General features: G+C 37.0%; 3 protein-coding genes, 1 non-coding gene and 2 pseudogenes across 17 annotated transcripts; 2 read left to right on the top strand and 4 right to left on the bottom strand.

The window, feature by feature from the left end:
- Positions 1 to 7,619: 7,619 nt before the first annotated feature.
- KRIT1 (KRIT1 ankyrin repeat containing) lies at positions 7,620 to 51,057 on the bottom strand. Of its 6 annotated transcripts, XM_089917626.1 has the most exons (18): positions 50,898 to 51,057; positions 50,550 to 50,734; positions 46,079 to 46,182; positions 44,971 to 45,130; positions 41,541 to 41,633; positions 40,249 to 40,378; positions 39,009 to 39,252; positions 38,683 to 38,798; positions 38,320 to 38,463; positions 31,801 to 31,957; positions 30,505 to 30,612; positions 28,232 to 28,388; positions 27,066 to 27,217; positions 21,913 to 22,079; positions 21,184 to 21,271; positions 20,485 to 20,691; positions 14,971 to 15,087; positions 14,165 to 14,652 (listed from the first exon to the last, which is right to left on the bottom strand). In XM_089917626.1, the coding sequence occupies exons 3-18, from the start codon at positions 46,178 to 46,180 to the stop codon at positions 14,584 to 14,586; spliced, it is 2,211 nt and encodes a 736-aa protein (XP_089773752.1). In that variant the 5' UTR covers positions 46,181 to 46,182; positions 50,550 to 50,734; positions 50,898 to 51,057; the 3' UTR covers positions 14,165 to 14,583. The 6 variants fall into 6 exon arrangements, with proteins under 6 accessions (XP_089773753.1, XP_089773752.1, XP_022441410.1 ...); XM_089917627.1 differs by lacking the exon at positions 14,165 to 14,652 and adding an exon at positions 7,620 to 8,544 and having other exon boundaries at positions 50,550 to 50,956; XM_022585702.3 differs by having other exon boundaries at positions 50,550 to 50,956.
- Positions 13,355 to 13,427, bottom strand: TRNAC-GCA (transfer RNA cysteine (anticodon GCA)). The gene has a single exon. It is a non-coding gene; the product is annotated as a tRNA-Cys (tRNA).
- Positions 50,899 to 51,820, bottom strand: LOC149748413 (uncharacterized; annotated as a pseudogene).
- On the top strand, positions 51,052 to 209,802 carry ANKIB1 (ankyrin repeat and IBR domain containing 1). 9 transcript variants are annotated; one of them, XM_022585669.2, is made up of 21 exons: positions 51,459 to 51,586; positions 94,893 to 94,960; positions 121,173 to 121,450; positions 140,847 to 141,147; positions 155,368 to 155,550; positions 160,343 to 160,460; positions 167,174 to 167,382; positions 168,554 to 168,642; positions 174,156 to 174,300; positions 175,962 to 176,128; positions 182,168 to 182,256; positions 188,515 to 188,645; positions 194,103 to 194,237; positions 195,192 to 195,278; positions 195,368 to 195,434; positions 197,478 to 197,623; positions 198,979 to 199,157; positions 199,995 to 200,046; positions 203,822 to 203,936; positions 206,338 to 206,471; positions 206,827 to 209,802. In XM_022585669.2, exons 2-21 carry the CDS (start codon positions 94,958 to 94,960, stop codon positions 207,565 to 207,567), a joined length of 3,369 nt encoding a protein of 1,122 aa, XP_022441377.1. In that variant the 5' UTR covers positions 51,459 to 51,586; positions 94,893 to 94,957; the 3' UTR covers positions 207,568 to 209,802. The 9 variants fall into 9 exon arrangements, with proteins under 9 accessions (XP_089773747.1, XP_089773749.1, XP_022441377.1 ...); XM_089917621.1 differs by lacking the exons at positions 51,459 to 51,586; positions 94,893 to 94,960 and adding an exon at positions 51,052 to 51,428; XM_022585689.3 differs by lacking the exon at positions 94,893 to 94,960.
- On the top strand, positions 170,371 to 173,560 carry LOC149748414 (small ribosomal subunit protein eS6 pseudogene; annotated as a pseudogene).
- Positions 209,803 to 216,450: 6,648 nt separating the features above from the next.
- Positions 216,451 to 231,826, bottom strand: LOC111180898 (protein lifeguard 2). Its single transcript, XM_022585755.3, is given in 9 exon segments — positions 216,451 to 216,830; positions 221,088 to 221,135; positions 222,601 to 222,690; positions 224,034 to 224,121; positions 224,185 to 224,243; positions 227,033 to 227,123; positions 228,148 to 228,201; positions 228,916 to 228,994; positions 231,380 to 231,826. Coding segments are annotated over 9 exon segments (933 nt in total). The 5' UTR covers positions 231,651 to 231,826; the 3' UTR covers positions 216,451 to 216,677.
- Positions 231,827 to 233,880: the final 2,054 nt, after the last annotated feature.

Below are 233,880 nucleotides of genomic sequence, written 5' to 3' on the forward strand. Positions count from 1 at the left end.
GCGGACTCTCAACCACTGCACCACCAGAGAAGCCCTTTTTTTTTAGTTTTTAAAATACTGGTATACAGGAACACTACTCATTTTTGTATGTTGATTTTGTATCCAGCAAGCTGACTGGGCTCTCTTATTAGTTCTAATAAATTTACACATTCTCCTGGATTTTCTACAGGGACAATATCATAAATATTGGTGTTTTTTTCTTTCTTCTTATCCAGTCCCTGACTCTTGTTTATTCTTATGGTCTTACTACACTTGTTAAGCCCTGCAACACAATGTGGAATAGGAGGAATGATAGCCACTGTCTTATTTCTTTAATCTGCTAATGTGGTGTATTACATTAATAGATTTTCTTTATTGAACATGTGGCATTTCTTGGATAAATCAAACTTGGTCATAATATATTACTTTTTAATTTACTTCTGAATTAAATGTAACATTTACTCAGAATTTTTAATGCCTATGTTATTAGTAATTTTGCTAGTAATTTCCCTTTTCTGTACCGTTCTTGTCCAGTTTTACTGTCAAGGTTATACTATGCTCATAAAATGAGCTGGGTAACAACCTAGTTACCTACTTCTTGAAGCATTTTATATATTATAGGAATAATCTTTTCCCTGAAGGTTCTGTAAAATTTGCTTTTTGATCTCTTATTAATTTGAGTTAATGGTTACTGGTTTGTCCAAATTTTCTTTTTCTTCTTGAGACATGTGGGGAAGTAACTGCTTTCTCCTGACTTCAAGTTTTCATGTGGAGGAAACTACTCATGCAATGCCCTTGGTCTTGAGCCTCATCTCCACTATATCTCCTCTTCAGAGAAGAGGAGACTTGGATGACGGATGAACTCAGGCCCTTTTGGGCTCCCTCCTTCCAGTCTTTCTGTCTGCAAGACTTGTGTTCTAGCCGGTTGTCTTCCATAGAATAAAAGGGCTGCATACCTGCTGGGGCAGCCAAGGCTGTCCATCTGTGTGATGACAAAGTAATTATGTCAAATTCAGTGGCAAATTATTACAAGTTCACTTAGCTGTAGACCAAAGCCACTCTCTCTAAACTGCTTTATCAGTCATAAATGTGGTGTTTTGACTTCTTTGTAGCTGGTTATATTTAATGATAAGAAACTTGGGAGGGGAAGAAAGGGTGTTATTCTTTGTCCACAATTTGCAACATCTGGTGCATTGGCTGAACACTTTGAAAAATAAATACCACTAGGGAAATTAAGGCTCTGGGGGTGGTGAGGTTTCATGGTTTACAGCCTTGGAGTTTTGACCTTGGTATTTTGTAGCAGCCCAGATTGTGCAGTTGGCTTTTGTGGGAATGGCTTTTTCAGGTGGCTTTAGCCCTTGTGCTTTAGTAAGCATGGCATACATGGGGTTGTGATATTGATGGGTCACCATAGTTTATGGTAGTTTTATCCTCTGGTATTTGGTTGTTTTTCTGCAAAAGAGGTGTTGTTTTGTTTTTATTGTGGTAAAATATACATAAAATTTATCAGTTTAACCATTTTAAAGTGTACAGTTAGCAGCATTAGGTACATTCCCATTGCTATGTAACAAGAGGGTTGTTTTTAAAAGATACAGAATCAAATAAGTGTTGCTCTGGTCTCCATGTGTGGGTACCTACAGATTGGCCATGAATGCTGCACCCAGTTTGGACTGGTATTGGAGGAGAAACTGAGTCAGAGATGATATCTGTGTGTGTGTATATATATATATATATATATACACACACATATACACCCACATATATACACATATTGGGGAGATAGAGCAATCCAAAGGAAGAATAGGTGCTGGAGAAGCAACTATGATGTCCGTTTCTTAGAGATAGCTAGTGATGAATATCATATATATACTTTTTTTTAAACAAAATTGAGACTGTCCATCATTGTCCAATATGGTAGCTACTAACCACATGTGGCTATTTCAATTTCAATTTAATTAAATTACAGTTTAGCTCCTCAGTCATACTAGCCACAATTGAAGTGCTGAGAAGCCACACTTGGCTGGCGACTACATTATTGAACGGTACAGATATGAAACATTTACATTGTCACAGAATATAAATCATAGTTAACATACCATGGTTTGAAATCAAATATTTGAAAAGTTTATCTTTCATGCCTGAGAAATATTCCATAGAAGGATGTACCATCAATTATTTAACCATTCTCATGTGAGCATTTTTAAGGTTGATATACACAACTAAATAACATTCTAAAAATGTATACTATATTGTCTGTCCTCATTCTCACAAGCACTGAGATTTTCAGTTAAAAACAAATATTGCCAATTTGATAGGCAAAAATAGATCCCAATTCTGTTTTCCTAAATATTAGTAAGTTGAACAATGACCCAGTGTAATTTGTTACAGAGCTGAAAGACATGGACGTTCAGGGAGCCACAGGGGCATTTTTATACCATGCAGCATCGACAAATTGCTTCCTAGAATGTGAAAAAATGGCCACTGAACAGAGGCTAAAGCAACGTAGGACAGGATGCACACACTCTCGAAATGGGTATCCAAGGGGCACAGAGAAAAGGGAAGACACGCAGAGCCGCAGGTGTTGAGGGGAAACGGGAGGAGAAAACCTGGATTTGGCTTAGAGGGCCGCCGAAGTAAGTCACAGAGCTTCGCGTCACCTGGAGTCTTTCCGCAGCGAGTGGCGGGAGGGGTCGCATCCAAGGACTCCAGCGACGGCGGCGGCCTGCTGTTCGGCTCTGACGCGAGCCTGGGCCCACGGCAGCAGTGGCCTGGCGCCTGGGCTCTGCCGCGCCCCCGCGCGTTTGTGAGCTGGCCCCCGGTCACACTAGGACACCTCGGGGGAGGCCCGGGCCTCCATTCAATTGCCCAGGCGGGACGCGCGCCGGCCTCCGCGTGCTGAGTAGAGAACGCGCGCCTGGGTCCTCGGCTTGAGCATTAGAATCTCCCAAGTAGATAAGGGCTCTGATTTAATTGGTCGGGAGCGTCCCAGGCTTCTGATTCTAAGAAGCCGCGGGAATGAAAAGCCACGGGCCAGGGCCCTGGTCCCCAGAGGTTACTACCACGCTAATCCACTCGAGTCCGACTTCACGGATAGTCATGCTCCGAGGTTTTTCTCCCGGAACCTGGTTTTCCTGCCTGTGGGATGAACAGCAGGCGATACAGGCGCGGTGAAAATGGCATTTAGTGACATGGAGGACGCAGCTTGTCACCGAACCAATTCATTTGGTTTAACCAAACAGCCAGTCCAACCTCTTTTGTCTCGGTTGCTCCCGGGCTATTCTTCAGGGTGGGCGAGGCTCCCAGACCACGAACCAGGCTGAAGGAGAGCAACCCGAGCTCAGGAATAACCGAGTTTATGCTGATCTCCAGGAGGTGGCGACTGCACCTGTGTTTAAAGGGATCCCCGAGACCATGAGGATTTGATTTGGAGGCGTGTCTGCCTTTGAAGTTACCAAGAAGAGTACTGGGGAATGAATGTAGGCAGGAGAGGTGGCTGAGCTTTGAGAAAGCTCTTGGGGTGAGTGTGACTTCCTTTCTCCCATCATCTAAACAACAGGAGGAGGAAAAGTTACAGGACTAATTTAGTCCTAGCCTAATATAACAAAAACACGGTATTTATCAGAAAAACAGGAATTATTTGTAGAATGTGAGGATGTAATTGAAGAACCGGATAATAGAACTTTAAGAAAAGGGAAATAGAAAACTTTAAAAGGAATTCCTTGGTTTACTAATAATGTTGCAGAAAGGGGGACCCCTTCCAGGGACCGAGAGTGGGCTCTTGTCTAACACTCGGAAATGAATTGCCCGAGGAGACACATGTGCTGACAAAGCAAGAGACTTTATTTGGAAGGGGCACCTGGTGGAGAGCAACAGGGTAAGGGAACCCAGAGGACTGCTCTGCCACGTGGCTCGCAGTCTAGGGTTTTATAGTAATGGGGTTAGTTTCCGGGTTGTCTCTGGCCAATCATTCTGACTCAGGGTCCTTCCTGGTGGCGCTTGCATGCTCAGCCAAGATGGATTCCAGCGAGGAGGATTCTGGGAGGCTGGTAGGACACATGGACTGACATCTCCTCTCTCCTTTTGACCTTTCCCAAATTCTTACAGTTGGTGGTAGCTTGTTAGTTCCACGTTCCTTACCAAGAACTCCTGTTGTAAGATAACTCATGCCAGGGTGGGTGGTTTCAGTCAGTGTTTCCCCTAACAATACCAATATCTAAAATGTTACAAAATTGAATATACCAAGTGTTTTATCATGATTGAAATAAAGTACTCTAAAAATGCCACTTGAATTCATTCATATCTTTTGATGAACACCATCACATCCCTATTTCAAAGTGATGTTTAAAATGTCCTTTGAGTGCCGGGTTAACAGGAAAACTCCTATGCGTCATTATCTATAGACTCATATCAAAGGCTCACCTTTCATTTGCAAGGCCCCTGGTCTAGGCAGTTGGATGCTTCCCCTCGGCCTGGATGTTGCTGCCTTGGTGAATAGTCATGGCCCTCCTGGTTATCAGGGTGGTTGGCCCACGACTTTTCCCAGTCCTTTTCCACAGCCTTCCAACCCCTCCCGTCACCACCAAATTCAAATTTGGAATTTAAAGTTGAATAATGATTGCGGCTGACTTTTTAGAATTTATGAAAAGCGGTGAGGCTTCCTTCTCTATAATAATTCTACATGTGTAGCCTTTTAGCATGCTATTTTGTGGATTGTACTTGTAATTTGTCATCTGCCTAATGAGTTAAGAACTTGGTGGTTTTTAAAATTGAGATATAATTGACATATAACATTGTTAGTTTCTGGTGTACAGAATAATGATTCAATATTTGTATATGTGCAAAATGATCACCACAGTAAGTCTAACATCTGTCAACCTACATAGTTACAAAATTTTGTTCTTGCGATGAGAACTTTTAAGATCTACTCTTTTAGCAACTTTCAAATAGTACTTATATCCCTAGGACTTATGCTTTAACAGAAAATTTTTACCTTTTGATCCACTTCATATCTCCCCCTCCATCCCCTGCCTCTGGCAACCACCAATCTGTTCTCTAGATCTATAAGTTCAGGTTTTTTTTTTTTGCGGTACGCGGGCCTCTCACTCTTGTGGCCTCTCCCGTTGCGGAGCACAGGCTCCGGATGCGCAGGCTCAGCGGCCATGGCTCACGGGCCCAGCTGCTCTGCGGCATGTGGGATCTTCCCGGACTGGGGCATGAACCCATGTCCCCTGCATCGGCAGGCGGACTCTCAACCACTGCACCACCAGGGAAGCCCTGAGTTCAGGTTTTATTAGATTCCACATCCTTACAAGATCATATGGCATTTGTCTTTCTCTGACTTATTTCACTTAGCATAATGCCCTCAAGGTCCATCCATGTTGTCGCAAATGGCAAGATTTTCTTTTTTATGGCCAAGTAATATTCCACTGTGTGTGTGATTTTTTGGTGTCAAATTCAAAAAATCATCACAAAGACGTATGTCAAGGAGCTTACCCACTATGCTTTCATCTAGTTTTATGGTTTCAGATCTTAAAGTCTTTAATTCATTTTGAGTTAGTTTTGGTGTACAGTGTAAGATAGTGATCCAGTTTCATTGTTTTGTATATGGCTGTCCCAACGCCATTTATTGAAGAGACTATCCCTTCCGCAATGTATATTCTTGGCTCCTTTGTCATAAATTAACTGACCATATATGTGTGGGCTCATTTCTGGGCTCTCTGTTCTATTCCATTGACATATATGTCTGTTTTTATGTCCCTATCATACTGTTGGAAATACATATAATTTGCTAGTGTTCCAGAGGTCTGGTATTTGTTTAATCAAGAGCATTAGAGTACTAATTAGTATACTTACCTTCTTTACTCAGCATAAGGTAGAGGTGAAAAAAGCTTTTTAATCTTAATATTGCAATTTATATTACCTTTGGTCTTCATAATACAGGTAGTTTTCTTATCCCCCTCCTCCCGTTTCTTTTAGGGAATTTAAATACTAAGGTTCTGACCTGTGATTTAAACTCCACCTTAAAAAGCAGACTGGGATTACTTCTACCTAAGAATTGTCTCAAATTTTGTTTAGAACTTGAAAATAAGCTAAGTTTCAAAAACATTTTGTTGTGGTAACTCCTATAATAGTATTTAATCCATCTTGGAAAATGTCTATTTCTGAATCTTTCCTCATTTATACAGTAATGTAAATGAGAAGTGATATTTACCATTTCAATGATTGATTATGACTAAGAAAGAGGGAAAAATGTAATTAACTTTATACCACATAGTGAAACCCTGCTTTTAAACTGTTATACAATATAAAACAATGAGTGGTGTGTGAATATCCATGTATTTTAAGATAGGAGGTAACTTAACAAGTAAGCCAAAGTTCAGATAAAATTAATTAAAATCCAACTTTTAACTATATACAGTAAATTATTTGTGAGTGAAGTGGCTGAAATAAATTAAAAATCCAGATTTGGCTTTTCTTCCTCCTAGTGGTTATATGTACGAAACTAAATTCAATATTAATTGAAAGCCAACAATCCAGAAAGGAAAAATGGTGCATATTTGAATTAAGTGAAAAATTTATCTGTTTTTCTATCCATATATGACTTGCCATTTTAGGTTCTTTCCCTTTCATTGCCCTACTAGTATGTATTCAGTAAATACAAACAAGTATTATCAGCATCTGTAAAATATAACTGGGAAGGCATGTTATTAAAACATAACATATTTCAAAATCAACAAATGATTCGCTGACTACTGGTTTGAGATTATACATGCATTATTTGATCATATAATTGAGTTAATGGCATTATTACATGATCCTGTAACAACTAAAGCATTTGGTATGCTCTGGTGGAGACTTGTTTTAAAAGCAATTGCCTTAGGTATATATTATTTTTAACTGTACAATTTTCTTCCAGTTTTACAGTAATGTTAGACAACTATTACTTTTTTCCCCTGTTGAATTGCATCACATATGGTTTACTCCCTAGGCAAGTAAGGGAAATTGTGCCAGTAGAGCACTGCAAATGAGAAAGTGGGGATAGTGGGCTCATCCTTGGATTGTCCTCAATGTGGGATCATCAGGTCAAGGAGAGTAAACATTTCCCAGATGGCTTTAGCAGCAGATTAAACCAATTTTCAGTACTACCCAGAATATATTCTCATATGTTGTCTTAATCCTGTGTTGTCATTGATTTTTATTAATGTAATTAGTTGTTTTATTATTTCATACTATTTTAACTATTTTAATAAGGTTGTTTTGCATTTTTGTTAGCAAAGATTTGTATTTTTCCACTTTTTATAGTTGTCTGCATTTCTGAACATATAAGCTGTGAATCTTCTTTGACCACTCACTATTAGAATTTGAATACTGACTTATATTTCCATTAAATCTACATATATTTTTGGTAAATTTTCAACACTTGTATAGCAAGTTGTGATTCATTTCTTTAATGTACTTTTAAAATTTATGTAGAATCCTTTTTGATGTACAGTTTTGTGAGATTTGACAAATACACCGAGTATTTGTCAATCATGATGATATAGAAGTTTTTACTCCCCCAAATTCGTTTGTGCTGCCCCTTTATATCCCCACATCCCCTCACCCCCATCCTTAACCTCTGATAATCATTATTTGCTTTCTGACTGTATAGTTTTGCCTTTTCCAGTATGTCATCTAAAAGGAATGCTACAGTATGTAACCTTTTGAGTCTGGCTTTCAGTTACCATAATGCATTTGAAATTCATCCATTTTGTTCATCAACAGTTTATTTTTTGTTACTGAGTAGTATTCCATTGTATGGATGTACCTGAGTTTGTTTATTCACTCACCCATTGAAGGATATTTGGGATGTTTCCAGTTTGGGGCAGTTATGAGTAATTACATTTCATTATGAATTATGAAAAAAATGAGAAATGTATGCTATAAATATTTGCATACAAATTTTTATGTGAACATAAGTTTTTGTTTCTTGGATAAATTCTTAGGAGTGGAATGACTGGGTCCTACAGTAGGTATATATTTAACTTATAAGAAACTACCAAACTGTTTTTGAAAATGGTTGTGCCATTTTGCATTGCTATTGCCATGTAGGAGTTCCAGTTGCTCTAAATTCCCTGATTCTTTTGCTTTCCTTTTTATTGTGTACATTTAAAGGCATTTTAAACACCTATTTCTCATGATACCCATTAAAAAAATCCATAAATGAATGTGCTCTAAAATATATTGGTCTGTTTTTCTCTAGTGATATTAAGGATCCCTTTATTTTTTCTTTTCTCGTTTTTGTTTGTTTTTTGGCCACACAGTGCTGCTTGCAGGATCTTAGTTCCCCCACCAGGGATCAAACCCATGCCCCCTGCAGTGGAAGCGAGAGTCCTAACCCCTAGACCGCCAGGGAATTCCCTAAAGATTCTTTTTTTTTTTTAAATTTATTTATTTTTGGCCGCGTTGGGTCTTTGTTGCTGCGCGCGGGCTTTCTCTAGTTGCCGCCAGCGGGGGCTACTCTTCGTTGCAGTGCGTGGGCTTCATTTTTTTTTTTTTAATCATGATATTGCTTATATGTGGAATCTAAAAAAAATGACACAAATGAACTTATATGCAAAACAGAAATAGACCCACAGACATAGAAAACAAACTTATGGTTACCAAAGGAGAAAGGAGGGGAGGGATAAATTATGAGCCTGGGATTAACACATAAAATATAAAATAGGTAACCAACAAGCACCTTCTGTATAGTACAGGGAACTATATTCAATATCTTGTAATAACTTATAAGGGAAAAGAATCTGAAAAAGAATATACATATATATAACTGAATCACTTTGCCGTACACGTGAAACCAACACAACCCTGTAAATCAACCATACCCCAATTAAAAAAAAAGAAATAGAATATTCCAGTACCCTTTTTGTACCTTGTCCCCGTCACTCCCCTCACAAGGTAACTACTATACTCATATTTATCCCCATCAACTTGTTTGGCTGATTTTTGAACTTTATATAAATGAAATCATGTAGCACACTCATGATTGTACTGTTGATGGACATTTAGATATTTCTAGTTTGGGTCCATTATGAATCATATTGGTATAAATATTCTTTCTTATCTCAGGTTTTAGGTTTTACTTGCCATAAAAGCTTTCTTTAAACTCCTCGCCTTAGTGATGTGGTTCCCAACCTCCCTCCAGCCCTGCCCCTACTATCCAACACAAACCCATAAGTCATCACTCTAACGCACAGACTTCATACTGCGGTGGCTTCTCTTGTTGCAGAGCATGGGCTCTAGGCATGTGGGCTTCAGTAGTTGTGGCGCACGGGCTTAGTTGCTCTGCGGCACGTGGTATCTTCCCGGACCAGGGCTCGAACCCGTGTCCCCTGCAGTGGTTAAGAATCTTCTGCACCACCAGGGAAGTCCCCTAAAGATTCTGTTAATACTTATTTCTGCCCATATGAAATTTATTAATATACAGTATGCAGAATGGTGCCAAGCTGTTTCTTTTCCATACTGATATCCATGTACCTAACAAGATGCTTTGTGTGTTGCCCTACCTTTGCCCATTTCTCAAATGGCATTCTTTGGCTTGCTTCTCTCTACTCTCTTCCTGGGTGACTTTAAATATGTTCCTGTAGTTTCAACTGCCACTCAAGCAGAGCCTTCTGAGCTTCAGGCCAGGGGCATCTCCACCTGCATATCCCTTAGGCACCAGGATTTCAATACATTTCTTCAAACCCTCCTCCTCCCTTCCCTATGTTGAGCATATATGGTGGTACCATTTTTCCAGTTGCCCAGGACAGAAAGAGGGAAATTATTTGTGATTCCTGTCTCTTCCTAATTCCTCATATCCAAAAGGTCACTGGTTTTGTCAAAACATTGATCCATTTCTTCCCATTGTTTTATATCTTCTTGCTCAGACCCCTTTGAGCCCTTCTGTACAGTGACCTAGGGTGATCTTTCAACACACAAATCTGAACTAGTCAAGTCCTAAATGCTCCAATGGCTCATTAGCAGGGAGGACAACATCCTTCAAGATTTGATCTTTTTTTTTTTTTTGGATAAACCTCTCAGCTACCTCTCCTTTACCTGACTAATATCTAAATTCAGAAGACAGATTGCCAGATTTTGAATTCTGATTACCACTTATTGGTTTTTGATCTTAGACAAGTAACATAACCTCTACATATAAAGTTGTACTCAGGTTATACAACATAAGAAAATGAAAACATTTACATTACTGTGTTAGGAAGTTTGGCTCCTAAGCTTTTTAAAAGATAGAAAGCAAATGTTTTCTATGTTCATTCTATGATCTGTTTCTTCATCTGTTACATGGGAATTATAGTAACTGCCTCAAAGTTATTGTTATGAGGATTAAACATATATATATCTCTATATATAGATATATATGAATTAATATATCTAAAAGTGCTTCAGACAATGCCAGCCATATAGTATGCACCATTTTAAAGTATTAGTTATTATTATTATTTAACTAATGGGGAAGTATTTCCTGTTTATCCTTGGTGCCCTTCAAATGAATTCTGAACAACCAGCACTTCCTCTTATAATAGAAATTGGCACAATGTACTGAAATTGCTTTTCTCATCTACACCCTAAGATGTCTAAAATATATTTCTTTGCCTGAAGCACTTTGGTTTCTAAGAACCCCCAGGGTTTACCCCTCTTTTGCTTTAGGGCCTTTTCAGTCTGCCTATCCCTGCCTCTTCAAATACCAGATATGACCATGGAGGCATTCTGGCTTTACGAATACAAATGTTAAATGGGAATCATACCATCACAGATGGATTTTTGTTGAGGAAATATTTTTTGCATGTACTCAAACCAGTTTAATTTCATGATCAGTTTCCTATACACACAGTACAGCAAAAACAATTTAAATTTTTCCCATTTTCATCTGACTGAAATTATTTCAGTAAGAAATAATTTCATTGTTTTTTTCTCTGTAAATTTTAAAGGAATTGATTAATAAATCAGTTTTTTGCACATATCAAATTCTTCCAATTACAGTTTTTGCCACTGAGTTCCTCAGGATCAAATTAAAATCTATATTTTATTTATGCAATTCTTCTATTAAATTTGGTCAAGAACTATGGGCAGTTTTACTTCATTATATATTTCTATCAAGTCTAATTTTTCTAGAGTCAAATTTTGCAATTTTTAATCTTACAAGATGTAGTTCTTCAGTAAGTTTTCCTCTTTACAATGCAGTTATCATGCACAGGGTTACCCATTCTGGTTTTATTTCTACAGTGGAAATTCATTTGCTGTGATTTGGATAAACAACTGTTTGAATTCACTTCTTAGCTAAAAATTGTAATTCCTCTCATCAATTCTCCAAGACCATCCTTGAGGTCAAAATATCTCACCTCATTTCCTTTCCCCTCAACTCTCTTCACATCATTCATTCCTGCTTACTCCTCAGATGCCAGCTCAAGCAGCACTGGCTTGAGGAAGCCTCTCCTGATCTCTAAGACTAGATCAAGTTTCCCTCTTTTTGCTTAGATAGTACATTTTATTTTTCTTTCATCACAGTTTATGGGTGAAGATTTTTAAAACATTTTTTAAAAATTAATTTTTTGGCTGCGTTGGGTCTTCATTGCTGCACGCAGGCTTTCTCTAGTTGCGGAGAGTGGGGGCTACTCTTTGTTGCGGTGCGTGGGCTTCTCATTGCGGTGGCTTCTCGTTGGGGAGCACAGGCTCTAGGCATGCGAGCGGTAGCTGTGGCGCACAGGCTCAGTAGTTGTGGCACACAGGCTTAGTTGCTCCGCGGCATGTGGGATCTTCCCAGACCAGGGCTCGAACCCGTGTCCACTGCACTGACAGGCGGATTCTTAACCACTGTGCCACCAGGGAAGTCCCTCATCACACTTCATAAATATGAGTACTTATTATCTCCCTCACTAAACTCTGATCCCTGAAGGCAGGGACTTTTTCTTACCACTGGATCCCTGGCACATAAAAGGCACTCAAATTTATTGAAAGAATGATGAAAAGGAAAATAATATCTTTTATCCCCAGTGCTCATATAGTGCCTGACCAATCCTAGGCACTCATTAAAAGCTATTTGCATTTTCCCCTTATTGTTTATTTCTGGTTTGTTATGGTCTGACAATGATGAATTTTTTTTCAATACTAACTTTGAAATTGACTTCTTAATGCTATATGTTTTTAAGCTTTTAATAGCCATGCTACTCCAATAATTTCCTCTTCCCTTCTCTCAGGGCAGCCATACTGTACAACTCTGGCAGGGTACACTATACTCAATGGAGCAGGGAGTTGTTTGATGCAGCACTGATGCATCCTCACTTCCCTCTGTGAAAGGAAAAGCATTCAGCTATTTCCTAAAGTTAATTACAACAGCAGTTCTAAACCCTAAGCTATAAATCAAAAACACCTGGGATACTTTCACAACAGAAATGCTTGGGCCCCACCCGAAAGTTATTGAGTCATAAAGTACCAAAACTCCCCAGGTAACTGCAGAGCTAGTGTTGGGAAACACTGGGGTGGGAGCACAGGATGAGTGTGGGAGAATTGGTTAGAAATTAATCTAGATAGGCAGGTTAGTGTATTCAACACTTAGGAATTGGAATTTAACTTTACATCAGTGAGGAGGGTTTTAAGAGGGTAATGAAATAATCAGATCTATGAGAAAGGTTAACTTGGCACCAGTGTGGCAGGGTTTAGAGCCTGAGTTGGGGAGGCCAGGGGAAGAAGCTACAATGAGCCCAAGAATAGACTGCGAGGACTTGAACTAGGGTGACTGCAGTGCAAACACAGAAGAAGGGAATAGGAAAGGACTCACAAGACATTTGACAGAATTCACTAAGTGGAATGTGTAGGGTGATTAAAGAGGGAGAAGTTATAGACCACTCCCAGATTTCCAGGGTAAGCAACTGGATGCAGTTTGATGCCATTAACCAGAGAATATAAGTGTAAGGATAGAATGGAGCAGGTAGATGAAACAAATTCTGTTTCCAGCTATGATGAAACAGACGTTCCTTGTGTAAACCATTTAGGTGGAGCTAGAATACCAAGAAATTGGAAATTAAGATCTAGAATTCAGAAGAGAGGTTAAGGCTGAAGTTTTAGGTTTGGGAGTCAACAGGGTATTTGGTAACAATTGAGGCTATTGGAATGGATGAAACTGAACAGAGAACTGTCTATGTAGAGTCAAAAGTGCTTAGCACAGAATTAAAGATAAATCAGGCTTTCTCATTAAACTTACTTAACCACATAATCTTTATTTTATTTATTTTATTTTTTAATATTTATATTTATTTGGCTGCACTGCATCTTAGCTGCAGCATGTGGGATCTTCGTTACCGCGTGCAGGATCTTTTTAGTTGCTGCATGCGGGATCTAGTTCCCTGACCAGGGATCAAACCCGGGCCCCCTGCATTGCAAGCATGGAGTCTTAACCACTAGACCACCAGGGAAGTCCCCTTAATTTTAATAAAGCTCAGCAGACCTTTAAATATGCAGATGTCAACGTGAAGAGTAGATGATAATATAAAAAAATTATCTGCAACCTGTATGATAATTTTAAGTATTACTACTGTTATCTCTGAACTTACTTAGAACACAACAACCTGTTAGCTTGGAAAGACTAATTTCTAAGCTTATTAAATAGCAGATTAATCAAGTTAGCTCCTAATATGATATTTTTGCTCCCCTAAATAAAACAACCAGATATTTGGTGATCTACTTCCTACAATATAAAGGCAATATAAATACATCATTGAGCCAACTCATAAAAATACAACATGTTCTTAACAAATGCAACTAGTAATATTCAGAGATTGTCACTTAGTCTATGTGTCCATGTATGTGTGCTTATGTGCCAGGCAGTTCTGTGTAATTTACTTAACTTTAATAATACAGCTTCATCATTAGGTCTGGAATTATTTCAACAGAAAATTAAGTAAAACTTAAGAAAAAATTCCCAGGCCCTGCTATTTCCAAGAGTGAATGAACTTGTCTAGAACTTGTCCCTGAAATCCTTGTTGTTAAGAGGCACTCAGGTAATTATGATGCAGGGGGTTCAAGAACTATAATACTTTGAGAAATACTAGCTTATACCAAATAAACATTTTTAACTAAGTCTTTTAAAAACATGTTGAGAAATGTTCAGAGATTACAAAAAAAAAAATTTAAGTAACAGTGTTACATATGCTTTAAGTAGAAAACACATTTTCTTTATTCAAATCATGTGACTTTCTGTACATTTTGAAATGACACACAAAGTCATAGCAAAGCTATATTTTAATTTCATCATATTCCACTCTAAATTCTGTACCATTTACCAAAAATAACTTTTTATAAAGCTTACTGTTTTGTCTAATATTATACAGACTATCAATCTACACATTTTTGTGTGTTTCTCCTAAAAATTAGATTACCTTATTAGGATATTATATAAAACTAATTGGTATATTACACACCAAACATAAGTACAGATTCTGTACAATGTAATAGTATACATATATATTACAAGAGACTAAATGCCTTGTTAAAAGTAATAGTTTAAGAAATCTTTCATGGAAAAAATCTATATCACAAAATGTGGTGGCTTAAGTATCAGTTGCTTTCCTCTCATGAATTTCTTTCGGTGGGCATTAACTGTCCATTTAGCTTCATTAGTAGTTTTACCACAAGGCCAGCCTACAAAGTAAAATACGTTGACAATAAATTTGAAACATGTAAGAATGTGTAAATGACATACATGGCAGTGGACAGACAGTTCTCTATGTATTTGAAAAGGAACTTTTCATTGTTATAAGACTACAATAAATTATTCAGATAAGTTTCTGGCTTTGCTTAGGAAAGGCCTGCCTTTTTACCTTGGTCTTAAATATGTTAACTTCATGTTAGAGGTTTTCCTTAAAGTAAAATGGACTGTCATTTTTAAAAAAAGAAATAACTTTATTAATACAGTAGAGTTTATTACTAGAAGTCCAGAATAACTGATTAGGTACTTACCTGTTTTGTATGTACTATAAAGCTCATTTTATATTCCATACTATGGATCTGAAAACATGTATCAGCATCTCCCAACTGCCACATAAAACAACCATACTTAAGACTGATGAGTAAAGCCTGCAACATAATTAGAAATCATTATATTGAAATATTTATTAAAAACAACACCCATCTTCTCTTACTATCTACACCTATCTAGACAGGTCTAAACACAGTGGTTTTGACAGTTAGAATAAAACTTGTTCAAAGTGCCCACACTAACTTCACACAGCCTGCAGTACAGAGCCACATATATGGTAGACTCTTAGAAGACTGCCTTGAACAATGATATTCTTCTTATCAGAATGACAAATTTTTTTTTTTTTTTTGCGGTACGCGGGCCTCTCACTGTTGTGGCCTCTCCCGTTGCGGAGCACAGGCTCCAGACCCGCAGGCTCAGCAGCCATGGCTCACGGGCCCAGCCGCTCCGCGGCATGTGAGATCTTCCCGGACCGGGGCACGAACCAGTGTCCCCTGCATCGGCAGGCGGGCTCTCAACCACCGCGCCACCAGGGAAGCCCAACAAAATTATTTAAAGATGCCCATTCTGTGCTATGTATTTGTATATGTGTACACAGAAAGAAGTATTATTCAGCCATGAGAAATAAGGAAATCCTATCATTTGCAACAGCATGGATGGAACTGGAGGGCATTATGCTAAGTGAAATAAGCCAAAGAAAGACAAATACCATAGGATACCACTTATATGTGGAATCTAAAAAAGCCAAACTCACAGAAACAGGAAGTAGAATGGTGGTTACCAGGGGCTGGTGGGTGGTGGAAATTAAGATGTTGGTCAAAGTAGTACAAACTTTCAGTTATAAGTTCTGGGGATCTAATGTGGGGCATGATGATTATAGTTAGCAGTACTGTACTATATGCTTGAAAGTTGCTAAGAGAGTAGATCTTAAATGTTCTCACCAGAAAAAAGAAACTGTAATTATGCAGTGTGATAGAGGTGTCGGCTAATGCTATTGTGGTAACCATTTTAAAACAGATAAGTGTATCAAATCAACATATTGTACACCTTAAACTTACCCAATGATGGGGGAAAAAAAAAAAGATGCCCATTCTATCAGTGGCTTTCAAGAAAATTAAGTGTACTGCAAGTTTTTACTTTCTGCATCTTAAAAACAATTCCTTTTACTATTGATATATTCAGTACCTTTTGAATATTCATATAGTACTTTCAGATCTGAAATTTATGTAATAGGGTAACATGTCAATTTAGGCAATTTCATATCACTGAAAATAAGTACGCTGATATATTTATTGTAAATATAAGCATTATTTAAAAAATCAATAATATATCCTTCATATATTCAACAGAACTATTTAAAACCAATTACAGTACCCTATTCCTACATGTTGTAACATAATGGTATATTTAAATAGGAATCCAATATATTCTTTGGATTATTTAAAAAACAATTATCTCCTAGTAGTAACTTACATTTTCTTACCCTAAAAATATATTCTTTGTATACACATATACAAAGAAAGTGTTCATGCCATCCTTTAAAATAAGTATGTTGAGAAACATTACCTCTCTATGACTAGCAGTTCTTAACATAATGATTGTAAATAATAAACTAAGGATATGCCAGAAAGGTAATGGTTTAGGGCATTCTGAAAGGTTCTGTAAGTGAAATGTAATATAATTAATTTACATGAGTGTATACCACTTATAATGGGAAAATAATAACATCTTGCTTTAAAATAGCTATACTTATAAAATATAACTTATAGACAGGATCTACTAAAATAGCTATTTACCAAAGTACACAATGAAACACTGAGTCAAGATATCATAAAACTTTAAACTGTCTATCTTTTGGATCAGTGACTTGAAACTTCTTTAATCAAGAGACAGGAAACTGTCCATTTAATATGTCCTCAAAACAGTTTAATATACAAAAAAAAATACATCTGTGGTATAGCAACTCCTCGATTACATGAAGGTCAAATGACCAACAAAAGCACTGAAGCCATAAGTTAAAAATAAAGGTTTTGTTTTTAAAGGACAGTGTGCAGGGAGAAAGGAATTCTTGAGAAATCCACAATAATGAAAACGGTTGAATGGAGATGAAGAGCCCACATGGCTGTTTTGAGAGACCAGTCTGCTCTAGAAGGAAAAAGTAGCTCTCATTAGGAGGTAAAACCTACAAAGGGGAAGGTGCTTAGTGAAGGAAGTCAAAAAGTAAGAGAAATGACAGGGATAGTTGAGAGCAGAAAAGGGAAACCATGTAAGTCAGAAGTAGACATAGCCAACCAGGACACACAGGAGAAATAGTGATGTTGACAAGTGACCATGAACAATGGCACTATATGGGTATTTAAAGAACCAGTTTTATTTCAGAAGGGCATTATGGTCTACATAAATTGACATCAGCAAAGGGTAATCTATTGCCTGGATGTAGCAGTGGTATTAAGGCTGAAGATATATCAACAAGTACAGTTCAGTTATGAAGACTGTAATGCTTTCACTATAGTAAAACATTGAACTGTAACACTGCATTTACCTATTCGATAGTGCCTACATTTTATGTAAGTAGAAAGATAGGTCTCTGATGAGTATATGAAACTGGCTGAGCTGTATTTTCTGAGGGGCAACTTTTATTATTCCAAACAATAACAAAATATAGAAGGCAGAAGTAATTGAGATTAAAAAAAACAACACAGCTGTATTCTATGGCTTTTCCTGAGATTTAATCTCTGAGGCTAATGTATCCCATATGTAGACTTTTAAATGCAAATGAAAGTATTTTTGCAGATGAAGATGTTAATTTAAGCAAGCTTGTCATATTCAACCCTAGCAGATTTGGTCAATCTAAGACAACTGAGGACAAGCTGATTGTTCCTATCTTAGATCGTTTGAAAATTTAATTATCTTAGAGCTTTTATAGGTGCCATAAATTTATCAGTAGCTTACAGAACACAAGGTAATGATTATGTGGACAGTAAACATTGTTACCCTTGGTTTCGATCACCTTTTTATATGCCCAATGACAGCATTTCTATTTATATTTCTAGAAAAAGCAGATTCTTAATAACACTATCATCCTCTGCCTGCTACTGCTATCTCACTTACTCAATTCCTGGACCAGAATATTATTCATAATATGAAATGTTATATTACTGAAACATCATTTGAATACTATATAAAACTTTTCATTGTTGCCTAAATTTGGAATGCTCCCAAAAGTCAAACATAAAATATAGTTTAGAGAAAAGGCTCAGTGTTATGCCCACAGTATCACCATCCAGTTCGATGAAGAAGAATTTGCAGATATTTGTATAAAATGCTCTGAAATAGCAGAGGAAAAATTTCTTGAAATGACAAGGGGAATTTCTCCTTCATTTCTTTAGTACAACAGGAAAAGAAAAAGTAGTTACAAGCTAATAAGAAGCAGCTTATTTTGTATGAGTAAAATAGTCTAAATAGAAAATGATAAGCAAATGACTCCAAAGCAAGCAGATATCAGAGACTTCAAAAAATCAAGTTCCAAGTCAGTCACTGCCCTATGTCCCTGCATATTCTTTATCTCCATTCACAGGCATTTCTAACAGTATGGGAAAATAACTGTTGCCCATAATGATGATCCTGAGTTATCAGGAAATAACTAAACTACAATTGGGATACTTTCAGAAGGTATGTGATTACATAATAAAGACTTACAAAAATGATGAAAAAAGTTAGGTTTACGATGAAATTCCCTAATCTAAAACGCCTTTTAAAAATGCGTAAGCTCAGTTACTTAAGCTGATTTGGAAAATAGTCTATTCGTGACATATCTGAATGAACAAAATAGATTTTTATCTGCTTCCTATTACTAACTAGAAAGCTGTTTATCCTGTGAAATGTGTTAAATATGCTAAAAGTAATTGATAACCCCATATTTATATTATCATGACTTTGATTAGAAAAAGGGGCACAATACAGTAATAAGCCTCTGATTGAAAAGCTCTAAAGTAGGGGCGGCCAGATCAAGATGGTGGAATAGTGGGGCTTCCCTGGTGGTGCAGTGGTTGAGAGTCCACCTGACGATGCAGGGGACGCGGGTTCGTGCCCCGGTCTGGGAAGATCCCACATGCCTGTGCTCCGCAGCGGGAGAGGCCACAACAGTGAGAGGCCCGCGTACCGCAAACAAACAAAAAAAAAAGATGGTGGAATAGAAAACCTCTGAACAGTTCTAACAGGTATTCACAGTCCCATCCACACTTCATCTTGCCCCCCACAATGTTCTTATAACTTATTCTAATTTGCAAAATGAACCACTTGTGTCAGATATTATATTTCCTTTTTTAAATCTGTATTTTTTTCATTTAAATCTAATTTTTAGAATAGGTAATACATTCACAGTTAAAAAAAATTTTTTTAAGTTGCAAAATGCTATATAATGAAAAGTCTCCCTTCTACTCTTATTCCCAGTTACATGGTTCCCCCCCTCTAAAGGCCTTAAGAGACATTTTATGCATACAAAAGCAATACTTATGCAAATATAGTATTCACTTCCCCCCATTTTTTGAGGTATAATTGACATATAACATTATATTAGTTTCAGGTATACAACATAATGATTCAATATTTATATATATTGCAAAATGATCACCACAATAAGTATCGTTAACATCCATCACCATACATAGTTACAACTTTCTTTTTCTTGTGATGAGGAATTTTAAGATCTATTCCCTTAGCAACTTTCAAATATGCAATACAGTATTATTAACTATGGTCACCATGCTCTATACTACATCCCCATGACTTATTTATTTTACAGCTGGAAGTTTGTACCTTTTGACCCCTTTTACCCATTTTGCCCATCTCCCAACTCCCTGCCTTTGGCAACCACCAGTCTGTTCAAAATTTGTATCTATGAGCTTGTTTTTTTTAAAAAAGATTCCACATATAAATAGTGAAATCATATAGTATTTATCTTTGTCTGACTTATTTCACTAGGCATAATGCCCTCAAGGTCCATCCATATTGTTGCAAATGAAAGACTTCATTCTTTTTAATGGCTGATTAATATTCCATTGTATATATTTACACATTTTCTTTAGCCATTCATCCACTGATGGACACTTAGGTTGTTTATCTTGGCCATTGTAAATAATGTTTCAATGAACAGGGATGTGCATGTATCTTTTTGTGTTAGTGTTTCTGTTTTCTTCGGATAAATACCCATTTCCACCCATTTTTACATGAATGGTAGCATATTACATATGGTTCAGCACCAAATATATCTTAGAGATCATTCCACAGAAAAATATTCTTCATTCTTTTATATGGCTGCAAGGTATTTCAATGTTACAATTAATATGTTAACTCCCTATTGATAATCATTTCGTTTTCACCCCCCTATCCTTTGCTATTATAAATGAATGAAATTGTTCATGTAGGCTAGTACTGTTATTTTAGATATTACATAATGTGACTGGTCAAAAACAGCTGAAAAGATGAAAATCTACCTTAGTTTCCATATTGAGAAGATGAAGTCCTTTTATATTCACACCTACATACACAGGGATGACTTTATGATTACTGGGGCTTGCCTTTGTAAATATCTGTCCAATGAAAAAAGCTGCTCCATATGTAGGAATTTCCCAACAATTCTGTAAGAACATGCGCTGTAGGTGATGCATTTCTTTACTGACACCTTCACTTGTACTAAGATTCTAAAAACAAAGTAAAATAAACAGATGTGAAAGGAGAGTGTACCTTTGATAATCCAAACAGGTCAACTAAACAGTTTCTAAAATCAAGGCTATCCCAAAGACAAATAAAATTGTGTGACATTATCCCAAAGGCAGTTTTTCTTTTGAGATCTTATATTAAAAAAAAAGAAATATCAAGGTCTAAAAATAATGTTTATCTATTCTATTACATTTTTAAGTGCCTCATGGATAGAGATAGTGTATTATCTCATGTTTTTTTAATCTCTAGCACTTACCACAGTATCCAGCATACAGACGGTATTCAGTAAAAGATTCTACATTATTAAAAATAAAACTATTTTGCTCCTTTTCCTTTCAGGCATGTGAACTATAAGATCCTTATTTAATTTCAAGAATAAAATGTAATGTACCTATGTTTAAAACATATTAATAATACTAACAAAATTTCAACTAGGCTATAAAATGTCTTTTTATTTCTATTTAACAGCTTACCTTGTATTCATGAAGTATTCGGTTTGTCCAGTGAGGTGCCTTACTTTTCAATTTGGTAATAGGTACAATGGATTTTAGATTTTCTTCACTGTAAGAAAATACACCAACATCTTTTAAATAAATCATCTTTAGTAGCTACAGTAATATAATCATTTACATGTAAATGGCTTTAATTAATATGATTTTTGAGCTGAAAAATATTATATTGTAACATATCAGAGAACTCTCAACATTTTAAGCAAAAAGTCACGATCCTAATATTGCTCAATTTAGAGAAATGTTTCTTCTTTCAGTAGCCACAAAATATTTTTGAATATTGAAAACTACAATAAACAAACTTTAGATGTGCTAAAACCTCAATGTTTTCTCTCAACATGAAATGTGAACTAGTTTTTGTGGTGGTATATGGTAAAATGCATCTGCCTTGTAACATTTTTTCTACTAATCCAAGTCAGGTTTTAGTGAACTTATTTAAACATACAGTAAAGAAAGATAAAGCTAACAAGTATAAGGCATATCAAACTATATTCAAATATAAGAAAAAGAACTTTGGAGAGAGTGTAACGTAAAGAATGCTTTACTTTTTTTTTTTTTCTCATTCCATGCCTTATATTATTTAATTCCAAACCAACGTCTAAATAGTTCTTAGTAACGTAATATTTCTAAATTTTCTTGGTTAAACTGAACCTTGGGTATAGCACAAGACCATGAATTGTATTAAATACTTACTTTAGGAAACCTTGCTTGTGTTTCTTACTCTCATAATTTCCATAAACTATCTGCAACAGTAGACTTGCCAATGTTATCAGTTTAGCATCAGGAGCCGTATAAAAGCCCTTCAATAAATTATATCTGGCTTCATCAAAGAGAATAAGAATAGCTAATGGGTCTTCAATCTTAAAAGAAAAAGCATAATTTGGTTATTAGGTCACAATTTCCTGTTATAAATGTACAACTTGCCACTATCTAATATGAAAAAGCAAAAGCTATGTAATTTCATATAAATAAGCTGTTATTGTTTTAGAGCAGAGGTTGACAATTTTTTTCTATTAAAGCCCAGATAGTAATATTTTAAGCTTTGTGAGTCAGATAGTCTGTTAGAATGACTCAACTCTGCTATTGTAGCACAAAAGCAGCTATAGACAATACATCTACAAATGTTGGAGTTCTACTAAAACTTTTTATATTGATTCTGAAATTTGAATTTCATGAAATGTTCACATGACATGAAATATTCTTTTGAATTTTTTTCAACCATTAATAGCTTGCAGGATATACAAAAGTAGGCAACAGGTCAGATACAGCAATAGGCCATAGGTTGCTAACCTCTGATTCACAGTTCAATAAAATTATCATCAGTTTATGGATATGAGTGTGTATAACTTATAGTACAATTTTACTTAAACTCTTTATATTCCTCAAACATTCTTCTACAGTCTGTGCTTCACCCAATACAGTAATGAACCTCAAAGAAGATAAAAGGAAGTATTAACTCCCAGAAGGACACATGAAGTTTGAAAAAAGCTTAACATTTTTTATTTGACTAAAAAATATTCAGTACTTTGCACTTTCAAATAACACTAAAGGAGAGCATACTTTTTTAAGTTTTGAAAACTTTAAAGTTTCACTTTATCTGATAAGATTAACAAACATTGAAAAATGCCAGCCTAAAGAATACATTTCTACTTGGAAATAATCACCAATTATAGAGATTCTGAATGAATACTTAGTATGTTTCCAAATATGATTCAAAATGACCCAAATTCCTTATGGCAAAAGAAATGTTGTCATACTAACTAAAATAATATAATACTCCATATATTGATAATATTAAAAAAACTGAAACAGAATTTCATGGGGAAAAAAAGATAAGGGGATTGCTCTAGACTAAAGGAGACTTAAAGAGACAGTAATCAAATGCAAAGCATGAACGCTGACTAGCTCCTTCAGTTGGGAGTTAAAAGAGACTGAAAAATTGGGGGGAAATTTGAATATGGGTCTGATATTAGAGGTTATTATGGAAACATTAATTTTATTAGGGTGAAAGTGGTACTGTACTATGTAGGTACATCCTTGTTCTTAGAAGATGGATGTTAAAATATTTAAGGATGAAGTGCCAGGATGTCTGCAACTCAATTTTAAATGGTTCACAACCAAAAGAGAGGGAAGATGAAACAAATGTAGCAAAATGTTAACAATTAGTGAATTTAATGAATGGTATATGATGGCATGAAGTTTATTACTTTTTCAACTTTCCTATGGGTTTTTAATTTCTCAAAATAATTGTTGGGAAAAAATGAAAGAAAACATTTTTCTAATAAAAATTGACTTAAAGAATTTGAAGAGTTTGAATAGAGAATAATTATAATTCCTCATAGTGTGTTCAGTGACTATTAGTCAACAATTGTTCTTTTTAAATGAAAGCAGGCTCTTTTCATCCTAAAAGAATAATCCTAACCAAAAAAATACAATTCTTCTATTTTTCAGGTGGTAAAAATAGGAATTTTTCAATTACACAATGAGTGAAAAAGAACGCAACCACTTTATCAGATCGTGATATTCTGATTCACCTTAAGTACTCACTAAGCCTTGCTTCTTTTCACTTGAACCTACTTTGTATTATTTGTAACATAATATGCAATTAATTAATATCCGAGTATTATCATTATTGCTCTTTCTCTACCAGCCAACTTTAAAAATTTTACTTAGAAAGAAGACAGGCTGAGTATATTTAGATTATTTGCAAATTTCATACATCTATTACATTTTAAGAACTGCTAACAAAGTTTGCCATTTTAACTATTTTTAACTATAGAATTTAGTGGCATTAATTACATTCACAATGTTGTGAATAATCACAACTATTTCCATATTTTCATTGACCAAACAGAAACTCTGTAACCATTAAGTCCTCATTCTCTCCCCCATCACACTAATATACTTTCTGTTTATGGTATCTATTCTAGATATTTATTTACGATAAGTAGAATCAAACAGTATTTGTCCTTTTGTGTATGGCTTATTTCACCTAGCATGTTTTCAAGGTTCATCCATGTTATGACATGCATCAAAACTTCATTCCTTTTTATGGCTGAATAATATTCCATTTTCTTCATCCATTTATCTGTTGATGAACACTTAGCTTGTGTCCACCTTTTTGTTTATTATGAATAATGCTGTTAAGAATGCTGGAATACAAGTATCTGTTTGAGTTCTTGTTTCCTTTAGGTATATACCTAGGAGTGGAATTGCTGGATCAAATGGTAATTCTATGCTTAGTTTTTGGAAGAACCACTCAACTATTTTCCACAGCAGCCGCACCATTTTACACTCCTACCTACAACATACAAGGGTTCCAATTTCTCTATGTCTTCATCAAAACTCAACATCTTCTTTTATAAATTTTTATTATTACAACCATCCTAGTAGGTGTGAAGTGGTTTCTCATTGTGTTTTGATTTGCATTTCCTTAATGACTGATAATGCTGAGCGTCTTCGCATGTGCTTGTTGGCCACTTATATATCTTTACTGGAGAAATGATATTTAAGTCCTTTACCCAATTTAATTGGGTTGTCTTTTCATTGTGGAGTTGTAGTTCTTTTAATATTCTGGATAGTAAACACTTATCAGATTTATGATTTGCAAATATTTTCTTGCATTCTCTAGCTTGTCTTTTTCTTGACAATGTCCTTTGATTTACAAATGCTTTTAATTTTGATGAAGTCTCATTTAACGATTTTTTTCTTTTGTTACTCATGTTTTTGGTGTCATATCTAAAACTCCAAGGCCAAATCTAAGGTCATGAAGACTACCCATATATTTTGTCCTAAGAGGTTTATGGTTTTGGCTTTTATATTTAGGTTATTGATACACTGAGTCAATTTCTGATGTGGTGAGATCAGGGTCTAATTTTATACTTTTTGCATATGAATTTCCAGTTGTCCCAGCATCATCTGTTGAAGAGACTATGTTTTCTTCATTGGATGCATTTGGCATCCTTGTCAAAAAGCAGTTGGCATGGATATATGGGGTTACTTCAGGACTCTCAATTCTATTCCACTAGTCTATGTCTATCCTTATACCAGTACCATATTGTTTGGATTATTGTAGCTTTGTGGTAAGAAATTTGGAAATGTGAATCCCACAACTTTATTCTTCTTTTTCAAGAATGTTTTGGCTATTCAAGGCCCTTTGCAATGAATTTGGGGATTGCCTTTCCCATTCCTGCAAAAACGTCTGTTGTTAGGGAATTGTGTTGAATTGGTAGATCACTTTGCTTGTATTGATGTCTTAAAAATATTAAGTCTTCTTATCCTTGAACATGGGATGTCTTTCTAGTTACTTATGTCTTCTTTATTTCAGCAATGTTTTTGTAGTTTTCAGTGTACGAGTTTTGCAGCTCTCTTGCTAAATTTATTCCTAGGTATTTTATTCTTTTAGAAGTTATTTTAATGGAGTTTTTAGTTTCCTTTTTTTTGGGGGGGGAGTGTCTGTGGCTGGTTATAGAAACAACTAATTTTCGTGTGTTGAGCTTGTACCCTACAACTTTGCTGAATCCATTTATTAGCCCTAGTAGCTTTTGTGTAGATTCTTTGGAATTTCCTATATACAGGATAATGTCATTTGTGATCAACAGAGACAGTTTTACTTTTTCCTTTCCAATCTGGATGCCTTTCTTTTTTTTTCTTTTCTTTCTTTCCTTTTTTTTGGGCGGTGGTGGTTGGGGGAGTGTGGCTCATTGCTTTGGTTAGAACTTCTAGCTCTTTGTTAAACAGCAGTAGTGAAAGCAGGTATCCTTGTCTTGTTCTTAGGAGGAGTTTTCAGTCTTTTACCACTGAGTATGTTAACTGTGGGTTTTTCATAAATGCCATTTATTACACTGAGCAAGTTCCCATCTATCCTAGTTTTCTGAGAGTTTTACCATGAAAGGCTACTGGATTTTGTCAAATGGCTTTTTTACCTTTAGTTTGATAACAGAAGAGGGACAATATGAATAGTCAGGCATAAAACATTTACCAAGTTTGGACAAGGTCACTGAAATTTTCATGTGCTAAAATTTGTTTAACCATGTCTGTTTAATATTTTCTTGAATAAAGAATCTGGAAATTGTGTATTTTTTCTTCACCAAATTTATGAGAGCCTGGAAGTTTTCTTTTTCCCCCAGTTTTCACAGCTACCACTGTATTTAGATTATCACCTAGTTTAACTTGTAACATCTCCCTTAGGTTTCTTCCTTGTCCAGTCGTCCCTCAGATGACATTATTTCACTTCTCCTCTAAAATTTACAGTAATTCAAATCCAAACATAATTGTTTGGGACAGACCTTTTTGTAATCAAATGTAAATTCCATTCTCATTTTTTACTATCTATATAGTTCTCTGTTGAGTCAAAAACAGCTATTTACCGACTGTTGAGGATAACTTTTTAATGTCCCCTTTGTAAATATAATCTTCTCTATCCAGAATGTTTTTTCTGTTCTCCCCTTACACCAATGCATCTCTTTGCTCCTTTGAAACTTACGCAACTGATTAGCCCTTTATTAAGTTTATCTGACACTGTACTCCCTTTCTAACTACTCTAAAATTTTTTTCTACTCTAAAATCTTTCTCCCATCTGGTTGGTAATTCTCTTTAGGATGGATTCTCTATTTCTTTTGTATTCTAAGACAATGGAGGTGGGGAAATGGAAAAACCAACCAGGGGCTTTGTAAGTAGACTCACTCAAACCCTACCACTTAAAACAGGGATGTAAGGATTGAACAGAAAAACAGAAATAAAACCTCCTGTAAAGGAAGAGTACAATTTTTGCCTCTAGTGCTTAAAACAGGAACTCAGTAGATTCTGAACATTTAAATGACTGTAAAAAAGATTTCTGAGCAAACCTTTTTCTCAACTTCCAAAGGAAGTCTCACATCTCTTCTTAGGAAAAGCTGCGGTGTCTCCCTTTGGGGATCCAAATTAGTCAATTCAGCAAGTATTTCTGGCCAGTCACGAACATGTTGCAATGGCTTATGATAAGGCTTGAGTTGAAGGCCTGAAAAACATCTTTCCTTTTATAAATGATAATGTAAAAATGAACCAATTATATCAACACATAGAAACTTTTTATCAAACTCTCTGTACCTAAGTACTGAACACACACAAATTATAGGTCTAAATTTAAATCAATATTGACTTTAATCAACATTACTACCCAATTTGAAGTTAATTGTTTATTAAGAATATAAGAATTATGAGACTAAATCTGAAAATGAATAAAATTTATCAAATATATTTAAGATCCTTAATTCCATGATAGCCTATTTAATGAGAAAATCAGTAGAATTTGGTGTTTAAAAAAATACAATTAAATCACTAGATAACCAATCACAACCACCTCAATGAAATTCCTTATGTATCTGCAATACTTTGTCTGAGAGACAAATCTATAATGACATTGGGTCGAGTTTAAATAACAAAGATCTGATAGAAAACCAATATACAGAAAAAGAAAATCTGTATTATTCTGAGATGAGGTGAGCACTGAAAATAAAGGCAAGTTGGATGAGCACTACGTTTAACAGCATTCAAATCAAATTCATTGCCAAAGAAAAATGTTTTGGTTTTTATCATTTCAAACATTGTATGCGGGCTTCCCTGGTGGCACAGTGGTTGAGCGTACGCCTGCCGATGCAGGGGACGTGGGTTCGTGCCCTGGTCCGGGAGGATCCCACATGCTGCGGAGCGGCTGGGCCCGTGAGCCATGGCCGCTGAGCCTGCGCGTCCGGAGCCTGTGCTCTGCAGCGGGAAAGGCCACAACAGTGAGAGGCCCGCGTACCACAAAAAAAAAAAAAAAAAACAAACCATTGTATGAACAAAGAGGGGCCAGGAGGAAGCAGAGGCTTATCTGTTTCAGCAGTCTGAACATAAACAATCTGTATAAAAGAGAAGAACACTGTCTCATTTGAAAATTTAAAAGTCAATAATAATTGATGCTATACTTAAGTTTACCAACCTACTCTCAAAAAGGAACAATCAGGTTTATACAACAGAATAACAAATTTCTTACTGAGATTTTCTGAACAGATCCAAATAGTGAAATATTGCTGTGTTTCTTGAGAGAGACGCATTCCTTCCATTATCTGCTGCACTGAGGTATTATTTCCATGCTTCAGTTCAACAGAACGGTATGATCCATCCATTCTGTATATTCGAACTTTTTCATACTAGGACAAAGAATGATAATAAATTATGCAACCTGGTTATAAATTATACATCCCAATACAACAAAATGCTTTAATTTCAACTTCATCTGCTTAAAAACAACTTCAAGTGAGAATCTTCTGGCAGTATTTTATTTATTTATTTTTGCCTTGCCATGTGGCTTGCGGGATCTTACTTCACCAACTAGGGATTGAACCTGCACCCCCCCTGCAGTGGAAGCACAGAGTCCTAACCACTGGACCTTCTAGCGATATTAAAAAAAATTTTTTTTCATTATTTATATTTTCTAACATGTTTTCCTCTGAATATTCCATGGTCAAATAAGTTTGAGAAACTAAGGCAAATGGGTTTTTTAAAAATATTCAACTTCAAAATCTTCTGAAAGGATATTTTAAAGCCATTAATGTACAATGTAAATATCAAATGGGGGATATAGACTTGGTTAACTAAATCTGGTGTTAGTCAAGTACCTCGTGAGTTTAGTGAGCCACAAATTAGAATGTAGAAATGTGTACCAGCAATAATTTGTCCTAAGAGGAATCTGTGATAAAAGACTTTGCAGATAAAAGTTATGAAACAATGGACCATGAGCCAGTTTCTTTCCTCCTGTTCAGAAAATCCCAGAGAGAAATGATATTCTCAATACATTTTTATTGTTATAGGAAGTAACTGATGCCACCAAACAACTTCCAGGACAGTTCATTTTAGATAAAAGTACCTAATTCCTTTTATACATTCAGATATAAAAATTATATAAGAAATAAAAATGTGGTTTTTTACAAAATCTATTTATTCATTTTTGGCTGTGTTGGGTCTTTGTTGCTGCACACGGGCTTTCCCTAGTTGTGGCAAGAGGGGGTTACTCTTCATTGCAGTACATGGGCTTCAGCAGTTGTGGCTCGCGGGGTCTAGAGCACAGCCTCAGTAGCTGTGGCGCATGGGCTTAGTTGCTCCACAGCATGTGGGATCTTCCTGGATCAGGGCTCAAACCCGTGTCCCCTGCATTGGCAGGCAGATTCTTAACCACTGTGCTGCCAGGGAAGTCCCTAAAAATGTGTTTTAACTATACAAATAGAAAACAAATTGCAACGAAGTATAACATAAGGGTGCCTGTACTGCTTATCTATTTCTTTGCTTTTGTCCTGTACTCAGGGAATAGTGTTTTGACAAAAATGTGTATGAATGTGTGTAATTTTCCTTAAAGGCAGAGATCATGTACTGAATAAATAAAGAATACGTATTCTTTATCACATCACTTTCAGCATTTTATGGTGTTAAATTTACAAAAATATTCAACAAATACTCATTGCCTACTTAATAGAAATGTCTGGAAAGGCTCAAACATATGGGTTATACCTGTTGGTATAACTTTTATCCTTTATCAGTTGGTATAAATCCTTTTATCTGGTTTTCAAGTTTCCAAACAATTTTTAAACTGATAGCAGTTTTAACATCACTATAACTTTCAGGCATAACTGAGATTTTTCTAATTGTTAATTCTTCTCTATTTTAATGTCACTGCTAATTATTTTGTACGTAAGTAGGGGGAAAGGCCAGGTTGAACTGGCAGAATAAAAGACTTAGAAATCTCCTATTTTAACCCATTCATTATCTTGAGGAGGAAGATGAATCTGTAATAGATGACAACTTGCCGAAACTAAATTACCAAATGATGTGTAATATTATTATTGGGTTGGCCAGAAAGTTCGTTCAGGTTTTTCATACATTATAGAAAAACCCGAACGAACTTTTTGGCCAGCCCAATATTTACAAATATATTACTTAGAAGGCCTAAGTAGAGAGAGATGCTCCAATGAACAGGTTAAAATTTGTAATCGGCATACCAAGTATACAGATTATACTGGAAATTAGATTAATTTTAACTGATCGAAAGATTTATTTATGCAGTTTTATTTTGATATGCAAGAATAAATGTCCAAATGTTAGGGATGATAACAAATTTAATACCTATGAAGTCTAACCATGAGGTTTTATAAAAGCAGGAAAGAAGCCATCCATACATTTATATCCTTCCACCCTTGACACAGATCCTCAAATTACTTATCAATTTAAATACAATGCTTGGCTCTAATTAGTATTTATGAAGATAATTCTTACTGGTTTGTTAATGGCTTCCTTCAACAATTTTGCAGCTTCTTCCCAATTATTTTGTTTGTTTTCTTCACAAATATTTAAAGGAGATCTTCCTTGTTGGTCTGTTATGTGCTAGAAATGTGGGGGAAAAAGAAAAGGTTAAAGATAAAAGGCATTACAAATGTACAAATAAGGGAAAATATCACAGTTTCATTACAAAACTATTGTCAAGTGTTAAGTACATATTAAGCAAACTTAGTGCATGCTATACTTAAACATGAACTGCCAAAGATGACTCAAAGCACTAATCAATGTGATTATTGTTTTTCAAAAGTTCTGATTATAGGGCTTCCCTGGTGGCGCAGTGGTTGGGAGTCCGCCTGCTGATGCAGGGGACGTGGGTTTGTGCCCCGGTCCGGGAGGATCCCACATGCCGCGGAGCGGCTGGGCCCGTGAGCCATGGCCGCTGAGCCTGTGCGTCCGGAGCCTGTGCTCCGCAGTGGGGGAGGCCACAGCACTGACAGGCCCGCGCACCGCCCCCCCAAAAAAAGTTCTGATTATAGTAACAACAAAGGTTTTGTTAAAGCTTTTTTAAAAAAATTTTATTTATTTAATTTATTTATTTTTGGCTGCGCTGGGTCTTTGTTGCGGTGCACGGGCTTTCTCTAGCTGGGGCGAGTGGGGGCTACTCTTCGTTGTGGTGTGTGGGCTTCCCATTGTGGTGGCCTTTCTTGTTGTAGAGCACGGGCTCTAGGCGTGTGTGCTCAGTAGCTGTGGCTCGCAGGCTCTAGAGCACAAGTTCAGTAGTTGTGGTGAATGGGCTTAGCTGCTCCGCGGCATGTGGGATCTTTCCGGACCAGGGCTCAAACCCCCGTCCCCTGCATTGGCAGGTGGATTCTGAACCACTGCACCACCAGGGAAGCCCCAAAATACTTGTTAGTACAAATTCCAAAATATCCTTTTCCTTCTTAAAGATATTTTTGAGAAAATACACTATAAAGTGAAAAGAGGTTAAATTTTATGTACATTCTGTAGATGCATGGCGGTGATGGTTCTAAAACAATGTAAATGTACTTAATGCCAATGTACATGTAAAAATAGCTAAAATGGTAAATTTTATGTGAGACATATTTTACTATAATCTAAAAAAGTATGTACAAAAGCAAAGTGTATCATAAATATTACTTATTTTATATAGTAAGTGAAATTTGTTTTTATTTTTCAGCTGACCTCTCAAGTGTATAACTTAACATTTTAGTGTCATTGTTATTCACTGTTTGATCATTAAAAAAAAAAAAAAAAGCCTGGAAAATAACTTACTCTGTCAACTTCTGGATGGTTTAGGAGAATCTGTACTATTTCAGCATGTCCTCCTCCAGCAGCAAAATGAAGAGGAGAACTAAGTTGTCCATTCAAAAGGTTTGGATTGCACTTTCCTTTCTCTAACAATATGCGAGTGGCTTCAACTTTTCCATACCTATAAAAAAATAAAACACCTAAAAAGTCACCTGAAATGTTTGAAAAATCCAAATTTTAGACAATATCTAAGATTTTTCTAGGGCAGAGAACAAGCAATGAAGACACAGATGTAATGTTTTCAGTGCTCAGGGGTTTCTTATGAATTACTCTGATTCAGTTCAACTGTTTCTATTTCTGATCAACTGGGAGAAAATATAATCTCAAATACAAGATAGAGTAGATGACAGAGAATCACTATCACACAAAATACAATACAAAAGTTATAAATTAGGGAGATAAAATTTTTAGTCAAAATTCTTTTCAGAAGCAGAAAGTAACCCATAAATTTAATGCTTTTTACTCAGCCCTGCCTTTGATTTACAAAATAGGCCCAAAGACGTAATTCTCCACATAGCTGCTGTATGAGGCAATGTGGGAGACACGAAGATATGTTACAATGAACGGTCTCTGCTCTGGTAAAGGCTTATAATGTAATCAGAGAGGAAAACAAAAACATGAGATAAGTTACATAACACTGTAAAATTTAAGTAACAGTTGAGGAGAACAATCAAAAAATATATATTTGTCAAATCATAATAGTATATAATTAATGCTTTAAAAAATGTTGGAAAACGAAGATAAGATTTCAGTCTCAGTTCTGAAAAGTGTTCTGATAGAAGAATAATTTGAACTGGATTTTAAATAGGAAGAAGCTGAAGAGATGCTGAAGAGAAGTAAATATTCTAGATAGTGGGAAAAAGAGTACAAAGAATGTGCGAGACATAGTGAGTCCACCATTTGGTTATAAAGACTTATATAAGGTCGCAATCTAATGCAATGGTGGAAAGGTAATTCATTTTTTGGAAATAAATGGGTAGAAGGGGAAAGGAAATTTGCTTTTAAATATGGTGCATTTGAGGGGAAAATAGCACATCTTTAGAACTAATACGATTTGCTGTCAACTTTCTTCCCCTTCACATACCCTATGGTTTTCCTACACCCTGAACCTGCTAATTGTATCCTAGCCTTCTTATTCATGACTGTTTGCTCATGTTCTTAGCTATTCTTGAGATGTCCTTTTCCCCCTCCTGACTTTGTTTAGGTTAAGTTCTATTATTTCTCTGAAACAGTTTAAAATCTACCTCCTCTATATTCCCACTACATTTTACCATTTCAGTTTTAGTTTTTAACCTCATTTTATCTACTTTTATAGGGGACCAAAATGTATATATACATTTCTATCAGCCTGGAAGCTCCTTGAAGGTTATGTCTTTGCATTCTCCAAACTGCCTTATGTATATAAAAAAAAAAGAAAAAAAAAAAGAGTGACTAAATTGTTCAGTTGGCAATTGAAAATGCAGACTTGGTACTCAGGAGGAAGGCAAAGGCTTGAGATATCTAAGAATATGCAAATTCATCCAACTGAGAAGAATTACTGTTAAGGCTGGGAGGAATGGATGAAATCTTTCTGAGAGAATTTTGAGAAAGATGAACATTTTAGAACAATGAAATGCATCTTGAAAAACACTTTCAGGATAGGAAAAGATACTAGGGGAGCAATTCAAGAAGTAATAATAAAAATAATTAATATAAACATATTTTGTATGATTCTTTAAAGTTTTCAAGGTACTTCCTTATATAATTACTTAATATAATCTTCACAGCAAATTACGATGCAGGCAGAGATATTTCTAGTGCACAGATGAAAAAAATGAAGCTTGTACCAGTTAAGTAACTTGCCCAAGGTCTCATGGTTACCAGCCAGTTAGAATCCAGTTTTCTGAATCGTGGTATAGCTGTTTCCATACTATAAACACATGCTTGGGTCACAGAATGGAGACCCGTATTTCAATAATCATAATAATGGTATCAGTTATATCTTGCATTTGTACTGACCTTTACTATAGCTCCATTATAGCTGTCCTTTCAACTGCAATTTGTTCCTTGAACAAAGGGGTGGTCAACAGCATTTAATGCAGCAGAGCAGGGAAAGAGATTAAAAACTCAGAAAAGGTTAAGAAGGTTCATGAAGAGTGAAAAAGAGAAAGCAGTGTGTGTGGCCCCCTTACCATTGAAGTCTGGCTATGAAAGGAAGGGAATAAACAGGATAGTGGCCAGAAGAGGCAGCAGGTTCAAATTAAGGTTCTTTTTCAAGGAGGGAGAAGAACCATGTATGTTTGAAGACAAGAGGAAAGAAAGTGCAGAAAAGTAGGAAGTGAATTTAATGGGGAACAAGAAGGATTTTTCATGCAAACTCTATGATACAGGAGAGAGATGGGAACAAAAGAACTGATTGGGGTGGAGAAGAAGGACATTTCTGATGGCGTCAACTGTCTTTGAAAATAGGGGGTAAAACTATCTGATGAGAGTAGAGAAAAAAGGTAGTGGAAGTTTAAGTGCTTAAGAGTAGAAAGATTTAGAATAGTTTATAGGGGACCAAAAGGCTGCCAAGATGAATGAGACAAAGACAACACACAACTGGCTACAGTGAAGGCCCAAATGAAATCAGATGGAATAATTTGTAGGGAGCCAAATCATCATAGTTCTAAAATACTCTTTAGCAATGATATGAAGCCTGAAGGTACTATCAGAGAGAGAAGATACTGATTTGAGAGAGGTGAGAAAATATGAGATGTCAGTGAGACTTTTACTGAGTGGCTGACAAGTTACCCATAAGGGGAGAAAGTCAACTTAAATAGTTTTGGAAAATGGTGATTCTAGTAAAGAAAATTTTTAGGCACATGTCATCAATATGAGAATTTTTGAAGCTTGGAGTAATCCTAGGAGTGATTTAATTAAGTGGTCCTCAAAGAGTGATCCAGGAAACTCTTTGATCTCTGAAATCTTTTCAGGGTGTCCTCTTGGTCAAACATATTTTCATAATAATACTAAGATGTTATCTGCCCTTTTCATTATCATTTTCTCGTAAGTGTACGATGGAGTTTTCTAGAAGCTACCTGACATGAAAATTGCAGCAAATTAAAGGCAGAATCAGATGTGAGAATCCAACTATCTTCTACAAGGCTAGACAGTAAAAAGATGCAAAAATGTAAAATAATGCTACTTTTCTCATTAATTTTTTTGTTTTTGGAAAATAAGGGCATATTTCATAAAACTTTGTTATTTATGTTAATATATGTTTATTGTTATTTTAAAATGAGTTAAGAAATGCTTAAAATATTTTTCAGTTTAAACTTCTAATATAGTAACACTAGATATACTTCACATAAACCAAAGCTATTTGGGATCCTGTAATTTTGAAGAATGACAAGGAACCCTAACACAAAAGTTTGAGAACCACTGATCTAATAAAACCCCTCATTTTAAAGATGAGAAAACAGAAAAAGATGGGTAAAACATCTTGTCTAAGCTTATAAAGATAGGCCCCAAATCCCAGTCTCTTGATGAGATAGCCCAGTATTCCCCTTCTCAATCCTTGTACCAGTTAGTGAATAAGAGTACATTTCCAAGATAAGGTAATTTATGTTCTTTACTAAACAGTTAAATCAGTCTTCATTCAAATTCACATGAATCAAATTATCTATCTTATTAAAAGTATTGCAGGACTTTCCTGGTGGCGCAGTGGTTAGGAATCTGCCTGCCAATGCAGGGGACACGGGTTCGAGCCCTGGTCCAGGAGGATCCCACATGCTGTGGAGCAACTGAGCCCGTGCGCCACAACTACTGAGCCTGCACTCTAGAGCCCGCGAGCCAAAACTACTGAGCTCACACGCTACAACTACTGAAGTCCGCGCGCCTAGAGCCCATGCTCCACAACAAGAGAAGCCACCGCAATGAGAAGCCTGCACACCACAATGAAGAGTAGCCCTCGCTCACCACAACTAGAGAAAGCCCGCGCACAGCAACGAAGACCCAATGCAGCCAAAAATAAAAAGTACTGCAAGGTGACCTATACTACTAGTGGTGTATTAAACTTGGTTATTATTTCCAGCTAACAGAAATTAGTTTTATTGAAGGATAAAACTCTTCCTTGGTGTATTGCAGTAATACGACTTTACAAATAAAAGTACAACAGGTAATGAATTTTAGATTCAGACATCAAAATCTTTAAATTTTTATAACACTTTAATAATAGACAACATTTTTTGAGTGCTTATTACTGCCAGGTACCCTTCAAAGCATTTATTTGCATTTTCTCCTCTAATCTGAGGAGAGGCACTAAAATTACGCTCATCTTTTAGATAAAGAAACAGATCCTTAGAGACATTAAGTAATTTGCTAAAGGCCATACTTTTAGGAACTAAAAGTTTCAGTTGGGTCTGAAACGTAGGTACATACCAAAGCACATTAAATACTATACCATACTTCTGTTTTTATGTAATAGGCAGTTGAAAATATTACCATTCTTTTAATAGAGAAGAAAAAAAGGCCCTGCCGCAAAAAGGGCAACAATATAGGCAAATATAAATTTGGGATTCCTAAGCTAAAATTTACTGCCTCTGTCTTTTTCAATTCCACAGTGTACTTTCTTGGAGTTTGAACTATATTCTCTACCTCTTTTTGTTTAGCTCAACAAAAAGCATGTGATTTCTTCTGGTACTGCTGCTTCTACCAGTATCTACCAGTAATCTGAAGCAACAACTGTAAGTTCAGTGAAAGAAGATTTAGGGTAACTCTTTCCAAATCTGAGTATAAAAATTCCCTGTAATGGTAAAACAATTAAGAATACATTTATAGAATAAAAGATTATATTTTTAAGGAAACAGAAAAAAAAATTAAGAGCATATTTATTTAATAAAGGAGCATATTTTTAAGGAAACAGCATATTTTTAATGGAGAAAAGATATATATTAAAAGCAACTATATTTAGCTACTAGATCAGAAATATTGATCAATAAGCTATTTGATCACAGTGAAATAAAAAGAGTTTGAGTTGAAAATGATCTAATTAATGTATTTTACATATAGATAATAAACTAAGATGCAGAGAGGTAAAGTAAAGCAGCAGTAACCTTTCTGGCACCAGGGACTGGTTTCGTGGGAGACAATTTTTCCATAGATGGGGGATGGTTCAGGCGGTAGGTAACGCGAGTGACAGGGAGCGGCAGATGAAGCTTCGCTTGCTCGCCTGCAGCTCACTTCTTGCTGTGCGGCCTGGGTGCTAACAGGCCGCGGACAAGTACCGGTCCACAGCCTGGGGGTTGGGGACCTCTGAAGTAAAGTCATTTGCTCAACGTCATGCAGCTAAAAAGTTGTGGACTTTAACAGGCCGTAAATAGTGCAGGCACTTCTTAAACTAGCCAAAGAAGTTCACTTTAAACAGTAAGTCAAAAGCAACTTTCCCATAAGAAATAATGGTAAATAACTTAATTACATCCTTTCTAGAGGACAGGCTACAGCAAATAGTTAACTACTGCTACGAACATAAATTTAAGAACGTAACCCAGGCTGAGGGGAAGAGTTATTATTATGTGAGAAGAGTACCAGAGCAAGAACTACACTGGGCAACTAGTGGAAAGAGCTAACTCCAATCCTGTGAGCTAATCCCTCTCATAAAAAAAAAAAAAAAAAAAAAAGGAAGGCTTTAATTCTAATGAAAACTTTTGGTGTTTCCTGATACCACAGCTTTCCAAAGAACTAAAAGAATACTTTTCTAACATGATGCAAGGTCAAATCATAAGTAGCTAACACATGTAAATTTTATAAGGATAGGGCTTCCCTGGTGGCACAGTGGTTAAGAATCCGCCTGCCAATGCAGGGGACACAGGTTTAAGCCCTGATCTGGAAAGATCCCACATGCCACGGAGAAACTAAGCCCATGTGCCACAACTACTGAGCCTGAGCTCTAGAGCCTGCAAGCCACAACTACTGAGCCCATATGCCACAACTACTGAAGCCCACGTGCCTAGAGCCCGTGCTCTGCAACAAGAGAAGCCACTGCAATGAGAAGCCTGTGCACTGCATCTAAGAGTAGACCCCACTCACTGCAACCAGAGAAAAGCCTGCACGCAGCAACGAAGACCCAACGCAGCCAAAAATAAAAAATAAATAATAACAATAATAAAATAAAATATAATAAGGATAAACAAACATAACACAACTCCAGTACAAAACAATAGAAATTGCAAGGGTGAATAAGGGACGGTGTGCTGTGCAATGGCACTTGCTAGTCATTAGCTATCCTACTGCATGACCTCAGGATGCCTGAAAACATTAATGATACTTTTCCTGTGGGGCAGACCTTGTAAATCTGAACGGTGTGGCACATACACAGTAATCAAAGATTACTACAGATAAAGGTCATAAGGCAAACATGGTAGAGGAAAAAGTGGCTGGAATGAGGACAGCTTTGAAAAGAAGCACTAACATTTACAAACTAAGGATTCATTCTTTCTAAAAACAAAAGAATAATCTATTTACCAGCATGCATAATGAATGGGTGCCCAGTGGTCACTATCTAATTGGTTGACTGAAAATCTTTCATTGAGAAGTCGGCTTAATAATTCTGAATCTCCTTCACAGGCACTTCGATGGAGAGGAAAATCATCTACCCACTGTCGTTCCCTAATCATTAAAAGAAAAGAAGAAAAATAAAAACAGGCACTGTTGAAATTCATATTCTTTTGAAACAAATGTGACATATCTATGAAAGCTATGTTTCACTGAGCAGCTGTAAACTAAATCATTTATGTAATGATTACATTGCATATATCATTTTAAACAGTATTTTAACATTAGAATTAGGTGTTTAAAAAGCAATGTGAAGGAAAACCAGAACAATACTTGTCTTCTGTGACACTGCTCATGCTTCTCTGCCATTTTTCCTGTTTGGGAATTTGGATTTTTGAGTAGTCTGGAGCTCCTAGACCAAAGTATGGATTTATTACCACTTTATCTACCTAGAAAGGGAAAACAAAACAAAACAAAAACAAAAACAGCTTTAGATACTGAGCTTTAGATACCTGACTTTGATGTATAAAAATAGAGCTAAGTACGGATGTCATCTTAATGTTTACAATTAGTAATAGATGCATTTATCTCAGGAAAAAAAATTACATTTGAAATGACATGTCTTTTGAAATCAAAGCCAAAATTCATTCAACTCTTACCCGGTTTGTATATTGAAGATCTGATCCAAACAAAGGGTTGTAAATACAGGTATCTGCTTTCTCTAGGGCTAACATTTTACTCTTTATTTCTAGTGCACTATAGCCCATATGTAGTGAGTTTTCTGTCTGACCTGATTCAGTAGCATATGCAGGGTTTATAACATTAGTTTTTATCCGCTCAAGAGGAGAAGGTCGGAATAAAGCCGGAATAAAGTGAGATTGTGCATGACGTTCATCTAACCACCTGGCAAAATAAAAAGAAGAGGTAGTAGATGTATATGTTAAAAAGTGAAGATGAAAAAACTAAACTACTATCCAACTCTGATGTGTGATTCTTTCTAATACTACATTCAGATTTTTATATATTTTTTTTAAAATAAATTTATTTATTTTTAGCTCTGCTGGGTCTTCGTTGCTGCGTGCAGGCTTTCTCTAGTTGCGGCGAGTGGGGGCTACTCTTCAGTGATGTGCACAGGCTTCTCATTGCAGTGGCTTCTCTTGTTACAGAGCACGGGCTCTAGGTGCATGGGCTTCAGCAGTTGTGGCACACTGGCTCAGTAGATGTGGCTCGCGGGCTCTAGAGCTCAGGCTCAGTAGTTGTGGTGCACGGGCTTAGTTGCTTTGCAGCTTGTGGAATCTTCCCGGACCAGGGCTCACACCCGTGTCCCCTGCATTGGCAGGAGGATTCTTAACCACTGTGCCACCAGGGAAGTCCCGGGATTTTTATAATTTTAATTAGTGTTAAGTACTTCATTTACTGTAAATAAAAGTTCTGTTACTGGACATAGCAAACTATTTTTTTTAATGCATGTAACATAATAATAATTAAAATCCTTTTCAAAAAACACGAAGCCCTTTAAAAATTTAAACCACTGAGATGTAGGTGACATTAGACCTGCTGTTACAGAAAGACAAAAGGCATGACAGGTGAAACGACTTGTTCACTATAAGGGTAAATCAATACTAAATCTAGTTTTATAACAAAGGAATCTTAATTCTTAGGCCAGGGCAATCTTTGTCATTTTCTAAGAATAAACTTAACATGTTGCAAGCAAATCAGGACAATCTTGTCTTTGGGGTTTAAAATTTTTATATTATACTTCAAAAACTTACCATTTCTTAATATATATATTATTAATTTTATTATTGTCTTCCAAAAGAATTTCTATCTCTCAGAGCTAATATCTAATATGAACATGTATTTGATTTATTAAAAAATATTTTTAATGGCAGTTCTTACTTATCCAAGGCTATTAACATTCTTGCTGTAAGTGCAGCAAAGTGAGTGCTGGATTCACTACAGACTCGCATAATATCTTGTAAGCAGTAAAAAATTGGGCATCCTGGAGTATACGTATATTTAGTATTATCTGAAAAAGAAAAATGAAGAATTATGCCATCATATAAAAGGTTTACGACTGCATGATTTTTATTTAAAAGTACACAGTATGTTAAAAAAATTGTTAAGTATAACATAAATTGTTCTAGATTTTAAATTAGTAGACTTGGATTCAAGTGCTGGCCAGCTCTGTGACCTTATCCATTTGGGTGAATGCAGGATTTAGAATCCTGGAGGACTACAGAAATTGTTTCCCCTTTCTCTTCCTCAACAATGTTGTAAAATTCTGATTAATAATAAGGTTTCCAGCACCATTTAACATACTGATCTGTTTAACCTAAGTATGGCTGGGGAAAAAAAAAATTCTGTAATGGTAGAGCTGGCTAATAAAATTCGTGTAAGTACTGTGTAGCAGCAGTCTGATGAGATGTCCACAGTGGGTCATTAATATATCATTAGTATTATTACGGCCTTACATGAGGCCAGTACTCTACAGGTTCCAAAGTGATTTTTACATCTAATACCTCACTGAATTCTTCCAGCACGATGAACCAAGTAGGAGCAGATACCTATCTTACAAATAAAGAGGTGAGGCTTAAAGAGGTGATTTGCCCAGAACACAAAATTAGTGGGCTGCATGGTCTGCACTGAAGCTCAATATTTTTTCTATTATTCCAGGATAATAGGATAAATTCCTTTCCAAAGCTCAAATTAAATTTTCATATTAGATCTAAGTTCTTTAAATATTACCACTACTGTTAGGAAGAGTATTTTAGAACTATTACTGACACTTTCTTTTCCCAAATATAAGATAGGTTCTGATCATAATCTGTTAATTTTCCAAAATACATAAATTTTTATTTCTATTCTACCTATATAGCACAGCCTGAAAAATCCCTCATTATAAGCTAAAACCTTTTTGTTTCGATTATGGCTTCCTTCCTCACTTCTTTGTTCTACTTTTAAAAACAGAAACGAAAATATTACTGATCAGTCTGGAAGCCTGAATATTACTTTGAAATCAAACCATCTTTTTAAGTAACAAATTTCTCCATCTTCCATTATCTTAAAAACATGTATTCTATAATAGTATTACAATAGTAACTATGAATCCAAATTCCTAAGTTCCTCAACAGACTTTAGCTTAGCACCTAAGGCATACAAAGATTCATAAGGTGAAACTTAGACTTTACCTTTGACAACTGATGGAACAATAAATAATGCCGCTTCTCTGCCCATCTTCTCCCCATCCAGAGGAAATTTCTTCATTAGTATCACTCGTTTTCCTAATCATTTTTTTAAGTCAGTAAAGATAAAAATAATGGGCCTTTTAAAATCTTATATATTACCTTGAGAATTAGAAAAAAACATTTTAAAGGCAGTATTAAGAGGAACTGAAATATAAAAAGTCAATTTTATTATGGGCACTAATAAAAACTGGTAATTCTGGTAATAATGTAAATCATTCTGTGGACAATCAACCAATAGATCCCCTGTTCTGACTCACTAAAAGAGAAGCTTCCTATACGTAGCAAGGAAAACCATCCTGCTAAGGACTGACAGAGCAGCTGAACAGCAACACATCCTGCAAGGTGAACAGGCATATACTTCATTCAGTTGGGATGCAGATGGTAAGAGTTTCACTAAAGTCTAAGCTGGCCAAGAAGCGTAGTGTACATAAACTGCAAAGTCTTAAAGTTTAGCAGCTCTTCATTTAATATTCAACCTCCACTCTCAATTTCAGTTTTTATTAAAATCTGATTGGGCTATAAACTATTGTTCTGAATTGTAACCACCATTCTCTTTTTTTTTTTTTTTTTTTTTGCGGTTCGCGGGCCTCTCACTGTTGTGGCCTCTCCCGTTGCGGAGCACAGGCTCCGGACGCGCAGGCTCAGCGGCCATGGCTCACGGGCCCAGCTGCTCCGCAGCATATGGGATCTTCCCGGACTGGGGCACGAACCCATGTCCCCTGCATCCACAGGCGGACTCCCGACCACTGCGCCACCAGGGAAGCCCGTAACCACCATTCTTATACTTAGTCTGTTGTTCCTGATTTGGCAGCAAGGGGGCTATAAATAACAACCTACAAGTCTTTCACTCTAAAACCTTTCATATTCTGGATATCTTTGTCATAATTTTTATCAACCCTTCCAATCTCCCCATCCCAAGAAATAGAACCTTGTTCTTGACCCAGGTAGGAATGCCTGGCTGGATGTCTTCTGTGGACAGGTAGATAATATGAGCTCAAGCAGCTTCATTCATTCACAAAATGCTGGAGTCAATATTTGTGATTATTATGGCACATTATTATTATAGCCCCCAAACAATTTTTTACAAAATAGACACTTGTACAAAATATAAGTGTTAGATACATTCTAATAAATTTCAGAGGCAATATTTCTTTTGTCTGGCTTGAGGTCTTGTCCCACTTAATCTTTCCTGCCTTGCAGCTTCCCTAAATCCAGTTCTGATCCATTGTTTAATTGCCTACTTTGCAAATTATATATGCAACTATGAGATCTGTCATGCGGGGAAAGAAAAGCACTGATTACAAGTTGGGAAATGAGGTTCTAGTCCTAACTCCTCCACTAATGGGAATATGATTTTTGTAGGTGACAACCTATGTTTGCATTTCCATTTTACAGATGTAAAAATGACTATATACTAACTCACAGGACCAATTTAAGAATTTCATTAATAAGTAATTGTGGTAGTGTTTTATAAACTATATATAGCACTGCACAAAAAGGCACAACTACTGCTATTATAAAGTCATTGGTAATTTTCATGTGATGCTTATATAAGAAATCATATTACTCTATAAAAATATTTCACACTTTTAGAAAACCTCAATTGAATAGGATAGTCAGGTATGGCATGGTTCATTGATATAACTGTCTATTTAGTTAAGTAAAACTTCTTTACTTTCATTTCTCTTATTAAAAGCTGCCTGAAAATGTATTAGTACATTCTACTGTCTAAGTATATAAGATATAATTGTGCTAGACATGTTTCAGGGTGCCTATCCACTTGTAACTTCTCCTAAGAAAAACTACCCAGCCCTCTGGGCCAGGGGATATTTTTGTTAACACTGATATCACTTATATCCCCCTGCTTGGTAAATGAACCAAGTGGTAGAGTTTGGCTAATTCATAGCAAATTATGACTTGTCTATCTCAGCTCAAATATGTGATTTGGGCTCAGACTTTGTCTCAGTAATTTCATCTCAGAATAGATCCTGATAACTATAACAATTTAGTGATAGTAAAACAAATCTGGATGATAATTTATCAGAAGTCCAAGACTGAGGTAGAAAAGGCTGACAAATTTGTGGCATCCAAAAGAAGAGCCTTTCACTTGCCTTGATCACCCACAGGGATAGTCCCCCTTTTTAGCTGAGATCAATTTCTAGATCATTTTATTTAAAAAGTCAATCTGATAATTAGGGAAAGGGGATTCTCTCTGTAGTACTCAGAATGTGTATCAAAGATCTGTAAATTTATGCAGGAACTTCTTATAATCTCGAGTTACAATGCTTAGAGCCCCAAGCCACAAAAACCCTGCAGGCCCTATTGAGGAGGTTACCGGTTGGGGAGGTAAATATGGTGAATGGTACCTCCAGAAGTTACGAAACAGGCTTAGTTCAGCTATCTCTAGAGAACAACTATCCCAAATAACCAACAAATCAAATTACAGGATTCAGCCTTATCTCTGCAACAAAAATAGTCTCTATAGTGAGAGATGAATTAGACAACTAATCTCTATAAAGATGAACAAATAGAAAAAAACACTAAATAAGCTTTAAAAAACCGAAAACTAGGCACAGAGAGGTATGCTTTACCTCACTATCAACAACTGTTTTCAACTGCTGTTTGACTGAAATTAGCTTTACCTTTTTAATTATAATGCCTGAATCCTGGACAGAGTATATAATTTCTGTAACTTCTGCTATATGCTTCTTGTGAGGCCACAGCCTGATAAAATTGATCATTAATGTTTAATCAGTTTCATAGGTTATAGATTATCTAATATTTTAAATGAGGCCTGAACCTTTCAGGGTGAATACTTCTACAATTCATTTTGGCTCTTTGAAAATGATCTTCTTCTTGTGACCAAATGGGAAGAAAACCTCTGCTGACTGGTAATTTATAGGACTTGCTCTAATACACAAAATCTTAACTGTTACTTAGTTATGGAGAGAGGTTTATAGTTTTCTCTTGTCCTGGAGTAGAGAAACAAACATAGTAGTTCACAGATACTTATGTAGGGAAATATACTTCTAACAAAAGTAATTTTGTGCTTTCTTTTAATTTTTAAGCCACCCGTTGGCTTCCTCTCTCTCTTGAACAAATCATTAACACAATTTAAATATTTTCAATTTTTTTTTTACTTAAAATTATCTAAACATTTCAAAAATATTTTTTAACTTAAAAAAATCGTTAAGTTGCTTTTTGAAGGGGGCTTGGCTGCACCTTAAAAAAAAAACCCTAGAAATTTCTGAGTCTTTTTCAAGTTTTTCAAATGAAAAGGAACATAAAAAGAAACTGATTTTAATCTACTTTTTAAAATGTCTTTCTCCACAAGCATTTAAAGCCAACTGTGTTAAAAAGAAAAGTTTCTTACCTCTGATACCCTGGTTTGCAGGAGAAATTGGTTTGGTGGTTTCTACTACATAATCCAATATGCCTTGTGTTATTTCACTGTTGCCTTGAAGTTTAGTTTCCAACAAAACCTTCTTTCTCTTTTTTTTCTGTCCTTCAATGGGAACTTCATGCAACAAAATCTTAGATGAGAAAAATAATATTAAGAGAGTGTTTAAAATTAAATTTACTTGCCCTAGAATATAATAAGCCAGCAGTCTTTCTTAACCCTAGCTGCATATAAGAATAACCTGGACTCTTTCAAAACAGTATCAATGCACAGCTTCATCTCAGACCTATTAAATCAGAATGTCAGGGGAGTGGGGTCCTGGCACTGGAAATGTTAAAGTTCCCCAGGTGATTTAACAGTGTAGCCAAGACTGAGAACCAGTAAGTCAGAGCACTGCTGAAGCAGTAGTCTCCTCAGAACCCCTGCAGTATCCCTTAATAGGTTTCAGAAAACTAACCTTAAAAAAGCAATTAAAGCAAAATACTAGAGAAGTTAGTTCAAGTTAGATTAGATTAGAAGTATTTTATGATGCTTGAAATCTGCTGCATAGAAAAGATAACAATTCTGCTTTGGGTTTTTTTTGGCAGGGGCCTCAATCATGTTTACTAATATATGTATTGAAGACTACAGAGAAGTAACTTAATTGCCTAAAACTTAATTAAAGGTAAAGACATTTTTTAATGAACTTTTAAAAATAGTTCTTTGGGAAAACAGCCAAGAACAAAATTTACGTTGGAATTTTGAATAAGCTGAATTTTGCAATTTTTTTTTCAATTTTTGAGAGCCATTCCGTAAACTGTACTAAAAACCAAACTCTCATAAGTTATATAAGTAAAACTCAAATAAGTAACTTTTAATATCTAATAATTTATCCATATCAATGAATAGAAAAATGGTCAAAATACATGTAGCGGAAAAGACATGATGATGGGCAGATCTACGACTGTAAATTCTAGCTTGTCAAGATCAAGTTTATCAACAAGAATTTACAGGCTATGGTTATACTTTATATGTAAATGAAAATGATAATGGAGAATGACACTCAATGGTTGAAAATCAAATGTTAGTAAATCGTTCTCACTTCATATGACTTAGCTCTGTATTCCCGAGAATTGAGACTGGCAGCATTCTTCGGCCGAATAACAGCAACGTACGCATCTTCTATGTTTTCTGGATTTCCCATCGCTTTATAAAACAAAGAAATCCCTTGAAAGATTAAATTAAAGGACACATAACCACTCTGAAAAACAATTTAAAAAATAAAATGTTGATTTTTCTATCTTAGAATACATATACTATGTAAAAAGCAAGTCAGAGATAACTGATAATATGTTACCATTCAAAACCTTTGTTTATAATTTAAGATCACCTTGTCCTTTTTTCCTTTTCTATTAAAGGTAGATTTTTGTTTTTTAAAATGGGGATACATACTTTCATAGGTCTTAACAGCATAAGAATCTGCCTTTTGGACCTATAAAAAGGTGATATGATTATAAAATGTCTTGTACAAAACATTTTAAAACATTAAAAAAAAAAAAACTAAGTAAAAAATGGCTTGAACTAGCAATTTAGAATAGTACCCACTTATTTTCCATAAATTGCACAAGTGAATGTCATACTGTTAATAGTTTGGAAGCTAGAAATAGATAGCTGCCATTGACATTCTTTCCAGAATCTTTAAAAAGAACTTTGATATCTGACATTTGGATGAACTAAAGGATAGCTTATAATTTTCATTGGAGCTGCCTATCACAGACTCAAAAACATTTAGTCAGTTCATAAAAGCTTTCTGATGATGACTTAAGAATATTTCCCACTTCCATTATCAATTCCCTACATAATCCAAAAATTTTCTTCCAAATATATAATATATATATTTAAATATACATACACATGCACACTTTTTTCCCCAGACTAATTTGAAGTCTCCATTAGGCAATTTCTAACAAGTAATTGAAGTTCAAGCACTCTCGGTTGTTTGATAGTTCCATCTCTTCATTAAGTGCTATTATTAATTTTTTTTCATGGCTAGACTAAAACACATCTCTTTGTATTGAATATATTTTATTTATTTGTTTTAAAAAAACTTCCTCTCATTTATATGCCAGTAAATTTCTAAAAGAACATCAAGCAAGGAGTTGCTTTCCTGGCCATGGTGAGATGAACCTTCTTCAGTTTTTTTTAAAGTCCATTAGGCATTAAAATGACCTGTTCATATTTAATGATTTCCTTATTGCCCCAACTCTCATAGAAAAAGAAGAGCTCATTTTCAAGAAAGGTTTTGAATATCTTTTGAGAGGAGATAGAGGACTTTATTGTTTTCTCAACTGCAATTAATAGTCATTTTGAAACCTTTAATTTGCTTCCTTGTGTAATAACAAAAGACTTTAATTTACTTCCTTCCACTGCCTTATAACTGGAAAATTTCCTTTAAAAGAAATGTTTTTAAAATCCAATAACTTATGACATTTTAAGTAAATGTTAGCCTAAAATTAAAAGAACCATTAAAATTATTGCACAAAAATTATTTTAATTTATAAATTATTTTAAATTATAAAATTTAGTTATAAATTATAAAAAAATTTATTTTAGATTATAAAAATGTTCACTGATTTAGATCCAGAGAAACTACAGCTATCTCAACAGAGAAACTACAGAAAACATTAGGATTGAGACATTTCATTTTGTGAAAAGTTTTGAAGACATTCATTTTCACTCTATACCTTGTGGAATTATTTTCAGTTCAGTTTTTCCATAAGATCATCTTAAAACCCACCTCATACAACAGCACTTTCTATACTAAGTGAAAAAGATGAGGCTTTTTTCTTCTCAGAATTTCTATTTAGCAATTACTTTTCACCTCAGATTAACAATGACTTCAAGATAATAAAACCCAACAAATTTTGAAATGTATGGATGCCTCCTTGAAGACTGCCAGCCCCCAAAAGAAAGACATTGCATTGTGAATACATTTTGTAACATATATGGCACTATTATGGAAACCCTTTTTTCTACTAAGCACCTAAAAAGAGAAATCAAGTAATTCTTAGTTTTCTAAACACGATTTAAAGCAAATCAATTCCTGTGCTGGTCAACTCATGTTAAAAAAACATCTATTAGCAAAAAGCTTTATTTGTTAATACTTATCACTTCTCTAGAATATTTAGTATTGCACAATACACTCAATTTTTAAAAGATAAACAAATGTGGTATAATTTTTAAAAACCATGAGGGTTATAGCATTTTGTTTTTACGCCATTTAATGTTAATGTACCCCAAAGATTCTAAAAATTGAGTTTCAAGAAATATTCATACTTGAATGTTTGAAATATACATACTTCCAGTGACATGAAAGAAGGAAACAAAGGCTTAAGTGAGGAAAAGAACAGAAGCTACTAATATATGAAGGCAAAACTGCTAAGGCAGAAACACATGCAAAAGGATTGGAAGAGGGTAATTTGAGCTAAAAATAACAGAAAAAGCTATAACTAAAATTTGTAATCTGTTTAGACTGAATTTTAGATAAAGGTTCAAGTGACCAATAGGAAATATGTGGCATTTTCTGGAAAATGCTTAAGAATAAATGATAATATGCTGCCTAACTAATAAAGCCTTACAAATATGTAGAAGTGGTTCTCAATTGGGAGTGATACCTACCTGGGATCATTTGAAAATCTGTACGGGCATTTCTCGTCACTATGACTGGGGAGAAATGGGGTGAACAGATGCCATTTAGTCCCCATGGGGGGAGGTTTGTTAACATCTTTACTAAAAACAGTCCTGTTGAACAAACTGCCAATAATGTCTTTAATGAGAAACATTTGCTGTATAGAGTACAGACAGACAAACTTTATTTATTTATTCTGGCCGCACTGCAAGGCTTGCAGGATCTTAGTCTCCTGACCAGGTATTGAACCCGGGCCCTAGGCAATGAAAGGGCAGAGTCCTAAACCACTGGACCGCCTTGGAATTCCCCAGATGGACAAACTTTAAAAGTTGTTTGCAATGAAGAAAAAGAGAAGATTCAGTATATGAATATAGGTATTGTAAATTTAGTTACCAGAAGTCAAAATTGACAAGATGATTTACAAAGTACATGCTAATAGAAATTACCAATAATGATCAGAAAGTGTACTTCATGAATAAAAACAAAAAAAGGAGCATTATCTTAGGGTTCTGTAGGATGTTCCTGATCCCTTCTCCTCCATCCTTAAGCAATGTTTTTCAACCTAATAAAACCCATGTTATTATGCTTTTAAAATAATATGAATAAGTGCTAACACCTATAATGTTTATTATGTGCTAGACACTGTGCTAAGTGCTTTACATGCATGAACTCATTTTATTCTCCCCCAAACCTGATGAAGTATTATTATTATCTCCATTTTACAGGAAAAAAAAACTGAGGTAGAGTAGCTACCTGCCACTTCTCCACTCTCCTGGAACAATTTAATATTTTAAAGCATTGTTACATTAGAGAGAAGTGATGGCAACTAAATATCTGTAAGAATTCCTCTACAGAGATATGCTGACCATTAAAAATTTCATCCTTTTGCCACTCAAATTGGTTTATAGTAATAAAAAGAGAGGAAGTAATAATAAAGCAGAATAGAAAATAGTCACTGGTGCTACTTCTAACACAGCTTGTTTTGTCCTTGTCCTTTCAACCAGTTCTACCAATCATCAGGTAGTATCAAAAAGTACCATCGGTAATTTTCAAGTACTTTCCTTCTGTTAAGTGACATTCTATTCTGTAATTTAAGATATTTAATAATCTTCAAATAACTTCTGAATGCAATTATACTAAATCTGGCTAACAGAGAAGGAACTAAGTAATAGTGGAATTGGGAAACAAATGAATTCCTACAAGTATATTTAAGGAGGTTATTTGGGGGAGCATGATTTCATCCGTAGTATATCTAACCATGCTTTATATCAACTGCTACTGTAGTTCTTCAACCCAGTTCGAAGGGGAAACCAACTAACACATTAACTCGGGTTTAAGTCGAAAAGATCATGGAATGAATTGTTTTCCTACTGTTATGAAAACATTTTTGAGTTTTTGACATTTTCCCCAAAATAAGATGAGGACATCAAAGCAGTTAAAAAACATGATGCTGAGAGAAGCATTTGCAAGCAAACTGAAGATACAAAAACTCTCCAAGAGTGAGAAGGGAATCATGGAGGTGAGATCCCGAGTCAGGTCAGCTAGATCAAAGATTTCTGGTGAAGCTAAAAACACCATGGAGAACCGAGCAAAGAACGAAAGCCCAAAGCCTTAAAAGATGGAGAGAGGGAAAGAGAGGAGCGGTGAGCTCCAAGGACAAGCTGTGAATCGCTTTTCCTGAAATGACAAAAATCAACACTCTGCCTAGGAGGTTTTTCCTCCGCCACCGCCCATCAGCGTCCACTAACGGAAAAGGACGTGCACGCCTCTCTGCACCGAGAGCCGCCACCCAAAAAGGGTCTTTGGCGTCTTTGTAATTACTTGTAAGAAGTAAAGTCCTTGCCTGGAAAAACTAGATGTGGATGGAGATAGTTCGGCCTCCTACCTTTCCGTTTCTCTCGCTGGAGTCTGAATCGTGCTCCTCCTCGTCTCACCCGTGCGGGGGGCCGAGGACCTCCCGGGCCACTACATTCAATTCAGTGGGTGGGACAGTCACCTGGGGGGCGGGGGACCGTCACCGCTTTCTCATTTCTCCTTCCCTTCACTTTCCCAGCGGCCAGGCCCAACTTCCTGTGACAGGAAAACAGTCGGTCGCCACCAGAAGCCGCCCGGCGTGTTCGGCCGCCCTCCGCACCCCGCGCCTCGAGAGCTCTGATCTCTGGACCCGGAGAGCCTCTTGTCCACAGGCTCTTTGTTGGACTTCCCTCTCCTCTCAGCTCAGCGCCATACACACCTCACCCCCTCCCCAAACTAGGGGATTCCAGATCTTCAAAGGCCTTAGCTTTCCATCCCGATGCTACCGGGGCGAGGAAATTGCTTCCGGGTTCACGCCCCTCGCAGCCTCGCGGTTGGTGGTGGAAGAGCTTCCGGGTCGGCTGCTGAGCTACTGCCGTTCCTGTCGTTTCTAGCTGGGGCTGAGGGCTGTCTGGGGCAGGTGGCGGGCGGCTCGGGGACTGGGGTGGTGGCGGCAGTGGGCGCGCCAGCGGCTGAACCGGAGGCGGGGGAGGGGAGGGGGGCGGCCCGGGCTGCAAGCGCGGGCCAGGCTGGAGCATGAGCCGGATTTGACCGCGAGGCGGAGGCAAGAGCCACCGCCCCCTCTTCTCCTCCGCCGAGTGAGGCGGCGCGGCGGCCGGAGAGGCATGGGGGGCGCCCGCCCAGTCTGAGCGTCGCCGCAGGCGCTTCCAGCTCTCGCAGAGTTCCCCGCGGGCCTCCAGGGCGCACCCTCGGCCCCGGCAGCCTTTGCCCGGCGGGCGCACCGGGGCCGGTGAGGAGGGGGCGCAGGGCGAGGAGGGGCGTCCGCCCGGGTGGGTGGGGCTCAGGGACTACCTGAGGTCACCGGCTCGGCGCGAGAGGCAGGGGCGGCAGAACTGCAGAGCTGCGGCGGAGTCCGTCCGACCCTTACCCTCAGTCCGGGAAGTAACCGTAAGTCTCAGCTTCGACGTACCGGTCTTTTTGAGGCTGTCTCAACCTATTTTCGGCTCCGAGTTCAGCGCTACCGAGTTCACGCCCTTCCGCGACTCCTGCAAATGTGCCTCCCTTCATTTGTGGAGGATTGTGTGTCCCCGTCCCTGAACAGTCAACATCCTCTGTCTGACCCATTGGGAGCTCTTCTCCCAGCGAATTTGCAAGCCTCTGTGTTTCGGTAGCACGTCCCATCCTCACCATCTGGATGCATCTTCTTGTCCATCTGTCCTCAAAGGATCTATGTCCTCCCTTTTTTTCTGTTTGTACCCCGGACCTCACAGCTTCCCCCGCCCATTCTTTGAGACGTGGAAAGCCACGGGTTCGGCTGTTCTCGTGAGCTCGAGAGTCTTGAGCGGGTGGATGGATGAAAGTGAAGGGCTATGATGGGTGGGGATAGGGGCACATAGCTCTAGAGAACCTTTATTTTTGCATTTTCTGCCATCACAAAAGAATGGACCGTTCCCCTGGACCTTCATTCCTCTCCCTTCCTGTGTATAAGCTGTTTTCTGTACGTTGCTGTTTGAGTCGCAGGAAACTGGAATTAGAGCTGTAAATTAAGAACTCCCGAGGAGGTTTTGAGGATGTCTCACAAGCTATATTCACACGAAGTGGCATATTGAACAACCTTGTATTGAAATGAAGACCCATTCCAGGGAAGATTTACTAGTAGGTCTGAGAAATCAATGTGAAAACAAAAGTCTGATGTTTCAAATGTGTTTTGGATACCTTTAGATAATTTTTTAGTGTGTTGAATTTACATTTAATTCTTAATTTAAAGTGTGTGTGTGTATGATGTGAAAATCTTTGTATTGGAAGTTTTTGCTTTGTTAGTGGTTAAAAAAAACTAAAGTGATTTTTGATCATGTCAGATTATATTTGTCAAGATATTATCTTAAATCCTTAATTCCAGAGACTTTTTTTTAAATTGATTTGGCTCAACCATCTACAGATGTTACACACCTTTGTGCCTGTCACCTTGCTGCTTCTTAGTTAAAAAAAAAAAAAAAATTAACCGTGAATATCTTCAATGTGTATTTCCAGATTTTCAACTAGGCATTTTTTCTCGTTAAAATTTGGTTTCCTTTTTAAACTACCACAGCAGAACTTTCCAGAAATTAGACTAAAAAGTAACTAATGCTGTCAGTGACTGGACAATAGTTCTTAGTTGACTTCATGCATTTTGTACTTTTCCAGGTACTGTAGGAAGCAAATGGTAATTTAAGAATGATTTTCCTCTGTTAACTACAGGTTCTTTGTTATTGTTCTCTAAATTACTCTAGTTTAGACTGGTAGCTTTGGTTATTGTTTTCAGAAAACGTCATTTTGTTCAGAAAGGTAAATGTTTAATAATGATTTTTTTGTTTTCAAAACCTCCTTCTAGCAGTTGATTTGAGGTTATTATTTGATTTGTAACTGCACACTGTTCACAAATTTTAGTTTGAACTAGGCTTAAAAGATGTATCTCCAGCTGTCTCTCTGGAATTGTACTTTACCGGCTTGTGCCAGAAGCCAAGCGCTGCACAGAGTTGAATGTATTATTAAGGGTGTGGTTTTTGCTTTTCGTAAAATTGATCAGTTTGCAAATAAGAAGAGTGGGTGCTGTAGTGAGGTGATGGTCAATAATTTGAAAAGGTCCTTTTTAGAAACAGTAAATTGACCCCTATTATTCTTGGACGTAGGGTGGAAAAGATAGGACTGTATTTTCACATTATGCTTTTTCCCGTGCCCATTGCACTGGGAATTTTGAGTTTTCAATATGAAAGTGTTCTGAAACCATGCAGACCGTGCCATAAGTGTGGGCTCTATCAGGTGGTTGCTGAGACATGGGAGAGAAGTTTTGTTTGCTACTCTTTTATACTCCTATAGCACTGCCCACTTTTGAGAGAGTTGGTTTTCTTTCTTTCCTTTTCCTTTTCTGGGGTGCACTTGAACTTGTGAAAGTGAAATATGTGTATTTACAACTTACTTGTAGGTAAAAGCTCAAGCTAATTTTCATGTATAAATAGATGGAAGAACTATGAATTAAGTCTGATTCTTCTTGAATGGAAGTTAGGAAAGATTCCTCAGTGTTTTGGGTACTTCTTACCTCTTTAAGTATGAACATTTATTTAGATGAAATTTAAAAATCCTTCTAATATTGAACTTTATATATGACACATTTGCCAAAACAGATTTGAGAGTGACTCAGTCATTATTAAAAAGACCAGTCTGAGAGGATTTTCTGTGCATGGTTCTAAAAATGCTTAGGTATTTTGTTTTCTTTCTCAAAGTATGATTTGCTTAGGGAATAGTAATTTGGTGAGTCTTTACGTTTATTTTTCAGACAACCTCAGATTACCTCTTTTTTTTTTTTTCTTTTCCAGATAACTTACTTTCATACTCACTTCATTTCAATAAACCTTTATTGAATGCCTACTCTGTGTACCAGGTACTATGTTAGATTCTGGAACTACAAGGATAAATAAGTTAAGATTCCTTTCCTCCCTGAATTTGCCAGTCTAGATATTTGACTGTGATTTTATCCATATGCTTTTACAGACATCTGTAATAGGTTTTTAAGTTACTTGACCATATTTCAGGGTTGTTTCACAACCTTTCTATAAGAATTAACACAGTAAAGGCCATTTATTGAGCACTTAATTCACACTAGCTACCCTGCATTTAGTTATTACATTATCTCATTTAATTTTTAGAAGTGTCCTAAGAAGTATTTTATCTCCATTTAAAAACCACACTGGGGGGCTTCCCTGGTGGCGCAGTGGTTAAGAACCTGCCTGCCAATGCAGGGGACACGACTTCGAGCCCTGGTCCGGGAAGATCCCACATGCTGCAGAGCAACTAAGCCCATGCGCCACAACTACTGCAACCCGCACACCCTAGAGCCCATGCTGTGCAACAAGAGAAGCCACGGCAGTGAGAAGCCTGTGCACCACAAGGAAGAGTAGACCCCGCTTGCCGCACTAGAGAAAGCCTGCGTGCAGCAACGAAGACCCAACACAGCCATAAATAAATAGATAGATAGATAGATAGACAGATAGATAGATAGACAGATAGATAGATAGGTAGCTAACTAACAAACCCACACAGGGCTTTCCTGGTGGGGCAGTGATTGAGAATCCGCCTGCCAATGCAGGGAACACGGGTTTGATCCCTGGCTTGGGAAGATCCCACATGCCGTGGAGCAGCTAAGCCCCATGCGCTACAACTTACTAAGCCTTGCTCTAGAGGCCGTGAGCCACAACTACTGAGTCTGCATGCTGCAACTACTGAAGCCCGCATGCCTAGAGTCAGTGCTCTTCAACAAGAGAAGCCACGGCAATGAGAAACCCACGCACCGCAATGAAGAGTAGCCCCCGCTCACCACAGCTAGAGAAACCCCGCGCAGCAACGAAGACCCAACACACCCAAAAATAAATAAATAAAATAAATAAATTTATTTTTTAAAAAAAGTCTTTCATTTCTCTTGTCCCTCAAAGGGACTGAAATAAAATCTAATTCATGACCCCCAACCAGACTTTAAAAAAAAACAAAAAAATAAACCATACAGATTCTGGTTTATAGTAATGATGAATGTTGTTTTACTTCTTATATGCTAGAAAAGATTTGACGTTAAGATTTCTCATTAAGGGGAAGAACTTGTAATATAGTTTTAACAGTTTTTAAATTTTTTTCCTGTAGGTGATTTAAAAAAATTTTTTTAATTGAAGTATAGTTGATTTACAATGTTGTGTTAATATCTGCTGTACAGCAATGTGATTCAGTTATATATACGTTCTTTTTTTAATATTCTTTTCCATTATGTTTTATCATATGATATTGAATATAGCTCTCTGTGCTATACAGTAGGACCTTACTGTCTATCTGTTCTCTATATAAAAGCTTATATCTGCTAACCCCAACCTCCCTCTCCAAACCTCCCCCAATTCCCTGTCCCTTGGCAACCACCAGTCTGTTCTCTGTCCGAGATTCTGTTTCTGTTTCATAGATAGGTTCATTTGTGTCATATTTTATTGGGTTGGCCAAAAACTTCGTTCAGTTTTTCTGTAAGATCTTATGGGAAAAAACCGAACGAACTTTTTGGCCAACCCAATAGATTCCACACATAAGTGATATCATACGGTATTTGTCTTTCTCTTTCTGATATACTTCACTTAGTAGGATAATCTCTAGTTGCATCCATGTTGCTGCAAATGGCATTATTTTGTTCGTTTTTATGGCTCAGTAGTATTCCATTGTATATATGTACCACATCTTTATCCATTCATCTGTCAATGGACATTTAGGTTGCTTCCATGTCTTGACTATTGTAAATATTGCTCCTATGAACATAGGGGTGCATGTATCTTTTTGAATTATAGATTTGTCTGGATATATACCTGGGAATGGGATTGCTAGATCATATGGTAATTCTATTTTTAGTTTTCTGAGGATCCTCCATACTGTTTTCCACAGTGGTTGCAACAACTTACATTGCCACCAGCAGTGTAGGAGGGTTCCATTTCCTGCACGTCCTCTCCAGCATTTGTTATTTGTAAGCTTTTTAATTATGGCCATTCTGACTGGTGTGAGATGGTAACTCATTGTAGTTTTGATTTGCATTTCTCTAATAATTAGCAATGTTGAGCATCTTTTCATGTGCCTATTGGCCATCTGTATTTCTTCTTTGGAGAAATGTCTATTTAGGTCTTCTGCCCATTTTTGGATTGGGTTGTTTGTTTTTTTGTTGTTGACTTATATGAGCTCTTTGTATTTTTTGGAAATTAAGCCGTTGTCGGTCACATCATTTTGCAAATATTTTCCCATTCTGTAGGTTGTCTTTTTTTTTTTTTATGGTTTCCTTTGCTGTGCAAAAGCTTGTAAGTTTAAGTCCCATTTGTTTATTTTTATTTTTATTTCTATTGCCTTAGGAGACTGGCCTAAGAAGACATTGGTATGATTTATGCATGTCAGAGAATGTTTTGCCTATGTTCTCTTCTAGGAGTTTTATGGTGTCATGTCTTATGTTTAAGTCTTTAAGCCATTTTGAGTCTACTTTTGTGTATGGTGAGAGGGTGTGTTCTAATTTTATAGATTTGCATGCGGCAGTCCAACATTCCCAGCACCACTTGCTGAAGAGACTGTCTTTTTCCCATTGTATATTCTTGCCTCCTTTGTCAAAGATTAATTGACTGTAGGTGTGTGGGTTTATTTCTGGTCTCTCTGTTCTGTTCCATTGATCCATATGTCTGTTTTTGTGCCAATACCATGCTGTTTTGATTACTGTAGCTTTGTAGTATTGTTGGAAGTCTCGGAGAGTTAGGCCTCCTGCTTTGTTCTTTTTCTTCAGGATTGCTTTGGCAATTCTGGCCTTTTATGGTTCCATAGGAATTTTAGGATTATTCTAGCTCTGTGAAAAATGTCATGGATAATTTGATAAGGATCACATTAAACCTGTAAATTGTTTTGGGTAGTATGGCCATTTTAACAATATTAATTCTTCCAATCCAAGGGCATGGGATATCTTTCTATTTCTTTGAATCATCTTCAATTTCCATTATTAACGTTTTATAGTTCTTAGTGTATAAGTCTTTCACCTCCTTGGTCAGGTCAGGTTAATAATGCTTTGAGTAGAAAGATTCTGATTTCATAAAGTATTAGTATCTTTTATTTACTAGAGCAGATGAATTGTATAGTATCAAAATGTAATTTTCAGCTGTTGTTTAAACCTTTGAAAAGACAGTTCTGAAGTTCATTATGGTTAACTGTAACACAGATTTTCAAGCATGCATAACTTTTTTTTTCTTCTAGTTAATTAATGGGACCAAGAGCCTAGAAAATGTACTAAAAAATGTTCGTATTCTCCAGGAAGGAGAGAGTATTGAGCTACATGAAACCTATTCAGCTTTTAAACATTCTCAGTTCAATTCTGACAATTCTTTGATGCTTTGGAGAGTTTTGGTTTCTGCAATAAAAATGTATTCTTTCATATTTAAAAATGACCTTACTCATCTATTAGTAGGATATATGCTTTATCAGCAATATGATATGGTTCAGTCTAATTGTTTTTCAGACCTTCTCAAATTTTTTTTTGTTTTTTTTTTTTGCGGTACGCGGGCCTCTCATTTTTTGCAGTACGCGGGCCTCTCACTGCTGTGGCCTCTCCCGTTGCGGAGCACAGGCTCTGGACGCGCAGTCTCAGTGGCCATGGCTCATGGGCCCAGCCACTCCGCGGCGTGTGGGATCTTCCTGGACCGGGGCACGAACCCGTGTCCCCTGCATCGGCAGGCGGACTCCCAACCACTGCGCCACCAGGGAAGCCCCCCTCTCAAATTTTTTAAAGGATTGTCATCCACTGTCAGCTCTTTTCACCAAGTTTCATTTGTATTCTGTTCTGTTTGGTTGGTTTTAACCAAAAACTGTCAACAGTTAGCCATTCTTTAGACTAAGGCCTTTTGCTTCTGGTTATACATTCTTGTTTTTAGGACTGTAGAGCATATAATTATTCCTCCTCCAAGTTCCTAAGAAAGGTATCCTTGATATTTTTCGATCCTCAGTCTGACCTATATATTTTAGCTTAACATATACAGTTTTTCCCTTTCAGTGTAACAGAATTCTTGGTACTTAGATCACTGTGTTTTGTTTTCTTAACATCTTTATTGGAGTATAGTTGCTTTACAATGATGTGTTAGTTTCTGCTGTATAACAAAGTGAATCCGCTATACGTATACATATATCCCCATATCTCCTCCCTCTTGTGTCTCCCTCCCACCCTCCCTATCCCACCTTTCTAGGTGGACACAAAGCACCGTGCTCATCTCCCTGTGCTATGCAGCTGCTTCCCACTAGCTATTTTATATTTGGTAGGATCACTGTATTTTCTGACTGGAATAATATTGGGGATAGAATTCCTATTCAAGACATAACTGACAAAAGTCATAAACGCATTGGGTACTGGAACCACAGAGATGAATAAGTCAGAATTCCTTTTCTCATTGAACTGTAAAGTGCCTATTTAATATCCATGAAGAGAAAGGAAAGTTCACTTAAAAACATTGAGATGCCTTTACGCCAAATAGGCATAAAACATTGTCCTCCTATTCATGTATCCCCTCAGGGTATTGTAAAGGCATGTTATGTAAATAAACATATTTATGTCTCCTAGCCTCAGACAGTAGCTGCTTATCATTTGCTGTAACACCAGATGTTCTGTATCACATATTAATAATCACATTTTTAAAAAACTATTTTGAAATAATTTAAAACTTAAAAGATGGCAGAACAGTACAAAGAACTCCTTTATCTCCTTCATTCAGATTCCACCATTGTTGATATTTTACTGCATTTCTTCCATTGCCTGTCCTCTCTCTTTCTGTCTTCATATATATGTTACATACATGTTTGTATATGTGTGTATAAATACATATGTACATACCCATTATCATAGTCTTTTTCAGAACCTTTTGGAGCAAGCTGTAGACATGGTGTTCCATCACCCATAAACACTACAGTGTCTATTTCTCAAAAACAAGGCACTCTTATATAACCCTCCAAGTCAGAAGATAAGCATTGGTACAACACTACTGTCTAGTCCAAGGAACCTATTCATATTTCATCGACTATCCCAACAATATCTCTTTCTTTTTTGATCTAGGATCCTATCTGGGAATACATGTTGTATTTAGTTGTCATGTCTTTTCAGACTTCTTCAGCCTCATTTTCCCCCATCTTTCATGTCCTTGACAGTTTTAGGTAGTACATTCTGTAAGATCACCCTGAACCTAGGTCCATGTGATATTTCCTCATGACTCCAATCAAGTCTTGCATTTCTAGCAGGAATACCACAGAAGTAGGGCTGTGCCTGTCTCGGTGCATTGCATCCACAGGCATATGATGTCAAATCATGCTGCTACTGGTAATTAACACCTTGATCATATTGGTGTCCTTTTGTATTTGATCAAAATTTGTGGAGAGGTATTCCAAAATTATGCATCTTGATTCTCATCAAACCTCTACTCACTAGCCTCAGTGTAGGTATCAGTGATGACTCCCACCTGAATTAACTACTTTTATAATTATATTTCTCTTATTTTTTTTATTCCTTCTACATGTATTAGTTGGTATTTTATTGTAAGGTAGAATTTTTCTTTCTCCCCTATTTATTTGTTTATTAAATCAGTAAGGACTTGTGGATTTTGATTTTAGTGTGTTGTGATTTGTTACTATCATTATTTATTTTGCTGTTTAAGTTGTCCCTGATTTAGCCAGTGGGAGCCCCTTCAAGCTGGCTCCTGTGTCTATCATGCTCTCATCTCATTCATTGTGCACTTCTGGCAGAACATGCTGTTCCTGGTTCGTCTTGTACTTTGCCTGGTCTAGCCCTGGAATCAGCCATTTCTTCAAGGAGCCCTGTTTGTTTTTTGATATTGTTATTTGTTTTTGTAAAATATGGTGTTTAAAAACAAAGATTTATGGGCTTAGTTTCTCATTGCTACTGGGGTGTCATTGCTTATAGGGACTAGGAAATGTATCAGTATGTAAGGATGGTTTGTATACACATACATATATGTATAATGTACTAATATACATCCATAATTATTTCTATATCTATGTGCATGTTATAAAACCAGAAGTTGGTTCCTATACTTCCAATTCCAATCCAATACCCTTCTAGACTAGACTTCTTCTAGTCTTTGCCCTTTCCATGTTTATAATGCCTTCTCTTGTGGTAAGAAACTTAGCTTCACATTAGTCTCATTATAGTTATCACTTGTCTAATTGTTTTGTTACCATTCTCCCTGCCTTGTAGACCATCACCTCCCTTTATCTCTCCCTACCACACCCTGCCTCGTTGATTGCTGGGCCTGTTGGCCTGTGCCTCTTTGTGAATCCATAAGCCCTCCCTGGGCCCACAGCTCTGTGCAACTCCCTGTCTGCACACAACACCCTGTTATCCTCACCTCTGGGCCACACCTGTGTTGGCCTTCCTGACATGCCCTCACTGCCCTGCATCCTTAGTCAGGATGCTGACTACTTTACATAGCTCAGTATTTCATTAGTTAATTTTTAAGCATATTTCCAGGATTTACAAACATACATGTATGTGATGACCTATACAACTATATAGCATTGCTATAATAAAAGTATAGATTTACAAATACACATATATATAATGAAATATACAGCTATATAGTACACACACATAAACACACACTACCTGTGGTAGAATAATTAACCGTAAAGTTCTTCCATCCTGGTATGCATTCCCCTTTGCCATGGCTTTGTTGCTTCTCCCATCTATTTCTCCATCTCTTGAGTCTTGTCTAGCCTTGTGATTTGCTTCGGCCAATGAATATGGTGGATGTGATATGTGAGTTCTGGAGCTTAGTCCTTAAGAGAAGACTTCAAAGAATGCTTTCCTGTAGCTGCCATGTAAGGAAGCTGGTCTAGCTTATAGGAGGGTGAGAGAACCAAGACACCCCAGTCAGCATCAACCAGCAGACATGAAAGTGGACTATCTTGGACCTACTAACCCAGCTGACTGTTTAGCTGAATGCATCTGCAGAGGAACCAGAGGAGAAAACAGAAAAGAAATGGCTAGCCAACCTATAGAATTGTGAGAAATGACATTGTTTTGAGGCACTAAGTTTGAGGTGGTTTGTTTTGTAGCAGTAGATATATGAAACCATATCTGTTTTCATTTTGGACACCTGTGTTGTCTCTAGTCTTCTATTTATGAACAATATTGCAATGAATATCTTGTACATAATATATAATGTTTTAATTTTAATACATAATGCCAGATTATTTTCCAGAAATGTTGATGTAGTTCTTACTGCCGTCATTAAAGTCTGAGAGTAACTATATCCCTCACAGACTCACTATCACTGATGTTTTCTTTGACAACAAAATCAATTTTAAAAGCATCTTATAATTCTTCATTTTCGTAACTACTTGTGAAGCTGAGCATCTTTTGATAATTTTGTTGGTCCTTTCGATTTTTCAGTTCTTTGAATTGCTTATTCATAGCTTTATTCACTTTTCCTGTTGGGTTTTTAATTTTTGAGTTTTATTTATTTATACAGCAGGTTCTTTTCCTTTTTTTTTAAACATCTTTATTGGAGTATAATTGCTTTACAATGGTGTGTTAGTTTCTGCTTTACAACAAAATGAATCAGTTATATATATACATATGTTGCCATTTCTCTTCCCTCTTGCGTCTCCCTCCCTCCCTATCCCACCCCTCCAGGCGGTCACAAAGCACCGAGCTGATCTCCCTGTGCTATGCGGCTGCTTCCCACTAGCTACCTACCTTACATTTGGTACTGTATATATGTCCATGCCTCTCTCTCGCTTTGTCAAAGCTTACCCTTCCCCCTCCCCATATCCTCAAGTCCATTCTCTAGTAGGTCTGTGCCTTTATTCCTGTCTTACCCCTAGGTTCTTCATGACATTTTTTTTCTTAAATTCCATATATATGTGTTAGCATATGGTATTTGTCTCTCTCTTTCTGACTTACTTCACTCTGTATGACAGACTCTAGGTCTATCCACCTCATTACAAATAGCTCAATTTCGTTTCTTTTTATGGCTGAATAATATTCCATTGTATATATGTGCCACATCTTCTTTATCCATTTATCTGATGATGGACACTTAGGTTGTTTCCGTCTCCGGGCTATTGTAAGTAGAGCTGCAATGAACATTTTGGTACATGACTCTTTTTGAATTATGGTTTTATCAGGGTATATGCCCAGTAGTGGGATTGCTGGGTCATATGGTAGTTCTATTTGTAGTTTTGTAAGGAACCTCCATAGTGTTCTCCACAGTGGCTGTATCAATTTACATTCCCACCAACAGTGCAAAAGGGTTCCCTTTTCTCCACACCCTCTCCAGCATTTATTGTTTCTAGATTTTTTGATGATGGCCATTCTGACTGGTGTGAGATGATATCTCATTGTAGTTTTGATTTGCATTTCTCTAATGATTAGTGATGTTGAGCATGCTTTCATGTGTTTGCTGGCAGTCTGTTTATCTTCTTTGGAGAAATGTCTATTTTAGGTCTTCTGCCCCAGCAGGTTCTTATTACTCATCAATTTTATACACATCAGTGTATACATGTCAATCCCAATCGCCCAATGCAGCACACCAACATCCCCACCCCACCCCCGTAGCTTTCCCCCCTTGGTGTCCATACATTTGCTCTCTACATATGTGTCTCAACTTCTGCCCTGCAAACTGGTTCATCTGTACCATTTTTCTAGGTTCCACATATATGCGTTAATATATATTTGTTTTTCTCTTTCTGCCTTACTTCACTCTGTATGACAGTCTCTAAATCCATCCACGTCTCAACAAATGACTCAATTTGTTCCTTTTTATAGCTGAGTAATATTCCATTGTATATATGTACCACATCTTCCTTATCCATTAGGCTGTCGATGGGCATTTAGATTGCTTCCATAACCTGACTATTGTTAATAGTGCTGCAATGAACATTGGGGTGCATGCGTCTTTTTGAATTATGGTTTTCTCTGGGTATATGCCCAGTAGTGGGATTGCTGGATCATATGGTAATTCTACTTTTCGTTTTTTAAGGAACCTCCATACTGTTCTCCATACTGGCTATATCAAGTTACATTCCCAGCAACAGTGCAAGAGGGTTCCCTTTTCTCCACAGCCTCTCCAGCATTTGTTGTCTGTAGATTTTCTGATGATGCCCATTCTAACTGGTGTGAGGTGATACCTCATTATAGTTTTGATTTGCATTTCTCTAATAGTTAGTGGTGTTGAGCAGCTTTTCATGTGCTTCTTGGCCGTCTATATGTCTTCTTTGGAGAAATGTCTATTTAGGTCTTCTGCTCATTTTTCGATTGGGTTGTTTGTTTCTTTAATATTGAGCTGCATATATATTTTGGAGATTAATCCTTTGTCGGTTGATTCATTTGCAAATATTTTCTCCTATTCTGAGGGTTGTCTTTTTGTCTTGTTTATGGTTTCCTTTGCTGTGAAAAAACTTTGAAGTTTCATAAGGTCCCATTTGTTTATTTTTGTTTTTATTTCCATTACTCTACGAGGTGGATCAAAAAAGATCTTGCTGGGGATTCCCTGGTGGCACAGTGGTTGAGGGTCCGCCTGCCGGTGCAGGGGACACGGCTTTGTGCCCCGGTCCGGGAAGATCCCACATGCCGCGGAGCAGATGGGCCCATGAGCCATGGCTGCTTAGCCTGCGCATCGGGAGCCTGTGCTCCGCAACGGGAGAAGCCACAACAGTGAGAGGCCCATGTACTGCAAAAAAAACACAAAAAACATCTTGCTGTGATTTATGTCAAAGAGAGGTCTTCCAATGTTTTCCTCTAGGAGTTTTATGGTGTCTGCTCTTACATTTAGGTCTCAAATCCATTTTGAGTTTATTTTTGTGTATGGTGTTAGGGAGTGTTCTAATTTCATTCTTTTATATGTAGCTGTCCACTTTCCCCAGCACCACTTATTGAAGAGACTGTCTTTTCTCCATTATATATCCTTGCCTCCTTTGTCATAGATTAGTTGACCATAGGTGCATGGGTTTATCTCTGGGCTTTCTATCTTTTTCCATTTATCTATGTTTTTGTTTTTGTGCCAGTACCATATTGTCTTGATTACTGTAGCTTTGTAGTATAGTCTAAAGTCAGGGAGTCTGATTCCTCCAGGTCCCTTTTTTTCCCCTCAAGACTGCTTTGGCTATATGGGGTCTTTTGTGTCTCCATACAAATTTTAAGATTTTTTGTTTTAGTTGTGTAAAAAATTCCATTGGTAATTTGATAGGGATTGCATGGAATCTGTAGATTGCTTTGGGTAGTGTAGTCATTTTCACAATATTGATTCTTCCAATCCAAGAACATGGTATATCTCTCCATCTGTTGGTATCATCTTTAGTTTCTTTCATCAGTGTCTTATAGTTTTCTGCATACAGGTTTTTGTTTCCCTAGGTAGGTTTATTCCTAGATATTTTATTCTTTTTGTTGCAGTGGTAAATGGGAGTGTTTCCTTAATTTCTCTTTCAGATTTTTCCTCATTAGTGTATAGAAATGAAAGAGATTTCTGTGCATTAATTTTGTATCCTGCAACTTTACCAAATTCATTGATTAGCTCTAGTAGTTTTCTGGTGGCATCTTTAGGATTCTCTAGTATAGTATCATGTCATCTGCAAATGGTGACAGTTTTACTTCTTCTTTTCCAATTTGTATTCCTTTTATTTCTTTTTCTTCTCTGATTGCCGTGGGTAGGACTTCCAAAACTATGTTGAATAATAGTGGTGAGAGTGGACATCCTTGTCTCGTTCCTTGGAAATGCTTTCAGTTTTTCACCATTGAGAATGATGTTTGCTGTGGGTTTGTCGTATATGGCCTTTATTATATTGAGGTAAGTTCCCTCTATGCCCACTTTCTGGAGAGTTTTTATTATAAATGGCTGTTGAATTTTGTCCAAAGCTTTTTTGCATCTATTGGGTTGATCATACGGTTTTTATTCTTCAATTTGTTAATATGGTGTATCACATTGATTGATCTGCATATACTGAAGAATCCTTGCATCCCTGGTATAAAACCCACTTGATCATAGTGTATGAACCTTTTAATGTGTTGTTGGATTCTGTTTGCTAGTATTTCATTGAGGATTTTTGTATCTATATTCATCAGTGACATTGGTCTGTAATTTTCTTTTTTTGTAGTATCTTTGTCTGGTTTTGGTATCAGGGTGATGGTGGCCTCATAGAATGAGTTTGGGAGTGTTCCTTCCTCTGCAATTTTTTGGAAGAGTTTGAGAAGGGTGGGTGTTAGCTCTTCTCTAAATGTTTGATAGAATTCACCTGTGAAGCCATCTGGTCCTGGACTTTGTTTGTTGGAAGATTTTAAATCACAGTTTCAATTTCATTACTTGTGATTGGTCTGTTCATATTTTCTATTTCTTCCTGGTTTAGTCTTGGAAGGTTATACCTTTCTAAGAATTTGTCCATTTCTTCCAGGTTATCCATTTTATTGGCATAGAGTTGCTTGTAGTAGTCTCTTAGGATGCTTTGTATTTCTGTGGTGTCTGTTGTAACTTCTCCTTTTTCATTTCTAATTTTATTGATTTGAGTCCTCTCCCTCTTTTTCTTGATGAGTCTGGCTAATGGTTTATCAACTTTATTTATCTTCTCAAAGAACCAGGTTTTAGTTTTATTGATCTGTGCTATTGTTTTCTTTGTTTCTATTTCATTTATTTCTGCTCTGATCTTTATGATTTCTTTCCTTCTGCTAACTTTGGGTTTTGGTTGTTCTTCTTTCTCTAGTTCCTTCAGGTGTCAGGTTAGATTGTTTATTTGAGATTTTTCGTGTTTCTTGAGGTCGGCTTGTATAGCTATCATCTTCCCTCTTAGAACTGCTTTTGCTGCATCCCATAGGTTTTGGATCGTCGTGTTTTCATTATCATTTGTCTCTAGGTATTTTTTTATTGCCTCTTTGATTTCTTCAGTGATCTCTTGGTTATTTAGTAACATATTGCTTACCCTCCATGTGTTTGTGTTTTTTACGTTTTCTTCCCTGTAATTCATTTCTTATCTCATAGCATTGAGGTCAGAAAAGATGCTTGATATGATTTCAAGTTTCTTAAATTTACTGAGGCTTGATTTGTGACCCCAGATGTGATCTATCCTGGAGAATGTTCTGTGCGCACTTGAGAAGAAAGTGTAATCTGCTGTTTTTGGATGGAATGTCCTGTAAATATCAATTAAATCTATCTAGTCTGTTGTGTCATTTAAAGCTTCTGTTTCCTTATTTATTTTCATTTTGGATTATCTGTCCATTGGTGTAAGTGAGGAGTTAAAGTCCCCCACTGTTACCGTGTTACTGTCGATTTTGTCTTTTAGAGCTGTTAGTAGTTGCCTTATGTATTAAGGTGCTCTTGTGTTGGGTGCATATATGTTTGTAATTGTTATATCTTCTTCTTGGATTGATCCCCTGATCATTATGTAGTGTCCTTCCTTATCTCTTGTAACATTCTTTATTTTAAAGTCTATTTTATCTGATATGAGTATAGGTACTCGAGCTTTCTTTTGATTTCCATTTGCATGGAATATCTTTTTCCATCCCCTCACTTTCAGTCTGAATGTGTCCCTAGGTCTGAAGTGGGTCTCTTGTAGACAGCATATAAATGGGTCTTGTTTTTGTATCCATTCAGCAAGCCTGTGTCTTTTGGTTGGAGCATTTAATCCATTCAAGTTTAAGGTAAATATCGATATGTATGTTCCTATGACCATTTTCTTAATTGTTTTGGGTTTGTTTTTGTAGTTCCTTTTCTTCTCTTGTGTTTCCCACTTAGAGAAATTCCTTTAGCATTTGTTGTAGAGCTGGTTTGGTGGGGCTGAATTCTGTTAGCTTTTGCTTGTCTGTAAAGTGTTTGATTTCTCCATCAAATCTGAATGAGATCCTTGCCAGGTAGAGTAATCTTGGTTGTAGGTTCTTCCCTTTCATCACTTTAAGTATATCATGCCACTCCCTTCTGGCTTGTAGAGTTTCTGCTGAGAAATCAGCTGTTAATCTTATGGAAGCTCCCTTGTATGTTATTTGTCATTTTTCCCTTGCTGCTTTCAATAATTTTTCTCTGTCTTTAATTTTTGCCAGTTTGATTGCTATGTGTCTCGATGTGTTTCTCCTTGGAGTTATCCTGTGTGGGACTTGCTGCGCTCCTGGACTTGGGTGGCTGTTTCCTTTCCCATGTTAGGGAAGTTTTCAACTATAATCTCTTCAAATATTTTCTCTGGTCCTTTCTCTCTCTCTTCTCCTTCTGGGACCCCTATAATGCAAATGTTGTTGCGTTTAATGTTGTCTCAGAGGTCTCTTAGACTGCCTTCATTTCTTTTCATTCTTTTTTCTTTATTCTGTTCCGCAGCTGTGAATTCCACCATTCTGTCTTCTAGGTCACTTATCCATTCTTCTGCCTAAGTCATTCTGCTATTGATTCCTTCTCATGTAGTCTTCATTTCAGTTATTGTATTGTTAATCACTGTTCGTTTCTTTTTTAATTCTTCTACGTCTTTGTTAAACATTTCTTGCATTTCTTGGTCTTTGCCTCCATTCTTTTTCCGAGGTCCTGGATCATCTTCACTATCATTATTCTGAAATCTTTTTCGGGAAGGTTGCCTATCTCCACTTCGTTTAGTTGTTTTTCTGGGGTTTTATCTTGTTCCTTCATCTGGTACATAGCCCACTGCCTTTTCATCTTGTCTGTCTTTCTGTGAATGTGGTTTTTGTTCTACAGGCTGCAGGAGTGTAGTTCTTGCTTCTGCTCTCTGCCCTCTGGTGGATGAGGCCATCTAAGAGGCTTGATGGGAGGGACTGGTGGTGGGTAGTGCAGACTGTTGCTCTGGTGGGCAGAGCTCAGTAAACCTTTAATCTGCTTGACTGCTGATGGGTGGGGCTGGGTTCCCTCCCTGTTGGTTGTTTGGCCTGAGGCAACCCAACTCTGGAGCCTACCTGGGCTCTTTGGTGGGGCTAATGAGAGACTCTGGGAGGGCTCACACCAAGGAGTACTTCCCAGAACTTCTTCTGCCCATGTCCTTGTCCCCATGGCGAGCCACAGCCACCCCCTGCCTCTGCAGGAGACCCTCCAACACTAGCAAGTAGGTCTGGTTCAGTCTCCCCTGGGGTCACTGCTCTTTCCCCCGGGTCCCGATGCATACACTACTTTGTGTGTGCCCTCCAAAAGTGGAGTCTCTGTTTCCCCCAGTCCTGTCAAAGTCCTGCAATCAAATCCCAGTAGTCTTCAAAGTCTGATCCTCTAGGAATTCCTCATCCCGTTGCCTGACCCCCAGGTTGGGAAGCCTGACGTGGGGCTCAGAACCTTCAATCCAGTGGGCGGACTTCTGTGGTATAAGTGTTTTCCAGTCTGTGAGTCACCCACCCAGCAGTTATGGGATTTGATTTTACTGTGATTGCGCCCCTCCTACCGTCTCATTGTGGCTTCTCCTTTGTCTTTGGATGTGGGGTATCTTTTTTGTTGAGTTCCAGTATCTTCCTGTTAATGATTGTCCAGCAGCTAGTTGTGATTCTGGTGTTCTCACAAGAGGGAGTGAGAGCACATCCTTATACTCTTCCATCTTGGTTCCTCTCTCACCTGTTTCTTTCGTGCCGCCCTAGTTTCAAAATTCCCGCCCCTGCTCCTGGGTCACTCTTGATGTTGTATATCCTAAATTGTTTCTTGTTGTCAGTCTTTATAAGTTCATAGTCAATATCCATTCTCCTGAGATCATCCAGTTTCCAGTGAAAAGCACCACCTTCTGGATTTTTTTCCCTATTGATTTGTTGCTTCTTTTTGATATATTATGGATTTAATCCTTTAGCTTTGTTTGCCAAAAATATTTTTGTTAAGATTTATTATTTACTTATTTATTTATTTTGCCTGCGTTGGGTCTTCAGTTGCAGCAGGTGGGCTCTTTGTTGTGACGTGCAGGCTTCTCTCTAGTTGTGGCGTGTTGGTTTTTTCTCTTTAGTTGTAGCGCGCAGGCTTCAGGCCACATGGCCTCTGTAGTTGTGGCACGTGGGCTTATTTGCCCTGTGGCATGTGGGATCTTAGTTCCCTGACCAGGAATCGAACCCACGTCCCGTGCATTGTAAGGCACATTCTTTACCACTGGACCACCAGGGAAGTCCCTGCCAATAATGTTTTGTCAGTCTGCCTTTTGTTGTTTGTCTTAGTTTATGGTATCATTGGCCATACATTTTCTTTTGGTACTTCATATTATCATTTATGTCTATCTTTTTCCCTATAGCTTCCAGTGTTCTTGTCTTGCAAATGTCTCTATCCTCCTGGGTATACCAACTTTTCTCTAAATATTCTTCTAACTTTGTATTATCTTTCCTATCAATCAGAAATCATATTTAGTTGCTCTAGAAATCCAAAGAAGAGTGGTAGAAACAAATGGTGGGGGAGGCATTTTCCTTAAGTATAGTCATCCTTCTATATCTGCAGGGGATTGGTTCCAGGACCCAGTGTGGATGCCAAAATCTGTGGATGCTCAGGTCCATTACCTTCAGCCTGCCATATCTGCTGGTTTCTCATCCATGGATATGGAGGGCCACTGTAATGAGAAATTAGAGGGAGGACATCCAGGGCTGTTTTTGTGGTTCCATTGGCCTATCAGGAATGCAGGTTCGTTTTTCTTTTCAGTCATCCATAACAGGTGCTTGTCACCTTTTAGTCCCAGGATGGCATTCTAATCTGAGCAGCAACTTCTTTCAATTTCTTCTTTCATTATCCATGGCTCTGCTTGTTTTAATTGAGGATCAAATCCAGTTTGGAAACTGTAACCTCTGGGGATGGGGCCAAGAGAAAACAGGTCCCCCATTGGTAGCAAGTACTTGTGAAATATTTTTTCTGTTCTTTGAAAAATATAACGCTGATTTTGCTTTTTGTGTCATAGTAAATGTGTGTGCTGAATAAAGCCCCAGAATCTTTTTCTTTAATCTATTAGGCAGCCAGGTGTTTTTGTCTCTCAGTTATTTACAAGCAAACAGGGAAATAAACATGATTATATTCTCAAATTGGAAACTATTGTTGTTGAGAACACAGGACTTTATCATTATGCTCAATAAATAGTATTAATTAAAGGTGTTTTATGTGCCAGTAACTGTAGTAAACAGTGGATATAAAATTGAAAGTGGTATGATCCTGTCCTCAAGTTTACCACATAATTAAGGAAGCAGGTTAAACAGTTCATTATAGTATTAGATGGTAAGTTGAATGTATTATCAAGTTAGGGAGGCAGGACATCTAACTGTTAGCTGAGGGTTGGAGAACTATGATCAGGGACCTTGATAGAGAAAATGGCTTATAAACTGAGGCCTGGATGACTAGTAGACGTTAGCCTATTGAGGAGGAGTTTATAGGGGCATGGGAAGAACATTCCTGGAGCTTGAGTAGTACCTACTCAGAGGAAAGTCTGAGTTATAAGAGAGAAATTCTTGTCTTGTCAGGAACTTTTCCTTAACTGCTTAAGGGCTGGAAGCCTTGGAAGGTTTTAAAATGGAATTGGACAAAATCAGATTTTTCTTAAGCTAGTTGGGGGTGATGTGCTTTGGGAGCTGGCATCTGGAAGCAAGGGTACCTATTAGGTAGGAAGTTTATCTGATATATTAAAATCTATTCCATATTAGTTAAGTTAATATTTATTGAACACCTAAGTGAATATAATGCGGGGGAATACAGAGATAACATAAAACATAGGTCCTATTCTCAAGGAGTTTGTATTTTAAAATAACTGAAGACTAGATATCAACAGTATGAGGCAGTATACTAATATTATGGCTTCTATCCTATGTGCAGGCAAGTAAGGACTAGAATTAAAACTTGAACCCACACAGAACTACAACAAATAATTCTAAAATTTATATGGAACCACAAAAGACCCAGAATTGCCAAAGCTATCCTGAGAAGAAAGAACAAAGTTGGAGGTAAAACCCTCACAGATTTCAGACTATACTACAAAGCTACAGTAATCAAAGGAGTATGATACTGGCACAAAAACACACAGATCAATGGAATGTAATAGCTCAGAAGTAAACCCATGTACTTACAGACAATGTGATCAAAAAATGGACAGAAGACTTGAGTAGATATCGCTAATTGTTAGAGAAATGCAAATCAGAGCAATGAGGTATCAACTCACACCTCTTGGAATGGCTATCTTCAAAAAGTCTACAAATAATAAATGTTGGAGAGAATGTGGAGAAAAGGGAGCCCTTGTTCCTCAAAAAACTAAAAACAACTATCATATGATCTAGTAATTTCAGTGCTGGGGATATATCCTTAAAAAATGAAAACACTAATTTTGAAAGGTACATGCACCCCAGTGTTCATAGCAGCAATATTTACAATATTCACAATAGCCGAGACATGGAAGTAACTCAAGTGCCCATCAACAGACAAATGGCTTAAGAAGATGTAGTGTGTATATATGTGTATATACACAAAATGGAATGTTACTCAGCCGTGAAAAAGAATGAAATACTGCCATTTGCAGCAACATGGACCTAGAGAATATTATGCTTAGTGAAATAAGTCAAACAGAGAAAGACAAATGCTATATATCACTTATATGTGGAATCTAAAAAATAATACAAATAAATGTGTATGCAAAACAGAAACAGACTCACAGACATAGAAAACAAACTAATGGTTGCCAAAAGGGGAGAGAGAAGTGAGGAGGGACAGATTAGGGGTATGGGATTAACAGATTAAAAACTACCATGTATAAAATAGATAAGCAGCAAGGATTTAATGTATAGCACAGGAAAGTATACCTATTATCTTGTAATAACCTATAATAGAATAAAATCTGAAAAAATATTGAATTTTTATGCTGTATACCTGAAATTAACACAATATTGTAAATCAACTATATTTCAATTAAAAAATTTTTTTTAATAAAAGCCCTTTAACAGGTCTTACAAAACACACACACACACACACACAACACACACACACACAAAACCTTGAATCCTGCAGATCTTTGTGACTCCTAAGTCCATATTCTTTCCACATATAGTAGGCTGCCTTCAATAGCACTATATCCCCTTACCTTATTTAATCATCAGTATGTTGCTTATAAATTACTTCTGAATCCTTGTGAAATAAGATTGGAGTACAATTAAACTTGTTTTTAGTTTGAGACACAAAGTATCAAAGGAGCTTCACTCTGGCTTTCTCTAGGCAGTCTCTGTGTTGGATGGAGTATAACCAGGAAGATACATGTTGGTCAGAAAAATTGCCACATTACCTGAATGAAACTGTTGTTGTAAAGTGTCTTGAGATTAGTTTCTAGGAAACTTAGTATTGAACCGATATGACAGTGGAGGACTAGACTCTGGCATTGCATGCCGTTTCACTAGATAGCTGAGTAGCATTCTTATTAATGTTAGGGATCGTTTTTTCCCACAGTTAATGTATAGATCGAGGAATGAGAAAAGGGCACACACTATTGCCAATAAATAAATAAATAAATAAAAATAAATAAATAAAGTAAGTGATGGATTTTGATGTTATATTTATTTTTATTCCCAGAAAGCGGTTGTAAAGATAAAATGATTCTGTCCTTCAGTCTAACACCTTACTTTATTTAAATCTAATAAACTGGCTATTTTGACTCAGGCCAGATAAGGTTGGCTGAAGATAACAATTTTATCTTTTAGTGTCTCTCTACTTTTGTAAGGATGTGCTTGTCATGTGATATCTCCAGGCCTTAATTTTCTCATGTGTAAATTGATGCCCTTGGAGAAATAATCTTCTGAAGGGTTTTTCTTGCTGTGAAATGTGACTTGACATATCCACAGAATTACTTTAAAAGTTAGAATATGGTATTCTGATTGGAAAGACGTTACCTGTTCTATAGAATAGGGAGGGCTAGAAAGGAAGGATAAAGGTTGTGCTGGTAACTTGGTATGATAGAATGTAGAAAAACAAGGAAACTTAGAGGGAGGGGGTACCTCTGATTCTTTTTTTTTTTAGCTATTCAAAAATTCTGAATGTGGGTTAAATGCCAGTTACATAAGGCAGTCAAAAGTGAAACATAATAAAGTTCCTATGTTCAAGGATTTTATAGTCTAGTAGCCTTTTTCAACTGACATTCCTTGAGAGAATTGAGTTTAACGTTCTAAGCTAGAGGTTTTCAAAGTTTAGCATGTAGCAATCACTGGGAGAGCTTGTGAATGCAGATTGCTGGGCCCCAGCCCCAAAGTTTCTGATTTAGTAAGTCTGGAGTGGAACCAGAGAGTTTGCTTTTCTAACAAGTTCCCAGGTGCTGCTGGTTTTGCTGGCATCTATTCTATGAAATTAACTCATTTCTCTCTTATATCTCTAGAATGGTACTATTTGTATACAAGTATTGGGAGAATTTTAAAAATAGTTGCTCATTGAAAATCATTTCCTGTGTTCAGAGTCCTTTAGATAACGAGCTCTGACAGGGGAGATAATAAAATGAATGAAATTAACTATAATTCCAAACCTTATCTCATAAGAGAAGGTAAAAACAAAATTGCATGTATGTAGGAAGATTAGCAGTCAGGTATAGGTTGGATTGGAGTGGGAAAAAATAGTTCCAGTCCATTTACACAGGAGCTTCTCTCATTCACTTGTTATCTAGAATATGATTTAAAGGAGACCTCTCAGGACTTCTCTGGTGGTGCAGTGGTTTAGACTCCTCCTGCCAATGCAAGGGACACGAGTTTGAACCCTGGTCCGGGAAGATCCCACATGCTGCAGAGCAACTAAGCCCGTGCGCCAAAACTACTGAGCCTGCGCTCTAGAGTTCGCGAGCCACAACTACTGAGCCTGTGCTCTAAAGCCCGTGAGCCACAACTACTGAGCCCATGTGCCACAACTACTGAAGCCCGCGTGCCTAGAACTCGTGCTCCGTAACAAGACAAGCCACTGCAATGAGGAGCCCATGCACCGCAACGAAGAGTACCCCTGCTCACTGCAACTAGAGAAAGCCCGCGTGCAGCAACGAAGACCCAACACAGCCAAAAATAAAAAAATTTTTTTAATTAAAGAGACTTCTCTTTATGTGGAATTTTGTGCCCTTAAACTCAGGTAGCATCAAACACAAATCAATGATCTGTTTTAAATATAGCATGTACCATAGCTTCCTCCATGATGCCTCTCACCACCTTCCTTTTCCTTATTCATCCCTTTACTCCTTGGTGTGGTTTGTTTATACTTCTTTCTCCTTAATTGGATTTTTGGCTTCTCATTTTTTGTATGCTATTTAATATGTTTATACTAAATAATTTGTAATTTAGTAGTCTAGAGTAGATAGGCAGGAAGGAAATCTCAGCATTTTAAAATTGGAAAAATATGGGTGGAAAACATCAGTGGGTTTATATTTTAATATTAAATTGTTTATACAAAAAATATATGATCTGTACATTGTCAGTTCATAAACTGCATCTCCACTCCAAACTTCTCTCTTCAGCTTCAGACTTACATATCCTTTTGCCTACCTGACACCTCATAGGCCTGTCAAATGTAACATGTTCAAATATAAGCAGATCTCCTCCCTTTCCACTCAAACCTCACCTCTTGCAATCTTCCCCTCTTAGTAATAACTCCATTCTTCCTGGTGTTCAGGCCAAGAACCCTGGAGTCATTCTTGTCTTTTCCTTCCCTCTTCATCCCTGCTTCCAATCTGTCAGCAAATTCTGTCTGTCCTTACCTTTAGAATAAATCCAGAATCTGATAAGTATGCAGTACCTTCACTGCTACCTCCCAAGTCCAAGCTACCATCATCTTTTACTTGGATCACTGCAGCTGCTTCCTAAATAGTCTCCCTGCTTCTAACCTTGCCACGATAGCCTTCTTAGACAGCCAGCCAGGGTGATCCTGTTAAATGCAAGTCAGGTCATTTCATTCCTTTCCCAAAAACCCTCTCGTGGCTTCCCTTTTCACCCAGAATAAAAGCCTCATGATTTACGATGACTTTTCAAGACCGTAAACAGTGTGCCTGCCCCCATTATATCCCTTGACTTCATATCCTACCAGTCTTCCTCACTCTACACTACAGTAACACTGGCCTCCTTTCTGTTCCTTGAACACATAGGGCATGCTTCTTTTCACTGGCTGTTTCCTCTGCCTGGAATATGCTTGTCCCTAGATAACACATGGCTCACTACTTCACCTACTTTACTCAGATGTCACCCTCTCTAATTATCCTATGAAAAATTACTGTGTCCCCAAATTCTATCCCCTTCCTGGCTTTATTATTATTTTTTCAATAACACCTTACACTATTGAATACAAAGTGTAAACTCCATGGGGACAGGGATTTTAGTTTATTTTGTTCCTGCTGTATTCCCCTAAATGCCTGGCACATGGTCAGTGCTCAATAAATACTTGTTTCATGAATTTATTATTTTATCTGCTTATTTTTCTTACCCTCTGAGAAATGCACCTGACAATCATGCGCTTCTAGCATAGGCTACTCATCATTGACTCCCAGCCCTTAATTTTCTGCTTCTCCCTTTTCTAAAAATGATATATTCTATGCCTCTCTTTTTTCAATTTGAAATTACTTTTTGATTGATTTTTATTGCAACATACTTCCCTGGCATACATTGTAATTCCTAAGTCTGTGTATTCTTTGGGGAAATAAGCATCTTTTAATCTTCTGTAAAGTGTATGAATTTTTAATTGCTGTCATTGAATGTGGGGTTTTCTAACAGTCACAGTTATATTTTGGTATGCAACTTGCTTTTAGATGATTCTGTATCATGATTTATAACTTTATACCATAGATTCTTTCATATTCTCCAAGAAAGGTCAATACCTATTCCTCCTTGTAAACCTGGATTGAGAGTACTTGGTCCTGATTTGATATTTGAGCATTTTGTAGGTTTTAGTGTTTTTGTGTATCCAGTGCTTATTAACTACCTTAATTGGAGCAGTTAGGTCCCATAGAGGTACCTTGCTGTCTTACTCATTTTCTCTCAGCCCAGCAAGACGTGAATTGTATGTATTTGCTATGGAAGTCATAAACTTCGGGTTTTTCATTTCAGGTATTGTGCCTATCAGATCATGTTTTGAATCATGTCCTAACTTTCCAATTTTAAAAAGTGTCACTGAGCACTTATGTTCATCCTATTGCCATTTCTTCAGGATGCAGGGAAGCATTGGTGGCTCAAATGTCAATTCTTCATATCTTTTTTTAGGTGTTAAAGGTTGTTATATTCCTGTGTCCTTCGTTACTTCTTTAAAGTATATGGAATATAAAGTGAATTCAGAAACATTAAGTCAGATACATAGAATTCAAGTTCTTGTTTCTGCTCTTGAAGAGTTTCCAGTCTCAGACTTGGTCTTGCGCTTGCACAGCAGACAGTAGACATGAGGAAGCCCTTAACCTTTATTTTGTTGCTATGGCAATGAAATGTATTTAATGCTAAGATTCAATATCAATAGCTAAATATATATAAAGTATAAATGGATTCTTTCTTCCAGATGCAAACCAGGACTTGAATGTCAACATGTGTAATAATAGTAGGGACTTGGCTGAGAAAACAGATACTGCCACATGGCTTAAGACCTCCTGTGAGGGAAAAAACATAGGTTCAAAGATATATATAAGTTTATCCATTCTAGTGGATAAATTAGAACCAACTTAATATAAAACAATAGAGAAAGGACTAAATTATTATCTGTATGTCATTAAAATTATGTGTTCATCAAATGGGGAAAGGCTCATGATAAAACTTAAGTACAAAAGAAAAAATTCCAACTTTATTATACAGCATGATTCAGTTCTACACCTAAAAGAAGGCTCTCTACAGATAGAAGAAAATATGCCAGCGTGTTAACAGTAATTATTACAAGGTTTGAGGATAATAGTGATCTTTTAATTTTCTTCTATATACTTTATATGTTTTCCAATTTTTACACTCTGTATATAATTTTATTAAGCATTTTCAAAGGAAGGAAAAAAGCTTTTGGAACTAGTTATAGCTGTGTGATTCTAGGCAAGTTAGTAATAACGATGATGATGGCTACATTATACTGAGTACCTACTATTTAGCAAATATTGAATGTATTTTATATGTTTTGTCACCCTATTTTATAATAGCCCAGCAATGGAGGCTTAATTATCTACTTTTACATATGGGGAAAAAGTCTCAAAATTTTTAAGTAGCTTGTAAGCTAGTAAGTGTCAGAGCCAGGATTTGTCTTCAGAATTTTCTAAATGTACCATAAGGCCTTCCCAAAATAAATTCTCAATGCCTGTCTTTCTGTACTATAAAATGCAGGTAGGATTGTAGTGCAGATCAAATGACAGAAGGTACATAAACCATAAAACTAGGTTTTTTTTATGAGCTTCTCCTTATAGATCTAGGCTTCTGGCCTTTTTTCAGTCCACTTCTGTACATGTATTGTTCAAGCTGTTGTTAAATGTTTTCATTAACAGGTTATCTGAAATTCAACTCTATAATATTAAGCCTATAAGCTACATTTTTTCAGAGAAGAGCAAAGTGAATTCATCAATTGGAATTTTGTTCTTTTATAGTTTTTATGTTTATATAGTACAATTTTGTAGTCATTTTTGGAAGTTTCATTTTCATGAGGGTCAATGATAATATACTTTGTTAAAAGGGATAAAGCTTACGTTTCTCACCTTCTTTAAAAAATGTTTTGTTCAGTGAGGTTTAGAAGGACTTCTCTTCCTTCCCTGAGTTCTGAACCAATTGAGAGGTTAAAACAGTTAAGTATATCCAGTTCTTCTCTCCAGATTTACCTATATCCCTGGGGTAGATAAAGGTCAGGAATATTATACCATTTGGGCTCCTTGCAAATGGAAGAAAGCATTAGGAAGAAAGAGGAAGTTTAAGTTTCATACTTTTCATACTTCTGTTTAGAAGTTTCGAAGTTAGTGTAAAAAGGCTGCTGAAATGCCTAAGTATGATGAATAATTGAGTCCTAGCTGATAGCTATTCTTACAGTCAACAATATAGATGTATTAGATATAGATTGTTTACTCTGATATTCAGTTACTCTGTTGCTTGTGGGTACAGTAAACACCTCCCAGAGCATCCAGGGTAAGTATGATTTCAAGTATTATATTTGGGTTCTGTATTGTTCTACCTGACTATCTTAAGTTTGGATTTGGGAAATATGGGCACTCTTATCTGTGAGAAATACAAAGGAGTATAAAACTTAACCACAAGTTTACATTTTGATTGGATTAAAAAAAAACCCTTTCTTTAGATTTTTTGGTATGTTTTAGCTACTATATAGTTGTGCCTTGTATGATTAACCACCATTTATTTTATCTGTTCTACTAATGAATAGCTAGATTATTCCATATTTTTAAAAAACCAACTTCGAGGTAGTGGTTTTTCTGGAAGAGAGTGGGAGGGAAATGATGGTAGCAGAGGGAAAAGCTGATTATTTAGTATATCTTAAAAATACAGAGATTTGGAACAATTATGGGGGAAAAGACAATAATATTATATACATGAAATAAACTAATGTTAACAGTGTCTTATTTAAAATAGCTTTGCTTATCCTAGTTATGAAGATGTTCCCCCATAGTTTTGTTCTGAAAGTACTATTGTTTTGCCGTTCACATTTAGATTTGCAGTTCACCTGGAATTTGACTTTTGTTTGGGGTTTTAGGTAGTGTTCAAGATTCTTTTTTTTTCCATGTGGGTATAATTGACCAAGCATTTATTGAGAAGACCATCCTTTAAGAAGGAGATTTTTTTTTTTTTTTTTTTTTTTTTTGCGGTTCGCGGGCCTCTTACTGTTGTGGCCTCTCCCATTGCGGAGCACGGGCTCCGGACGGCTCCGGACACGCAGGCTCAGCGGCCATGGCTCACAGGCCCAGCCGCTCCGCGGCATGTGGGATCTTCCCGGACCGGGGCACGAACCCGTGTCCCCTGCGTCAGCAGGCGGGACTCTCAACCACTGCGCCACTAGGGAAGCCCAAGAAGGAAATTTTTTAATGTGGAAAATAATGAGCATGTTTGCATGTTGATAGGTGATCTAGGCCGAGACCATCCCTTGATTCCAGGAAACTGATGGCATAGGAATGGGATAAGGTATATGAAAGAGTGTAGTGTTTTGTTTTTTTCTTCGGTACGTGGGCCTCTCACCGCTGTGGCCTCTCCCGTTGCGGAGCACAGGCTCCGGACGCGCAGGCGCAGCGGCCATGGCTCACGGGCCCAGCCGCTCCGCGGCACGTGGGATCCTCCCGGACCAGGGCACGAACCCGTGCCCCCTGCATCAGCGGGCGGACTCTCAACCACTGCGCCACCAGGGAAGCCCAAGAGTGTAGTTTTTGAAAAGGAAGGGATCCATCGCATAAATAGATCATTTGCCTTTGCTTTGAAAGGGATGTACTTTGTTTCTAACAGGAAGAAGAGAAAAATGAATGCAAGTTGGTTTATAAGCTTGACTGTGAGAAGATGAAGGAGTTCCTTCTGTGTGCTTCTGTTTTTTTCATGAGATGAGGGTAGGTCCTGAGAGGATAGGGGTTGTGGAGGATTGAGGAGAAATGATAAGTATGAAAGCCCAGTTCACTCATGCTTTCTTTCTCATACCTTCAAATTCTATAAGAGAGAGAATTTGATTGGTTAAATTAGTCACTATCTAGTATAGAACCTTCTTTTGGGTAGAATTCTTGAACCAGATCTTGTAATAGGCTACTGGCTTGCTAGAAGTTTCACTTTGGGTCAGATGTTCATCCTTAGTCCAGATAGCTATGGGCCAGTGGTAACGGGGGAACCACATGATACAAAACATGGCGACTTACACATTCTTTGTTCAGAAGGAAACACTTCTTTCTTGGCCCCTCCAACAAAAGTCCTAGAATTAAGTCAGTGGTCCAGTTTGCATGACATGAACCATTCACTGTGGATACCTGAATAGAAAACACTGAGTAGCCAGATTTGGGCCTTATGCTTACCGCTGGAGTGGAGCCAGCCCTATCTAAACCATGTCCTGATTGTGGTGGAATTTTTCTCCAGAGAAATTGGATTGCCCTTGCCAGAGAAGGGTGGAACAGCTGCAAAATAATAAAAATAAATTGGAATATAATGGAGGAAAGCATTTGTAGACCCTTGATCTTTAAAGAAGTATGACTGTCTTGTAAAATCAGCAAGTTAAGAAATCATGTTGTAAAAGGCTTTATTTAATCTTCTTTTAGAATTTGTCTTTACTGTTAATCAGTGTCCTTTGACTTAATAGCAACACCACCACAATGCACTATGGGTATTTCCTTTCAGCTTACATCTCTTCCTTACGTTTTTATTTAGTACATTTTGTTCAAGGGATTTAAGGGAGAAATACCCTTTGTTTTTAGAACAGTTTGTGGTAGGGTGTTTGGGGAGAATCTTACTCTAAAGTATAAAATACTCATCACGAGAAGATACTTTTGCAGACATAGCAGTGGACCACACAGTGTTTGCCAGACTTTTCTTGATGTTTGACTTTAAGCACAAACAACATTAAAAACTGTATATTTCATCTCATAATACAATTATATATTATGCAGTGCCTGTAGGATAGGTTCACTTTCTTCTGAAATCTCTTTTGTAATAGCATGTCTTACCCTGTTTTTTAGATTGAATCATTGGGGCAGCATTGAGGGACAGGAAAATAATAAAATGTCCCCAGATTCTAAACCAATTTCCTTATTAGGTTGAGGGCTGTAGTTACTTAGCAGTAGAAGAGCTTGGCTGTCATCAGATCAGCCTATGATTCTGAAATGGTCTTTCACTTAGAAAAAAGAAGCAGAACCTAATAGAAAAATTAATGTCCTATTAATTCTCCTATGTTTTCTTCTTCTTAAAGTTTTAGGGGTTTTAGTTTTACCTTTAGATCCATAAACCATTTTTAGTTAATTTTGTGTAGGTTGTCCTTTGCACCTTAGGTCATGGTTCTGTTCTTTTCTTTCTTTGTTTTTCTTTTTGCATTTGGATGTCTAATTGTTCCAACACCATTTGCTTTTATAAAACACACTCTCTTTTCTCTATTGAAATGCTTTTGCACCTTTCTTAGAAATGAATTGACCATATTTGTATGGATGTATTTCTGGAGTCTGTTTTTTGTTCCATGTATCTATGTATCTGTTTCTTTGCCAGTACCACACTGTTTTAATTATTGAAGCTTTAGAGTAAGTCTTAAAATCAATATTTTTCCTCAAACTTTTTCTTCTTTTAAAAATTGTTTTTAATTATCTAGTTCCTTTACCTTCCCATATAAAATTTAGAATCAGCTTGTCTATATCTATAAAAATTCCTGTTAGGATTTTGATTGTGATTGCATTAACTCTATAAATCAATTTGAGGAGAATTGACATCTCTAACTATGTTAAGTATACAAAAATTTTTTAAAAGATTATTTAATATCTTCATAGAGATGAGATGTTACATCCATGATCCAAAAATCAGACACTATAGGAAAAGGAACAACAAGATGACAAGAAAGAGCTATGGAAATTAAAACGTGATAGCTGAAATTTAAATACAGTAGAATAGTTGGAAGATAAAGTTAAGGAAATAGTTGGAAGATAAAGTTAAGATTAGAAAATTAGAGGATATAGCTCGGAGATCCATTATGCAAATAATAGGAATTCTGGAAAGGGAGAACAGAGAAATGAAGAGGCAGAGATAATCAAAGAATTTGTCCTAGAACTGAATGAAGGAGATAGATCTCCATTTTGTAAAAACGAATTTTATTCATTATTCTCCACTTTGGAAAAATGAACTTTATAGAAACAGAAAATAGAATGGTGGTTGCCAGGAGCTAGAGAGAGGGAGAAATGGGGAGTTATTGTTTAATGGGGACAGACTTTAAGTTTGGGAAAAGTGAAAAAGTTCTGGGAATGGATATGGGTGATGTTTACACAGCAATATGAATGTACTTTGTAAATTTTATGTCAAAATTTTATGTTAAAGTCAAAAAGAACAAGAGAGGAGACAACAGTAGATGAAAGACTTCAAAAGAGTTTTGAAAGCTAGAGAGCAAATACACAAAAGGCAACTGATTTAGTGAACTAAATTAAGCAAAGTCCAAACCTAATTCTACAATTGTGAAAGAAAAAAAAAAAAAAAGACTGATTAGTGTTAAAGAAACCGAAAAAAGCACAGGAATTGGAGGCACAGGTAGCTGTGAATGAAGAAGTAAGGGATGTGGCTAAAAACAGCAGAGATTGAAAAATTTTATATGGAGTAGAATTGTCCAGATCTTGTGCCTTCTTCTGTGCAGCTGAGCTCCTCTTCTGTCTGGAAGAAAACAGGATGTATATTATCTGAACAAAGTGTGCCAAAAGCACAGGGACAGACAGCTGAGGGTGATGTATCTATCAGTCTCGAAATGGGATTAGGTGGAAGTATACGTACTAACTGGTGAGACCTATCCCAGCTTCCTTCGTCCATTTAGCCTAAAAGAATAGACCTAAACATTCTGCAGTTGGGGTCCACGATGAAACCACTCAGCCAGTTTTACGGTACAGTGGAGTCTGCTGGTTGCCAAGCCCTGCTATTGTAAATAATGCCGAAATAAGCATCGGTGTACAAGTCTCTTTGAATACCTGCTAGGAGTTATCCTAGGACAATATCTGTTAATTTTTTTAACCCACAGTAAGAAGTAACATTATATATCATAACCTGGTACAAACACACACATACATGTTGTATGTGTTTGTGTGTGTATATATTTATTTATTTATTGAAACAAAAGTTCCACAGAATTACCCTTAGTACATAAATACACTCTGATGTTTTTAACTTATTAAAAGAAATAAGTTGGCCTTGTTATACCTCATTTAAATATAAAAGTAAATATATATGTATTATATAAGAATATATATAGATGACTATATATAGAAGTAGGTTTTCTAGGCCTGTGATATATTGATCTTCACCATGAACAAATATTTTAAAATTATGAAATCCTTGTATCAATTTATAATTCCCACCGGTAATATATAAACATTTCAATTTGTTTCCAGACTCCTTTACCATTCTCATAAGTAGAAATGGCATCTGTGACAGGCACTGTATGTATGCTGACCCAGTCTTTATTTCTAAATCTTTTTTTCCTTCCTGTCTCAAGTATGGAAACCTTAAAAGGACAAAACTCTCTTCTCCAGCTCTCCTTGAAGTTACAGATAACTATGTGAACCAGTTCTGGCTACTGAGACATATGAAGCTTGCAGTCTGGTGCTGTCGCAGCCATTTTATGACCAGGAGAATGAAAACTACAAGCTAAGAATGGCAGAGTATAAAATTTGGGGAGTTGAGGATATTGGTGACATTATGTAGTTTATAGTTTATATAGGAGCTTTGGATTATCTCCTTCTGGATTTGTACTTGTGTGACAAAAATAAACCTTTATCTGTTTAAGCCATGTTTATAGGTTTTTGGGTTTACTCCTCTGAATTGCTGGTTCATTCCTATAATAGTTAGCTTGCACTAAATTATGCTATAGAAACAAATCACCACAAAATTTAAGTGATTTATAACAACAAACATTTTTTTTTTAGATTTTTTTTCCTTTTACATATTCTTTATTATTACTCAGTTGAGGCCTAACACAGTTTTAAGAAAATGTGTTGCTTTGTCTACAGAATACTCTGATTTGTTCTGTAGAAAATTCAGGCAACTTTATCATCTTATTTTATTTTTTTAACTTATCATTGTTAGCATAATTTAATAGTTTCATATCAGTACGAAGGATGATACTTGTTTACTATTTTTTTAATCAGTTCACTCAGTCCCATGTAATTAATTTTTTTTGATCTTAATCTTTCTTAGCACTTTTATGAATTCATCAGTTTTCCATTAGAGTTCTGAAAATGCTTATTCATTCAGTTCAGCAGTATAGTCAGTTACCAGAAACCTGTACTTGTCAGAGTTTTTTCTATGAATTCCTTGAAGATGAAACCCTTTTATAGGAACATTTTTGTGAAAGCATCAGAGTACACCCAGAACTGTCTGTAAATGAAAAGAGACTTAAAAATGGCCACGATAAAAGATTTGATGAAAGTTCATAATAATGCAGTTGACAAGGAAATTTAGTTATTTCTGAGATATACATTTTAAAGTAATAACTAGAATTATGACTTATAACATTATACCAGAACATATAACATTTTTAGAAATTTCATGTAATGTCTGAAACATTTATATTAACGTATTTCCATACAACTAACCCAAAGAAAGTTTAGTATTAGTTGTTTTTTTGGTTTTGTTTTGTTTTTTTATAATGCAGGTTCTTACAAGTCATCAATTTTATACACGTCAGTGTATACATGTCAGTCCCAATCGCCCAATTCAGCACAACAACATCCCCACCCCACCACGGTTTTCCCGCCTTTGTGTCCATATGTTTCTTCTCTACATCTCTGTCTCAACTTCTGCCCTGCAAACCGGTTTATCTGTAACATTTTTCTAGGTTACACATACATGCGTTAATATATGATATTTGTTTTTCTCTTTCTGACTTACTTCACTCTGTATGACAGTCTCTAAATCTATCCACGTCTCAACAAATGACTCAATTTCGTTCCTTTTTATGGCTGAGTAATATTCCATTGTGTGTATGTACCACAACTTCTTTATCCATTCGGCTGTTGATGGGCATTTAGGTTGCTTCCATGACCTGGCTATTGTAAATAGTGCTGCAATGAACACTGGGGTGCATGTGTCTTTTTGAATTATGGTTTTCTCTGGGTATATGCCCTGTAGTGGGATTGCTGGGTCATATGATAGTTCTATTTGTAGTTTTTTAAGGAACCTCCATACTGTTCTCCATAGTGGCTGTACCAATTTACATTCCCACCAGCAGTGCAAAAGGGTTCCCTTTTCTCCACACCCTTTCCAGCATTTGTTGTTTGTAGATTTTCTGATGATGCCCATTCTAACTGCTGTGAGGTGATACCTCATTGGGGTTTTGATTTACATTTCTCTAATAATTAGTGATGTTGAGCAGCTTTTCATGTGCTTCTTGGCCATCTGTATGTCCTCTTTGAAGAAATGTCTATTTAGGTCTTCTGCCCATTCTTGGATTGGGTTGTTTGTTTCTTTAATATTGAGCTGCATGAGCTGTTTATATATTTTGGAGATTAATCCTTTGTCCGTTGATTCATTTGCGAATATTATCTCCCATTCTAGGGGTTGTCTTTTCATCTTGTTTATGGTTTCCTTTGCTGTACAAAATCTTTTAAGTTTCATTAGGTTCCATTTGTTTATTTTCATTTTTACTTCCATTACTATAGGAGGTGGGTCAAAAAAGATCTTGCTGTGATTTATGTCAAAGAGTGTTCTTCCTATGTATTCCTCTAAGATTTTTATAGTGTCCAGTCTTACATTTAGGTCTCGAATCCATTTTGAGTTTTTTTTTTTTTAAACATTTATTTATTTGCCTGCACTGGGTCTTAGATGAGGCCTGTGGAATCTTTAGTTGCGGCATGCAGGCTCTTAATTGCAGCATGCGGGATCTAGTTCCCTAACCAGGAATTGAACCCTTGTCCCCTGCATTGGGAGAATGGAGTCTTAACCACTGGACCAGCAGAGAAGTCCCAACAAGCTTTTCTTGATATTTAGTCATCATTCAATTCCTGGTCCAGAGAGGGACATACCCTTACAATTGGAGATATCCTTAATAGATGTAAATTTACCTTCTAAAAGGGCATTTTCTACTTGGTTTTGAAAGATTCTCCTGGGTCTGCTGTTTCTTAAATTAATTAAGTCCAAAATAATCCTTTTGTCAAATGGGCATATTTTGGGGTGGTGTACTCTGCTCCCCCTTTTTTTTAACATCTTTATTGGGGTATAATCGATTTATAATGGTGTGTTAGTTTCTGCTTTATAACAAAATGAATCAGTTATACATATGTTCCCATATCTCTTCCCTCTTGCGTCTCCCTCCCTCCCACCCTCCCTATCCCACCCCTCCAGGCGGTCACAAAGCACCGAGTTGATCTCCCTGTGCTATGCGGCTGCTTCCCACTAGCTATCTACCTTACGTTTGGTAGTGTATATATGTCCCTGCCTCTCTCTCGCTTTCTCACAGCTTACCCTTTCCCCTCCCCATATCCTCAAGTCCATTCTCTAGTAGGTCTGTGTCTTTATCCCTGTCTTACTCCTAGGTTCTTCATGACATTTTTTTTTCTTAAATTCCATATATATGTGTTAGCATACGGTATTTGTCTCTCTCTTTCTGACTTACTACACTCTGTACGACAGACTCTAGGTCTATCCACCTCATTACAAATAGCTCAATTTCGTTTCTTTTTATGGCTGAGTAATATTCCATTGTATATATGTGCCACATCTTCTTTATCCATTCATCCGATGATGGACACTTAGGTTGTTTCCATCTCCGGGATATTGTAAATAGAGCTGCAATGAACATTTTGGTACATGACTCTTTTTGAATTATGGTTTCCTCAGGGTATATGCCCAGTAGTGAGATTGCTGGGTCATATGATAGTTCTATTTGTAGTTTTTTAAGGAACCTCCATACTGTTCTGCATAGTGGCTGTACCAATTTACATTCCCACCAGCAGTGCAAAAGGGTTTCCTTTTCTCCACACCCTCTCCAGCATTTATTGTTTCTAGATTTTTTGATGATGGCCATTATGACTGGTGTGAGATGATATCTCATTGTAATTTTGATTAGCATTTCTCTAATGATTAATGATGTTGAGCATTCTTTCATGTGCTTGTTGGCAGTCTGTATATCTTCTTTGGAGAAATGTCTGTTTAGGTCTTGTGCCCATTTTTGGATTGGGTTGTTTGTTTTTTTGTTATTGAGCTGCATGAGCTGCTTATAAATTTTGGAGATTAATCCTTTGTCAGTTGATTCATTTGCAAATATTTTCTCCCATTCTGAGGGTTGTCTTTTGGTCTTGTTTATGGTTTCCTTTGCTGTGCAAAAGCTTTGAAGTTTCATTAGGTCCCATTTGTTTATTTTTGTTTTTATTTCCATTCCTCTTGGAGGTGGGTCAAAAAGGATCTTGCTGTGATTTATGTCATAGACTATTCTGCCTATGTTTTCCTCTAAGAGTTTGATAGTTTCTAGCCTTACATTTAGGTCTTTAATCCATTTTGAGCTTATTTTTGTGTATGGTGTTAGGGAGTGATCTAATCTCATACTTATACATGTACCTGACCAGTTTTCCCAGCACCACTTATTGAAGAGGCTGTCCTTTCTCCACTGTACATTCCTGCCTCCTTTATCAAAGATAAGGTGACCATATGTGTGTGGGTTTATCTCTGGGCTTTCTATCCTGTTCCATTGATCTATCTTTCTGTTTTTGTGCCAGTACCATACTGTCTTAATTACTGTAGCTTTGTAGTATAGTCTGAAGTCAGGGAGCCTGATTACTCCAGCTCCATTTTTCGTTCTCAAGATTGCTTTGGGTATTCGGGGTCTTTTGTGTTTCAATACAAACTGTGAAAGTTTTTGTTCTAGTTGTGTGAAAAATGCCAGTGGTAGTTTGATAGGGATTGCATTGAATCTGTAGATTGCTTTGGGTAGTAGTCATTTTCACAATGTTGATTCTTCCAATCCAAGAACATGGTATATCTCTCCATCTATTGGTATCATCTTTGATTTCTTTTATCAGTGTCTTATAATTTTCTGCATATAGGTCTTTTGTCTCCTTAGGTAGGTTTATTCCTAGATATTTTATTTCTTTTGTTGCAATGGTAAATGAGAGTGTTTTATTGATTTCGCTTTCAGATTTTTCATCATTAGTGTATAGGAATGCTAGAGATTTCTGTGCATTAATTTTGTATCCTGCTACTTTACCAAATTCATTGATTAGCTCTAGTAATTTTCTGGTAGCATCTTTAGGATTCTCTATGTATAGCATCATGTCGTCTGCAAACAGTGACAGCTTTACTTCTTTTCTGATTTGGATTCCTTTTATTTCCTTTTGTTCTCCGATTGCTGTGGCTAAAACTTCCAAAACTATGTTGAATAAGAGTGGTGAGAGTGGGCAACCTTGTCTTGTTCCTGATCTTAGTGAAAATGCTTTCAGTTTTTCACCATTGAGGACGATGTTGGCTGTGGGTTTGTCATATATGACCTTTATTATGTTGAGGAACGTTCCCTCTATGCCTGCTTTCTGCAGGGTTTTTATAATAAATGGGTGTTGAATTTTGTCGAAAGCTTTCTCTGCATCTATTGAGATGATCATACGGTTTTTCTCCTTCAGTTTGTTAATATGGTGTATCACGTTGATTGATTTGCGTATATTGAAGAATCCTTGCATTCCTGGAATAAACCCCACTTGATCATGGTGTATGATCCGTTTAATGTGCTGTTGGATTCTGTTTGCTAGTATTTTGTTCAGGATTTTTGCATCTATGTTCATCAATTTTATTGGCCTGTAGTTTTCTTTCTTTGTGACATCCTTGTCTGGTTTTGGTATCAGGGTGATGGTGGCCTCATAGAATGAGTCTGGGAGTGTTCCTCCCTCTGCTATGTTTTGGAAGTTTGAGAAGGATAGGTATTAGCTCTTCTCTAAATGTTTGGTAGAATTCGCCTGTGAAGCCATCTGGTCCTGGGCTTTTGTTTATTTGAAGATTTTTAATCACAGTTTCAATTTCAGTGCTTGTGATTGGTCTGTTCACATTTTCTATTTCTTCCTGATTCAGTCTTGGCAGGTTGTGCCTTTCTAAGAATTTGTCCCTATCTTCCAGGTTGTCCATTTTATTGGCATAGAGTTGCTTGTAGTAATCTCTCATGATCTTTTGTAATTCTGCAGTGTCAGTTGTTACTTTTCCTTTTTCATTTCTAATTCTATTGATTTGAGTCTTCTCCCTTTTTTTCTTGATGAGTCTGGCTAATGGTTTATCAATTTTGTTTATCTTCTCAAAGAACCAGCTTTTAGTTGTATTGATCTTTGCTATTGTTTCCTTCATTTCTTTTTCATTTATTTCTAATCTGATTTTTATGATTTCTTTCCTTCTGCTTATTTTGGGGTTTTTTTTGTTCTTTCTCTAATTGCTTTAGGTGCAAGGTTAGGTTGTTTATTCGAGATGTTTCCTGTTTCTTAAGGTAGGATTGTATTGCTATAAACTTCCCTCTTAAAACCATTTTGAGTTTATTTTTCTGTATGGTATTAGGGAGTGTTCTAATTTCATTCTTTTACATGTAGCTGTCCAGTTTTCCCAGCCCCTCTTATTGAAGACACTGTCTTTTCTCCATTGTATATCTTTCCCTCCTTTGTCATAGATTAGTTGACCATAGGTGCGTGGGTTTATCTCTGGGCTTTCTATCTTGTTCCATTGATCTGTGTTTCTGTTATTGTGCCAGTATCATATTCTCTTGATTACTGTACCTTTGCAGTGTAGTCTGAAGTCAGGGAGTCTGATTCCTCCAGCTCCGTTTTTTTCCCTCAAGACTGTTTTGGCTATTCGGGGTCTTTTGTGTCCCTATACAAATTTTGAGATGATTTATTCTAGTTCCGTAAAAAATACTATTGGAAATTTGATAGGGATTGCATTGAATCTGTAGATTGCTTTGAGTAGTATACTCATTTTCACAATATTGATTCTTCCAATCTAAGAACATGGTGTATCTCTCCATCTGTTGGTATCATCTTTAATTTCTTTCATCAGTGTCCTGTAGTTTTCTGCTTACAGGTCTTTTGTTTCCCTAGTTAGGTTTATTCCTAGGTATTTTATCTTTTTGTTGCAATGGTAGACGGGAGTGTTTCCTTAATTTCTCTTTCAGACTTTTCATCATTCGTGTATAGGAAGGGAAGAGATTTCCGTGCATTAACTTTGTATCCTGCACCTTTACCAAATTCATGGATTAGCTCTAGTAGGTCTCTGGTGGCATTTTTAGGATTCTCTATGTATAGTATCATGTCATCTGTAAACAGTGACTTGATGAGATTGGCTAATGGTTTATCAATTTTGTTTATCTTCTCAAAGAACCAACTTTTAGTTTTATTGATCTTTGCTATTATTTTCTTTGTTTCTGTTTCATTTATTTCCGCTCTGATCTTTATGATTTCTTTCCTTCTGCTAACTTTGGGTTTTGTTTGTTCTTTTTACTCTTGTTTCTTAAGGTGTCAGCTTAGATTGTTTATTTGAGATTTTTCTTGTTTCTTGAGCTAGGCTGGTATAGCTATAAGCTTTTCTCTTAGAACTGCTTTTGCTGCATCCTATAGGTTTTGGATCATCGTGTTTTCTTTGTCATTTGCCTCTAGGTATTTTTTGATTTCCTCTTTGATTTCTTCAGTGATCTCTTTGTTATTTAGTAACGTATTGCTTAGCCTCCATGTGTTTGTGTTTTTTACATTTTTTTCCCTGTAATTCAATTCTGATCTCATAGCATTGTGGTCAGAAAAGATGCTTGATATGATTTCAATTTTCTTAAATTTACTGAGGCTTGATTTGTGACCCCCAATGTGATCTATCCTGGAGAATGTTCTGTGCTCACTTGAGAAGAAAGTGTAATCTGCTGTTTTTGGATGGAATGTCCTATAAATATCAGTTAAATCTATCTGGTCTATTGTGTCATTTAAAGCTTGTGTTTCCTTATTTATTTTCATTTTCGATGATCTGTCCATTGGTGTAAGTGAGGTGTTAGAGTCCCCCACTGTTATCGTGTTACTGTCGATTTCATCTTTTAGAGCTGTTAGCAGTTGCCTTACGTATTGAGGTGCTCCTATGTTGGGTGCATATATATTTATAATTATACCTTCTTTTTGGATTGATCCCTTGATCATTATGTAGTGTCCTTCCTTGTCTCTTGTAACATTCTTTATTTTAAAGTCTATTTTATCTGATATGAGTATAGGTACTCGAGCTTTCTTTTGATTTCCATTTGCATGGAATATCTTTTTCCATCCCCTCACTTTCAGTCTGAATGTGTCCCTAGGTCTGAAGTGGGTCTCTTGTAGACAGCATATATATGGATCTTGTTTTTGTATCCACTCAGCAAGCCTGTGACTTTTGGTTGGAGCATTTAATCCATTCACGTTTAAGGTAATTATCGATATGTATGTTCCTGTGACCATTTCCTTAATTGTTTTGGGTTTGTTTTTGTAGATACTTTCTTCTCTTTTGTTTCCCACTTAGAGAGGTTTCTTTAGCATTTGTTGTAGAGCTAGCTGGTTTGGTGGTGCTGAATTCTCTTAGCCTTTGCTTGTCTGTAAAGCTTTTGGTTTCTCCATCAAATCTGAATGATCCTTGCCGGGTAGAGTAATTTTGTTGTAGGTTCTTCCCTTTCATCACTTTAAGTATATCATGCCACTCCCTTCTGGCTTGTAGAGTTTCTGCTGAGAAATCAGCTGTTAACCTTATGGGAGTTCCCTTGTATATTATTTTTTGTTTGTCCCTTGCTGCTTTCAATAATTTTTCTTTGTCTTTAATTTTTGGCAATTTGATTACGATGTGTCTCGGCGTGTTTCTCCTTGGTTTTATCTTGTATGGAACTCACTGTGCTTCCTGGACTTGGGTGGCTATTTCCTTTCCTATGTTAGGGAACTTTTCGACTATAATCTCTTCAAATATTTTCTCTGGTCCCTTCTCTCTCTCTTCTCCTTCTCGGACCCCTATAATGTGATGTTGTTGCATTTAATGTTGTCCCAGAGGTCTCTTAGACTGCCTTCACTTCTTGTCATTCTTTTTTCTTTATTCTGTTCCGCAGCTGTGAATTCCACCATTCTGTCCTCCAGGTCACTTATTCTTCTTCTGCCTCAGTTATTCTGCTATTGATTGCTTTAGTGTAGTTTTTGTTTTTGCGGTACGCGGGCCTCTCACTGCTGTGGTCTCTCCCGTTGCGGCGCAAAGGCTCAGCACGCGCAGGCTCAGCGGCCATGGCTCACGGGCCCAGCCGCTCTGCGGCATTTGGAACCTTCCCAGACCGGGGCATGAACCTGTGTCCCCTGCATCGGCTAGCGGACTCTCAACCACTGCGCCACCAGGGAAGCCCGCTTCTAGTGTAGCTTTCAGTTACTGTACTGTTCATCTCTGTTTGTTTGTTCTTTAATTCTTCTAGGTCTTTGTTAAACATTTCTTGTATCTTCTCGGTCTTTCCCTCCATTGTTTTTCCGAGGTCCTGGATCATCTTCACTATCATTATTCTGAAATCTTTTTCGGGAAGGTTGCCTATCTCCACTTCGTTTAGTTGTTTTTCTGGGGTTTTATCTTGTTCCTTCATCTGGTACATAGCCCACTGCCTTTTCATCTTGTCTGTCTTTCTGTGAATGTGGTTTTTGTTCTACAGGCTGCAGGAGTGTTGTTCTTCTTGCTTCTGCTCTCTGCCCTCTGGTGGATGAGGCCATCTAAGAGGCTTGATGGGAGGGACTGGTGGTGGGTAGTGCAGACTGTTGCTCTGGTGGGCAGAGCTCAGTAAAACTTTAATCTGCTTGACTGCTGATGGGTAGGGCTGGGTTCCCTCCCTGTTGGTTGTTTGGCCTGAGGCAACCCAATACTGGAGCCTACCTGGGCTCTTTGGTGGGGGTAATGAGAGACTCTGGGAGGGCTCACCCCAAGGAGTACTTCCCAGAACTTCTTCTTCCAGTGTCCTTGTCCCCATGGTGAGCCACAGCCACCCCCCGCCTCTGCAGGGGACCCTCCAACACTAGCAGGTAGGTCTCGTTTAGTCTCCCCTGGGATCACTGCTCCTTCCCCTGGGTCCCGAAGCACACACTACTTTGTGTGTGCCCTCCAAGAGTGGAGTCTCTGTTTCCCCCAGTCCTGTCAAAGTCCTGCAATCAAATCCCAGTAGTCTTCAAAGTCTGATCCTCTAGGAATTTCTCCTCCTGTTGCCAGATCCCCAGGTTGGGAAGCCTGACGTGGGGCTCAGAACCTTCAATCCAGTGGGTGGACTTCTGTGGTATAAGTGTTTTCCAGTCTGTGAGTCACCCACCCAGCAGTTATGGGATTTGATTTTACTGTGATTGCGCCCCTCCTACTGTCTCATTGTGGCTTCTCCTTTGTCTTTGGATGTAGGGTATCTTTTTTGGTGAGTTCCAGTGTCTTCCTGTCAAGGATTGTTCAGCAGCTAGTTGTGAATCGGTTGTTCTCTCAAGAGGGAGTGAGAGCACGTCCTTCTACTCCGCCATCTTGGTTCCTCCTTAAAAATTTGTTTTTTGTTCAGTTACGTGTCAGTTGCAGATATGCTTCAGATTTGCTCCAAGTCTTCATTCTGGGACCCAAGCTGAAGGAGAAGCTGCTGCTTGGGTCTTGTGGCAAAAAAGAGCAGTGGTAGAACCACATGATGGGTCTTAAAGCTTTGGTTCAGACATGTCATGCTTTACTTTTACTCGTATTTCATTGGCCAAAGCAAGTCAAATGGCCAACACTGGTATAAATGGGCAAGGAAATATAGTCCTCCTGTAGGGAGAGAAGTGAATAATTGGGGACAGTATTGCAGTCTATCACTGTATCCTTTTGGTTTTTGGTTCATATCATTTTGTAAAAGTTCTTAATGCATTCTGGATACTGAACTCGTGAGTTTAGCTTTTACACTTAGGTCTGGCATCCATTTTTACATGTAGTCTGAGATAGGAGTCAAGGTTCAGTTTTTTCCATATGGATATCCATTATCCATGGTGTCATTTGATGAAAGGACTTAACTTTCCCCCATTGACTTGTCCTAGCACCTTAATGCTGTTGAAGTGTGAGTCTATTTCTGAGGACTTTATTCTGTTCCATTAATCTATTTGTTAAACCTTATGGTTAGTATCATACCATCTTGAAATCAGGTAATGAAATTGTCTGACCGTCCCCTTTTTCAAGATTGGTAAGGATATTCTTTGGTTTTTGCAGTTCTGTATTTAGCCTTCCAATCTATGAACGTAGTTTATCTACCCCTTTCTTCCTTCCTCCCTCTCTCCCTCTCTGTCTCTCTCTCTCATTCTTTCTTTCTTTCTCCCTCTCTTTCTCTCCCTTTCTGCCTTCCTCCCTCCCTCCATTCCTTTCTTTCTTCCACTTTTTTTTTTTTTGTGGTACGCAGGCCTCTCACTGTTGTGGCCTCTCCCGTTGCGGAGCGCAGGCTCAGTGGCTATGGCTCACGGGCCTAGCCGTGCCACGGCATGTGGGATCTTCCCGGACCAGGGCACGAACCCATGTCCCCTGCATCGGCAGGCAGACTCTCAACCACTGCGCCACCAGGGAAGCCCCTCTTTCTTCCACTTTTATTGAGATATAATTGACATACAACACTGTATAAGGTGTACAGCGTACTGATTTGATTTACATACCTCATAAAGTGGTTATCACAGTAAGTTTAGTGAACATCCATCATCTCATGTAGACACAAAATTAAAGAAATAGGAAACATTTTTTTTCTTGTGATGAGAACTCTTAGAATTTACTCTTAACAACTTTCATCTATAACATACAGCAGTGTTGATTATATTTATCATGTTGTACATTACATCCCAGGTTCTTATAGCTAGAAGTTTGTACATTTTGACTGCCTTCATCCAGTCTCCCCCTTCCCACCCCCCCACCCCCGTAATCACAAATCTGATCTCTTTTTCTATGAGTTTGTTTGTTCTAGAAGAATGATTGACCTACAACACTGTGCTACTTCCTGTTACACTACATAGTGATTCGAAATTTCTATACCTTTCAAACTGATCACCGTGATATGTCTAATTATGATATGTCATCATACAAAGATATTACATAGTTATTGACTATATTCCCCACACTGTACATTTCATATCAATGATTCATTTTTTTAGCAACTGGAAGTTTGTACCTCTTAATCTTCCTCATCTATTTTTTTTCTCCCTTTGCCCATTTATTTAGATCTTCTTTAATCCTGACAATGTTTGTTTCAGCATAGAAGTCTTACACATCTTCTGTTCAATTTAATGGTAAGTATATTTTTGACACTAACTGTAAATAGAATTTATATTTTATAATTTATATATAACTATAAATTATTAACTTATATTTATGTAATATATAATCTAAATCTTGAATCCTGTGTATTATTACTTTCAAACACCACACCCATAATTAGATCTAGTTTTTTTTTTTATTGAAGTATAGTTGATTTACAATTTCAGGTATACAATATAATGATTTGGTATTTTATGGATTATAATCTATTTAAGGTTATTATAAAATATTGGTTATATTCCCTGTACTGTACATTACACCCTTGCATCTTATTTATTTTATACCTAATAGTTTGCACCTCTTAATCCCCTTTCTCTATCTTGCCGTTCCACCCTCTGGTAACCACTAGTTTGTTCTCTGTATTCATAAGTGTGTTTCTGGTTTGTTATATGCATTTGTTTGTTTTAATTTTTAGATTCCATGTATAAGTGAAAACATACAGTATTTATCCGTCTCTGACTTACTTCACTGAGCATAATACCCTCCAACTCTGTCCACATTGTTGCAAATGGCAAAATTTCATTCTTTTTTATGACTAATATTCCATTATATATTCATTACCACATCTTCTTTATCCATTCACGTGTTGATGGACACTTTGGTTGCTTCCATATCTTGGCTATTGTAAATAATGCTGCTATGATATTGAAGTGTATATATTTTTTGAAATTAGTGTTTTCATTTTCTTTGGATATATACCCAAGAATAGAATTGTTGGATCATATGGGTCTATATTTAGTCTTTTGAAGAGCTGCCATACTGTTTTCCATAGTGGCTATACCAGTTTACATTCCCACCAGCAGTGAACTAAGGGTCCCTTTCTCCACATCCTCACCAGCATTTATTATTTGTTGTCTTTTTGATGATAACTATTCTGACATGTGTGAGATGATATCTCATTGTAGTTTTGATTTGCATTTCCCTGATGATTAGTGACATTAAGGATCTTTCCATATGCCTGTTGGCCATCTGTTTGTCTTCTTTTGAAAAATGTCTATTGAGGTCTTCTGCCCATTCTTTAATTGGGTTGTTGCTTTTTAAATATTGAGTTATATTAGCTATTTGTATATTTTGGACATTAACCCCTTATCAGACATATCGTTTGCAAATACATTCTCCTACTCAGTAGGTAGTCTTTTCGTTTTGTTGATGGCTTCCCTTGCTGTGCAGAAATTTTTAAGTTTAATTAGGTCTCATTTGTTTATTTTTGCCTTTTTTTCTCTTGCCTGAGAAGACAGATCCAAAAAAATATGGCTAAGATTTATGTCAAAGAGTGTACTGCCTCTTCTCTTTTAAGTTTCTTCTAGGTTATAGTTACAGGTCTTTAATCCATTTTGAGTTATTTTGTATATGGTGTGATAAAATGTTCTAATTTCATTCTTTTAGCTGTCCAGTTTTCCCAACACTACTTATTGAAGAGACTGTCTTTTCCCTGTTGTATATTCTTGCCTCCTTTGTTGTAGATTAATTGACAATAAGTGCATGAGTTTCTTTCTGGGCTCTCTATTCTTTTCCATTGATCTATGTCTGATTTTGTGCCACTACCATACTGTTTTGATTACTGTAGCTTTGTAGCATATTCTGAAGTTCAGGAGTGTGATACCTCCAGCTTTGTTCTTTTTTCTCAAGATTACTTTGACTATTTGGGGTCTTTCGTGATTCTTTATAAATTTCAGGAATATTCTAGTTCTGTGAAAATTGTCATGGGTGTTTTGATAAGGATTGCTTTGAATCTGTTGATTGCTTTGGGTTTATGGACATTTAAGCAATATTAGTCCTTCCAATCCATGAGTGTGGAATATCTTTCCATTATTTGTATGATTTTCAGTTTTCTTTATGAATGTCTTACAGTTTTCAGAGGTGTAGGTCTTTCATGTGTTTGATGAGTTTATCTCTAGGTATTTCATTCTTTTTGATGCAGTTGTAACTGGGATTGTTTTCTTGCTTTCTCTTTCACCGTTGAGTATGCGTTAGCTGTGGGTTTGTCATAAATGGCCTTTACTGTGTTGAGATATGTTCCCTCTATACCAACTTTGTTGAGGGTTTTTATCATGAATTGGTGTTGAATTTTGTCAAGAGCTTTTTCTGCATCTGTTGAGATGATAATATGATTTTTATTCTTTGTTTTGTTAATGTGGTGTACCTTATTGTTTGATTTGCAGATACTGAACCATCCTTGCGTCCCTGGAATAAATCCCACTTGACCATGGTTTATGATCCTTTTTATATGTTGTTAAATTTGGTTTGCTAATATTTTGTTTAGGATTTTTGTGCCTGTATACATCAAGGATACTGAAGTAATTTTCTTTTTCATGGTGTCTTTGCCTGGTTTTGGTATCTTAGTAGTGGTGGCCTCATAGAATGGATTTGGGAGTGTGATCTCTTTAGTTTTTTGGAATAATGTGAGAAAGATAAGTATTAACTCTTCTTTACCTGTTTGGTAGAATTCCCCTGTGAAGGTGTCCGGTCCTGGACTTTTGTTTTTGGGGAGTTTTTTGATTACTGATTCAGTTTTAATACTAGTAATCAGTCTATTCATATTATCTATTTCTTTATGATTCAATTTTGGAAGATAGTATGTTTCTAGGAATTTATCCATTTCTTCTACGTTGTCGAATTTTTTGGCATGTAACTGTTCATAGTATTCTATTATGATTGTTTATATTTCTGTGACATTGGTTGTAATTTCTCCTCTTTCACTTCTTATTTTGTTATTTGGGTCCTCTCTCTTTTTTTCTTAATGAGCCTGGCTAAAGGCTTATCAATTTTGTTTATCTTTTCAAAAAAACCAGCTCCTGGTTTCATTGATCTTTTCTTTTTTGGGGGTGGGGGTGGTCCTCTCTTTTATTTATTTCCTCTCTGACCTTTATTGTTTCCTGACTTCTGATGACTTTCAACTTTGTTTGTTCTTTTTCTAATTCCTTTAAATGGTAGTTTAGCTTGTGTATTCGAGATTTTTCTTGTTTCTTGAGGTACCTATATTGCTATAAACTTCTCTCTTAGAACTGCTTTTGCTACATCCCATAAATTTTGGAAAGTTGTGTTTTAATCTTCATTTGTCTCAAGGTGTTTTCCTATTTTCTTTTTGATTTCTTCATTCACCTGTTGGTTTTGTGGAAGCATGTTGTTTAGTCTCTATGTATTTTTGTTTTTCCCATTTTTCTTCCTGTAATTGACTTCTGGTTTCTTACTGTTGAGGTGAGAAAAGATGCTTGATATAATTTCTGTCCTTTTAAATTTGTTGAGACTTGTTTTGTGGCCTAGCATGTGACCTGTTCTGGAGAACATTCCATGTAAACTTGAAATGAATATGTATTTTGCTGTTTTGGGTTGGAATGTTCTGTAGATACCTGTTAACTACAACTGCTCTAATATGTCAGTTAATGCCACTGTTTCCTTACTGATTTTTTGTCTGCATAATCTGTCCATTGATGGTAGGTGGGGTGTTAAAATCCTACTATTATTGTATTCTTGTCAATTTCTCCCTTTATGTCCATTATTATTAGATCTATTTTTAAATACTTTTTTTTAATGCCAAAAAGAGTAGAGGAAGAATTCCAAATATAGTTGGCATGGTTCTATCATTCAGAGTTAGCAGTGTAGTATATATTTCCTTAGTCTTTTTTCTATGGATGCATATTTTTTATTTCCCTGTGACGATAGTATACATAACCTTATTTATTTATTGTAAAAGCATTTTTCCACATAAAGTTGTAAAAATGATTTTAATGATTGTATTCTAGCATTCTGTTGAGTGGATTTACCATAATTTACTTAACTGGAACCTAAACAGAGAAACATTTGTTCATAGTTTTTTTGGTATTTAAAATTTGAAAGTAATTGAAGTACTTGTTTGTTTTAGTATTAGAATAATTTTCTTCCATATATTTCAAAATGTACTAGAAGTATGCTGTCCCCTTAAATTGAAAATTTAAAAACACTCTTTTTACTTGACTAGTTTGTAAGAGATACTGAAAAAACTTTTTAGAACTTAAAACTCTTTATGATTTTATTTTGTAGTGTAACTCATTTATTGCATTATAGATATTTCTAATGGCTTTTCTTTTTTTTGAGGAGACTGTAATTCTGTTGTTTCTTGAGTTATGAACACTTAGTTTATAAATTTTCATGCATTGTAATAACCATCTTTACATATGGTCCAGAAAGGAAATGAACCTGTTCAAAATTATTTCTAAAATTAGTTTGTGAGTTCCATACAAGGAACTGAAAATGAAATTTTCTTGAAGGAATCCATTTTATATTTGTGGAATAGAATAACAGTGATGCTTTCATTTATCTCACTTGTGTCTAGAGAATGATGGAGTTAAGTAAAGCTCCAAGCATTGTTATTACCCCCTGGGTTTCTCTATCACTTAACTATTCAAGTAAGATGGTGACATCAGAGGTTAATCAGTCACTCATCCTTGTCCCTGTTGATGATCTTCAAATAGTTTATTGTGAATAAAAAGACTGACATCAGAAGAAAATTGGCAGCTTCCCTTCTTTTGTTCTTTCCACTTCTCTTGATATTATTCTCTGTAATAGGTGGTGCTAATAACTTTCCAGTACCCAGAGATTAGATGTTTATCTGTAAATGTAACAAAGCTTAAAACTCCTAAAATTGGAATTTGATTCAGTTTTTGACATGCACACACAGTTTCAGAAATTAGAAAGACCATACAATCTCATACTTATGACTTATACTGAACACAGTAAATGAAAAAACTATAATATTATTAAAAGAATCCTTTATGTGCTAGTATAATTCTAATACTAGTGATGTATATTTATAACATACTGTTTAAAGTCATAGATTTTATGTATTCATATACTTTTCAGTGTTATAATTTCTAATTTTTTTTCACATCTTCTTTCCTTTTTGACAGAATCATCCTTTCTAATTTAAAAATTTTTTTCTAGATGTTTCTTAAATTAATAACTAAAATTGTAAGAATCATCATGAAGTTTTGTTTTAAGGTCATCTCTTAATAGGAAAACCTTGAGAGAACATTAGTTTGTATAAAAATAATTTATTTCCTCTTAGTGTTGAATATCCAGTGGGCAGAACACCATGAATTAAAATTAGAATCTTGACAGTGGGAAATCAACCTTTTTAACAATATTGAGTAATATTATAAGCATATTTGTCATTGTTTATAAGTGTGAAAAATTTTGTTTAAAATGAACTAATATTTTTCAAGTGAGGTAAAACATCCCTTCATTATAGAAACTATATCACACAAACATACCAGAAGTGAATGTGGGTTTGGATTGATTGTTCCATGAGTTCCCTATAAATTTTAGAATTCTCATTTAATGTTATTCAGATTCCTTAACTTAGTGGTCATAAAAGACTAACACAGATTTATCCTATTTAAAATTTTAGTGTGTGCTTGGCATATATTTCTTTGTCTTTTCTGTTTGATTTGTTTTAATTCACGTGTATTGGTTTAGCTTAAGTAACTTTCTTTTCCAGGACTATTCAGAAATGAATTACAAGGAGGTAATGATAAGATACTACTTGGAAGTTGTCTCTCAGCTTAGGTTTGGATAGTCATTCATAACTTATCTGGTGGTTAGATTTCTCCCCCTTTCAACTGTCCTAAAGCTATGAACCAATAATTAAGGATAAAAAGGCTTCTGGGGGGAAAACACACACATACACAGGGGAAAGTACACAGATTTATAAGATGCCTTCTGTATTAGCTACTGTGCTAAATACTTCACTTACAGTTTTATTTTTCACAATAATTCATGTTCATTGTATTGTCAAGGAAGCAAATGCCAAGAGATTAACATAAAGATTAGGATTCAAGTCTCTTTTTTTAAAGAATTTTTTAAAGTGCTTTTTAGGTTCACAGCAAAATTGAAAGAAAGATACAGAGACTTCCTATCTGTCCCCTATGCCCACACATGTGTAGCCTCCTCTGTTATCAGTATTACTCACTAAAATGATACATTTGTTGAGTTGGTGAACCTACATCAATCAGCACGACAAATCACTCAAAGTCCATAGTTTACCTTTGGGTTCACTCTTGGTGTTTTATATTCTGTAGGTTTGGACAAATGTATAACGATATATATCCATTATTATAATATACAGAGTACTTCCAATACCCTAAAAATTTGCTGTGCTCCCTCTATTCATCCTTCCCCTGCCCCTAACACTGTTAATCATCTTTTTAAACCTGTGGATAGTTTTATCTTTCCCAGAAGGTCATATAGTTGGAATCTTGTAGTCTGTAGCCTTTTCACGTTGGCTTCTCTTACTTAGTAATGTGCAATTAGGGTTCCTCTATGTGTTTTCATGGCTTGATAGCTCATTTCTTTATAGTGCTGAATACTATTCCATTGTCTGGATGTACCACAGTTAATTTATTCATTTATCTACTGAAGAGCATCTTATTTGCTCCCAAGATTTGGCAGTTACAAATACAGCTGCTATAAATAGTAGTGTGTAGGTTTTTGTGTGGGTGTAAGTTTTCAACACCTTTGGGTAGATACCAAGGAGTGTGATTACTGGATTATGGTAAGAATATATTTACATTTGTAAGAAACCACCACACTGTCTTCCACAGTGATGGTACCATTTTGCATTCCCACCAGTAATGAATGTGAGTTCCTCTTGTTCTGTATCCTTGTCAGCCTTTGATGTTGTCAGTGTTCCAGATTTTGGCCATTCTAATAGGTATGTATCTCATTCTAATTTGTATTCCCTCATGACATATGATGTGGAATATAAATGTACTCATCTGCCACCTGTATATCTTCTTTGGTGAGGTGGCTGTTAAGATCTTTAGCCCATTTTAAAAATCAGATTGTTTTTATTGTTCAGTTTTAGGAGTTCTTTGTGTATTTAGGATAACAATTCACCATATGTGTCTTCTGCAGATATTTTCTCCCAGTCTGGCTTGTCTTCTCATTTTCTTGATGTTGCTTTTCACAGAGCAGAAGGTTTTAATTTTAATGAACTCCTGCTTATCCATTATTTCTTTCATGGCTCATGCCTTTGATGTTGCATCTAAAAAGTCATTGCTATCCCCAACATCATCTAGGTTTTATCCTGTTATCTTCTGGAAGTTTTATGTTTTTGAGTTTAAATTTAGCTCTGTAATCCATTTTGAGTTAATTAAATTTAGCTCTGTGATCCAGTTTGAGTTAATTTTTGTGAAGGGTGCAAGGTTCTAGATTTGTGGGAGGGTTTCTTTTTCTTTTATTATTTTATTTATTTATTTATTTAGCTAGCTAGCTGCACTGAGTCTTAGTCATGGCACGCAGGATCTAAGTTGCCGAATGCGGAGCCTTCATTGCGGCATGTGGGGTCTTTTAGTTGTGGCACACAGGATCTAGTTCCCCAACCAGGGATCAAACCCGGGCCCCCTGCATTGGGAGCATGGAGTCTTAACCACTGGGCCGCGAGGGAAGTCCCCGTGGGGGTTTTTTTTGCATGTGGATGTCTAGTTATTCCAGCACCATATGTTGAAGAGACTATTTTTGCTCCATTGTATTGCCTTTGCTCCTTGTCAAAGATCATTTAACTTATTTATGTGGGTCTGTTTCTGGGCTTTCTGTTCTGTTTTGTTGACCTACTTGTCTATTCTTTCACCAGTACCACACTGTCTTGATTATTCTAGCTTTACAGGAAGTCTTCAAATCGGGTAGCATTAATCTTTCAACTTTGTTCTTCTGCTTCAGTATTGTGTTGACTATTTTGGGTCTATTTTCTCTCCAGAGAAGCTGTAGAATCAGTTTGTCAATATTCACAAAGTAACTTGCTGGAATTTTGATTGGGATTATATTGAGTCTGTAGATCAATTTGGGAATAATTGACATCTTGACAATACTGAGCTTTCCTATCCATGAATGGGGAATATCCCACTATTTTTAAGTTTTTCTTTCATTTCATTCATCAGAGTTTTGTAGTTTTTTTTAATATAGATCTTGCATATATTTTGTTAGATTTATACCTAAGCATTCCATTTTTTAGATGGTTATGTAAATAGTATTGTGTTTTTACTTACAATTTCACTTGTATTGCAGAGCAATGAAGTATCACTGTTCAGTTTTTGCCCATTCTTTTGGACTTTCTGCATAGATGATCATGTCATCTACAAACAAAGGCAGTTTTACTTTTTCCTTCCCAATCTGTATGCCATTTGTTTCCTTTTGTCGTCTTATTGCATTGTCTATAACCTCCAGTGTGATATTGAAAAGGAGTAGTGAGAGGGTCATCCTTGCCTTGTATCTGTTCTTAGTGGGAAAGCTTTGGGTTTCTCACCTTTAAGTTACCTCTTTATCAAGGTGAGATAGTTCCCCTCTATTCCTTCTTTATCTAGAGTTTTCAAAATCATGAATGGGTGTTGGATTTTGTCGAATGCTTTTTCTGCATCTATTGGTATGATCATGTGAGTTTTTTTTTTTTAGTCTGTTGATGTCAACCTTTCTTAATTTAATTTTTATTTGATATTGGGGTATAATTGATTTACAATGTTGTGATAGTTTCAGGTGTACAGCAAAGTGGTTCAGTTATACGTATATCCATTCTTTTTCAGATTCCTTTCCCATATAGGTTATTACAGAATATTGAGTAGAGTTCTCTGTGCTATACAGTAGGTGCTTGTTTATTATCTATTTTATATATAGTATTTTGTATCTGTTAATCCCAAACTTCTAATTTATCTCCCCCCCAACTTTTCCCCTTTGGTAAACATAAGTTTGTTTTCAAAGTCTGTGAGTCTGTTTCTGTTTTGTAAATAAGTTCATTTGTATCATTTGTTTAGATTCTACATATAAGTGATATCATAGATACTTTCTCTGCCTGACTTACTTCACTTGGTATGATAATCTCTAGGTCCATCCATGTTGCTGCAGATGGTATTATTTCATTCTTGATGGCTGAGTAATATTCCATTGTATATGTGTACCACATCTTTATCCATTTCTGTCAATGGACATTTAGGTTGCTTCCATGTCTTGGCTTTTGTAAATAGTGCTGCAATAAACATTGAGGTGCATGTATATTTTTGAACAGCGTTTTCTCTGGATATATGCTCAGAAGTGGGATGACTGGATCATACGGTAGTTCTGTTTTTAGTTTTTTAAGGAACCTCCATACTGTTCTCCACAGTGGCTGTACCAGTTTACATTCCCAACACCAGTGTAGGATGTCTCCCTTTTCTGCACACCCTCTTCAGCATTCATTGTAGACTTTTTTTAAAATTTAATTTTATTTATTTTTTTATACAGCAGGTTCTTATTAGTCATCCATTTTATACACATTGGTGTATATATGTCAATCCCAATCTCCCAATTCATCACAACAACACCACCACCACCCTCTCCGCTTTCCCCCCTTGGTGTCCATACGTTTGTTCTCTACATCTGTGTCTCAATTTCTTCCCTGCAAACTGATTCATCTGTACCATTTTTCTAGGTTCTACGTATATGTGTTAATATATGATATTTGTTTTTCTCTTTCTGACTTACTTCACTCTGTGTGACAGTCTCTAGATGTATCTATGTCTCTACAAGTGACCCAATTTCATTCCTTTTTATGGCTGAGTAATATTCCATTGTATATATGTACCACATCTTCTTTATCCATTCGTCTGTCAATGGGCATTTAGGTTGCTTCCATTACCTGGCTATTGTAAATAGTGCTGCAATGAACATTTTTGCATTATGGTTTTCTCTGGGTATATGCCCAGTAGTGGGATTGCTGAGTCATATGGTAATTCTATTTTTAGTTTTTTAAGGAACATCTATACTGTTCTCCGTAGTGGCTGTATCAATTTACATTCCCACCACAGTGCAAGAGGGTTCCCTTTTTTCCACACCCTCTCCAGCATTTGTTGTTTGTAGATTTTCTAATGATGCCCATTCTAACTGGTGTGAGGTGATACCTCATTGGGGTTTTGATTTGCATTTCTCAAATAATTAGTGATGTTGAGCAGCTTTTCATGTGCTTCTTGGCCATCTGTATGTCTTCTTTGGAGAAATGTCTATTTAGGTCTTCTGCCCATTTTTGGATTGGGTTGTTTATTTTTCTAATATTGAGCTGCTTGAGCTGTTTATGTATTTTGGAGGTTAATCCTCTGTCCATTGATTCATTTGCAAATATTTTCTCCCATTTTGAGGGTTGTCTTTTTGTCATGTTTATGGTTTCCTTTTCTGTGCAAAAGCTTTTAAATTTCATTAGGTCCCATTTGTTTAGTTTTGTTTTTATTTTCATTACTCTAGAAGGCAGATCAAAAAAGATCTTGCTGTGATTTATGTCAAAGAGTGTTCTTCCTGTGTTTTCCTCTAAGAGTTTTATAGTGTCCGGTCTTAACATTTAGGTCTCTATAATCCATTTTGAGTTCATTTTTGTGTATGATGTTAGGGAGTGTTCTAATTTCATTCTCTTACATGTAGCTGTCCAGTTTTCCCAGCACCACTTATTGAAGAGACTGTCTTTTCTCCATTGTATTTTCTGGTGGCATCTTTAGGATTCTCTCTGTGTAGTATCATGTCATCTGCAAACAGTGACAGCTTTACTTCTTTTCCAATTTGGTTTCCTTTTATTTCTTTTTCTTCTCACTGCTGTGGCTAAAACTTCCAAAACTATGTTGAATAATAGTCATAAGAGTGAGCAACATTCTCTTGTTCCTGATCTTAGTGGAAATGGTTTCAGTTTTTCACCTTTGAGAACGATGTTTTTTCTCCATTGTATATTCTCATCTCCTTTGTCATAGATTAATTGACTGTAGGTGCGTGGGTTTATTTCTGGGCTTTCTGTCCTGTTCCATTTATCTATATTTCTGTTTTTGTGCCAGTACCATACTGTTTTGATCACTGCACCTTTGTGTTATAGTCCATAGTCAGGGAGCCTGATTCCTCCAGCTCTGTTTTTCTTTCTGAGGATTGCTTTGGCTATTTGGGGTCCTTTGTGGTTCCATACACATTTAAAATTTTTTTCTTCTAGTTCTGTGAAAAATGCCACTGGTAATTTAATAGAGATTGCATTGAATCTGTAGATTACCTTGGGTATTATAGTCATTTTGACGATGTTGATTCTTCCAGTCCAAGAACATCATATGTCTTTTCATCTGTTTGTGTATCTTTGATTTCTTTCATCAGCAGCTTATAGTTTTCAGAGTAGACGTCTTCTGTCTCCTTATGTATGTTTATTCCTAGGTATTTTATTCTTTTTGATGCAATGGTAAGTGGGATTGTTTCCTTAAGTTCTCTTTCTGTTCTTTCATTGTTAGTGTACAGAAATGCAAGCGGTTTCTATGTATTAATTTTGCATCCTGCAACTTTACCAGATTCATTGATAAGCTCTAGTAGTTTTCTGGTAGTCTTTTTAGAATTTTCTATGTATAGTATCATGTCTTCTGCAAACAGTGACAGTTTTACTTCTTCTTTTCCAATTTGGATTCCTTCTATTTCTTTTTCTTCTCTGATTGCCATGGCTAGGACTTCCAAAATTATGTTGAATAAAAGTGGCAAGAGTGGGCAACCTTGTCTTGTTCCTGATCTTAGAGGAAATGCTTTCAGCTTTTATCATTGAGTATGATGTTAGCTGTGGGTTTGTCATATATATTGCCTTTTTTATTTTGAGGTAGGTTCCCTCTGTGCCCACTTTCTGGAGAGTTTTTTAAATTATAAATGGGTGTTGAATTTTGTCAAAAGCTTTTTCTGCATCTATTGAGACGATCACATGGTTTTTATTTTTCAGTTGTTAATGTGGTGTATTACATTGATTGATTTGCGGATATTGAAAAATCCAAACATCCCTGAGATATATCCGCCGAATCATGGTTTATGATCCTTTTAATGTATTGTTGGTTTTGGTTTGCTAGTATTTTGTTGCGGATTATTGCATCTATGTTCATCAGCGATAATGACCTGTATTTTCTTTTTTTGTGATATCTTTGGTTTTGGTATCAGGGTGATGGTGGCCTCATAGAATGAGTTTGGGAGTGTTCCTTCCTCAGCAATTTTTTGGAAGAGCTTGAGAAGGATAGGTGTTAGCTCTTCTCTAAATGTTTGATAGAATTCGCCTGTGAAGCCATCTGGTCCTAGACTTTTTTTTGTTGGAAGTTTTTAAACCACAGTTTCAATTTCAGTACTTGTGATTGGTCTGTTCATATTTTCTATTTCTTCCTGGTTCAGTCTTGGAAGATTGTACCTTTCTAAGAATTTGTCCATTTCCCTCTAGGTTGTCCATTTTATTGGTGTATAGTTGATTTGTAGTAGTCTCTTATATTCCTTTGTATTTCTGTGGTGTCCATTGTAACTTCTTTTTCTTTTCTAATTTTATTGATTTGAGCCCTCCCCCTTTTTAAAAAATTTATTTTATTTTATTTTTATTTATTTTTTAAATTTTTTTGGCCCCATCGCACAGCATGTGGAATCTTACTTCCCTGACCTGGGATCGAACCCGAGCCCCATGGAGTGGAAGCGCAGAATCTTAACCACTGGACCGCCAGGGAAGTCCCTCTCCCTTTTTTCTTGATGAGTCTGGCTAAAGGTTTATCAATTCTGTTTATCTTCTTTAAGAACCAGCTTTTAGTTTCATTGATCTTTTCTTTTTGATATAGTAGTCTGTATATGTACAAGATTGTTTTAAGTTGCTGGTCTCTTAATTGCCAGTATATTTCCAATATCCTGCATTTGTACAGTCCTCATGATTGCATTGCTGGTTTGGATATCATATTTGTGTGTGGGTGATTTCCTACCTTTACTGTATGTTTGCATGTACCCATGAACTTGCCCATGTGTCTCTTTCTTGTTTTTAGTTGTGACCTTTTCTGCCTAGAGCAGCAGTCCCCAACATTTTTGGCACCAGGGACCAGTTTTGTGGAAGACAGTTTTTCGACGGATGGGGGAGGGGAGATGGTTCAGGCGGTAATGTGGGCGATGGGGGGCCTGGTTCAGGTGGTAACGCAAGCAGTGTTTCAGGTGGTAATGTGAGCAATGGGGAGTGGCAGGTGAAGCTTTGCTTGCTCGCCCACCCCTCATCTCCTGCTGTGTGGCCTGGTTCCTAACAGGCCACCGACCGGTATCTGTCCATGGACTTGGGGTTGGGGACCCCTGGCCTAGGAAGTTCCTTTAACATTTGTTGTAAAGCTGGTTTGGTGGTGCTAAATTCTCTCTACTTTTGCTTGTCTGTAAAGCTTTTGCTTTCTCTGTCAAATCTGAATGAGAGCCTCTCTGGGTAGCATATTCTTGGTTGTAGGTTTTTCCCTTTCATCACTTTAAATATATCATATCACTCCATGCCTGCCTGCAGAGTTTCTGCTGAAAAATCAGCTGATTACCATATGGGGATTTCTTTGTAAGTTATTTGTTGCTTTTCCCTTGTTGCTTTTAATATTTTTGCTTTGTCTTTAATTTTTAACAACTTGATTAATATGTGTCTCGGCATGGTCCTCCTTGGGTTTATCCTGTATGGGACTCTGCGCTTCCTGGACTTGAGTGAGTGTCCATTCCCATGTTAGGAATGTTTTTGGCTGTTATCTCTTTAAATATTTTCTTAGGCCCTTTCTCTGTCTCTTCTCCTTTGGGGACCTATATAGTGCGAATGTTGGTGCTTTTAATGTTGTCCCACAGGTCCCTTAGACTGTCCTCATTTGTTTTCGATCTTTTTTCTTTATTCTGCTCCACATCAGTGATTTCCACCAATCTGTCTTCCAGCTCACTTGTTCATTCTTCTGCCTCATTTATTCTATTGATTCCTTCTAGTGTGTTTTTTATTTCGGTTACTGTATTGTTCGACTCTATTTAGTTGTTCTTTATAATTCTTTGTTAAACATTTCTTGTATTTTCTCAGTCTGTGCCTCCATTCTTTTTCCTAGACCTTGGATCATCTTTACTGTCATTACTCTGAGTTTACTTTCAGGTAGATTGCCTATCTTCATTTCACTTAGTACTTCTGGGGTTTTATATTGTTCTTGGTCTGGAACATCTTTCTCTGCCATCTCATTTTGTCTAACGTTATGTATTTGTGGTCTACGTTCCACAGGCTGCAGGATTGTAGTTCCAATTGCTTCTGGCATCTACCCTCTCTTGGGTGAGGTTGGTCCAGAGGCTTGTGCAGCCCTCCTTGTGGGAGGGACTTGTGCCTGCCCCCTGGCAGTTGGAGCTGGGTCCTGTCCCTCTGGTGGGCAGGGCTGTGTCGAGGTGTGCGTTTAGAGGCAGCTGTGGACTCAGGATGACTTTAGGCAGCCTATCTGCTGATGGGTGGGGCTCTATTTCCACCACGTTGGTTGTTTGGCCTGAGGTGTCCCACCACTGGAGCCTGCAGGCTGTTGCGTGGGGCCAGGTCTTGGTGCCAAAATGCCGACCTCCAGTAGAGCTCACAGCAATATATATTCCCTTGGGCCTCTGCCACAAGTGTCCTTGTCCCCCCAGTGAGCTACAGCCAACTCTGCACCTCCCCAGGAGACCCTTCAAGACACACGGGTAGGCCTCGCCGAGGCTTCTATGGAGTCACTGCTTTGCCCTGGGTCCCAGTGCATGTGAATCCTTGTGTATGCCCTCCAAGAGTAGAGTCTCTATGTTTCCCCCAGTCCTGTGGAGCTCCTGTACTCAAGTCCTGCTGGCCATCAAAGCCAAATGCTCTGGGGCTCCTCCTTCTGATGCCAGACCCCCGGGCTGGGGAGCCTGACATAGGTTCTACTGTAGGAGAACCCCTGTGATACAGTTATTTTCCGGTTTATGGGTCATGATTTGATTATATTGCGAAAATGCCCCTCCTACCATCTCATTGTGGCTTCTTCTTTGTGTTTGGAAGTAGAATATCTTTTTAGGTAGGTTCCAGCCTTTTTTTTCCCGATGCTTCAGCAATCAGTTGTGATTTTAGTGTTTTCATGAGATGAGGTGAGCTCAAGTCCTACTCTGCCATCTTGTTTCCGCCTCCTAATTATTATCTCTTTAAAGAATATTTGTATACAAATTTCTAACCTTTTATAAGTGGTGTGTCTTTTTTATCTTTATTTTTCAATTGAATGTAGAGTTGATTTAAGTTTAGGGAGCCTCAGTTTGAGGCATAAGTAATTTCATCTTTTTCTCAACTGCATCGACTTTAAGACTTTGACTTCCTAATACCAAGATAAAACACTTCCAATTTAACATTTTTACTTATTATTTATGAAGTAAGGACAATATAGTATTCAAAAATTATGAAGGCAGACACTGCTGAATAACCAGATATGCCAAAGTTGCTGAAATTAAACTCTTTGCTGACACCACCGTAGCATTAGAGGCTGAAATGTTAATTTTCAGTTCTGTATGAAATTCTGAATTCAAAGTATGAAAAGCAGTTGTTAAGGAATTAAAGTATAACACATAACATTTTGAGTAGTTGTAAAGACCAGTGTATGAAAGCTGAATATTGCCTAAGAAAAATTTTAGCTATTTGAAAATTTTACTAGTGGAGAGTTCTGAGTTTTATGATCATTGCAGATAATTATGTTTTAATAGGTAATAGAAAATTAAGAGTGATGTTTCATACGGTGGTTGCATCCCATGTTTGGACTGTTTTCCACTTGTGGACCTCATGCTAGCTATTTTCAGTGTTCATCTGCTAGTTTGGCAAAAAGAGGCAGTCAGTTGCTGCCCTTTGCAGCTATTTTCATTTCTTTCTTTACTAACTGCAGCATCCTTTCCCACACTGTGAAAGCTATATAGATATAAAAGGTATCCAACAGCAGCCAGAATTTGTTGGATTATCTGTTTCCTTGGTGGCTCAGAAACCTCAGGCAGCCAAACTGCCACAATGAGTTTTCTAGTATTGTCATGATTATATTTTTGTGTTTGTGTAGCCATTTTATTTTGAATACTGCCATATTAAGGTATTGTAAAAACAGCAAAGTGAATTTTATTTCTGGAATGCATATTACAGGGAATTTCCTTTCTTTGTTAAAAGACTTTTCTTAGCTCAGATCATTTTTGTAGTATTCTGTAATACTCATAAATTTTCCTGTAGAATATGGATGTTCATGAACTTCTTGTAGGAAGCCACCAAGATTAAAGCCACACTTGACTTCAGTTTAATATGCAATTAGGCAAGCTAATCCCCAAATCTCTTAACCATACTTCATTTTTAGCAACATTTTGGACTAAGACCTCTTGCTCCTTGCCTTAGATAGGGGTGTGTGTGTGAGTGTTTGTGTGTGTGTGTGTGTGTGTTTTCCATATACCTCCAGTGTGAGATTCTGTCTCCTGCTCCGGCTTTGTACTCAATTCTATGTCCCTTTCACTTAATATTTATAAGGGCGATTACATTGAAGAGACCTTTGTTAATAATGGTAGTGACCTAGAAAAATAGCGAAAGTGGAATTAACTTTGGTTCAGAAGACTGTTGAAAAAATATATAGTTTTTAACTTGCCAGAGGTCAGACACCTAATAAATGATGAAGTCTAGACTACCAGTTATATATTTTCCTGGTGTAGAACATGGAGTTGGTGACATTTTTCTTAAGGTGTCACTGTCCTTTGAAAAGAATGAGTATTGAGTTCTTTAAAGGCAGCGACTAACTCTTTTCCAATGGCTTGCAGATCCTGATAGGAGAAGGGAGATAAAATTTATTGAGTACCTGCTATGCACTGTATTACATACTTTACCTAGATAATCATGACAATTCTGCAAGGTAGGTGGCCTTATCCCTTTTTTACAGATGAAAAAATTGAGGTACAGAGAGGTTAAATGATTTGTGTTAGCACTAAGGAGTAGTAGATGTGGGATTCCATCCCAGATTGTTCTACTACACTGTGTTCCTTCCACCAAATCAGGGGTTAGCGAACTACATCCCGTTGGCTAAATCCTAGGTCTTATTTTTGTAAACAAAATTTATTAGAACACAACCACACCCATTCTACTATTACATGTTGCCTATAGTGTTCAAGCTGCAACAGCAGAGTTGAGTAGTTATGACAGAGATCATATGACTCATTGAAGACAAATGATTCACAAAGTAAATATTTTGATATTTCCTATCTGGCCTTTTACAGAAAAAGTTTGCTGACACCTGCACTAAACCATACATTGTTTAGAGGTGCTGTGAACTGAGTGTACATTCAGTAATATAAATTTCAGTCCTACTGAAGCATTAAACTTCAACAAGAGGAATAAAGTAGATTTCCCAAAATATAATGATGAAGGCAAACAACAAGCCATGAATGTTCAAAATCTTTTAGTATTAAATTTGGAAAGATAGGCTGGGATGATTTAAATGTTGTTTCTGTTTCTATGATTCTATGCATTATAATTAATGAAAAATCAATACTTTTATAACATTTCAGTTTTCTTGTTACAATAAGTTTAAATTGTTTTTCTTATTCTTTGTTTTATTTTTTTTGTGGATATAAGCTAACACTTCAATAGTATATGTGACATTTAAACTATACCTCCAATTGTGTTAATTAATGTTTGCACTCAAAGAGAGGTTTTTGTTTATAATAAACTATAATATGGCTTAAACATTTTTAATCTTTTATAGTAATAGAGTTAACATCAAGGGGCATGTTAGGGGGCCAGAGGTGCATAGAGACCAGCTGCTACAGTAAGTAACTTTACAAGTAGATGTAAGATTCCTCAATAGACTCACCAGTTTGACATCATATTTCTAAAGGCTATCTTTAATACCAGTTAAACAAAGAGTGGGAGCCAATAATTTTGTTGAGATCAACCTTCAGTCCATAATAATGACTTTAAAAGTAATTTACTTTTGTGGAAAATGATAAATTACATTAGGAGTTGGTTATTTATTTCTGAAGAACTTCATCTTCTATAAAAGATTCCTGGGAGTAGTTTATTAATTTAAGTGCACTTGAGTTTTTGATGTAGATTATTAACCTATGAATGGACAGGTTGAGAGACAAAGATTTAAAGTAAAAATTATAGAGCCCTTCACAATTAAAAGTTATTCAGGAAATTAGGGAAAGTTTTCTGGAGTCTGTTGACAAGCTACATTTTTCTTACTTTTTCATTAAATACTTATCAAGTGCTGTGCTTTTCTAGTCAAAGATGTTGAAACTTTGCCTAGATTTTAGAAGCCCAGAATAATGAATTATTTTTGCCTCTTTGATAGTCCATCATTTGCTTCATAAAGCTCTATACATAGATTTATCTTGGAGTTTGAAGTGTTTGATTCAAACAAAGAGGGAACAGTCACTTCAGGCTGTGCTAGCTGTGGCTATGAAAAAGTGAAAGGACACATCTGGCAAATTCTAGGCAAGACTTGTGAGAATAAATCTGAGAGGGAATGGAGCTGTGAATGTTTTAATGCCTTTCCTGGCACCTTTCAGGACTATTACACTCATATTTTAAAAATGAAACAGAAAAAAAAAAAATAAAAAAATAAAAAATGAAACAGACTTGAAAATAACTGAGAACCACAAAAAAGTTTCTAGATACCATTATGCTTTTCAACATGTGACAGTCATATTTAATGCACATTTAGAGTTTTATTGATTTTTTTTAAGTATCTTATTATTATAAGTAACCACCCCAAGATATTATTGCCTTCTTAGATGTTTCTTTTTTCACATCTTGGGTAGAAATTATTTTCTTACAGAACATTTCACTAAAGGATTAATGTAAATCAAGGAAAGCATGTTATCAATCTAATCCAGTACTCTAACAATGTTCATAATTTGAGCTGCATTCTATCAGGGATGAAAGATAAGACCAAAACAAGTGAAAGTATCCAAATCCTTAGGAAAGACCCTTTAGAACCCACATGATATCCTTTATATTTGGTTATAGATTAAAATATATTAATGTAATGAACTAGAGTTCTCATTAAGAATAATAAACCCCTAAAATGCTTAAGGCAGTGCAACAAAAGTACAGATGATTTCACTGAGAATAAACACAAGGCTCCTAGGTTCTATGAAAAACAAAAGTAAAAAATAAAATCTAGGCTGCTGCTAAGAAAATCCCCAAAGTGGTTGTAGTATATTGTGATAAGCATAGAGTGTAGAAGGGATTTGCTCCTCATTTCAATATTCGAGATGATAAAGGAGTAGTAGTTTAGATTAAAGATTCAGCAGCCCTCTGAAAAATTAAATAAAAAATTTATAATTATGTAGTATGATCTAATTTATGTATATAAATATTTATACTGTACATATGTATACAAACATATTTGCATACATTATAAATAGGATGAGTACTTATCAAATGCTACCAGTGGTTAGTAAATACACTATGAGTTCTTTGTCCTTTTTCTTTATCCATATTGTCAAAAGTCTCTACTATGCATTGTATTTGCATATTTAAAGTGAGAAATCAATAACAAAGAACCCTTAAAAGACCCAAGTAATGACCTCATTAAGTATAGATATGAACCAGAAAATGTGCTGCTGTCTTAAGTAGGTAGTTAACACCTATCTCTAAAATAGGCTTAGCGGATGTCTTACCTTGCCTGCTCACCTTCATCTCCATACTCTGATGTGACCATTTAGCTAGAGGGATCCAGGAGCTTTTTAAACGGTGGTGTATGCACATTGAAATCACCCAAAGAGCTTAAATACCAGTGCTTGTGACCACCCCCTAAGAGATTCTTATTTCATTGGTCTGAGTTATAGCCTGGACAATGGGATTCTTTGAAGTTTTCCAGGTTATTAAATGTACAGCAAAGGTTGAGAGCTTCCGTTTTATAGGAGACTTCAAAAACAACTCATCTGTTTTTTGGTCCTTTAATTTGTATTCTGTTGAAACTGTTGCAACCCTGTGCAACACTTGTGTTAAACAAGCACATATTATTTTCAACTTTTTTTTTTAAAGCTATGTTTTAATGTCTAGCCTGCCAGCGAGTTAATTGAGTAATGTGATAGACTTTTGTATTCTGCCTCTAAGTGTTTCTGCCTCTAGTCTATCTTCTACAGTGTCACAATAGCTAATTTTCTAAAGCATATAACTGCCCTGCATAAAAGGCTTTAATTATCTGTTCTTTACAACTTAAAGTATACATTTCTTAGTCTGACCCCAACCTATCTTCAGTCTTATCTCCTGTTAGTACAGCCCAAGAGACCCTAAACTCCACCATACTCACCAATTGAATAAGCCTTTTATTTCATACCTGCCTTTGCATAAGCTGTTTCCATTGTCATTAATTTTGATAATCGTTCAAGAGTAGATTCAGAAACATTTATTGATATGGAACAAAACTAGCATTTATTAAGCACATTAGCCAAGGGCTGTGGTAGCTACTTAAAGTTTCTTAATAATCCTTACTGTCGTCCTTAAGAAATGTTTGTTTTCTTTTACTGTACACATAGGAACCTGAGGCTTTTGGAGGGTAATTACAATTACACAGCTAGTGTAGGTAAATACGAGATTTCAGACTCCAAGTTCAATGATTGTTTCCATGTCCTTCTTCCCCCACCGACTTCACATTGCTTCAGTTAGTAAATACCCGTATGATCTTTATCATAACCTCTTTCCAAACAAAGTAGGCATAAACATTTCATGTTTTCAACCTTGTTTTGAATTACTTACAGTAGAAGGAAATAAGTTTAATAGTATTGTGGTAGAATAATCACTGTTTCCATAGTTCTGTGTATAATTAGTTATAATCACTTGTATTCGTTTGCTGTGAGTTTTGTAGTCCTACTATATATTTACATTTTAAAAATCTTTTCTCTGAGGCTTTTATAAGTAAGTACTGAGCAGTTTCACTTTTCCATTACTGTAATTTAACACATTCTGGAGTTCCTTTTTTTTTAATTTTTAAATTTAATTTTATTTATTTTTTTATACAGCAGGTTCTTATTAGTCATCAGTTTTATACACATCTGTGTATACATGACAATCCCAATCGCCCAATTCATCGAACTACCACCCCCACCTCCCTGCTGCTTTCCCCACTTGGTGTCCATATGTTTGTTCTCTGTATCTGTGTCTCAATTTCTGCCCTGCAAACCAGTTCATCTGTACCATTTTTCTAGGTTCCACATATATGTGTTAATATACGATATTTGTTTTTCTCTTTCTGACTTACTTCACTCTGTAAGACACTCTCTAAATCCATCCACGTCTCAACAAATGACCCAATTTCATTCCTTTTTATGGCTGAGTAATATTCCATTATATATGTGTACCACATCTTTATCCATTCATCTTTCGTTGGGCATTTAGGTTGCTTCCATGACTTGGCTATTGTAAATAGTGCTGCAATGAACATTGGGGTGCATGTGTCTTTTTGAATTACAGTTTCCTCTGGGTATATGCCCAGTAGTAGGATTGCTGGATCATATGGTGATTCTATTTTTAGTTTTTTAAGGAACATCCATACTGTTCTCCATAGTGGCTGTATCAATATACATTCCCACCAACAGTGCAAGAGGGTTCCCTTTTCTCCACACCCTCTCCAGCATTTGTTGTTTGTAGATTTTCTGATGATGCCCATTCTAACTGGTGTGAGGTGATACCTCATTGGGGTTTTGATTTGCATTTCTCTAATAATTAGTGATGTTGAGCAGCTTTTCATGTGCTTCTTGGCCATGTGTATATCTTCTTTGGAGAAATGTCTATTTAGGCCTTCTGCCCATTTTTGGATTGGGTTGCTTGTTTTTTTAATATTGAGCTGCATGAGCTGTTTATGTATTTTGGAGATTAATCCTTTGTCGAATGATTCGTTTGCAAATATTTTCTCCCATTCTGAGGGTTGTCTTTTCATCTTGTTTATGGTTTCCTTTGCTGTGCAAAAGCTTTGAAGTTTCATTAAGTCCCATTTGTTTATTTTTATTTCCATTACTCCACAAGGTGGATCAAAAAAGATCTTGCTCTGATTTACATCAAACAGTGTTCTTCCTATGTTTTCCTCTAAGAGTTTTATAGTGTCTGGTCTTACATTTAGGTCTCTAATCCATTTTGAGTTTATTTTTGTGTACGGTGTTAGGGAGTGTTCTAATTTCATTCTTTTATATGTAGCTGTCCACTTTTCCCAGCACCACTTATTGAAGAGACTGTCCTTTCTCCATTGTATATCCTTGCCTCCTTTGTCATAAATTAGTTGACCATAGGTGCGTGGTTTATCTCTGGGCTTTCTATCTTGTTCCATTGATCTATGTTTCTGTTTTTGTACCAGTACCATATTGTCTTGATTACTGTAGCTTTATAGTATACTCTGAAGTCAGGGAGTCTGATTCCTCCAGCTGCGTTTTTCTCCCTCAAGACTGTTTTGGCTGTTCAGGGTCTTTTATGTCTCCATACAAATTTTAAGGTTTTTAGTTCTAGTTCTGTAAAAAAATGCCATTGGTAATTTGATAGGGATTTCATTGAACCTCTAGATTACTATAGTCATTTTCACAATATTGATTCTTCCAATCCAAGAACGTGGTATATATCTCCATCTGTTGGTATCATCTTTAATTTCTTTCATCAGTGTCTTATAGTTTTCTGCATACAGGTCTTTTGTCTCCCTAGGTAAGTTTATTCCTAGGTATTTTATTCTTTTTGTTGCAATGGTAAACGGGAGTGTTTCCTTAATTTCTCTTTCAGATTTTTCCTCATTAGTGTATAGAAATGCAAGAGATTTCTGTGCTTTAATTTTGTATCCTGCAACTTTACCAAATTCATTGATTAGCTCTAGTAGTTTACTGGTGGCATTTTCAGGACTCTCTATGTATAGTATCATGTCATCTGCAAACAGTGACGGTTTTACTTCTTCTTTTCCAATTTGTATTCCTTTTATTTCTTTTCTTCTCTGATTGCCGTGGCTAGGACTTCCAAAGCTATGTTGAATAATAGTGGCAAAAGTAGACATCTTTGTCTTGTTCCTGATCTTAGAGGAAATGCTTTCAGTTTTTCACCATTGAGAATGATGTTTGCTGTGGGTTTGTCGTATATGGCCTTTATTATGTTGAGGTAGGTTCCCTCTATGCCCACTGTCTGGAGAGTTTTTACCATCAACTGGTGTAGAATTTTGTCAAAAGCTTTTTCTGCATCTGTTGAGATGATCATCATTTTTATTCTTCAGTTTGTTAATATGTTGTATCACATTGATTGATTTGCATATATTGAAGAATCCTTGCATCCCTGGGATAAATCCCACTTGATCATGGTGTATGATCCTTTTAACGTGTTGTTGGACTCTGTTTGCTAGTATTTTCTTGAGGATTTTTGCATCTATATTCGTCAGTGACATTGGTCTGTAATTCTTTTTTTGTAGTATCTTTGTCTGGTTTTGGTATCAAGGTGATAGTGGCCTCATAGAATGAGTTTGGGAGTGTTCCTTTGCAGTTTTTTGGAAGAGTTTGAGAAGGATGGGTGTTAGCTCTTCTCTAAATGTTTGATAGAATTCACCTGTGAAGCCATCTGGTCCTGTACTTTTGTTTGCTGCAAGATTTTTAATCACAGTTTCAATTTCATTACTTGTGATTGGCCTGTTCATATTTTCTGTTTCTTCCTGGTTCAGTCTTGGAAGGTTATACCTTTGTAAGAATTTGTCCATTTCTTCCAGGTTGTCCATTTTATTGGCATAGAGTTGCTTGTGGTAGTCTTTAGGATGCTTTGTATTTCTGCAGTGTCTGTTGTAACTTCTCCCTTTTCATTTCTAATTTTATTGACTTCAGTCCTCTCCCTCTTTTTCTTGATGAGTCTGGCTAATGGTTTATCAATTTTGTTTATCTTATCAAAGCACCAGCTTTTAGTTTTATTGATCTTTGCTATTGTTTTATTTGTTTCTGTTTCATTTATTTCCGCTCTGATCTTTATGATTTCTTTCCTTCTGCTAACTTTGGGTTTTATTTGTCCTTTATCTAGTTCCGTTAAGTGTAAGGTTAGGTAGTTTATTTGAGATTTTACTTGTTTCTTGAGGTAGGCTTGTATAGTTATAGACTTCCCTCTTAGAACTGCTTTTGCTGCATCCTATAGGTTTTGGATCGTCGTGTTTTCATTGTCATTTGCCTCTAGGTATTTTTTGATTTACTCTTTGATTTCTTCAGTGATCTCTTGGTTATTTAGTAATATATTGGTTAGCCTCCATGTGTTTACGTTTTTTACGTTTTCTTCCCTGTAATTCATTTCTGATCTCATAGCATTGTGGTCAGAAAAGATGCTTGATATGATTTCAAGTTTCTTAAATTTACTGAGGCTTGATTTGTGACCCCAGATGTGATCTATCCTGGAGAATGATCCATGCGCACTTGAGAAGAAAGTGTAATCTGCTGTTTTTGGATGGAATGTCCTATAAATATCAGTTAAATCTATCTGGTCTATTGTGTCATTTAAATCTTGTGTTTTCTTATTTATTTTCATTTTCAATGATCTGTCCATTGGTGTAAGTGAGGTGTTAAAGTCCCCCACTGTTATCGTGTTACTGTCGATTTCGTCTTTTAGAGCTGTTAGCAAGTGCCTTATGTATTGAGGTGCTCCTATGTTGGATGCATCTATATTTATAATTGTTATATCTTCTTCTTGGATTGATCCCCTGATCATTATTTAGTGTCCTTCCTTATCTCTTGTAACATTCTTTATTTTAAAGTCTATTTTATCTGATATGAGTATAGGTACTCGAGCTTTCTTTTGATTTCCATTTGCATGGAATATCTTTTTCCATCCCCTCACTTTCAGTCTGAATGTGTCCCTAGGTCTGAAGTGGGTCTCTTGTAGACAGCATATAAATGGGTCTTGTTTTTGTATCCATTCAGCAAGCCTGTGTCTTTTGGTTGGAGCATTTAATCCATTCAAGTTTAAGGTAAATATCAATATGTATGTTCCTATGACCATTTTCTTAATTGTTTTGGGTTTGTTTTTGTAGTTCCTTTTCTTCTCTTGTGTTTTCCACTTAGAGAAATTCCTTTAGCATTTGTTGTAGAGCTGGTTTGGTGGGGCTGAATTCTGTTAGCTTTTGCTTGCCTGTAAAGCTTTTGATTTCTCCATCACATCTGAATGAGACCTTGCCAGGTAGAGTAATCTTGGTTGTAGGTTCTTCCCTTTCATCACTTTAAGTATATCATGCCACTCCCTTCTGGCTTGTAGAGTTTCTGCTGAGAAATCAGCTGTTAATCTTATGGGAGTTCCCTTGTATGTTATTTGTCATTTTTCCCTTGCTGCTTTTAATAATCTTTCTTTGTCTTTAATTTTTGCCAGTTTGATTACTGTGTGTTTCGGCGTGTTTCTCCTTGGGTTTAATCCTGTATGGAACTCTCTGCACTTCCTGGACTTGGGTGGCTATTTCCTTTCCCATGTTAGGGAAGTTTTTGACTATAATCTCTCCAAATATTTTCTCTGGTCCTTTCTCTCTCTCTTCTCCTTCTGGTAGCCCTATAATGCGAATGTTACTGCATTTAATGTTGTCCCATAGGTCTGTTAGGCTGTCTTCCTTTCTTTTCATTTTTTCATTCTTGTCTGCAGCAGTGAATTCCACCATTCTGTCTTCCAGGTCACTTATCCATTGTTCTGCCTCAGTTATTCTGCTATTGATTCCTTGTAGTGTAGTTTTCATTTCAGTTATTGTATTATTCATCTCTGTTTCTTTGTTCTTTAATTCTTCTAGGTCTTTGTTAAACATTTCTTGCATCTTCTTGATCTTTGCCTCCATTCTTTTTCCATGGTCCTGGATGACCTTCACTATCATTATTCTGAATTCTTTTTCTGGAGGGTTGCCTGTCTCCACTTCATTTAGTTGTTTTTGTGGGGTTTTATCTTGTTCTTTCATCTGGTACATAGCCCTCTGCCTTTTCATTTTGTCTATCTTTCTGTGAATGTGCTTTTTGTTCCATAGGCTGCAGGATTGTAATTCTTCTTGCTTCTCTGGAGTTCTTATATGAGGAAGATTTCTGACATTTTTCACTATCCTACAAATTGACTGAGTCAGATTTATATATAATTTATACAGGGATTTAAGTGTATTCATCCATAGATTTTAATCAAGCTCATTTCCTGCCTATGTGAAGGAGAAAATTGAAAAGCACATATATGTATGTAACTTTTATAGTATAAAGTGCAGCCTGTGAAACCTTAACAGTTTCTGTGTGGAAAAATGTTATAGTTTAACAAGTTAATTGGGGTAACATTAAAAGTTTGAGACTTTTTGCCTATTAAGATAAATTTGGTAAATTTAGTATAATTTGTTCCCTTACATATGCTTCCTAGATTTTATTTGTGTTCCTAATTATGATACTGTTTCTTTAGGATACTGCTTCATAATTAGTTTTTCACAATCTAATAATTTTTTCCTCCATTAGAATGTGAAACATGTTGTAGAAGCATTCAAGAAGTGGCTGAAGGGGGAAGGAAAAAGTGCCACTACCTATCAGAAAAAAACAAAACAAAACATGGGAAATACAACCACCAAATTCCGTAAAGCACTCATCAATGGTGATGAAAACCTGGCCTGCCAAATATATGAAAACAACCCTCAGCTAAAAGAATCCCTCGATCCAAATACATCTTACGGGGAGCCCTACCAGCACAATACACCATTACACTATGCTGCTAGACATGGAATGAATAGAATATTAGGGTAAGTATTACTGTAAAGCAATTGATAACAAGTTAGAGAAAGGGAAGAAAAAACCTGATCTTTAGAAAATATATGCATACGTGTGCATGTTATGTGGTATTGTAGTGAATTAAACTTTGTAGAATTGAATATGCCTAAATTATTAAGTATGATTTTTTATTATGCCTAAATTAGACCAAAGGTTTCAGTAGTGAGGTTAGTTCACATATTATTTTTACTGTAAATACATTTTGATCCTCAGTATGTTTCATAGTATGAACTTTTTATAATAGTGTAGTGTTTAATTTACAACATTTCAATTCTAGAAAAGTACTTATCAGCTCTCAAAAAATTGCAGGGCAATTTGCCCTAGGCAAATTGCCCTAGGCAATTTAAGTTGAAAAACTAATGTGTTTACCTTACCTATTCATGATTACATTTGAGTTTTCTTCTTTTATTGGGGTTCAGTTACTTGAAAAAACTTTTCTAAAAGCAAACCATTTCCTTGGAACTGAAAATACTAAGAAACTTAAAAAAAATCTCTTCAACAAGAAAGCATTAGCGGCAGCAAATATGTGAAGATTCTTCCTAATTACATGGTGTTTGCTAGCTTATAAGATGAAAGAAGCAAAGGATAGAAAAGTAATTCCAAAACAAATTTAGTCTTTAGAAGTAGATTATTCAGTTATGGAAGTCTGATGCTAGGAGAGAAAGAAACACTTCTTTGCTTATGCAGTGAAATATAATTCTTCAACCAATATCCTGAGCACTTTAGAACTTGACAAAAAACTTTTCAGTCCTTTCTCTATTTCTTTTTATACAAATTTGTCGTTCAAAATAAGCTGCTCTTTTTGGTATCCCTGAATCATGCCATGTGTGTTGTCTGCCATGTTCATTGTGCTCTTTCTGCCAGGAGTATCCCACTCCTCTCAGCTTTCTCTTTCTTACCTAAATTTTAGCCTTCCTTCAAGGTCCTAGGCACACTTTATCTATCTTCTTAGCCTGTCACAACCCATAGGAACTTTAGTCTTTTGTTGAACTTCTATGATTCTTTTTTGTTTGTTTGTATTACTTGTTTGGTATACACTATGTCATTGTATTTTATAATTTTGTGTATCTTCTCTTTGCCTACCTAAAGTACAGCTTTTTTTTTTTTTTTTTTTTTTTGTGGTACGCGGGCCTCTCACTGCTGTGGCGTGTCCTGCAGCGGAGCACAGGCTCCAGACCCGCAGGCTCAGCGGCCATGGCTCACGGGCCTAGCCGCTCCGCGGCCTGTGGGATCCTCCCGGACCGGGGCACGAACCCGCGTCCCCTGCATTGGCAGGCAGACTCTCAACCTCTGCGCCACCAGGGAAGCCCAAGTACAGCTTTTTTAAAGGACCTTCTTAATACTTCTAGCATCTAGCATAGTATCTTACACAAAGTAGAAATATCATAAAATCATGGCACAGGAAATATCTTTATGATCAGGATTTGTGAATGACAAAAATTCCATAAATAATTTATGTTTTCCAGGCCTATGACTATCAAGTAGTTATTTTTGTAACCTCTTGAAAATAAAATAGGTATTTCTCTTTTTTTTTTTTTTTTTTTTTTTTTTTGCGATACGCGGGCCTCTCACCGTTGTGGCCTCTTCCCCTGCGGGGCACAGGCTCCGGACGCGCAGGCCCAGTGGCCACGGTTCACAGGCCCAGCGGCTCCGCGGCACGCGGGATCCTCCCAGACCGGGGCACGAACCCGCGTCCCGTGCATTGGCAGGCAGACTCTCAACCACTGCGCCACCAGGGAATCCCCTAAAATAGGTATTTTTTGACTTAAAAACAGGTATTTCTATAACCTCTCCTTTTTGCATTTATCTTTTATTTTCATTTCTTGTAAAATACCCACTTAGAAGCCACCTCCAACTCATATTGTTATACTTTTTCTTCCAAAACTGGGTCTTCCCTATGTTAATGACACTAACATATTGTACTAATAAAATAATGGCAAACACATTGAGGCCTTGCTATTTTCTTTTTTGTTCGTTTTTTGTTTGTTTTGTTTTTATTTCCATTACTCTAGGAGGTGGATCAATAAAGATCTTGCTGTGATTTATGTCAAAGAGTGTTCTTCTTATGTTTTCCTCTAAGAGTTTTACAGTGTCTGGTCTTACATTTAGGTCACTAATCCATTTTGAGTTTATTTTTGTGTATGGTGTTAGGGAGTGTTCTAATTTCACTCTTTTACATGTAGCTGTCCAGTTTTCCCAGCACCACTTATTGAAGAAACTGTCTTCTCCATTGTATAGCCTTGCCTCCTTTGTCATAGATTAGTTGACCGTAGGTGCGTGGGTTTATCTCTGGGCTTTCTATCTTGTTCCATTGATCTATGTTTCTGTTTTTGTGTCAGAACCATATTGTCTTGATTACTGTAGCTTTGTAGTATAGTCTGAAGTCAGAGAGTCTCATTCCTCCAGCTCCGTTTTTTTCCCTCAAGACTGCTTTGGCTATTCAGGGTCTTTTGTGTCTCCATACAAATTTTAAGATTTTTTGTTCTAGTTCTGTAAAAAAATGCCATTGGTAATTTTATAGGGATTGCATTGAATCTGTAGATTGCTTTGGGTAGTATAGTTATTTTCACAGTGTTGATTCTTTCAATCTAAGAATGTGGTATATCTCTCCATCTGTTGGTATCATCTTTAATTTCTTTCATCAGTGTCTTATAGTTTTCTGCATACAGGTCTTTTGTCTCCCTAGATAGGTTTATTTCTAGGTATTTTATTCTTTTTGTTGTAATGGTAAATGGGAGTGTTCCCTTAATTTCTCTTTCAGATTTTTCATCATTAGTGTATACGAATGCAAGAGATTTCTGTGCATTAATTTTGTATCCTGCAACTTTACCAAATTCATTGATTAGCTCTAGTAGTTTTCTGGTGGCATTTTCAGGATTCTCTATGTATAGTATCGTGTCATCTGCAAACATTGACGGTTTTACTTCTTTTCCAATTTGTATTCCTTTTATTTCTTTTTCTTCTCTGATTGCCATCACTAGGACTTATAAAACTATGTTGAATAATAGTGGTGAGAGTGGACATCCTTATCTTGTTCCTGATCTTAGAGGAAATGCTTTCAGTTTTTCACCATTGAGAATGATGTTTGCTGTGGGTTTGTCGTATATGGCCTTTATTATGTTGAGGTAGGTTCCCTCTATGCCCACTCTCTGGAGAGTTTTTATCATAAATGGGTGTTGAATTTTGTCAAAAGTTTTTTCTGCATCTATTAAGATGATTATATGGTTTTTCTTCTTCAGTTTGTTAATATGGTGTATCACATTGATTGATTTGCGTATACTGAAGAATCCTTGCATCCCTGGGATAAATCCCACTTGATCATGGTGTATGATCCTTTTAATGTGTTGTTGGATTCTGTTTGCTAGTATTTTGTTGAGGATTCTTGCATCTGTATTCATCAGTGATACTGGTCTGTAATTTTCTTTTTTTGTAGTATCTTTGTCTGGTTTTGGTATCAGGGTGATGGTGAGGCCTTACTATTTTCTAGGCACTATTAACAGTGCTCTACATGCATTGTCTCACTTAATCCTCACTACAGCTCTATGAGTTCGTTAATCATCTGCATTTCAGAGGTGAGAAAACTGAAGCACCGAAAGATTAAGCAACTTGTCAGAACTGTGCTGCTTGTAAATGGTAAAGCTGTTTGCCCAGGCAGATGACTGTAGGCTGTAGGCTTTTCAACACTGTGATAACCTCTTATCTCTATAGTCAAATAAGCCTATATGTTAGGGCTGCCTAAAACACTTATTAGCAAAACAAATTAGTCACTCTGAACTTAAGTTTCCCTGTCTATAAAATAGTTACACATAAAACTTGTGGGACAGTTAATGTGTTATATGTCTCACGGTGCCTAGCATATAATATTATTACTTCTCATGTTTGTAACCCTAAATAACTTCCAATCATCTTTGACTTACTCCTTACTCTTCCTTTACCTAACCTGCTACTAATGCAAAGTTCACTAAGTCTTATCTCTTGGATTCTCTTCTTTGCATTCCCGTTGCCCCAAGCTTTGTTCACTCTTACCAACCCCTTCTTCCAATACTGAAAATACCTGACTCCTGAATGATCTTTTTGCAAGTCTTTTTCTCCTATAATCTCATGTCCAGGTTAATCTTGCTAAAAGTATAGCCTTTTCAATGTTCTATCATGAGAAAACTGTAACTACACTACCATCTGCCTTATTCTATTTGGCTTCTGAAGCCAGCTTTTCTATGCCCTAATTCTACTGATTCAGCCTAATCTCTCATTGTTCTCTAACATGATCATATCAGTCAATCTGGTTACCCTCCCTCTTGCTTTCCCCACTTTTAAAAATGCCACCCCCTTAGCTTTATTCCTGTTAGGTCTTGATTCTGAAATGTCTTCTTTCTTCTCTAATTTCTTGTCCTTTAAGTCCTCACTTGGTTTCTGTCTTTTCATGAATTCATTACCAACTATTCTGACCTGCAGTATTCTTTCTGTTCTCTGAAATTCCTACAACTTAGATTTTAAACCATCCAATTGTCATTAAACTCATCTCTTTGACTAGATTGTAAATATTACAAATACACTGCTACACAGTTAGTAATGCTCTCAATAGATTAACTCTTGATTACTTAATCTATTAAGGCTTTCTTTTTTTGAGTTGAACATTTTCAGTGAAATTACAAAACCGTTGCTTTAGCTTCTGCATATTGAACACTATAATAATATTTAATATCAAGTCTTGTTATGTGATTAATTAAAACTTGCTTAGAATACCAAGGTAAAGTGTATTTAAATATTATTATTACTAAGGTAATATGTATATTTTAATATAAAAGAAATCAAGTAGCAAAATATATTCTAACCATTTATAGTGTAATTTAAAATATACTTTATGAAATTAGAAAACATTGTATAAGAAAGTTATCTAATCCAGTGAGTCTTTTTTTTAATTTATTTTATTCAAGTATAGTTGATTTACAGTGTTGTATTAATTTCTGCTGTACAGCAAAGTGATTCAGTTATGTGTTTATATATATATATATATATATATATACACACACACATACACACACATTCTTTTTCATACTCCTTTCCATTATGGTTTATCACAGGATATTGAATATAGTTCCCTGTACTGTACAGTAAGACCTTGTTGTTTATCTATTCTGTATATACCAATTTGCATCTGCTAATCCCAAACTCCCACTCCTACCCTCTCCTACCCCCACCCCCTTGGCAACCACCAGTCTATTCTGTGTCCCTGATTTTGTTTCTGTTTCCTGGATAGGTTCATTTGTGTAATATTTTAGATTCCACATATCATGATATCATATGGTATTTGTCTTTGTCTTTCTGACTTACTTACTTAGTATGGTAATCTCTAGGTCCATCCACGTTGCTGCATATGGCATTGTTTCTTTTTTATGGTTGAGTAGTATTTCATTGTGTATATGTACCGCATCTTCTTTATCCATTCATCTGTTGATGGACATTTAGGTTGTTTCCATATGTAATCCAGTGAGTTTTAAAGTGTGTTCTGAGGACTCCTAGATCCTGAGACTCTTTCAAGGAGGTGCAGTAGGTCAAAACTATTTTTATACTAATTTTAAGATGTTATTTGCCTTTTTTTCACTGCGTTGACATTTGCAGTTGTAGTTCAGAAAGCAGAGGATAAAACTGCTGACGCCTTTAGATGAATCAAGGAAGTGGCACCAAACCTTACTAGTAATTGGATTCCTCTCTGCCGGGCTCTTGCTGTTTTTTTTTTTTTTAAAAAAAGCCGTTTCACTTAAAATGTCCTCAATGAAGCATTAAAATTACTAATTTTACTTAATCTCCATCCTCGATTACACATCTTCTTAATATTCTATGTGACAAATTTGAAGAATTCATAAATCACTTCTGCTGCTGTATGATGTTAGGTTTGAGAAAGAGCACTTGTACTTTTGTTTGAGGTATGAGTTGAACTACTTATTTCTTCGTGAAACAACATTTTAAATTAACAACATTCAGACTGGGATACTGGCTGGCTGACATTTTTCTTGAAAATGTATGACATAAGTGAGCCTATCAATTCAAGGGAAAACTGAGAGTATTTGTTGCTAATGATAAAATTTGAGTTTTCAAGTGAATATTGGAATTTTGAAAACTTGTATTTGCTGCCTTCAGCTTGATAGTTTCCCATTACTTAGGGACTTTCCTGAATAACAGTGGTGGTGATATAAATTAATATGATTTTTTAAAATATTGTATAATGAAATGTGACAAAAATCTAGAAGCTCTGTGTAACTCTCTGAATTAGTATTTTTCAGAAGATCAGTATATGGTTTTTTAAAATTATGAATGAGTAAAAGATTTATTCAAAATGCAAGGTAGACCAATGGATTTTAATGTAATAGAGTACAAAAGTTCATTTCATAAGATATCATATTTTATATTGCAAGTAATCTTTAAGAAATGACCACTTGTTGAATTTTTAGCATAGTATCAAATATGACTATTCACAGTTATTTGAAAAGGCTATTTTAAAATACTTCTCCCTTTTGTGATTATATAAGGCTGGATTTTTTTCATATGCTTGAACCCAAATGACACATATCACAACACATTGAATGCTATGAGAATCTGTCTGTCTTCTATTAGCCAGATATTAAATAAAATTTGTAAACATGTAAAACAATGCCATTGTGCTCACTTAATTTTCAAAAAATGTATAGTTATTTTTTCATTTTAAGATATTAGGAATGTTAACTATAATGATATTAGGAATGTTAAATATGTAATGAGTTTATTTTTTTAATTAATAAATGTTTTAAAATATCTTTTAATTTTTAATATGATGAATATCTATATAACTCAAATAAACAAAGGTTCTTAGGAATCTTTTCATTTTTAAATTTTTATTGGGGTGTACTTGATTTACAATGTTGTGTTTCTGCTGTACAGCAAAGTGAATCAGTTATACATGTACATATATCCACTCTTTTTTAGATTCTTTTCACATTACAGAGTATTGAGTAGAGTTCCCTGTAATATACAGTAAGTCCTTATTAGTTATCTATTTTATATATAGTAGTGTGTATATGTCCATCCCAATCTCCCAATAGGAATCTTCAGTAATTTTTAAAGTTGTGAAAGTTGTAAAAGTCTACTACCAAAAAGTTTAAAAATTGCTGATCTGAGGGCTTCCCTGGTGGCGCAGTGGTTGAGAGTCCGCCTGCCGATGCAGGGGACACGGGTTCGTGCCCTGGTCCGGGAAGATCTTACATGCCGCGGAGCGGCTGGGCCCGTGAGCCATGGCCGCTGAGCCTGCGCGTCCGGAGCCTGTGCTCTGCAGCGGGAGAGGTCACAACAGTGAGAGGCCCGCGTACCGTCAAAAAAAAAAAAAAAAAAATCGCTGATCTGATCAATATTCCTGGTTCCTCTAAGAAGGAATATATCTGTCTCCATCCTCTGGTTATCATTCTATTGAATGAGTATTTAAAGACCTAAAGAAAGGGTGACTATATATTCTCTACATATACTTCACACTTATATTTTTACTTTATACTTAACTTTCAACTTCAGCCTAAAGTGTTTGGTGTTTTCTTTTAATTTTTATTGGAGTATAGTTGCTTTGTAATATTGTGTTAGTTTCTACTGTACAGCAAAGTGAAACAGCAGTACGAATACATATATCCCCTCTCTTTTGAATTTCTTTCCCATTTAGGTACCACACAACATTGAATAGAGTTCCCAGGGCTATATAGTAGGTTCTCATTAGTTATCTATTTTATACATAGTATCAATAGTGTATATATGTCAATCCCAGTCTCCCAATTCATCCCAGCCTGCCTTATCCCTTTAGTATCCATACGTTTGTTCTCTATGTCTGTGTCTCTATTTCTGCTTTGTATATACGATTGTCTAAACCAATTTTTTTCAGGTTCCAAATATATGCTTTAATATACGATATTTGTTTTTCTCTTTCTGACTTACTTCACTCTGTATGAGTCTCTAGGTCCATCCATGTCTCTACAAATGACCCAGTTTTGTTCCTTTTTATGGCTGGGTAATATTCCATTGTATATATGTACCACATTTTCTTTATTTCATTCCTCTGCTGATGAACATTTAGGTTGCTTCCATGTCCTGGCTTTTGTAAATAGTGCTGCAATGAACATTGGGGGTGCATGTGTCTATGCCCAATAATGGGATTGCTGGGTTATATGGTAGTTCTGTTTTTAGTTTTTTAAGGAATCTCCCTACTGTTCTCCATAGTGGCTCTGTCAATTTACATTCCCATCAACAGTGCAAGAGGCTTCCCTTTTCTCCACAACCTCTCCAGCATTTATTGTTTGTGGATTTTTTGATGATGGCCATTCTGCCCAGTGTGAAGTGATATCTCATTGTAGTTTTCATTTGCATTGCTCAAATAATCAGTGATGTTGAGCATCTTTTCTTGTGTTTGTTGGCCATCTGTATGTCTTCTTTGGAGAAATGTCTATTTAGGTTTTCCACCCATTTTTTGATTGGGTTTTTTTTTTGATACTGAGCTGCATGAGCTGTTTGTATATTTGGAGATTAATGCTTTGTCAGTTGATTTGTTTGCAAATATATTCTCCCATTCTGAGGGTTATCTTTTCATGTTGTTTATGCTTTCCTTTGCTGTGCAAAGCTTTTTAAGTTTAATTAGGTCCCATTTCTTTATTTTTGTTTTTAATCTCATTATTCTAGGAGGTGGATCAAAAAAGACCTTGATGCAATTTATGTCAAAGAGTGTTCTGCCTATGTTTTCCTCTAAGAGTTTTATAGTGTCTGGCCTTTCATTTACACCTTTAATCCATTTTGAGTTTATTTTTGTGTATGGTGTTAGGGAGTGTTCTAATTTCATTCTTTTACATGTAGCTGTCCAGTTTTCCCAGCACCACTTATTGAAGAGGCTGTCTTCACTCCATTGTATATACTGTCCTTCTTTGTCATAGATTAAGTGACCATAGGTGCATGGGTTTATCTCTGGGCTTTCTATCCTGAACCATTGATCTATATTTCTGTTTTTGTGCCAGCACCATACTGTCTTGATTATTGTAGCTTTGTAGTGTAGTCTGAAGTCAGGGAGTCTGATTCCTCCAGCTCCATTTCTTTTCCTCAAGATTGCTTTTGCTATTCGAGGTCTTTTGTGTTTCTGTGCAAATTGTAAAATTTCTTGTTCTTTTCTATGAAAAATTCCACTGGTAATTTGATGGGGATTGCACTGAATCTGTAGATTGCTTTTGGTGTATAGTCATTTTCACAGTATTGATTCTTCCAATCCAAGAACATGATATATGTCTCCATCTGTGTCATCTTTGATTTCTTTCATCATTATCTTATAGTTTTCTGTGTACAGGTCTTCTGCCTCCTTAAGTAGGTTTATTCCTAGGCATTTTATTCTTTTTGTTGCAATGGTAAATGGGATTGTTTCCTTAATTTCTCTTTCTGATCTTTCATTGTTAGTATATAGGAATACAAGAGATTTTTGTGTATTAATTTTGTTTCCTGCAACTTTACTAAATTCATTAATTAGCTCTAGTAGTTTTTTGGTGGCATCTTCAGGATTTTCTATGTATAGTATCATGTCATCTGCAAACAGTTACACTTTTACTACTTCTTTGCCAATTTGGATTCCTTTTATTACTTTTTCTTCTCTGATTGCTGTGACTAGGACTTCCAATACTATGTTGAATAATAGTGGAGAGAGTGGGCACTCTTGTCTTTTTCCTGATTTTAGAGGAAATGCTTTCAGTTTTTTACCATTGACAGTAATGTTTGCTGTGGGTTTGTCATATATGGCCTTTATTATGTTGAGGTAGGTTCCCTCTAGGCCCACTTTATGGAGAGTTTTTATCATAAGTGGATGTTGAATTTTGTCAGAAGCTTTTTCTGCATCTATTGAGATGATCTTATGGTTTTTATTCTTCAATTTGTTAATATGGTGTATCACATTGATTGATTTGCATATATTGAAGAATCCTTGCCTCCCTGGTATAAATCCCACTTGATCATGGTGTATGATTTTTTTAATGTGTTGCCGGATTCAGTTTGCTAGTATCTTGTTGAGGATTTTTGCATCTATGTTCATCAGTGATATCGGCCTGTAATTTTCTTTTTTTGTGATATCTTTGTCTGCTGTTGGTATCAGGGTGATGGTGGCCTCGTAGAATGAGTTTGGGCACGTTCCATCCTGTGCAATTTTTTGGAAGAGTTTGAGAAGGATACGTATTAGCTCTTCTCTAAATGTTTGATAGAATTCACCTGTGAAACCATCTGGTCGTGGACTGTTTGTTGGAAGATTTTTAATCACATTTTCAATTTCAGTATTTGTGATTGGTCTGTTCATATTTTCTATTTCTTCCTGGTTCAGTCTTGGAAGGTTCTAGTTTTTTAAGAATTTGTCCATTTCTTCCAGGTTGTCCATTTTATTGGCATATAGTTGCTCATAGTAGTCTTTTATGATCCTTTGTATTTCTGTGGTGTCAGTTGTAACTTCTCCTTTTTCATTTTTAATTATATTGATTTGAGTCTTCTCCCTTTTTTTCTTGATGAGTCTGGCTAATGGTTTATCAATTTTGTTTATCTTCTCAAAGAACCAGGTTTTAGTTTTATTGATCTTTGCTATCATTTCTTTCGTTTTTTCTTCATTTATTTCTGATCTGATCTTTATGATTTCTTTTCTTCTGCTAACTCTGGGATTTTGTTGTTCTTCTTTCCCGAATTGCTTTAGGTGTAAGGTTAGGTTGTTTATTTGAGATGTTTCTTGTTTCTTGAGGTAGGATTGTATTGCTATAAACTTCCCTCTTAGAACTGCTTTTGCTGCATCACATAGGTTTTGGGTCATCGTGTTTTCATTGTCATTTGTCTCTAGGTATTTTTTTATTCCCTCTTTGATTTCTTTGATGATCTCTTTGCTCTTTAGTAGTGTATTGTTTAGCCTCCATGTATTTGTGTTTTTTATAGTTTTTATCCTATAATTCATTTCTAATCTCATAGTGTTGTGGTTGAAAAAGATGCTTGATATGGTTTCAATTTTCTTAAATTTACCAAGGCTTGATTTGTGGCCCAAGATGTGATCTACCCTGCGGAATGTTTTCTGTGCACTTGAGAAGAAAGTGAATCCTGCTACTTTTGGATAGAATGTCCTATAAATTATCAGTTAAGTCTATCTGGTCCAATGTGTCATTAAGGGTTGTGTTTCCTTATTAATTTTCTGTCTGGATGATCTATCCATTGGTGTAAGTGGAGTGTTAAAATCCCCCACTATTTTTGTGTTAATGTTGATTTCCCTTTTTATGCCCATTAGGGTTTGCCTGATGTATTGAGGTGCTCCTATGTTGGGTGCATAAATATTTACAATTGCTATATCTTCTTCTTGGACTGTTCCCATAATCATTATGTAGTGTCCTTCCTTATCTCTTGTTAGTCTTCATTTTAAAGTCTATTTTGTCTGATATGAGTAATGCTACTCCATCTTTCTTTTGATTTCCATTTGCATGGAATATCTTTTTCTGTCCCCTCACTTTCAGCCTGTATGTGTCCCTAGGTCTGCAGTGGGTCTGCTGTAGACAACATATATCGGGTCTTGTTTTTGTATCCATTTATGCAGTCAGTGTCTTTTGATTGGAGCATTTAATGCATTTACATGTAAGGTAATTATCAATATGTATGTTTCTATTACCATTTTCTTAATTGTTTTGGGTTTGTTTTTGTAGGTCTTTTTCTTCTCTTGAGTTTCCTACCTCGAGAAGTCCTTTTAGCATTTGTTGCAAAGCTGGTCTGATGTTCGTGAATTCTCTTAGCTTTTGCTTGTCTGTAAAGCTTTTGATCTCTCCATCAAATCTGAATGAGAACCTTGTTGGGTAGAGTAATCTTGGCTGTAGTTTTTTCCCTTTCATCACTTTAAATATATCCTGCCACTCCCTTCTTGCCTGCAGAGTTTTTGCTGAAAGATCAGCTGATAACCTTATGGAGATTCCCTTGTATGTTATTTGTTGCTTTTCCCTTGCTGCTTTTAATATTTTTTCTTTGTATTTAATTTTTGTTAGCTTGGTTAATCGTGTCTCGTCTTGTTTCTCCTTGGGTTTATCCTGTCCGGGACTCTCTGCACTTCATGGACTTGATTGACTATTTCCTTCCCCATGTTAGGGAAGTTTTCCACTATAATCTCTTCACATATTTTCTCAGACCCTTTCTCTTTCTCTTCTTCTTCTGGGACCCCTATAATTGAAATGTTGGTGCGTTTAATGTTGTCCCAGAGGTCCCTGTGACTGTCTTCAATTCTTTTCATTCTTTTTTCTTTATTTTGGTCTGCAGTAGTTATTTCCACTATTTTATCTTCCAGGTCACTTATCCTTTCTTCCACCTCGGTTGTTCTGCTGTTGATTCCTTCTAGTGTATTTTAAATTTCATTTATTGTGTTGTTCATCACTGTTCATTTGTTCTTTAGTTCTTCTAGATCCTTGTTAAATATTTCTTGTATTTTCTCCATTCTATTTTCAAGATTTTGGATCATCATTTCTACCATTACTCTGAATTCTTTTTCAGGTAGATTGCCTATTTCCTCTTCATTCATTTTGTTGTGGGTTTTTATCTTGCTCTTTTGTCTGCAACATATTTCTCTGTCTTCTCATTTTTTACTAACTTACTGTGTTTTGTCTCCTTTTGTCAGGCTGCAGGGTTGTAGTTCCTCTTGCTTCTGGTGTCTGCCCCCAGTGGGCGAGGTTGGTCCAGTGGCTTGTGTAGGCTTCCTGGTGGCGGGGACTGTGTTCTGGTGGGCGGAGCTGGATCTTGTCCCTCTGTTGGGCAGGGCCACGTCAAGTGGTGTGTTTTGGGGTGTCTGTGGGCTTAATACGACTTTAGACACCTGTCTGGTGTTTCCTTTGTTCTTAATTGTTTGGAGATCAGTGGCTCATAATTTCTTTATTAAAGCCTTCAATATCCTATACTAGAATCAGAAATTACCTTATTGCTCTCCCTTCCTAAGAATAAGCAACTCTCATCTCTTTAATCTGTGTATCTTTTGTTTTTCAAAATTTATTTAGTACAGAGAAAATGACAAATCATGATTATTTTAAATGATTAGTTGATTTTGGAATTAAATTACTCTTAACACTGTGTCATGTAGAATAAGGATAAATAGCATTTACGCATCATCATTAAGTGAAATACCAACTCTGTTTTAACTATTTGTGTTTTAGATAGCTTCAGTTATTTCACCATGTGTAACCTTGCTTAAACTTTCTAACAGATTGATGGCCATTATTTTCTCATGCTGCCTCATGTAATCTGGCATACCTGCCTGCTAGCTTCAGTATAGACCCTGGCTAAGCTTGCCTAGATTCCTGACACATGACATATATGGGTATACAAAGGAATATACCTAGCCAGAGACAAAATACTTTAGTTCCCACAAAGTAAATTACCCATTTGCAGTAAGGCCTTATTTTATCCCCATTTCCTTTAGCTTTATGGCACCTGCAACAGCAGGCATACCTTTCCCCTCTTCTCAGGCATAATAATACAGCAAAAGAAGGGTAGTTTACAATTTAGGAGCTAGTTTGCCTCTGTATCTCTCTGAACCTAGTTTACATTATACCATATCACAGTGCTTCTTTCATGGGAAACTAAATTCATATTCATAAATAGTTACTAATTAATGTAGCAAAAAGACTGTTTAGACTTTGGAGTCAGCATGTTCTAGTTTGGATATACAGTTCATTAGTTGTAGCTTCTTAGGAAAGTCATGTATAAAATGGGGAATTAGAGTGCTTATTCCTTAGATTTTACAGGACAGCTTCTTGTGCTTCCTTGGAAATAAAAGGGGCCTGTCTTTTGGTATAAATAAAATATAAAATCTTTATTAAAGCATGTCTTTATCAAAGCATATGTTAATACTAAACTCTGAGAATTAAAATAGAGTTTCCAGTTATTGATATCTATTTTTTTGACTCATGTTTCAGGAGTTATTAAATTCTTTTAAATGGTTCAATGCAGTTCTCTTCTCCTAACCTCCCTTGTATGCAAACACTATAAGGGCAGGGAGTTAATCTGTTTTCTTAACAATATGCCTAACTTCTAAAATAGTACCTGGCAAACAACGACTGCTCAAAAATAATGTTGCATGGAAGAAAAGTTTTAAAAGCAACTGAAAGTGTATGTGTATGTTAAGTGACTGGGAGGATAAGAGTGTTATGGCAAGAAACTGAGGCCCTAAGAGAGAACACTGTTATTTTGGGGGGAGCTCAACTGAATATGAGATAATGATGAAATATGCAAGAGAAATGGGACTCTGAGAAGTTAGAATATGGTCTAAAGGTCACATTAGACAGGGTGAAAGAGAATTAAGAATTATCACAGAAGTGATAGTAGAAGCCCTTTGAGAGAAACCATGATTCTGCTACCACTGTCTATTATTTGGGTTCTGATAAAAGTTTACAGCTTACAAAGTGTATTCATAGAAACCATTGAAAGATAAGTGACTTTAAGAGTAGATGTGCTCTCTGAAAGGAGGGAATGTGTATGGAGAAGTAAATAGATTCAGGAAGTGAATTTGCTTCCAGTAAGGGGATAGGAAAGTGAAGCCATCTTCATGGGTAAAAGATTGTACTGAAAAAATTAAGAGGTCTGTTAAAAAGATGTGTAGTAGGACTTCCCTGGTGGCGCAGTGGTTGAGAGCCCGCCTGCCGATGCAGGGGACACAGGTTCGTGCCCCGGTCCGGGAGGATCCCACATGCCGCGGAGTAGCTGGGCCCGTGAGCCATGGCCGCTGAGCCTGCGTGTCCGGAGCCTGTGCTCCGCAACGGGAGAGGCCATGGCAGTGAGAGGCCCGCGTGCCGCAAAAAAAAAAAAAAGTGTAGTTATGGAAACCGAGGTGATACAGAGGTCAGGATATAAATGGATTATTAGTTTCAGATTAAAAACAAGAATTGAGGACAGTGATAAGAATTTAGCTCTGAAAGAGTGCAATTTTAGTACAGTGATCAGAATAGGGTCGTACTGAGGTGGAGATTAAATGTAGAAGAAATATAGGTAGCAGATATAAACTGACTGTTTGATAATTAACAGTGAAAGAATCTAGAAAAACAGATGGCTTCTGGATGGGTTATTAGGGTCAAATGAAAGGGATTTTTTTTTCCAGGTTAATGTTTTCCTTATTCCATCTTCCTGCCAATTATCTCCTGTCCTTGTTCCAGAATTAACCTTATATGCAAGTAGTAAAATATACTTCATGATTACTGGCATAGTTATAGAAAGGTGCCTATCTAAAACTTACATATCAATTATAAATTTATAGTTCTGTTCATTCATTCATGTAAATTAAAGAAGATTCTGCTTTTTAAATTAAACATAATAAAAAAGTAGTAATATGAATCAATAAAATTAGAACATCCAGCTTTACAGTTTTAGTACAAAATATTTATGCAGGTATTGTACTATGTCTAATAAATTTGAGAATCTTTCCTGAATAAATATGTATAAAGAAGCTATTTTAATACTTTAACTTCAGAATAATAACGTTTGTTTGGTTTGATTAATCAGAGTCTGGCAGATTGGGTATAAGAACATTTGCAAAATTATCACACTATCTCTTCCCTCTATTGGGGAGGATCTAGAATTGTTTAATGAGAGAGAGATTGATAGAGAAAGAGAGCTTTCTCCATATCAGCTGACATCCTTCCAACTTGTATTAAATTCCGTGCTGATAATTCCTTGTATTAAATTCCATGGTTTGTTTCTCTCCTGAACAAACTAAAAGAGAAAATAAATGATATATTGGAAATAGGGATAGGAAAGGCTAAATAAATGTGGTTGTACAGAATCTTATAGACTCTGAATTAATTTTAATAATTTATTTCTAAATTAAATTTTTAAGAATATGAAATCTTTTTTATTCTTAATAATGCCTCTTAGAAGAAGTTTTAATCTTGAACACATTTTTAGAGTATTGTCTAGATTTTGGTTATTCATTATAATCCACTATAATTCAACCATTATAAATACAGGGAGATATCACTGAGAATATTATCATCAGTTGTTGACTTAGGGAAAATATATTTTTCCTTTTTTTTTCTTTTAAACTATGAAGCAACATTATGGTTATATAAATAAATAAAACTACTCACATTCCTGCCTCCCTTAAACAACTGTTAGAATTATTCCTTGTTCCCTTCTAGTTTTAGCTATAAGTGTTCATAGATAGACTTTTCAATGACTTTATAATTTATAATTTTCTATTGTATAGAAAGACCATGATTTATGTTTCCCATTTTTCCTATAACCAGACATTTAAGTTACTACAGATTTTTCTATTCAAGATAACAGTATATTGAATGTCATTGTTCCTATAGATTTTTATTCTTTAAGTTATTTCCTTTAGGATAAATTCCAGGAGTAGGTTTACTTGGTCAAAGACTATCAACCATATATTAGTTGGTTATATATATTACATATATTAAGTATATATTTATGTTGATTATATATATGTTAGCTATTATGTAACTTGTGTAAGATCATATAGCTAAAAAGTGACAGAACTGGGATTAGAGTCTGGCAGTCTGTACTAGATACCATGTTCTTTACCAGTCGGCTACACTGCTGGCTTGAGAGATCTACAATTCTATCTTAATATATTCCCAATAAAAGTAATATTCATTCAGTTCATCTATCAAAATTATAGCAAGAGTCTGCTCTGTGTCTGACACTGTATTGGGGATTCAAGAAAGAACAGGATATAGACCCTGCCATAGAAGGCTGTAAACCAAGTGGGAGAAGGGAAAAGATATGTAAGAAAGTAACTGTGATACAATGTAATGAATTATATAATTAGAATATTATAGGAAGACAAAGAAGGGAATGACCAAATGCCACTGGAGGAGGCCACGTTGTGTAAAGAGGCTTCTAAGTAGGGCTGGGTTTGTTTAGATGGCTAGGTCAGGTCTTGGGGAACCAAATAGCAGAGCAAGCAATGAAGAGCCTACAAATGTACTGCAGGGGTCAGAAGGCCATAAAGGCTATGTAGGACTGTAGAGAAAATATGCACAGTTAGGGTTTTCTGAGCAAATTTTATTAGAACTTGGGACCTGGGCTTAAAAGACAAGCCTTGGAAGTTAAACTTTGACTGAGTAGAGATTGAGAACTCCAGAGAGGTTTACCTCTCAGGAGATACATGTTTACATTTGAATAAGGTGTGGATGAGACCTAAGACCATTGAGACGTTCCCTAAGTTGTAAGACTCAGAGATGCTAGTCTTATCTTCTGCCCAGAAACATATTTTACATTCCAAACCATAAGAACCCAGGATCTTCCCTAGGACAATTTGTTCACACTCAAGGATAGGATAGGTTCCCCCACTCTGACACCCCCCCACCCGCTTCTCTCCCTGCCTCCCCCCATCTCCAGAGGGGAGGAGGTCTGCTATACAAGCCTTCCAGAGTCTTATTTTTGCAGCTAATTGCTTTATTAACTTCCTATTGTTGCTGTAACAAATTACCACAAACTTGGTGACTTAACACAAATTTACTATCTTAAAGCTCTGGAGATCAGAAGTCTCAAATGGTTTCACTGGATTAAACTCAAGGTTTTGGCAGAGCTGTATTCCTTCTGCAGGCTCCTGGGTAGAATCCCTTACCTTACCTTTTCCAGTTTCCAAAAGCTGCCTGCACTTCTTGGCTTGTGACCCCTTCTACCATTTTTAAAGACAGAGCATAGCATCTTCGAATATCTCTCTGATTCTCACCCTCCTGTCTTTCTCTTCTAAGGACTCAAGATTACATTGGGCCCACCTGGATAATCTAGGATAATTTCCCAATGTCAAGAACCTTAACTTAATCTTATCTGCAAAGTCCCTTTTACCGTGTAAGGTAACATATTCACAGGTTCCAGGAATTAGGACATAAACCTCTTTGGGGTGGGGACATTAGTCTGCCTGTCACATTCGCCCACAGCGCAGACCCCAGTACATGTATTGTACTGTGATGTCTGATCGGGCTTGGATTGCATTACCCCAGTGGTAAGAGTTGGGTTATGAGGGACTGGCATGGTTATTATAAGTAATAATATTTCATTTGTTTCTGCTTCAGAGACTTCATGTCTTACTTTCAGGCTAGTTTTGAAGGGCTATATTGCCGAGCTGTGTAGAATCTTGAATTATAAAAACAGGAAATATGCAGAGTTGTTCTGAAAGTTGTCTGGGACCTTCTACTACTTTAGGACAACTTACTCAGCCTTTTTCTGATAAGAGCGTTCCACCTTGGCTAACTCATTCAAATTGAAAAGCCCATCCTAGTTCCTTTTTGGTCAGGGTTTTTGGTTTTTCTTGTTCTAAGCTGAAACTAACCTAAAAACAATTCAGATGAATCTAGGATTTAAGAGTTTGACTCTGCTCCCTTCCCATTGCTCTTCTGTACTTGGACATAGGAACGCAAATGATACCATACCTCCGCAGTAAATGTGATTCATCTTCAGATATGGGACTGTATGCCCATTTCATAGTGTATTTGTGTTTTTTAGTACAGGCTGACTGTATTTTAGTAGGTTTTATCCAACTCATTTTCCAGTATCCTATTATGGCCACTGAACTGGCTCAAATATTAGTCCATTGACCCTAGCTCAAGGATGTAGTGGATGCTAGGCATGGATGCTAGGCACAACTCTCAGATCTGGGTTTGGCAGTAGCTAAGGCAGCTCACCTAGACCTACCATTGGTAAGGGCTGCCACGTTGGAATTAGATCTTTTTCTCCCAGAACTAACCATAGCTTACTCCCCTCAAAAAGTATTACAACGTGTAATATGTGCCTTATTCTTTCAAAGGCTAGCCAAAGACTTAGGTAGAGAAATTTTTCCTAGATTTAACATTTAACGTTCCCACTAGCTCCCAGACTTATGCATTGCTTGCTTCGCTTATATTGTCACCATCCTTATTAAGTAAATATGTACTCAAGAAAAAAAATAGAGCAGAGCAATAAACAAAAAAAATTGGTGTGGTATGTTTAATACTGTACCTAAGGCATTTATGTTAATTGACATCTTAGTCTGTAAGTGGCCCTTTCGGTTCCTTTCCTTCTTCCTCCCCTTCCTTTTATCTTCCTTGTTTCTTCACTTCTCTTTCATTTTCCTTTTCCTTACCTTTCTTTTTTCTTCCTATGCCTTTTTCTCTTTAATTAGCAAATACTGTAAAGATATGCAACTTTGGTTTTTTGGTATTATTATTCTAGAATGGAGTTTTTTATAACTAAGAATTAGTCATTCAACGTATTTTGAAACAGTGCTTCAATAGAAATTGGATTAGCAGCTTAAAAGTAGAGGTTACCTTTTAAATGTATCTTCTGTGTACTATTTCAAGGTAGGAAAAAACTGATTTTCATCCTTTTCCTTTACCATTTTAGGACCTTTCTTTTTGGTAGAGATGGAAATCCAAATAAACGGAATGTACACAATGAAACATCTATGCATTTGTTATGTATGGGCCCTCAAATTATGATATCGGAAGGAGCCCTTCATCCTCGCTTAGCACGCCCCGCGGAAGATGATTTTAGAAGAGCAGACTGTCTGCAGATGATTTTAAGATGGAAAGGAGCAAAACTTGACCAAGGCGAATATGAGAGAGCAGCTGTTGATGCAGTTGATAACAAAAAGAACACACCCCTGCACTATGCTGCTGCCTCAGGGATGAAAACCTGTGTAGAGGTAAAACTTCGGTGGTGTTTTTTTTTTAAATATTCTGCATGGTAAAATCTGTGTCTTGGTAATGTGTAATAATCAGTTTTGTTTTACTTATCTTAACAGTTAATTTAGCTAGTCATTTCTGTCCCTTTTGTGGTTCTAAAAGAATCAGGAGCCCTTGTTTTAGGGAAAACAAACCCATAAACATTCATCCTTGGAAATAAAATGGAATTAGGAGCAATTGAAAATTTGCTAACATTCCTGAAGATAACAGTCATCATACAAACTCTATCATATTGAGAGTAATAGTTTTAGTAGAGATATGTTTTACATTTTTTGCTTATTTTTAGAAGCCAACTTATAAAATTTATACATATGGCAAATCTTGACAAGTGGGACCTTTAGCTATATATAGAATTGATCAGTTCCCTAAGCAATTGAAATATTAATGAATACATTTATTGGGGTCTTTTAAAAACATATATATATTAAAATGTGCTGGCTTTTTCTGTGTAGTCTGCATTAAAGTGCCTGAATACTCTATTGTAATTGAGTTTTTCCATATATGTTTTTCATATATATATAAATATCTAACAACAGGCTTAGATAAAATCAACCATATAGTGTAGGATCTTAACTAAGCTAAGAAATCATTACTCTTTGTACTGTCATCACTACTCTACATACAGAAGAACAGGTTTCTCTCAGCTATGTAGAAGTCAGTCCATACATAATTCTTAGAAGTTCTTTTGTATAGATGTACTTAAGTTTCAGTGGGGAGAATTATAGATTGAATCACAGAGTATCCAGTTACCAAAAATGTAGGACTTTATTGGAAAAATCAATGATCCAGATTAAATATATATTAATCAGATTAAAATACATATCTGAAAATTTAGTATTTCCTTAATGTTATTCATCTATATAAACTTTATATTTCTAAATTGATAAATATACCAAAAAACATGAAGGTCCTTCATTTTCTTACTCGTGTTAAAAGGTTATGGCCATTTAGGGACTTCCCTGGTGGCACAGTGGTTAAGAATCCTCCTGCCAATGCAGGGGACACAGGTTCAGTCTCTGCTCCAGGAAGATCCCACATACTGCGGAGTAACTAAGCCCATGTGCCACAACTACTGAGCCTGCGCTCTAGAGCCCGCAAGCCACAACTACTGAGCCCACACACCAAAACTACTGAAGCCCGCACACCCTAGAGCCTGCGTGCTGCAACTACTGAAGCCCGCGAGCTCTAGGGCCCGCGTGCAACAACTGCTGAGCCCATGTGCTGCAACTACTGAAGCCCGTGCAACTAGAGCCTGTGCTCCTCAACAAGAGAAGCCACTGCAGTGAGAAGCCCACACACTGCAACGAAGAGTAGCCCCCACTCGCTACAACTAGAGAAAGCCAGCGTGCAGCGAAGAAGACCCACTGCAGCCAAAAATAAATCTAAAAAAAAGGTTATGGCCATTTATATGATTTCTTTAGTGTATCTGAAGTGTCAGTTATTTTCACTTCTAGAACCTTTCTGATCTTATCTTGTGTTTATTGCTGTTGTTTGTGAAATTATTAATCTTTCAGAATCTTTGTCATTTCATCTCTTGGGTTTGTGTCACCTTTGCCCACTAGTTAATTAGTGACAGTCATTAACTTGAAACTAATTTTAAGCTTTGCTTTCTAACTTTGATTCACGGTGTGGTGGAAGGATGTTCTAGGATTTTGCGGGAGGGAGGCTATGGGCAGAATTCCTGAAGGCTTTTTACACAAGTCTTTTTGTATATTGTTCTATGCCCACCTCTTATGAAAGAATCACTGCCTATAGTGACTCATCATTGTTGACGGGACTGCATCATATTTCTCAAGTGAATTAGAGTAGAAAATATCTTATTCTTGATAGTAATAATAATGCTCTTAAACTGCTGCTTTAATATCTTGCTTCCAAAAATTCTCTATAAGCATTGCTTTAGTAGTTGTTCATTTTGAAGTATGTTTGCAATGACATGTTATTAAATTATTTTTAAAAATTGAATGTGGTGTTTTTACCAACATTGTTTTTTGCTCAGTGAAGGAAATTAGTACCAGGTTTATTCTGAACTGACAGGCCTGATGATTTGCTTGGTGTGAATGTATGTGTAAGTTTTAGCTGTTTGATCTGTCAGCAAATCACTTTATACAAACCACACCATTTAATGACTGTTTTCATTTTTTTGTGTTCAGAAGAGCTCTTTGACTTAATGTAAAACACCTCAAATAGAGCCCTATAAATACCTTCATTGCATTTATTCTAGTTGTCATCAACAGATTTTAGCACATCATTTTACCCATATAAAGCTATCTTAAATCTCTTATATATACTTGACTGTATACCCAGCCTTAGGTCTTAAATGACTTTTGATAATGTTTACTGTTAATTAAACCAGAAGAGTTTCACAGGGAAGTGTACATTAATTTCCAGAGGCCTTATGTTTTCTAGTTCTAGTGAGTAAAACAAATACATTGAAATACATAACCTACTATATAACTGTACTTCTTAGAGAATTAGTCCTCAAGTGTCTTAGTGTTTGTATAAGGTCTTCTAACATTCACTGTGCTCATTGGTACCAAGCATGATATAAAGGGTTTGGGTTGAGTAAAAGACTGTTATCAGATATTTACTAATTTTTTTCATTAAGCTAAGCTATCATAGTATGGTATATAGGGCACTGGTTTCTAGTCTTGGTCCTCACAGAGACTGTCTGTAAGACCTTGAGCGAATCACTCAACTTTGAGATTATCAGTGTCAACCATCCAATAGGAAACTATCACAGTTATCTCAAAAGACCCCTTTTAGTGCTAATTTTCTCTTAATCTGTGATTGCAGTAAAATATATCCCATTTTCAGTGTCTAGCCTTTGAGGTTAAATTGATTATTTTACTCCATGGTTAAGGTCAAGCTATTTTTTTTAACTCTTGAGGACACATCTATGGAAATACGTCTTTTCTAGTTGTTGATGTTTTTCTCTCTGTGTGTTTATTTAAGGACAGAGCTGATAAAGTCAACAGCAGACAATTTCATATGTGCATTTAAACACATACTTTCCTATGGCTCATTATTTTGAACCATATAAATGAAATGTTTAAAAACTTCCCCTTCTCTCTGTAATAACTGTGTTCCATAGTCAGCTAAAGGGACGCACACATACACACACAGAACATAACATAAAAGTATCTTTTTTTTAAATTTATTTATTTTATTTGTTTTTGGCTGCATTGGGTCTTTGTTGCTGTGGGCGGGCTTTCTTTAGTTGCGGTGAGTGGGGGACACCCCCCATCGCTGCACGCTGTGTGTGTGTGGGGGGGCCTGGGACCCTTGCTGCGGTGGCCTCTCCCCCTGCAGAGCATGGGCTCCAGGCGCACAGGCTTCAGTAGTTGTGGCTCGCCAGCTCTAGAGCACAGGCTCAGCAGCCGCAGTGCATGGGCCTAGCCGCTCCCCGGCATGTGGGATCTTCCTGGACCAAGGATTTCTGAGGTCCAGCTCTGTGCAGGTGAAAGGTCCCGCGGGGGTCCTGTTTTCTGCTTCCTAGTCTGGGAGAAGAGAGTGTCTGGGTCTCTTCAGGGAAATGCAGGAGGTTCAGCAGCCACAGGAGGACAGGGTAGAAGGAAGACTGAATCTAAACGCCTCCCTCCTTTTTCTCTTGTGCTGCTGGCTGCTGCCTCATGCTTTTTCCTCTCTTTCTATCTCTCAGAAGTTGTGCTGAGAGAAAAAAACATAGGCCAGAAAAGGGATGCACCCTGGACTGGTGTTTGTGGTGTGTGTGTGTGACTGGTGTTTGTGGTGTGTGTGTGTGACTGGTGTTTGTGGTGTGTGTGTGTGTGTTTGTGTGTGTGTCCCCAGAGGCTGGAACCACAGTTCCTCTGATGAACCCTGGAGGCGGCCCAGTTCCTGATTGGTGGTTGCCATGGAGACCCACCTAAGCCTCTTTCACCTGAGCTGTATTATCTGAAGAGGGCGGCTCTCTGACCTGACAGTCACCTGAGAAGACCAGGGGGTGAGAGCGAGCCTGTGTCCAGATGGCATTCTCTGCCCTGTCCTCTCCCAGCGGGCACTTGGGGTGGCACAAACTGGGGGAGCCAGACCATGCTCACTGCACCCTCTGTAGAGCCCTAGGTGGACCTGCTCAGGGCAGATGTTTCCAGCTACTTGGTGAATGGTTCCTGGCCAGAACCCACTCTTTCCACCCCCTCCCTCCACCAGGAGAGGGGTGATTCAGGAGCAGAGGGCAGGGGCCTTCACCTTTAATCACCACACCCTCACCTGTCCTCCTCTTTGCTAATCGAAATTCTCTCCTTCCCTCAAGTCAAGCTCAAGTGCAGAAAGTTCTTCTGATGTTCTGGAGGAGGGAGGGGCGAGGCTAAGGAAATAATCCAGGGAGAGGAGGAAAGATGGACTGTGATTATTGAGTTTGAGGTATTTGAGCTAACATGAGGGGCTGGCAGGAGCCCTCCTGTTGCTCTTCTCCCAAATCCCACATTCGCATCTGGGCCTCCTGCCTGTCTCTGTGCTCTGGGCACTGTCACTTGCAGACTGTTCTGGCTTCAGGCCCATGTGGGCCAGACTGCCCCTAACACATCAGAAACCGATGCATGCTGCCCTGTGGGGGGCCTCAGGGGTGCTCGAGTGGGCACTAAGCTGCATTGTAATAGACCTCAAGTGATGCTGTACCAGGTACCAGGTGGTAGGGTGACTTCTGGATACACCTTGTCCTGATTGTATTGAAAATAAAGCAGAAGGCATCGCCAAGTAGAAATTAAACCATGCCTGATGAGCTGCCTCACACTGCTCACCCGCCTGCCTGCGTGTTTTGACTGTGTTCCTGGGTGAAACGCCACTTTGCGCTTCCTCTGTGGCTGGTTCCATTAGGCATATCTGCCGTCCCTCCTCATCCAGCTGCTCAAGCAGGGGTCTTGAGTCAGGAGCTGGACCATATACCTCTCTTGACCAGTTCACAGCCCAACAGTCCCAAAGATTGAGAAGGTCTCTTGGGGACGGGAGACTCCCATGTTTTGAGGAGCTGAAGTTGACCTCCTCACACTCACAGTTCCCTGGTGGCCTCCACCCCAGGACCAGCTAAGGCCAGAGCAGCCTGGGGCAGGTAGCCAGGAGTCCCCACCTCTGAGCATCCCACCTCTATCCTGACGCAAGGGCAGAAATTCCAAGGCGTTTCCATGCTGGGGAGAAGGGAAGAGTGGGATGAGAAGGCTTTGCTCTCCCTTTGGGAAAGTTGCTAAAAAGTGACGAGAAGAGATCAGTGACTAAGTCACAAATTCGTTCATGCAGCACGTATGTCTAGAGCACTGTTGTGTGCAGGCATACCAGTTGCTGGCTGAGGGTGTGTGATCCCATTCCCCTCCCCCTCGCTCCACACTTCCCAGCCAAGCCCCCATGAGGCTGGGTCAGATGAGTAGAAGGTGGAATTCTTGCAGGAAAGTGGGGAGCAGAGACAATATTAGGGTTCAGAGCTAAATGCCTTTATCTTCCTGCTGTATAATCTTGGGTCCACCACAGACCATTCTATTTGAATGAAAAAATTCATCCCATGGATTAGTCTTAAAACCTCACCCTCAAACACACACGTGCACACATGCACACACACAACGCACACACACACACAATTAATGTAGAAGATCATGCCGGTTCTGAGCCATCAAAGGCAGATCCCTCTGCAGCAGTGTGCTAAGGACTTATGACCTGTGACTTTGGGGAACATGCACATAGATGACCAGGTTCTTAGCGTCCTCCCTCTTGACACAGCTGGCCCCTTCCCTGTACTTCTCAGTGATGCCTTCAACCAGGAGAGGAGGATCATCTCCTCTCTTCTCCCTCCCCCACCTGCTGCCTTGACACCACAAAGAGGGCTCGATGTTTGTGTTGACTGCTCATTTCTTTTCATCTGTTAACCTGTGGAGGCTTTGTGATTATCCACGCTGAGTGTGAGTTTGTATTGGGGAGAGAAGGTGGTTGTGTTTCTCTTCTCTCATTCGACATCAGTGGAGGTTGTCAAAGCATAGGTAAATATTCAGCAACCATTCAAATGGAGAAACACCAATGGGGCCTGTGACATTGCCTCACAAATGGTGTTTGATTAATAAATTGGAGATGTGGAATTGCGAAGCCATTGGTGCAGGGCTGGATTAAAAACATCTTAATCATAGAGTTTTTTTGGGAACTTGCAGGTGTGACAGTATCAGTGGCTAAATATTTTATATATATATATGTATATACATATATATACATATATATATGTATATACATATACATATATATATATATGGAATATCTAGCCCTGAAATTTCTCATGTTATATTGCTGCCTAGTTGACAGTGGACATTCCAACAGTCTCTCAAATTCAGTGTTTCCAAAACTGTACTCAGTCTTCTCTACCAGTTCCTCCTCTTGACTGCCTTATTCCTATTAATGATGCTACCGTTATCCCCATATCTAGTCTTGATACCTGGATTTACCTTGGGACTGTTTTTGTTTTGTTTTGTTTTGTTTTTGCGGCAAACTTACGCCACTCATTTGCAGAACAGAACTCTTCCTTGCCGCTTTTGGCCAGCCCCTTCTTTTTATCTCTGTTGGCCACCTTCTAACAACAGGTGCTTATATCAAATCCTCACTTTGTATTTTTCAGAACTTCCTTGAGTAGGAAAATCTGGAGTTTCACAAATATTTATCATTCAAAATTATTTATGAGATAAAAGTAACACAAAGAGGAGTGGGCTGCAATTGTTTGAAAATTAGAAATGCTTATATGTTAAACATTTATTAAGGCAAACTATAATTAAAGCCCCTTTAATTTTAATTTTTTCATATTTCAAAGAATTATTTCAAGGGTAAGCAAACTTTTTTCTGTGAAAGCCCAGATATTTTAGGCAACTGCTCAACTATGCTACAGTATCCTGAAAGCAGCCATAGACAGTGTATAAGTGAGCATGGCAGTGTTCCATTAAAACTTTGTTTATGGATATTCCCACTTGAATTTCTTATAATTTTCACATATCACGAAATAATCTTTTGATTCCTTTCAACCATTTTAAAACGTAAAAATAATTTTTAGTTTGTGGGCTATACAGGAACAGGCAGCAGGCTAGATTTGGCTCACAGGCCTTAGTTTGCAGTGGACCCCTGCATTATGCAAAGATTGGGAGAGGAAACCAAAGATGACTCCACACTATAGAAGCTTATTTTAAATATGTAAAATAACTATCAATATGTAGCAAGTCCTGTATGCTTTAAGTATACAAAGAACTTAAAAAATACTATGTAATGGATGCCCAGCGCACAAAAATGGAACTCCATTAAAATATAAATTTTACAAGAATTTAATATTATAAAAAACACACTTTTATCTTGGTTGCTGAGTTTTTGTTTTTCCACTTTGGAATAGAGATGGACTTTGGAGAGGAATGATGTGTTAGGTCTATTAGCAAGGCCCAATTAAAAGTTTAGTGATTTTTCTTCCCCTTTGCGGACTTCCCTAGATCAAGCCTAGTCATTAGGCCTCATTTTATTTATATTGGTGCTTCACCCATCACAGTGATTCAAGAACTGGTTGATGTGACAGAGGTGGTGGTTGTGTTTGATAGTGCTTCAGCTCTTTGTGAAAAGCATTTTTTAAAATGAGTATTATCTTTAGATATTTCCTATGCATCCTCGTTCCACTTGCTTATTCAAAGTTTTAAGTGTAGCTGCTCATTGTTAGATCAAATAAAGGTCACTAGAAAACCAAAGGTCATAAATCACACTTCCATTTACAGCTACAGGGGCTATTTGACACTTTGGCAGCTATCAGAGTATTTCACACTTCATTGAAAAGCCAAAACAATCATTCACAAATCATACTGAAGAGTTTTACTTAATTATATTGTGTTTTTAGCACCTGGGGTTTTAAAACTGTAAAAAGAATACAGAAATTGTAGTCTCAGCTCAGCAACTGAGTAACTTTGCCTGTTTCTGGGCCTCAGTTTTCTAATTTTTAATCAAGAAAGTTATGATTTTATTATTGCATCCAAAACATTATGATGCTAAGAGCTATTAATTATTTAGGCATTAACTGTTATAGGCATTGAAGGGAAGGAGACATCATTTAAATTTTACTTAGCCCAGAAGATTTCATGGGTAGTAGTAATATTTGAGTGGATGAGATTTCAGTTTAAGTATTTGGAGGAGGCTACTCAAAATGTGGCCCTCAGCACATTTTGTAGCATCAGTAACGCCTGGGAGCTTGTTATAAATACAAATTCTTGTGCCCCACAGACCTCCAGATTCCAAATCAGAATCTCTGGGGGTAGACTCCAGGAATGCTTTAAGCAAGTTTTACTGGTTATTCGTTTGCATGTTATAGTTTGAGAAGCACTCTTCTAGGTCTCAAACAAATGCAGATTGAAGTATTTTGCAGAGGTTTGATAAGACAGATGACTTAAAATGAAGATAGAAGCCATACTAAGTAGAAATACTAATGCCAAGAATTTTGGATTTATTTATAGAAAATTGAGCCATTTAAATTTTTTGACTGGTGGAGTGCTATTATGAAAGCAAATATAGTAAGATTAGCCTAATGGTTGTAATGTAGAATAGAGTTGAAAGGGGGGACTTCTAAAGGAGTGGTTCTTAAAGCCTTGCTACCCAGACAGTGGTCCTCAGACTGGCATTGGCATGAATTTGGGTACTTGTTGGGAATGCAGAATCTCAGGCCTCATCTCAGATCAGCTGAGTCTGAATTTGTAGTTTAACAAGAACCCCAAGGTGATTCATTCATACTCACATTAAAATTTGAGAATCCTTGGCTTAGAGCAGTAGTCTGTGGGACATAGAATGGAATCACCTGTAAAGAGTTCATATATTTAATCCCCACTCTAGATCACCCTAATATGACTATCAGATTACCTAGATGATTCATAAACAGTTTGGAAACCTTTGTGCTGAAACAGTGGTTGTAACCATGTCTGCACAAAAAATCCCATAGTGTAGACCATATCTCAAATCAATAAAATTGGAATTTCTGAGAGAGGACCCCCAGACACTAGTATATTAAACTTCTCCAGATGATTCTAGTGTTCAGCCAAGGTTGAAAACCAGTGTACTAGAGGGAGTGACAGGAGTTAGAATCTTATTGCATTAATTCTGCTGTGAACTGATAAAGGGCCTGGATTTGTATGGTGGTATTAGAAACGGAAAGAATGAGGCAGATGCATTTAGGTGACTTGGTCAGTTGATACAAGAAAGTAAGGGAGAGAAAAGTTAAAAATGATGGAGACTTTAAAATGTTAATATTAACAATGTTGAGCTATCTTTGGATAATATAATTTTCTCTTTGATTTTTTTGCATTTTCTGTAACAATCTGCTATCATATCTATAATTACAGTAAAATAAATTAACTTTATTTTTAAGTAAACTGAGGATGGTTTTGAACCTAGTTCACTTTGAACCCTGCTAACAATTGACAGATATTTTAAAAATGAGATGAGGTGTTGTATGTCAACTACACTTTAGTAGTAAAAAGAAAAAAAAAATTAAGTGAGATGAGGTGAAGGAATTGGTTAGAAGGAAGGGAGAATATCTTGCGTTTTCATTTAGAAGGAGATTGAGGTCTTAGATTATCCACGTGAAATGGTATTCAGGCTATTGAAGATTAGAACTAACTGGGAGTAATGAATATAGATTTAGAATTAAATGTTATCTGCAAGATAAGGTATAGATGAGAAATCCAAGGAAAAGACTATAGATAAAATTACAGAATTAAAGTCACAGCATCAACTTGGAGAATGCTTCTGTTTAAAGGGAGTGGGAACAGTAAGTGGCCTACAACAAAAACCAAAAAAGCAGAGAAGAGAACCAAAATAATACATTGTCGAGGATGCCAAGAGAAGAATTTCAAGGAGAGGAGGTAGTCAGTCATTTGATGTGCTTCAGAAAGGGCAAGGAATTACAAGACTGATAAGGCTGTTGGATTTGAGAGGTATTAATGACTTTCAGGAATATTATAGTCAAGTGGACAGAGTAGAAGTCAGATTGCTGGGAGAAATTGAGTAATTTGCTGAGGAAGTAGAGAGACAGCGGGTGTCAGTCACTAATTTGACAAATGTGGCCAAGAGAGAAAGTAAAGTTTTGGGGAAGTGACAAGAAGGCTAACAGAATTAAGATAGGGGACTCCTGTACCAGGAGCCAGTAGAAAGTCAGAGAGTGAAGATGAAAGGAATAATGGAGTGCTCAAGATCATAGAGGAAACAGATGAGGAAATGGTAATTTTACAACCAGAAGAGACTAAGAATCATCTTTTTTTACATTTTTTCTCAAGATTATGTAAGCCTCATTTTATAGATGGACCTGGTAAACCGAGACTTACAGAAGTTAAATGACTTGTTCAGAGTCAACCAGCCATTTAGATGATGGATCAAAGGGGTGGGAAGGGATTTGTCATGAACTAAGGGCTGTCCTTCCCCTCTTCCTCTGGGATTATGAACAGAAAGGAAGGCAAAATCGATAAACAGATGCACTGAGATAGTGATAATTGTATGTTTCTTTTAAGGTAGAAAATTGTATGTACCACCAAGTGTCTGAGATAGGCTAAAAAACACATTTGAATAAAATATTCAGTTCTCCTTGCTTGAGAGTGGAGAAAATGATACTTAGAATGCTTTGGTTGAAGCATTTAAAAACTACCTCTTCAGAACCACGTGTAACACCCTATTATGTAAAAGCAAAACACCTGACTTTATGCAGCAAAAGTTTAACAGATATCTTGACATCTTCTGCTTTCTTGTGTTCCAGCCTTAGGCCCTAAAGGTCAGTATGCTAAAATTCTTTTTTAAAAAGTAATCCTCCAATGTCAGGCAGTACTGGTGATAGCTAGCTAGCTTCTATGCCAAAGGTAGCATATACGTTGATTTTCCTTGCCAAGACAAATGCTGTAAACATGGACCCTCCATTCCATCACTGATTATGAGTTTCTGTCCAGGTACCAATTGCAGCAATGAGATACAGGTTTTTGTGGCCCCTCACCCCACTCCCATCAGACTCATCTGGGGACTCCTTTCGAATTACCAATCAAGGCAAGAAGTCTCAAGTTCTAAAAATAGTCAACAGTGACTCTCAACAATGACTTCTCACACATCCTTTTTTTGTTTGTTTTTAAACCCCAAGGAATGCAGTCTATACTCTGGAATGTTCCTCTTACCAATATTCTGGAATGGCACAGCCTCTTAAATTTTGTCTTTGCTTTTGCTAAAGAGTAGGGTGATTAAGTTAAAGATGATTTATCTTGTTTGCTAATATTTAGAATCTCTTCTGTGGTAGTATTTGTTGTGGAAGTAAATCAAGTCATGGCTTTGAAAGCCATCCCAGTGTGCATTTTCTGCTACTCTGAATATCAAAGAACCATAGAGTCAAGTCAGCTCTCAGTTCTGTAGCAGCCAGAAGCAAATAGTCTGTTTTGTGTTAGTGAAGCAGAAAGGCTGAAAACAGTAACAGACCCTGCAATAGGTATGATAAGTCTGTGGACTTAATATAAGTTGCCAGTATTGAACAGAGAAGGTAATATAAATATGTCAGTTTCCATGCCACACAGGCCATAGTCTAGGGTCATTGCTTGTCAAACTTTAATGTGCATAAGAATCTCCTGGAGATGAGAATCAGATTCTGATTTAGAGGCCTGGAGTGGGAGGGGCTTGGGTGGTAGCCCTGAGAGTCAGCATTTCTAACAAACCCCCTGGTGTCCTCGGACCACATTTAGACTAAAAAGGTTCCAGGTGGTAAATAGCAGCTGATATGACCTTGCCTTCAGGCTCTAGAAGGTGGCTGCAACAGTGACTGCTGAGAGCTATTGCTTCACAGATTTTTTTTCTGTAAAGGGCCAGATGTAATGGGTAAATATTTTAAGCTTTGTGACCACAAGTCTATGTTTCATATTCTTCTTGGTTTGTTTGTTTGCTTGTTTTTACAACTTAAAAAATGTTTTAAACCGTCTTAGCTCTGAGGTATACGTTTGGCTTAGAGCAAGAAGCCTAAGTCATATCCATTGGGCTTGTCAAGTTAGCCCATGGCTTCCAGGCCTGGCATTGGTATAAGTCCCTTATTTTATCAGGGCCTCTTGGGATGACTGTGGAGGAACCATAAGGATTAAGGATGACAGTTCCAAAAGCAATAAAAGAACTTTACAGGAAGATATGTGTGTTTGTTGGAGGGAGAGGAGATAAAATTATTTGGAAGAAAATGAAAAGAAGCTACCATTTTTATTAACCCACATAAAAAATGAAAATCTCTAAAAAGTATTCACATTTAGATCATAAATAAGATCTGGCCAGAACTTTATGGTGGGCCCGGAATACATTTGACTTCTTTATTTTGTGATCAGCCTATTCTTTGGGTCAGTACAATGTCCAGTCATGGTTAAGAACTTGGTCAAACTTGTGTCTGAATCCCAGTTCTACTGCTTATTAGCTGAGTAACTTTGGTCAACTTGTTTAACTCTTCTGAAACATTATAATATCCCTGCTACTTGGGGTTGTTAATATTAAGTAAGAATATGTATTTGAAGTCCCAGCATAGTGCTTAGCACTTAGAAAACAATAAGTGGTGGCTGTTACTGTGTTGTTATGGTTGTGACTGAATTCTATAAAAGAATCAGCTCCATGACTAATTGTCAGGCTGTCCTTTAGGGTTGTCCTAGATTATGGCCCTCATGGTATTCATGTCCTTGTTAATGTCTCTGCAGACATACTGGGGAAACTTGAACCTATAGCCCTTAATAACAACATATTTAACTTCTGCAAAACCAGTAGAAACCTCAGTAGTGCACAAGACAAGTCCCTATTCCATGTAATTTTAAAAGTGGGATTTCCTTGGGCGAAATCCTACCTTTAAATATCAAGAGATTTGATAGAGTATCTTCCCAACTTGGCTATCAGTAGCTATTCCCATTGCTTATTTTGAGGAATATTGAAAACAGTTTTGCTCTCATTGCTTATTTGGAGGAATATTGAAAACAGTTTTGCTTCAGTGATTTGCTCAACCGAATTTTATTTCAGCGTTTAGCTGGATAATGAATGATACAAATGAAAACTTTTGTCCACCTTGTCAGGGCATCCAGGTATTAGTGGTTAAAGTAACAGTATTGGCTGTGTCCTTCTTTTTTAAGAAAGATTTATAGAAATGTATAAAATTTAGAGCATTGAATGACTATAAAATTATTGATTTTTAAGTAAACTTTGGACAGAATGCTTAAGAATTTCTTTGTAAAGTTTAAGAAATTGGTTTGTTGTTGTTTTTAACCAAAGAAAGTCATCTTTTTTTTTTTAATAAATTTATTTCATTATTTATTTTTATTTTTGGCTGCATTGGGTCTTCGTTGCTGTGCGCGGGCTTTCTCTGGTTACAGCAAGCAGGGACTACTCTTCGTTGCGGTGTGAGGGCTTCTCATTGCTGTGGCTTCTCTTGTTGGGAGCACGGGCTCTAGGCGCGGGCTTCAGTAGTTGTGACATGCGGGCTCAGTAGCTGTGGCTCGCGGGCACTGGAGCACAGGCTCAGTAGTTGTGGTGCACGGGCTCAGTTACTCTGCGGCATGTGGGATCTCCCTGGGCCAGGGCTCGAACCCGTGTCCCTTGCATTGACAGGCAGATTCTTAACCACTGCGCCACCAGGGAAGCCTCAAAAGGAAGTCATCTTAATGCTAATAAGCAAGAATTGCTTATCTTAAAATTAGAAGCCACTGGTATCTAAATAACTTTTATTGTCATTTCAGATACATACTGTTGAATTTTTGTTGTGCTTACTTTATTAAAATTTTTCTAATAGGCAGCATGAAATAACTTGTCATTTAAATCTATAGTTACAAGGTTTTTTCTTTTTTTTTTAATAAATTTATTTATTTATTTTTGGCTGCATTTGGTCTTCATTGCTGCGTGCGGGCTTTCTCTAGTTGTGGCAAGTGGGGGCCACTCTTCCTTGCGGTGCACGGGCTTCTCATCGAGGTGGCTTCTCTTGTTGGAGAGCAGGGGCTCTAGGTGCGCCAGCTTCGGTAGTTGTGGCTCAAGGGCCCTAGAGCACAGGCTCAGTAGTTGTGGCGCACAGGCTTAGTTGCTCTGCGGCATGTGGGATCTTCCCGGACCAGGGCTTGAACCCGTGTCCCCTGCATTGGCAGGCGGATTCTTAACCACTGTGCCACTAGGGAAGTCCTATAGTTGAAAGTTTTTGAAAAAATCTTTTTTAGCTTTTAGTAAAACATGGAGGAGACTTGTTTGCTGAGAATGAGAATAAAGATACTCCTTGTGATTGTGCTGAAAAGCAACACCACAAAGATTTGGCCCTCAATCTGGAATCTCAAATGGTATTCTCACGAGATCCTGAAGCTGAAGAAATAGAAGCTGAATATGCTGCATTAGACAAACGAGAGGTAAGTTTTTTTTAATAAAAAAATTACATGGATTTTATATTAAATTTTATTTTTTTCTTCTTTAAAACCCAGTTTGTGTGGTCTTCTTTGCAATATGCTAAATATCCTGTGATCTACATAGCCATAAGTATGAAAATACATCTAGAAAACCTGGAGGTGGTGTCTGTCCTTTAGCATATGTAAGTATGTTTAATTACGTATAAATAGAGATGCTGACTCCAAGACTCCAGTCCTGTACTTCAGTCTCTGCCTGTCTTCTGGATTGCTCTTATCAACAAACATGCTTTGGTAACTCCCATCTTAAAAAACAAAACGACCTCTCCATTGACCACTCTTCCCCAGCCCTGTCCCTGTCCCCCTTCACTTGTAGCCCCATATCTCTGATCTTCATATGAGAAAGACAAAACTTAGGAGCTATCTATACATACCAACTTCCTCACCTTCCCTTCACTCTTCAGCCCATTGCAGTGTGACTTTCTTCCCTTCTACTCTGATGGAACTGCACTGATGTGGACATCAAGAGTCACTGTGTTGCCAAATCCAGTAGGTGCTTTTCTTACTTGAATTCTTCGGCACCACTTGACATAATTAACCACTCCCTTAGTGAAACACTCTTCCCTTGGCTTCAGTGACATTGCTTTCTGGTTTTCCTTTAAGTCTTCCTTGTCTCAGTAAACATTACCTCCATCCACTCAAGCATAAATGTGGCAAGCATTCTCGATTCCTCACATCCAAGCAGTCTGGGAATTCTGTCAGTTTACCTCCAAAGTTATAACCTAAATCCATTTACTCCTCCCATTCTCTACGCCTACCTCCCTAGGTCCTCTCCACCTTCACTTCTCATCTGAACTACTATAGTAGTTTCCTTACTGGTCTCCTTCCTTCTGTTCTCGTCCCCTTAGAATCCATTTTGTGCACAGTAGCCAGAGTGCCTTTTAAACTTAAATTAGATCATATCACTTAAACCATAGAGTGACTTTTCATAGCACTTAGAATAAAATCCAAACTGTTTGCTCAGATATAAGACCTTATATGGTCTCGCCACTATTTACCTCTCCAACATCATCTCACTGGCACACTTTGCTCTAATTGTAGTACCTAGACTATACTAAAGCTTTTGCATTTCCTGTTCCTTATGTCTAAAATCATCTCCCAAGTTTTCTCTTGACTATATCAGTTCTGCAGAGAGGCAGTCTTAGAGCATTCTTTCTGAAGTAGACCCCTCTCCTTCCATTATTCTTTACCATATACCCTATTTATTTTTTGTAGCACTTATCACATGCTATAATTACTTTGTTTATATATTTTTATAGTTTACTTGTTTACTGCCTTTCTCTTTTATTAGATTGTCAACTTTATGAGGGCCAGAACCATAACTGCCTTATTTAGTAGAATATTTTCAGTGTCTAACACACCTGCATGCACAGTGGGCATCCATAAATATTTCTTAAATAAAGACATTATTATAAGACACAGTAAATTTTTTCCTCTAAAAACGATTCTGATTCTTCAGTGTTCAGTGCTAACTTGATTCTGAGAGGACTTATATAACTATTATTTGTATGTGTTTAGGCACTTTTATTTGCCATTCCTCTTTAAATTAGTTTTCTTTTTCTTTCTTTGTATCAGTATTGGACTGCTTTGAAGGTTATTGCTTGTTTGTGTTAATCTGAAAAAGAAGCAGTTTATCTTTGCAGCAGTAAAGAGAAAGGCACCTTCATCTTAATCCCTCCTGCAGAAGAAAGGGGTACTGCCCGCTTGGAACTGAGCAATGTATTGAAATGCATCACATGACCTAGTTATAGTTCCATTGCAGAAATTCAGAGTGAATATGTTACATGTTCATGAAGGCAGTATGTCTTTCTCCTTCAAGGACTATTTTTCTTCCATTGTAACCTATTTAGGTTTTAAACTGTGCATTAAAAAAAAAGAATTTATACAGATTGCTTTATATCAATATTATTCCTTTCTTAATGTATCAAGAGTCAAATTTTATTTGGTTCAACATAGATTAGGTAGAATGATGGCTAATCTGAAAAAGAACATTTAGGAAATATACCAGGAAATAAACAGTTGCCACCACTGGGAATATCAGGAAATATTGGTTTTCATTGCTGAGGCAGGAAAGATACCTGGAGTCCCAAATCTGAACTTGGAACACAGTTTCTAGAAGCAATGTTATATATAGTGTATAAATTCTAGACTGGAATGAGTACTACAAATTTAATCATTAAAGGATTTGAGAGTTTTGCAGGACAAAGTATGGTTCATAAATTAGCTTAAAAGCAAACTGTATATGATGATTTGGGGGCACTTTTTAAAGGATAGTTGGGTTAAATTTCCCCTTTTTCCTTTTTTAGTTAATCCCTATATAGAATAGTTTAGGTTAAATTTTTATTTCTTTTTCTACTTAAGGTTATAGGATACCTGTAATATGTAGAGATTCATGGCAGTATAGCTGAATGCATATATAGGTGTAGTAGACTATTAATACAGTATGATATGAAATGTATTCAGCATTAAGTTTTTACTATCATTTGTAAAAAGAGTAACACTGCAGACTGATTGAGTGCATGCTCTGCCCCTGTTTAAAGCTTTTTAACATCCCCAGTGATTTTTCTTTGATTTTTCTTCTTTTTTTGGCCGTGCTGAGTGGCATGTGGGATCTTAGTTCCCTGACCAGGTGTCAGACCCGCGCCCCCTGCGTTGGAAGCGCGGAGTCTTAACCACTGGACCACCAGGGAAGTTCTTTAATTTTTTAATTAAAATTTTTTCAGCCAAACACCCCTTTTATAAGAAGAAGCAGAATGAAAATTTAAAATATTCATTATTCTACCACTTATAAATGATACTTGTAACATTTTCCCTTCCATTTTTCATCAGTGTGATGATATTGTACATTTTACATCCTGTAGTTTTTTTTTTCCTTAACATTTTTTGATATTCACAGATTCATCATGGAAAACATTTTGAATGACTGCTAACTACTCTAACATGTAGATGTCCTATAACTCCCTGAAAGTATATTTGGGTTCCTTGCATTTTGTCACTTTTAAAAGTAACATTACAGTTGACCAGTTTTGTTCACATTGTGATTAGACCTTAGGATAGATTCCTATAAGTAAAGTTATTGAGTCAGTATTTTAAAGGCTCATGATACGTGATGCTTAGTCATTAAATGATAATCCAATTTCTGTTTTTACCCACAGTACATCAGAGGGCCATCTCACTGCAACCTTACCAATATTGAGGGGTGTTTTTGTTTTTTTCCAAACCTTGGCCAGTTTGTTAGGTAAAGAGTTTGTATACTTAAGGATGTTTGTGTTTTTATAACTTTTGACATTTTAAATTTACTGATTGTCACAAATTCCTTATATATTAAAATCAACACACTTTTTATGTTTAAATCTTGGCAGTTTCTTTTGCAGTCAAGTTTGTCAGTCTTCCCTGTCATTACTACACTCATTGCTTATATATGCTTCCCTGCCAGAAGACATCTTAGGATCAGGAAACATACATCAACTGAGAGAAATTACCCCTGGTGAATAGAGTTCCCACCATATGGGGTTAAGTAAGAATTGATGAAATGGTTTCCATGATAATCAAAAAAACAAAGCAAGAAATAAAGATAATATCTAGTTTTAAAATATCTGTAAATCAGTTGTAAGGGATAGGGCTTACTGACTGCCCAGAACTCTCTGGAATGTGTGATAGATGTTACCAAAGGACTTCCTCAATGGTTGTTATTCTGATAAGTATTTGAGAATTTCTACTGCTTTTTAAGTTATGGTCTTTAGTTCTATGCTTACTGCAGTAAGCTGGTTACATCTGTTTAAAGGATTGAAATAGATATGTGTATCAATATTAATAATAAAAACACAGTATTGAATAAAAATAAAAGCAAGTTGCTTAGCGATATATTTAATGTTATGCCATAATATTATGATAGCTACAAATTAAATTCATCATAGTGATTGCTGTAAGCAAGGATGGGGAAAATTAGGGAAATGTAATGGGGAAAACATGTCACAGGTTATTTTAGCTTTTATAAATTTCTGAATAGTGAGACATTTGTGATTTTATTCCTTGTATGTTTTCTGTTAAATGCAAAGAAAAAAAAGTATAAAGGATAACAAAAGAATTTTAAAAACCTGAAATGATACAGTACCTTTATGAAGAAAACTAAGAAGCATTAACACTTGAGTAAACAGAGAGAATACATTTATGATAAGAAGTTGAATAGTATGTCATAATCACTTCTCTCCAAATTAATTAATAGGTATCATATAATCCCACTAGCAATCCAGATTGTATCTTAATAAGTGTAAATGTTGGTGGTTCAGTGATTAAAAGTGAGTCTAAGTGAAAACATGTATTGATATATTCACACACAATTGATTTGCAAAAAGAAAAGACTGGATAAAAGTACTTGAGAACTTTAATCATGACCATTGCTCAGTGGTGGGATTATAGATTTTTATTTCTAATTCATTTTTGTATTATTCAGATTTTTTAAACCATGAGTAAGATGGTTTTGTCATTATACTATGATTCTTTTGTTTTAGAATGATAAGGTACATGAGACTAGGCATCCACTTTCCATCTTAAAAAAGACTTGTTAGAGAGTAGTTTGAAGTCCATGATAGTGGAACATACAGAGCCTTTTTAACTTCATTGCCAAACTGGAACTGGAAGGTTAAATAAATGATAATCATATATATTTATTTATAGGCATTTAGAACTTCCTAATAGTATAATAGCCAATTTAACTTTGTTTTTCTTCTTTTTAAAGCCATATGAAGGATTAAGACCTCAGGATCTTCGTAGATTGAAAGATATGCTTATTGTGGAAACAGCAGACATGCTCCAGGCTCCACTATTTACTGCTGAAGCTTTACTTCGAGCTCATGGTAATGAAAGAAATGTGCTTCTGATAACACGAGTGCCTTTTGAAACTTTTCAGAGTTAAAAGGTGGCTATTTTAATGTTTTAATATAAAACAAAATAGTTTGCTAAACAAGCCTAAGTTCATTTTTGTGCAGTAGTTACTGCAGTACTCAGCATCCTCATAACATTTTGTATTTTGAAGTATAAACTAGCTACAAATCGTAGAGAGAAACAGGAAATTTCTTTTAAAAATTGAGCTACTAAATCAACTTATAGATTGTCTAATTTTAGAAATGTATCTGATTCAAGCAGGGTTGAGAGTTGGAATCCATAGTCCTAGTCCTGGTTTTAACATTAATTTTTACTAAAGTCAATTAAATAAAGTTAACTAACAGTTGTGTTATCAGTATTGTCAGTTGTATTTATTTTATGTAAAAGCTGTTTCTCACCATGAAATGCACAAAGAGAAATTTAGAGAGTCAAGGCAGGAATATGCTATTCCTTTTAAGGTGAGGTTTTTTGTATGTTTTTATTTTTTTGAGGACACTACCAGATTTACTTAGGAAAAGTGCTCAGCTTAAGTTCTCTGTGATACTTAGCATAGCCATTCTGGGAGTTGTTACATGCTGAGTTGGACCCTCTCATTGCACACTTGATATCTGACATTTTGGCTTATTTCAAAGAGGTTTTTTCTGATTTAGAAATGCTTTTTAAAGGTAGAAAGGTAAATGGCTATTCTCATCCAGTAATTTTGAGGCATACTGGTCTGTTTTAACTATAAATCTGTACCATCTATCCTAAAATAGAATGTCAACTTCCAAAAACTTTTATATAATGTTTTGATCAGAAGAAAATTTAAAACTGCATTTCATCATCCTTTGATCACCTCTGTGAATAATTTGGTATATAACCATCCAGAATCACTAACTTCAATATTGATATTTCCCAGAGTTCTGTACTTGACACTCTTTTCCACTTTATATACCAGTGGCTCTATATTTTAGTATAAATAAGGATAGCCTGGGAAACTAACCAGAGATTCCTAGGACGACTTCCATAGAGTCTAAGTCTTTAGGTGAGGGATGCAGCATAAAAACGTGTGTTGTAAACAAGCCTTACAAAGTAGACCGTTTTCTGAGAAACATTGCTGTGCACATTTATCTAATGAAACCAAGGGTTTCAAAAACCACCTAAATAATAAAGAATATATCTACCACCTGGCCTTAATAAAGTATTCAAGGCTTTATTTCTAAATGCCTTTTTAACATTTTCTCCTCAACCTAAGGATGTCCACACCTGAACTCATCATTTCTCCCAGTGTCTTGATAAATGGACTGCCACATTAATTTAATCACCCTAACTAGAAACTGGGAAGTCATACTTTCCTTCTTCATCTCTATTACATTTGGCCACAGTCTTATCATTTCTCTTCCTAAATATCTCTCATCCTCTCCCCATCCTCCCTAGCTCTTTCCATTCTCACTGCCACTGACTTAAATTCAGGTTGTCATTATTTTTCATCTAAATTGTAGTCTCCGCTGTTGCTATTCCTCTTCATCCTTATTCATTTTTTATATTGCATTTTAAAATTTTGAGCATGTAACTCCCCTGCTGAAAAACCCTTCACTGGCTCTCCACAGACTTAAAATATCCCAGCTCTTCAGTAGACCTTCATGACCAAGGCTTCTTTACCTGGGCTGTTAATTTTCCCATTTATTTACCCACTCCTGCTTGTCCTTATTAATCACTCTTCCAGGAAACCTTTTCTGCTTATGTGTTCCCAAGTATTCACTGAGAGCCTTCCTGTCTCTTCCCATTATATCCTGTGCATGTATGTGTCGTACACTTATAATACAATATTGTAATAATCTCTTTATTTGCTTTTCTTCTACATTAGCCTGGGAGCTCTTAGAGGACAGCTTTTTATTGTTTTTTGTTTCCACAATATCTGGCATCCCTTAAGCCCTCAGATCATAGTTACAAAATGAATAGATAATATATCTGAAATGTTATTTATATATTTTTAAATCCATCTTTTTATTATAAAACTATTTTTCTGCATTGCCATCTTTTAAAATTTTGAAGTAAATCCTTTGGGAAAAAAATTTAGACCTGGTTTCAAAAACGACATTGAGAAATTCAGAATAGTTTTTAAAATCTTAGAATTTAAAGATAAAATATTTTCCTCTTAGTAATAATACTTAACATTCGTAAAAACTTGCAAAGAAATACCAAATACCTTAAATTGTTTTTCTTTTGTGTGAGGTTCACAGCACCCCGTCCTTTGCTTGAGCTTTCAAATAAAGAGAGTGCATTTAAATATAACATAGAGCTGGCATAAAAGTGGAAGCTATTCATCTGTGAGGAGCTGTAACGTGACAGTTGTATTAGTTAGGGTAGGCTGGCTGCTGAAATGAAAGTATCGAGTCAAACACAGTAAACATTTATTTATTTATTTTGTGGTATGCGGGCCTCTCACTGTTGTGGCCTCTCCCGTTGTGGAACACAGGCTCCAGATGTGCAGGCTCAGCGTCCATGGCTCACGGGCCCAGCCGCTCCGCGGCATGTGGGATCTTCCCGGACTCGGGCACGAACCTGTGTCCCCTGCATCGGCAGGTGGACTCTCAACCACTGCGCCACCAGGGAAGCCCAGTAAACATTTATTAATCATAATAGTCTAAAGTGTTAGGAATGGGACAGGGGCTCTGCTCCACACAGTTACTCGGACTGACTGAGACTCTGCCATATTAACAAAGTAGCTTCTGAGGTTGCCTGGATTATCTCCATTCCAGACAACCAATCAGAAAGGAAAAAGTGTGGAGAAATAGGTGTGGGAAGTTTTTTGAGCCAGTCCTGGAAGTGGCATAAATCACTCCTGCACCTATTCCACTGACCAGAATTCAGTCACATGGTCACAGTTAACTGCAAGCAATAGTTCTACTCTGTAGAACTGTTGTGTAGTACTTATGGCCATTTCTGCCACAGGTATCTACATTCAGCTAAATTATATAATATATCATAATTCTAACTTACAATATTATATAGAATCTAAGGCTAACTTAACTAGTAATTGTAATTAAAACAAAGATTTTCTTCTCTGGTATTTACACATTGTGTCATCAAGTATTTTTAAATGATCACCTCCATTTTCATTCCATTGATATTTCCCTAAGTTACTTCTTTTATATAGTAGGGTCAATTCTAATAACCTGATATCTAACTGAATTTTATTACTTGACATTTGTCTATTCTGTGATAACTTTTTTGATAACTTAAGAGTTCTATATTTCAGTCTCCTATTAAGGCATATAATAGAGGCTAACACAGGTTTTCAGATGGACATCTCTTCTATATTGTTTAGGTAATATCAGTGATATTTTGATAATCAAATAAGATTTTCAGAGATAAACCATGCTAGTGAATAAAAAAGACAGTGCACAGAGCTGCAGTTTATACTAATTGCTGTCAAAATCCGGATGGGCTCTGTTTCAGAGCTATTAAACTGAACTATTTGTTAGATTTATAGATTGTTTCCTTGGTAACATTCATTCAGCTTTCCACAGGAAAATAGATTTAAGTATTATGTTATCTACTGTCAAATTTAGTCCCAAAGTAATGAGGTTGAAGACAGAAGACAGAAATGTTTGGCAGTATTTACTAAGTAGTAATTGAATTTTAAGGATGACTCTGTTAAGAATACAAAGGTCATTTTCTGAGCATTTCCTCAGTAATAAAAGTAACTTAATATAGTTCAAAGTTACCTAATGAGAAAATAAGTAAAATTTACTTACCTATTTTTTAAAATATGAGACCAAGGCTAGTTTGCTTGTCCTTAGAGTAAATGTATACTGAAGTATTTTTTAAATCTCCTTTGGAGACTCATCACTTCTATAGGTAATTAAACATCAGTAGTCCACACCTCCTCTCACTCTACTCTCTTCCTAGGAAATGACATCTTCTCCCACGGCTTCCATAGATACAGATTTCTCCTTCTAAAACTAGACTTCTGAGCTCTATACACTTATATATAACTGCCGATTTGAAAGCACCTCTAGGATATCTCAAAAGCCCCTTAATCTCATCATGTCTAAAATTAAAATCATGCTTTTAAACCTGTACCTGAGTCTCTGGTATTCCCTATTTACATAGATGGCAGCACCAGCCAACCAATGTGGAAGACCTGGGACAACAACTTTGACATTTCCTCTCCCTCAGACCCTATATCCCATTGTTACCAAATTTTCAGTCTCACGTCCCAGATCTTAACTTCTTCCTTTCTCTTCATCTCCACCGCGGCTAGCCATGGCCTTGGCTACCATAATCTCTCACTGGTATTTCCCAGTAGCCTCCTTTCTAGTCTACCTTTCCCTCCACTCTCACCCTATCCAATTTCTTTGTTATTCCATACTGTAGTCAGAATGATCTTTTCAGATCTAACCGTGACAACCTGTTCTTCCTAACCCTAAGCCCAGTTTTCACTGGCTTCCTGTCACTTCTAAACTGATGATAGGAGTATTATTAAAAAGTTCTACATGGCCTAGTCCCTGCCTGTTTTCAGCCTCACTCACACAGTGCTTCCCCTCTGGTCTCCATGCTCCAGCTACATTGACTTTTTAAATTTCACAAGGATGCTACCTTCTCTCCTACCATAAGGCCTTTTAGCAAGCTATGTACCATCTGTCTAGAATGTCTTTCCCTCTTCCTTTTACCCAGTTAGCTCCCACTCATCCTTCGGATGTCCACTCCAAGCCATGAGCTCCCTGAATGGGAGTCTCTACCTCTTCTTAATGGTGCTTCTGACAGTGATAATTTTTTTTTAATGTGTTGATTTTACTTAATGTCTTTCTCCCTACTAGACTCTAAGTTCCATGAAAGTAGGAATTATGCCTGTTTTTTCCTCCTGTTATATCCCTACAGCTTGACATAGTGTATGGCACATAAAAGACATTCAATAAATGTTTGCTAAATGAATGATATGATAGAATCCAAGCAGAAATTGTGCTGGAAAATATTTGTAGTAGATAAGACTAGAATTTAATATGTGTGTATATAAATTATAGTAGTTCTTTTTTCCATTTATGAAAAAGTATTATAGTGGAGATTTGAAAAATAATATTGTTCTAAGAAAGTTTAAACTTTTTAAGTAAGTACAAGTATACCTCATTTTATTGCACTTTGCTTTATTGTGCTTTGCAGATATTGCATTTTTTACAATTTGAAAATTTGTGGCAACCCTACATTGTCAGATGATGGTTAGTGTTTTTTAGCAATAAAACGTTTTAATTAAGGTACTATATAGTCTGTTAAGTGTGTAATAGCATTATAGCTAAAAAAACAATGTAGTGTAAATATAACCTTTATATGCACTGGGAAACCAAAAAATTTGTATGACTTGCTTTATATTTGCTTTATTGCAGTGGTCTAGAACCAAACTTGCAATATCTCCAAGGTATGCCTGTAATGTCCTATCAAAACACTCAGGTCCATTTAGCAACATTTCCTAGAATGCACTCATGTGCAGTGTTTTTCAGTTGTTGGATTTTTCTTCTTTTGTAATGACTCCTGTTTTCAGTCTTATCTTCCATCTCCCCAAACCACAATATAGTATACTGTAACTTTACAGAGCTGCTCATGTCTCTCCATTATATTTCTGTGCCTTTGCACATATGGAAACACACTGTACCTTCATTGCATGTCTGAATCATAATTATCCTGGTAAACCACCAAATATATTGACTTCATATGGTTGAAAAAAGTCTTATATAGAAAGTTTTCACAGTTATTTGTATTTGATTTATAAAATGATATAGAATGGGCCCATGGTAAATAATTGACTCATATTACTTTTGACCCTATGCTTTATTGGGCTGCAGTGGAAAGAACACAGGCTTTGGATTCACAGAAATTTGTTTCAAATCCTTCATATCTGTGTGAGCCTGGGCAAGTTGTGTAATTTCCCTGAGTCTTGGTTTCTTCACCTCAATAATGATTGAAAAGTTTGTTGGGAGGAGTAAATGAAATATATATATAAAACACCTGGGAAAATCATTGGCTATATCAGTTTATTGTTTTGAATGGGTTAGGTTTTTATGGCTCTGGACTTATAATAACATACTTCACTTGACTATTTTTAAAGTGTTTGTACTAGGAAGGTAACCTTTTTTTAGTTAAGCCAGAATCAGGCTCACTTAATGTGCAATTTATATCAAATTCACTAAAACTTTATAATCATAATCTCTTCAGAAGTTCCTTCTGCTTTCAAGCTGTTTATCAAATGATTTTTAGGACTTGTTGGCATTTTGACATGCTTATAGTTAGCTGTGTAATCATTTTACAACTTGACAGCAGTGAGGCCAATTGTGAAGTTACATATTATTCTTGAAAAAGTAAAATGGCTTAATCAAACCTATACCTATAAAAATTTAGTAAATTCCAATGACATGTGAGCCACCACTTTTGATTATTAGTAGAAATGACTGAAAATTTTGACCATATTATTAGATATTGACATGGTTGTAAGCCATGATAAATTATAAAACTTTAAATTCTGTTTAAAAATATGAATGATATAAAATCATAAACATTCATTTGCGATTACTATTTTGATACAAATAGTTTTTTTTCCATAGATGACCTATATCTCTCTAACTTATTCTCTTTTGTTATTATGAAGCCCTTAAAACATCACCATATTTTCTCTGTTATTTGAGAGATATCCATTCTATTTTTCTTAAAGATTGGGACAGGGAGAAATTACTTGAAGCTTGGATGTCCAACCCAGAGAACTGCTGCCAACGATCAGGTGTTCAAATGCCAACTCCACCACCAAGTGGGTATAATGCCTGGGACACACTCCCTTCTCCAAGAACTCCGAGGACTACACGCTCTTCCATCACCTCTCCAGATGAAATAAGTTTATCTCCTGGGGATTTGGACACCAGTTTGGTATGGTTTAGTATTCAGTGTACTTCCCATAGTTTTAGTTTTAATATTGTTTCATGGAACCTCTAGTCATAATTCTTGTAATTGAATCCTATACCCTACTTAAAAGGTTCAATTATTTCATGCTTTGGTAAATATTTATTATCACAGACTATTTTTGAGATCTCTGAATTACAGATTGAAAAACAAAAGGGGTTTCTTTTTCTCTTTTAAAACAAAACATAAGAGAATTTGGGAAAACCATCTACAATATTTTCACTGAAAATCTCCAATTGCTTAAAATTTTGAGCACACCATACTGAAATATTAAAAGTTGAGCTTGTGATAGGCACCTGAAACCCAAAGATATGAAAATATTTTTATATTTTTCTGAAGACATTTATCATATGTTGATGATTATGTATTTGTTTCAGTAAAACTTCTGGAGTTTGTCATCTGGATACATTTCCAAAATAAATATTTGCTTTTTATTGAGAAACAGTACTGCCATTGTGTGCATTTTTAATTGGCAAACCACTGTTACAGGAAATTTTTATGTTTCTCGAATGATTCAGCCACACAAAATATGTTATAAATATGAATGCACTTCAGATTTTATCTGGGCCTTCTTGGAAAACAGGATCCTACTTCTGTAATTCACATCTGTAACATTATAAAGGTAGTTATTGTTTAGAAGATACACAACTTTGTAGCATGGTTCCCTGGGTAGAAATCCTTAAATTGCTCCTCTGAATATCCTGAGTTGCTGTATTGAAAAAACAGAGTTACTCCGTTTTTGTAGATTTTCTGGGGTGCGTATAGGGTGAAGGACATGATATTGAAGTGGTTATTTTGCAAGGAGCAATTTGATCTTGACTTGAATAGATTGCAATGATTTGTTTCTTGTATTTCCTTTTCCAAACAAATAGTTGCTGACTAATTTAACACATACGTTTGGAATTTAAGAATTTCACTTTTGCATTAAAACATTTAAATCCCACAATAATTTATAATGAGATAAGCATGGTATTTGTTATCTAGTCAAAGGTAGGCACACTAACTTTAATTTCCCTTATAACTTTGAAACACTGTTTATAATTACTATGCTAGTATTTTTGCCATAAGCTAATGAACAAAGAGATGTTCTGTCTCCAAGGTATGACTTTGTTTAAATCATTTTCTTCTTCACTTCCAGTGTGACATTTGTATGTGCAGTATTTCTGTATTTGAAGACCCAGTGGATATGCCCTGTGGACATGACTTTTGTAGAGGATGTTGGGAGTCGTGAGTATATGTGCAGCTTAGTATTTCTTACTGCATGATAGCACTCTGATTTGGCAATAAAATTGCTTGCTTTCAGTATTTAATGATATGGATTATTTATATTGGTTTCAGAGTTACACTCAAATGTGTTATATTTTACTACTAAAGAATTCTGTTTTTATTTTGACATCTTCCTATCTGTTAATTTAGTAAAATTATTTAATTTAGTAAAATTATTTAATTTAGTAATTAAGGTTATTTTGCTTAATGTAAGGTACTTTGGGGAACAAAGCAGATGTAGGTAAATAAGTTTTCTCATCTATTGTAAATTTTAAGGCTGCACCTCAATATCAAGAATCAGTTTCTTATATCCCAAGATTGTTTAAGCATTTGTTTTTATGCTTTCTCTGAACTTTTTGTGACAAGCAGATAGCCTTGGAAATCTGTAAGAATATGGACGCTTAAAATTCCTTTTTAATCAATTCAAAGTTAGATGTCTCTGCTAAGCATGGTTGGTCTATATTACAAACTGAAATTTTATTTTCCTCCTCATGTTTATCTCTATTCTCCTTCCCATTACCTTGCCAAGATTTGTACTTTCTCACCATCCATTAATGTTGCTCTAATGTTGTACTTTTTGAGAGAGGTTTATAAACTAAATGAAGAAGATCAATATAATGAGCAATACGTTATCAGGTTATCTCTGGAGACACGTAAATCTAATGATTATGACCTAAGCAAAGCATATCACTAATACTTAAGAAAAAAGCTTTCAAACTGTTCTTTTTCGTAGAATACTAGGAACCAAGTATAGGAACTAGGGAATACCATGTTGCGTGAAAGAGCAAGAACCTGAGGAAATTTTCTGTTTTTTTTTTTTAATAACTGTCGTGGTATGGATAGCATACACTAAAACACATATTCAAAATAAATAATTCAGTAAGCTTTGACATACATATATACCCATGAAACCATTATGACAATCAAGATAATGCATATATCCATTACCACCAAAAGTTTCCTCATTTCTCCTTGAAATCCCTCCCACCCTTCTCTTTCCGCCTCCCTCTTATCCTTCCACCACCACCCTCCACCTCCCATCTGTAGGCAACCACTGATCTTCTTTCTGTCGCTGTGGTTTCATTTTGAGTACATTTTCTTTATCTGTTTTCCAAATTGGGATATAAGGGAAGATTATATTTGGATTTATATTTGTATAAATGGATTTGTATATTATATTTACATTATTTATTTGGAAGGGAAAAATAATCTGCTTTAAAAAAAATCAGAATAAGTAAGAATATCTGGTTGTTCTTTTTAAAACATAGATTAGACTCTACTCTGAATCTAATTAGATAGGATCAAATCAGTGCAGCTGATACAGATAAATTAGTTGGCAGAGGTCAGAACTCACGAAGCAAACTTTGAGCTGGTTCTGAGCACAGAAAATCTTCCACAGGTTTAGTACTTTATTTAGCTTAAAATTGTCAACTGTATTATATTAGGAAGTATTATCTGGGTTCTACCAAGGTTGTTACTGTTGATGTTGATTTCTCTGTGAAAATTGAGCCCCTCTAAGGGATTTACTTGAATTTTTTTGAACTTCCTTGACCTTCCTCTCCAAACTCCTATCACAGGAACCATCTCCCATACTTAATGGTAAGATTTAAATTTGAAAGATCTAATTATTGTTTTCCATGGTACCTTATCAGCCTACCTAGGATACTCCTCCTCTCTCCTACCAGGTAGTTCTTGTCAAATCAAGCATCAGTAAAACAAGTACCAGATTGAGTGACTCGTATGTGAATAAAACCATTTTAAAATTAATTGCAGTCCTTTCATGGGCATATAGAAAAACTCTTCAGTCTAAGAAGCAAGGAAGAATTTTTAAAGGTCCCTAGATAGTTTTGAAAACATCTTAATTTATCTTACTCTTCTCTACCCCCTTATCTCATCAGTCTATACAGATACTTTGAAGCATCTATGCCAAGGGCTTAAATGAAAGGGAAATTACTATTTTCTACCCAGCCTAGAATATCCTTCTTGCTACTGATTAGTTGTTGATTTACTAAGTGGTAACCTTCCTGTGCCTCAATTTCCTAAACTATAAAATGGTGACAGTGGTGAGTACTTTATAGGATTGTTGCCAGTTTATTGTTAAATGGCTTAATATATGGAAAATGCTTAGAACAGGGCCTGGCATATAGTAACCACTCAGTAAATGTTAGTTATTACCATCTTACTAAGCTTGATAATAAACAGTGGGAACTTACGATATAATCTGTGAAGCTGACCTACAAGATAAAAATATAGGTAAAGTTTGCCCCAGATTTCTCTCTTTTACTAACATTCATCAACTCTATGTTCTGCTTTTAAATTTAGTGAGAAATTCTATGTTGCTGAAAATTAGTAGACTGGCTCACAGAGAGATGATGCTTTCTTCAGTGAGGTCTTCTCAGTTCTGTCATTTAATTCCCCAGAGATAGTTAACCCTGCTCTGATGTATTTAGAATACATAAAATTCAAAAACATCATTATATAGTAACTATGTCTAAGTACGTTGTGCACTTTGACAGGGGACTATAATTATTAAGATAAATTATATCTAACTTTACAGGGAACCTATTCATAGCTATAAGGAAGAGAACCCTGCTATGTGAAAAAAGGAACTCTACAGTTAGCTATTCTCAAACTTTTAGTCTCAACATGCCTTTACACTTTTAAAAATTGTTGAGGACGTTTTTCACATAACTAGAACAAATAATTCTAAAATTTATATGGACATACAAAAGACCCTTCATGGCCAAAGCAATCTTGAGAAAGAAGAACAAAGCTAGAGTCGTCACACTCCCTGATTTTAAACTTTACTACAAAGCTGCAGTTATCAAAACAGTATGGTACTGGCACAAAAACAGACACAGATCAATGGAACAGAATAGAGAGCCCAAAAATGAACCCACACTTATATGGGCAATTAATCTGCAACAAAAGAGGCAAGAATATATAATGGAGAAGAGATGACCCCTTCAATAAATGGTACTGGGCGAACTGGACGGCCACATACAAAGAATCAAGTTGGACTACTCTCTCTCACACCATGCACAAAAATATATTCAAAATGGATTAAAGACTTAAATGCAAGACCTGAAACCACAAACTTCTACAAGAAAACATAGGCAGTAAGCTCTTTGACATCATTCTTAGTAATATTTTTTTGGATATGTCTCCTCAGGCAAGGGAAATTCACACTTCAAAAGTTTGTTTCGGGCTTCCCTGGTGGCGCAGTGGTTGAGAGTCCGCCTGCCGATGCAGGGGACACGAGTTCGTGCCCTGGTCCGGGAAGATCCCACATGCTGCGGAGCGGCTAGGCCTGTGAGCCATGGCCGCTGAGCCTGTGCGTCCCAAGCCTGTGCTCCGCAACGGGAGAGGCCACAACAGAGAGAGGCCCGCGCACTGCAAAAAAAAAAAAAAAAAGTTTGTTTCTTCAGGGCTTCCCTGGTGGCGCAGTGGTTAAGAATCCGCCTACCAATGCAGGGGACGTGGGTTTGAGCTCAGGCCCAGGAAGATCCGACATGCCATGGAGCAACTAAGCCTGTGCGCCACAACTACTGAGCCTGCGCTCTAGAGCCTGTGAGCCACAGCTGCTGAGCCCGCGTGCCACAACTACTGAAGCCCGCGCACCTAGAGCCCATGCTCAGCAACAAGAGAAGCCACCACAATGAGAATTCCGTGCACCACAACAACGAGTAGCCCCCACTCACCGCAACTAGAGGAAACCCACACACGGCAACAAAGACCCAACGCAGCCAAAAATAAATAAAAAATTTTTAAAAAGTTTATTTCTTCTTTTTCCATGGGAAATATTAATGATAAAACCCTCACTAAAATTTATGAATTCTTTTTTCTGTGCCAGGCACCATGTAAATATTTCACATACATTATATCATATAATCTGTATAACAACCCTGAGAAGTACATATTGTTATCTCCATTTTACATATAGCGAAATTGAGGCCCAGAACAGTTAAATGAATTGCTTAAGGTCATATAACTTGTTGGTGGCAGACCTGGAATTCTCTAATATAAAATCTTGCTGTTGCTCTTTTTCGTGGCGCCTCGGAGGCGGTCGGCAGCTTCAGAATGAAGCTGAACATCTCTTTCCCAGCCACTGGCTGCCAGAAACTCATTGAAGTGGACGATGAACGAAAACTTCGAACCTTTTATGAGAAGTGTATGGCCACAGAAGTTGGTGCTGACGCTCTGGGTGAAGAATGGAAGGGTTATGTGGTCCGAATCAGTGGTGGGAACGACAAACAGGGTTTCCCCATGAAGCAGGGTGTCTTGACCCATGGCCGAGTCTGCCTGCTACTGAGTAAGGGGCATTCCTGTTACAGACCAAGGAGGACTGGAGAAAGCAAGCGCAAATCTGTGCGGGGCTGCATTGTGGATGCCAATCTGAGCGTTCTCAATTTGGTCATTGTAAAAAAGGGGAGAAGGATATTCCTGGACTCACTGATACTATTGTGCCTTGTCGCCTGGGGCCCAAAAGAGCTAGCAGAATCCGCAAACTTTTCAATCTCTCTAAAGAAGATGATGTCCGCCAGTATGTTGTGAGAAAGCCCCTAAACAAAGAAGGTAAGAAACCTAGGACCAAAGCACTCAAGATTCAGCGTCTTGTTACTCCACGTGTTCTGCAACACAGACGTCGGCAAATTGCTCTGAAGAAACAGCGTACTAAGAAAAATAAGGAAGAGGCTGCAGAATATGCTAAACTTTTGGCCAAGAGAATGAAGGAGGCCAAAGAAAAACGCCAGGAACAGATTGCCAAGAAACGGAGGCTGTCCTCTCTGAGAGCTTCTACTTCTAAGTCTGAGTCCAGTCAAAAATGAGATGTTCTTAGAGTAACAAGTAAATACGATCAGACATCAAAAAAAAAAAATCTTGCTGTTAACTACTTAATTCACCTTGGGCTAGATTCCTGCCACTTTCCAGGATGCCTTTTCTGTACTACCTCAACTAGTGTGCCTAGAATAGGACATGAAACTCATTTTAATATTTGTCTAAATGAAATATAAGCAGAAAACCTTTTCTTCAAAAAGTTATGCTGTATTCCAATGCCACCTCAAAAATCTCTTGAATTATCTATGGTTTAATTCTGTACCATTGCTCTCTTTAATTTAAAGGTGTAGAATATTGAGAATTGAATATGACCTTTCTAAACCACTTATTTCTATTTTTAATGTTAAATATATTGTTTCAAATTTTTAAAGAGGATAAAGCAAACAAAGTTAAAGAAATTATAAAACATAGATCTGTATATAAATATTCATACATATATAATGAATGGTTGGGCAGGTAATAAGTGTTCAGTGTTTGTGAATTATATGAATTAATGTATTACAATTGATATTGCACAGTTTGTTCATTGGTATATTTTAATTATACTCTAACAGAAAATTCAGCATCAAGAAAAAATTCTTAGAATGTGCAAATTATATCCTTGCCTTTTTTCTATCAATTGATAATTTTAATAGGTTTTTGAATCTGAAAATTCAAGAAGGTGAAGCTCACAACATTTTCTGCCCTGCATATGATTGCTTCCAACTTGTTCCTGTGGATATCATAGAAAGCGTAGTTTCTAAGGAGATGGACAAACGATACCTACAGTTTGATATTAAGGTATGCTGCCAATTATCTGTGTGATTTCCAAAATTTAAATTTTATTAAACCTATATAACAGATTTTAATTTTTTTGTTTTATTTTTGAAAACAAAGTAATGGACTCTGACTTTGTCAGAAAAACTGCATAAAGGCATGGTGGCCTAAATTAAAGTTTTAAACTAAAGCATTATTTTATAATCATGATAGAAGTAAAAGCAAAAAGCCATAATAGTAGTTTACAAAAAAAATAAAACTATCGCTCCGAACTATTCATTGATTTGCATGTTGAACTTTTATAACTGATTGATCAAGATAACGTTCAAAGTAAATAGGAACTATTTTAAATTTTCCAGAAGACATATTTTTACTCCTCAGTGTAAATATTTAGAAATAAAGATTATCAACTTGGAAATTTATGGATTTTTTAATTTCAAGTAATAGTTTCATAAAACAAATTATAATGTTTATTTCATCTTTTTTTCCCCATCTTCTTTTTCACCCAGGAGTTATTCAGAAGTATACGCAAATCTTTGTGTGATTTAAAAGTTACATTTTAACTGTCTTGTTCAGATTTTTTTATGGTCTAAACCCTAATACATGGACTTTTAAAAAAGAAGTCCTACTGTTTCTTTAACATAGAAAGCATCTTAATATTGACTTTTTTTTTAACATTTTTCTTTTTTTATTATTGTGGCAAAATACACATAAACTTTACCATTATAACTAGTTTTAAGTGAACTAAGTACTTTTACTTTGTTGTGCAACCATCACCACTCTCCATGTCTAGAATTTTTTTCATCATCCCAAACTGAAACTCTGTTCCCATTGAACGCTAACTTCCCATTCCCTCCTCCCACAGCCCCTGGTAACCACTGTTCTGCTTTCTGTCTCTATGTCTTTCACTATTCTAGGCATCTTATATAAGTGGAATCACACAATATTTATCCTTATATGTCTGGTTTATTGCACTTAGCATAATGTCTTCAAGGTTCATTCATGTTGTAGCATGTATCAAAATTTCCTTTCTTTTTAAGGTTGAATAATAGTCCAATAATGTATATACCACATTTTGTTTATGCATTCATTCATCCATGGATATTTGGGTTGTTTCTGCCTTTTGACTGCTGTGAATAATGCTGCTATGAACATGGGTGTACAAATATCTATCCCAGTTCCTGCTTTTAATTATTTGGGGTATATATGCAGAAGTGGAATTGCTGGATCATATGGTAATTCTATGTTTATAATATTGATTTTTATGTATTATTAGAGTACCATTTAGAAATTTACTGTTCTGATGCAACTAATAATCACAAGATTCTATTTATAAAAATTATTTTCCATCAGAAAAGTGGCACATTGTATGAGCAAACATTTTTAAATTACACATTTTCTGTATTTAAATTACAGCATTTTTACTCTATCATCATCTACTTGGTTTTTAGATTAAAGAAAACATAAATTTTAAAAGTCATGTCATTACTAAGGTAATTGCCACATTTTTCCTTCTTATTTTATATATCCCAATACTATTTTAAGTGTTTCTTGAGACTGACTACGCTTTGTTTTTTTATTTCACTCTGTTTTTGCTTTAAAGTAAATTGACATATGGGGTACACTCCCTATTAGAATTGAGAGTTAAAATGTTTTGTTATGTTTTGTTATTGCTGTTTAAACAGGCCTTTGTTGAAAATAATCCTGCCATTAAATGGTGTCCTACTCCAGGCTGTGAAAGAGCAGTCAGACTAACAAAACAAGGGTCAAACACATCTGGGTCTGATACACTCAGCTTCCCCTTGCTCAGAGCCCCTGCTGTGGACTGTGGAAAAGGACACCTCTTCTGCTGGTCAGTAAAAGACAAGTTGGAATAGCCTAATCACCTTTCTGACAGTTTTTAAAGAGACTTTATACTTTGAATCAGGCCTTTAAATTGTAGTATTTTTGATGTCATTCTTATTCATTAAAAAATATGTAAAGAGTGGTGATCGTTTACATTTATTGTGTGCTTGATGTGTGCCAGCCACCTTGCCAAATATTTTCAGATATTGAATTCTCCTAACAATGCTATGAATGGAGTGATATTATTATACCCATTTTACAGATACGGAAATTTAGGCACAGAGGAGTTGCCCAGGGTTATGCAGCTAGGAATTGGCAGAAATGGAATTAAAGCCCAGCTCTGTTTGGTGCTAGAGCCCATACACTTGAACTTTAATACCAAATTACTCACCATAGATTAGAAAATGTTTAGAGTTTAACATCGTTTCTTAAAGTAGAAGTCTCTAGCAGTGATTCTTAACCAGGCATGCCCAGAATTTAGTATTAAGACAGCTTTTCCAAATTTTCATTCTAGACCCCGACAAGAGATATTTTGATTTAGTGGATTTTGGAGTGGGGCTTCAAAAAAAAGCTCTTATGTGATTCTAATGCACAGTACCAGTTAAGAACCAGTTTGTGTCTTATGTTTTATTTAATTTCTAGTGCCTGATAAATACTTAGTATGAACTGATGATAAATCAGTAATGGATAGGCCATGTAACTATGTATAGTCTCTTGACTGTATGTTTGTCTGACATCGGCGTTATACTTTATTCAATTATAATAACTGTTTTTGTTTTAGTTAATTAAGTGATCAGAAGAAGAAATAGTATTTGTTATGCTTTTTGCTCATTTCCAGGTTTATCACATATGCAAGGAAATACTGTACTTGAGGTAGATATAAAACTCTAATCTTTACTCATATGCTTATCAGAAACCAAAATCAAACTGTAGCACTGCTAGATAGTAAAAAGGCAGTTATGGAAATATCCCTGCCGTGAAAGGTCTATTTCTTAAGCCCATCATCATTATCATTAGCTAAAAATATTTCTTGAACTGCCAACCTATATATAGCACTGAATTCTAGGTCAGGTGTCAGCAAAGTAGTGTCTGCACCAATTTTTAAAAATAAAGTTTTATTAGAACACAGCCACACCCACTCATTGCCAGTTTGTTTACCTATTGTCTGTGGCTGCTTTCAGGCTATGACAGCATCGAGTAGTTGTGACAGAGACCATATGGCCTGCAAAACCCAAGATATTTACTGTCTGGCCCTTTACAGAAAAAGCTTGCGAGGCTTCTGGCTAAGTGCTTGAATATAGTGATTAATGAAAGGAAAACCACATTTACTACTTTCATGGCTAAATCAGGTTCAGCAAGTAAAATAGCAACAAAATACTGAATAATAGATTATATCCACATGCCTTAAGATAATTTTTCAAAACATTTAAAAAGCAAATTCCTAATTTTTAGTTTTACGTGTTTTACTATTCGATGGTTGAGTCCTAATTCTACCTCACTATCCCACCAGAAGAGATAAGGATCCAGCAACAGAAATGAGAAGTGAGTTATTGAATACACACAAGCTTACTTGTTTGCATATAAATTGTCCTTAGATTAATATGAATCTACTTTATTAGTAAGAATATTAAAAGAAGAAAATAAAGGAGCTTCTTCTTTGAAGTTAGTTTCTTGAGAAACTTAAGCTCTAGTGCCCTAAAGCACCCCATCTAGAATGGTACTAATTATGTACTATCCTTCAGAAAATCATTTTCTGAGCCCTCTGGTTCAGGTAAGCACCCCTGGAAGAAAAAAGCTGATTAAGAGGATTGGTGGAGAGGCTACAAAAATGGAAAACATAGATTAGTAAAATGTATAGAAGATTAAGAAGGTGATAACATTTGCTAAGATCTGAGGATAATAAAGTTTTGAAAGGAAAAGAAAAATCTGTGATTGGCATTGTCTTCTTAAACTCTGTGGTTTCTGTGGCCTAGCTTTTATTAGTTTTCACTGTAGATTAGCTTTTACTTTCTTGTATTCTTCCCCACCTCTCTTTGTATGCTGCAAGTAGTAAGTTTGGTTTGACTGAAAATATGGAAACTAATGGAAAAACCTACCAAGGTAGATTAGATTCTAAAAGCTATATATGCCAATAAACATATATGATGCTATAAACTGTACCTTTCTAGTCTAGTGTTTGGAGAAAATATGTCAGCTACTCTTTCTCACACCCCAAAATATCAGGCTGGTTATACTCAGTATCCATTGGAAACTATATGGCAAGATCACAGGCCCTACTTGGAATTTTATCCCAGTTTAAGGGATCTGTGGATGACCACATGGATTTAAGATCACATTTGGTAATTATTTACTCCTTCTCCTATTATAAGGGTGGTAGATAACTTAGCAAATAGTATCATCATTTTCTGACATAGAAATTCAGGACTTAACTTTATTACCTTTCATTTTTGAAATTCATTAAGCTATAGGATTGATATATGTAGGTATATGATATATGTATATTCTAGGATTTTTACATTGCTTCACCTCTCTAAGCATTAATTTGCAATTTTTGTTTTTACATAGCTTCCTACTCGTATTCATATAGTATAAAAGCTTTGCCTATAGTCAGAAATTCTAAGAAAAAAAGGAAATTCTAAGTAGAATTCTGCTGCCCTTACTTATCTAGTGTTTCAAAGAGAAAGAAAGTCTGCTTCATGCATAAAGAAGCTTTGCAAGAGAGATCTTTATAAAATAAAAGCATGTGATTCAGGGTTTTCTTCTTTCTTTCCCCCAAAAGTTCAAAAATATTTTCTAAAAATGATTGCAAAAACCACAAGAAATGCCAATAACAGTTTCTTCTTTTTAAGAACTACGTGTGACAGAATCAGTTGAGAGCTATCCCCAAGAGATGTCTGCTTGGATATAACTGAATATATTCATTGTTGGGAGGGAAGGTAGGAGTAGGCATTTTCCTTCCCACCACAGGATAACCCCTTCTATTATAACTTGTTCACCAACAAGTTCTGTGCCCTTAATAACTGAACCTAGAATGCTTTTTCCCACTATCCTGTGTAATTACAGTTTGTCTGTCAGAGTATTTGCTACCAGTCATTGGTGTCTTGGTTAAAGCTTTCTTCAGGAAATTAGTTTTCCAGTATCTGTAGAACATTCCAGTATCTTCATTATTTCTAGCAGAATACTCTGTCTTCCTACACATGGCATAATCCGGATTATCAGTCACCTGTTACATCTGATAGCATTGTCATCACTGTACTGTACTTTGGAGAAGTTCAGGCTTATTTTCTCTGATGTGTTAGTTTTCAAAGATCTACTTTGAAAGATCTACTTTGTAGATGCTATCTACTTCTACTTTTAATCAATGCAATATTTTATTAATGTCCATTAAAATATCACTAAGTTACTAAGGAGCTGTATAAAACCACAGTTATGGAAAAGGTTTCCCAAATGCCAGATTTGGTAATAAGTCAGAAATTTAAGAAAATTAAGTTATTCTTTCCAGGTATTTAGTGATTTTTTAGGTATACAATTCAATGGCATTAAGTACCTTAACGGTGTTGTGCAACCATCACCCCCTATCCATTTTAGAACATTTTTATGATCCCAAATAAAAACTCCACAACTATTTAAGCAATAGCTCCCCATTCTCCCTCCCCGACCCCAGCTCCTGGTAACCATTATTCTACTTTGTCTCTATGAATTTCCCTATTCTAGATATTTAATATAAGTGGAGTCATACAATATTTGTCCTTTGGTGTCTGGCTTATCTCACTTAGCATAATGTCTTCAAAATTCATTACATGTTATAGCATGTATCAGAAGTTCATTCCTTTTTATGGCTAATATTCCATTGAGTGTATATAGCACATTTTGTTTGTCCATTCATATGTCAGTGAACAGTTGAGTTGTTGCCATCTTTTGGCTGTTGTGAATACTGTTATGAGCATTGGTGTAAAAGTTTGAGTCCTTGTTTTCAGTTCTGTTGAAACTATTTGAGGAACTACCAAAGTGTTTTTCATAACAGCTGCATCATTTTACATTCCTACCAGCCATGCTCAAGGGTTCCAGTTTTTCCACATCCTTCCCAGCACTTGTTATTTTCTGTTGTTTTTCAAAACTAGTAGCCATCCTAATGGGTATGAAGTAGAATTGATACACTCTTAATACAGTGAAATGTTACCTCATAGTTAGTTAAGACTCTACCTGTCAGTTGGCATGTCTTCTTAACTTAAACTTTGTAAACAAGATCTTTGTTTAGGGACTTCCCTGGCGGTCCATTGGTTAAAACGCTGTGCTAAGTGTCCATCATCGGATGAATGGATAAAGAAGATGTGGCACATATATACAATGGAATATTACTCAGCCATAAAAAGAAACGAAATTGAGCTCTTTGTAATGAGGTGGATGGACCTAGAGTCTGTCATACAGAGTGAAGTAAGTCAGAAAGAGAAAGACAAATACCGTATGCTAACACATATATATGGAATTTAAAAAAAAAATGTCATGAAGAACTTAGGGGTAAGACAGGAATAAAGACACAGACCTACTAGAGAATGGACTTGAGGATATGGGGAGGGGGAAGGGTAAGCTGTGACAAAGCGAGAGAGTGGCATGGACATATATACACTACCAAACGTAAGGTAGATAGCTAGTGGGAAGCAGCCGCATAGCACAGGGAGATCAGCTCGGTGCTTTGTGACCACCTAGAGGGGTGGGATAGGGAGGTTGGGAGGGAGGGAGATGCAAGAGGGAAGAGATATGGGAACATATGTATATGTATAACTGATTCACTTTGTTCTAAAGCAGAAACTAACACACCATTGTAAAGCAATTATACTCCAATAAAGATGTAAAAAAAAAAAAAAAAAATGTGCTTCCACTGTAGGGGGCTCAGGTTCCATCCCTGGTCAGGGAACTAAGATCCTACATGCCTCTTGGCCAAGAAGAAAAAAAAATTAAGAAAAAGAAAAGATCTTTGTTTAAAATAAGACTGGTGATGATGATGTGATGATGATGGCACCCATAGATTGGGTTTTTCTTTGCCCAAAATGACGTTTTGTTATTAACTAGAATGATTAGCTTTGTGCTACAGAATATAATGTCATATTGAATTAAATAATTCATAAAGGCTCTAAGTCATTTTTGTTTGACTTTTTAAATTTTATTTATTATTTATTTATTTGGCTGCGCTGCGTCTTAGTTGCAGCATGCGGGATCTGTAGTTGCGGCATGAGGGATCTTTTAGCTGTGGCATGTGGGATCTAGTTCCCTGACCAGGGATCAAACCTGGGCCCCCTGCATTGGGAGCACAGAGTCTTAGCCAGTGGACCCCCAGGGAAGTCCCTAATGTTTGACTTTTATATACCTATAGAAAGAATATATAATTAAGTTACAAATAATATATTGCTACAGTTTTAATTATTTAAATAAAAATTTGCCAAATTCCAATAAGACAGAAAATTGGAATTTATCAAACTTGAAAGTAAGTTAGATTGCCCTTGCTGTTACTTGGGGATTCAGAGGTAAAAGTAATGACAAGAATGTGATGTAAAATAGTACTTCCCAAACTTTAAAATGCAGAAGGGTCACATGGTGATTTTGATAAAATGCAGATTCTAATCAGTAGGTCTCATGGGGCCTGCTCTTCTGCATGTTTAACAAGCTCCTGAGTAATGGCAATGCTGCTGGGCAGGGGAACACCCATTGAATTGCAAGAATTTAAACTATTAGTGAGACAGAACCCAATTGATAAAAAATACTTTACAGCTCTTAAGGCATGAGAGGCTAAATTATAAATATTAGGTAATCTATTTGGAACTTTTTAAAATGTGTGAATAAATGTACTGATGAAAGAAAATCTGTCCTAGTGGTATTGAGCTTTAGAATCATGCTTCCAGTTCCTCTATTGAAATGCTTCATCTCTCAGTAGTCACTGTGCCTCAGTGTTCTCAACTTTACATTTGGAACAGTACTTCCCACCTGTGCTTTTACCTTGATGTTGATGAAGGATACTTTTAAATTGCCTTTTCCACGTTTTCCTCTTTAGGGAGTGCCTTGGTGAAGCCCATGAGCCTTGTGACTGCCAAACATGGAAAAATTGGCTACAAAAAATAACTGAAATGAAACCAGAAGAACGTAAGAGGAATTTTAGATAGCTACATATTTTATAATAGCATTCAAAAGATAACGTGGTTTTATTTCTTAGAGTCTTCATTTAAAAATGAAGTTTTAAGTTTTCAAGTTTGTTAATGCGAGAGCCCGCCTTTTTAACCCCTCTAACCAACATCCTTTTGGAGATCCTGGGGTGGGGAAAGCATAGACAGGTTCCATGTTTCTAACGGACTTATTAGGACTCCAGGGTAAACAGGGGTCACATTTAAGTTCTGCTCCTATAGTCCTTCCCTTTTATCCTGGGGTGGGCTAACTAGCTTTTCTGTACTTCATGAGAAGAAATGTATGATCTGTACTGAGAGGAAGCTTCTTATTTCCTTGGAAACTTACAGTGGAGGATAAGGCAAGTTAATTTCTTGCTCTTATGTGGTTCTGTAGATTTACTTACATTAAATGCCATGTCTATAACTAATTTTTACTGAGATGTCTATAAATATATTACTTCTGTTAATCCTCACACAAATGCTATGAGATTGATGCTGGTTGTCCCATTGTACAGATAGGAAGCTAACAGATTGGATTGAGTGACACAGGGGAAACAGAATGGGCTTGAATTAGCCTTCCTAATAGCAATTCCCATGTTTGACAAGTAGATATATCTGCTTTGCCATAATTTCTCACCTCCTGAAGTAAATATTTTATGACAACTGTCATAAAATTAATATAAATGAAAACTAATTTGGTGGTTTTTAACATTTTAAAGAATGGTGTTAGTTTGAAGTATTGCAGATGAGGATTAAGAATTCACAAACTTCATCTACACTTATTATGAGCAAAGCACATAATAAAGATGATGCCAGCCTTCAAAGAGTACAGAGGCTAGAAGGGAAGCAGTCAGATAATTACAGTATCATATGTTAACTAACACAGTTGGATAAAGATGAGAATGCAAAAACAGAAACAACTAACTCAGATTGGGGACAGAGGATGTTAAGGAATCTTCCTGACAGCAGCAAGATATGAGTTGGGTTTCAGCATATCCACAGAAGGAGAGATGTGGTGGGTAATGTCAGCAGCTGAAGTGACACTGGGAGAGACTGGCTGGCAGCCATGAGTCCCTAAAGGCTTGTATTATATTGGGCAATATACCATTGCCCGAGAGATTATTCTCAGCAGTTTATATTCACAAGATCGATTTTGTGTACTGACTCGGGGTTATTCAGATCCATGGAAAAGACACTACTTAGGTAAACCAGAATACCAGTTTATTCATTGACAATGAGGGCGATCCCTTTCACATGATAAGGCTCATGTCCTTTAAATGGGAGCAAAGGGAAGTGGATAATTTTAGGATATTTTTTAGTGAGGGCTGATTAATCATTTCTGTCCTGAACATTCATCATTCAGTCAACAAATATTTTTTGAGTACCTGCTTCCCAAATCAAAAAGATTTGTATAGATTGTTCTTGTTCCCCAGGTTCATTGTATCTCTCTCTTGAATACCAGATAGAGCTTGCCATTGCTCTCTGGATACCCACCCATTAGCCCTATCTGTGTATGGGTATGTCTATGTGTGTGAGTTCCATAAAGAGATTAATACCATTACCCTGCAACACCTTTAAACATGACAAGACGACTGGATTTTGTTTTCTTCTCCTGCTTCTGACACCTAGAAACATCTATATTTCTATTAGAGATGGCTTGCTATTGCCCACCTACCTGCATTTCTTTATACATTCTGTGGAGTTTAAAATTATGGTCCAGGGGAGACATTTGTGAGAGATGAGGCTGGAAAGGTAGGTGTTGCCAGATTGTGAGGGTTCTTGCCAAATTGTCTGAATTTTTCCTATTAACAGAATAAGCCATAGAATGCATTTTTTGAATAGGGAAGTGGCATTGTTAAAGATATTTTTATCAAGATAACTGATAACTAGGAAGGGTAGACTAAAGGAGAGTTAGGTCACAAGTAGGAAGGTGAATTTTTAGTTTGGGTCACAGGGTAGATCATGATGTCATTGGTGAAATTAGGAAATTCAGGTAAAGGAGTAATTTTCAGGGGAAAATAATGAATTTTGTTGTGGGCATTTTGCACCTGAGGTACCTACAGGACATATGTGTGGAGATGTCCAGTGGCTTTTAGAAGTGCTTGTCTCCAGCTCAGAAAAAATGCTGAGAAAACTTAGGAGTAACTTGTTGCTTTTAAATAGTATCTTCATTATGTGTTTAGCATTTATTTAGTGCTGTTTTATGTTAGAGTACAGAAATAAGATGCCCTCTATGCTCTTGAAATTTACATTTTAGAGTTGGAGACAGGTATGTACAAAACTCAGAAAAATAAGTATAAAGATGGTGTGAGAGAACAGTATACCTGTGATTCATTGTGAGGGAGGGGAGGGACAAAGGAGCAGATTAGTTAGGAGATCATCTAGGAAAGAGGTAAGGAAAGCTTTATAAAATAATTGATACATAAGCCGTGTATTGAAAACTGATAGATGTTCTTCACACAGACCAGAATAGGAAGGGCATTCTAGGCTCATGGTAAAGTAGGGCTGTGAAATAGCATGGCGTATTCAAGGACTGCAAATAATTCAGTTCAACCAGTGCAAAGGTACAGTGAGAGATGAGACTGCATGTGCAGGGGTGGGGGTTATATGTAATGCTGGGAGGTCTGACTTTACCCCAAGACACCACAAAGGAGTTTTGAGTAGGAAAGTGATAACTGAAGATGTTTGCTTAGAAAAATCATTCAGGTGGAAGTGTGGATGATGAATTAGGGGCTATTGAGATACTAGGTAAGAAAGCTGTTTCTGAGACAACTTCAGCATGTCCAGGTGAGAGAACATAAGTGCTTGAACAAGACAGCCAATACAGATGGGAGAGGAAAGGTGTTTACAGGAGAAGTAAGAAGATAACTTTTCATTTTATTAAGTTATTAATCTAGTGTACTTACCAGTTGCCTAAAAGAGTTAATGCACCACAAGAAGTAATTAGTATAGTATTTAATTCTTGAGGAGAAAATGGCCAGAAGTATGTGATTTGAGATATAAAGCAAGTATTTTGAAATGGGTGACTATTTTTAGTTATCCCTTGCCAATGTAAAATTGGATCAATCATTCCATATTCACAAATAAGTCTTATTAGAGAAGAAGAAGGAGAATGACCTGGCTAGTCAGTACAGATTTTTGGAGGGACTGTGACAGATTGTCCTTGCATAAGATAATGATCCTGATAATGAAGACAGAAGAGAAATAGAAGAACTAGTGTATACGTTCACAGTGTATACGAACACAGTGTATACGTGGTTACCTCTGGTGGCGAGAGATAGGGAGACCTCAAGTAAAAACTGAAGATAGTCCTCAAAGAGTCCCAAATAGGATTTTAATTCAGAAAGATGGAGGAACTTTAGAAAATTGGATAGGAGGCAAGAGACCCAGGACACCCGCAAGTGGTCCACTGCAAAGGGAGCCAAAGCCAAGACTGCAGAGAAAATTCCCCATTGCTGAGAAAAAGTTGTCTCACTGTACTGATGTGTAATCACCACAGTGAAACTTGGCGGTAACCAGCAGACTATTAATGGCCACTTTTAAGTTTATGAAATTTAGGGTAAGGCCTAAAGCAAACAATAACAGGCCACTGTAATACTTAAGTAGAACATCACTGTTAAATATACAAAAATAATACTCCAAAAAAGAAAAGTATGATTTAATGCTGTATTGGGTTCACATATTAATTTGGGTCATGGTCACATATCTTTGGCATAAGAATTTTCAACCGAACTTGTAGATTCATGAGATCGTTTTCTCCCTTATCCCTAGTTTTCCAAAGTCTTTGAGTTATGAGACTTAAAAGGAGTGACAAAATCTAATTGATCAGAAAAATATTAGAAAATATACTGAGCTCAGTTGAAAGAATTAATTCCATATAAAGATTGAAATACTGTTTTTCAGTACTGAAACTGCCTGTATTGCAGCTTATCAGAGCAAGAAGCAGGAATGATTATATTTTCTGTGAAATGATAGTTAATTTATAAAAATTTAAGACCAGTTTTTTTCATAGTACATACTCAGTAATGGTTATTGAATGAAATTCAGTAGTCTTTTAAGAATTCAGTCTTTAAAAGCAACTTTGTTTTCACTTGAGCACATGTTGATTCTACTAATAGATCTGAGATTTTTATACTGTAATACGTGATTAAATGAAGTTAATTTTTCTTACAAAGAGACCTAAAAGCACACTAGATTATTAAGGAAAGAAGATCAAGCTATATTAGACATGCATCTGAAGTGAAGAGTTTGGAAGTCAGTAGGGATGGAGAAGACTCACCAGGTAGATTGAAGGGAGTTTGGGTATTGCAGGTATTGAGAAAAGTATGTACAAAGGGCAGATGTATGAAATGAGCATGTTCAGAGCACAGGTAGTAAAGGCATTTCTTCCCGTTCAAGTTTTTGTTGTACTAAGGTTATATTCTGAACATGATTTACTTCATGTAATCCTCTAGAATGCAGTCAGAAACTAGCATTCTCTCCAAGGGTAGGAGAATAAAACTGTTAATGTTGCAGGCCACACAGCTGCTTTGTTTTAATGGCTTTGTGCTTTATTTATTATAACAATGGACAATAAAGGTCATAAGAATATGTTGGAGACTCTGAGCTAAAAATAATGTTGATGCTAAAGGGAGGAGAAAGGCCACTACTTTAAACAAAAATTAGACACTGTACTTAATGATTAGGTTTTATAGCAGTACCCTTTGTAAACAGCATTACCTTCACAGCTGACCTTCATAGCCATTAAGTATAGTATGTTCCTTCTGAAACTCCTGTTCTCCACCAAATTATCTGAGCATGCTCTGCACCACACCCTAATCAAACCATCTTCTACCAAGTGGCCTTAGAAATGGAGTGCAGTCTGAGCAGTTCGTTGCTGCTATTGTTTCTCTCTGCTATGTGGAATTGAAAACCAGTGCTTTACAGTCCAGCAGTAGCTGCTGTTCTGTTGTTGACACAAACTTAAGTCGGTAGGCACCCAGGGTTCCTTGCAGCAAGACACCCCCTGCCTCCACTCCTCCACTGCTAGGCTCCATCAAAGGGCTGTTGTTGGTGCTCATCTCTTCCAGTTCATATGCAGAGCCAGTTCCCAGGGGTCAGACAGCCCAAACCTTTGTCGCCTTTCCTCTCCAGGGATTTAAATCTGGAGGTTGAGTAACTTTTTCTTTTAAACTTCAAAACTTCTGATTTCTCCCCTGCTTTCAACAGTAGGGCTAACCTGTTACCCAACCCTTCCTAGAATATCTGCATATAATGAGGGTCTTAACTGAATGGACTACTCTTAAGGATTTCAAAGTGATTTTCAGACATCTCTTTCAGTAAAGAAAAGATAGAACTTCCCTATGTACTTGAAGTTAGAAAACAAACTTCATTACTGTCATTCTTGCAGGAAAAAATAATTTTTTAATTATGTGTCTACCACTCTCTCCAGCCCCTAAATCTCTGCATGCGTGGTGGTGGAGATTTATAGAACATAAAATGTAAAAGTTAGAGTCTTTAAAAACCCTGGCATTCTTTAAGAGTGCAGATCTCAAATTAAAGTAGAATAAACAGAGTTTAAGATGATGAAGAGTATAAGGTTAGTGTGGGGATAGAGGGTGGGAGGACCTTACCAGTAGTTAGTGGCCAAATCATGAAGGGCTTTGTATTCTTTGCTAAAACAGTTTGATTTTATCTTGTAGTCAGTGGGGAGCAATTAGAAGATTTAAAGATTTGTATTTTTAAAAGATCACTTTATAGAGGCAATATAGTGTGGGTTGTGAGGGTGGGCGGAGAAGGATCTGGGAGCTAGGTTGGTTTCTGTGTTTTAATTGTCTGGGAAGAAGGTGTGGACGATCCTAGCTAAAGCAGTAAGAAGTGGGAATGGAGAGAAGATGGATATGAAAGAGGAAGAGATAGAATCAATGGGACACAGTAGATGAGGGAAAGAGGAAGGTGTCCAAGATCATGCTCTTCCTGGATCTATTCTGGGTAGAAGATCATATCATTTAACAGGACAGGAGATAGAGAAAGGAGCAGATTTGGGGGAAATGATGAATTTACTTTCAGACATGTCATTGGATTCATTTTTATTTTGTCTTAAATAATCATGGGTAAAAACTTTGCCATAGACCCTAATAGGAAAATAAGTATATATTTAAAATTGAGAGACAGCCTGCAAAGAAAACTTTGAGTGTTTTTCCATCTGGAGTTGTACACTAAATCATTTATTTCTGTATTTGTGCTTTATATCCCAAAGTTGTGGGAGTTAGTGAAGCTTATGAGGATGCTGCCAACTGTCTCTGGTTGTTAACTAACTCCAAGCCTTGTGCTAACTGTAAGTCTCCAATACAGAAGAATGAGGGATGCAATCACATGCAGTGTGCTAAGGTAAGTTAAAGAGGATTGTACAATACATGCTTTGCAGTTAGAACCTTCATTTGATTGTGAATCCAAAGAAGAAATGCTGTAAGCATAGGTATCTTATTGGCTTTCAGATGGATTCTAGAAGATTGTATTCTACATTCTTTGTTAAATAACATAAATGTTGGTTTATATTACTAAATTTTACAATCATGATGAATGTTAAAAATAAAGGTAAGGATTCAGTGGTACTTGGCCAGATCAGAAATGCCTGAGTCCTTCCCTCCCAGTCACCCACTCCCCCAGTGAGGATTCTGAGAGAGTTTTGTGTATATATAAATAATGTTAAATGATCGAGTGCTACCTTACATAGATCTCTTGAAAAGCTGATTTTGGAGCACACAGCATAGTCTCAAGGTCCAAGTCAGGCCCCAAGCAATCCCCGTAAGTCCAAATTTAAATCCTGGTGTCTATATAAGAAAGGTGCCCGAAACAGTGGGCAGGTTTGCTAATGAAATCATCAATTAAATAAGTAACTCATTACTATATTGAAAATGAAAATGTCACTTGGCTAAAAATTATTATAAATAATTACTGTTAGAAGGCTACCTTCCTGACCTAGATTGCATAGAAAGAAACTACCATATTTAAAACAAATATTCTGGAATTAAGTTAATAATATTTTATTAATCCATGCCTACATTTATGAACATTTTTGCTTAACTGTAATATCTCAGTTTTTTTCCTTTTCCTTGGGAATGCCATGTATATAAAAATAATTATTTAAAACTATTGAGAGAAGAGCAATATAATTTTTCTAATTTAGGATGTGAAAGAAACCCACATAGTTAAGATTTCAGTAAAATACATCAATATCTTCTCTTTAAGTACTTCTTAATTTTTTACCTTGAAACTAATGATCATTATTATTATGACTTCAAAAATAATGACAGTTACCAGATGATTTTATATTATAATAAATTAACATGAATGAATTGTCTTAGTGAGACAGTAATGATTTCCTAAGAAGAAAAACTTAGTAGTGTTCTGAGTAAAATGCTCAGAATTGCTTATTAGTTTAGCTGATCAGGCCAAAATTATTTCATTTATATGCAGTCCTATGTCCAACATCCATATTAGTTTTTTCTTGGACAGTCTGATATAGGCTACATAGATGTGTAAAAAAAAAATACATGTTGACCATAAAAATCAGCAGTTGGGCTACTAATAAAAGGGCGGGATCCAACATTACCTTTATTTCAGTCATAGCACCTACCAGCAGTAAGTAGTTGATAGATATGTATTGAGTGAATGAATATTTTCATGAATTAATCAGGCTAATGATGTAAGGTAATTTATCTTAAACAGATTTTGCTTAAACTTCATTTGCATATAAAAGAAACATTTACTTACATACTATGTAAATGTAGTCTTATTTAACCATCTGAAGTATTTGCATTGAACAAAGGAAACTGATGAGTAATTCTCATGACATAAAAGGAGACATCTAGGAAGTGAAAGTGTTTATACTTTTATAGTTTTTTTAAAATGTGGGACAACAGGTAATATGTAATTGAATCTATTTTCTAACACAATGACTAAATCATAATATACCTTTATTAATGCTTCAATATTGATTACTACTCAGTAGATAGTTTTTACTTTCTGGAATCAAATTGTTAAACATTTTAAAAGAATGACAGGTTTGGCCCTATAAAAATAAGTTCATTTATTTTAAAAACTCTCTTTATTCATTTCCCTTTAGATAATTTTCAGGAAGCTATTTAAATATTGCATCCTTACACATTTTAAATCACTTACAGTAATTTATTGATCTGGCTCTGTGGAAAACTATGCTGCAACTAAAAAATAAAAAATTATTAAAGTTCTATATTCTTTTTCTTACCATAGAATGTAAAATTTTGCTGTTTGTAGAAAGTTTTGCCACTAATTTTGAGAGATCAATGGAGCTGTACTGAAGGGTACTTGGATCAAATCAGGCACAAGGTTTGCTTTTAGCAGGCAACAAAAGAACTTGCGTACTGTCAGAACCTTGAAACAAGTACACAATTTATTGTGTAAGTACATGTTTGTGAAGGGCTAAATGAGGACAGAGACTTTAATTCAGCTCTCTGTTCGTGACATACCAGGTAGAGAAAAAATTAATGAAGATAAGACTTGACATAATGACTAAGGTATTATCTGATTACTATATATTCAGACTCTGTATCCTGAAAAGATGGACTCATGCCATATTTTCAAGTACCCATGGAACATTCACCAAAAAAATTAACCATTGATCATCAAAGAAAATCTAAATAATTATCTAGAAAATAGAGTGGTGTAATCAACATTCTCTGATCATAATGGAATAAAATAGAAATGAATAATAAAGTTACAAAAAGCCTTTTCATTTGGAAATTTAAAATCTCTCAAACAACTCGTGAGTAAAAATAAAATAGAAATTAAAGAATTTCTATAAATAACTACTTTTTCAGAACCTGAGGGCTATATTTAAAGCAATTCAGAAATGTGCATAGCCTTATTCACTTAAAATGATACAAAATAAGGAATGAATTAAGGATATGACTCAAGAAATACAAACTTGAAAACAAGGAAGAAGAATTTGTTTTAATCAGAAATCAGTGAGTCAAAAACTGAAAAACAATACAACTAATAAATAAATCCAAAAGTGGTTTTCTGAAGGAAAAAAAATAAGATAAACCACAAAGCTTGCAATAAGAAAAATGTGGGGGTGAGGGAGTTCAAATACACAATATAAGAAATAAGGGGACTGGGACTTCCCTGGTGGCGCAGTGGTAAAGAATCCACCTGGCAATTCAGGGGACACGGGTTCAGTCCCTGGTCCGGGAAGATCCCACATGCCACGGAGCACCTAAACCTGTGTGCCACAACTACTGAGCCTGCGTTCTAGATCCCATGAGCCACAACTACTGAAGCCCGCATGCCACAACTACTGAAGCCCGCACGCCTAGAGCCCGTGCTCCACAACAAGAGAAGCCACCGCAATGAGAAGTCCACACACCGCAACAAAGAGTAGCCCTCCGCTGGCTGCAGCTAGAGAAAGCCCGTGTGCAGCAACGAAGACCCAAGGCAGCCATAAATAAATAAATAAATAATTTTTTAAAAGGGGACTAATCAATAAACAAAGCAAAGTAAAATAATAATAAGAGATAACTTTGCTCAACTCTTGCAGATAAATTTGAACTTGGTTTTGAAATGGACTGATTTTCCAAGAAAATATAATTTATTGAAACTAACTCTAGAAGAAATATCCAAACAAACTCACTCCGTAGAAGAAAGAGTTTTTCAGTGATCTCTCCTTTAAAAGCAATAGGCCCTAACAGTTTCACAATAGAGTTTTATCAAAGCTTTAAAGAATAGGTAACTCCAATGTGATTCAGACTGTTTCCAGGACAAAAAGAAAAAAAAGAAAATGGAAACTTTCAAATTATTATTATAAACTGAGTAGAACCTTGATACCAGCACTTGACAAGATTATAAAAATTAAAACTGTAGATCTGTCTTATTTATGAAGAAGAATGCATGAGTCCTAAATAAGATATTGGAGGGGAAAATACAGATATTAGCAAATGTAATCTAGCAGAGTGCATTAGAAGAATAATTGAATATCGATTATATTTCAATGAAAAACATGTTTTTAATTTTAAAAAAAGACCAATTAATCATGTGGGGTTTATTCCAGGAATACAAGAATGGTTTGATATTTAGAAAGCTATTACTGTACCTCATTTTAGTGGTAGATACAAGAAGAAAAACCATGTAAATTTTCTGTAGATGCCAAAAAGGCCTTTGACAAAAACTCAACAACCATTCTTTATAAGACACACAAAGAAATAGGAATAGATAGATTCTTCCTTTTATCGCAATAGCATGATAAAAATAAATCTATCTTAGTCCAAAAGTTAGCATGATATTTAGTGGGGAAACTAGAGGTACTCTCACTAAAATTGAGAACAATATAAAGATACTCCCCATGACAAATATTATTAACATTGGACTGGAGATACCAGTCAACATAATTTGACAATGAAAAGAAATTGGGGATATAAAAATTAGAAATGAGGTGGGAAAATTGTCAATTTTTACAGCCAGCATGATTGTATACCTAGAAAGCCCACAAGACTCAACTGAAAAACTATTGCAAACAATAAAAATTCAATTAACTAGCAGGGTACAAAAGTAATATGCAGAGAGTAATAGCCTTCACGTGTGCCAGTAACATTCAGATAGAATATATACTGAAAAAGAAGACCTCATTTATCTAGAAAGAAACTTAAGAAATGGATAAGACTTACATGAAGAAAATGTTAAGACCCCTATCTGTAGGACACAGAAGATGACAAACAAATGGAAAGATAACAAAGTTCTTGGATAGAAAGATTCCAACAAAAATACCAACAGGTTTTGTTTCTGCATCTAGATAAGCTAATTAAAAGTTCACATGGAAAAACAAAGTAAGAAGAGCCAGAAAACTCTGAAAAAGAACAGTGAGGAGGAACTAGCCTTGTCAAACAGTAACCCATACTATAAAGGCTCAGTAATTAAGACAGCATGGTGCTGGTACATGAATCTACAGATCAATGAAACAGAATAGAAAGAAAGCCCAGAAAATAGACACATAAATGGGAATTCAGTATATGGTAAAGGAGGCATCTCCAACCAGTAGAGAAACATGGACTGTTCAGTAAATGGTATTGAGACAACTGGGCAGCTATGTGGAAAAAAATAAAGTTTAATTCATACTGAATACCCAAATAAATTCTGAACAGATCAAATATTTAAATATTTTTTTAAACAAACTCTAAAAGTACCAGGAGAAAACATAGATTTAAATTGGAAAGATCTCTCTGACTCAAAATCCATAAGCATTTAAGAGAAAAAAAGATATATTTTCATACTGGAATACTCATATTTTTTGGCATTGTCTGCAAATTATGGTAATTAAGAAAGAGAATTTTTTTTTTTAATGAGAAATAGGTTTTATGTTAGCTGTTCTGATTAGAGGCCTTTTTAACTTATTCCCAGTTTAAAAATCAGTTTGTCAAAGTCAACAGAAGTTTTCAAATACACTGGTGGAGCTTTATAGACCAAGGTAAGATTACTATGCACCTGAAAAATGAAACATTTGTCAGGATCTGGTTTATTATTTGGAAAGAATATCCCATTGATATTTTTCAAGCTTTCTTGAGATTACTTAATAATATTATGATTTTAATTTATCCTTATAAGCAATAACTTTAAACTACCCCCACATCTTTCCATAGCGCACATAAGGTCTCCAGAGAAAACCTCAAAAAGAGGAGGGTGTGTCTTTGAGAAGATTTGTTCCTGGTCACACAGGCAGGATTGTTTAATCTCTACAAATTGGTTGACAGGAATTTAGAAAATAATTTGCATATTAACATGGGGCGATATTTGCATATATGTTTTCTTTTGAAGTGCAAGTATGACTTTTGCTGGATTTGCCTAGAAGAATGGAAAAAACATAGTTCTTCCACAGGAGGTTATTACAGATGTACTCGCTATGAAGTCATTCAGCATGTAGAGGAACAATCCAAGGAAATGACTGTGGAGGTAAAGAGAACTGTAGAAGCCAAGATCTCTAAGCCACTTAATACCAGTGGCAGTGTTTTTCATTTCTTCTTTTCCTATCTTATTGTAATGAGGCATTTTAATTCAATACACTTTAGAGTAGCCTTTAATTTAAACAAAATAGCTCTATAAACTTGAGCTTTTAATTTTCCTTTTTTTATATTGGTGAAGATTAGACAAGACATATCCCAGCATGTCTCTAAAATGACTTAAAAACAATTTTAACATTATATCAACAATATAATATTATGTTATTGTTTATAATAAGTATCTTAGTCTGCTTGGCTGCCATAACAAAATACCACAGACTGAATGGCTTAAACAACAAAAATTTATTTTTCATAGTTCTTGAGACTAGGAAGTCCAAGATCAAGATTTCTACCAATTCGGTTTTTGGCAATGACTCTCTTCCTGGCTTATAGACAGTTATCTTTTTGCTATGTCCTCACAGGAAGGAGAGAGAGCAAGCTCTGTTGTCTCTTCCTCTTCTTATAAGGGCACCAGCTCTATTGGATTAGATCTCCACCCTAATGACCTTGTTCAACCTTTATCATCTCACAGGCCCTATCTCTAAATATAGTCACATTGGGGGTTACACCTTCAACATATGAATTGATGGGGGACACATTTCAGTTTATAGCAATAAACAACATAATAAAACATTGAAGATCTAATGAACTTAAGGTTTGAGAGACATATTTACCTTACACTCTGGGAATTGCGGATTCAGTGGTTTGTCACAGAGAATACAAATACAAGACTTTGTTCTGGGAAGCGTTTAAAATGTATTGGTTATTATTTTCTCAACAAAATAATCGATAAATCTGTATGCACTACTATCTGTTACTAATAAAATTTTGAAGTGATCAAAAAAAAACAATTTTAATAGCTAGTACTTTTATTTATAAATGTCATTTGTGAACTTTCGTTTCCTAGGCTGAGAAAAAGCATAAACGATTTCAGGAACTTGACAGATTTATGCACTACTACACAAGATTTAAAAATCATGAACATAGCTATCAGGTATGTCCCAAATCATTTCAAATGTGCTAAACTCTACTGTTGTGAATAAATAAAGAAAATGATATATTTATTTATTTCTATTCTTTTAGTTAGAACAACGCCTTCTTAAAACAGCCAAAGAAAAGATGGAGCAATTGAGTAGAGCTCTCAGAGAAAGTAAGTTATAAGTGATATGTGTGATAATTAATATAAAATAGCTGTCATGCTTAAGTCACTTCATTGGTAGGAGGTTAAGACCCTTAAAAGAATACCTTATCTCCATTTGCTCATTTGGCAGTTTGGAGTTTTCAGAAGCCCAGAGTGTAGTTTAGCATTTGAGGCCTCTGGTAAGATTTTCCACCTTGCTTACGTCACCTGCTCCTCTTAGTGCAAGCTCTGCTGCTGGCAGATAAACACACATTGTGGTTTTGCTTACTCTGTGCCACTGCTGATGATGCTCTACAATGTTGGGAAAAGTGAATGGGCCCAAAAAGGCATCCCTGACCTAGTCAAAGGAGCAAGATTCACAAGCCATCAAATTGTCATGTAACTGAATTCCCAAAGATTCTTGAGAAAATTTAGCAGAGTGCCTAGTATAGAAGAGAAGTCAAGTACAGTTTTGGGAGAAATCATGTCACTGGTAAATAGCGGACATTGGAGTCAAAAAGCAAAGTCACGAGATAGGGCTTACTTATGGTTCCTAAAATGGAAGTTCAAAAAGAACATTCCTAAAAATGGATTGAATACTAGTTACATAATTAAAATATAATATCTCAGTGACCACACAGAGTACAGGTTCTGGCATGTTTGTTTTAAAAAGTGACTTTTTTTTTTTGGCTGCTTTGGGTCCTCGTTGCTGCGTGCGGGCTTTCTCTAGTTGTGGCGAGCAGGGGCTACTCTTCGTTGCAGTGCGCAGGCTTCTCATTGCGGTGGCTTCTCTTGTTGCGGAGCATGGGCTCTAGGCACGCAGTCTTCAGTAGTTGTGGCTTGCAGGCTCTAGAGCACAGGCTCAGTAGTTGTGGTGCCCAGGGTTAGTTGCTCTGCGGCACGTGGGATCTTCCCAGACCAGGGCTCGAACCCATGTCCCCTGCACTGGCAGGCAGATTCTTAACCCCTGTGCCACCAGCGAAGTCCCTAAAAAGTCACATTTTTTAAATAATCACAGCTTATATATAAAAGGTTTTAAGCCTAAAATGGAATCAGTTACCCTTGTGTTTGCTCCATTTTATAAAAGTAATGAGTACTAACACCATTTTCATGAGGATAACTTCCTAATTAAAACAATAACCATAAGTTAAATAAATTAGAGTGGGACAAAAAGCATCAGTAGCAGCTTAGTCTCCTTGTTAATTACTAGTTCTTAGACTGTAGTAATGACATAACTATATCAAGCCAATACCAAACTCTTGAAGTATTATTGTCCACAGTAAAAATTGAAAGAAAAAGTCCTCACAGGTTCTACAGTCTATTCCATCACAGACGTATCTCTAGTACCTAGAACAGTGCCCAAAACATACTAAATATACATAAGTATTTGTAGATGTAAACTACTGCTTCTGTTCAACCTTCTGGAGGTTCTAGACAGCATAGTAAGACATAAAAAAGAATTAAAAGATAGAAGATTTGGAAAGGAAGACATAAAACCACTCTTCCTCCCTTTCTCTCTTTCTCTCCCTGGAGTATTTATTAACTAGCATTAGTTACCCAGTTGTTCCCCAGAATGTTGTGTCTTTTACCTTACAATGTTGTTTTTGCAGAAGCATAATTTATAATTAGGCTTTTTTTTTTTTTTTTTAGCAAGCAACTTAGCAAGGCATTTGTTCTAATTCTTAATGAGTAGAATTCTGCTAGGGATAACCTAAAAAACTTAGTAAAACATGGAACCTTTGAGTTAACCTAAAGCTAGATTTGTTTACTCACAGGGTGAGAACAGAATCCAGGATCAATGTATGCATTCCTTCATGACTGCCATCAGTATTCCTGGGCTACTGCAGGGTGTGCTCCATTTATAAATGCATACACGTCACCTAAATGCAAAACGTATGAGTGTTTTATGTAGGTTTTTAGTCTAGTTCAAATAAATACTATCATATAGCTACTTCAGTTTCTTCTTAGGGATCCTTGTTCTTTTTTCTTTCTTTTAAGAAAACTTAGCTGTTTAATTTTATAATAGTGTATTTGCAAAAAAAATTTTTTCACTGTGCCTGGTTTACTTTATAGCTGAAGGAGGCTGTCCAGATACCACTTTCATCGAAGATGCAGTTCATGTACTCTTAAAAACTCGACGCATTCTCAAGTGTTCTTATCCATATGGATTTTTCTTAGAACCTAAAAGCACAAAGAAAGAAATTTTTGAACTCATGCAAGTAAGATGTCTTTTTTATTAAATTTAAATGCAGTTACTATGAAAAACAGATTTTCTCCTTTTTCAACCACTTTATAACTAAGGTTTATCTTACTTGAGTGTAATTAATAAACAATTTTGTTTCTGTTTTCAGAATGGTTTTTAAAGGAAAAGTTACCGATAATAAACTGAAATTTTCTTTATGTTTGAATTTGTCACTGTGCAGATTTGAATGAGTTCTGAGCTATGCAAACATTTCCTACCACATTTATTTCTTTTTTCTTCTTTTATTTTATTTATTTACTTTTGGCTCTGTTGGGTCTTCGTTGCTGTGTGTGGGCTTTTTCTAGTTGCTTCGAGCGGAAGCTGCTCTTCGTCCCAGTGCGCGGGCTTCTCACTGCGGTGGCTTCTCTTGTTGCAGAGCTTGGGGTCTAGGCTCGCGGGCTTCAGTAGGTGTGGCTCGCGGGCTCTAAAGCACAGGCTCAGTAGTTGTGGTGCATGGGCTTAGCTGCTCCGCGGCATGTGGGATCTTCCCGGACCAGGGCTCGAACCCATGTCCCCTGCATTGGCAGGCGGATTCTCCACCACTGTGCCGCCAGGGAAGCCCCCACATTTATTTCTTTATTTTAAACTGGTTGAGGTTGAAATCTGGCCTAATTCTGATTATGTAATTAGGCATTTTATCTTCAAAAACGAAACAAACCACATTACATACTAGATAGGAAAGTTGCTATTTGCCAGTTCATTTTAACAGTACAACTGAAAAACTTAAGAGTACTTGAAAAAACAAAACAAAACATGTCAGCAAACTGACATCAGTGTAGCTGACCAGGTTCATTGTACATTCCTCTTTTTTTTTGAAGTCACCAAACTTTCTCCTCTTGCTACTGTTTTTATGTCATCCCTTTGAACTCCCCTCTACTAATTTATATCTTACATTTCCTTCAATGCTGAATATTCATTTTCTCCATGAGGCCTTCCAGACCTAACCCCAAATCACAAAGGTTTTGCCTTGCTTCACATTCCTTCAGCATTTACATATAGTCTGTACCATGTGGTCAGGCACTTACATGTACAATGCCTTGAAATTTATTAGTTCTTTTTCACACAGACAAATTATAAATTTTTTTTATACAGCTGCTATATTATACTCACTACTTCTTTGTATCCATACCAACTACATTACTCTAAATGCCTATTGAATGAATGCTATTTTCCTAAAATGTGCGAAGTAGAAACATATGTGAAATTGGAAGTTATATAAAATTTGGATTAATTTCTGATTTCAAAAGAGTTAGATTTAACCAGACAGACACTGGATTTGCTATTGACTAACCCACTCAACCTATAATTTTTTTTTTCCTCTTCTTAACATAGACAGACTTAGAGATGGTCACTGAAGACCTTGCCCAAAAAGTCAATAGGCCTTACCTTCGCACACCCCGCCACAAGATAATCAAGGCAGCATGCCTTGTACAGCAGAAGAGGCAAGAGTTCCTGGCATCTGTGGCTCGGGGAGTTGCTCCTGCAGACTCACCAGAAGCTCCAAGACGCAGGTGAAAAGGATACACACCATGGAACTCATCCTAACACCAGCCACAAATGCTAGCAGGTTTATTTTTTTCTCCAACTAGGGTTCATATTCCTAAAAGTTACTTATACCTAAAATATGGATAGCTGATAAAAGTATGTTAACTTCTTTTTGGTGTTTTTTTTTCCCCAGTACTATATCTATTTTTTTGTTTTGTTTTGTTTTTCATTGTATAGTTTCTCAGACTAAATTAGGCTAGGTAAATTTCACACTTCAGTGAACTCATAATTCAACAAGTATTCTAACGCATCATTTTGATAGTCAAAAACATCTTATAATGTAGAATTTGGAAGCCTTGCCAAATTGTTATGGTCATATTTGTATTTTTTGGTAAGAAGTTGTAAAGAAATTAGAAATCTGATATTCGTAAAGTTTTTTAAGTGATCCATATTCATCCATTAAAGAGCAGTTGAGTTTTCGTTGTTTTATTTCAGACACTTATACTATTTCTGCCATTATAAATTGAAGCATATTTTCTTATTCATATTAATTATAAGCATTAGAAATTCCTTGGACCTTTATTTTTACATAAACCCCTAAAAATAAAAATAGAAGCAATTGTAAAATACTCTGGTATAGCATGGTGATTTTTAATTTTTCCACCATTTTATACAAACATAAAGCAATGTTGAATTTGAAAGAAAAAATTAAAGAATCATTTAAATTATATTCAGTAGTTGATCTTTGGTTAAGCAAGTTCCAAGCAGAGGAATTAAAAGTAATGTTCAAAGGGCAAGGGTCTGATTGTTTGTACTTTGTAGTACTGATAATAAATCAAATGGTATGTCTAATTTCTTTGTAGCTTTGCTGGTGGAACATGGGATTGGGAATATTTAGGATTTGCATCACCTGAGGTAATTGTTTTGTGCGGGTTTGGTTTGGTTTGGTTAGTTATAATTTTCCTTAGTGCAGTCCTGCTTGCATTTGCACCCTCATCTATTCTAAATATCCTACTGAGATTGTAAGCAATGTTTTTTTCTTTCTTTTATAATAATAATGCCTCAGCAGAGTCTACATTTACCTATTCATTGGATTATCATCACATTATTAAATGCATACCCTCTCTTATTTTTAATTACTGAATAGTCAGAAGGCCAATTTATAGCTTACATTTTTGGAAAATGTCTTTAATTAACAGAAATATTAATTTTATTTATTAGAAATGCATTTCTAGTTGTAATATTGTTTCAATCCGAATTTATTAAAAATCTAAATAGACAATCTTTTTTTTTAAGTTATTGCAACAACCTGTTAGCATTGATTTATAATCAGTTACTAAGGTGGAAACTTGACCTTAGTGTTTATGCAGAAAGAATGCTTTGATAGTTGCTCTCTGCTTCTCTTTAAGATTTTCACACTCTTCTTGTTTTCATTGTTGTTGTTGTTGTTGATATACCATCTTAAAATACTAATACTGCAAATAACATTTGCTGCAAATAGAAATAAGATAAAGTGAAAATCTTAATCACATTGCTATTTTCTGAGATTTAAATTGCCACTGTCACTGTTGAGCCTGATTTTAAATGGTTTTAGCAGTTCTCTCTACCTTCTGGTTCTTTATACAACAGTATACCATTCGACGCTTATATTATGATAACCTTTTAACTTAATTCTTGGAAGGCAGCAGGACAAACTATGAAACCTTTATCATTTATAGTCCATATGTTATCTGCAACTGAAAGACAGTGGAATTGACTATTATCCATAAATGACTGTGGTTTATTTAAATCAGATACTTTCTCTTTTCAGCTGCTAAGGATACTTGCAATCACCTTGGTGGCCTTTTGTATTGGTAGATATATGCAAAACAAGATTTACTTGAGGAAGAGTTTGTACTTAGAGCTCTGATACAGAAATTTTAAATTCACTTAAATTTTTAAAAAAATTTTAATATATTAATGAAATTTCTATTGTAAAACAAATTATGAACCTTTTCTTTACCTGACCCTATGCTTGAATATTTCTATGTAATCGTATAATTTCAGCTTTGGGGAATAGTATGGAAAACTTCCACCTAAAAGGAGGAATAAACAAGCTTCAGTTATCAAAAAAGAATACAAAGATTTCAGTATTTCAAGGTAGAAACACAAGTTAGCAAAAATAAAACCTTTACCAGTATATTCACAGACATGTATGCATCATCTTGTGGCTTCTGGCTCTGAAAATAACTTTAGTAATTTCAAAATATTTCTCTTGAATATTGAGGGTCTGCTAATATGACTAACACCATTTCATTTTGTAAAAATATAGGCAGGCTTTTTACCTCACATGTGAATACTTATAAATAAAATTATTGAGCTCTTGTCCTCTTGGGATTGAAAACTGTGAAATTATAAATAACATTTTTCTTAAATTTATTTTTTACGAGTTAATAAATTTTATAAGGATAATTTAATTCACTTTCAGTTTTCTGTTCTTTAAAGTCTTTGGTACATTGAACACCAAGCTTTTATGTAAACCTTATTGCAGATGTAAAGAATTACCACACAGTATGAACCTTTAAAATTCTGCATGTGTGTGACTATCAAGTATCTGCCAAAATTATATCTATAAAAATTAGCTCTTTGCCTTCATATGGATTCTGAAAAAAATAATGCTGCCCAACTTCAGTAGACTTTTAGGTTGAATTTATATTTTTCATTAAAGTTAATTACATCTTATTCTTTTTAAACTAAATTGAGTGAGTCATTGACAAGCATCAGTATTTGTTTTGTGCCACTTTAAAGGCAGTGGAGCCCAGAGGAAACAGCATGATCGAAAAGTCTAAGGGACACCAGAATTTAAGGTCTAGCCCTATAACTTAAGGTCTACTTAGGCTGTGTCTTCCTTAATTTCTCCTCTTTAAAATGTGGATGGTGATATCTACCCCATGGAAGTTCTGGAAGGATTAAAGCATCTGTTTAAGTCACTAACAAAATTGGTGCTCAATAAATGGTGGCTATTATTATTTATAAAAAAAAAAAAAAACTCCTGGAAGCTTTTTTCCCTATAAATCCTAGAACTTCTCACTCTTCTCTATAGCCTTAACACTCTCAAACCTTTTGGAGTATCCCGACTAAAGCCTTTTCATATGCTTACTTGAAGATCTTAGGAATCCATGGAAATTTTCAGATAAGTTTAATTTTATGAAAACAATTTTTTTAAAGCCTGTTGCATGGTGAGAGAATGCCATTTGAGTTTTTTATCAGAATAATTGTAAATATAACGTTTCTTTTACAGGTTTTTTTAACCACTTAGTTTTCTTCAATTTGGAAATATGTATATTCTATGGTCAGAAATAGTTTATTTAATTCAGAGTAACTTTGTACCATCACCAAGTGTACAAAGTAAACAAATTCTCCCTCAAGATAAATCTTAACTGAAATAACGTTTTCTTGCCATCTTTGTCTGAGAAATGTGGTAGTCCTCAGTGGTCCAGTGAACCATGATGACATATTAACAGTCATCCAGTTTTGGATCATGGGCCTCCAGGAAAAGAGGAAATGGTACCCCAGCTCAGCAGTAAATTTAAAGAACCTGAATAATCTCTCTGGGCACTTGTAGTATCTTACGTTCATTTGTTTCTAACCTGGTAGAATGCCTTCCATTCTTTAATTAGGGTCCAATTGCTTACATAGATGAGGGAGTTTGAATAAATTTAACCAGAGTTGTATGATGTAAAAGTTTTACTGGGGTTTTAAAACTTATTTTCATTTATTCCAGTTACTTTCACAACATAAGCATATTGAATATTCTAGAGTAACCAGATAATCATAAACCTGAATATTTTAGTGTTTATCACTGAAAGAATCTATAACGATTCTCAAAATTAGCCTTTTTATGCTGGTGTCATGCACACTGGACTGTCTTCTAGTCTCTTCTGTCTCTAAAATCTGGAAAAGTGCATTTGTATGCAGATAATAGCAGGTAGGCCCAGGTTCTGCCTCTGGTGATAGCAAACCCACTTTAAACTATTATCACAAATATAAAATAAACTCAGGGACATCTGCCCAAATCTGTGTTCTTCCCGTATGCTAAATAGAAAACACTTCCCCCTGCCTGGGTTGTAGATAACCCCACGTATTAACTAATATAGGAAGGAAGCCAAGTAACATCTTATTTTAAAGGTAACCTCATATTCTTCTTTGATGTGAGTATGGTATGTAGTAGTCCCAAAGAATACAGAATCCAACAATCTAACAAGCACTTAACTGTTAGTGCTTTTCTTTATTTTATCTTTTTCTTTTATTTTCTGTTGCATATATCACAGTCATTTTTTTTAAAACCAGACCTCCAGAGAGGGCCTAACTTTTATTAGTAAAATCATTCTGGTATTAGTTATAATATTAGATAACAAGACCCAGGCATATGAAATAAGGCTCAGTTATGATCTAGCATTGGAGCTTGCAAGTATTCCCAATTTATCCAGACAATTATAATGGCTATTTAAAATTTTTTCTTTTTCCATTTTACCATTTCTGTTTCCTTGGCATGGCAATACCTGCAGTTTCTTTTTCTAAAGCCAAGTGATTTTATAATATGTATATAAAATCACACATTTTTTTCCTAGAAAAAAAGTGTATTGTTTGTTTTATTTGCATTTAAAAATTTGCATGCTCTCCTGTATTTTATAACCTTTGGTTTATGCAGGAATATGCTGAATTTCAGTATCGGAGGAGGCACAGACAACAACGCCGTCGAGGAGATGTGCACAGTATGCTTAGTAATCCTCCAGACCCTGATGAGCCAAGTGAAAGCACTTTAGGTGAGTTCTTGAGTTGGGTTTGTTTTAATCTTAGTTCTCTTGCATTTATTGTTAAAAGTGGCTAATCTAAATATTTGTGAAACAGTTTGTAATTTAGATATACAGTCAACATGCCGATGCTTCTAATGTCACAGGATACAGAAAACCAGGGCGATTAAGAACATGCGCTGTGCAGTTAATGGCTTCCCTTTGTGTCCTTTATCCCATAACTTCTCACATGGACTCTGGCCTTTGTACATCAAGTACAGTCAAAAAAAGATGCTATGTGACTTCTGAGGCTAGGTCACAAAAAGGATATAGTTTCTGCCTTTCTTTCTTTCTTCATCTGGGACACTTACATTTGGGGCCAAGCCAGAATGCTATGAGGAAGCCCAAAGTAACCAATGTGGAGAGATAGTATGGAGAGATCATGTGGAGAGAACTGAGATCCCCTAGCTGGCCCCTTAGCCAGCATCAATTTCACCAGAAAGATACATAGGTGGCAAAAAAAAAAAAGCACTAAAAATGAGACAGGGGTTTCCCTGGTGGCACAGTGGTTGAGAGTCCGCCTGCCGATGCAGGGGACATGGGTTCGTGCCCTGGTCCGGGAAGATCCCACATGCCGCGGAGCGGCTGGGCCCGTGAGCCATGGCCGCTGAGCCTGCACGTCCAGAGCCTGTGCTCCGCAACAGGAGAGGCCGCTGCAGTGAGAGGGCTGCGTACTGCAAAAAAAAAAAAAAAGAGACAAGCTGGGACCTAGGTCCCTTTGCTGAAGTGCTGCAATGCTTGCACCTGGACACACCTCTCTCTGAGCAACAAAATACAAAGAAACTATATGGGACTAAAAATAACTGCGTGCATGTACAGTTGGGACAAATTATGGACAAAAAGAAACAAAAGACCCAAAAACTCAACTGCCACTTCTGAATAGCGGGGAGCAAAAACAGGGTGTTGGGAGCAAAGGCAGGGTACTGCGCATGCCACCTGCACTCAACACCCCCAGAGGGGTGGGCAAAACACCTAAGCCACCCCCCCACACACCACTGGACACACCCCTACCCTCCCCCCATATAAGGAACAAGCTCGCCTCCCCTTGGGGAGCGAGCAAGCAAGGGAACCTGTTGTTTGTTAGGGAACCTGTTGTTTGTTCTCGCTCCCCGCTGCTGCAACAGGGGCCCCAGTAAAGCCTTGACTGGAGGGGGAGGAAAAAAAAGTACATGGGCTGTGGAGTCAGACAGACCTGAGTTCATGACCCCAGCTCTGCTGCATATCAGTGTGAAACTTTAGTCAGGTCACTTACCCTCTCCGAGCTTTGGTCTCCTCATTCTAAAGAAGCAATAATAGGGACCTCCCTGGTGGTCCAGTGGTTAAGAATCCACCTTCTAATGCAGGGGACGTAGGTTTGATCCCTAGCCGGGGAGCTAAGATCCCACATGCCTCGGGGCAACTAAGCCTGCGCACTCTAGAGCCGGCGTGCCACAACTAGAGAGCCTGGGTGCCGCAACTAAGACCTGAGGCAGCCAAAATAAATAAATAAAATATTTTTTAAAAAAAGAAAAAACAATAATAGTATCACTTTGTGGGCTTATTGTGAGCATTAAATGAGATAGTAAGTGTAAAACCCTCAAGTACTAATAGCACCTAGTGAGCACTCAATAAATTGTAGCTGTTGATTACTGTTATTGTGTTCATGAAATATTTTTCTCCTAGCCTCAGTTCTCCTAGCAACATTTTTTTTAATTTCTGGTGTTAAAGACAAATTATATTAATTATCAGCTTTAAATATTAAATTATTAATTGAAAATCTTCAAACTATGGTGTCAGCAGATCATCTTTAATAAATCAGGATCGACAGGCCTCAAGATGGGGCTACTCCTTCTTGCGGTGCACGGGCTTCTCATTGCAGTGGCTTCTCTTGTTGCAGAGCACGGGCTCGAGGCACGCGGGCTCAGTAGTTGTGGCTCACAGGCTCAGTAATTGTGACACATGGGCTTAGTTGCTCTGCGGCATGTAGGATTTTCCCAGACCAGGGATCGAACCTGTGTCCCCTGCATTGGCAGGCGGATAACCACTGCGCCACCAGGGAAGTCCTTCTGTAGTTTTAAGAACTCTGAAAACTAAAACGTCTTTCTTATTGCTTAAGGGGAGAAAAAAAGCACTTGGTAGCACTTGTATTTGTGAATAGAACCATTTATAATGCAAGCAAAAACATTAAGAACGATCATGGATTTGAAGTAATAGTGTTAGATATATATTGCTGTTTATGATGAGACAAATATGGATGAGAAATCTCTGAAAGATTAAGTGAACTTGTGAACACAGGTTTTCACCAGCACTCAAAGAGAAATCATCAATTTAAATAAAAAGATGTATGAGATCTTGTATGACTAAATTATCTCTGGCACCACTTGCTTTGAAACAGATATCCCGGAAGGTGGCGGTGGCCACAGGCCTGGCACCTCCGTGGTAAGTTCTGCGTCTATGAGCGCACTGCACAGCTCTTCTCTGCACGACTACACCCCCGCCAGTCACTCTGAGAACCAGGACTCTCTTCAGGTAGCCTTTCTGGGCAGCCTCGTTGCCCCTGCTTTTGCTCTTTCTCTGTTTAGCCTGGCTTCCTATTTTTACTTCTGTTGCTTTCCTTTTCCTTCCTTCCATTCTAAAATCTTTGCTTCAGAGATGTACTATAGGGAAAGATTCTTCTGTTTCAGATTTACCTTAAGTAAATTTTTTTCCCTTTAGCATCCACAAGGAGAAAATTAAAATAAGATTTGAGTAGGTCAGATAATTCTTCTGTATAAATAGAGGTACTATTAATTATCTGTTTGGTAAAAGAACAGTGGTAGACCTCACTGGGTTCAATCATTTTTCCTTTTAAATTTTAAAGTAATTTTACTTTCTGTTGCCTCAGGCTCTGAGTTCCTTGGATGAAGATGATCCCAATATACTTCTTGCAATACAGTTATCTCTGCAAGAATCTGGGCTAGCCATCAATGAAGAAAATAGAGACTTTCTCAGTAATGAAGCATCATTAGGAGCGATAGGCACCTCTTTACCTTCCAGGCTGGACTCCGTCCCCAGGAACACAGATAGCCCTCGGGCTGCGTTGAGCAGTTCTGAGCTGTTGGAACTTGGTAACAGCCTCATGAGACTAGGAGCAGAAAGTGACCCATTTTCAACTGACACCCTGAGTTCACACCCTCTCAGTGAGGTGAGAAGTGAATTCTATCCCTCATCCAGTGACCCTGACTCAGCTGGCCAGGACGCCAACATCAATGACAATCTTCTTGGCAATATTATGGCTTGGTTTCATGACATGAATCCTCAGAGTATCGCCCTGATTCCTCCAGCAGCTACAGAAATCAGTGCAGATTCCCAGCTCCCCCGTGTCAAAGATGAGTCAGAAGGTGTGAGGGATGTGGAACTGATGCTGCCAGAAGATTCAGTGTTTGAAGATTCTGTGGTCAGTGAAGGTAGAGGAACCCAAATCGAAGAAGAAAATCCTTTGGAAGGAAACGTTCTGGCTGGGGAAACAGCATCTCAAGCTGGCGACAGTGGTAATGAGGCAGCCAACAAGGGGGATGGTTCTGATGTTTCAAGTCAAACACCTCAAACCTCAAGTGACTGGCCTGAACAAGTACATTTAGTGTGAGCTGCACACCTCGGGGCTCTAAATCAATTGCAGGTACAGATGGTATGCTAGTGGAATATGCTTTATAGAGATTTGATCCACTTAATTCCAACTAATTATAAACCACTGACATTAGAATTAAATACAAAGGAGTTCCCTTGAATGGTAGCTTCATTTCTGATTTTAACCTTACAGGGAATTAATTTCTTTTGTATTTAATTGGATAGCTTTTCCCCTTTTTGCTGACGAACAGAAGAGTGGGAGAGAGAAACACAAATGAAATAAATAGGTTAGATTCCACATTTTAAGAAAATGCAGTCCTCTGTTTAGCCTAAGGTCAGCAATACTTAAATTGAACATTTAAATTAAAGGCTTACTCTCCAGTCCTTGGGTGGTTTTTCCTTTTTAAAAGAATAAAAGTTTTCTTCATTTTAGAAGTTATTTTGGACAGATCTAATAACATTTCATTCCTCAATTTCTTTGTGCTCTTCCGTAATTTTCTTTCTTCCTTTTTGTCTGAGCAGTGTGAATTGAGGTATCCAAGGCTTCTCTTTAGTGCAGCATCTACCACAGTGTAATTCATTTTAATTTTCACATGAATCAAAGATCTCTTTTCATGTCTATTTATAGTCCACTTGTGCCAAACTCTGACTCGTGCGCTAACAAGGCGTTCAGGTGTGCGGTGTCCTGGAGGGCTCCAGAGCAGTCTCAGCCTTCTCAGAAGTAAAAGGTGCCACTCGGTAGCAATGATATTCCAGAATTTAATGGGCTTTTGTTGCCATGGAGACTGCATTTAAATAAATGTAGCCTGTAGCTTAAGTTAACAAAATCTAATGCTGCTGTTAAATACAGTTTATTTTAATATTAAAGTACAGTTGATTAGCAACAGCGGTGCTGTATTTTAAGAGACACTTTATTGGAAGTGCAATCATAGTTCTTTGTTTTCACAATTTTACAGTGCATTCTAATTACTAATGGGTGCAATTACTTTTAATGGTAAGTGTTTTATAAAATAGAAAAAAAGTGGAGTTTTCATGAGTTATAGTAAATCCCACAATTATTAAAAAACTCAGTAAAACATCCTGCGCAACATGTTACCGTGCCTTTGCCTAACCTAAATGGATAGTTGCCAGTTAAGTAAGTAATTCAGATTTCAGTGTCTCTTCCGAAGTAACTATGCTGTGTGAATTGCAAAGACCTCCATAAAACCACCCATGGCCTTGCCTTTACAGTAAATATAACAACTAAATGTTCAATCAGTTTGTTTGCCTAAATCGCAAATGCTGACGTGTTTGTTGTATTGCACAATACTCATTTGCTGTGTGATTACTGTTTAGTGTTGAAAAAAATCAACTTCCTAGTTATCAGTGTCTTACTGTGAAGAAAATACTGGTCCTAGTTGTAATTAAGATACAATGGTACAGTGTGTAATTAAAACTAGAATAAACTGTTGGAATGGCTGTTTTACTTACATATTATCAAAACTAGCGTAACATAAGCAAAATAGATACGGTAATACTCCATTTAATGTTTTGCCAGATTCTTATCAGAAATCTACAGATACCAAAATTTCAGTACCAAGTTTGTACAGGCAAGTCCTGGGCTGGGTAAAAGGTTATATTAGTATTGATATCCACATGAGTTGTAATTGTGGTTTTCGATTACTTTTTTTCCCAAACCCCGCTTTTGAAATTTTCTTGTACTTTAAACCATATGGCTCAGACATTATATTAGAGTATTTAATATTCCCCTGTTCCCTTAGGATAAACTGTGTGGGAATTGCTCCTATGCCATGGATATCAGAAGTCCACATTAGTTTTTATATCCCCAATTATCAGAAACACTGATATCAATCCCTTTTAAAATTAGTTGGGGAAAATATTAGGTTTGTCTGCAGTGTATTACTGTATATTAAACTGAAATAGTCCATTAAAGGATTTTTTTACAAATTTATTTTGGATTGAAAATATCAAGACCAATCAGTTTTTAGATCAAGTTTTAATTTTTCAATAGAAAGAGTCTTTGTATCACATTGAGGCGCCTTGCAAAGCTGCAGTAAGGTGAGAAGGAGTGCCCTGTGTGCAGACAGTATAGCCGTGGGTTCTGGTTCCTCTCACTTGTGCAGTATCCTGTGTTTCTGTGGTGTTCTCTCCTGAGCATGAAAACGATCATTATCCAATTTGTATTTCCTTGGTACATATTTTAAAAACATAGTCATTGACTTTACAATTCGCAAATAAAGTTTGGCAAAGCCTATTTTGTAAACAAGTTAATTTTATAATGTAAAAAAAAAAATTACTCTAACCTTGACTTGTTATTTGCACTTTCATAGTCTATACTTGATACATTCCCACTTTATATACAGTAGGATTCTACAAACGTGTAGATGTTTAGCCAAATGAATGCTGTTAATAATATGTAAAATTCTTTGATTAAACATTTATTACTTAAACTACTTCACTTTTGTCTCATTACATTATAGACTTTGTTTAACCAAGTCAGGAAGCTGATCTTTTTCAAGTTAAATTTCCTCCAGTATGATGGGATTGATATGGTTCTTACATGTAATAGATCAATTCCTAATATTTTTTACACTAGCCCACTTACTGAGCATTTTATACCCCAGAGATAAGTCCAAAACATTGCATGACAATGCGTTAAAACACTGTGACTTCAACAATCATTATTTTTTATCACTGTAGATTTCAGAAGAAAAGTGTTGTGATTTTTCCTTGAAATCTCTAATAGAAACATACAGAAAAATAGAATTTTAAGATATTTTGCGAAATTGCTTAGGATAGGAAAATTTCTTATGCCATATGAATAGAAATGCCTACTTCTCAATCATTTTGTTATTTGTTCCCATCTGAGTTATTACAACAGCCCTCGGCATCTGTACTTCAATGTGCGCAGGCACAAGTTCCAGGCCACCGGCTGGTGCTTCACAGGATGTGCCCGTGATAACCACCAAGAGTTGTAGTCTTATTTGTGCCTTTCATTGTGTGGATCTCAAGCTTAGCTCCAATGTCCGTATGCATGTTTATTGCAGCCACTGATCTCATTTTTCTTCCCTTTTTAGTCCTCAAATATTGTTGCTTACCTATTATGAATTAAAATCAGAGACTTATTGAAGTTTGGTCATAATTTTAAAAGTTATAGTTAGTAAATCACTAAAGAGTAAAATCTTGGAATCTAAATATTACATGATAATACAAATTTGGGTTTTTTTTTTCTTTTTTTTTAAGGCTGAAACAAAAACTCCATAGGAGAAAAGTGTTCATGTGCTTGGCTCTTGGGCTGAGTAGTAGTATCTCAGCCCTGGACTATGGGCATAGTTCCTAGGTCATCACCTTAGCAACAGTATGTTACTGCCTTGTCAATCATTATCCCCTTCTCTCTAGAATAGATTTCTTTATAGAAAGATGTAAGCGGCTCTTTCTACATTATTACATGACTGTCATTATTTTAGGAACTGGGAGTAGTCATACTTCTTAAAGAAAGATGGACCAGAAAAGTTTCCCAAATGTAGCTCTCTGTTGCACTTAGGACTGACAGGTGGCTGACAAACTTAGTGATGGCGAAACTTTTGAAGAAATTCTTCTTCTTTTGTCTTTAAAACTGTAATTTGAAAATATTCCTGATCAGACTATATATCATCTCTTAGCCAGCCGTTGCATAATGGCCTAGCCTGCACGAGGCATCAGTTTACAGACAGGCTGAGAGAGATATTCATGAAGGAGTAAAGAAAATACAATATAGAGAAGGATAGTTATTAGATGAGACAGTCCAGTCCTCCTGGGCTTCTTATGTGCTTGCTCAGGGTGCTAAGACTGCAAGCCCTGACAAGAGTTTTGCCTGGACCACTCCTCAGGATTTATGTAGTAAGCTTGAGGACAAGGAGCAGGCTTGCTGTCGACGCGTTGGATTCCTCACATTGTTCCACGGCTGCGACACAAACCCCCTGCACACTTGGCATTCATCTAGGCCCATTGTGTTGCCCCTGTGGAACTGGGGACTTGAGGAACTGGCACAAGTATGCTGACATGCATTCTGCATGCTGTGCCCTGAGTGATAAAGGTCTTTGCCTCTGACCCAGGGTCTTGTGTCTTCTGTCAGCATCCACAAAACTCTGACAGGCTAACTTACTGGATAAAATCAAATCCCAGACCTGACAATTTTGGCAGCGAGGAATGGAATGCTGAAAGAGACATGATTTTGTAGAAGAGGAACCGTTGGGCCACGTTTGAGAATATAAGACTCCCTGGAATCTGTCTGGTAGTGAATGCTCTCACTCAAGAGATAGCTAAGAGGTGGGGGAAGGATAAGGGCTCTCGCTGTCCTACCTTTTACTGAACAGGAGTTGAGCTAATGTTTACAGGCTTAACGAAAAGAAGTAGGGTTGAAACAAGCTGTCCTGTGGGAATGGTGCCTTGATTGTTGCTAACTCCTGCAGGCAGACAGGAAGGAAAGTTTTCATGACAAAACAGCAATTCTTGTGGCCCTACCTGAAAGGCAGTACGGCTGTGGCTGCTGAATCAGGGAGCCCCCAGATGTGAACTAAACGGCATCAGCAGTAAGAACCGTGCTCTTTGATTGAGAGCTTTGAGTGGACCAAAAACATGAGAAGTTCATGTGGTTGGGCTACAAGCAGTCCAGCACTGTTCAGATGCAAAAGTGACTGCAAAGCCTTGCCCACAAGTGCAGATCAGGCTACCCTTATGCCCTGGCCCATGACCCCTGACCCCTGACGGCAGTGAGGATGTGAGGATGAAGCGCTGGGTGCAGGAGGGACAGAAGGTGCCAAGGACTCCAGGTAATTGCGGAGGTGTATGTGGGGAAGAAAGAAGCCCGTGGGCCCTGTTCTCTCTGCATGTTGTCATGCGTCACCACTGTTGTAGAAGAAGTATTTGCGCCAGTGTTCAGGCACTGGCCCTGGAGCGAGGGGCTAAGGGGGGAGAACAGGCCAACAAGTGTTCTCCCCACAGACCTGCCTCCCCCATCTCTTGGGCTCCTTACCCTCTCAGCTGAGGGACAAGGTGATCCGGCATCCTTTTGCCACCTGATGTATGTAGCTTGTGACTCACGCACTTTATTCAGCCGGGAGAAAGGAATTTGGACACACTCCATAGAGGGGAAGGGAGGCTTCCCTTGTGGGTGGGGCCCCTTGGCTGATTGAATATAATGCAGCTCCCAAATCTGAATGTTTAATGGAATTGACGATTATGTGCCCACAATTACCTGTCTCATAATTATCCGTGGGGCATCTCCCAGTAGGGACTGCTACACGTAGAGAGGTTAGAAGTGGAGCATAAATCACTCGCCATTCTGCCTCTTTGTCCCCTCTCTGGTGGTCCAACAGAAACAATGTAGAATTCCAAGAGGAGAAAGTAAAATCATTCCATGTGTTAAAAGACTTGGTGGCAGCCCAAGTGCTCAAGCCGTTTCCCAGCACAACATTGCCACCTGCCTGACGCAGCCACCTAGTACACCATTTTGGAGAAAGGCAGGTATTAACTGGCTCCTAGGCTCTTCTTGAAACTGAATGCCTGACCCATGGAAGCCTTGGGACTCACTGATGTGACATCTCCACTTCAGGGTGGGTCACCTGGCACTGGAGAATTAACATGGGCCCAACAGGCCTTGCAAGTCAAACAAATGGTATGTTAGAGATCACAGCTAGCCTGACTGTAGCAGCAAGTATCTTAATTCTACATGAAAAATTAGTAGCTACTTTTGGGGGATATTTTGTGTATACCTTCACTGCCTAAAGCAAAGCCACTGGCTTAGTGGGAGGTGGGGGGGTGTCTCAGTTCACAGAATGCCCGGGTTTGGTTCAATTGCTTGGCAGCAACTTTACCAAATCCCAGCAACATTTTCTTATAGCTATAGATAATTCTAAAGTTTAGAAATATCCTAAAAATATGGAAAGGCAAAGGAGCTAAAACTATTTTGTAAAAGAAAAAGTACACTTGATACCAAAAGCATGATCCATAAAAGAAAAAATTGATAAATTGGACGTCATCAAAATTTAAAGCTTTGTTCTGCAGAAGACCTAATGAAGAAGGTGAAAAGACAAGCTACAGACTGGGAGGAAATATTTGCAAACCAAATATCTAGAATATATAAAGAACTCTCAAAACTAAACAAAAGACAGACAATCCAATATAAAATGGACAAAAGACATGAAGAAACATTTCACCAAAGAGGATGTATGGCAAACAAATAAGCACATGAAAAGTTGTTTAACGTCACTATCCATTAGGAAATACAAATTTAAATCACAGCAAGACACTACACGCCTATCGGGATGGCTAAAATGATTAGTAGCATCAACACCAAATGCTGCCAAGGTTGCAGAGAAGCTGGGTCATTCATACACTGCCTGTGGGAATGTAAAGTGATACAGCCACCCTGGAAGATAGTTGAGTAGTTTCTTTAAAAACTAAGCATATACTAACCATATGACCGAGCATTTGCACTCCTAGACATTTATCACAGAGAAGTGAAAATTTAGGTCCACAGAAACCTGCACACAATTGTTCATAGCAGCTTTATGCCCAAAACTGGAATCTACCAAAATGTCCTGTAGTAAGGGAATGATTAACTGTGATATATCCATGCAATGGAATACTACTCAGCAATAAAAGGGAGTGAACTAGTGACACAAATTCCAACAACTTGGATGGATCTCAAGGGCATTATGCTGAGTGAAAAAAATCCAATCTCAAAATGTCACGTACTGTATGATTTCATCCATTTAACATTTTTAAAATGACAATAATAGTGATGGAAACAAATTAGTGGTTATCAGGAGTTAGGGATGTTGGGGGGAAGAGAGGTGTATGTGTGTGGCTATAAAGGGGTAGAAAAAGGAACATTTTTGTGGTGATGGAACTGTCTGTATCTTGGTTACAATGGGGGTTACATGAATTTACATGTGATAAAATGACAGAAATATACATACATATTGTACCCAATGTCAGTATCCTGGTTTTGATATTGTACATTATGTAAGAGATAACCATTGGGGGGAACTGGGTAAAGAGTACACATGGCCTCTCTGAATTATCTTTGCAACATCCTGTGAATCTATAATTCAAAACAAAATTTTAAAAAATGAAATGATAGCAGGCTAAATTTGGTGTGTGTCGTATGTTTGCTGACCCTTGCTTTACAGCAACAATCAGATAAATGTTATCTTAGTGCATTACAAGCTATCAATAGTGCTACGACTTGGAAACCACTGATGACATCTTCAGCAGTTGATTGATCTGTTTCAAGGAATTTGATTAAGCAAAAGATACTGAAACTGCCAACATTCGTCTTGATAGTAATGTCAAACATATGCCACAGCATTTTGGCCATTGATATTCTTTGAACCTATGAGTGCAAAGTGGCATACTGATTTTAAAAAGGCCATGGCTAACTGCTTACTAGCCTTTAACATGAGTAGTTTCACTAGGGTCCACTTGTGTATAGATAGATTTGCTCAGCAAACCATGCCTAAAGCTGGATGAGGGAATACCCATTTGGGATAAGAAAAAAGTAACTTATAGGCCCAGGATTTGTGAGCATTATAGAAAGTATAACCTAAATTTTTCTATGGATTCTTTTTCTTTAAGTTTCGATTGCCCCATTATGGACATCTTGGATTGATTTACAGATGTGCTACCCATCACTGGATTTGGGACCACTCCTGACAGATTTTCAAATCGTGGACTCTCTTCTCAAAAGGTGAATTTCTGTCACTGAGAACAAAGTAATCTACTCATTTGATAGACTGACCGTAAAAGGTATGTCTTTCTCAGAGTCCTTACTAAATGCAGAAATCAAAAGGTTGTCATAGAAGCAGTAGAATTTCTTTTAATCAAGTCAGCACTGCTATATGATGGCACATACAATAGACTCACAGTGGGCTGTGTGTGGTTGGGAGCATGGCTGAGACAAGAGAAATGCCTAATGTGGTGTGGGGATGGCAGAAACTTCAATGGAGAAACAAATTGGCCAGTGTGTCCCTATTATATGCAGGAAGGTTGTCTTGATGCCAAAAGAATGTGCAAAATCTCAAGCTTCCCAGTTGAATTTGCTTTCTTGTATGGAATTAATTCACCATGACTTTGGCAGGTGTATGTACAGATGGTGATGTTTTTTAAGATATCCTGACCCAGGAGCTTTAGAGGGTCCTCCTAGATTTTTTGCTGGGTGGCTGAAAAGTCCCTTTCTCTTCCACTTGCTCACATTTCAGAGGTTACGCCCATCTTCAGGATTTTACTGGTAGTAATAAGAGATCATAAACACAATAAAGAAACTCTACTAAAATAGTGGAGATATGGCTAATCTGAAATATGTAATCAAAAAGTCAGGTAGATGTATGTGACTATATTGTTTGTACTTCAGTCCATATGTCTTACTTGAGAGCTGTATGTTCAGTTAAATTTTGAAATAAAGCTCTATGATAAATACTAGAGAGACCAGAAGAGTTCATCTAATTTCCCCATCCTCCCCCCTGCACAATTCATCCATGCTGGAAATGGCCCCTTCTTATCCTCCTGCCAGACACTGAAGTGGTTCAGACCCAAAAGGCTCCCCTTGGAGCACACAGATAGTTTGAGATAGAAACAGAGATCTCTCAAGATAGAATTTACTTCTCCAGTCTGACTCTGGAATCCAAGAGAAAGGCAGAATTCTTTATAGTTTCTCTTACTCTTAAAAAAAGTCAGATGCCAAAATTTTCCCACCAAATGTCCAAATCAAGAGAAGAGGATGGAGTAAATATGGGTTTCAGTAATCAATTTTATTCATGTAGAGGGATGTTGCTTACAGCTTTAAATAGTGCCTGGAAAACTTCCACAAAGTAATGAGCATCTTACAAATGTTTGTAAGTATGTAGTTATGTAGCTCACCTTTTGAATTTATAAAAATCAGAAACGTCCGCCAGAAAGTTTTGCAATGTGACAGTGGAACTAAAAATATATAACAGCTACAGCTAACATTTACTGAATGTTCACTGTCATTTGACAAAAAAATTAAGTATTTTAAAATAGAAGGGCTTATGGTGTGGTAACCTCTGTATGTCTTCACAGACATCCCTCCTTGCCTCTTTTCAGCACGAGCCAGCCTTGGCCGTATGACTACCGTCCCAGTCCAATCAGTTGCAAAATAAAAAGGAAAAGGTTGATTATGTCCATGTAGATGTTCAGGGCAGCAAAAACATACTCTTCAGGGTCCAGGTCAGAATGATGATGGCGCCCTCCCACCATCAGCTGTACATCCATCACCAAGTACTTAAAGAAAAGAAAGAAGAATTAGCTACTTAAATTGTACATTTCTATCAAGTAAGTATCCTAAAATTATCTGGAAAAATTATTTCCCATCAGTAAATATATCACAGAGAGTAAATTTGTGGCTATAGATATTATTCTTACAGCCTCAATCATTCATGATGTCCCCAAGTTTATGCTTTATCTATTAAAGCAAGTGTTTCATTCTCCTGAAGCCAGTGGGACCAAATATATGAGCCTTACTTTCCTTTCCTTCCAAGTCCAGAAAGCTCTGTGCCTTTAGCCAGTGATGTAGACCAGGTGGGCAGATTGGACACAGAGAGAAACTACAAAATGCCCTGTGTTTGTGATTTTCCCACATGTTCTCACTGAAAAAAAGAATGAAAATAAAGATGGTTCCCCAACATTTAGATTCACCCACAGCAATAATTCTGAACTTTCCTTTGGGTGATAGCATTTTTCAAAACTTGACATTGGAGATGGCTTTGTGACGATGTCAGTATTTCAAAATAGAATGAGAAGGGGCTTCCCTGGTGGCGCAGTGGTTGAGAGTCCGCCTGCCGATGCAGGGGACACAGGTTCGTGCCCCAGTCCGGGAGGATCCCACATGCCGCGGAGCGGCTGGGCCCGTGAGTCATGGCCGCTGAGCCTGCGCGTCAGGAGCCTGTGCTCCACAGCAGGAGAGGCCACAGCAGTGAGAGGCCCGCATATGGCAAAAAAAAAAAAAAATAGAATGAGAAGACTCATATATGGTTAAATAAACCCCAATTAAATGTTTTAGCTCAGCTGCGGTAGGTAAAATTATGAGCTTCTAAAGCATCAAGAAAAAAAGTCAGAGAGCCCTCTCACCCTTGTGTTTGTTGCAAAGTGAGCAGATGTGGGCAGCACAAGTGCATTAGAAGGAGGAAAAGAAAACAAGCTGCTCCTCAGGTCTTTATATCCAGCCTGTAGACTAAGAGTCTAGTGCTGTGAGGCAGAGCCGCATCAGACAGGTCAACCCTGGCATTACAAAGAATTCTTGGGGTTTTAAAGACTCTTTAAAATAATCCATTTTAGAACAACATCCACTACAGGGAAACCTGTCCCAAGTAATTCAGGCATCAGCTCTCCCTGTGTCCTGGTTCCCACTCAGCCTTCTAAGAATGAGGAGGAAGGGAGGAAAGAAACAGGAGGAAAAGAAGGGGGCACCTTCTGGGTAGCCTCGTATCAGTTCATGATAGATGTCATCTCATGTAATATGGGAATGACCCAGTTGAGGCAGGTGAGGTTAACAGAGCCTCCAAGAAGGGAAGATCACACTGTAGCAGGTGGCAAAGAAGAGAGTCAAACCCAAGCCTGGGGGTTGCCAAAGCGGCTGCTTCACCTGGACCACTAAGTCCCTTCCCACTTAACCTCCCTCTCCCTATGTCTGATTCCAGTAACTCTGTGGCAGAAAAGGCTAGAATGACCAACCATTCCAGTTTGCCCAGGACTTTTGTGTGTCTTCAGAAACCCCTCAGTCCCAAGGAAATGAGGACAGTTGGTCATCCTTTAAAAAAGGCCTCCAGCAGCTGAGCTTCCAGCCTTGCTCTTAGCCTCCATCTGTCACCCTGGAGTCCTTCTGTGGAAAAGTGCTTTTCTTTCTTCCTCCCCTCCAAGAACCTGTGACTTTATCTTATTTCTTCTTACAAGAGAGATAATGACTCCTAATCATTTCATGTATTGGCGGTTAGGAGTGCACCTCTCAGGTGAGGTTATATGTTTGAAGGCAGACAGGAAAGTGGGAGAGTAAGGTGAGATGGGATCCAGCTGTCTTCCCCCCAACTCCAGGGGAAGAGGGCTCAGGACACCATGCAAGAGACAGACAGCCCACAGGGAAGCCCTGGTCAGGATTAGAAGCCCCAGGAGCATCTGAGGGTTCAATAAGCAATTATCACAAGGTTGTAGGATGCAAAGTTACTATACAACGGTCAATTACTTTCCTATATGCAGCAATGTATAAGTGAAATTGGAAATTAAAAACACAATACCATTTACATTAGCATCCAAAAAACTTAAATACTTAGGTATAAGTCTAACAAAATATGTACAAGAACTATATGAGGAAAACTATAAATCTCTGATGAATGAGATCAAGGAAGAACTAAATAAATGGAGAGACATTCCATGTTCGTGGATAGGAAGACTCAATATTTCCAAAATATCAGTTCTTCCCAACTTGATCTATAGATTCAACACAATCCCAATCAAAATCCCAGCAAGTTATTTTGTGGATATTGACAAACCATATGGAGAGACAAAAGACCCAGAATAGCCAATACAATATTGAAGGAAAAGAACAGTTGGAGGACTGATGCTACCAGACAACAAGATTTACTATAAAGCTACAGTAATCAAGATGATAGTGTGGTATTGGTGAAAAGACTAAACAAATAGATCAACAGGACAGAATAAAGAGCAAAGGCAATACAACGGAGTAAACATAGTCTCTTCAACAAATGGTGCTGAAACAGCTGGACATCCACATGCCAAAAAAATGAATCTAGACACAGATCTTACACCTTTCACAAAATAACTCATAATGAATCATAGACTTAAATGTAAAACATAAAACTCCTAGAAGATAACATAGGAGAAAACCTAGATGACCTTGGGTGTGGTGATGATTTTTTTAGATATGACACCAAAAGTATGATCCATGAAAGAAATAGTGAATAAACTAGACTTCATTAAAATTAAAAATGTCTGCTCTGTGAAAGACAATGTGAAGATAATGATAATACAAGCCACAAACTGGGAGAAAATATTTACAAAAGAAATATCTGATAAAGGACAGTTCTCCTAAATATACAAAGAACTCTTAAAACTCAACAATAAGAAAACAAACAACTTGATTACAAAATGGGCCCAAGAACTTAACAGACACTTCACCAAAGAAGATATACAAATGGCAAGTAAGCATATGAAAAGATGCTCTACATCATATATCATCAGGGAAATGCAAATTAAAATTACAATAAGGGCTTCCCTGGTGGCGCAGTGGTTGAGAGTCCGCCTGCCGATGCAGGGGACACGGGTTCGTGCCCCGGTCCGGGAAGATCCCACATGCCGCGGAGTGGCTGGGCCGTGAGCCGTGGCCACTGAGCCTGTGCGTCCGGAGCCTGTGCTCCGCAATGTGAGAGGCCACAACAGTGAGAGGCCCGCGCACCACAAAAAAAAAAAAAAAAATTACAATAAGATACCACTACACACCTATTAGAATGGCCAAATTCTGGAACACTGACAATACCAAATGCTGGTGAGGACATGGAGCAACAGGAACTCTCATACACTGCTAGTGAGAATACACAGTATTACAACCACTTTGGAATACAGTCTTACAAAACTAAACATACTCTTACTGTATGATCCAGTGAACATGCTCCTTGGTATCTACCCAAAGGAGATGAAATCATCTGTCTGCACAAAAACCTGCACATGGATGTTTATAGCAGATTTATTCATAGTTGCCAAAACTTGAGAGCAAACAAGATTCACCTCAGTAGGTGAATGAATAAATTAACTGTGGTACATCAAGATGGTGGAATATTATTCAACACTAAAAAGAAATGACCTACCAAGCCATGAAAAGACATGGAGGAATCTTAAGTGCAAAGACTAAGTAAAAGAAGCCAATTTGAAAAGGCTTAATATTGTATGATTCCTACTCTATGACATTCTGGAAAAGGCAAAACTTGGAAACAGTAAGAAAATTAGTGGTTGCCAGGGGTTGGGGATGGGGAGGGATCAACTGGTAAAACAAAGAGGATTTTTTGAGCAGTGAAAATATTCTGTATGATATTACAATGATGGATACATATCATTATACATTTGTCCAAACCCATAGAATGTACAACACCAAGAGTGAGCCTTAATGGAGAGTACAGACTTTGGGTGATTATGATATGTCAATGTAGGTTCATCAATTGTAATAAATGTACCACTTTGGTGGGGGATATTGATAATGGGGAAGGCCATGCATGTATGGAGGCTGGAGTATATGGGAAATCTCTGTACTCTTCTTTTGGCTTTACTAAGAACCTAAAACTGCTCTAAAAAGAATTGTCTTTATAAAAAATAAAAAGGAGGAGGAGGAGGACAAGACAGAGGAAGGAGCAAGTGACCTGGGGAGCTTTCCAGTAAATTACTGACTCCACTTGACTCCAGGCCTAGCAGAGGGCTTAGGGCCCCATCGATGCACACACCATACTCTTTGTCAAAGAAAGGGAGAAATGCGCTTACGAGTGAGAAGATCACAGTACCAAGTCCAGCATACAATAGATGCAACCACTGCAAAAAGAAAGGAAACAACTGTATATTAAGAGTAAGACTTGGAACAACTCAGGGGATCACTTAGGTCACTGCTGTTAGATAAGATATTAAGAAAGTCAAAGATGTGGAGAGAATCTTTTCTTGAACATAGTCAACAGCATCCACTCAATTCCATTCAGCAAGCCGCATCCACATAGTTCTTCAAGAGAATGTGCCCTCCCCTCAGCTCAGAGAACATAGTGACCCTCACACAGCCTTGCTAGAGCTGATTGACAAGAGGTGGATGATAACACTCCAATAGCAGTGAATCTCTTGACCGACCAAGAGCCTCTTACCTGTGACCAGGATCAAACAGATGCTCTAGGCCAGTTAGAAATCAATTCTCAGGATAGAGGAATCCAGGCAGCAGTTCTATCATTAGCTAGTGCTGGAGATATTACTACACAAGCAGAGATAGCCGATCACCTCAGTTTAAGAAAGGGAGGTGGGGTTTCCTTTTCCGTGAATTCTGGCTCTTCTTCCCACCTAGGAGCTCCATGAGAGTCTCTGGGTCTTTGCCTTGACCTAGTCTGAGGGGTATGTGTTCCTTGCAACCGGAACAGCCCTGATCAGAATATGTGACAAATTGGCCTAAATGCCAAAGGGTTTGGCTGTAGAAGAGCAAAAGGAAGTGGTGTATAACATCTGAGAAGCATAATGGCGTTCACTCTTTAGGAGGAGAAAGCTAGTCCTAGAGGCATGGGGAGCACTCTGCTAACCAGGGAAGGTTCTTGGGGAAAGAGAGAAATCAGGAGTCAGTGACACAGAGAGGGAGGCACAGTGTTTCCAGACTGAGCTAGGTGTAAGCAAACAGCTGACAACTGGAGTCTGAAGGATTCAAAATTGCCAGAGTCCAGCAAGGTTGGACATACTTAGAACAAGGGTCTGTCAGTCGTTCACCACAAGATCCTCTCAGGGGAGGGCAGCTGTCGCCTAGGGTCGGAGCTCAATCTTCATGCCCAGACCTCCTGTCAGTGGTCCCCTACCACAACTGGTGCAGCAGGTGGCCTCACAGACCTCCAGCTACGGGGAGGGGCATGTAACTGACCAGGGTCCAGTGGCTGTGTGGTGCAACCCACTGTAGTTTGCTCCTGGGTCACGCTTCACCATCTCAGGTGGGGGCAGCAGGACCTTCCTGGGAGACCCCGGACTGCTGTAATGGTCCACATTAGCTCCAGGAGCCCCTGATGGCACCACATCCAGAGTGCTCCCACCTTCCTTCCCTCTCCTGAACCTGGGGTCACATATGCTGTCGTGGTCTGACAGCTTTTCCAGCCTTCGTTGCCGCCACACTTTTCTCCCACAGACATTTCTCCTATCACAGTCCTTGCAAGTTTCACCCATCTGGTGTCTGCTTCTCAGAGGATCCAGACCAACAACACAACCAGCACTTCACCCTATTTTCTAACAATTCTCTGAGGTTTACAAAGGAGATCCCACTTACATATGATCGTATTAAGATTAAGAGAATTCCATAGATAATAAGTACGAAGAGTAAAACAAACAGCATTCCATTTAGCAAGGTGAAATCGCACTGAGGAAACAACACAAAACCAATTAAAGTATCATCCATAAGCAATTTCAAGGTGTTTAGAGATGCATCGTGTACCCGCTAGACAGAAACTGGCCCATTTGCTAATCATTTCCCCTGGCTAATCCCAAGAACCATGGAAATCCATTAGCCCCTAAGCACTGAAAAATGCTACATAAAAAGTGTTGTATTTCTTCAGGAGGGAGAAAAGGGTAGGATATGGATGAAATAACAGGAGCCACAAATTGATAATTTTTGAAACTAGGTAATGGGCACATGGGAGTTTATTAAACTATTCTATCTTTGTATCTATATAAAATTTTCCCTAATAAAAAATGTACTGAATAAGCAGGATGTAAATTTGTAAGTATAGTATGGTCATAATCATTCATATTTTTAAAAGCATATGCATAGACTATATTAATGGAATTAAATAGACAAAGATGTTAACTGGGTACCTTTTTCACATTTGTATGTATATATTTCAATAAAAATACACATACTAAGCTTTCAAAAATTACTATTAATTATTCTTTTGTAATCTTAAAATTTATTAATATGCTTGTTGGTTTTGCTTCTATAAATCAGTAACCAAGTCAGCCTAGGGAAGATTAGAATTTTTTTTAAAGAAAGAGGAATATTCATCTTCTGGCCTGAAAAAAGAATGGATTAGGAAGCAAAAGAATCCAAGGTATTTTCTTGCAAGAGTGTTTTCCTAATTCCTCTATTTTTCCTATTTCACTCCCTACCCTTACGACACTAAGAGAATAATCTACCAGGTCACCGAGTCTGGTTCTCAGGCAGGAAGCATCAGCAACGCCTGGGAAATGTAAATTATCGGCCCCCACGCCAGACATTGTGAAGCAGCAACTCCAGGAGGAGTGAATTCTGTGTTTCACACGCTCTCTGGGTGACTCTGATGCCTGCTAAGAAAGTTTGTCTAGAGCTGTGCTTTCAATACACTTGGCCACTGAGCACTGGAAATAGAGTTAGTTCAAACTGAGATTGCTGCAAGTATAAAATACACACTGGGTTTGAATTTCGAAATAAAGAATGTAAGGTATCTCATTAATATTTTTGCTATACTGATTACATGTCGAAATGATAACACTTCACCTATACTGGGTTAAATGAAATATATTATTAAAACTAATTTTACCTGCCTCCTTTTACTTTTTAAACGTGGTTACTAGAAAAGCCAGAAGCCTGAAGGCAAGGACTCCATGGAGGTGAGGCCCACAGAAAGCCGAGAGCCCGAGGGAAGAGGGAGCAGAATGGGTCAGGAGGGGCAAAGAAACATATTCACACACTCCCTTATGACAGAAATCTGCTTCAATAATACGTACTTTTGTTTGAAGAGCAAATAAAGTGAGTGATATGGTCACTAGAGTGGTTCCTGCCGTTGCCCATAACACTTCCTCGGCATTATAGAAACTAAAACCAGAGACTGTGATTATTGTTCACATAACATTCAAAGAAAAGCACACACACACACACAAATGTGTATCAAAGACTTAGACTGACACGGTTCCTAGCAGCAGACCTTGAAGTATTGTCTAGAAACAAAAATCACAATAAATCAGAAGCCTGAATCCCAAGGCCAAAATCCAGAAGAGATGGTTTGAGGTTTGTGCATTCTGGCAGGGTCTAGTGAGCTATTGGGAGTATGTATGATCCCAGCACACAAAGCTACAGGCTATGAATATGGGAAATAAATAACGGAAACAAACATTTCCTTATCGTTCTCCCCAAGACTGACAGAAAAAATTATTTCATGTGTAAATATTTCTTAGAACACAATAGTAACTTTCAACATATTCAGTAACTTAAATATGTATTAATTAGGAATGTGGAAACCAACGTAAAAGCTTTATCTGTAGACCATATTGTCATTAATCAAATAGGGCCATTCACACAGAATCTAAACATTTTATCAGAGCAGGATATGCTATTTCTACTGACGCTCCACCAAAGGTTTCCGTACTGACCTTTCCCATAGTGCTTGGATGAGAATAAAATACTTCAAACCTCAGACGTGGAATGAGGATTGAGACCTCAGTACCAGGGGATGAGCTGGAGGACACACCTACAAAGCATGGAGCTGCACTGGTAGGTGCCAATCCAGGGCTCTGAAGAGGGCTGCACTGGGGCTGCACTGGGTCTGTATGGGGGCTATATGGGGGCTGGAGGGTTCCCATGGTCCAAATGGAGCCAGGGATGGGGCAGTGAGAGAGAGAGGGAGGGGATGAGAGCCAGAAGGCAGTCAAGCTGGAGGATGAGACCAAAAAGGCTATGAGGATGTGCCCAGGCCCACAGTCAGGCTCCAGGACAGCCAGCAGGCCAGTGAGAACTACAGTCAGCAGCGGCTGCAGGGCCTGAGGACATTCCCCAGCTGGTAGGACGCTCCATCAGAGACAGATCCAGAGACTAGCTGGTCCATGGCAAGAGCCAGGAAAGAACCTTCTAGTCTCTGGGAGTAAATGTGAGGACACATCCTATCCTCAGTGCTAGGACTGCCTGGGAGGCTTTGAACTTCGTCAGCTGGCTAATGACGTCCAGGATTGGAGACTGGAAAAGAACCGGAGTCCCGGGAGTCCCGGATTGCCTCTCTGGATCTCCCAAACCCAGTGGGTAAGGCTGATTCTCTACTTTGTTCAACGGACCAAAGTAAGCTGTCTTTATTGACCTTACAGGTTTTTTTTTTAAGTGCACCTATTCCACGTACACATGATATTTTAACAATGTGCTTGCTTTCAACCTTCCCTTTTATAATATTTCTTCTCTTAGGCTGTTACCAGCTTAGAAATAAATAGCAAAACCTTGGCAATGAGAGCTTCCTTTGAGATCAATAACTTTGATCTCTTCTTGAAATAAAGATTAGAACTATTGAAAAAGTGAAAAGAAAACATCCAAAAATTTCTGGAAAAATACCTCTCCCCGTCCCATCGTCTCTTCCCCAGGATTCCCAGTGTCTTTCTATGTCTGGCTTTTAACTCCCACCCCTTCTGAGTGTGGTCTCTGCTGTTAAGTGCAGGAACTGGGAGACTACTCGCTCACCTGGACAATGAGCAGTGTATCCACACCAACTAAGAAAGGCCCCTCAATGCTCCGTCAGCTGAAGAAATGCCCAAATGTGCGTATCAAAGAGACAGTCTTCTCCAGCGTCATGAGGAAACTGTTCTTCCCCGACGCATGATTCACACTGGACGCTGTGTGGTACCCACAGAGAACCTCATCCTTGGCCGTGTGTCCTTGCTCACGTTGACCACCAGGAGGCGCAGATCCAAATCTAGGCTCATCACACTCAAATGCGTGGAACTATGCATTTTGCGCACGAATCTCACCTCTGGCTTTATTTTCCTTCCATCAGATTTCCCCACCAATTTATCTTATCTTCTTATATTTTGCATATATATATATATATTTTTTTTTTTTTTTTTTTTGCGGTACGCGGGCCTCTCACTGTTGTGGCCTCTCACGTTGCAGAGCAGGCTCCAGGCTCAGCGGCCATGGCTCACGGGCCCAGCCGCTCCTCGGCATGTGGGATCTTCCCGGACTGGGGCACGAACCCGTGTCCCCTGCATCGGTAGGTGGACTCTCAACCACTGCGCCACCAGGGAAGGCCTATTTTGCATATTTTATAAGCTATCTCAACTCTGATATGGAACCAGGTGAGGAACAAGTGAATTGGTAAGTAAATCTTCACAGGGAAGGGTGGTCAGCAGTTCATGGGAGCAATCGCAAAGAATCTAACTTTCTTTCCAGAACACTAAATCATACTGCGATTCTGTTCTGGGTTTTCCTAAGAGGAGCTAATACTATTGTCAGTGAGTTTCAGAGAGTCCACTACTTCCAGGAGGCAAGAGGTTTGGCCTGACTGGTATAAACATTAATAAACAGAAACCTCAATTGCAATAGAGTCAGGACACATTGAAATAGAAATAAAATAAATTTTACAAAAATAAGGAAAATTACATTTCTTGCACACAATTTGTGAACTCACTCTCCGCAGCAAAATGTGTTTTTTGTCTCTGACAGAGGACAGTCAGGTTAACTGTTCCTGAAATGTAGCCCAGACTCCGGAGTGGGCCTCTCAGAAGCAAGTTTGCTGGCACAGAGGAGTAGCCCAGGGTCCCCAAATTCTCTAGTTTGTTACAAGGGTGTGGATTCCAGGTCATAAGTAAGTTTATGACTTCAAAATTCATCCAAGAGAATGTCTCACAAATAATTTCTATCTGTATTATTCCACAGAAATATTTTCCACAATAAATGGAATGAATTTAATAATGTGATGAAAATATATTTCAGAGATGAACGACAACGGATGCTAATGAGGTTTACTTACAAATAATCCCAGAAGAATGTAATTCGCAGGCACCTGGCGGCGGAGCTTCCCACAGCAAGCAAGTATAATAAATACAACAAAAAATGCTGGCCTGGGGATAATTTAAAACCATGTGTTATTTGCTTATATCATATGATATGTCATATGAGATATTATAGGTAGATAGATATAGAAATGTATTATCTGATAATAAGTATTATAAAGTAAACAAAAATGTAGATTATTACCTTTACCTCCTTTTTTTTTTTTTTTTGCTTTTAAAATTAACTTTTCTCATTGCCATCCATACACAGCTTGTGGGTTCTTTTTTCAAATTTTTTATTTTGAAATACTTGTAGATTCACAGGAAACTGCAAGGGAACAGAGGTCCTGTGTAACCTTTGCTCAGTTTCCCCCCATATTACATATTTAAAGTAGAATACCCAAACCAGTAATGTAACATTGGTACAGCATGTATATACGTAATGCTATGTCATAGACCTATGATGCAAATCTATGTGCAGAACCATATAACCAGCACCACAATCAAGATGTGGAACTATCTCATCATTAAGATATCCTACCATCCCATTATGGTAACACACACACACACACACAAACCCCTAACTCCCAGCAACCACTAATTTGCTTATTTTCCATCTTTATAATTTTGTCATTTCAAGAATGTTATACCTTGGGACTTCCCTGGTGGCGCAGTGGTTAAGAATCCACCTGCCAATGCAAGGGACATGGGTTCAAGCCCCGGTCCAGGAAGATCCCACATGCTGAGGAGCAACTAAGCCCGTGCGCCACAACTACTGAGCCTGTGCTCTACAGCCCGCGAGCCACAGTTACTGAGCCTGCATGCCACAACTACTGAAACCTACGCTCCTAGAGCCCGTGCTCTGCAACAAGAGAAGCCACCGCAATGAGAAGCCCATGCACCACAATGATGAGTAGCCCCAACTCGCCGCAACTACAGAAAGCCCACGTGTAGCAACAAAGACCCAACACAGCCAAAAATTAATTAATTAATTAATTTAAAAAAAGAATGTTATACCTTTACCTAATTTTTAATAAGGACATCAATCAATAGCTAGTGGAAAAAACTTTTAATTTAATCCAATAATACTTACAAGAGTGCGTAGGTGAACCAGGGATTCTTGACCACCCAAACTCTTAAAGCCTTCCTGGTTAAAAAAATAATAGTTTTACACAATAAGTAGCTTATTTTGCTAACTAGTGTAATATTTAAGTAGAAGTTAAACAATCTCATGAGAAGAAAGGGGGGAAACCCTACATGGTTGACAATGACAGATGGGAAAGGAAACAGTAAAACATAAAACTGTATCTTGCTTCTTAAAATAGATTCACAAAAAAGCACAGTCTTAAGTTGTAAGTGAAATTTGGATAAATGCAAATGTCCTAGTGAAGTTTTAATTTTAAAAAATACTGAGATTGATATGTACACAAAGCAAAAGTAATCAAATTCTCATATGTTTGTTTGTAAACACAGATTTTCAAAGGATGGGTTTAAGCCGTGATGGATCATAGTCCCTGAAATAATTTCTGCATTTAATAGAGCTCCAGCCTCCAAGGCCTCCATAGTCTCACCTTTCTTCCTTTACCCAATTTTATCTGTGGAAATAGCTTGGGGAAAATAAAAAAGAAAATAGTGCCCCAAATAAGGGAAAATTCTTAGCTTAGGAAGTTAAACTCCAGAAATCTACCAACACCTTCGCCTAGAAGTTGCCTCAGAAAAACAAAGCGACAGAAATATTATACCCTATGAATGATTAAGGAAAAATAGATAATCTTTTAATGATAAAAATTAAATTGAGCTATTCAGTGAGAATTAATATGGGCAGCTTAATACTTAATTTACATCAGTAATAAAGACTTACCAGAAAAGAAACAGGCTGATGATTGCCCCAGTGATCAGCAGCTGAACTGACAGGAGGAAGAACACTTTTACGATGAAAGCTGAGGAGACAGAAACCTTATTTTTATGACACAATATTCAAAAGTAAAAATATAAATGTAATTACCTATTTTTGACACTTAATGAAAGAAAATTTTCCTCTGATTTTTTTGATGATAGGAAAGGGAGTGCTAATTTAGAGTTGGCCAATAGAGTGACAACAATACAGCTCTGCAGAACTCTCGGAAAAGACTCAGTCCAGACTGTTAGAGGCATTTTATTGAAGATCTGAGGGTTTATCCATGAAAGCCCCCAAATTTTAAAGACCAAACTCAGGGATTTAATTCCTTATTATGGACACCCCATCCTCCTTAGGACCAAAAGTGACCTGAAAGTCTCAGAATGTTGCAAACCCATCATTAGGGATTCAGCTGCACCCCTGCATAGATGGAGCCCAGTGATGCCCTAAGAACTACCGGGGGAGAGGGCGTTTACCCCTCTGCAGAGGGACTTGGGCTGCAGGGAGTTTGCAGAGCTTCTCCACCACTTTTCTCTCTATCCTCCCTGCCTTTAGCAACTCCCTTCCCTCCTGCTTGCGCAGAAACTTGATAACCTGACGAATTGTTAAGTATGACCAAGGAGTTCCAAGCCAATGGCGTGCCAAAGCAGAGTGCAGGGCGTGTTGGCATCTCTGTTCGCTTACTTCCAGCTGACTACACAGGTTTTCCTGGAGCCCTCAGAATATGACACCAGTGATGACCATTTACTTTTTCGTGGCCTTATCCCAGTTTTAAAAGAAAAAAAAAGAAAGAATGCTGCTTAAAGTTGACTTATAGGATTGTCAACTGTGTCCTTCTGCTGGGCAGTTTCTGTGCATTTGAAGTGTAACAACAAAGAAATAGGACTGAGCTATCTTAATCAAAATACCACAACATATGTGTGCTGCCTACATTAAAATACCCACTTACTTAACATTAAATTCACATCTAGTATGTATCAAGGACTGTGAGGGAATAGATGTTAAATGTGGTCCAGCCACATAAGACCACACATATAGATCAACTAAGTAGAATTGAGAGCCCTAAAATAGTCCCTTACATTTGTGGTCAATCCTACAAATATGGTCAATTGATTTCTCACAAACATACTAGAACAATTCAATGGAGAAAGATGAGTCTTTTCAACAAATTTTGCTGGGACAATTGGACATACACGTATAAAATGATGAATTTGGGCCCCTTTCTCGTATCACACATACACAAAAGTTAACTAGTTAAACATGGATCATGGACATAAACCTAAGAAATATAATTCTTGGAAGAAAGCATAGGTGTAAATCTTTGTGAGCATGGATTAGGCAATGATTTTTTTAGATATGATACCTAAAACACAAGCAAAGAAAAAAAAACAAATAAATTGATTTCATCAAAAGTAAAAGCTTTGTGCTTCAAATGACACCTTCAGAAAGTAAAAGAAAACCCACAAACTGGCAGAAAATATTTGCATATCATGTATCTGAAAAGGGATCTAATACATAAAGAACACTTACAATCCAATTACAAGAAGACAAATAAGAATTTAAATTGAGCAAAACCTGTGGAGTGCCCTCCCACATTGACGCTGGGCTTGGCCACATGACGTGTTGGCCAGTGAGACATTAGCACTGGCTTGATTAATAGAGACTTGATAAATGCTTACACACTGGGGCTTGTCCATCTGGTCTACCTCTTCTTGGGACCCAGCCCCATGTGATGAGAAGCTCAAGCCACAAGAAGAGAGCCAACAACCAACACAAACTGCCATCCATGTCAGGGAGTCATAATGGCCATTGCAGCCTCAGCTGCCAACTAAGAGCTCCAGAAGGCCTCTTTCCAGCCACAAGGTAGAGGGTGAGGGCCACAGGGAGAGAGCAATGAGATTCAAAGCTCACAGTCCATCTTCAAGTCGTCCAGGTCCTAAGAAGGCATAAAGGTGGCAGAGTGTTCACCGGGGACCTAAGCATTTGCCTTGAATTGCCTACCTTCCAACTTCATATTTCATGAAAGAAAAAAAATTCTCATTTATTTAAGCCACAGTTTTTCGGACTTCTGTTACAGCTGAATGTATTTCCTATACAGAATTAATATGTAGGGCTCTGAATTAGTATTGTTTAAAACTTAAGCCAATATCATGGTATCATCTTGTATGTAGGCAAGAACATTCTACGTTCAATGACTAATTCACGTTTCCTAAGAAAACCACAAGTTATTCACCATAATATGTGTATCATGAATTTATGAATGCCCTGGAAAACTTGGGGACCATCTGTTATTGCAGCCCTATGTCATGTTTCATGGTAAAGCATGACTGGGAAAAAACTAAAAGCAAAATTAAATCCTACAATCCACCCTGTGTAAACATTTTAAGAGAACTTTTCTCTTCCGAAAAGGTCATTTCTTTATTCTCACCTCTGCGGATAGCTGCTTCTGAGAATGGGCCAGATAAAGGATTGCTGTCCTCTGTGGTGATCTCTGCTGAAATGTCTACCACATAGGTATCCCCTCGCTCACCAGCTTTGGAGCGTGGATTCCCATGAGTTTGTTGTGGCCCATGAGTTGAAGATGAAGTTCCGTAGGACCGAGCAGACTTGCTCTGGATAGTATCATCTACTGCTTTCCAAACCAGGTGTTGATGATCTCCAGAACTAAAGTCTATTGGTTCACTGACCTCCAAGTCCATTTTCCTAGAAAGGGAAAATTGTTATTCAGGTCCTTATGATCATACCACTACAACCTTAGCATCTTCATAACATTAGATGATTTTTTTTCTTAATTTCAACTCCTTGGTTCAGTACTTCCCAAGTCAGTGCTCAACACATATTTGTTGAATGAATGATGAACAAATACTTTTTTTTTTTTTTTTGCAGTACGTGGGCCTCTCACTATTGTGGCCTCTCCCATTGCGGAGCACAGGCTCCGGACGCGCAGGCTTAGCGGCCGTGGCTCACGGGCCCAGCTGCTCCGCGGCATGTGGGATCTTCCCAGACCGGGGCACGAACCCGCGTCCCATGCATCGGCAGGCGGACTCTCAACCAGTGCACCACCAGGGAAGCCCACAAATACTTTTAATATGAGGCCTACAGAGTAAAATAACTTGCATCCTATTATGAAATTAACGTTTATGAATTCATTCTGCAAGGAGTTAATAAACTCCCTCTTGTGTGGAGCTGCCTTTGTCACCTTTGCCCTCAAAGAGCTTACATTCTGGGAGAGAAGATAATCAAATAAGCAATAATATAAAAGGCAATATAAGCAGGGCCAGAAGCAATGGAGGATGCTATGAGAGCAAAAAAGTCTGGGAGAAGATGCAGGGAGTAGAAAAGGTTGTCCAAACCTTCCAGAGAAAGTGAGGTTTAAGCCAAGGCTGGAAGATGAAGAGGAGTTAGTCAGGTGAAGAGGTAGGGAAAGGTTTTCTCAGGCAGAGGAATCAGCCTGGACCAGGACTGGAGGAAGCAGAGAGGGCAGGCTCCAGAAACTGAAAGAAGTTCATGTGGCTGGAGTAGGGAGTTCAAAGGGGAAAGCAGAGTGAATTTAGACAGGAGAGTAGTGGGGGCCAGTCACTGCAGGGCTGGCAAGCCAAGTTCATCCCCAAGCCATGACTGAATAGTGGTCCCCCAAAGATGTCCACATCCTCATCCCTGAACCTGTGAACGTGTTACTCCATATGGCAAAAGCAACATTGCCGATGTGATGAAGTTAGGGACTCTGAGGTGGGAATATGATCCTGGACCAACTGGATGGGCCCAGTTGAATCACAAGGGTCCTTATGACCATACTTATAAGAGGCAGGAGGATCAGCATCAGAGAAGATGTGACAAGAGAAACATAGGTCAGAGTGATACAGTGGCTGTTTTTAAAGATGGAGGAAGGGGCCATGAGCCAAGAAATGCGGGAGGCCTGTAGAAGTCGGAAAAGGTAAGGAAATGGGGCTTCCCTGGTGGCGCAGTGGTTGAGAGTCCGCCTGCCGATGCAGGGGACACGGGTTCGTGCCCCGGTCCGGGAAGATCCCACATGCCGCGGAGCGGCTGGGCCCTTGGGCCATGGCTGCTGAGCCTGCACGTCCGGAGCCTGTGCTTTGCAACGGGAGAGGCCACGGCAGTGAGAGGCCCGCGTACCCCGCCCAAAAAAAAAAAAAAGGTAAGGAAATGTATTCTCCCCTAGAGCTTCCAGAAAGGAATACAGCCCTGCTGACACCTTGATTTTAGCCCGCTGAAACTGATTTCGGACTTCTGACTTCCAGAACTGTAAGATAATAAATTTATGTTAAGGTGTTACATTTGTAGTAATTTTTTACAGCAGCAATGAATAATTAATACAATGGGGAATCACTGAAGGTCTTCCAGCAGGAGGCCATGGGGATCTGACTAGAAAGATTACACGAGGCACAGTGTGGAAAATGGGCCAGAGTAAGCAAAAGTGGAAGCAAAGAGACCAGAAATCCAGGTAAGAGATTATGATGAGCTTTGCCCCAGCGCTTTGCTGCAGAACATAGTTCTCAGAAAACCAGTACCAAGCAGACCAAAAATGGCAAAGAAAAAGGACCCCGTTAACCTCTTGGGGACATGAAGACTCAGGGAAGCCCCTGCTACTGACCTCCTGTCCCACAAAGAGAGCCATGGAGGAGTCTGAGGAGATTGCTGAGATGGCAAGGGCTTGGACAAACTGAGGACCAGCTGGGAATGGCGTCTGAAGAAGGTCTGAACAAGATACCACGCACTTGGGGATGCAGACCCTGTTTTATAAAATTGCCCCTTACTCCTCAAATTAATCTCTAAATTTTACAAAACTTATGGAGTTTTTAATTCAGCACTTGAAAACGTAACTCATCAGAAAGAGCAAATGTGTGAGAATAATCAAGACAAAAATTGAAAGAGAAGGATTATGGGGAAGAGGGAGAGTAGTGATATACC

This window comes from Delphinapterus leucas, chromosome 9 (assembly GCF_059928025.1).
Source record: "Delphinapterus leucas isolate spDelLeu-1000000601 "Yukka" chromosome 9, BTC_Dleu_Yukka2, whole genome shotgun sequence".
NCBI classification, from domain to species: Eukaryota; Metazoa; Chordata; class Mammalia; order Artiodactyla; family Monodontidae; genus Delphinapterus; species Delphinapterus leucas.

Coding starts and splice junctions, on each gene's coding strand:
- ANKIB1 (XM_022585651.2), top strand. CDS start 52,265: ATGAAGACCCATTCCAGGGAAGATTTACTA. Junction 160,461..167,173: donor AGCTTTACTTCGAGCTCATG/GTAATGAAAGAA, acceptor TTTTTCTTAAAG/ATTGGGACAGGGAGAAATTA. Junction 199,158..199,994: donor CCAGAAGCTCCAAGACGCAG/GTGAAAAGGATA, acceptor ATTTCTTTGTAG/CTTTGCTGGTGGAACATGGG.
- KRIT1 (XM_089917627.1), bottom strand. CDS start 46,180: ATGGGAAATCCAGAAAACATAGAAGATGCGTACGTTGCTGTTATTCGG. Junction 38,799..39,008: donor ATCTTCAATATACAAACCGG/GTAAGAGTTGAA, acceptor TTCCCTTTCTAG/GTAGATAAAGTGGTAATAAA. Junction 27,218..28,231: donor GATCTGTTCAGAAAATCTCA/GTAAGAAATTTG, acceptor GATGTTTTTCAG/GCCTTCAACTCAAGCCTTAT.